This window comes from Acanthopagrus latus, chromosome 22 (assembly GCF_904848185.1).
Source record: "Acanthopagrus latus isolate v.2019 chromosome 22, fAcaLat1.1, whole genome shotgun sequence".
NCBI lineage: Eukaryota > Metazoa > Chordata > Actinopteri > Spariformes > Sparidae > Acanthopagrus > Acanthopagrus latus.
The window spans coordinates 25,907,514-26,170,885 of NC_051060.1; the positions used below are offsets into that span (position 1 = coordinate 25,907,514).

The 263,372-nt window shown below is 43.9% G+C and overlaps 12 protein-coding genes and 3 long non-coding RNA genes across 43 annotated transcripts in view; 6 read left to right on the forward strand and 9 right to left on the reverse strand.

The window, feature by feature from the left end:
- The window catches only part of LOC119012731 (kinesin-like protein KIF26A), a 36,348-nt gene extending 25,867 nt beyond the window's left edge, over nucleotides 1-10,481 (reverse strand). The window contains exons 1-3 of one of the 2 annotated variants that reach the window (XM_037086810.1): nucleotides 10,423-10,481; nucleotides 9,040-9,164; nucleotides 1-79 (exon numbers count right to left, since the gene is read on the reverse strand). In XM_037086810.1, coding sequence (XP_036942705.1) covers nucleotides 1-79; nucleotides 9,040-9,134 — 174 coding nt within the window. In that variant the 5' untranslated portion in view covers nucleotides 9,135-9,164; nucleotides 10,423-10,481. Of the gene's footprint in view, nucleotides 80-490; nucleotides 1,943-9,039; nucleotides 9,165-10,422 lie in introns of those variants that run through there. The other variant, XM_037086811.1, reaches the window with a different exon arrangement.
- Nucleotides 10,482-25,709: 15,228 nt separating this feature from the next.
- Nucleotides 25,710-50,992, reverse strand: LOC119012734 (NACHT, LRR and PYD domains-containing protein 3-like). 5 transcript variants are annotated; one of them, XM_037086819.1, is made up of 19 exons: nucleotides 50,802-50,984; nucleotides 47,850-47,997; nucleotides 47,427-47,555; nucleotides 47,154-47,270; nucleotides 46,887-47,003; nucleotides 46,635-46,772; nucleotides 45,378-45,506; nucleotides 45,101-45,217; nucleotides 44,838-44,951; nucleotides 44,580-44,633; nucleotides 44,325-44,492; nucleotides 43,555-43,618; nucleotides 43,206-43,434; nucleotides 34,788-36,585; nucleotides 33,859-34,032; nucleotides 33,330-33,503; nucleotides 32,984-33,151; nucleotides 27,523-27,569; nucleotides 25,710-26,909 (listed from the first exon to the last, which is right to left on the reverse strand). In XM_037086819.1, exons 2-19 carry the CDS (start codon nucleotides 47,897-47,899, stop codon nucleotides 26,335-26,337), a joined length of 4,362 nt encoding a protein of 1,453 aa, XP_036942714.1. In that variant the 5' UTR covers nucleotides 47,900-47,997; nucleotides 50,802-50,984; the 3' UTR covers nucleotides 25,710-26,334. The 5 variants fall into 5 exon arrangements, with proteins under 5 accessions (XP_036942714.1, XP_036942715.1, XP_036942717.1 ...); XM_037086820.1 differs by lacking the exon at nucleotides 44,580-44,633; XM_037086821.1 differs by lacking the exons at nucleotides 25,710-26,909; nucleotides 27,523-27,569 and adding an exon at nucleotides 28,493-32,849 and having other exon boundaries at nucleotides 50,802-50,990.
- A 5,366-nt stretch (nucleotides 50,993-56,358) lies between these two features.
- Nucleotides 56,359-70,716, reverse strand: LOC119012739 (protein NLRC3-like). Its single transcript, XM_037086838.1, has 11 exons — nucleotides 70,649-70,716; nucleotides 67,442-67,549; nucleotides 66,929-67,096; nucleotides 66,157-66,220; nucleotides 65,808-66,036; nucleotides 61,908-63,696; nucleotides 61,117-61,290; nucleotides 60,523-60,696; nucleotides 60,026-60,199; nucleotides 57,625-57,671; nucleotides 56,359-57,420 (listed from the first exon to the last, which is right to left on the reverse strand). Exons 1-11 carry the CDS (start codon nucleotides 70,702-70,704, stop codon nucleotides 56,894-56,896), a joined length of 3,510 nt encoding a protein of 1,169 aa, XP_036942733.1. The 5' UTR covers nucleotides 70,705-70,716; the 3' UTR covers nucleotides 56,359-56,893.
- Nucleotides 63,989-64,392, forward strand: LOC119012820. Its single transcript, XR_005072607.1, has 2 exons — nucleotides 63,989-64,025; nucleotides 64,130-64,392. It is a non-coding gene; the product is annotated as an uncharacterized LOC119012820 (long non-coding RNA).
- A 5,848-nt stretch (nucleotides 70,717-76,564) lies between the features above and the next one.
- On the forward strand, nucleotides 76,565-98,012 carry LOC119012793 (C-1-tetrahydrofolate synthase, cytoplasmic-like). 10 transcript variants are annotated; one of them, XR_005072589.1, is made up of 14 exons: nucleotides 76,581-76,642; nucleotides 82,213-82,366; nucleotides 84,625-84,727; nucleotides 84,861-84,945; nucleotides 85,653-85,712; nucleotides 85,879-85,932; nucleotides 86,014-86,150; nucleotides 86,241-86,341; nucleotides 86,609-86,745; nucleotides 86,873-86,984; nucleotides 87,070-87,197; nucleotides 90,753-90,839; nucleotides 94,405-97,849; nucleotides 97,943-98,012. XR_005072589.1 is itself a non-coding variant. In XM_037086949.1 (13 exons), exons 3-12 carry the CDS (start codon nucleotides 84,627-84,629, stop codon nucleotides 90,804-90,806), a joined length of 969 nt encoding a protein of 322 aa, XP_036942844.1. In that variant the 5' UTR covers nucleotides 76,582-76,642; nucleotides 82,213-82,366; nucleotides 84,625-84,626; the 3' UTR covers nucleotides 90,807-90,839; nucleotides 91,497-91,722. The 10 variants fall into 10 exon arrangements, 2 of the variants coding, with proteins under 2 accessions (XP_036942844.1, XP_036942843.1); XR_005072590.1 differs by having other exon boundaries at nucleotides 95,665-97,849; XR_005072588.1 differs by lacking the exons at nucleotides 94,405-97,849; nucleotides 97,943-98,012 and adding exons at nucleotides 90,944-91,225; nucleotides 91,482-91,722 and having other exon boundaries at nucleotides 76,583-76,642.
- A 98-nt stretch (nucleotides 98,013-98,110) lies between these two features.
- Nucleotides 98,111-106,516, reverse strand: zbtb25 (zinc finger and BTB domain containing 25). Of its 4 annotated transcripts, XM_037086909.1 has the most exons (5): nucleotides 102,904-103,371; nucleotides 102,515-102,576; nucleotides 101,893-101,980; nucleotides 101,588-101,768; nucleotides 98,111-101,247 (listed from the first exon to the last, which is right to left on the reverse strand). In XM_037086909.1, the coding sequence occupies exons 3-5, from the start codon at nucleotides 101,942-101,944 to the stop codon at nucleotides 100,047-100,049; spliced, it is 1,434 nt and encodes a 477-aa protein (XP_036942804.1). In that variant the 5' UTR covers nucleotides 101,945-101,980; nucleotides 102,515-102,576; nucleotides 102,904-103,371; the 3' UTR covers nucleotides 98,111-100,046. The 4 variants fall into 4 exon arrangements, with proteins under 4 accessions (XP_036942804.1, XP_036942805.1, XP_036942806.1 ...); XM_037086910.1 differs by lacking the exons at nucleotides 101,893-101,980; nucleotides 102,515-102,576; nucleotides 102,904-103,371 and adding an exon at nucleotides 106,393-106,516; XM_037086911.1 differs by lacking the exons at nucleotides 101,893-101,980; nucleotides 102,515-102,576; nucleotides 102,904-103,371 and adding an exon at nucleotides 104,136-104,291.
- Nucleotides 106,517-107,041: 525 nt separating this feature from the next.
- Nucleotides 107,042-109,327, forward strand: LOC119012784 (kelch repeat and BTB domain-containing protein 11-like). The gene is made up of 2 exons (XM_037086933.1): nucleotides 107,042-108,656; nucleotides 108,818-109,327. Exon 1 carries the CDS (start codon nucleotides 107,396-107,398, stop codon nucleotides 108,563-108,565), a length of 1,170 nt encoding a protein of 389 aa, XP_036942828.1. The 5' UTR covers nucleotides 107,042-107,395; the 3' UTR covers nucleotides 108,566-108,656; nucleotides 108,818-109,327.
- Nucleotides 109,328-117,320: 7,993 nt separating this feature from the next.
- On the reverse strand, nucleotides 117,321-127,445 carry ccr6a (chemokine (C-C motif) receptor 6a). Of its 3 annotated transcripts, XR_005072692.1 has the most exons (3): nucleotides 120,023-120,627; nucleotides 117,958-119,218; nucleotides 117,321-117,767 (listed from the first exon to the last, which is right to left on the reverse strand). XR_005072692.1 is itself a non-coding variant. In XM_037087486.1 (2 exons), exon 2 carries the CDS (start codon nucleotides 119,193-119,195, stop codon nucleotides 118,038-118,040), a length of 1,158 nt encoding a protein of 385 aa, XP_036943381.1. In that variant the 5' UTR covers nucleotides 119,196-119,218; nucleotides 127,308-127,445; the 3' UTR covers nucleotides 117,323-118,037. The 3 variants fall into 3 exon arrangements, 2 of the variants coding, with proteins under 2 accessions (XP_036943381.1, XP_036943380.1); XM_037087486.1 differs by lacking the exon at nucleotides 120,023-120,627 and adding an exon at nucleotides 127,308-127,445 and having other exon boundaries at nucleotides 117,323-119,218; XM_037087485.1 differs by having other exon boundaries at nucleotides 117,324-119,218.
- A 3,357-nt stretch (nucleotides 127,446-130,802) lies between these two features.
- On the reverse strand, nucleotides 130,803-150,411 carry cep43 (centrosomal protein 43). 5 transcript variants are annotated; one of them, XM_037086303.1, is made up of 19 exons: nucleotides 150,225-150,410; nucleotides 149,105-149,158; nucleotides 148,967-149,021; nucleotides 144,569-144,657; nucleotides 143,995-144,117; nucleotides 143,364-143,420; nucleotides 143,194-143,264; nucleotides 142,050-142,111; nucleotides 141,680-141,741; nucleotides 141,207-141,266; nucleotides 140,697-140,750; nucleotides 138,314-138,489; nucleotides 135,812-135,886; nucleotides 134,487-134,555; nucleotides 133,195-133,307; nucleotides 133,047-133,121; nucleotides 132,536-132,569; nucleotides 131,066-131,153; nucleotides 130,803-130,993 (listed from the first exon to the last, which is right to left on the reverse strand). In XM_037086303.1, the coding sequence occupies exons 1-19, from the start codon at nucleotides 150,306-150,308 to the stop codon at nucleotides 130,913-130,915; spliced, it is 1,482 nt and encodes a 493-aa protein (XP_036942198.1). In that variant the 5' UTR covers nucleotides 150,309-150,410; the 3' UTR covers nucleotides 130,803-130,912. The 5 variants fall into 5 exon arrangements, with proteins under 5 accessions (XP_036942198.1, XP_036942199.1, XP_036942200.1 ...); XM_037086304.1 differs by lacking the exon at nucleotides 140,697-140,750; XM_037086305.1 differs by lacking the exon at nucleotides 135,812-135,886.
- A 356-nt stretch (nucleotides 150,412-150,767) lies between these two features.
- On the forward strand, nucleotides 150,768-160,931 carry mboat2b (membrane bound O-acyltransferase domain containing 2b). 2 transcript variants are annotated; one of them, XM_037085770.1, is made up of 13 exons: nucleotides 150,768-151,764; nucleotides 154,962-155,107; nucleotides 155,193-155,270; nucleotides 155,411-155,506; nucleotides 155,581-155,636; nucleotides 155,713-155,767; nucleotides 155,856-156,039; nucleotides 156,514-156,706; nucleotides 156,935-157,038; nucleotides 157,253-157,317; nucleotides 157,685-157,817; nucleotides 158,259-158,410; nucleotides 158,730-160,931. In XM_037085770.1, exons 3-13 carry the CDS (start codon nucleotides 155,239-155,241, stop codon nucleotides 158,899-158,901), a joined length of 1,242 nt encoding a protein of 413 aa, XP_036941665.1. In that variant the 5' UTR covers nucleotides 150,768-151,764; nucleotides 154,962-155,107; nucleotides 155,193-155,238; the 3' UTR covers nucleotides 158,902-160,931. The 2 variants fall into 2 exon arrangements, with proteins under 2 accessions (XP_036941665.1, XP_036941664.1); XM_037085769.1 differs by having other exon boundaries at nucleotides 150,768-151,504.
- Nucleotides 158,740-163,990, reverse strand: LOC119012188. The gene is made up of 3 exons (XR_005072389.1): nucleotides 162,844-163,990; nucleotides 160,916-161,059; nucleotides 158,740-158,873 (listed from the first exon to the last, which is right to left on the reverse strand). It is a non-coding gene; the product is annotated as an uncharacterized LOC119012188 (long non-coding RNA).
- kidins220b (kinase D-interacting substrate 220b) lies at nucleotides 161,883-180,853 on the forward strand. 5 transcript variants are annotated; one of them, XM_037085763.1, is made up of 29 exons: nucleotides 161,883-162,075; nucleotides 164,001-164,159; nucleotides 164,541-164,639; nucleotides 165,356-165,454; nucleotides 165,749-165,847; nucleotides 166,055-166,156; nucleotides 166,586-166,684; nucleotides 166,827-167,024; nucleotides 167,111-167,209; nucleotides 167,305-167,403; nucleotides 167,527-167,625; nucleotides 167,710-167,887; nucleotides 167,972-168,136; nucleotides 168,539-168,718; nucleotides 168,806-168,971; nucleotides 169,052-169,203; nucleotides 169,298-169,587; nucleotides 169,823-169,963; nucleotides 170,097-170,334; nucleotides 170,524-170,612; nucleotides 170,717-170,861; nucleotides 170,979-171,141; nucleotides 171,276-171,454; nucleotides 171,701-171,936; nucleotides 173,385-173,507; nucleotides 176,691-176,828; nucleotides 176,906-177,004; nucleotides 177,660-177,890; nucleotides 178,134-179,339. In XM_037085763.1, the coding sequence occupies exons 2-29, from the start codon at nucleotides 164,028-164,030 to the stop codon at nucleotides 179,337-179,339; spliced, it is 5,244 nt and encodes a 1,747-aa protein (XP_036941658.1). In that variant the 5' UTR covers nucleotides 161,883-162,075; nucleotides 164,001-164,027. The 5 variants fall into 5 exon arrangements, with proteins under 5 accessions (XP_036941658.1, XP_036941661.1, XP_036941659.1 ...); XM_037085766.1 differs by having other exon boundaries at nucleotides 164,004-164,159; XM_037085764.1 differs by lacking the exon at nucleotides 161,883-162,075 and having other exon boundaries at nucleotides 164,028-164,159; nucleotides 178,134-180,853.
- Nucleotides 180,854-193,121: 12,268 nt separating this feature from the next.
- LOC119013016 (transcription factor SOX-11-like) lies at nucleotides 193,122-195,299 on the reverse strand. Its single transcript, XM_037087318.1, has 2 exons — nucleotides 193,931-195,299; nucleotides 193,122-193,900 (listed from the first exon to the last, which is right to left on the reverse strand). Exon 1 carries the CDS (start codon nucleotides 195,159-195,161, stop codon nucleotides 193,986-193,988), a length of 1,176 nt encoding a protein of 391 aa, XP_036943213.1. The 5' UTR covers nucleotides 195,162-195,299; the 3' UTR covers nucleotides 193,122-193,900; nucleotides 193,931-193,985.
- A 151-nt stretch (nucleotides 195,300-195,450) lies between these two features.
- On the forward strand, nucleotides 195,451-199,345 carry LOC119013017. Its single transcript, XR_005072664.1, has 3 exons — nucleotides 195,451-195,620; nucleotides 197,261-197,427; nucleotides 198,870-199,345. It is a non-coding gene; the product is annotated as an uncharacterized LOC119013017 (long non-coding RNA).
- Nucleotides 199,346-229,129: 29,784 nt separating this feature from the next.
- On the reverse strand, nucleotides 229,130-236,117 carry allc (allantoicase). Its single transcript, XM_037085470.1, has 11 exons — nucleotides 235,043-236,117; nucleotides 233,676-233,726; nucleotides 233,277-233,364; nucleotides 231,881-232,000; nucleotides 231,492-231,571; nucleotides 231,290-231,422; nucleotides 231,063-231,218; nucleotides 230,866-230,939; nucleotides 230,065-230,173; nucleotides 229,859-229,977; nucleotides 229,130-229,630 (listed from the first exon to the last, which is right to left on the reverse strand). The coding sequence occupies exons 1-11, from the start codon at nucleotides 235,130-235,132 to the stop codon at nucleotides 229,451-229,453; spliced, it is 1,200 nt and encodes a 399-aa protein (XP_036941365.1). The 5' UTR covers nucleotides 235,133-236,117; the 3' UTR covers nucleotides 229,130-229,450.
- Nucleotides 236,118-263,372: the final 27,255 nt, after the last annotated feature.

Consider the following 263,372-nt stretch of genomic DNA (forward strand, 5'->3'; position numbering starts at 1 on the left):
CCCCGGGGCTTCAGGGGGCGAGGAGGCGGGGCCAGGCTGGGACTTCTTCCTGCGGGACAGACTGAGCTTCTGAGCCGCCCTGAAGACACACAGATTCAAAGAGTCAGAGTGAGAGTGACAAAGAGACAAAGAGACAAAGACACAGATGCAAAGAGTCAGAGAAGTGATGTTCACATCAGGCACGTGTTCCATCGTTAACTGTGTTGAGCTGTGAGGCAGCGACACTCCATAATGAGGCTGTAACATGTTTAACAGACTGGAACATGAAGACACCTCAGAGAGCTCAGCCTGATGTGACTGCTTTAAGATTCTGGAGTCTGTGTCGGTTTATGACCCGACATTAAAGTTAACTGGACCTCACAGCCTCATCTTCAGTGTGTCTTTATTTCTCCCGCTGGTTTGTTGTCATTTCCTTGATTGTTAAACTTCAGTCAGAAAAGACATAAATGTTAAAATGAATCGGGTCTCTGGAGGAAACAGGCATACTCACACTTCCTTCCAGTCCATTATCTCTGCCCAGTTCTTCTCGCTGAAGAGGAACCAGGTCCAAATGTGTTCTCGTCTTCACCATTCACCATCATAAATAAATTGAATCCAACAATACGTACAAATTAAATGTAAACGAGGGTCGTCTGATCAGCGAGGCTCAGAGATGAACATTCAACTCGATGGTGAAACATGACGGGTCAGCACCAGGAGCCAGACCTGATCCAGAAAAGTGGGTTAGAGATGAAGTTATATCCAGTAAAAAGACATCAGAGGATCAGAGCAGCTGTTTGATACAAAATCCACATCCTGTGTCAGGTGTCCCAGTCTGACCAGAACCAGTTTGTTCAGGAGAAATTTGTTCTTTTGGTCCACAAGACTTCTTCAACCGTCGTTAATCTGGTTTGTTTCCTGTGTTCAGAAACATCCTCGGACAATTTCCACAGTGCGTCTCGGTTTGTCAACGACTTGTCCAGCTGTCACATCCGGGTCAGAGGTTGTAGTGATTCTCACCAAACTCCTCAAAGATTTTCTCTAAAATATTCCAGCAGGTTTCATTCGTATGTCCAATGAGTTCACTCAGTGACCTCCATCACTAACCTCCATCATCATCTGTGGAGAGACTTCTGGGTGATTTCAGTCTCTGTCAAAGACTTCGAGAACTTTGGGAGTTTGTCCAGACTTTTCTTGGTTCGACTCATATCACTTCCACTTTAACGGATCGGTGTGTTCAATGTCGTTTTTAACAGAAACCAGAATTTGTTAATCACAAGAGGTCAAATTGTCCAGAGTTCTCCTGAAGTTATCAGTAAACTGTCTGTCCATCTCTCTCATCTGTCCTCTACTGATGTCGTCTTCATACATGACTGAACAGATCCCGAAGAGTTCAGTGAAGCACAGCGATGTCATTTCCATCCAAAGTCTTCAGGACATTTTAAGAAAGTCATCGCTGACACATCAGTGAACAGATGATTCGTGCTTCACGGTGACATCACAGTCAGCTGGAAGTTTGTGTTGAATCAGAGATCTGAGCTTCACCGTGCTGACCCACAAACACAACAGCTTTGAGCTTCTGGTGTCCATCATCCATCATTCATCATTGCTCCATCATCCCTCCATCCAGCTGCCTCCTCCAGTCAAACGCTGCGCCATATCTCCACCTGTAGACCTGAGGAATACTCTCCACCCGTCCTTCGTTCTGTCATTGTCCTTCACTTTCTTCTCTTCCTCATTCTCTCAGTGTTTCTTCCACTCGTTGTTTCCAGGTTTCCTCTCTTTCTCTTCTCTTTAACCTTTTCTTCTATCTTCACCGCCGTCTCTTTTATCTGCACCACATCTTTCTCTCACTAAACGCCTCTATTCTTTATTCTACCCTGAAATTTACCCCCTTTTCTATGATTTCTTTCATTCCTCCAGCTCTCTCTTCTCTCCTGTAGCGCCACAGTCTGTTCCTGCAGTATCGCAATGCCTTTCCTCTCCACCGCTTCCTCCTCCTCTTCCCTCCTCCTCCTCCACCCTCCTCCTCCCTCCTCCTCTTCCTCCTCTAACTCCAGGAGAGAGAGGGTGGGGGGATGAAGGGAAGCAGGATAAAGGATTAGAGGTAGAAATAAACGAATGAATGAGGAGGAGACTGGATTCCTGCCTCTCGCTGCTGTTGTTGCTGGGAAACACTGGCGATGCTCCAGCCGTCCGTCTGTCCGTCTGCCTTGTTCACCTTCCTCCTCCTCCTCCTCCTCCTCCCTCTCTCGCTCTCTTCACAACCCCACCTCCTCGTTGTGTCGACACACAGCAGCCGGGAAATACCCCCCCCCCCCCCCACACACACACACACACACACTTGACATGCTACATGAATACATGAATACTTCATGAGGTGACAGACACCCCCACTGCCCCCCCGCTACTGGACTTCAAAGACACTCAGCATGTTTGTGTGTGTGTGTGTGTGTGTGTGTGTGTGATGAAGATCAAACTGAAGATTAAAGATGTGATGATGATCAATAAACTCTTTCTGACTTTATATTGATGTTTTTATTTACAGTCCATGTGACAGAAACTGATGACATGATATTATTTAATATTATTCAGTACTATCAAAAATGTCATTTAATATTATTTAATAATATCATTCAATATTATTTGATGTTATTTGGTATCATTTTATATCATTGGTGGGTTGATCCGACTCAGCCTGCTTCATTATTTACCTCTGAGATGCTACCACGTAGCTTCACGTTGTCCCAGATTAACATCACACAGAGCAAACATCTGATATCAACTTCATCCTGTTGATCAGTCACACAAAGCTCTGTTCTCATTTTAAAAAAGAAAATCAATAAATCAGTGTGATTGGACAGAAGATGAGTGATTGGAGGAGCAGATCAATACTGCAGGATAAACCACACAGAAAGAGAAAGAGTCCCGAGCCGATTTATCAGCCAGGATCCACAGATCCATATCAGTCCAGTCCAGGTCGATACTCTGAACCAGACACCAGTGATCAATACGAGGTGAGCAGCCTGAGGGAATCTGTCAGAGTCTGCCTGCAGAGGTCCAGTCAGAAGAAACTGACTCCAGACCAGTTTACCTTTAATTATTAAATCATTCTGATTTATAAATATAATCTCATATTAAGGATTCATGATATGATTCTAAAATAACAAAGAGCCTCTGCAGATTAACTCAGTTTAAAACAGATTAACTCAAATTAACTCAAATTAACTCAGTTTAACTCAAAAACTAAAGGGAACTAAAGGAAACTGAAGGAAACTAAATGCTACCGCCTCTGTCACTGCAGTCACTTCCTCTCAGCTGCCGCCTCCGTCACAGGGTCACTTCCTGTCAGCTGCAGCCTCTGTCACAGGGTCACTTCCTCTCAGCTGCAGCCTCTGTCACAGGGTCACTTCCTCTCAGCTGCAGCCTCTGTCACTGCAGTCACTTCCTCTCAGCTGCTGCCTCCGTCACAGGGTCACTTCCTGTCAGCTGCAGCCTCTGTCACAGGGTCACTTTCTCTCAGCTGCAGCCTCTGTCACTGCAGTCACTTCCTCTCAGCTGCAGCCTCTGTCACTGCAGTCACTTCCTCTCAGCTGCAGCCTCTGTCACTGCAGTCACTTCCTCTCAGCTGCTGCCTCCGTCACAGGGTCACTTCCTCTCAGCTGCCGCCTCTGTCACTGCAGTCACTTCCTCTCAGCTGCAGCCTCTGTCACTGCAGTCACTTCCTCTCAGCTGCCGCCTCTGTCACAGGGTCACTTCCTCTCAGCTGCCGCCTCTGTCACTGCAGTCACTTCCTCTCAGCTGCAGCCTCTGTCACTGCAGTCACTTCCTCTCAGCTGCCGCCTCTGTCACTGCAGTCACTTCCTCTCAGCTGCAGCCTCCGTCACTGCAGTCACTTCCTCTCAGCTGCAGCCTCCGTCACTGCAGTCACTTCCTCTCAGCTGCAGCCTCCGTCACTGCAGTCACTTCCTGTCAGCTGCAGCCTCCGTCACAGGGTCACTTCCTCTCAGCTGCAGCCTCTGTCACAGGGTCACTTCCTGTCAGCTGCAGCCTCCGTCACAGGGTCACTTCCTCTCAGCTGCAGCCTCCATCACAGGGTCACTTCCTCTCAGCTGCAGCCTCTGTCACAGGGTCACTTCCTCTCAGCTGCAGCCTCCGTCACTGCAGTCACTTCCTGTCAGCTGCAGCCTCTGTCACAGGGTCACTTCCTGTCAGCTGCCGCCTCCGTCACTGCAGTCACTTCCTGTCAGCTGCAGCCTCCGTCACTGCAGTCACTTCCTGTCAGCTGCAGCCTCCGTCACTGCAGTCACTTCCTCTCAGCTGCAGCCTCCGTCACTGCAGTCACTTCCTCTCAGCTGCAGCCTCCGTCACAGGGTCACTTCCTGTCAGCTGCAGCCTCCGTCACAGGGTCACTTCCTCTCAGCTGCAGCCTCCGTCACAGGGTCACTTCCTCTCAGCTGCAGCCTCCGTCACTGCAGTCACTTCCTCTCAGCTGCAGCCTCTGTCACAGGGTCACTTCCTCTCAGCTGCAGCCTCTGTCACAGGGTCACTTCCTCTCAGCTGCAGCCTCTGTCACAGGGTCACTTCCTCTCAGCTGCAGCCTCTGTCACAGGGTCACTTCCTCTCAGCTGCAGCCTCTGTGACTGTAGTCACTTCCTCTCAGCTGCAGCCTCCGTCACTGCAGTCACTTCCTCTCTACCCCATCTCTACTGAACTAGGTAGTAAAGCTACAATGAACCCAAATCCTTCTTCTGCTCCACCTGCAGCTGTTGTGCTCATCATCAAAACCTTTCCAGGACTTTGACCAGCCAGCAGCCAGCAGCTCCCCACAAGCCAAACATATGTCACCAATCTGTTTCCTGTTTCTGGCTGTAATGTCTCCAACCTGACAAACATTAATGAAGACTTCATGTTCTTCACACTGACACACTGTATAAATATACATCTGTATCAATAAATCTCAAACCTGCAGCTGATCAATCAACAGAGACACTGTCCTGATCAGACTGATGGATCCAGTGCTGAACCTGAGCTGAGGTGTTTCCTCTGTCCTCAGTTTGCTCTCTAAATTCCTGCAGCAGCTCTGACTTGTGTTTCAGTGACATCAGACCCTGCATGGTAAATAAGCCTCCTGTTGGTGTTTGGATCCAGTTCCAGGTCATATTTTGGTGCATTGCTGCAGCTGAGAGCTTGTTCAGACTCTGATGCAGTGAGTCCGGCGGTTCACAGATTTAAGAGCGCAGCTCTTCACTCCAGGACGTCGATAACACAGATCGGGCCGGAAGCCAGGAATCCACTTTGGGCAACTCGAGCCTCCTCAGTGGGGCTGGATCTGATTCTGAGCTCATTTTAGTTTTTCAGTGCTGAAAATGTGACAGAGGTGAAACATACAGAGTGAAGATATGTTATAGATCTGAGCAGACAAGCTAATCACAGCGAAGAACAGCAACATATTAACACATGTACACAATTTAACCCTAACCCTAACCCTCCCTACAATCATTCTCAATGTTCCTGATCACACGGATGTCAAACAAAACATTCTGATGTCTTTTCCCTCTTCAATACGTTGAATCAGAATACAACTTTGTCAACATGCACAAAGTGGTTCTATGTCACGTGACCCGCTTGATCAGCTGATAGAAATCAGGTGACACCGGTACCATTCAGGCTGCTGTTCATTCAGTCTGCTGTTAAGGTTCATACTTATTGATTTATTTTTCTTTATAATTACTATTTGTTCTGTTTTGTTTCATCAATATTGTTTATTATAATCAAAATTTATTTTAATATCTGTGTTTTATTTCTTTATCATCTTTGATTCATATATCTATAGTTTTCAGCTCTCTTGGTCTAAATCCTCTGTTTTTCTAATATGTTATGTTGTTTTCAATCACTTTGTTTAAATGTAAGAAAAATTGTTTTTTGAGTCTCATCTGAACTCTGCAGATCCAGGACATCGTATTTTTTCCATTCTTGATCTGACAAGACCTCTCACTCCTCCTCCACCTTCAGACCCCCGTCACAAAGAGCCTGACGTGCTGGAGGACGTTTCCACAGAGAGGTCTCACTCTGTCCTCTGAATTATAGACGACTTCTTCTTCTTCTTCTTCTTCTTCTTCTTCTTCTTCTTCTTCTTCTTCTTCATGTGTCTGGTTGTGAGGGAGTTGAAGCTGATTGTGGTATGAGCGTCGTCGTGGGGAGTCTGGGGAGGAGGGTCTGACGGGTGACTCTGCCTCTATGGGGGTTTGTCACACACACACACACACACACACACACACACACACAGAGGATGGACGGGTTTATAGGTAAATGTGGGCCTGAACAGATTCTGATGGACTAAAGGTTTCACCAGTCACTATGTGCAAGTAGTGTTAGTAACTAGGAAAGTAATCACATTACTGTAACATGAGTAGTAATACAGCCCCAACCTGAGACAGGCTGGAATCTGATTGGTGGAGATGATGACATCATATAAACCGATGAACACATTTAAAAAGCTTCAGTCACATTAGAGACGTGGACGGCGTGTGTGTCTGTGGCTCAGGTCTCAGAGAGGATTGTGGGATGTCTCTGCAGAGAAACAGATGGAGCGAGTCATCGCCGGCTGCCATGTTGTAACAACCGCAGTGTTTTCATATCGTTTCATGTTGATGCCGTCGACTCCTGTTGAATCTCCAACTGTCGACTTCTCGCTGTCTGCTGGCAGGAAGCCTGAAGTCTGTCTGTGTCTCTGGCTTCAGTCCATCACTTCCTGCTGCCAGACTCGGAATCGGACTCGGGCTCAGCTCTGTGTTTTATTCAGCTTCCAACACGTTCTCATGTCTCAGTCACTGGAGTCTCTCCGTCTCCTTCTTCATTCATGTTTCTTAGTTTCTGTCAAAGGATTCTGGTGTTTGATCAAATTGTCCTCAGTTTTTAGACTTTAGACCAACAACCTGTCTTCAGCCTCACCATCAGGCTGGAACAGTCTGTAGTTCTACTGATCTCAGACCTGCCTTCATCCTGCAGCTTCAGCAGACGATGAACAAAAGAGAAAAATCATGTTTGACTAAGTTTAACAGCTACAGGAGCCTGGAAGGCCCAAAGGAAGAGAACAAGGTACCGTCATTAAAATGTCACCAGAACATCTGACTGATCAACACGTCCTCAGAACAAAGACTCCAGCACACAATCACCAGAACATCTGCAGTGATCAATAAAACCTAAAACTGGTTCAACGTCTGGTTTCTAGTTCAGTCTCAGAACATCAGAAAAGCTCCAAAACTATCAGAACCCTGAAGTGGGCTCACACAGAGTGTCTTCACTCAGTACAAAGTCAGTGTACAGATGCACATGTGCATCTGTTCAAGCAAATACATGACATGTAAAGCAGCTGTGGAGGAATCAGTGCTGATCCAGAACTTCTGGAGGAGTCAACACCTGAGTCAGATTCTGGTCCGGAGGATGAGGAGAGTCCAGATATTACTTTGAACTTGTGGGATTAAGAAGGTGATTTATCTTCACTCCTGTTTATCAGCCTGACTGCAGCAGTGACCCGGAGCTGAGCTCCAGGGTCGGGTCAGTGTTAGGTTTGTTCCTTCTGGGCTCCTGTAGGAACATGACGGAGATGAACCTGCACCGCCCGGAACCACTGCAGCACATCAGGAGGAGTGTGTGTGTGTGTGTGTGTGTGTGTGTGTGTGTGTGTGTGTGTGTGTGTGTGTGTGTGTGTGTGTGTGTGTGCCTCTCTGCTGCCTCCCCTCAGCCCTCAGCCTCTGACAGATGCATGCTGGGAAGTCTTTGAAGTGAATGATGGATAACAGTGATGTCTGGAAGCTTCAGGTCTGAGTTCACACAACTCACTTTATTATATCATTATATCATATTCAAACTGCTGCAGCAGGTGACAACTAACTTCTGACTCGTCCCTTTACCTGGGTCAGCACCAGAACTTAACGAGGTCTAGTCTGGGCTGAGAGTCTCCTCCTTCCAGGTTTTTGTGTATTCTGTTGACCAACCAGCTGACACGGGTGAAACCATGATGTCATTAAAACAGAAATATCAATTTAAGTCACATGTTATGAATGAATCAATACTTACAGTTATTTTGATTTCACTTCCTGTAAGACTGGTTCCGTTTTTATTCTCAGGACTGAACTTCCCCCTCAGAGTTTTATTGGACTGTAAGCGTCGTGGTGCAAGCTCTCTGACAGGAGTTTTGATTTAACTGCGTGCCGCCGTCCGTCCGTCACAGCTGAACATAAACTGAGGATTATTTGTTTATCAGACTCTGACAGCAGGCCAACGCTGCCTCCGTTCGATCTGTGACCGCCATCACTTATTCTGCGCAGATAAATCAAAGCGATCCTCCAGAACCCTGAAGGCCTCGTCGCTCGGCTGCTCTCTGACAGCTCCAACCGCTCACTCTGGATGAAAATAGTAAATCTGCCAATTACATTCTGCACAGAGGGAAAGTCTGCGTTTGACTTCTGAAGCATGTTCTCACAGCTGATCTTGTTTCAGGAAGGAAGGGATGAAATTATAAGAAACTTTTTTATTGATCCCAGAGGTTGCATGTTGTCCGCCGCCATTGTTGTTGTTGTTGTGAGACGTCGGGGGGTCAGAGGTCGGAGGCTAGAGGTCGAGGGGCGGGGTGATGGCGTCATCGTTTCGTAAAGTATGTGGATTCGCCATCAAAATGAAAACGGGAGGGCTGCATTTTCGGATTTCTCCACCCTGAGACCCGGTTTCAAAAAAGTATGTTTTCAGGCGCTGCGTTTTCAGGATCTGTGTGGACGGTCGGACAAAACTATGCAATACATGTGCATTTTCGCAAAAGAGCAAGAGCAAGTGTCGGTCCACGTTATGTCTTTTATTTTTTCGTTTACAGTTTTAACATTTTGTAACCTTATTGAAATAAGTAACAATATAAGTCTGAGGTGTGTTGCATTCACTGACCTGAGGTGTGTTGTGTTCACAGACCTGAGGTGTGTTGCATTCACAGACCTGAAGTGTGTTGCGCTCACTGACCTGAGGTGTGTTGCGTTCACTGACCTGAGGTGTGTTGCGTTCACTGACCTGATGAAGAAGGCGGCTGCACCTGACGGCGGCTGGCTGGTCTGGGTGGCGATGCTGTGAGCTGCTGGTTTGACATCCGGAGTCGAACGTTTCATCGTGAGGTAAACTCCCTCTGACGTCCCAGCCTGACAGACGACACACAAGTTCACATCTACACATTCTGTTACCAATCAATCAAACTGATCACACACCAGCAGGTCGGCTCCACTGACGTCATGCTGTAGAGACGAGGAGTAACTAAGAAGATGTGACAAGCTGAATTTATATTAAATTCGACAACAAATAGAGATGGTGTATATATAAATGTTTCCGTCTCTGTTTTCAGTGACGCAGCATGAATGTTATCGATTCACTGAATTAAATGATTCTGATCGGATCGACTCCTCCTGGTCCTGGTCCGGCTGCAACGCTGCAGCCGGAGAACATGGCCGCCTGCTGGTGGTTCGTTAGCTGGATGTCATTTAGTGGCAGGAGGAGGAAGCTCTGGATGAGGACCTCATTAACTAATTAACTCTGGTCATTAGCCCGCTCGCTGGCATCAAAACTTCCAGTTCTGCTCCATCACTGTTGGGCTGCTCGGTCCAAAACTGATGGCCGTTTCTGGCTCGCTGGAGCTAATGGCTAATCCTGCTGAGCAACGCTAATGACCAGAGAGCACTGAGGGTTTGATTAACTGATGGTTAATCTTTAATGCTATGTGATGTTTCAATATATTGTTGTTCATAATATCAAATCATGTTCAAACTCACAGAAATATAAAACTAACTGGACTGTGGTTCTGATCCACAAGGGTTATAAATCAGTTGTCTGCCCTCGTCAGGACACCGACTCCTTCCAATAATTTCTCCTGCTCCTCCTCCTCCTCTACTTCTTCTTCTCTGTTTTTCTGTCACTTCATCTCTGGGCTGAGATTGGTGGCCTGGTTACGGTGGATTACTGAGGTAACAGGAGGCGGTGAACAGGGAGTCCATTATTCAGCCGTTGGGCTGGACTCGCTCTGCCAGCTAACAGGATTACGGAGAGCTGCCTGCAGGACCGATCAGCAACCAGAGCCGAGCACCATGAAGATGAGACCCAGACGCTCTGTGCTGGTTCAGTTCTGTGGACTCAGTACTTCAGTGTTTCTGAAGGCAGCAACCAACAGAATGCCAGTTTGTTTGTCTCTGCTCAGTTTGGTGTTTGTTGTTCTGGGTTGAGTTCAGTTGATTCAGTGGATTCCGTTTATCTCTGTTAATCATGTTAAAGTGACTTCAGATATTCTTCGTTTGAGTTTGTTTGATGTTGTTTCAGCCTCAACATGGACTGAAAGTCATCTGAACCTGAACATCAGTGAGGTCAGTTATTAATGTGTGTGACTGGTGCAGTTTGTCCCTCCCTGCTCACCGTACTGTGCTGCTGGTGTTTAGGTCTGCAGCAGGACACCCTCCACAGCCCCTCCAGATAGGTCTGTGCATTCAGGGGGAGGGGCGTCACTGTGGCCAGCCCTTTGGCTCCGCCTCCTCCCAGGTAGGAGCTCTGGACGCCACCCCATCCCCATGGAACTCCACCCCCCTGCAACTCCTCATACGACCATCTCTGCTGCTTCAGCGGCAGCTCGTCGCCGCCCCAGCTGCCACATGAGGCCGGGCGGGTTGTGGCGGTGCTGGTATTCGGGGGGGGTAGTACACCGGGGATGGCGGGGCGGGGCGTCATCTCCCGGCCGATGCCGAGAGCACGCCGCAGAGCGAGGCGTCTCAGCTGGTGGAAGGAGGTGCCGCAGACATCGCAGCGAGCGTCGACAGGAGCATGGCGGCCACGACGAGGCAGATGGAGGCGCTGCAGCTTATCGAAGAGGAAGGAGGCGTAGGCCGGGTCCTGGAGGGGCAGAGAGGACAGGTCGGTCAGTTCAAAGTCTCTAAACATCCATGACACAAACACCCGACCTGCACGAAGCAACGAGGACAGAACTGTCAGAACCCCAGTTCTTCACTTCACCACACATTTATCTTTGACTTTACTGTGTTTTAATACTAAATGATCAGAACACTTCATCTCAGAATACTGTAGATCCAGTTACTATCAAACACTGTTCAAACAGAACCAGGATCCAGAGAGCGGGTCGAGCTGATGGCAGCGGCTCGTTTGAGTTACTGTTCATGAACCTGCTCGTCTGGATCAAGTTCCTGTCTCTCACAAAGGAGACTGAGATCAGTCAGGTTCATTTCTCATAATGTTCATTAAAGAACCAAATAAAGACTTAAACAACATAAAGAACAAACAGGTGAAGTGAAAAACCAGAGACGCACCTGAACATCTGTGTTATTAACACGATATCAATATTTCATTCTTTCTATTGTGGTTATTGTCAAAATTGTGACACTAATAGTTGAAATCAATCAATTTTTATTGTTTCAAATCTTTTAGGAGGCAGAAATTTATCAAACGGACGACAGAGGCACAAAAAATGTCATGATTCACCAGCTGCTCACACACACACACACACACACACACACACACACACACACACACACACACACACACACACACTGCTGCTGTGACCTGCTGCTCTGCTTTATTAATGACCCTCACACACTCTGATGTTTCACAGCCAATCACACGGCTGCAGCATCACTGGAGGGCGGGGCTAAAGCCTGCTGTCATCTCCTCCCGCCTGCTGCTAGATGTTCACAGAGTGAGTGAGACCTTTGACCTTTGACCTTCTGGGTCTGTGTCTGGTCAGCTGCAGGTCAGACAGCAGAGTTCAGATGAAAACATCATACCTCCACCACTGTCAGCAGTTTAGCTCTGAACAAACAAACAGCAGCTTGAGTTTTACTTACTAAATTCAGATGACATCATCACTTCACTTTACACACAGCTGGGCGATCAATTGGTAACACTGATTCATTCAAGTTTGTGGTTTAGGACGATTTAAAAAAATTAAGATCGCATTTCTCTTTAACTTGCTCCGCCGCCGCTCCTCATGGGCTCCTGTAGTTCACAGAACGCTCCGCCCCCCACAGAGAACCAGACACAACAACATGCAGCGAGCCAAGAGTTCAGAGTTTGTTCAAAGGCTGTTGGAACTAAAGGCAGCGGACCGACACATTTACCTCAGCCTCTCAGACAGACACACGTATCGCAGCAGGACACTTGTTGTTCACTATGAGATGAACAGACCCATCGGCCCACAAACACCTGCTGAAAATCATAAATCGAGTTTGCTGTGAAGAAATCTGCCATCACTAAACACATGCTGGATTGTTTAAAGGCAGAACACTTTGATTTGAGTTCAGATGAAACACGAATGCAGCAGCAGATCTGATCAGATCCTGATCCTGTTTGTTCTGAGACATCTGATCAACCACCTGACGGCCTGACTGTTCACACTGTCACAAGAACTGAAGGAGGAAAAACTGACCTGTAGACCAGCAGCTCAGAGCCTCAGAGTACAGAAGCTGCTTCAACACTCCACCAACTGACTGCAGAGCTGCAGTCTGCTGCAGCCTCTAAATCTCCTCTATTCAGACGTTCTGACAGCCGGGCCTCACAGCAGCTGAGCCCTGATCGTCTTCATGAGCTCAGTGAGACACAAACTAACTGAAGGTCGTGAGTCTGTGTGAACACTTCCTTCAATTGGGCCACTTCTAGACAAAAGGCCCAGTTTAGACCTGACATCAGCACCTCAGCTGATCTGACCACAGGTGGACCATTTGAAGTCCAGGTGTGACCAGATCACTCAGACCACATTCAGAGGTAGTCTGGACCGCAGGTGACCACATTCATTTAACAGTGAAGACAGAAGAACTGAACTTTTGTGAAGACATGGTCTGCTTCACTGAACCAGTAGCACAACATCACCAGACTCCCTTAACAAATGTAGTGATATTAAGAGTTGTTGAGATAAAACAAAATGTATAATGTTGTCAAACTCTGTCTCTGACTAATTCTTCATTATTTGGACCTTCAGGTAAATTCAGCAGCTGTTCTGCATGAACTTCTTTCTGTCTTTGAGTAGAAACATGGAGTTTATGTGTCTCACTGATTTATATTTACATGTAAGGGCATTTATCGGGCGCTCCTGTCAGAAATGAGTTGCATTAATTCACACAGTGATGGTGCCGACCAGCACACCAGGACCAGTTTTGGTTCAGTATCTTGCCCAAGGACCCCTCTACATGAGGACCAGGTAAATTGAACCAGCAACCCTCCAATAACAAGATGCTGACTCAACCCCTGAGCCACATTCACCCAGTGATGGACAAGTTTGTTTCATACAGAGCAGGAAGCAACATCACACCAGGTGAATGCATCTGGACGGCTCTGAATCTCCTGCAGGCTGCTCATTTATTGTGCTGGACTGAAGGCAGTCTGATTTAAATCTGCAGTACTGAGTCAGTACCAGGGTTCTGCTGTGTGGAGGCTGAGGTTCACTGAGCCCAGTCACTGTTGATCAGTGTGATGTCAGCTGACAGTCTGACCTCCACTGACGGACGCGAGCACTAATTCAAGAGGACAGAAACAGTAATGAAGTGTCCTGCAGCTCATCACCGTCTGAATTAACTCGTTAACAACGTTCAGGTTTCATCATCGACAGGAGACGACGCAGCAGCGTGTGACTGACGGGAGGCTCCGGCTCTGCACAGTGACCAGATGAATAAATGTAAAATAACAGAATGTGAACAATAACAACACACAGACCGTTTGACTTAATGTAAATCAGACATGAAGAGAAGAGAAACTGTCCAGAGATCAGCTGTGAAACACAAACAACTGTAAATCTCCACATGAACGCTTTCACACTACGTGGATTCTGAATATTAAATCACATGAGAGCGTTTTACACTATTTACAAACAAAATAATGTCACATGTGAAACTTTCCTTGAATATGAAAACAGTCTTATAGGCTTATTATTATAAACATGTGAATGAAATTTTAACATGTAAAAAAAGTCGCGTCAGAAAGTATCAATAATTACATATTTTTACCTTTTCACATGTAAAATATAAAATCATGTGAAGTTATTTAGTTTTTACACATTCAGACCTTTCAAATGTGATTTTGATGAAAATGAATTGAGACTTTTATGATTTTAGAAACAAGAAGTTATTCTTTATATCATGTTGAAGGACAACATGATTATTATGTGTGATGAATCAAAATTCAAAGATGATTTTCTTTTTGTCTTCTCCCTAAACTTTATGAACTTTCCTCTGGTCTGGTATTATCCCCACATACATAGCAGCAGCAGAAACTGAATGAATCTCGTCTCGAATGAATAATGTCGTGTAAACTGAAATAAACAAGTGGCGCGTCGTCACTGTCGACTCTCCTCCTTTAGTAAACAGGGACGAGAGAACACGACATATTCAACATGTTCTCACGTCTCAAAACATAGAACTGAGCTCAGAGATGATTCACTGGTGATTAATGAAATAATTAGAGCCGAGAGAGGCGACGCAGTTTTACCTTCAGCAACAAACACCTTGAAAGAGTCATTAGCATTTGGACCCGTCTCACAGCCAGAGAGAGAGATCAGTGTGTTGATTAATACAACTGTTGAGTGAGAAAATCAGTTCTCCTGGTGCAGAATGAATCTCTGTGCAGCAAGATGCGAGTTCTGTCTTGTGTGTTCTGACTTTAACCAGGTGTTTCTGTGTGTGAACACAGAGTGGAAGACGAGACTCAACCTGAACAAACATGAAACGTTCAGGCTGAACTTTAGAAACAAACAATTATAAAAGAGTCTGAGTGGTAGAAAGTTCTGAGTGATTCTACTGGTCTGAGGTCCTGAGACAGACGGTCCTGTGAGGTTTCTGTCCTCATTATTAAGATCAAAGAGAAGTGAAGCGGCTGCGGGCCTGCGGGTCTGAACCGAAGCCGAGCGGCTGCGGGCCTGCAGGTGAAACAGACTCAGTGTTTAATCTGAGAGCAGTCAGCGTCCTCTGAGGCTCCTGTCACCACTAAACCGGTCCCCAGGGCCCACACTGGCCCCGGTGAGCCAAGAGGAGGCAGAAGAGGACAGAGGTTACTGTGAACTGTCCCTTTAATGAGACCACAGTGTGAACACTTCACTGAGTCTTTGTGTTTCAACATGTAAGATGGAACTAATGGATGGTTCTTGTGGAACTCATAAATGTAAAAAGTTACTGTGATCGATCAGAAGTCCATGTATCTGTAAGGAGCGGCAGTCTGTCCTCTCCTCTCTGCAGATCTGAGGACGTCTCTCTGTGCTCTGTTAAAGCCTACAGGCTCCTCTGAGCTCCTCTGATGCTCATTAGCATAGCGAGGAGTGACTCTGTGATCTGGACTCGTCGTCTCCTGAGCGCTCGGTGGCCATGTTGAAGGTGATATGTGGTGACAGAGGTGATGAAGAAGGAGGATGAGGAGCTGAGTGAAGGAGACGACTGCACAGAGTAATTACATCCTTCAGTAAACTCAGTGAGAGAAGAGCTCTGAGGCTTCAGCTCGTCCACACAGAGGAGGAACATGTTCAACTGTGGCATCCCGCCAATCAGTACGCCTTACCACAGGTGAGCTAATGATGTCACTGAGTGAATAACAAGTGAGCCGATTGTGTCTGTAGATGGAAGTAAATCTAAAAAGAGTCTTTACAAAGATGTAACTACAGTTTTTACAGTGAAAAAATAAGGCTGACCTTAAAACAGCTGTTTTTAGAATGTAGTTTGGTTAAGCAACTTGTGTGAACTGAGCTGAGCTGCTTCTGATGATGATGAAGTCACGTCTTCACCTCCTCTCAGCTCGTGACTGCAGAGACTTGAATCAGTTACAGAAGAAGTAATCAGATACTTTACTTCAGTGTAAGTACTAATACCACACTGTGGAAATACTCCTTCCTGTCTTCACAGCAGTCAACAATGAAGCACATGATCTATGTTCAGTGTGATGACGTCTGACTGTGAGGATCATTTTAATCATTACATCACACACTGTTGTTGTAACTACAGTGACCATTTGATCTGCAACAAGTCTCGTCTGATGGAAATAATACAATCGAACATCGTCCTGTGTGTGTGAGGTGTCAGGTCTGACTCTGTATGAAAACATGTTTCTTTCAGCTCATTTGGATCATTAACATCAGTAAAACTCATTAAAACATGTATTATGTATTAATGACCTCACAGATGTGTTATATTTGACTGTGAGAGTCAAGCAGACACCAACAAATCCACCTGAGGACACAGAATCAGCTCAACACTCAAGGAACCAGGTGAGTCCAGGATCTGAGTCCAGGATCTGAGTCCAGCTTCAGTCCCCAAGCTGTGATAATCACATCTCCTCCCCCTCCTCCTGACACTCAGCACTTCCTGTAGGACGTCCAATCGTTCGTCACGGTGACAAGCTCATGAAGTCACCTCTCTGCTGACCAAGCAGGTCCTCAGGGCTTTTACTGCAGCGGGACCTTCACTTCCTGCCGAAGTGACCTTGAGTCCAGCTTCTATTAACACCTCAACCAATCAGCAGGCAGAGGTGAGGCGAGTCCCTGCAGTACCACTCATGTCCAGCAGAGGCTGCTGCGATCAAACTGACTGAACATCTGATGTTATGACAACAAGAGCAAAACTTAATTACATAAGTTACATAAAACCAGACATGATGAGTTCAAGTAGCACACGAGTCACTTTCATGTTAAACTGTGTCACACTTTAAAGGACAGGCACGTGAATTATCATGAACCTGTTCATGTGTGATGATCAGTGAACGTGTTAACAGACTTCAGGCAGCAGCAGCTGAGGTGTGTCAGCCACTGTGAGTATTAATGATGTCATGTCTTCTTCTCAGGTATTAATCTGAGCACACGTGACTCAGATGTGATGCTGAAAGCTTTCTTCTCATTATGTTTCGTCTCTTTTGACTTCCTTCCTGTCTCTGACTCTCTCCTAAGGTCACGGCCACAGACGACCAGATGAAGCGTCAGGTCGATGAGACGTGACCATTTCTCTGGTTAAACGTTGTTGGAAACGTGTGTGGGACACAACTGAACAACTTGAAGAACAAAGGTCAAGTTGTTTTACATTTTAATGATGAAATATTAACCCTAACCCTAATCTAACGACAAATCTGACTTTGAAGGTTCAGGAAAATTAAGTAATTCATAATATTAACAACCTTTAATTAATTGGGAACAAATCTGTTTGGTGTGTTCCGCTGTGTTGGAAGCTTTCAGAGCTGCTCAGATGTTGTCTGCTGCGATTCAACATGTGAAGTCCAAGGAGGAGGGCTGTCGGCCGTCTGAGCCATTGAATTCTCTGATTGGCGGTGTGCTACCGAATCAGCACGGTGTGTGGGAGGGGTGGAATACTTTGTGTGCTTTGGTTTTCTACGCGCTCCGTTCTGTCATTTCTTGTTTTCATGTTTTGGAGCGCTGGCATGAGACTAGTTGTTATTATGTCCGTTCAGGACAAATTAATCTGTGTTTGTTTGGTAATACCTTGCTGGATGTTTAGTCTGGAGTTTTTGTCTGAAATAGTTAAAGGTCCCATATAAAAAAAACAGGTTTTCTCTGGTCACTACATATATAAGCTGGTCCTCCCTGGTCCTCACAGCGCTCCTACAGGCTGTTCAGATTCAGCTCCTGTCGTTACGTAACGAGGGAGTCATAATCATAGGCCGGCCTCCTCTGAGCACTGATAGGAGATATCCGAGAGGGGGGTGTTCATCCCTGGGGTGAAGTTCGGTGTGTCCAGCGGTGAGACAGCAGAGTTTCACAATGTCGTCGCTCAAAGCTAGACATGCAAATAGCTCTGCTGTTGGTTGTCAAACTCATCATTACCGCCTATATTCTGTCCCAGCTACAGAACAACAGAAGAGACAGTGGTGGCATTTCATATTTTAAGACAACGTGCCGGCTGCAGTTTGTGTTAGCTTGTGTGCGTGCTCTAACCACTTCACATCAGACCCCTTCAGTAACAAGGGTCAGTACAAAGCTGACTTTGCCTCAACACTGATCCTAGTAAAAGGATCAGTCCAAACTATACCGGACCCAGCAAACTGCTTCGGTCCGCTAAGCAATGGAGTTTGAAGCGAGTTTAATCAATTTAGTCAATGATATTACGATGCAGCTTGGTTGTCACAGTAAAAAGTCTGGAAACGTGCAGACTGGAGACAGAGACGATGTGAACAGTGTCCAAGAGTTTGGAGACTGAGTTGGAGACAAACACAGCTTTCCCATTAGCTTCATGGTAGCAAATGTAACAACATATACAAACAAACTAACTTCATTCAGACACACTAACCATTCTGAAAATTCCTGCTGCAGCCACAGTGTCCGTACTTCTTTCAGGTCCCATTGTGGGTCAAACTGATATGGCTGAACGAAAAAATTTCCACAGCCATAGCGATACATATATACATCCACCGTAAACATTAGCGCATGCTACTGCTAATGCAAGGGGCATCCTCTCCTTGAGAGTGACAGCAGGCAAGGCTCTCCAAGTAGGCGTGGACAGACGGAGCTCATTAGCATTTAAAGGTGCAGGCACAGAAACAGACTGCTCTGAATGGAGCTCTGTAGAGCGACTTTTAGACAGATGAAATTCAGGACCACAGATGGGTTTGGGGCAATACATATCGAATACAGAGCGGTTGGACCTCTGACAGCTGTGTGAAATTGATGAAAAACAGTATACTATGGGACCTTTAAGTTTTGTTTTGATTGAAAGTAAAGAGAGTTGCATGCATAAACCTCTTGTCCAGTGTCGTTAACACTAGAGCCACCAGCTTATTGCATCTCGCACCAGCGCAGAACGTACGTGCTACTGTGGAGCTGGCAACATGTCGAAGCTGTGAGTTTACTGCAGCTTTTCTGCCGAACGGGTCAGACAAGAGGCAACAGAGTGGTCTGATAAGGCAGATGGATGTCTGGCGGTGTGTCAGGGCCCTTAGAGTTCAGCCAGCGATCCACTTTCATCTCTGCCCTTACTAACATTCATCTCAAAGAAGAAGAAGAAGAAGAAGAAGAAGAAGAAAGAAACAGTTTCAGCAAGTGTCTCTGATTCTTTTGGCACCGGAGCAGTAACTCCTTCACTTTGTATAGTTGCAATCAAAATGAACTTTTAATGAATGTAACGATCACGAAGTGATCAATAACGTTGATATTAAAATGAACATCTGATATCAGGTGAAGTGGACGGTGTGTGCAGTTGATCCACAGGTGAATAATGATGGTGAGGTGATTGACAGCAGCTTTACTCCCCTATACATTATATTTGTATTAAACATCCTGTGTGACACTTTTATTAAATATTTCTTATGTTATAGATTGTTCAACTGTTTCATACTGTGTGTTTGACTCATCTGTCATTTTAATGTCTTATGTTCTTATGTGTGTTGAGTTCTGTTGGGTTCTGTTCTGTTCTATAAACGCCTCCTACTTCTGCAAACAGGTTGGAGCCAGTTTCCTTCACTGTAGGTGAAACTGTAGTTAGCGTAGCACAGTTAGCATCTCTAATTGACTAGAAATGTAAGAATATTAAAATGTAAAACAATTTGCACTGTAACTTGTGAGTAATCTATGAACTAAGTACTTTTTAACGTTTACTTGAGTACAGATCTTCAGTCTTGAAGCGCTGAATAAAATCAGGACGAGAGAAACTGTGTCGGGATTCAAACTTGCAATTCCTCGACCAGAGGAGACAGAACTGTTCTGACAAGTGTGTGTGTGTGTGTGTGAGTGTGTGCAGCAGAGTGAAGAATAACAGAGAGAGAGAGAGAGAGTTAAGGCCCTACATGAAGCTCTCTCGCCCCGCCAGAGCTGCAGAGCTGACAGTGAAGCTCAGCGTCAAGCTAACGTCTCTGAACACGTCTGAACAGAGAAGTTAGCTTCACTGACTGTGAGATTCATCCAGAGCTGCTCTGTGTGCTCACACTTAAGACAATCATAAAGACACAATCATAGATACACAATCATAGATACACAATCATAAATGCACAACTCAACACATGGATGGTCAGTATACGACTTCACCTCTGGAGGCAGCAGACGTCCTCTCAACAACCAGAAACTGATGAGAGAAACACGTTTCAGCTGATCGCTTGAAAGAAACACTTTTTAAAATGAAACCTTACAGTTCATATTTTATGAGTTTACATTCAGAGGTTGGAGGTAACAAATTAGAAGTTAGTAACTGTCCTTCAGGAGATCTTTCATGTATTTTACTCTGAGTCTCTGTGTGACTTCTTCTCTCTACACCTGAACTTTCTCCTCCTCTCAGCTTCAGAACAGCCTTGTTACTTTAGTTTGATGCATCTGAGGTGAATTCTGGATTCTTGTTGTTTCCCAACATCAGCAGACTGATGTGGACCAATCAGACACAGCGAGACAAAGATGTAAAAGAAGTAAGAAGCCGTAAACAGACAGAGAGGGAGGCTGGAATGTGGAGAAAAGGCGTGTTAGTGTCTCGTATCTGCAGAGAGTTTCTGATTTTCTCTCTTTGTTGCTGCTCGAGACGCTTTACCAACCCAACATGTGTCTATTTGACGTCCTGGGAATGAGACTCAACAATCAACTGTCTTTGTGGTGCGTTCAGGAACAGCTGGGACAAATCCTACTGATTCTACCTTTAACTTTAATAGTAATGAATTCTATTAATATGACGTGAGCTTCAGTTAGCTTTGAGCACAAATGTCCTTCAGAGGGAGACTTTTTGACTACCCTTAAGTTATTGATGTAATCACACACACACACACACACACACACACAGTGAATGAAAGTGTCAGATGAAGGTCGTCCTCTGAGCCACATCATGTCTAGACTGAAGGTCTGTAATGGGGCAGAGCTGGAACTGTAAACTCTACACAACAGTTGTTTGTCAGTTGTATCAAAGTGATCACACCATCAGAAGATCAATACATCGAGCTGAATTCACCGAGAGGCAGAAAGCAGCTTCGTACCAGAGATACAGAGTCCAATCAGCAGCCGTCCTGTCAGAATCGGCTGTCCTGTAGAGTCTCAGAGGGTGAGCAGCAGTTTCTGAACCACCTTTCAGGAGGACATGGGGACACACATTGATACTTGTCTCATCGAACATAAAGACAGAATGATGTCAATCTGATATAAAATCTGTTGATGTCATCTCAGAGAAGCCTTGTCAGAACTCCCTCAGTTCATTCACGTCATCAAGTCAAGTTCCTGTTCCTTCAGTCTGACTCTCATGAACTTTGCAGTATTTGGCCCCTCCCCTCTGATCCTTACAACCAATCAAACTGACCCCTGCCTTTCTCCTATTGGTTGACCTGTATGAGTGTCTCTGTGATGTCACTGACCTTCAGGGCTGAGCTGTCAGCCAGAGCGGCGGCCTGTCTGTTCAGCTGTGATGTCACGATGTGGCAGCGCTGACACAGTCTCTGCAGCTCCTCCTCCTCCGGCTTGCCATAGCTGCTCAGTTCGCTGGCCGACAGCGAGCCTTCAGGGTTTGGCCGTGATGCACAGCTTCTCGCCTCATCGCCATCCTCTCCGGCAGAACGCAGGCGCTTCCTGCAACTCGCTGAGCCCAGAGGAAGAGGGGTTGCTGCCTCCACCACCTGCAGGCAGACGGAGGAAACTCAGCTGTAGAAATGTCGTCCTGCTCTCAGGTGTAATGAACCAGATGGCGCTCAGTTCAAAGAATCAACATACATGTGAAAAACACAACCACAGACATGTGACTCAAGTCCTGAATTAAAGTGAATCCTGTCTCAAGTCAAGTCTTTAAACTGGAATGTGAATCTGAAGCCGTTTATTTTCTGTTGAGTCTGGTCCACATCTCTGCTCAAAAGAATGTCTCCTCCCAGAAACCTGGTTCTGTTCCGGTTACATGATCCACAGAGTGTGTTGGGAACAGTTTCATGTTGAACTGTTTTATTTCTGATTAACTGAATCCACCAGCCGTCCCATCACATGTATCCTCACAACCAGTTCTGTGAATGATCTACACGACCGGTCTGGATTGATAGAAACAAACACTGATGCTTCTCACTTCTTCACGTTATATCAGAGAGAAGACAAACATCTCCACAACAACTGCTCCCTCCAGGACTAGACAGGTAAATAACTCTACGGCCACAAGGTAAAATATATAGTTTGACTTTAAAGTGACCTGTACCTTAAATAGTGTAGCCTCAAGATAATATCTGTGTGACCATAATTGTTTGTTTAAAAAAATATATATTTGTAGTTACATTGTACAATGCTATGGAGTCATTTCTTATTGACTTCAGAACATTTCAGCTTGTGACAGTTTGGTTCTGTGCTGATGTCATCATGTATCAGGTCCAAGATGAATCTGGGCTCCATGAACATGTACCGATTCTTCTGATGCCAACTTAATAAAACATGTGTGCCTCAGTGTTTCTGACACATCTGAACATGTATTAGAGTTTTTCACCTGAAACTACAGTGACAGTGAAATGTTGCAGCTTTAAACCTCTGAATCAATAAACTGAAGATCAACTGTCAGCACTAATGATCAGTGACCTCATCAACTCTTCTGTTCAAACGATCGACAACAACACAAGTAACTGAATGTTTTCTCACAAACAGCTTCAGCCTGACAGACTGACACAGGAAGTTCACTTCAGGTAACTTTATCTTCACAATAAAAGCACAGAAACTCAGGTTTTACAACCAACAAACAAATAAATGAGTTTGAGGAACATAGTTTACAGTGAATCTACAGCAAACACAGACAGTTTAATGAAAACCGACTGAACGGTCAAAATCAAGAATTCTGCTGTTAATTTCAGCAACAATGATTAACGAGCGTTTTAATCTGAAGGTTTGTCCTAAAAACAAACAGTGTGCCACTCACTGTGTATCTCCTGTAGTCTGGTCTGCGTCCCCTCGCTGTGTTCCAGTACTGAGAGTACATCTCTGTCAGAAAGAAGATCATTTATTTATAAACTTTAAGAAAATTTTCTATTCATCTCTCTCCTTCATTCAGAGAAGAAGCTTCAGCCTCTGTGAGCTGCTGAACAGACCTCTGCTTCCAGATCAGGGAGAGAGAGAGAGAGAGAGAGCGTGTGTGTGTGTGTGTGTGTGTGTGTGTGTGTGTGTGCGTGTGTGTGTGTGTGTGTGAGGACAATAGGAGGAGGATGATGTCACTGAAGCGTGAACCTTCAGACTGCAGGACAGGAAGTCACGGCTGAGACAAGCTCCTCTGATCCGACTCTGTTACTGCTGTATGTGGATATTCTGAGTGAATGAAGACATTTTAACATTTAGTGCTTTTCAGACTAAAATAGAAGTAAATGTGACATTCAAACAGTTTGTACAAGTTCAGCTCTCAGATCATTTTACTACTCCTAAGAAGAAAACATTTCTTACAGTCAAAGAACAAGGAGTGAAACTATTAAAAACCAAAGTGAATTCTTATCCACCACCAGCATTCAAACCACAAGACTGGAAGTGTTGTCGCTCCTACAGAGACAGTCAGGTTTGGAACAACATCCTTTTCTTTTGACCTTCACATTTTATCTGCATTAAATGTGTTTTTTTAATGTGGATGAAATGTTATCTTTTCTGTCCACCCTCATCTTTCATCCAGGTAGAAAACTGTAGCCCTGAGTTTTCTCTTCTGTCTGTTCAGAACGCTTTAATTTAAACACTTCAAACACTCATTCATAGCTCAAGTGTTGACACTGTTGAGACAAAGAACTACTTGATAACTGTGTTTGATGACTAAGATTAAGTTAAAATACAGATGTCACTGTGAAAAAAAGACAGCAGCTTCTCTCAAAACTCTGCTGTACTGAGGATATCAACCTTTCATTTTATTTTCAACTATTATTCATCATAAATCATAATTTCCAACATTAATCTATTATTTTCACATTTAAGCTTAAATTGAACATGAAAATAAGGTATGTCACATGAAGTGGACATTTTAACAAGTGAATTAATTTCTACATGTGACATGAAATCACTTGAAATTGTGTTTGTCACATGTGAATTCAACAATCAGCTGTTTTAACATGTGAACTAATATATATATATATATATATATATATATATATATATATATATATATATATATATATATATATATATATATATATATATATATATATATATATATACTTAAAATATTGTTGCATGTGAAGTGGTGTGAAGTGGTTATTTTTACTTATGAATGAAAATGTCCAAGAATAAAAGTGTATATTCACATGTGAATTACAAACATAAGACTTCTGACTATACACTGACCACTGCTGTTAATCCTTTTGTATATCTTTCTAACATGTTTGATATTTTTGTATTTGTTTTTTTTTTTTTTTCCTTGAGGACTTATTAAAGTATTGTGCATTCAAATTGAACAGACTTAAACAAAACATAGATAATCCGACCGCAATACATTCGTAACAGCTTCAGTCCACCTGTTCCTCGTCCATGTTTCAGGTGCTCCTCTACAACTTATATAATTATCACTTGAAACCATTTAATTTTATTTATTTATGATTTTGGTCTATATTTATAAAATGTACTTGACTGATTATCTTTTCACAACTCCCTCTGATTTGGCTTTGTCTTCATCAGATCCAGTTTCTGTTATTAAATGTATATAAAAAGAAATGATTCTGCATGAGACCAAGAATTAAAAGGGTTATGGTTAGAGGATTCAAGTTTAGTCTAAGTGATAATAAGACCACAGAGCTTTGAGCACGAACACATCAACACAGTTTCTGCATCTTAAACTTAAATTAAGTATCAGAACATGACGCTGAAGGGGTCGGTGAGGCCTCAGTGTTTTACTTTTTTTATCATTATATTTATTAGTTTTTCACAATTATCTTAACACAAAAATTGATGCGGGATTGCATGCCCTCAATTGAAAGAGAAAATCAAAAAACAGTAAGTAAGGAAAAACAGTGAGGAAAAAATGAAAAAAAAAAAGTGTTTTACATTTACCCTCATTTTGACTCCTTCCACATGATGGACCAGCAGATGTCAGTATTTTGACAATATCAAACGTTTAATTAATTTAGTGTTCTGCCACAGCTTCTTCAAAATGATTCAGCTCTTTAGAAAGTCAAATTTCTTCAGTTTGAACTTTAATCACCTGTAAATTAAATCTAAATCAAGTGTGGCCATAATTTATTATTACAATTACTTAATTAAATGGATAGTTTGTGTTTTTTGAAGTGGAGTCATATAAAGTCCATATCTAAAGTCGGTCTGTTTCCTACTGTAATCACTGATCATTGCAGCCTCAGTTTGGAGCAGCAGAGAGTCGCTCCAGCCAGACGTTCAGCTTTGTACTGCAGTGAACAGAGTCCAGAGAAAAAGAGAAATAAACCACCTAAAACAAGGCTCACCTTAAAAAATCTATAACAGTTCAAGTGTACGTTGTAAAGCGAAAATTCACTCCGCTTTACATCGCCATCAGACTGCCCTTTCTTTTGGCACTACATTTTCTCAACCATAGAACCTCTGTATCTCTACGCATTATCTGTAAGCAACAAAATACAGTGTGAGGCCCAGGTGCGCTAATGTGCAGGGATACAGAGGTTCTATAATTGAGAAAATGTAGTGCCAAAAGAAAAGGAACTTGAACTGTTACAGAGTTTTTTAGGTGGCGCTTCTCTTAGGTGCTTAAAATTCTCTTTTTCTCTGGACTCCGTTCACTGCAGTACAAAGCTGAGCGTCTGGGCTGGAGCAGCTCTCTGCTGCTCCAAACTGAGGCTGCGCTGATCGCTGATTATGGTAGGAAACAGATCGACTATAGATATGTACTTTATATGACTCCACTTCAAAAAACACAAACTATCCCTGTAAGAAACAGTTTAGATTACATAACAGTTCATAAAGCCGAGACTTTGACAAGAATCACATGAGTATTGATGAAAATACAAACAGGGATCGAATGTCTTTCAGACAATGACCCACTGAAACTGACTGAACACTTAAATCAGCATTCCCTGTCAAACAGAACGAAAGCGTTAAATGTGTCATTGTGGAGTAAACACTGTACAGTCTGTAGAGAAATGACACCATCCTTGTGCGGACTGGTACCCTCTGATGGAGGAGTGAAGAAGGTAAAGAGTGAAAGAAGCTGAGAGTACACAGATGGACATCCACTGACAGACGCACTCTGGTGTTGTGTCAAAGTCTTTTCCCACAGTAAAATCTGTCTCCTCACTAGGACCTGAGACACTTCAAAATCATTCAAGAAGTTGGTGTGTTTAAATTTTGACTCTATTGAAATGAATGGGACAGCTACAGGTTTGACTGTCAAATACTTCTGACATCTGAAATTCTATCATTCATTCTGTGTCGTCTGATCGTGCAGAGTGGAGAGTGATGTCATCAGTCTTCAGTCAGCAGTCTGACTCGGCTTTAATCACAGAGTCAGAACACAGAGACACTAAAGAACCAGGAGACAGAAACCCAAACCCAGGATAAAGAGGTTCAGTGAATGTGGTGTTGAAGGTGTGGAGGTGGATCAGTGAGTCAGAAGAGACTCTGTAGAAGGACAGAGTGCCAGCAGGACAGTCCACATACACTGCTACTCTACCAGAGGAGGAGGAGGAGGAGGAGGAGGAGTGAGGAAGGACTGTCTTTCTGTTATTGTGCCAGACGGAGTAACCAGCATCATCAGAGCACTTCAGACTCCAGGACTGATCATTTCTCCCAAACCTGCTGTCGTCAAAGTTCCCTTTCCTGCCAATTCCTCTGTAAGCCACTGATATGTAAACCCATCCTCTCCACTCGACCTGCCAGTAACAGCGACCAGTCAGACCAGTTCTACACAGCAGCTGAACCCAGGAGTCAAATCTGTCTGGATGATTAGGGTGTGGTTGATACTCCTCTACGTGTGTCATCTTCCTGTTGTTGTCAGACAGTTTGAGGTTTCTGCTCACTGTTTTTGGATCTGGTGTGAGTTCACAGAAATCTGATGGAGAGAAAAAGACACAACACAGCAGCAGGTTATCATCAGACACATCTGAGGGTTTGATTCTTTCTTTACCGTTAAGTTGTTTTTACTATCTTTAAAGTTGTACTGTGCAGGATTCATGTTTGTTGTTAGTATTTTATGTCATAGAACAAAACTTGTAAATATCTTCAGCCTGTGGTGAGCACACACCTTATTTCAGGCATTTAACTGAAAACAAATTTTAAAAAGCTCAGACTTTGAGACGAGGGAGCCGAACGTGCTAACATGCTATCGGATTTCTGTGTTTTAGGACTACACCACTTTATAATCATCCCAACAATATTGTCTCAATATCTATATCGAGCTGATTTAGAGGAGATTTCAAAACATCAAGATATATATTGTGTTGCCATATGGCCAAAAAACACCACAATACATTTTTAAGGCTATTTAGCACAGCCCTAAGTCAGTGGTGATCGCATTGTTGGAGTCACAGCCCCTTGATGGTGGAACAGCATTTATAAATAACATTAACATAAACTAAATAAATAATATTACATTTATCAATATAGCATTGGCAGAGAAACTATTTGCTATTTGCCATCATTAGCCAAACTTAATCCACACTCACACTTCTTCAGACCAGGTTTTAACCTCTGCTCTCCACCATGGTCCAACCTGGAGGAAGAAACACAGAATGATTTTCTATCCAACATGTTCCAAACTGCAGTTCACCATGGAGCAGTGTTCCTCAGTTTGTCAGTGTGACAGAAACAGACTCAAATGCATTTGTGTCAGCTGTCTCCATCATTCATCATAGTTGTTCAGATATTTCACTTGCAATGCTCCGCAGTGTCCGCATATCTCAAACCTGTCTGTGAAACAGGAGGTCAGGATCAGAGCATGTGAGCGGAGCTGAACGGCGAGAATTTCCGCTCCCTGCTTACGTAGGTGTTCGCTGCTTTGCTCCATCACTCAAAGTTATACCAGACGGCTCTGCTCAAAGAGCGCTCTCCGCTCACCTAAAATTTCATTCAGCTCCGGTGAAATCGCTCCACACTCGCTCAAATGTAAAAGAGGCAGCAATTCCTGCCGTTTTCCACCGACTTAGCCTGGGACACACTGCCCGATGTGGCCTAAGCTGACGTGCAGTGGCTTTGTTGATGGAGAGAGCCTGTCGACTGAAACCCTTTTCAGCTTGTAAAGAAAAGTAGATTGTTTTGGGCTGTCACCTCATCCTCTTTCTGTGTTCTGTCTGTTTTTTTTTTGTTTTTTTTTATTTTATTTTTTATTTTGAATATGCAAATAGAACATGGCTTCCTGATTGCAGTTTAACAAATTATTTGCACAACATCATATGGAAATGAAGATTTTGAGGAAGCAAAATAATACGATAAAAAGTAAAATAAATGACATATGCGAAAAGGAGTGAGAAGAAGCATAGCTTGTTAGCTCTCACCCCTTTGTCTAAATGAAATTAATACATATATATATATATATATATATATATATATATATATATATATATATATATATATATATACATACATACATACATACATACATACCTACATACATACATATACATACCCATACAAATATCTACATACGCACATATACACCCACACACACATACACACACACACACACACACACACACACACACACACAAAAACACACACACACACATCCACATTCTTTACCTTTCACCACCATGCCACATCAATTAATAAATGATAATCACCAATACTCATTAATGACCATTATCCATTATACCCGGTAAATAACATGTGTTTATACATTTTCTTGAACTGGTTGATATTTGGACTTTGCTTGAGTTCCTCACTTGTTGTTCCATAGCTTGACACCAGCAATAGATATGCAGAAACTTTTCAAGGTTGTTCGTCTGTTTATTCTTTTGAAGTTATGTTCCCCTCTTAATTGATAACCTCCCTCCCGATTTCTAAATAAATTTTGGATATTTTCTGGTAATTGTCTGTTTTTTGCCTTATACATGATAACTGCTGTTTGGTAAGACACAATGTCAGTGAATTTCAGTAGTTTTGATTGTATAAAAAGTGGATTTGTATGTTCCAAGTAGCTGACCTTATGAATAGTCCTTATTGCTCTTTTCTGCAGGATAGTAAGTGACCGTAATGAAGTTTTGTAAGTGTTTCCCCAGACCTCAGAGCAGTAATGCATATATGGCAAGACCAGTGAACAGTACAGTGTGCGAAGAGAATTATGATCCAGTAATTGTTTTGCTTTGTGTATGACTGCAATGCTTCTTGAAACTTTGGACTGAACTTGTTTGATGTGTGGTTTCCAACTCAGTCTGTCATCTGTTATAACCCCAAGAAATCTGTGTTCATGCACCCTTTCAATTTCAACCCCATCTAATTCTGTTCGCACTTTTGTGTTCCTTGTGCTTTTGCCAAACAACATGAACTTAGTCTTACTTACATTTAATGATAATTTATTCCAGTCAAACCATGTCTTTAGTTTTTTCATTTCCTCGTCTATAACTGTTTCCATTTGTTTAATGTTTTCTCCTGAGCCAAAAATATTTGTGTCATCCGCGAAATTGACCAATGTTAACCACCTAGATACTTTACACATATCATTGGTATACAGGATAAACAATTTGGGGCCCAACACTGACCCCTGGGGCACCCCACAAGCAATGTCCAAATATCCCGAGCAGTGATTACCCAACTTCACAAACTGTTGCCTTCCTTTCAAATAACTCTTGATCCAGTCTAACACCAGTCCGCTTATCCCATATTTTTCCAGTTTGTTGAATAGTATGTTATGATTAATTGTATCAAACGCTTTTTTTTTGCCTGTGATGTTGATCTGTTAACCCTAAACCCATACTGACTCTCTGAAAATAATTTGTATTTTTCCAAAAATGCATCCATTCTATTGTTAAAAAGCTTTTCCAAGATTTTTGAGAGCTGTGGCAGTATTGAGACAGGTCTGTAGTTTGTAAAGTTGTGTTTGCTCCCAGTTTTATATATCGGAATGACTTTAGCAATTTTCATCTGGTTAGGAAATGTTCCAGTTTGAAAAGACAGATTGCAGATGTGTGCTAATGGCTTTGATACCCCTTCAATGACCTGTTTAATTAATGACATATCAATGTCATTATAATCTGTAGATGTTTTATTTTTACACTTTTTTTACTATGTTGATAATTTCATTTTCCTCTGTCGCTTTCAGGAACATTGAGTGGGGATTCCTTATTATTAATTTATCCATGTAGTCTCCATCTGGCCCTGGACTTGGGATGTTTTTCGCTAGCTCAGGACCAACATCTACAAAGAACTGATTAAAACTATTTGCCACTTCATCCAATTTATAATTTTCATTATTATTTATAACAAAATATTTAGGCAGTTTGTTTTGTTTAGCACCATCTCTAATAATGTTGTTTAGCATGTTCCATATCCCTTTCATATTGTTTCTGTTATCTTCTAATTTCTTTTTATAGTATTCTTTTTTGCTTAATCTTATAATATTAGTTAACTTATTCTTATATCTTTTATATTATCTTCTGTCTCTTTTGTTCTTTGTGTTATGAAATTCCTGTAGAGTAAATTTTTCTTTTTACATGCATTTCTTAAACCTTTAGTTAACCATGGATTGCTTTTATGTGCTAGTTTTTTTTTATTATATCTCTTAACGGGACAATGCTTATCATATAATGAAGTGAATGTAATCAATAATTTGTTGTATGCATTATTTACATCTGTTTCATTATATATTGCATCCCAGTCCTTTGCCATTAATTCGTGTTTTAGAGTAGCTATTGTCTCCTCTGTTCTGATTCGTCTATATTGTTTATGTTCCTCTATTTCAATTCTATTATAATTATTGTCATATACTGTGAATACTGGAAGGTGGTCAGTGATATCACTAATTAATAACCCACTTATTGTCTTATTTTCTATTACATTGGTAAATATGTTATCAATCAGAGTTGCAGTATGAGACGTTGTTCTGCTGGGTCTAGTGATAGTAGGGAAGAGACTCAAACTTTGCATTGAGTTTAAAAAATCTTCAATACTTTTCTGATTGTTGGGGTTTAGTATATCGATATTATAATCCCCACAAATGAAGATATTTTTATTACCCATTTTTATTACCATGCTTTCTATCCATTCCTTGAAATTATCTATATCAGAACCCAGAGTTCTATATAAACATCTGAAAATGACATCTTTTTTCTTTTTAATACAGATCTGTATTGTGAGATGCTGAGAAGCTACAGTTTTGACCCTATGACCATGTTTGAGCCAGTGGATGGCCTTGTACTGCCAGCGGTATCGGAACGGAACTGGAGCGAAACAGAACCATCACTCTGGCCTTTGGATTAAAACCCGTTCTGCGCTCCGACTATATTTCGCACGCTCCGCTCCCCGCTCGCTACGCACTCCGCTCCGCTCACATGCCCTGGTCAGGATGGCCAGATCCAGCCCAGGACCTTCATCTGCCACCTAGCACTCATTTGACATTGTTGGGTTGTCTTGGTTGACGTGTTTTCAGTGTTGCTTGAAAGTTTGTGACAGTACCTTTGGAATGGTAGACCAGGGTTTTTTTCAATAAGGGGAACCAGTGGGTATTCTCCAATTATCAGGGCGTTACACTGCTCAGCCTCTGTGACATTTTCTTAGGGTACTGGAAGAGGCTCTGAATGTTTGTCAAACCTCAGATTCAGGAAGAACAATGCAGATTCCATCCTGGATGTGGAACAGTGACATACTTGGCACAATGTCAAAAAAATATCCAGTCGTGTTTACTGAACGCAGCAGAAGAAACGTCTCTAATCCTGCTTGTGGTATTCATGATCTGAATCAGGATCTCAAGATGCAGGTGTGATGAAGGGAGTGTCTGGTTTGGGAATGTCAACATTGTATCTCTGCAGTTGCGATAAAACCTTACCTATGACCATGAGCTCTGCATAGTGACCATTGTGGATAAAAGAGGATAAAATGAGTTCCCTCTTTACGGTGGCGGGCTTGTCCTATGAGATAGGGAGAAGAGTTTGGACATGCAGAGGGAGGTTGGCGAAGAGCCGTTGCTCATTAGTGGAGAAGGAAGCCAGCTGAGATGGTCCAGGCGTTGCAAATCCTGAATTTGCTGGAGGGATTATGTCTCATCTGGCCTTGAAATGATTCAGGATCCCCCAGGAGGAGCTGAAAAAAGTTGCTGGGTAGATGGACATTTGAAATACACACTTAACCTGTTGCCACCTGTTGTTTCTGGTTGGTTTATGAACTACTTCTTGTCTGTGTCAGCAGACCTCAGAGGAGATTCTGATTAGTCTGCACTGAGAGACCCAGGAGGAAGTGGAGGAACAAGTCCAGGAGTCCATTTGGACACTGTAAGGCCTCATCCATGGCACTCTGAGAGAGATGTTTCAGTCTTGGTTGGTCTTTGAAGACTTCAGGCTTCTTGGGTGTTATTAATCCTTCTGCCAGCAGATTGACTCCAGAGTTGATGAATGTCAGATGGACATGAATAGCAGCCAGAAACTCCTGAACACTCAGATGGACAAAGCAGAACACCGTGTCCTGGTACAGTCCTCTCTCCTCTTTAAAGATCTGTGCGAACACTCCTGAGTACACTGAGGCTGCTCTGATATCGATGCCACACCCTGTCAGGTCTGATTCACATCAGATCAGGTTTCCTTTCTGCAGCTGCTCAAAAGTCAGTTTTCCAAGATATTCAATTATCCTCTAGTTCTTTATATTCCGGACTGGATCTGTTTCAGCTCCTCCATCATACCTGATATTCTTCAGTTTCAACAAAACCACAAGGAAGTGGAGGGACATCTGAGTCAGCATCTTGGGCAGCTCTCCTCCCTCTCTGGTTTTCAACACATCCTCCAGAACTGTTGCCAATGAGACCAGACTCCAGATAAATGGGAGGAGATGCATGGATGGTGCTATGTTGCTATCAGGGTTAAAGTGAGAATGTTTACTCTCAAGATTTTGTTGTTTCTGATGAACGGATGTTTCCATTCACAAAGAGTTTCGTGATGATGGACCAAAGAGGAAGAGCATGAAACGGAAGTTGTTTATCCATACCTGAGAATCTGCAGTCTCCACTGTGGGTGTCCAGCAGACAAGATGTTCACTGCTGAGTCTCCTGGGTGGTTGTAGGTCAGGTCTAGCTCTTTCAGATGGGAGGGGTTGGAGCTCAGAGCTGAGGCCATGTAAGCACAGCCTTCCCATGTGACTAGACAGCCTGACAGTCTGGAATTAGGACAATGTCACAATCGAAGTGATTGAGAAAATCATGTCAGCAGGAAAATCAGATGTTGAACTTCTTCACAAATATGAACATACAGCTGGATGAGCAGAACTTTATAGGTCACTGTTTTTACAAGTTTTTTATTTTTATGAAAAAAATTAAAAAGAGGTTAATCCTGACCCGAGAGTTTCCAGTTTGCAACGTGGACTCTTTAGTCCAGATGTCAGCAGTTTCACTCCCGAATCTTGCAGGTTGTTGTTTGTCAGCTCCAGCTCTCTCAGACTAGAGGACTGGGAGCTGAGAACTGAGGACAGCGCTTCACAGCATCTCTCTGACAGATAACAGTCAGTCAGCCTTTAAAGGAATGTACAAATTTGTTAACATTGGTTTTACAATTAGATGTGACTGGAAGCCATGTTTTGAATTAAGTAACCTCCTCTATTTCCTCTGCTTAATGATTACCTACTTTACTAATTGCTTCATTGCATAGTTGTGTTTGTCAGTCACCCTTAACAAAATTTACATAATGAAACCACTGATCCTAAACTTTAATCAGATTATAATTTATTCTTTGTGCACTGTAACAAAAAGACAGTAAAAATAGGTAGATATAAGAGTAGATCTACATTTTCATGTAATTTGAAACATTACCTGATGAAAAAAAAATTGCAAAGCTATTGTGCCACATCATTATCAGCTTCATACTGACCTGAGAGTTTCGAGTTTACAGTGTGGACTCTCAAGTGCAGAAGACAGAAGCTTCACTCCTGAATCCCGCAGGTCATTGTGACTCAGGTCCAGTTCTCTCAGATTAGAGGACCGGGAGGTGAGAACTGAAGACAGAGCTCTACAGCTTCTCTCTGAGAGGTTACAATAGGTAAGCCTAGGGAGGGTTTAAAAATGAACACAAACTAATGTTTTGCACTGATCAGTCACAACAAAAAAAATGGCTGATATGTGAAATTCACAATATTGTAACAATGCAATGTTCTGTTGGGAAACCTCAGTCCTATATGGCAATAGCACTCTCTGATGGCAGTGGTGCCCCAACAGAATATTGCAACCTGACACACTGCAAAACCTGCTCATGAATAGCCCAACGAACCTGACAAATAGCTCAAGGCATCAACCTGGCCTTCAAATTTTTAAATTTTATTTCCCCAAATCTCAAATGTTCAGACATTTATGGAACATCTGCTGGGATTAGTTCAATCCATGTAGGCCCTTCCTCACAAATGACAAAAAATAAAGAAACTTGCACAAATGCCCTGGTGCTGGACACCAAAGGACACACCCAGAGGTCCTGTGTTCATGACTCGATGGCTCAGAGCCAAGTGTGAAGCACACAGACCTCAATGGATCAGAACTGTGTCAGCCCATAACATGGATGGTCAGCTGGTTTGTGATCTGAATATTTGGTGGTTAAGTTGATGCCTTGATTTATTTGTGACAATCATCAGACCACTCTTGAGCAGCTTTTGGAGTGTTGCGTGGTGCTTTCTCTTGTTAGGGGGCCACTGCCATCGAGGACTGCTGGTGCATTGTTACAAGATGATCAATGCTATTAACTTCAGTCTTTAAAATGTTGACGCAGATTATTTGTCATGCATATACAAAATTACTCTTACATCCACCTACTGAGCTTTGTTGGAGGCTTTGACCACTGGCAGCAGCCTCAGAAGAGCTTCCTCTGATGCAGAGTATTTCTTCAGGTCAAACACCTCCAGATCTTTCTCTGATGACAGTAAGATGAAGACCAGAGCTGACCACTGAGCAGGAGACAGTTTATCTGTGGAGAGACTTCCTGAACTCAGGGACTGTTGGATCTCCTCCACTAGAGAACAATCGTTCAGTTCATTCAGACAGTGGAACAGATTGATGCTTCTCTCTGGAGACTGATTCTCACTGATCTTCTTCTTGATGTAGTCAACTGTTTCCTGGATGGTTTGTGAGATACTTCCTTTCTGTATCAGCAGACCTCGTAGGAGATTTTGACTGGTCTGCAGTGAAAGACCCAGTAGGAAGCGGAGGAACAAGTCCAAGTGTCCATTTGGACTCTGTAAGGCCTTGTCCACAGCACTCTGGTAGAAAAGTTTCAGCTTTGGTTGGTCTTTGAAGGCTTTAGGCTGCCTGGGTGATGTTTGTTCCTCTTTCAGTAGATTGACTCCAGAGTTGATGAAAGTCAGATGGACATGAAGAGCAGCGAGAAACTCCTGAACACTCAGATGGACGAAGCAGAACACCTTGTCTTGGTACAGTCCACTCTCCTCTTTGAAGATCTGTGTGAACACTCCTGAGTACACTGAGGCTGCTATGATGTCGATGCCACACTCTGTCAGGTCTGATTCATAGAAGATCAGGTTTCCTTTCTGCAGCTGATCAAAAGCCAGTTTTCCCAGAGACTTAATCATATTCTTGTTCTTTTTTTTCCAGATTGGCTCTGTCTCAGCTCCTCCATCGTACCTGATGTTCTTCAGTTTTAACTGAATCACCAGGAAGTGGATGTACATCTGAGTCAGGGTCTTGGGCAGATCTCCTCCCTCTCTGGTTTTAAACATGTCCTCCAGAACTGTAGCAGTGATCCAGCAGAAGACCGGGATGTGGCACACTATGCAGAGGCTTCGTGATGTCTTGATATGGGAGATGACTCTGCTTGTCTCTTTTCTGTCTCTGAATCTATTCTTGAAGTACTTCCCCTTCTGTGGGTTAGTGAACCCTCTGACCTTTGTCACAATGTCAACACACTCAGGAGGGATCTGATTGGCTGCTGCAGGTCGTGTGGTTATCCAGAGGCGAGCAGAGGGAAGCAGTTTCCCCCTGATGAGGTTTATCAGCAGCACATCCACTGAGGTGGACTCTCTAACATCAGTCAGGATCTCAGTGTTGTGGAAGTCCAGAGGAAGTCGACACTCATCCAGACCGTCAAAGATGAACACAACCTGGAACTCTTCAAACCTGCAGATTCCTGCTTCTTTGGTTTCAGTGAAGAAGTGATGAACAAGTTCCACCAAGCTGAACTTTTTCTCTTTCAGCACATTCAGCTCTCTGAAAGTGAATGGAAATGTGAACTGTATGTCCTGGTTGTCTTTGTCTTCAGCCCAGTCCAGAGTGAACTTCTGTGTTAAGACTGTTTTCCCGATGCCAGCCACTCCCTTAGTCATCACTGTTCTGATTGGTTCATCTCTTCCAGGTGAGGCTTTAAAGATGTCTTCACATTTAATTGCTTGTCTGTCTGGTTTCCTGGATGCTGTTTCAATCTGTAGGACCTCATGTTCATTATTGACCTGTGCAGTTGCTCCCTCTGTGATGTACAGCTCTGTGAAGATTTGATTCAGAACGGTTGGGTTTCTTTCTCTAGCGGTTCCATCAAACAGACACTGAAACTTCTTCTTGAGTTTAGATTTTAGTTTACGTCGACACACTGGAGCAATAGTTCCTGAAGAATGAACAAACAAAAAATTGAATTATTAAGTAAATGCTTTCGATGCAGACATTTAGAATAGCAATCTGCTCCATCAGAGAACAAATCAGTGGTGTTCCCCCACTGGTTCCTTGTATAATGTTGTAGTGATGTGTGAAGCTGACTTGTTATGCCTTTAAGGAGGCATGTACTCTAAACATAAAATCAGTTTTCCAAATGTATAACCAAGCACAAATTTAATAAAGTCACCAACTTCATAGTGGTCAGGGGACCATGTAAATACCCATGTTAAACCCAGTTGTGGGTGAGCTCCTGCCCATAGCAAGCTGGTCTTTTGCACGAGTGGAAAGCTGCTGGACCGGATTCGGTCTCCCCATCCTCCCTGAAGCACTGTGCTGACCAGCTGTCCCCAGTGTTCACAGACATTTTTAACACCTCACTGGAGACCTGTCACGTGCCAGCCTGCTTCAAGACCTCAACCATCATCCCTGTCCCCAAGAAGCCAAGGACCACCGGACTTAACGACTTCAGACCCGTCGCCCTGACCTCTGTGGTCATGAAGTCCTTTGAGCGCCTTGTGCTCTCTCACCTCAAGGACATCACCGACCCTCTCCTGGACCCCCTGCAGTTTGCCTACAGAGCCAACAGGTCTGTAGACGATGCTGTCAACCTGGCCCTCCACTATATCCTCCAGCACCTGGACTCTACAGGAACCTACGCCAGGATCCTGTTTGTGGATTTCAGCTCTGCTTTCAACACCATCATCCCAGCTCTGCTACAGGAGAAGCTCTCCCAGCTGAACGTGCCTGACTCCACCTGCAGGTGGATTACTGACTTCCTGTCTGACAGGAAACAGTGTGTAAAGCTGGGAAAACACATCTCCGATGCACAGACTATCAGTACCGGATCCCCCCAGGGCTGTGTTCTTTCTCCTCTGCTCTTCTCCCTGTACACCAACAGCTGCACCTCCAGTCACCAGTCCGTCAAGCTCCTGAAGTTTGCGGACGACACCACCCTCATCGGACTCATCTCTGATGGTGACGAGTCCGCCTACAGGTGGGAGGTTGACCACCTGGTGACCTGGTGTAACCAGAACAGCCTAGAGCTCAATGCTCTAAAGACAGTGGAGATGGTTGTGGACTACAGGAAGAACTCAGCCTCACCTGCCCCCATCACCCTCTGTGACTCCACTATTGACACTGTGGAGTCTTTCCGCTTCCTGGGAACAATCATCTCCCAGGACCTCAAGTGGGAGCTGAACATTAGCTCCCTCATCAAGAAAGCACAGCAGAGGATGTACTTCCTGTGGCAGCTGCAGAAATTCAGTCTGCCGAAGACAATGATGGTGCACTTCTACACAGCCATCATTGAGTCCATCCTCACCTCCTCCATCACCATCTGGTACGCTGCTGCCACCGCCAAGGACAAGGGCAGGCTGCAGCGTGTCATTCGGTCAGCAGAGAAGGTGATTGGCTGCAACCTCCCGTCTCTTCAGGACCTGTACACCTCCAGGACCCTGAGGCGTGCAGGAAAGATTGTTGCTGATCCCTCCCATCCCGGTCACAAACTCTTTGAGACACTCCCCTCTGGCAGGAGGCTGCGGTCCATCAGGACCAAAACCTCACGCCACAAGAACAGTTTCTTCCCGTCTGCTGTCAGCCTTATCAACAAGGCCTGAATCCCCCCTGACACTCCTCACACTCCACCTCTACCACTGACTCTACTGTCACACTGACAGCACCATAACTCTATGCATTACATTAACGCTCAGCTTGAACATCCTGTTCATTTGCACATTTTCATTTGCACATCATTCTTGTAATTGTTCACTGCCAGCCGGTCTGCTCCTTTTATCCTTTTACCCAAAAAACAGATTGTGTATATATATTTATATTGTATAGTTATATTTTCTACTTTTTAAAATAGTTTATATTGTTAATTTGTTACATTTTCTATTCTTTACATAGTTTATATTGTTAATTTGTTATATTTTCACTTAATAGTTATTTGATGCATGCACCAATATCACCACAACAAATTCCTCGTATGTGTAACATCGTACTTGGCAATAAAGCTTTTTCTGATTCTGATTCTGATTCTGATTCTGATGGGAAAATTGACCAAATGAACAAGACCGCATACACAAGTGGCCAAAATAAGTATCCTCCAAAGGGTGGCTGGGCTCAGCCTTATAGAGGTGTTTTGACATTGATGGGGAGCTCGAAGTAGAGTCACTCAGTGCGTTTACATGACACTTAAGAAAACTGAATTACTGGGTTAGTCCGACTATGATTGGATCTTTAAGATGCATGTATACACCTTAGTCTGACTAAAATTGGACCAAATCGGATTTCTCATAGTCGAATTAAAGCACCCAGATTATTCAATTGATAATCGCATTACTCCTGCATGTATATATTCCAGCGGATTGGATCGGATTTTGTGTTCTGCGCAGGCGCAAGGTTTTTCCCCGGGGCGTGAGCCGGAAGTAGATGGATGGCAGAGGTGGCGTCTTTCCTCCAAAATCACCGCAAGAAAAGCACCATTGTGCATCTAGTTTGTGTAATTGTCATGTACACCATATACGAAGTGTACAAAGATGTAGCTTCGTCTCGCTCTTCGTACGCCATCTTTCTCGAATGCCGAGGCAGCTGGTGATGTAAAGAGGTCAGCCGGAGGTGTTTCTGTTACCACTAGTTGAAATGGGTACAGCACCACCTAGCGTACCGGGGAATGACATGCTCCGGCCCAATAATCCAGTTTTCTCACCAGCATGTATACTCGGATAATTGCAGTTGTCTGATCGAGTGGCATAGTGGAACTATGGCTGTAATCCAACTAAGCTGTGCATGTAAACGCACTGACATTGGATGTCTGAAATACTCTACTAAGACTGCTGCCTCCATGACCCAATCTGATAAGTGGATGGCTGGATTTACAACAAGGCACAAATATGAAAGACTTTGCTTCACAAAGTTATTAGTTTACCCTGAGTCAACAACTTCAAAGAAGTAAGAGGACCATGTAAATACTCATATTAAAACCATCCAAATGCCCATGTGAAAACTATGGGATTACATGTGAATCCTGTGAAAAGACTGTGTGTGAAACAAAATTCCTTGATCTCATAATGTGATACTGGGCCTCACTAATTACTGTACAAATCCCAAATGTATAACTTTATTCACTAATTTGGGTGAACCTGATCAAATGTTTTAGATCACCTTTTTACATCAAGTGTTTTCTGGTTTTGCCTCCAGTGACCTCATGCTGGTCTGCCTGAACCCCAGGGTGGGAATTTTCCAGCAGCCACAGTGGCCATGGCCGCCGTTGCCCCGCACTTTGGCCTTGATGCCCCGTGAAAAAAAAAAAATGTATGGCCACAGTGGCATTTGAGCCCCTGGCCTGGTCAATGTAGTGTTCTTACCTTGAATTACAGCCACCCAAGTGCATAGTAGTCACACTGTAACTTCAGTGAGTTCGCAGTTTGCGCAGGTGGAGTCTCATCATCACATTGATGATCTCACATGAAAGCCTCTCAAACAGCAGCAGCATCTCAAAACTGAAGAACGACACTTACGACAGGCGTGTAAGCGAGCTCAGCCGGTTTTAGTATGATATGTAACTGACGTATGTGGTAGAATTTAGTTTGGTAAAGTTAGAAATATATTCACAGATTCAAACTTCCCGGATCAATAACTCATAAGCGAAACATTCTTAAAACACAAACGACCACTCTTTCCTACTGTAGTAAGGTAGACAACGAGCTACAACTGTATTTTCATCAAAACTAGTGGTCCTCCGGGCTGGACATTAACATTGGTCTCTATGGTCAGGCGCAGGGACTGTCTATTCAACTTCAATCTAACTTCAATCCAACTTTATTTGGTAAGCATTTAAAAAAAAACGAAGTTGACCAAAGTGCTATACAGAAACAATAAATAAGACATCATAAATAAAAAGACATAATTGCTCACGTAAGGTGCAAAATACAACAATACATTAAAAAGCATAAAACATGAGTAAAAAACGCAATAAAAGTAATCAGAATAAGGAATAAAATCAACAAGATCAAGTCGACCTCTTACTAGGTGTCAAAAACTATGGAGAAGAGATGGGTTTTAAGAAGTGATTTAAAAACCGAAAACGAAGAGGCCTGTTTGACGGGCAGAGGCAGATCATTCCATAATTTAGGAGCCAGCACAGCAAAAGCACAGTCCCCTCTGAGCTTCCGCTTTGATTTAGACACACTCGGGAGCAGCTGATCATCTGACCTGAGAGAGTGGGCGGGTATATAAGGGTGTAGAAGCTCAGAGAGGTAGGGTGGGGCAAGACCATTCAGGGATTTAAAAGCATATAAAAGAATTTTAAAATGGATCCGAAATTGAATAGGCAGCCAATGCAGTGAGGCTAAAATGGGGGAAATGTGCTCATATTTACGTGTGCCAGTTACAAGGCGTGCAGCTGCATTTTGTACCATCTGGTGATGGGTGATGGAGGACCCACTAACCCCCACATACAGTGCATTACAGTAATCCCGCTGAGTAGTTACAAAGGCGTGGATGACCGTCTTAAAGTGCTGCCTTGAAAGAATTGGCTTTATTTTGGCCAGCTGCCTCAAATGGAAAAAGCTAGCTTTGACAATAGCCTTGATCTTGCAGTTAAGATTAAGCCCAGGGGGGGGGGGGGGGGGGGGGGGGGGGGGGGGGGGGGGGTCCCAGTGGTGCCACCAAAACCATTACTTCTGTTTTTCATCGTTAAAATGTAAAAAGTTCAGAGCCATCTAGCCCTTCATGTCGTCAAGACACTTAAGAAACCATCTGGCAGAGTGTTCATCTTTCTTTATAAGAGGCACATAAATCTGACTGTCGTCTGCATAACAGTGAAATGAAATGCTGTGCTTCCTAAGTATGGAACCAAGTGGGAGCACATAGAGAAAGAAGAGGAGAAGGCCAAGAACTGAGCCCTGTGGGACCCCACATGAGAGAGGAGCAGAGGAAGATACCGAGTCACCAAGGCTGACACAGAAAGTTCGATCAGCCAAGTATGACCTGAACCACTCCAGTGCTATGCCCCTAATGCCCACCCACTGCTTCAAGCGTGAGATCAATATTTCATGATCCACTGTGTCAAATGCAGCAGTTAAATCTAAAAACAAGGATAACACAGTCATCAGAGTCAGTAGCTAAAAATATATCATTAAAAACTCTTAAAAGAGCTGATTCAGTGCTGTGCAGGGTTTTAAAACTGGATTGGAAAACCTCTAGGATATTATGTTCTTCCAGAAAGGCCATTAATTGACTGTGCACAACTTTCTCCAGGATTTTTGAAAGAAAAAGCAGTTTGGAGATAGGCCTGAAATTAGCAAGAACTGCAGGGTCTAGAGCAGGTTTTTTAATCAGAGGTTGTACTACTGCATGTTTAAAATTTTCAGGGACCACACCTGAGGACAGACTGCTATTAATTAGTGCAATAACAGATGGTCCTACAGTGGGGAAAACCTCTCTAAATAGTCGAGGTGGGACAGCATCATTTGGAGAACCTGATGACCACTGAATGACCAACAATCTCCTGTAAAAAGGAAAGAGTCACAGGCTCAAACTGGTCAAAGACTGCAGAGCAGGGGACAGAGACTGGGGGCAGAAAGGTGAGATTTGAGCCTGAATTAAAGAGACTTTGTCAATAAAAAAGAGAAGGAAGTTTTCACACACAGCAGGGGACGCCTCCATACAGGCAGTCTGTGGGGCATAAAGAAGAAAGTCAATAGTGTTAAACAAAACACGAGGCTTGTGACGGTTTGACAGGATAATATCAGAGAAATGTTTTCTTTTGGCATCTTTACAGTTTTCTGATAATGACGCCAGCAGTCCCTTAACATCTGAAGAGACACCTGCAGTTTGTCCTTTTTCCACTTGCGCTCAGCTCTACGGCACTCATGTCTGACAGCATGAGTCATGTCATTTAGCCAGGGCTCAGATTTAGTTTTAGGCTGCCTGGATTTTAATGGAGCCTCAGTATCCAAAACAGTTTGGCAGGTGGAGTGAAACCATGAACTCAGTGCCTCTGTCTACAAAGTGCAACACCAAAAACAGATACTACAAAAAATATTCAATAGTCTCACTATTATTCAGCGTAGTGTCACCAAAATCACTCCACACATCAGTGGTCTCCTGTTGGTTGTTACATAACTGTTTGTTTGGAAAAAATGTGCTTTATCATGATTTTGGGGAATTTCTATTGAGAGAAATATTTAATAACTTATATCACTAATATTCAGTGTAGTGTCTCCAAAATCACTTGACCCTAACCCTACTTAAAAAAAACTGTTTTCTAATTAACATGTTATGGGTATTCAAAGTGTTTGAATACATAATCTATGTCTTATTATAAATTAGGATGTTATGGTATCAATCTGAAAGGTAAATCATCAAATTTTACTCAGTGGCCTTGGTGCCCCTAAAAACAAAAAAAAAGTGAAGGCCAAATGTCCTTGCCCCTAAAATGATGAAATTCCCACCCTGCTTAACCCTCTGTGAACCCTCGGTTTCCTGATGAAAAGACACCTTGACTTGATGCTAAAGTACCGCAACCGCTAAAGTATCTCCATCATGTTAACTCTGTTAAAATCCTCTTACTGCTCTGCAGACAGTCAGCCAGCTCCTCCTGGTCCATCCTCCTCAGGAAGTTCAGTGTGATATCCAGTAATGCCTTTCTGCTGCTCCTCTTTGGCTCTTTATCTTCACCATCCAACACATCCTCATCCTCGCTCTGACTCACTAAGCATTCTGCATAATCTCGACTCAGAATTTTTTGGATTTTCTTCAGCTCGTTCTTCATGAAACTGACAATGTTTTCCTCGAGCAGCTGGAACAGAATAAAACGTTAAAAAGACTGCGGCACGGACACTGGATCAGAATGGTAATTTGGTGTTTATTCTGTGGCTCTTGGAAAATCAGCAGTAACTTTGAGTGTACATTCACTCACCTTAAATATGGAGTCAAGGTCAGGTTCAGGTCCATGAGCGTCTGGTCTCTGCTGATGCTGTGAGCTACAAAACAACATACACAGAGCTTTGACTGTGACTAATAATGATGTCAGGGGAGAATTCTGGTTAAATAAATGGCCTTCAGAACAGGTCTGGCACTACACAGTGTTCTCCCTTGAAATGCTTTTGCCTGTTCTCCTCGACCGAGCTTGTTTCAGTAAAGACATACACGTCTCATGAAACCTTCTTCAATAATGAGTTTAACAGTTCTCAAGAATTCCTTCACAAATTGGCATCACGAACAGGACGTCCTGTATCCTCAACACAGTTGTGACCACATTTGATCATGGTGGGTAGAGGAGACTTTAAAGTAGATGATCATGTATATTCTTGCTCAGTGTATATATATATATATACTATACTAATACTGTATATTCTATATTGTAGTCCCTCACATGAAATAGCTTTATATACCTAATTGATGACAATATTGATCACAGTTTCAAATGTATTTGTTGTGGTAACACAGCTGGGATCAATCTCTGTCAGGGACATATTTTCTATGACTGACATTAATGATACTGAGAGTTGTGAATCCCGATTTAAAAAAAACTGAAGTAGTTCATTAATGTAGTCCAGTTGTTGATGTTCTTACACATTCTCAAGATGTTTGTGGATTTTGACTGTGGTAACGTGTGAAGAACGTGAAGTGATCTGGACATCGAACCTCATCTCAGGAGACACTGACACAAAGATTGTACATTCTTACCTCTGATCAGAAGAGTGATGTCCATCTTTGAAGTTAACAGGGCTGGCCCTGGAATGGTTACTCTTGACAGACACAGAGCTGGGTTCAGGTCCAGGACCCGGTCCAGGTCCAGGTCTAGGTCTAGGTCCAGGACCAGGTCTAGCAGAGTCTGTTCTCTGATGCTCTGAGCTTCAATATAACACACATAGAGCTTGGAGTGTGAATCATAATAGTGGAGTAATTTGTGTGGTGGACAGGTAGAAATGGTGGTCTCACCTCTGAGCTTGTGTCTGGCTGTCATGTTCCCCACACACAGTGGTTTTAAAGAATCTTACGAAGACATAACAGCCATATGATGATAAGAAACATTTTTGTTTTTAATTTGGTACTTTGGTAATTAACTGTTTTAGGTCTGAGGATAATTCACTGGATATATTTCTGGTGAGAAAATGTTTACATTTAATGTTGATTTAATGTTAATGTTGTAGCATTCTTGTGTTTGCTGAAGCTATGACTATTACAGTCCATTCTTACCTTGGATAAGATGAGGGTTGTCCATGCTTGAAATCAATAGGTATGTCCAGAGACCTGCAGTCACTCTTCAGAGACAGGAAGTCGGATTCAGGAGAATCTGGTCTCTGATGGATCCTGAGGAACACAGAAAATAAAAGGAATGAACTTTACAACTGTGATCCTGAAGATTGTCTGTTTTGTTTGGTGAAAACAAAACTTTCATGTTTAATGGAGCTCGCATCCTTGTGTTTGGTAAAGTGATGAATATTACAGTCCATTCTTACCTTGGATAAGATGAGGGTTGTCCATGCTTGAAATCAATAGGTATGTCCAGAGACCTGCAGTCACTCTTCAGGTGCAGGAAGCCGGATTCAGGAGAATCTGTTCTCTGCTGATGGATCCTGAAGAAACACAGAAAATACAACCAGTGAACTAGTGATCCTGAAGATTGTGTGTTTTGTTGGATGAAATTATTAAATGTGGTTTTGTAGTTGATGTTATGAGAGAAAAGAGAGTGAAGAATGTGAAGTGATCAGTGACTTCATGACAAAGGCATCATACCTGTTCTGGGGATCATTAGGATGGGCAGGCATTTGTCCATATGTGAGCTTCTTATGTTCAAACAACGACTGGAGATTCTTGACGTAAACCTGGCTGGTTCCAGCAGAGTCTGGTCTCTGCTGCTCTGAGCTTCAACAGAGCACACACAGAGGTTTGACTGTGAGTAATAATGATGTCAGGAGAAAAACTGAAGGAAAATTCTGTTTAAATACTCTTAGCTCAGGAACTGGCCTTCAGACCCGGTGTGGCACTTCACACTGTCCTCACTTGTAATCCGTCATTCCATCAATTGTCTATAAGTGCTTAGCATTTACAGGGTCACAGGGGGACTGGAGCTAATCCGATTGGACATTGGGCATGTAGCAGGGTACACCAGTCATCATAGGGCTTACATATAGGGACAAACAACCATTCAAAGTCACATTCAAACCGACAGGTAATCTAGAGTGACAGGTTAACCTAAATTGCATGTCTTTGGATTATGGGAGGAGGCCGCACTACCTGGAGAGAACCAACGCAGATATGGGGAGAACCTGCAAACTCTGCACAGAAAGGACCTGTGAACTCTGGACCTTCCTGCTGTGAGGCAACAGCACTGACCACTGCACCTCCATGCTGCCCTCTCTTAAGATGCTTGTGCCTGTTCTCAATCAAGCTTCAATAATGTTTCAGTAAGACATCCACGTCTCCTGAACCCACTTCAGTAATGAGATGATCACTTTCAAGAAGAACCTTCCCAAATTGGCATCATGAACAGCACATCCTATATCCTCAACACAGTTGTGAACGGCTACCATTTGATCACGGTGAGTAGAGGAGACTTTAAACTACATGATCATGTATATTCTTGGTGGGTCACACATATTGTGGTCCCTCACATGAAATAGCGTTTACTGATGACAATGTTGATCAGAGTCTCAAATTAGTTTTTTTTTTTTTTTTTGTAGCACCAGTTGAAATCGCTCTCGGTTGAGGAAAGGTATTTTGAGACTGGCATCAGTGATGGATAGACACTAAGATTTATGAAGACTGATTTAAAAAACTGAAGTGGTTCATTATACACTCCTTTTTTTAATGTTCTTATACATTCTTATTCAAGATGTTTTTGGATTTTAACTGTGGTTTTAAAGTTTGTACAAAGTTCTGTAAATGTGACCCCAGGTAAAAACAGTAAAGAGTGAAGAACGTGAAGCAATCTGAACAAAGGCATCAAACTTCATCTCAGGAGACACTGACACAAAGATTGTACATTCCTACCTATGATCAGAAGAGTGATGTCCATCTTTGAAGTGAACAGGGCTGGCCCTGGAATGGTTACTCTTGACAGACACAGAGCTGGGTTCAGGTTTAAGTCCAGGTCGAGGTCTAACAGAGTCTGTTCTCTGATGCTCCGACCTTCATCACAACACACACAATGCTTTGAGTGTGAATCATGGTGGTGGTTTTAGAGTATCTGACTAATCATAACAGCCATTGGATGAGAAGAAACTCTACCATTTTAATTCTTACCTTGGATAAGATGAGGGTTCTCCGTGCTTCAAATTAATGGGTCTGTCCAGAGACCTGCAGTCACTCTTCAGAGACAGAAAGCCGGATTCAGGAGAATCTGGTCTCTGCTGATGGATCCTGAGGAAACACAGAAAACAAAAGGAATGAACTTTACAACTGTGATCCTGAAGATTGTCTGTTTTGTTTGATGAAAACAAAACTTTCATGTTTAATGGCGATCACATCCTTGTGTTTGGTAAAGCGATGAATATTACAGTCCATTCTTACCTTGGATAAGATGAGGGTTGTCCATGCTTGAGATCAGTAGGTATGTCTGGAAATTCATGGTCACCCTTCAGGGACACAGGGCCAGATTCAGGAGAATCTGTTCTCTGCTGATGGATCCTGAAGAAACACAGAAAATATAACTAGTGAACTTTACAACTGTGATCCTGTAGAATATGTGTTTTCTTTGATGAACTTAGCAAATGTGTTTTTTTTAGTTGAAAACAGAGTTGAGCATGTGAAGTGATCAGTGACTTCATGACAAAGGCATCATACCTGTTCTGGGGATCATTTGGATGGGCAGGCATTTGTCCGTATGTGAGCTTCTTATGTTCAAACATTGACTGGAGATGCTTGACAGAAAGCTGGCTGGTTCCAGCAGAGTCTGGTCTCTGCTGCTCTGAGCTTCAAAATAACACACACAGAGGTTTGAGCAATAATGAACGAAAATTCTCAAGTCTTAATTTGGTGTGGTTAGAGTTGGAAACACTGTCAGTTAAGATCACATTTCCAAGACTGGCATCAGTGATGGATGGATGAGAGATTTGTGAACCCTGATTTTAAAAAATCTGAAGTAGTTAATTAATCACTGCTGTCTAAATGTTCTTACAAATTCTCAATCCAGATGTTTGTGGATTTTAACTGCAGATGTGACACCGACCTAATGCCAGACAACACACAAACATTCTACATTCTCACCTCTGATCAGCAGAGAAGCGTCCATCTTTGTAGTGAACAGCTTTGTCCATTGACCAGTACCTCCTGATGGACACACAGGTGGGTCCAGGTCCAGGTTCACGTTCAGGTCCTGGTGAGTCTGGTGTTTGCTTCTGCTCTGGGATTAAACCTAACACAAACAGATATATCAGTATGAATTAAAAACAACGTAGCTCACTCGACCACAGGAGAAGCTCTCTGTGTTCTGTTTCAATGTGTTTGTCTGATTGTGTAGCTTTTATTCTACTGTGTAAAGCGTCCTTGAATATTGTGTGAAATCATTATTATCAATTAACAAAGAATAATGATGAAAAACAACACAGTCTGAGCAAACAAACAACATCTGGCAGGCATGAAGCTTCTGAAACGCTCCCAGTCAAATGTGAAGCAACGTGGAGGACGGAACACAACATTGTCGGACTCACCAGGAAAGACAGACTTGCCCAGTGAAGTCAAGGTGCTGGCTCTACCGTGTTGTCCTCTCACAGCTAAAAAAGCACTTAACACTATTCATTTTGCCCTTTCAGCCTGGGATCAGCCATGCTTTATTGTGTACCATCCAGCCAGTCCTTTGCTGGCACCTACCAAAGACATTTTATTCTACGATTATGCAGTTCATCATGGTGAAAGCCCAGAGTCAACACAGACAGCTGGTGATTCTTATTCTACATCAGTGTAGATGTAGTCTGAAAACATCAGCTCGCTGTCAAACCTGTTGAAATGTTTTATTCATATTTCAATTTCTTGCCATTTCTGTGTACCTGCATTGACAGAAAAACAAAATGCTGTTCCTCTTAGCCCACAGCAGTGCAAGAGGATGAAAAAAGATTAATAATATCATTAGAAATCTAAAATATTCTAATGTCTACAAACAGTAACAGTGGTAACATAAAAAGAGAACAATTAGCAGAACCCTATTTTGAAGTGCAAACATCTGGAGTTTTTTTGTCATTTAAAACAAAATGTAAGAAGACACGGCTGACATAAGAAATTGAAAATAAAATATTGAAATCGAATCTTTATGTCATATTTTTATTAAAGTTCATTGATCTGATAATGTGATTTTGTTAACTTCATCTCAGTTTGTGTCTTACCATTTAATAAGTAATGGATATTTAAGAATGACAATAATGATCTTTAGGTATACAGCGACCTTCCTATCAAGGCTACAATGTGTTTGTACAGTGGGATAAACTTCTACATGTCACACCGCGGTGAGGAACGTCCTGTCTTGGGTTTTTTGTCTTGTGAATTTCATGTTTTATTTTGAAAAAGTAACTCTCCTCTCGTTTCAGGTCACTTGCCCTTTCTCTTGTGTCACCGGTCTGACGTCAGTCCCTGATTGTTTCCACCTGTGCTCCCTTCTCTGGTGTATATATTGTCTGTGTCTTCCCCTGTCTCGTCGCCAGAGTATTTCATCTCGTCATGAATCTCCAGCCATTCTCAGCCTTGCCACCGTTTGCCTTGAATTTTGATAAGTATCGCCTTGCTTGTTTTTTCTGTTTCCTGGTATACCTCTGAAGAAGAGTGATTTCGATTTTGATAACATTTTTGGTCAGTTGTGTACCTGTTTTATTTTCTAGATAGCCTTTTTCTCTTTTGTGTTTTGTTTTCCCTTCTCGTGGAGCGCTTTGATTTTGTTTGTTTGCAGCTCTGTGTAGTGTAGATAATTTTATAGCCTTTTGTTATTTTCCCTCTTTGTCATAGTTTATTTCCTTTTCAGAACAGTGTAGAAGTTTTTTCCTCTTTCGAGAGTGATTTTCTGTTTCTTGTTCTGTGTTTCTTTTGTTTCATGTTTTGTCATCTGAATGTTCAGACAAGATTAGAGTTTCATAGCCTTCTGATTTGTCACTCATTCGGAAGAAGATACAAGTGATTTCAGAATAAAAGCCTGTCGAAACCCGTTCGCTGACTGCATCTGAGTCCTCATTTTGCCAGGTCTGACACTACACTGATAAGTTAGAGGGCAGCCTGAGGATGTTAGTTCAGTTATTTCATGATTTTATTTCAGAATTAATTGAAACCTAATGTTTACTTTCTGATTTTTGAGGTATCACACTGCTCAGCCTCCATCGGGCACTAAATGACTGAATATCATAAAAGATGATTCCAACAGCATTTCTGGACACCGTGATTGTTGAGATCTCGTACTGTTACACATTTTATGACTTATTATCAACTTCTAATTACAACCAGCACCACTGGACTGTGGACAGTCAACAATCAACACTAAGTGGTTGTACGCTGACACAAGTCCTGAAGTTTTACACACAAACCGTTGAAAACATTGAGATAATTTCATGCAAAATCTCTCAATATAGAGAAAATAACTCAAAGAACAGTCAGGCTCGTTAACACACAATAAAATAATTTTTATTGGTCAAATTAGCAGTGATGGAATGTAAGTAAGTAGCTTTACTCAAGTACTGTACTTCAATTAAATGTGTTATTTGTGTTTTACATGACTATTAAGACAGACTTTAATTTTAATGGTAAACTACTTTTATATTCTCCTCCTGTGTTCAAATTAATGTCTTTGTACTTTAACCCTCTAACAGCCGGTCTCAGTTGTGACTGACACAAACACAAAACTGGCCTCCAAAAAACCTTTGACAAACTTAGAATTATGATTAGATTACATCATAGTATCTCTAATATTGTGGCTCTTCAGTAAACATTTGAACCAAAGAACAAAGTCAAAAATCAAATGACTAAACTCAACATTCACATGGCATAACAGAGGTGTTTCCATGTTTCTGTCCACTCAGTGAGACTCACTATCAGGTTCAATCTGAAGTTTTTAAAATTTCTTCCAGAGTTTCATTTGTTCATCAGTGCAGTCAACAGATCAACACATCACATCAGGACAAGCAGCATCTCTGCTGTCATCAGATCAATGCAACACGAACATGAAGGAAAGTGTCGGTCAGTTACCTTCAGATGGAGAGAAGAATCAGTGTGAAGTTGACGTGTGAAGGTGACGCTAATGAGCAGCTTCAACCAGGAAACCAAGCAGAGAAGGAACAAACAGGGAGCAGCAGCTTTTTAACAGTCACAATCGGTCTAAACTCTCTGTCTTCATCTTCAAACTCAAGTGTTCGTCAAGGAAATCTGATCCCAGAGCTCCTCTGAACTTTGGACTGAACCACCTGCAACGCCTAAAGTCAAACATTAACGGACACAACAAAGCTGATCATCAGAAAGGCCGGATCATTATCTGGCCTTTGATTTTACAACACAGGAATGAGGAAAAAAAAAGAGGTGGTTATGACTGCAGGCTGATGGAGATCTGTGAAACAAATACATCCTCATGAATATTATAATTATAAAGTCTTGTTAATATTAATGTCTTAGTTAGGAAAGATGTTATTACTGCTGTGGCTGCAGCCGCCCCCCTCGAGGTTTCTGCCTGTTAAACAGCAGATATTTCTCACTATTGTAGCCAAATGCTGTTCATGGGGCAATGTTGGGTCTGGTTTGGTTTCGAATTGCTCAATTTGGAAAATGTCAGGAGATGACTTTTATTGTGAAATGTTGCTATACAAATAAAGATTGATTGATTGACTGACTGATCATCATTGACCACCAATGTCTGCTTATCTTGTTTTATTTGGTTTGCAATCCCTATGTAGTCTATCCAAAGTAATTTAGTCTTCAGCTGAATGTGTCATGACTCCTGTTTGTGTTTGTCTTTGTATTTGGTTTTTGGGTTCTTGTTTATGATTTACATCTTGGTATCATGTCTTGTGTTATGTTTTTTCCTTGTCTTGTGTGTCATGTGTTTGATTTTCCATGCCCTAATGTGTCCTTTAAGTTTCTCTCATGTTCTCCCCTCTGGCTCCCTCTGTCTGTTGTCTTGTTCCCTCCTGGTCTGTTCCTCTGTGCTCCTCCCCCTCATTATCTCACCTGGCTAACTTCCTCCTCTCTCCTCACCTGTGCCTTGTCATGTCATTAGTGTCTGTGTATTTAGTCTCTGTGTTTCCCCTCACTCTTTGTCTGGTCATTGTATTCTGTCTTGTGTGTTCTGTTTTCTGTCTTCGGATTGCTCTTGTTCCATGCTCCTGATCCTTGCTCCTGATCCTGTTCATGCTTCTGTCCCGGTTTGGTATGTTTTGGTTTCAAGATTTTCATGTTTAAGTTGAACTTTGATTTTTTTCTTTGTACTTTGTCTTGCTGTTAAGTTGCTACTTTGCCTGGTTGTTTCAGTTGTTACTTTGCTTTTTGTCCCGTTTTGTCTGCCTTGGCTTTTTCTTGTTTTCGGCTTTTGCTTTATTAAAGCTCGCTTTTTGTTCCATGTTATCTTTGACTCCCGTGTGTATCTGCGTTTGGGTCCACCCTCTCCTTCCATAGTTTTCCCCTTTACCTCGACCTGACAGAATGTAGAATATTAGTCTGGAATACAAGGGTCTGGATGCAGAATGCAAGACACAAATTATTTTGATTGGAATGAAGTGAACTGAGTAATGCTAACAATATGTAAATAATAGCAATTTTACACAATATCAGTGTCACCTATATACACCTACTCTATGTTTATCACTTATTCGTAGCTATTTATTGTAGCTGGCTTCCTACTCATATCCCATCCTCATGCACTAATATCTCTGAGACCTGCCACCTGCAGAAGTTCTCGGACGACTCCGCAATTGTTGGCTGTATCAGTGAGAAGGAGGAGGAGTACAGGGGCGTTGTGGACTCCTTCGTCGATTGGTGTGAGAATAACCATCTGCATCTTAATACCACTAAGACAAAGGAGCTGGTGGTGGACTTCCGCAGGAGGAAAGCCGAACACACACCAGTCTCCATCAAAGGTGTGACTGTTGAGGTGGTCCAGGATTACAAATACCTTGGAGTCCACCTGGATAACAAACTGGACTGGGCCAAGAACACAGAGGCTGTGTACAAGAAGGGCCAGAGCCGACTCTATTTCCTGAGGAGACTCAGGTCCTTCAATGTCTGCAACATCATGCCGAGGATGTTCTACCAGTCGGTGGTAGCCAGTGCCATCTTTTTTGGGGTTGTGTGCTGGGGCAGCAGGCTGAGGGCAGCAGACGCCAACAAGATCAGTAGGATCATCAGGAAGGCTGGCTCCGTCCTGGGGGTCCAACTGGACTCTTTGGTGGTGGTGTCTGAGAGGAGGATGCTGTGCAAACTGCATAGTATCCTGGACAACAACATTCACCCTCTCCACCAGGTGCTAAACTCACACAGCAGCACCTTCAGCAGCAGACTCATCCCACCCCGATGTAACACGGAGCGCCTGAGGAAGTCTTTTCTCCCTCAGGCCATCAGACTGTTTAATGCATCCACCTCTGGTCGCGGGAGGGACAGTGGAGACACTGTCACCTGAGCCAAATCAAATCAATATCATTCCCTATCACCTCCATCACTTATTGAGTGTGCACTGGACCTTGTAAATCTCCTGCACTGGACTTAGTAAATTGCTGCTATTTCATGCTGCTGCTAAATTTACTATTTTTTCACTTTATACCACTTGTCACTTTATTCAATCTTATTGTGTACTTTCTTTTCAGTTTTATGCTGCTCACGGTTGGATTGCATTCTGTGTACTTAGTAACTAGTTTATTACTTTACCATTATTTATTACCTTTGTATTCCTTTCTCACTTTGTTTTACTACTGTTGCAAGACAATTTCCCTCGGGATAAATAAAGTCTTCTTGAATCTTGAATCTCTTTGAGACCAGTGGAAGGTGTGGTGCTTAAATTAACTCTGTCCTCCGTTCAACAAAGTATAAACAATAAGCCAACACAACATCATCACATCTGGCACCTAGCATTCGCACACACCCACCACTCAGGTTAAGTAGATCTACACAAGATCTCCTCGTCCCTTAAACCTAGGGTCTACAATCCCGGAGAGCTAGCAAGCGAGCTAGCAAGATTTGAAAGTGGCACCTCCTCTAAGTTCGCCCCATCCCGTCAGTGCTCCGTCCAAAGCCACGCCCCCACAAACGTGAACGCGCATCTGTCCGTGGGACTCAGCAGGGAGAAGCATAGACGTATAAAGAGTAGACGCCGCGTCGAACGCTGCTGCCTGTTGGCGCTGATGAGAATTGGGGCGGCCATCTTGGGGTGATCACCCGTTCCACTCAGTGTAATCTGTTCAGCAGGCGCGATTAGGTGTCAGCGCATTTAATCAATCACTCTAAAAACTTAATAACTCTGATATAGAAACTGATTTTCACGCGTTTTTTTTTTTTTTTTTTTGCTGTAAACATCATACATTATAGCTATGACACAGGACACATGGGCCGGCATATTTTATTCATTATAAATGGATTAACAGTAATAGAATATTCTGATGTATGATATATGTTATGTATGATAGGTATTTTGCAAACACTATAAACACAACAGAAATCATATAGGCTCTCTCTCTCTCTCTCTCTCTCTCTCTCTCTCTCTCTCTCTCTATATATATATATATATATATATATATATATATATATTTACACACACACACACATATTATAGATATGTTTATATATCAGAGAATATGAAAAAATATATAAATCATATATATCTATCCATATATGTAATAGATACATTTATATATCAGAGAAAATGAAAAATATATAAATCATGTGGAGTATCAATATGATTCATATATATATATATATATATATATATATATATATATATATATATATATATATATATATATATATATATTTACACACACACATATTATAGATACGTTTATATATCAGAGAATATGAAAAAATATATAAATCATATATATCTATCCATATATGTAATAGATACATTTATATATCAGAGAAAATGAAAAATATATAAATCATGTAGAGTATCAATATGATTCATATAATATATTATATATATATACATTTATATATCAGAGAAAATGAAAAATATATAAATCATGTGGAGTATCAATATGATTCATATATATATATATATATATAGATAGATAGATAGATAGATAGATAGATAGATAGATATATCAGAGAATATGAAAATATATATAAATCATATATAGAGTATCAATATAACTCATATCAGGTCAATGAGTGAGAAATGAGAGAGAGAGAATCATGTGTGCCACTTCCCAATTCTTCCTCACATCTTTGTCTTTGGGAAACCTTCAAAATGAAAGAAGGAGATTTGGTCAACACTTTTTTTTACAAAGGAGGTCAAGCTTACTTTTCCTTCAAATTTCTTACAACATGTCTTCAACAAAACATCAATTTTGATGCATTTCTGTTGATAATGAACCAAAGCTGCTTAAATTGTGAATAAGCATGTTTGCAAACTATTCTACAATCAGATGATCTGTTGTATGTATTATTAAAGTAACGCAACGTAGCATTTCGACCTTTAAAAAATGTTTCTAAACTAACTGGGGTGGTAGAAAACTGATTTGTAAAAATTGATACATATGGCGGAAAATCGTTACAAAAGACAACAAATAGTAATGTTAAATCTTACTTGTGAAAAGTAATCCCCCGACTCCTGTTCAATAAAGTCCGGCGATTAGAGCAGGAATAAGCTGCGCAATGCTGCGGCATCTTTTCTCCCTGCTTCTCAACTCAAACTTATGGGGACATAGACATATAAAGAGTAGACGCCGCAACGGCTGCCGGGCAGGGAGAAATGCGGCGGCCATCTTGGGGCGGTCATTCTACTCTGAGTTGAATGAATGTAGGCTACTGTAGGCTACATAATGTATTGACTACTCTCAGGATAGCAGGACCATTTCACCCAGTATAACAAAATGTGTTTCTGAACAACATTACAGACCCTAGTTTTAAGCAAGACAACAATGAATACAAGGGCCTTTACAATAGCATCAACAAGCAAGTCAACTCTGCTCTCTAGCTAAGTTATCATATAATTAAGGTTCTTTATATCCATTACTAACCATACTAAAATATAATCTCATCAAAGGGTGGAACAAACTAGGTCTGTGCCATCTCTGCTTTTCAGTTTAGCTTAGAGTATCATTAACTCTAGTTCAACCAATACACATGTCATCTCCGTGCCTTTTTCCAGCAGAACACAAGATAAGCACAATCAGTACATTTCAAATGTGGATCCATATATTAGGGTATTACCCATCAAATACACCATTGACACTGAAGAGTAGGGGATGGAACACTGAAATAAGCTACATTTAGAAAATTCTTATGTCAATTTGATTGACTTGTGTTGCAATCTACTGGCTTCCACAGTGAGAGAGAGACTCGACTTGTCATTGTACAAAAATACAACACATTTTCATGTGCACTCAAGTACTGGACTTTAATGCTTAAATAAAAGTAGTTAAATAGATAATATATCTTAAAAATACAATAAATAATGTGACTCAGGTGTGGATCTGGCTGGCTCGCCAAATGTTGTATGGCTTATTTTCCTCTTTTGATCAGGCTTTATTAACTTTAAATAGCCACTTATTGACTCAAAGGAACCAAACACTGAGACCAAAACTCTTCACTTTGTCTCAAAGTATTTTATTCTTTGACTTGCAGAGGAGTAAAATACAAAACTGGAATATAAGGGTTTGGGTTTAGAATATAAAAGAAAAAAATGTCTCCCAGCATCAGATTTTAAACTCTCATCCAACAATCTTCGAATGGACAGTTTTTAGATGCTGCCAGTTGATGTTTAAGGATACTCACAGTTATTTGTTCTACTACCTATTAAGTTAACTTTCTGTAGCCTATGTTAGCACTATCACTTAGTGAGATCTCCAAAACAGTCAGTATTTTTTCAAACTAAAATAATAACATTGAAAAATGTATATGTTTGTGGAACTCACGTGCATCACCTCTGTTGTCTTCGCACCTTTATTGAACTAAATGTCAACGAAGTTCAGCCTTTAGTACTCTACTAAATGCTGCTCACTGAAATCATTCCTAAAATTAATATCAAAGTCAATACAGTTTGTTTCACAAGTTCAGGTCTGAAGAGATCATTTCACCATTCCTAAGAAACACTGTCTACCACCAACATTTGAACCACACAAATGGAAGTTGTCTCCCTCCTACAGAGAACACAGAGACACTGAGGAATCAGATGTCCTGAACCCAAACCCAGGATAGAGAGGTTCAGTGAATGTGGTGTTGAAGGTGTGGAGGTGGATCAGTGAGTCAGAGACTCTGTAGAAGGACAGAGTGCCAGCAGGACAGTCCACATACACTGCTACTCTACCAGAGGGGGCGGAGGAGGAGTGAGGGACTTGTCTTTTCTTATTGTGACAGACAGTGTAAGCCTGGTGAGAGCAGAACAGACTCCAAGACTGATCGTTCCCTCCAAGCCTGCAGTCATCACTTACTCCTTTCCTTCTGATTCCTCTGTAAGTCACTGCTACACGAACCTCTCCTCTCCACTCGACCTCCCAGTAACAGCGACCAGTCAGACCAGTTCTACACAGCAGCTGAGGCCAGGAGTCAAATCTCTCTGGATGGTCAGGATATGGCTGCTTCTCTTTCATATATGTCACTTTCTGGTTGTCAGACAGTTTGAGGTCTTTGTTCACTGTGTTTGTGTCAAATGTGAGTTCACAGAAATCTGAAAAGACACAACACAGCAGCAGGTTATCATACACATCTGAAGGGTTTATTCTTTATCACTTTATCTTATCTTTTGTATTTAAGTTTTAATGATGACACATTTTTTTAGTGAATGAAGATTTAATCAATAATTTACACAACTGTCATCTTTGTATGCAAAAACAAACTGTGTGTTATTTTGTTACAAACTGAATCCACTCACACTTCTTCAGACCAGGTTTCAGTCTCTGCTCTCCACCATGTTCCAGCCTGAAAGAAGAAACACAATCAAAATGATTTTCTATCTAACATGAGTCCTAACTCGTGTTTCTGTCTGTGACATAGAAACATGCTGATACTTGTGGGACCTAGCTCTATAAAAGACTAAAAGCCTTGAAAAAAAAAACCTTCACTGCTTCTGTTTTATAGAAGTGCAGCAGAGGAAGAACTTCTCCCTGTCAGGTAACTACATCAAATATTCTAAATTCTTTCACATTCTAATTTCCTATTTCCCTTGTCCTTGTCTTATCTTTTTCTCTAGGCTCTTCCTGTTTCAGACCTAACAGGTTGTATTTGTTGCTTTTTATCTTAGAATTATAACTTTTCTAACTGTTCTTGTTCCAGGAAGAATAGGATTTTTGTCTGAAGCCCTTTTTAATTTCACATAAAAAGCTTGATATGCGTAAATTTTATTAAGCCTTAAACAAAAATAGTTTTTATGCTGCATTTACACCAAATATCCTGGTGCCAATACAGGCTAAAAGTATGAAACTCCTTGCCATAAGAGGAACACTTCAACTAACTGATCATAAATTATGATATGACATTTTATATTGATTATTAATTGTGAAACTGATGTTAGATATTTATGATTGATGCTGAATGGCGACATACTGTATTAGATATACTCATTTCAATTGCTGGAAGCTTAATGGAACATTGTCATGTTGACTATTTTATACTGAAGCCAGTATTTGACTGGCACCTCCCCCAACACTCACCTCTGATGGCCTCACCCTAACCCTAACCCTAACCCCACATACTAGTTATGTCTGTCCTCTTATCTTGCACAAAATCACCTCCTTGACCCAAATCAGTCAGGCTTCAGGACTGCTCACTACACAGAGCTGGCCCTCCTCACAGTGACTGAGTCGCTCGGTACCCCCAGAACCTAATCCAACTCATCATTTGTCATTCTCCTTGACTTATCTTCTGCGTTTGACACAGTCAACCACCAAATCCTTTCCACTCTGGCTGAACTTGGCATCGCTGACTCTACACTAAACAGTACAGTATTAGGACCACTTTTGTTTTCACTATACACTAGATATCGATGGATTCTCTTACCACTGTTATGCTGACAACACCTAAATGTTTATCTCTTTCCCCTCATCTTCCTCCAACATCCGCATTGTGCATCTCTGAATGTCTGCATTATCTCTGCTTGGACAGCTGCTCATCACCTCAAACTCAACCTGAGTAAACCTGAACTCCTCTTCATCCCGGAGAAAGACTGCCTTCACATGGACCTGTCAGTCACTGTCGAGGATGTCACAGTTTTGCCTTCATTGACTGTGAGGAACCTGGGCGTAATCGTCATTGACAGACTATCCTGCACCCTCAACATCACTGCTGTGGCCCGATTTGCCCTCTACAACATCTGCAGGATCTGATCCAAGTGCTGGTCATCTCCTGCCTGGACTACTTTAACTCCGTCTTGGATGGACTCCCATTGCAGCGTATCCAGAATGGTGCAACACTCATTGTTTTCAATGTATCCAAATTTTCCCATGTGACCTCCTGCATGACCCCCACTGGATTCCTATTGCAGCCCACATCTAATTCAAGACTATGGTACTGGCTTTCAAGGCCATCAATGGAACCGCACCCATCTATTGTCAGACCACACACCCCAGAATGAGCACTTCGCTCCACTACATCAGCTGGCCAGCTGGTACCCCCATTGCTGAAAGCAAGGAAAGGACACTCAGTGCAGTCACAACTCTTCTCTGTTCTGGCACTCAGTGTTGGAACAAACTCCCGACCAATGTCAGGACAGCAGGGTCACTTGTTCAGAGTTCACCTCAACCCCACATAGCATGACTCCCTTATTCTAGGTCACTTTGGACAAAAACATCTGCATAAATGCACTAAATGTAATTGTAATGATTGAATTTATCTGCTAGGGGGGTGTCATTTAGCTAATTTGGTAGAGCGGGTGTCCCATGTACAGAGACTTTATCCTCGCTGCAGCGGTCGACTCATGGCCCGGGGTCCTTTGCTGCATGTCACTTCCCCTCTCTCTCATCCTGTTTCCTGTCACCTCTTCAGCTATTCCATCAATAAAACCGGAAAAAGGGCAAAAAAAAATCTTTGGAAAATGATTTTAAAAATGTTAGTGGCAAGGAACCACAACAACCCAAATGTTTGATGCTTCTACTGATTTGTTTTTTCCATCCGATAAGCCATCTGGGCTTCCAGGAGTTTCTCAATTCAGGTCTTCTCACTCCTCTGAACAGAATTAAAAGAAATAGGTGGTCCTGTAGGATGACTATAGCAGAAGGACATGAATTTAGAGAAAAAGTGGCAACTGTAGCGTGTGACCTCCTTTTGTCTGTCTATACCTGAGGGTGTCCAGTCTGCACTGCGAATCCTCTAGTCTGACAGACAGCTCCTTCACTCCTGAGTCTCCTGGATGATTGTAGGTCAGATCCAACTCCCTCAAATGGAAGGGGTTGAAACTCAGTGCTGAGGCAAGGGAGACACAGCCTTCCAATGTGATCAGACAGCCCGACAGTCTGGAAATATACAAAATACATTTCAAAAAAGTCATACACTACAGATATTCAATATAATTATTGACATGAACATTTAGGACAGGGGTGTCAAACTGATCCAGTAAAGGGCCATGTGGCTGCAGGTTTTCATTCCAACCAAGCAAGAACACACCTGATCCAAATCAGGTGTGTTCTTGCTTGGTTGGCTGATTGGTTGGCTGATCCAAATCAGGCGTGTTCTTGCTTGGTTGGAATGAAAACCTGCAGCCACATGGCCCTTTACTGGATCAGTTTGACACCCCTGATTTAGGATTTGGGTGAGCAGTAAAAAAAAAAACTCTGACCTGAGAGATACAAGTCTACAGTGTGGACTTTTTAGTCCAGATGACAGCAGCTTCACTCCTGAATCCTGCAGGTCATTGTTCATCAGGTCCAGCACTCTCAGACTAGAGGACTGGGTACTGAGAAATGCAGACAGTGCTTCACAGCTTTTCTTGGATAGATTACAGTCAGCCAATCTAAACAAAAGCACAGATTTGATGACATTACTCCAAATATTTACTATGATTGATTGCTATGATTTGAACAATGCATTCTTTCATTTTTCTCTGGCTAATGGTGAGCTAACACTAGGTACTGTGAATGATATTCAGTTAGCCTTAACAAAAATGTATACAAATGACACTGGTGACCTTCAACTTTTTACTTACTCTCACAACAATTTTTCTCTGTGGTTATTTGGAATATACATGTGTGAACACAAACATCCCAACTAATAAGATTATCATCTGTATCTTGTACACCATTTTAATGACAAAACCTCAACCACACAATAAAATAATGGGTAGATTTAAGATGTTCAATTTGGATGAAGATCAAACTTGTGGACAAAACTCTGCAAAACCAGAGGTCCATATTGTTATCAGCTTAATACTGACCTGAGAGATTCCAGTTTACAGTTTGGACTCTTCAGTCCCAATGACAGCAGCTTCACTCCTGAATCCTGCAGTTTGTTGTTACTCAGGTCCAGCTTTCTTAGATTAGAGGACAAGGAGCTGAGAACTGAGGACAGAGCTTCACAGCTTCTCTCTGAGATGTAACAAGAGGTCAGCCTAGGGAAAGTTTAAATATAAACACAAGCATAATGTTTTACACTGATCAACTGCAACAAAATTGGGTCCTGGCATTCATGTGTTCCATCATTTGCACCAACTGTTGAAAAATTGTAGCAGACCAAGTACACCCAATCATGGCACAGTATGCCACATACCACACCACAAAACTGCCCATAAAGGAATCTTAGATCTCAAGACATCAACCTTGCCATAAAATTCTCCAAATTTCATTTGCCAAATGTCCCTGCCTCTGTGGTAATTGTCAGAAAAAGTCTGATCCAGGGAAGCTCAACCTTGCAACCCACAAAACTCTAATGTTCCACCCATAACACTCTGGTGCCAGACACCAAAGAACATGCCAAAAGGTCCTGTTTCACTGGCCTAATTTTCAGAGCCAAGACTGTTCTACTGTTGGCCTCCATGGATGGGTAGTGTGTATCAAGTGGCATTCACATAAAAGCCAGGACCACAGGTTCCGCAACAGAACAATGTGAAATAAAGATATGATCAGTGTTGTTCAGTTCACTTGTTAGCCTTTTAAATTTTGCGGCTGATCAAAAAATTTGTCATGTATAAAACTAAGCGTATTTAAAATGGTTCATATATCCACTTACAGAGCTTTTTTGGAGGCTTTGACCACTGGCAGCAGCTTCAGAAGAGCTTCCTCTGAAGCAGAGTATTTCTTCAGGTCAAACACATCTAGATCTTTTTCTGATGACAGTAAGATGAAGACTAGAGCTGACCACTGAGCAGGAGAGAGGTTACCAGTGGAGAGACTTCCTGAACTCAGGTACTGTTGGATCTCCTCCACTAGAGAACCATCATTCAGTTCATTCAGACAGTGGAACAGATTGATGCTTCTCTCTGGAGACAGATTCTCATTGATCTTCTTCTTGATGTACAGCACTGTTTCCTGATTGGTCTTTGTCTCTGTCAGCAGACCTCGTAGGAGATTCTGACTGGTCTGTTCTGAAAGACCCAGGAGGAAGCGGAGGAACAAGTCCAAGTGTCCACTTGGACTCTGTAAGGCCTTGTTCACAGCGCTCTGATGAAAGTGTGTTAATTGTGATTTGGTTTTTAAGAAAATAGACCACTGGGAGGTTGTTAGTTCCTCTGCCAGCAGATTGACTCCAGAGTTGATGAATGTCAGATGGACATGAAGAGCAGCCAGAAACTCCTGAACACTCAGATGGACGAAGCAGAACACCTTGTCCTGGTACAGTCCACTCTCCTCTTTAAAGATTTGTGTGAACACTCCTGAGTACACTGCGGCTGCTGTGATGTTGATGCCAAAATCTGTTAGGTCTGATTCATAGAAGATCAGGTTTCCTTTCTGCAGCTGGTCAAAGGCCAGTTTCCCCAGAGACTCAATCATCATCCTGCTCTCTGGAGTCCAGTGAGAATCTCTCATGGCTCCTCCACCAAACTTGACATTCATTACTTTGGCCTGAACCACCAGGAAGTGGATGTACATCTGAGTCAGGGTCTTTGGCAGCTCTCCTCCCTCTTTGGTTTTAAACATGTCCTCCAAAACTGTAGCAGTGATCCAGCAGAAGACCGGGATGTGGCACATGATATGGAGGCTTCGTGATTTCTTGATGTGGGAGATGATTCTGCTGGCCTGCTCCTCATCTCTGAATCTCTTCCTGAAGTACTCCTCCTTCTGTGGGTCAGTGAACCCTCTGACCTCTGTCACCATGTCAACACATTCAGGAGGGATCTGATTGGCTGCTGCAGGTCGTGTGGTTATCCAGAGGTGAGCAGAGGGAAGCAGTTTCCCCCTGATGAGGTTTGTCAGCAGCACATCCACTGAGGTGGACTCTGTAACATCAGTCAGGATCTCAGTGTTGTGGAAGTCCAGAGGAAGTCGACACTCATCCAGACCATCAAAGATGAACACAACCTGGAACTCTTCAAACCTGCAGATTCCTGCTTCTTTGGTTTCAGTGAAGAAGTGATGAACAAGTTCCACCAAGCTGAACTTTTTCTCTTTCAGCACATTCAGCTCTCTGAAAGTGAATGGAAATGTGAACTGTATGCCCTGGTTGGCTTTGTCTTCAGCCCAGTCCAGAGTGAACTTCTGTGTTAAGACTGTTTTCCCGATGCCAGCCACTCCCTGTGTCATCACTCTTTTGATTGGTTGACTGGTTCTTCCAGGTGAGGCTTTAAAGATGTCTTCACATCTGATTGCTTGTCTGTCTGGTTTCCTGGATGCTGTTTCAATCTGTAGGACCTCATGTTCATTATTGACCTGTGCAGTTGCTCCCTCTGTGATGTACAGCTCTGTGAAGATTTGATTCAGAACGGTTGGGTTTCTTTCTCTAGCGGCTCCATCAAATAGACACTGGAACTTCTTCTTGAGTTTAGATTTTAGTTTATGTTGACACACTGGAGCAATAGTTCCTGAAGAATGAACAAACAACAAATTGAATTATTAAGTAAATGCTTTAGATGCAGACATTTAGAATAGCAATCTGGACCATGACAGAACAAATCAGTGGCATTCCCCCACTGGTTCTGTCATGATCCCATCATGGCAGCCTTGCCCTCTCCCCTGTCTGTTTTCCTCCTGTGTCTCTCCCCCTGTCTGTTCTGTGTGTCACCTGGCTGCTGCATGTGGAAGGGAAACCACGCCCACATGCAGCAGCCAGGTGAATCCACTCTGCAATCAACTCCCTTCAAAGCCTCTGGATTCCTTCCTGCACGTCGCCAGATTGTTTCATCACTATACTGTACGTGGTTGTTCTCATCTTGGCTCCCCTGTGAATTTTGTGGCTATTCTCCTGTGATTAGCTTGTGTGGCTAATACCTCTGTGCCTCTCCTGCTTTGCCTCAGATTGCCGTATGGACTGTGCAGCTTGGTGTTTGCTACTGCCCTGCCTGCCTGTGGATTTTGCTTGCAAGCCGTCTGCTCTCCTGTGTTTCCCTGCCAAGTGAGTACACTTGAGAAGATGGACCCCACCACGCCTCGCTGCACCACAACATCTGCACTCTCATCACTCCTGGTGATTCTACAAGACCCTGGAACCTCGCACCACCCCTTACTCTTCTCAGTGGTTTCACATTGCTGAACATTAAAAGTCTTGTTATTCACTGTCATCCGTGGTTTGAGTCGTGCTTTTGGTTCAGAGCTAATTCAAATCACAACAGGTTCCCTGTATAATGCTGTAGTGATGTGTGCAGCTGACTTGTTATGCCTTTAAGAAGGCATGTACTCTAAACATAAAATGGGTTTTCCAATTGTATAACCAGGTACAAATTGAATTAAGTTTACTCTAAGTCATCAACTTCATAGTGGTCAGAGGACCATGTAAATACTCATGTTTAGACCCAGTTGTGGGTGAGTTCCTGCCCCAAGCAAGCTGGTATTCTGCTCGAGTGATGGGAAAATTGACAGTACTGCATGTGATGTGTTAGACCATCGTGGAGAAGAGGGAGCTGAACCAGAAGGAAAAGCCCTCAATTTACTAGTTTATCTACTTCCAAACCTCACCTACGGTCATGAGATATGGGTAGTGACCAAATCAACCAGACTGCATACACAAGTGGCCAAAATAAATGTCCTCCAAAGCGTGGCTGGGCTCAGCCTTAGAGAGGTGTTCTGATATTGATGGGGAGCTTGAAGTAGAGTCACCGCTCTTATCCATTGAAAGGAGCCAGCTGGAGTGGTTCGGACATCTGGTTGGGATGCCTCCTGGATGCCTCCCCTTGGGGGTTTATCAGGCACGAAAAACTGGGAGGAGACTCTGAGGTAGAACCAGACCACACTGGAACAATTATATCTTATCTAGCATGAGAATGCCTCAGGATCCCCTAGAAGGAGCCAGAAAGTGTTGCAGGGGAGAAGGATGTCTGGAATACTCTACTAAGGCCTCCATGACCCGATCCTGGATATGTGGAAGGAAATGGATGGATGGCTAGGTTTACAGCAAGGCACAAATATGCAAGACTTTGCTTCACAAAGTTATTAGTTTACCCTAAGTCAACAACTTCAAATAAGTAAGAGGACCATGTAAATACTCATGTTAAACCCATCCAAATTCCCATGTGAAAACTATAGGATCACATGTGAATCCTGTGAAGGGATTGTGTGTGAAACAAAAATCCATCATCTCATAATGTGATACTGGACCTCACTAATTACTGTACAAATCCCAAATGTACAACTTTACTCATTGATTTGGGTGAAACTGATCAAATGTTTAGATCAACTTTTTATATCAAATGTTTTCTGGTTTTGCCTCCAGTGTCCTCATGCTGGTCTGCCTGAACCCTCTGTGAACCCTCAGTTTCCTGATGAAAAGACACCTTTACTTGATGCTAAAGTACCGTAACAGCAGTTTACTGTACCAGGCTTCATTTGAACACAGCAAGTGTTGGACCAAATACAAACTCCTGGGACTATTACAACAGGGAATCCAGCACTGCTGTTTATAGAGTTTAGCTGGTGTTAGACAGTGTTACACTTTTCTTTCTAACTCTCCATCATGTTTAATCTGTTAAAATCCTCTTACTGCTCTGCAGACAGTCAGCCAGCTCCTCCTGGTCCATCCTCCTCAGGAAGTTCAGTGTGATATCCAGTAATGCCTTTCTGCTGCTCCTCTTTGGCTCTTTATCTTCACCATCCAACACAGCCTCATCCTCGCTCTGACTCACTAAGCATTCTGCATAATCTCGACTCAGAATTTTTTGGATTTTCTTCAGCTCGTTCTTCATGAAACTGACAATGTTTTCCTCGAGCAGCTGGAACAGAATAAAACGTTAAAAAGACTGCGGCACGGACACTGGATCAGAATGGTAATTTGGTGTTTATTCTGTGGCTCTTGGAAAATCAGCAGTAACTTTGAGTGTACATTCACTCACCTTAAATATGGAGTCAAGGTCAGGTTCAGGTCCATGAGCGTCTGGTCTCTGCTGATGCTGTGAGCTACAAAACAACATACACAGAGCTTTGACTGTGACTAATAATGATGTCAGGGGAGAATTCTGGTTAAATAAATGGCCTTCAGAACAGGTTTGGCACTACACAGTGTTCTCCCTTGAAATGCTTTTGCCTGTTCTCCTCGACCGAGCTTGTTTCAGTAAAGACATACACGTCTCATGAAACCTTCTTCAATAATGAGTTTAACAGTTCTCAAGAATTCCTTCACAAATTGGCATCACGAACAGGACGTCCTGTATCCTCAACACAGTTGTGACCACATTTGATCATGGTGGGTAGAGGAGACTTTAAAGTAGATGATCATGTATATTCTTGCTCAGTGTATATATATATACTATACTAATACTGTATATTCTATATTGTAGTCCCTCACATGAAATAGCTTTATATACCTAATTGATGACAATATTGATCACAGTTTCAAATGTATTTGTTGTGGTAACACAGCTGGGATCAATCTCTGTCAAGGACATATTTTCTATGACTGACATTAATGATACTGAGAGTTGTGAATCCCGATTTAAAAAAAACTGAAGTAGTTCATTAATGTAGTCCAGTTGTTGATGTTCTTACACATTCTCAAGATGTTTGTGGATTTTGACTGTGGTAACATGTGAAGAACGTGAAGTGATCTGGACAAAGACATCGAACCTCATCTCAGGAGACACTGACACAAAGATTGTACATTCTTACCTCTGATCAGAAGAGTGATGTCCATCTTTGAAGTTAACAGGGCTGGCCCTGGAATGGTTACTCTTGACAGACACAGAGCTGGGTTCAGGTCCAGGACCCGGTCCAGGTCCAGGTCTAGGTCTAGGTCCAGGACCAGGTCTAGCAGAGTCTGTTCTCTGATGCTCTGAGCTTCAATATAACACACATAGAGCTTGGAGTGTGAATCATGATAGTGGAGTAATTTGTGTGGTGGACAGGTAGAAATGGTGGTCTCACCTCTGAGCTTGTGTCTGGCTGTCATGTTCCCCACACACAGTGGTTTTAAAGAATCTTACGAAGACATAACAGCCATATGATGATAAGAAACATTTTTGTTTTTAATTTGGTACTTTGGTAATTAACTGTTTTAGGTCTGAGGATAATTCACTGGATATATTTCTGGTGAGAAAATGTTTACATTTAATGTTGATTTAATGTTAATGTTGTAGCATTCTTGTGTTTGCTGAAGCTATGACTATTACAGTCCATTCTTACCTTGGATAAGATGAGGGTTGTCCATGCTTGAGATTAATAGGTTTGTCCAGAGACCTGCAGTCACTCTTCAGAGACAGAAAGCCAGAATCTGTTCTCTGCTGATGGATCCTGAAGAAACACAGAAAATAAAACCAGTGTACTAGTGATCCTGAAGACTGTGTTTTGTTGGATGAAATTATCAAATTTGTTTTTGTAGTTAATGTTATGAGAGAAAAGAGAAGAATGTGAAGTGATCAGAGACTTCATGACAAAAGTGTTATGGCCTGGGTTGCGTTTGATTTATTCTTTGGTTATGGTTTTGTTGTGCACTTTGTTTTTCTCCTTGTCTCCTCTGTTTTACCTACAGTGCTGGAGGGCGGCGGAGTTGACCTACTTATGCAAGTGCAGCGAGGCAAACCTGGTTTCCATCTCCACCTAATCAACCTCACTATAGAAGCCGGCTCTGACTCAACCCCTGTGCCAGATAATTCCATCTCATTGGTAGAGCCCATCATCTGTACCTTTGTTGAGATTTCTAGCGTGATTCCCTCAGTGTGCAGAGCCTTTTTGTCCTAATTATCCTCTTGTGTTTCTTTCACCAGCTCGGTGCCTCACTGCCTTTTTTTGGTTTCCTGTGGACAAGCCTCCTGCCTCCAGCTGCCTGCAGCAGAGGACATCTTTTGTTGAATTTAGAGCCTTTCTGAACTTTTGTCAAAAACTTTTGTGGCCAACTCTCAGGCAGTCTCTCGCTTTTGGGTCCACCTCCATTCACTAGGCCTCAACAAAAAGCATCATACCATTTCTGGGGATCATTTGGATGGGCAGGCTTTTGTCCATATGTGAGCTACTTATGTTCAAACATCAACTGGGGATCCTTGACGGAAACCTAACTGGTTCCAGCCATGGTAGCAGACTTATTGTTTTCTACCCCTTTTCGTTCTATTCCTCACTTGAGCAGAGGTGAGAAGATCTGCAGTAACTATTCCCTTCTTTGTTGTTAAACAGATAATCATGTATCCAAGAGAGGCTTTCTGAGCTGTAGATATAATCTGAACATTGGGGAGACTCGACAGGATTAACATGACAATGCACTGTGAAGACAGATGTGCTGTTATTTTGTTCCTCTTTGATCAAGTTTATATAAACTACTTCAACTTAAGACATCAGTGTCTCTGAGTCTTCTTCATCTCTCCTGAATGGTCCATCAAGTGTGCTGAAATTCCACAACAATAGTAAATACATAAAGTAATAACCTGGTGCGTACAGTTTGCCAAGTACTTATTTTTAAAATCCAAAGGTCCTGGAACGCAGACAGGGTGCTGCATCAATAATCCACAGAGCCTGGAGCCCAGTGGGCAACACCTGAGGTCCAAGAGTACAAACTAAAACTGTTGGTACAAACTGAACATCATTTACATTTATTAATCAGAGCGTTCACAATAATCCCTCTGAAGAAGGGAGAGGTACGTAGTCACAGCTGATTAACATTACTGTTGACCTCTCCTTGACCGTCCCTTAGCAGGCTAAGAAACTACTGACATGTTCTGCCTGTCTGTCTGATCGATCGCACTGTGGACAGTGTCGCATACTCACATCAACACACTTCAATAAATCATACTTAGCATTTCACAGTACAAATGACTATTTACTTGTGGTGTTCACAGTGAGCATAGGCCAAAATATTTAGACACTAACAAGCATAAACCATATGCAGCTCGGCTTGCGTTTTGTGCAACAAACTCATTTCTTTAATTACCCTTCAGGCATCACTGCATGACATGTCTCCTCCCTCTATCTCTTTTTAAAATCAGATTTGAAATGCCTGGCATCACTGCGTGACATGTCTCTTCCCTCTATCTCTTTTTAAAATCAGATTTGAAATGCCTGGCATCACTGCGTGACATGTCTCCTCCCTCTAACTCTTTTTAAAATCTAAAATAGGCAACCAAGCTTTTTTTCAGAAACATCTGGGGGAAATAAAGACAGGCTAGATGACATTAAATATTACAAAAATGTATTTGATAATGACAAGGGAGGTGCCAGATCCTATAAAAAAGGTGCAGGTTCCAAACTGGAATGACAAATTGAGTTTACCCCGAAGCCCATCTAAACAGGTATTTTTTTTGCTGCCTTTTCAAAAAATACACAGAACCAGCTGAGCTTGAGGGTGCTGGCAGAGCTTTCCATTATTTAGGTGCCACAACCTCAGAAGGGTCTTAAGACAGGTCAGGGAGAGACAACAGGTTCAATCTAAGACAGTGATCTGTAGAGTAGAGGTCGAGTAATTCAGACACATACGCAGAAGCAGAAGAGTGAAAGAGTGAGTGAGATCTGCATACGGGTGTGATGTGACCATCTGTTTGATCGACAGTGTAGTGAGTGAAAAAAAAGGTCCTTTGATTGTCCAGATAAAGGAGGAAGCACTCATGTAGGGTGGGAATGTGCCAGAGCTCAGCAGGTTGGCTTCACTCTTGCTCCAGTTTATCTATTACCCTGAGAAAGAGCTTAATGATTTAATTATAGAACGTTCTGCAGTGAGTGGGTTTTATAACATCAGTAGAACATCGTCTGCACAAATGTTGCCCATTCTAAATACTGGCTGTGTTTTTAATCACTTTTTTAATCACTGGCTGCTGGTCTCTGCCTCCCTCATATCGCCTCACATAAGTAATGTCAGCCTAAGTTAAAAGCAAGAGAGTGACGCTGCAATTAACTTTAGGGATAGGGTTAGCTTTATTGTCTGGCTGAAGATGAACAATCAACATCAGCTGTAAACTCCTGATCATGTTCTGTTTCCCTCTACTGAAATGTAGAACAACATTGAGACATCACCTGAAAGAAATCTGTCTGAAGTCTGAAAACACCGTAAGGTTTTTCATTTTATCAAACATTTTTTTAACATTTGTGGCATACTGAGGCTAGCTGATGTGGTGCTGTAGTTAATGTTTTATACAAATACAAAGTTGAGAATGTGACTTAAGACTTTGAACCAGGTTTGATTTATCTGAGATCTGTCAATGTGAATCCAGATATTAAAACTATAGAAAGTAGCTCATGAATCGCAGCAGTTTTAATGTTCTCACACATTCTGGAAGAAGCTGTTTGTGGATTCAGTATTTGTATGAAGATCAGCAAATGTGACCGAAGATGAAAACAGTAAAGAGTGAAGAACATGAAGTGATCAGGACAAAGACATCAAACCTCATCTCAGGAGAGACGGACAAATACCTCACACTCTGTTCAGCAGAGAGGCATCCATCTTTTAAGTCAAAGAGATCCTCCATAGACCAGTGATGCTTGACACACAAACATCTGGATCCAGCTCCATGTTCAGGTCCAGGTCCAGCAGAGGCTGGTCTCTGCTGCTCTGAGCTTCAACAGAAGACACAGAGGTTTGAGTGTGAATCACGATGGTGTAGTGATGTGAGTGGTGGACAAGAAGAGATGGTGGTCTCACCTCTGAGCTTCGGTCTGGCTGTCATGTTCCCCACACAGAGTGATTTTAGAGGGAGGGACTCCCTCCTCTCCAACCTCACACTGATTCATAGCAGAGTCCACACCTTCACACCTTCACATACACAACAACATGATCAGTCACTGCAACATAGGACACACTGCTCTCGTACACATCTTCTGACACCTCACTGAGCAAAAACATCCAGTGGAGCCAGAATGAAAGCTTTCTGGTTGTCTGTCAGCGTTCACTGTTGATGTCATCACAGGGTTCACAAACTTTTTACAGAGCAATCTTAGACCTCTCTTAAACTTCTTTAAACTGGTGAAGTGTCTGCATCATTATCACACTGCTGAGGCAGAGACCAGGGGTTCAGATCAGCCTGTAGCTTTTGCTGCATGAAGTCAAATTTGGCCATCATAAAAACTTTGAACCACAAGAAGTTCTGTAGGTTCTACCTGAGAAACAACAACAACATCACATGAAGGTATTTATAATCCTTCATGTTTTTGATTCTATTGAATATTTCAGACAGATATTCTGAAACAGCCGGTAAAGAAACATTTCTCGTGTGCAGTGAAACAGTGATACAGCACAATGTGAGCACAGTGGTGATGATCAAACATGTCCACATCTGTCTGGAAGGATTCTCAGCTGCTGAACTCACCTCAGGTCAACTTACAGACACTTTCCAGCTTCATGTGTGGAGGAAACACTGGGAGAGAAGAAGCTGCTCGTTTCTTCCTGGTCAGTCCTGGTGTCTGTGTGCATCTGATCTGAGGACGTTGTCACACCCTCATACTTCAGAGTGTAAACACATCAGGATGACGTCAGAACCGGTCCAACCTGTGGTACAAACCCAGCCAATCAGAAGAGTTTATATTTCCCTGTTTGTCTCTCTGACCTGCCTGAGTGCCGGATGTGATTGTGTTGTTTCTGATTCATTTGTTATTTTGATGAAGACTGTGAGAACAAAAGTGTTTTTATTCTCTCAATGAGTTGTCAGCATTGAGATGGTGTCACAGCTTTCCTCTACAGTAGTGGTCCCCAACCACCAGGCCATGGACCGGTACTGGTCTGTGGGTCATTTGGTACCGGGCAGCAAAGAAAGAATGCTTTTATTTCCGTTATTGATGATCATACTCTGAAAGTTGTTTTATTTTGAAAAATAAATTCTCTTGTAATAACATCCATCTTTTCCCTTTTGTCATGCTTGACATGTACCTGTTTCAGTCACAGGATACCCCAAAAAATAAGCCCTCAAGCTAGCTTAGTGGAAAACAAACATCTTTGGAGAGCTACATTGCAAAGAAAAAAGGAAAAGGCCCAGTGATGAGACAGAAGAAGAACCTACAACTGCTGAGAAAAAGGAAGCTATGTAGGGAGATGGACGTCTGTCTCCAAGTTGGCTGATAGAGTGGCTGAACTGCATCTGTGGGGACGGTGACTGCAAATGGCGGTGGCCTTAAAGAATGTTACCTTAGTAAGTTATGGAGTGGAGAAAATCCAGAAGTTTGAATAATGTTTGTTTGCTAATTTAATGAAAATGTTTCAGTAGATTTCCTCAGTGGTTGAGTACAATCACTACTACTTATTATAACAAGTTTCATTGGGCACATTAAAAAAAAGCCAAACTTAAACTTATTACAACACGTAGATGATATATTCAGATAAAACCCTACAGACCGTCTTTGTATTCTTGTTTAGTTTGTTGTTTTGAGTCAAATATCAAAATCACATCCAGCTTTCATTAATGAACCAGAGCTCCGGGCTTTAAAGGTCCCATATTATACTGTTTTTCATCAATTTCACACAGCTGTCAGAGGTCCAACAACACTGTATTTAATATGCATTGCCCCAAATCCATCCATGGTCCTGAATATCAGCTATCTAAAAGTAACTCTACTGAGCTCTACTGACAGCAGTCTGTTTCTGTGCCTGCACCTTTAAATGATAATGAGCTCCATCTGTCAATACCTACTTGGAGAGCCTTACCTGCTGTCACTCTCAGGAAGAAGATGCCTCTTACACTAGCAGTAGCATGCGCTAATGTTTAGGGTGGATACAAGGAGGTGCTTTCATTCAACCGAACCAGTTTGACCCAGAATGGAACCCAGAAGGAGAGGCTCCTGAAGAAATACAGTCTCTGTGGCTGCAGCAGGATGTTTCAGAATGGTCAGTGCGTCTGAATAATTTTAGTTTGTTCGTATGTGTTGTTACAGTTACTGGAATGAAGCTAATGGCTAACAGCTAGCGAAAGCTGTGTTTGTCTCCAACACAGCATCCAAACTCTTGGACACTGTTCACATCATCTCTGTCTCCAGTCTGCACGTTTCCAGATTTTTTACTGTGACAACCAAGCGCCATCATAATATCATTAACATTATACTCGCTTCAAACGACATTGCTTAGCGGATCGAAGCAGAGCTAACTAGTTAGCTGATTTCCAGCGGACTTCACCATACTGGTAGACGACTATAAATACTATCAAACCACGGTGACACTTCTCGGTGGCTCGGGTGCAGTTGCTGGGTCCGGTATGGTTGTGACTGATCCTTTTACAAGGGTCAGTGTCGAGGCAAAGCAGCTTTGTACTGACCCTCGTTACTGAAGCAGTCTGATGTGAAGTGGTTAGCAAACACACACAAGCTCACACAAACCGCAGCCGGCACGTTGTTCTTAAAAAATGAAATGCAACCACTGTCTCTTCTGTTGTTCTGTAGCTGGGACAGAATATAGACACTGATGTTGATTTATACAACCAACAATGGAGCCATTTGGTGTCTAGCTATGAGCGACAACATTGTGAAACACTGCTGTCTCACAGCTGGACACGCCGAACTTCACCTCGGGGATGAATGCCCCCCACTCCTGTCTCTGCTCAGAGGAGGCCGGACTGTGATAATGACTCCTTTAGTTACGTAACAACAGGAGCTGAGTCTGAACAGCCTGTAGGAGCGCCGTGTTACCAGTGGGTGGGCTGCAGAGACCATGCAGGAATCACTTGTTTTCATCATTCTGGGAGTTGGCAGGCTCAGGGAGGACCAACTTATATATGTAGAGACCAGAGAAAACCTGTTTTTTCATAATATGGGACCTTTAAAGCTCCTGTCTGTAAGAAAAGCTGATTAATGAGTCTCATCTTTAAATAACGACGCTGTCATATGACTCAGGAACATCACAGAGCTGCAGTGTTTAATCTACTTTAATTCAGATGAGATCATTAATTGTGTCTGATGTCTCTGATCTAAAGACTTATATTAATTATATTATATTATGGGGTGGCTGTAGCTCAGTGGATAGAGCAGGATTAGTGATCAGAAGGTCGCTGGTTCAAATCCCGGCTCCGGGCAGGGCTGCGCTGCATGTCGAAGTGTCCTTGAGCGAGATACTGAACCCCACATTGCTCATCGGTGAGGGCCCTGCGATGAGCTGGCGACTTGTCCAGGGAGCACGCTGCCCTCGCCCTGAGACAAGGCTGGGATTGGCTCCAGCAGCAACACCCCGCGACCCCATGGAAAGGGATAAGTGGTTACGGATAATGACATGACATATTATATTATACAAGTCTGAACTGAAGACACTCAGCATGATTTGTTTAAAACATATTTTTACATCATTCTGCTCAACAAACCTGAAACACGACAACAGGAAACAAGTTTCACCTTCTGAGGATTTTATTGTGAAGGACACAGATCACCTGAGGACGACGGACATTTGACATTATTTGTATAAAAACAAATAAATAAATATGATACATCAACAGGTTTTCATCTACATTTGACACATCAAGAAGTGATGAACGTCATTTTAAGACTGAAGTAGATGACATGATGACAAATACATGAAATGCTTTCATATAAAGGAAGAGACGGAGCAAAGATAAAAATATTACACAAGCACACAACAAACAGTTCAGTAATCAACATTCATCTTTAAACCTGAGCTGACAGAGTTCCTAATTCATCTTTTTAAGTTCTTTAATGTTTTATAAATACTTGTGGTAAAAAAAAATTCTCCTGATATTTTTTTTCTTTCACCAAATTTCACATGAAAATAAAAATAATTTAAACATTCTGGAAATTGTTTTTGAAATTAATCAGCAGAAAACAAGAAGCTTCACTTCATCAGGAACAACAAATATATCGATGTCTTGTTCAAACTGTTTTATATTGGTGCTCATTTATGAAGCGACAATGAGAAAATTTGGCTCACTTTAAAGATTTAAAACATTGAAGTAAAACATCAGTAAACGGGCAGAAGTTTGTATCATAGATCCTGATGAACTGCTGATGGACAGACAACAGACTGCAATCACGGGTCAGCACACAGACCGTCTCATGAATCAGTGCAAAACCAGTCAGAACACGTCGGGTCTTCAGGTCAGAGGACAAAACTGCAAACTGTTAACATGAACTGAGCCCACCTGAGAGAAGAGGAGCAGCTGGGTCCTTCTGACGGATGATGGACAGCTGAGTCCAACTGAGTCCAGATGAGTCCAGCTGAGCCCAGGTGAGAGTCCCTGGCTCGGGTCCAGTGGTCCTAAACATTTCACAAACGTTGTGTCACTACTGTTGAACTGTTGAGAACCACTGAGCCAGAGAGGAAGAGCAGCTGTGATGCCTCACCTCCTCCTCCTCCTCATTATATAGACTGAGGAGGAGGAGAAGGAGGTCTGACCGGTCTGCCCTGCTCCTGGAGGGAGGGGGGCGGGGCTTACCTGTCGGGCCAGGTGATGACACACCTGAGCTTCATTCACGTGGACTCAGGCTGGCCTCACCTGCTCCACCTGTCAGCTCACCTGTTCTCAGTATCATCCAGACTGATGACATCATGAAACACTTTGGGTAAAGTTTAATCATCAACCAGTTTGTGTTCATGTTCATGTCTGATGGAACCAGGTTCTGATCCAGCCCGTCAAATCTGACCGTCTGAATGAACGTCAGCGAAACTCTGATATCCAGCTGTCGGTGCTGAGGTCAAAGGTTAGGACAGTCTGAGGCTGTCTGGTGGATTGGTCTGCAGGCCGAACTGAACAGAACCACATCAGTTCACATGTTTCACTGATATCTGATGCAGTAAATGACATCCTGAATGTGAAGCGTGTGGATCAGGACACAAGTGAGTGGTGTCGGGTCACATGACCTCCTCACCGAGGTGACCTGGGAGAAGATAATCAATGAAAACCATCAGAATGTAAAGAGGTCACACTCCACAGAGGTACAGATATAAGAGAAATGTAATGTAATGTAAATGTAAGTCAGACTCAGTGATCACTGACTCCAGATCAGATCTGATGACTTTTTCTTTTTTTTTCTTGTTTCTTGTTTCTGGTTCAGCTCTTTCTCTTCACATTATCTGACATCATTAGCTGTTTGTGTTACCAGCTGCCTGCTCATGACAGAACTGTAGAAGGACTTTGGGTTTGGACCGGTTAACTCTGTAAAATGACTTGTTGTGAACTGACTCTGTATAAATAAGTTCAAGTCTTTTATTTTGTAGGTTTCCCCCTGTAAGTTTGCTTCATGTCCATGTCCTGATACCCTGCTGTCTGTGTTCGGTCCAGTGGGTTCCTTCAGACCGGTCCTGGTCTGGTTCAGATTCAGATCACTTGATTGAAGGCTTCAGATCAGTGCTGGATTCACCTGACACCTGTGACCTGGTGTGTTTCAGGTGAACAGGAAGTGGAACAGGTTGTGGTTCTGCTACATTCTTCTGCCTGAAGACAAACCTGATCTCACCTGTCGATAATCAGCAGCAATAGCCAGGTGAGTCACACACACACACACACACACACACACACACACACACACACACACACAATCAGCTGACTCACAGTTTAAACATGTAAATATGTGTCAGTCACAGTGACACTTTGATACTCAACTACATTTATCATCAGATACTTTGGGACTTTTGCTTGAGTATTCTTCATGTGGTTTACCTCCAGAGAAATATTTTAACGTGTTATGTTTACTGGACTTTAGTTTTCAGTCAGTTTGTGTGAAGATATTCTGTTGTTCTGTTCTGTTCATGTGATATCTGCTTCCTGTCTATCCTCCTCTGCGGCTCTTCATCTGGATTGTAAACATCTTGTTTTTCCTGTTAAGAAGTTTTGTTACGTTGCCTCGAGGCACTGAGGATGTGAAGCCCAGTGAGGTGATTTGACGAGAACAGTGTGAGAGTGAAACAGCAGAAATACAAAAGATTAAATATTAAGAAATCTTCAGAAATTCAGAAATCTTAAATCGTCAGTGAGTGTTAGAGACATTTTTTGGTTTATGTGTGTATTTCTGTTTATTTTCCGTGTGATACTTGGATGCCACAGTAGGTGGCGCTCTGTAATGTGGGGTGCAGGAGACTGTTGAATAGAACAGCAGGTAATTACCCAGCAGGTGTGCTGCTGAATGTGAAGACCGTGACCGTCGTCATTGTCTTATTATTACCTTGTGGCAAACTTCTGAGTTCTTTGTTTGAGTTTGCATTCAAGTGACAGAGTTAATGTATGATGTTAATGACTGCATACAACGCTCACGTGTTTCATTCATTCACTGTACGTGGAAGACGACGTGTAAACTACTACAAGTACTGGTGCAGCAGTACTACAGCAGCCCTCAGTGGCTTAGGTTGGTTTTGTTGTTTTATTTAATAAGAACCAGTCACCACAGTGAGTCTGTCAGAGACAGTCGAGACGAGACGAGCTCTCACTGTGTGTAATGAACCAACTTGTCACTGTGATCAGCTCAGAGCTCTATGATCACATCTCTACACTGAAGAGCAGCAGCTCTCCTCACATCCTGTTCTCTGACTGAAGCTCAGCAAATCAGTCATTTAAAATAGTTTGTGGTCCACAGACCAGGATCAGGTCCAGAGGAAACCCAGTTCAGACAGAACCAGACGTGTTGGTTTTCACTGGACAAGAGTCAAAACCATTTATGAACCAGTCATGATGTTTGTACAGTTTGTCCTGTAAGAAGTGAACCTGTGGGCGGAGCTACAGGACAGTCACAGACCTTCATCACTGACATTAACATGTTTTTATGATGTTTGTGTGTGTGTTTGTCCTCATCAGCTGTTTGACCGACAGCCTCACTCTGAACTAAACTGACAGTATTTTATATGTGATGTAGTTCACAGTTTGTCCAGCAGACGGCAGCAGACTATCTCTGACGCTGAGTCCAGTCAGGAAGACAGAGACCCATTCATCAGAGGGGAACCTGTCTGTCCTCACACAGCTCTGTCCTCACACACCTGGTCTCAGGATTAAAGTTAGCCTGTAGTTTAATTCCTCAGATGTCAAACACCATGAAGACAAAATGATAAGAATCTGACACAAAGTCAACAGGAAGCAATTGAAACACAGAAAACACATGAAGGAGGATTTGACTTTCTGAAGAGGAGAGGTTCCTCCTCCTCCTCCTGGAATCTGATTGGCTGAGAGCAGTGTGGGACGTCCCTCCTCTTCCACCCTTGGCCTTAGTCTACTCGATCAGACTGTTTCTATTCAGTCCTCGGCAGTAACTGTTTACACACACACACACACAAACATGTTGTATGGAAGCCTTCCAGTGTCAGAGCTGTGGCTTAGCTCAGTGCTGTACTGTGTAACAACATTATAATACATGATGTCAGTATACAATTCATATACAGTGTGTACTAATCACTGTTTTCGTCCTGTGAGCAGACCGTAATGTGAGACCTTATAATACTAATAATAATACTAATAATAATAATAATAGTGATAATAATGATAATGATGATAATGATAATGATATAATAATAATAATAATAATAATAATAATAATAATAATAATAATAATAATAATAATAATAATAATTAAAGCTGCGAGCAGCGTTGGACGGCCCCTCGCAGTCCACGCACCTCGGGGCAAGCTGCTGTCAGGGCTTCCGCATGCAACGCCTTGAAGAAGCTGTTTCTTTATAATTTGGTGGCCTGCTCCCGCTGGTATCAAGTAATGGACGCTCAAGTCAGAAAAAAGTGCGTGTACTGCTGCACGATTCCCCAGACAAAGACTGAGTTGATGGTCCGCTTCCGGAGCTGGCTGACGAAAATGTCGACATGAGGCATAATGCAATGAAATAGTTTCAGGAAGAAACTGGAAGTGTCATCATCCAGTAGCTGAACAGAATTTTTTCTCCAGTTCTTCCAGCTGCTCTACACTCATTCACGCATTCTAGCTCACACAATACACACCCATTAAAAAATCACAAGACGGCTGAAAAATCCTTAAAACCAAAACTGTGATTGTTTGAAAACCATTCAAGATTTTTAAAAACTGAATACATGCCCAACAGTTCAAGGTCTTCTGGCTCTTTAAAAGGTGGAATGGTATCTGTAGCTCAAAGCATGAAGCACAACAAGAGGTTGAAAGGACATGAGTTTTGAAGAGGATTTTAAGATTTTCCCATTTACTTTCCATTCAAACCAATTAGACTGCGACCAAATCGTCACCTATTGGCCGATTTGCACCAAATTTTACACAAAGCCTCATCAGTCCATGGAACACAATTATGAATATTTACGTGATAATCAGACAGTATTTTGTTAAGATGTACAAGATCGTCTGCTTTCAACACAATATGCAGGAATTTGTTGTTTTAAATTTCGGGCGTTTTATGAACTATCAAAATTCTTTTGATAACTTTTTGTCAGGAGAGTCCACAGATGCTTCACGCAAAGTTTAGTGCAAATTGGTCAAATTGCCTAGGAGGAGTTCGAAAAAGTAGGTTTTGCATTTGTCGCGATTTTGCGAATGGAAATTTAATGCAGAAGTGGGCGTGGCCTACACCAAATAATTCAGGTGAATTGAGGGAACGTAGATATAAGGTTTAACAATGTGTGACACATTATGTGTGACTTATAGGCCAAAAACGCTTTCACGTGGAAAATAGCGCCACCTGCTGGTCATTTTTGGTATGTAAGTTGCAGGGGCTGGTCTATACCACCCCTATGAATTTCATTTCAATAAGTGTTAAGGTGTGGGCACAGGGCCAAATATAAAATGAAACTGGCACCACAGCGCCACCTAGTGGCCGATTGATAAGTCCTTTGTCAGATATCCTCAAGAGGGCAGTGGCAATGATTAGACCAAGTTTCGTGTCAATCCGCTCAACCGATGTGGAGATGTAAACTATTAGAATTTAAAGAGCGCCACCTTGTGGTCATCGCCTAAACTTTTGGACACATACTCAGGAACGCATGTCAAAGTATTATCTCAAGTTTCATGTCATTTGGACACACCATTGTGGAGATATCCAACACTTCCTGTTTGGCAGGAAATCCGCAGGAAGTTGTTATTTAATAACTTGAGTATTGTTTGGCCTATCAAAATTCTTTTAATGACTTTTTGTCAGGAGGGTCCACAGATGCTGTGTGCCAAGTTTCGTGCAAATCGGTGAAATTGCCTGGGAGGAGTTCAAAAAAGTAGGTTTTCAACATTTTGCAACGTAGCGAAAAAAACGGAGGCGGAAATAGGCGTGGCCTATACCACGAGACTCAGCACAGTGCACCGAACGCGTGGATATAAGGTTTTTGAATGTGCAACAAAGTATATGGGAGTTATTAGCCAAAACGCACTTTCCTTAATAACAGCACCACCTAGTGGTGGAAATTCAGGATGACAATAGACTATAAAAATTTTTGCCAGGTCAAGCATGCTCAGACTCCTTCTTCTGCTTGACAGCATCCCTTACTTCCAGTGTCCAACACCGGGTTCAGGGATTGCTGCCATGACAGGCACCATAGACCCTACGGCCACAGCTCAGAACAGCCGCGTCAACAATGGAAGTGGAGAACATGGTTCATTTGGACTCAGTGTCCCAAGCCTCCCTCGGGATCTGGTCAAAGCTCTCCCAGAGGTGGGAGTTGAAGACCTCCCTGACAGAGGGTTCCGCCAGATGTTCCCAGACCCTCACAATACGTTTGGGTCTGCCGAGTCTGTCCAGCTTCCTCCCCTGCCAGAGGATCCAACTCACCACCAGGTGGTGATCAGTTGACAGCTCAGCCCCTCTCTTCACCCAAATGTCCAAGACATACAGCCAGAGGTCAGATGACAGGACCACAAAGTCGATCATTGACCTCCGGCCTAGGGTGTCCTGCCACATGCACTGATGGACACCCTTATGCTTGAACATGGTGTTTGTTATGGACAAACTGTGACTAGCGCAGAAGTCCAGTAAGAAAACATCACTCGGGTTCAGATTGGGGAAGCCATTCTTCCCAATCACACCCCTCCAGATAATGCTGTCACTGCCCTCATGAGCATTGAAGTCCCCCAGTAGAATGACGGAGTGCCCAGTTGGAGCACTTTCCAGTACCCCTCCCAGGGCCTCCAAGAAGCTATAAGCAAGCCCACGGCAGCTCGCCGCCTCTCACCGTAGGCAAGTCCAGAGTGGAAGAGAGTCCAGCCTTTCTCAAGGAGTTGGGTTCCAGAACCCAGACAGTGCATAGAGGTGAGCCCGACTATCTCTAGCTGGTACCGTTCAATCTCCCGCACCAGCTCAGACTCTTTCCCCCCCAAGCGGGGTGACATTCCATGTCCCCATGGCTAGAGTCACCATTCGGTGATTGGCTCGTCAGGGCCCCCGACCACCATCCAAATCACATGGCACCAGCCCTTTCTGAACCCTCCTACGGGTGGTAAACCTACCTACTGGAGGGTGGGCCCAAGTCACTCTTTCGGGCTGAGCCTGGCCGGGTCCCGTAAGTTAAGACCCGGCCACCAGGCGCTCGCCTGCGAGCCCCAACCCCAGGCCTGGCTCCATGGTGGGGTCCCGGAAACGCAATTCAGGGCGAGGTGAATGACCTTGTTTTTATACTTGTCATCAGGGCATTGGAATCGCTCTTAGTCTGGCCCGTACCTAGGACCTGTTTGCCTTGGGAGACCCTACCGGGGCATTAAGCCCCACACAACATAGCTCCTAGGATCATTCGAGTACTCAAACCCCTCGACCACGATAAGGTGGCAGTTGAGAGGAGGATAATAATAATAATAATAATAATGATAATAATAATGATGAGACCTTCTCTCGTTATCAGCAGTGTACAGACTGATGATGAGTCTGTCACTCACAGTGTTTTAATAACTTGATCTTCACTGTAGTTTCACTGTCAAAATTTTATTTTTATTTTACTTTTGTTTTATTTTACAAATATAATTATTATCAAAATATATCTTCACATTTCTATACAACCATCTTTCTTATAATCTGATGTTTGTGTATGGTCACATTTCGACAAGGACAATGGAATATTCAGATAATTCAGATTAAAGTTGTCAGAGTTTTTTGTCATTAATGAGCTTCCATACTTCCACAGACACGCCCACAGGAGGGACTGAACAAACACCACTCACACACACACACTCCCTCCCTCTCTCTCTCTCTCTCCCTCTCTCTCTCTCTAACACACTCCTACACACACTCTGGTGGTCCTGCAGCAGTGTGTCAGTGGTCTCCTGTTGCTCTCTCAGGTCAGTAGATGTTGTTTCTGTGAGTTTTGAAGGTTTTAGATCAGATCATAAAACTTGTCTCGTCATCTGTCTGCAGCTGCACAGATGAATCACGGGACAGTTTGAGGCTGTTTGTTAACGTGGCACAGCTGCAGACAGATGTGTGTGCATGTGTGTGTTCTATTTCAGACTGTGTTTATAAAGAGTTGAGCAGAAGTAGCAGCAGTTAGCAGCAGCAGCAGAGACCATGAAGGTTTTAATCATTAACATGAGTGAAGCAAGTCACTGGGTCAAAAGTCACATCAGCTCACAGACACATTATAACTTTATTTATATCATGGTCTGGGGGAATACTCAATTATGATTGGCTGCAGGGTGTCCATTAATCCCTTATATGGACACCTACTAAGTAGTTCCAGTCAAATTATCTGTTCACTGCTCTTAATTAATGCACTAGCTGGTGTATCTTATCCTCTGAACACCACAGGGTGGCGACTGTAACACACAAGCTGCAGAAAGTACACTTCCCCTCTAAAGCGAATAATCTCACATCCCGTTCGCTGTTCAGCTCTCTACTTCAGGCTGCAGCCACAGTAACGTTACACACTGCCGATCATTTGTTCATGAAAATCTTGATATTGATTTAGGGACAATGACATGACTGGTTAGCTAGCTGGTCTTATTAGTTAGCATACTGTCAAATTATATTTACTGGTTGTCAACCGTACGCAACGTTATTGACTTTGAATCTTGCTAGCATAGCGTTAGCTTTCTGGCTCATCGCTGAGCGGACTAGAAAACCCCCCGTTGCCAAGTTGTATCTAAGCTCCATCCTATTTACTAGAGGAATGAACAACATTTCCGTTGCATAAGAACCTTACGGGAGGGTAATGATTGTTCCAGGTATTAGTCAAACCCTAAGGCATTACCAGGGAAACTTAGTTACGGCTTGTGAAAAACTTTATATTTTGATTGTAAAACGTATAAAAATATAAATTTATGGTCTTAATTTCTTTTCTTTGGCAAGTGACCATGGTATAAGTGGGGAATTGCCAGACGAGGTGTACATAATCAGGAATTAATGGACTTCATGGAGGCAACAGTTTGGTGAAAAATAGAAAAATAAATGTTTCCCAACAGAGTGTAGCTGGTTAGACAAACATCTGGTAATATGAATGAAGTGTGTGCCATCTGGTGCAACAGTTTGATTTTGATAATTCTACATGTAGTTTTGGTTGCAGTGCTTCATTTTGCAGGATATATGAGGTGTTTTGCAGTTTGGGTGTTTGGTTTTGCGAATTGTGTCAAGTATTTTGATAAAACCAGCCTAGTTTGTGTGCGCTCATAACAAACGTTATGAATTATCAACTACACAGCTGTGAATTAACACATAAGAGATCAATTATAGAATAATGAAAAACATTGAGTGTGTTCAGGTGTTGTCAGTTATGTTCAGACGTGTTCAGGTGTGTTCAGACGTGTTCAGACATGTTCAGATGTGTTCAGGTGTGTTCAGACGTGTTCAGATGTGTTCGGGTGTGTTCAGACATGTTCAGATGTGTTCAGGTGTGTTCAGATGTGTTCAGGTGTGTTCAGACGTGTTCAGATGTGTTCGGGTGTGTTCAGACATGTTCAGATGTGTTCAGGTGTGTTCAGACGTGTTCAGATGTGTTCAGGTGTGTTCAGATGTGTTCAGGTGTGTTCAGGTGTGTTCAGACATGTTCAGATGTGTTCAGGTGTGTTCAGACATGTTCAGATGTGTTCAGGTGTGTTCAGACATGTTCAGGTGTGTTCAGACATGTTCAGGTGTGTTCAGACGTGTTCAGATGTGTTCAGGTGTGTTCAGACGTGTTCAGATGTGTTCAGGTGTGTTCAGATGTGTTCAGGTGTGTTCAGACATGTTCAGATGTGTTCAGATGTGTTCAGATGTGTTCAGGTGTGTTCAGACGTGTTCAGATGTGTTCAGGTGTGTTCAGATGTGTTCAGGTGTGTTCAGACATGTTCAGATGTGTTCAGATGTGTTCAGGTGTGTTCAGACATGTTCAGGTGTGTTCAGATGTGGTCAGGTGTGTTCAGATGTGGTCAGGTGTGTTCAGACATGTTCAGATGTGGTCAGGTGTGTGTGTGTGTGTGTCAGTGACTCAGTCTGATCAAAGTCTCTTCATGTGTTTATTATTTACTCAACATATTTCTGTGATTTAGTTTATCAGGAGAAATTGATCAGAGTATTGATTCTCATCACGGTGACGATGTTAACTCCTTCTCTCTCTCTCTCTCAGTCATGTTATCCTTGACCGCCCTCTCCCTCCGTTTTGGGGCCTGTGGTTGCCGTGGAAGCAGGCGCTCCCTGGCAACTGTCGTCTCCGGCAACAAGACGTCCAAGTGAGTCTAACCCTAACCACATCTGAGTTCGTCCAGTCGGACTGGTCAGAACATCAAGCGTGTGTGTGTGTGTGTGTGTGTGTGTGTGTGTGTGTGTGTGTGTGTGTGTGTGTGTGTCTGTGTGTGAGAGCAGGTTGGTGAGGGAGAGGCTGCAGACGGAGGTGGAGAAGATGAAGAGTCACTTCTCAGGGTTCAGACCGGCACTGGTTGTCTTACAGGTCAGTAATTGAGTACATTTACTTTCTTCTTCTACTCAATGACCAAACTAAAAGCTGAAGCCACCGGTCAGTTAATCACTAACAGGTGGAGGGTCTGCAGGGTCGGACTGGTCTGAGGCTGCTCTGTTTGCTGTAGCTGCTCTTCTTCTCACAAATTCTGATAACAGACCTGAAGCAGGCGGATCAACCTGACCCTGCTGATGACATCATCCCACAGCTCACACACTTAAAGGAACAGTTCACCCAAATCAGTCAACATTCAGCAGAGAATAAAAAACCTGCAGTAGAGATTTGAGCCTCTGCACTTCATACAGAGCTGTAATCTGAATTCCTAAACCCAGACCTGTTAGCATGTTAGCACTTCCTGGTCCCTCGTCTCAAAGCCTGTAAGTGTGTTTTCAGATGTGTAATAAGGTGTGTGGTTCCACAGGCTGAACATATTTACAGGTTTTATTCATCATTAATTGTCCCACAGTTTAATTGTGAAGCTCTTCATGTGTTAAAAACAGTTAGCGGTTGCTAACAAGTGTCTAAATGAGACTACAGAGGTTGTCGGGGACATTAAACATCCTCACAGCAAACACGGAGACTCATCTACTCACTAGTTCGTCTCTACAGGCCCACTTTAGTACCATGCTATTCTAACTCAGTCGAATGTCACATGACTGGGTGTGTTTGATGACCTGATGACCTCACCTGTGTTTCAGGTGGGCGACAGAGACGACTCCAACCTGTACATCAGCTCCAAACTAAAGGCTGCAGCCGAGGTCAGAACCACATCAGAACCACGTCCTTACCGAGTCTAAACACAGAATGATGCTGCTGTTAGCAGGATGCTAGCTCCTGCTGAGCTCATCCTTAGTCATGTTGGATTGAGTTCCCATGTTGCTATAATATCAACTGAACCTTACTGATCGAGTCTCTGCTCCTCAGATTGGAATCGATGCGAAACACGTGAGGCTGCCGAGCTCGGCGACGCAGGACGAGGTCTGTAAAGGGCCCACAGCTGATGACATCATCCACGCTGACGAAGGCTGTGACAGTTTCCTGTTTCTTGTCGTCCTGCAGGTGCTGCGGAGCATCATGTCCGTTAATGAGAACCCGTCCGTCCACGGTCTGATCGTCCAGCTGCCCCTGGACTCTGTCAACCCTGTCAACACCGAGCTCATCACCAACGCCGTCTCTCCAGAGAAGGACGTGGATGGGTCAGTCTCCGCAGGAAGTCCGTCCTCTTCTTCATGGTCCTGTTAACACTTAACTGTCCTGTGTGTGTGTTTGTGTGTGTGTGTGTGCAGTCTGAGCTGTATTAATGCAGGAAAGTTGTCTCGAGGTGATCTCAACGACTGTTTCATCCCCTGCACCCCCAACGGCTGCATGGAGCTCATCAGACAGACAGGTCTCACACACACACACGCAGACAGGTCTCATACAAATGCACACACACACACACACACACACACACACACACACACTCTGACATGTAAAGAGGCTGTTTATCTAAATATAAATACACAGACCTACTACATGGAGCTAAGTCACTCTTGCCATGGCAGCAAAGCATCATGGGAACTGTAGTTCAGTAACATGATTTGATCTCCAAACAGAAATAACCAATCACAGATATCTCACCTGTCACTACCTGTCACTTCCTGTTCCTGTGTAGGCGTGTCCGTGGCAGGAAAACATGCAGTTGTGATTGGTCGCAGTAAGATCGTTGGAGCACCGATGCACGACCTGCTTCTGTGGAACCACGCCACTGTGACCACCTGTCACTCAAAGACACCTGACCTTCCTGAGCAGGTGATGTCACAAATCAATACTGACTTTTGTTGTTGCTGTTACAAATGTATTTTAAATCTGCAGGTCAGGGCCCTGAGAACCTAACTCAGTGTGTTTCCTGCCTGATGATTCCTGTTTGTGATGTCAGGTGGGCCGGGCTGATATCCTGGTTGTGGGGGCGGGGCAAGCCGAGATGGTGAGAGGAGAGTGGGTGAAGGAGGGAGCCGTGGTCATTGACTGTGGAATCAACCATGTACCAGGTACCTCACCTGTGTCCTGTGTCCTCACCTTTGTCTTCACCTGTGTCCTGTGTCCTTTGTGTGTGACCTTCAACCCCTCTGACAGACGAGACGAAGGCTAGCGGTAAACGAGTTGTCGGAGACGTCCACTATGCCTCAGCCAATCAGAGAGCAGGATTCATCACACCTGTTCCAGGAGGGGTGGGGCCGATGACGGTGGCCATGCTCATGGAGGTAAAAAAGTACAACAAATGTCAGACCTAAAAGTAACTGATTTAAAGCACATTTAAATGAGTTAATAGTGAAACGTTACATTAAGATGACGTCACTCACAGGAGGAACATTTGCTCGTTAACAGCTGAACGTTTCAGTCATCACGCCTGCAGCTGATTGGTTGACAAAACAACTGGTCACAGATATGAGCATGAACTCATCAACCAATCAAACCATCACTTCACTTTAAATATTCATCACTTGATGTTTTGTGTAAAAGTCACATCTTACAGGTGGTTTACCCTCAGGATTCAACACTGCTGCAAACAAGATGGCTGCCTGTTACCCAGGATCCTTTGTGCTCACAGAGGCCCCCCAGCACCACCTCATGGTTTCAGTGCCAGTTACATCATTTAATTGTTTTCTGGTTTCTGGTGCTTCATCTTGTTAATATGAGAGTGAAGCTGCTGCTGGGAGCACGTGTGACCTCTCACAGTTCATAGTTATTATCAGAATCAGAATCAGAATCAGAAATCCTTTAATGTCCTGCAGACGGGGAAATTTGTTTGTCACAGCCGTGACAAAATATTACAAAGACAGAAACATATTACAATAACAGGAACAATAGCAAAAATAAGCAATAAAATTAAAAAGGGAAGAAATAGACATATATACATATTCAAATGATGTAGTGCAAAATTAATATCAGTTTTTGTATTGTTTTTTGTTTTTTTAGATGTAGATTTTAAATACAGATAATAGATATGGAATAAATATGGGTGTTAAGGAAACTGACCAGATCCTTGTTAATAAGTTTATCAAGTCTCCTCCTGTCTGCTGCCGAGATGCTGCTGCTCCAGCAGACTACTCCACACAAAATGGCTGATGCCACCACAGAGTCATAGAAAGAGGTCAGGAGGTCCCCCTGCACCCCAAAGGACCTGAGCCTCCTCAGCAGATACAGTCTGCTCTGACCTTTCTTATATGTAGCTGCAGTGTGATCAGTCCAGTCCAGTTTATTGTTCAGGTGAACTCCCAGGTACTTGTAAGATGTTACCATCTCAATGTCTGTTCCCAGGATGTTCACCTGTGTGCAGGGTTGTTTGTGCCTGCAGAAATCCACCACCAGCTCTTTGGTCTTCCTGTCATTGAGCTGGAGGTGGTTCCACTGACACCAGTCCACAAAGTCCTGGATAAGTTCTCTGTGGGCTCTGTCGTCCTCATTCCTGATGAGGCCAACGATCGCAGAGTCGTCAGAGAACTTGTGTAGATGGCAGTGAGGGGATTGGTGGTAGAAGTCTGCGGTGTACAGGGTGAACAGGAAAGGGGCCAGGACTGTTCCCTGTGGGGCCCCTGTACTGCAGATTATCGTGTCCGACATGGAGTCCCGAGTCCTCACATACTGTGGCTGGTTAGTGAGGTAGTCCAGGATCCAGGATGTGAGGTGTTGGTTCACCCCTGCCAGCTCCATCTTGTCCCCCAGGAGTGCAGGCTGTATAGTGCTGAAAGCACTCGAGAAATCAAAGAACATGATCCTCACAGTGCTTTCAGGCTTCTCCAGGTGAGACAGTGATCTGTCGAGGAGGAAGATGATGGTGTCGTCCACTCTGATGCCGGGTTGGTATGCAAACTGGAGAGGGTCCATAACAGGACCCACCATAGCGCGGAGATGAACGAGGACCAGTCGCCCCAGGGTCTTCATCAGGTGTGAAGTGAGAGCAACTGGTCCGTGGCTGTTGAAGTCTTTATGGGGAGAGATCTTTGGTACAGGTACCACACAGGAGGTTTTCCACAGCAGTGGTACTTTTCCCAGCTTCAGGCTCAGGTTGAAGATATATTCCACAATCCTGCACAGCTGGTCTGCGCAGGACTTGAGGTGAGAATGGAGCAGTAAACGGAGGGGATTGAAGAGCCGGTGGTGGGCAGCAGAGAGGACTGTGCCGGGGGAGGGGTGGGTGTCTGGTCAAACCTATTGAAAAACAGGTTCATGCCTTTCACCCACGCCTGATCCCTCACAGCCTGGGAGTCTTGAGTCCTCTGCCCTTAGATGGTTTTAAGGCTTTTCCAGACTCCACTGATGTTTCTCTGCTGCAACTGGTCCTCCATCTTCCTCCTGTAGCTGTTCTTCCCTTCTCTGATCTTCCTCCCCAGCTCCTTCTGTACAGCCTTCAGTTCCTCCTTGTTTCCTGACCTAAAGGCCCTTTTTTCTCCTTAAGAAGGGCCTTTATGTTAGGATTAATCCAGGGTTTGCTGTTTTAAAAACACCGTACAGTCCTGGTGAGTACAGTGTTATCAACACAGAAGTTAATGTAGTCTGTTATGCAGCCTGTTAAACTCTCAATGTCCTCCCCATGAGAAACACACAGCTCTTCGCACACAGTTGAGTCAAAGCAGTCACTCAGAGCCTCCTCAGACTCTTCGGTCCATGCTTTAGCTGTGCATGTTTCCACTGGTTGCCTGTTTACGAGGGGCTTGTACACAGGCAGGAGATGCACCAGGTTCTGGTCAGATCTTCCCAGGGGAGTGGGGGGGAGTTGTATGCCTCCTTGATGTTCACATACAATAAGTCCAGTGTTTTATTGTCTCTGGTGTGGCAGGTGACATACTGTGTGAATGTGGGCAGAGTGGAGGACAGAGAGGCATGATTGGAGTCAGAGATGAGGAAGAGGGCCTGTGGGTGCTGTGTCTGCAGTGAGCCTGTGACTGAATGAAGAACATCACAAGCTGCATCAGCATTAGCAGAGGGGGGAATGTGCACAGCAAACACAATCACCTGTGTGAACTCCCTCGGGAGATAGTACGGCCTCATGCTAACAGCTAAAAGTTTGATGTCCTTACTGCAGACCTGTTCTTTAACAGTGATGTGCCCAGAGTTACACCAACTGTCATGAACAAACACAGCCAGCCCTCCTCCTTTCTTATTACTGCTCTCTGCCATCCTGTCTGCCCGCCGTAGTTGAAAACCGTCCAGATGAGCGTCCGTGTCCGGGGTCAGCTCCGTTAGCCACGTCTCAATGAGCACCATGATGCTGCACTCGCAGTAGTCCCTCTGATGCCGGGTCAGCACCGTTAGCTCATCCATCTTATTGGGGAGAGCTCTTACATTCCCCATGATGACAGACGGGAGGACGGGTCTGTAATGTGTCCTCCTGCTATGATGAACAGCTCCGGAGCGGCATCCGCATCTCCTCCTCCTTCTCCTCAGCTCGCGGGGGACATCAGGCCGCTCGTGCGGCGGCACCGCTGCGCTACTGAGGGCCAACAGCTGATCCCTACTGTAAACTATAGGGCTGCATACAGGCTCCCCAGACACAGCGGAAAAAGTTGAAAAAATAAGTATTGAGACCAGAACAAAGAATGCAAGACTGGTCTCCATACTGGCCAAGACAGAGCTCAAAAGAGTAGTAAAAAAGAATAGTTAAAAAGTGCAAAAGAAATATAAAAAGAGGAAAAAGCTCAAAAGTGAGCAAGAGCTGCTGTGACAGGCTGCCACTCATGCGGCGCCATCTTATTAATATGTTTATTAATCTGGACTTCAGTGATGATGTCAGTCAATGTCTGTGGGTTTGTTTTCAGAACACGGTGCTGAGCGCCCAGCGTTTCCTGCTGAAGAAACCGCCGACCAGGTGAAAAACACAGTGACACCGCAGGAAACACTTGCAGGTAAAACTCATGAGAAAAACACAGCTCAGAACATCTGATGGTTATTTTATCTTCAAGAGAAATTTATCTATGAACATTTCTGTTACTATCATTATTATTATTAGGGTGGCTGTAGCTCAGCGGGTAGAGCAGGTCATCTAGTGATCAGAAGGCCACTGGTTCGTATCCCGACTCCCCTGGGATGGAATTGAGCTGCATGTCCAAGTATCCTGAACCCCTGATACTGAACCCCAACATTGCTCCTGATGTGCAGTTGGCACCTTGTGTGCCTCTGCCGTCAGTAAGGGCCCTGCGATGAGCTGCCGACTCGTCCAGGTTATACTCTGCCTTCGCCCAGAGAGACAGCTGGGATTGGCTCCAATAACCCCCGAGACCCCTTGAAAAAGGTTAAAGCAGTTCCATCTCCACGACCCTCATGGATAAAGCAGTTGATAATGAGATGAGACGAGATAGTGAGAGATTATTATTAACTCAGAAACTGATCAGCTCATTCTGTATCACTTTGTGTCTGTAAAGAGTTACTGAGACACAGCGGTGGTGGTTTACAGACAGACAGACAGACAGGTGAACAACTGTTCCTGTTTAACTGTGTTGTAACTAGAATTTGTCTCTTCATTTGATCTTGATATGGTGTCACTGAAGGGTTCTGACCAACAGAGAGGAGACGATCTGATCCAAACTGAAGAGAAAGAAACTGGACCTGCTGCCTGTCAGTCTGAACTCAACTGTTTGCTTAAGCCGGAAACATCAACGTCGACATGAAGCAGCCAAATATCTGATCAACCTACTGATTATCAATGAAATCTGAAAATGAGATTAACGGACAAATCAATGATGTCACTGTTTCAACAAATGTAAATAAAATGCAATCATAAAATTAGGATTACATTTCAGTTCTTTATGTTATAAACAGTTTCTCTTCAGTCTGTTTGAGCTTCATGTCAATCAGTCAGGTTTACAGCTCAAAATCTGAACATATTTCATTGATCATTCATTTGCAAGTTTATGTTGAAAAGGTTGAGAACAGCGATTGTTTCCTTCAGGTTTCTGACAACATGTAACTGATGATGAGACTTAAAAAATCACATCTGAGCCATAGAACCATCACAACAGCATTTAATGATCGACTGAGAGAAATCTATAAAGGTTGAACATGTTGAATGAACATGTTGAATCTTCATGTGGAGCCCATTTGTTTTTAACATCACTGATGATACTTCAAGTTATTGTCATCATTTTCATTTCAGACTGTAATTGAATTAAAAACATGTCATCAGATCAACTCACGCTGATTTAAAGATAATCACAGCTGGCAATGAGTGACAGCTGTGTGATGTCATCAGACAGTCGTTGATTAAGATGATTGATAGTCCGTTTGATTCCTGAACTAACTCTGAGAGTCCGAAGCTTCTCCTCTTAGATGTTACCCTTACATGTTCCTGTTTCTTTTGATTCTTCAGGATAAAAAATGTTCAGATTTTGTTGATTCTCACTGAAGAGTTTAAATGTTTGAGTTGCTTCACCTGCAGAACTTAAACAGTTATTCACATAAGGCTCATGCAGTTTGCTTTGCTTTGATTTTGGTGATTAAAAACATTTCATTTCTTTTTCAAGTCATAATGTGAAAGTTGAACATGACTGCGGAACATGTGAGAGCAAGCCGTGTGTGTTTAAGACACTTCTGATCGAACTGATTGATCCATGCCAACAAACCAAATCTACTGAAAATCACACTTGATAATTAATACAAATGAGTTTTGAAAAGTCATCACAGTTGTTTCAGTTGAACTGTTCATCAGTTTTTCAGAGACAGAATGCATTTTGATTTATGAGGATTTAAAATTAACTCATGATCCAATAAATTTTGAAATCATCATCAAAGTCAGACTGCAGGTTTTAAACCAGCTGCCAATCAGAGGGGCTGATGTTTATAATGAGGTGTCGTCTGCGTACAGACGGAGTGTTTCATTTCTGAATGTTTGTTGTAAAGACAAGAGTGAGTTCTTCCTCCGAGACAACAGCATGCTGCATGCAGCCACATCTGTCTGTCTTCTTCTGTGGTGGAGGATAAACCACCTCACACAGAAACCCGTTACGTAAAGGTTCAGTCCACAGACTTTACACAGGAAGTCCAGTTTGTTGGTCGGTCAGCTGAAAGCAGCTGCATGTGTAAATTTACTGACAGCTGGACCTTTCTCCCTGACATTTGACAGTTGTGACGTCATCAAAAGAGTTTTGATCAGATGTCTCAAATTCAAACTTTTTTTTCTCAGTTGTCTGCCACGTAGATGAAGGTTTGTAGTTTAATTAACCTCCTCATGTCCTTCCTCCTCTTCTAACTGTCGCTTGTCTTCTTCATGCATGATCTCGGCAGCCCGGCGGCTCTCTGTGAATGCAGCCCCAGTCACTCTGCTGCTCTCGGGTCAGCTGGTCCACAGCAGTGGTCATGGCGGCTCGGACCAGAGATCGAGCCATCTGGAGCAGCTGCTGCTCACTGTGCTCAAAGCTGAGGAGGAGGCGGAGGAGGTTGTGGTTGTCTGAGGAGGAGTCCTCCCAACACTTCTCCTCATCATCATCCTTACTGACGTCATATCAAGGAACCAGCTCGATCCGGATGGATGGCCCATTAGTCGTTGCTTGAAGGCAGTTCTCTTCACAGTGAAGCTCGGAGGCTTGCTGAGATGACATCGTAGAGGATGAAGGATAATCATCAGCATCCAGGACAACGGTGGCAGCATCACAAGAAACCTTGTCTTTATCTGCAGCCTCCATTAAATCTTCAACAGGAACAAAGTTTGTGTCTCCAACAGCCTCACTGTCAGTTTGGATTGGTTCACATCTGTTTACAGTGTTGTTGATGTCACACTCCTGTGGATCTGCTGCTGTTTGTTCAGTCAGCTGGACATTCACCTCGGCCGCCACCGTCACCACCTCCACGCAGTCATCAGTCACATCGTCGTGGAGTTCTGACAGTTCTTCTACCTGAGCAACAGGTGAACATGGAGCCTCCACACACAACATAGCTTTCTCCATGTTCTCCAGAGGGACACCAGACATTCTGCTTCTTCTTCTGCTGAAAAACATTCTCACTTTCTTGCGGAGGCTCCTCGAAGATTTGCCGTCTGTCTTATGCTCATGAGTTTGTCGAGCATCGGAAGAGGTCTGGAACCTTTTGAACATTGACCACGTTCTCACATCGAACTTCCTCTTCCCTTTAGCCACACCAGAGCTTTCTTCTTCTGTGGTGTCCAGTGCAGAAGTGTCTGCCTCCTGCAGTGCCACCTCTGGGGGAACACCACTGTCATTTGTCTGCTTCTCTGAACCTTCCTCTCCGTCCTTTTTTTGCTTCCTCGTACAAACAGCCGCAGGTGAGAATCGGCTCCACCGCCTGCGTCTGGTTAACTTCCTGTTTCTGATGTCATCAACCCCACCTGCAGCTCCCCCCCCCCGTAGCTCTCTTCAGATAAATCTTTGCTGTCCATGTTGGCAGTTTCAGTGTGTCTCTCTACAGTGGCTGAGGTCTTTGTTGAAGAGTTAATCTGGTTTCTGTTGGTCTTGGCTTCAGGTCGGTCCTCCACGCTTCTGGTCCTGGTTTTTCCCAGCAGCGGCCTCGAAGTCCCGTCAGCTTCCTCCTTAAAGTCACTTTCTCCACTCGTGGGCCGTCGCCTCCACCCTCTCTCACCATGGCTCGTCTCCACAGTGACACTAAATAGTTTTTTTGCCTCCTGGAGGCGTTTCAGCTGTTCTGTCCACAATCCACCACTGATGAACCATCTGCTGCAGAGATAAAACACCTGGGAATCTGCAGGGCACAAAGATGCAGATTAAACATGTTGATTTATGACGCATGGAGCGCTGAATAGAGCAGACGTGTGTTAACATGTCACCAGAGACGTTCACTGATCAGTTTCTGCTCAGATCTCTCAACATGAGTCACGCTCATAAGAAAATGAGGATTTTATCTGCATAGTTACAAAAGACATGTTTATGTGACGTGTTGTTCTTCCAACCGAGCCTCAATTCATTTATTAAAAAAAAATGTTAATGAATCTATTTTATCTTTTTTTTATTTTGATGTCCAGGCCTCTGAAATACAGATAGTCAAAGAGAATATTAAAGATAAAGTCTACAGACATTGTGACGATCACTGTGATGGAGAAACAAGTTATTAAACTACTGAGGGACAAAACAGAACATTTGCTCACATTTAACTGGTTGTGTTAAAGCATACAATATAAATATTTCACAGAGCTACTTATAGAGATTTGTTTTGTTTGTTTTTGATGATTTAGAATAAGAACATCACATTCACATGTTCGGCTGATACCTGCTTTGTTCTTTACAGATTAAAGCTCCGAGGATAAATACAAGAGGAAAAGTCAGACGGTCTTTAGTTTACAGGATCAGTCAGAAAGTCTCATTAATAAAATGTTTCATCATCATGAGAGAAAGAGATCAGCTTATCAGATCACCAATAACAGTTAAATAAAGATGTCACAGAGAAGTTTTATCAGATCTGACCTGGACGAGTGTCTTCTCCGGTCTGCTGATCAGATCTCATCCTGACTGAATAAACACTGAGCTCCTCCCCCTTTTCTCTCTCCCTTCCTCTCTCTCTCTCCTCCACCCTAGTTTCCATAGCAACCCTACTGATAGGCATTTAGTTTTACAGAAATGTTTTTTTTAATAAGGAGGTGGGAGGGTGGGGGAGGCAGAGGAGTGAGGACCCCCAGGGGAGACTGAGAACAGGAAGCAGGATTTGGTTTTATTTCCTTCAATGACTTTTTAGGAGGTTTATGTGAGAGCAACATGTCTCTATCTTTAGACTTTATTAGACAACCAACGCTCAGAGACAACAAGGAGACCAGGACCAGCAGAACCAGAAGAACCAGGAGACCAGAAGAAGGTCCAGGAGGACAAGGTGGAGGACCAGGATGATCAGCTGACACACATTACACAGTAAATATACAAATCACTTATTTTACTGGTACTTTGATACATTTAATATTTGATACAATTTAATTTAACATTTGATACTTTAAGAGGTCTCACTCCAGTATAACTGTCTGTTTTTATAACACTGGTAATGGGATTATTTTCCAAAGACTACTGTGTAATAATTTCCTGATTAGTTTCAAAGTAACTGTCCAACATGATGACATCATTCACAACATTTCAGGCAAGAAGAGAAAAAAAAATCAGGTGGAGGGTTGAATCACCGCAAATCAACTATTTGACGTTATTACTGATTAGTTACTGATTAGTTACTATTAATTACTCATTAGTTTGTCATTAGTTACTATTAGTTACTGATTAGTTACTGATTACTGTACTAACATTCATCACAGGCTGTAATTTTACAGAAGCTACAGACAGAATGTTTAACTGAATGTGTTTCTTGAATCTTTAGCTGCCACTCATGTGAGAAACTTTCCCATTTCTTCTTCTACTGCTGTTTTGGATACAGACTCAAGGTGTTAGCACCACCTGTTGGACTGTTTGTCTCCAGGACACAGCGAGATGGACCTGACAGATTTCTACAGAATCGTTTGAGACAAATTAACCTAAAAGACTCAGATTTCATCTGAATTCTTCCTAAATTCTTCCTAGAAACTTTAAAATGTGATAAATCATGTAAATATAACTCTGCAGGACACAACATCACACATTTCATGAACAGAAATGAAACAAATTGGATTGCTCTTTTAATCTCTTCATTTGATCGCTGGTTTATTGATCAGTGATTGGTTGTTGATCTGCTGCAGCACTCTGAGCTCTCTTGTATCGTCATGTGTTGCTGTCTATTTTTAAAGATGTGAAGAACCTCAGCAGCTTTTGTTTCTATAGCGATGGAGGGTAAACATATATCCATCTGTCTCTAAGCAACAGCGACCAATCAGGACCTCCGACAGGTGAGAGCACGAGGCAGGGGTGTGTTACCTTCCTATATATATATATATATATATATATATATATATACACAGTGTATATGTATATACAGTATTTGTATATATGTATTTATTTAACTCATGTAAGCATCAGGATGATATACGAACATTCAGTCTCATCGTCTGAACAGTTGAAAACATCTGCAGACTGTCGGCTTGTTGAGTGTTCAGGAGGAACAGCTGATTATTTTTATTATTGATCAGACGGAAATTTATATCGTCTGTCATCACATCCACCAACCATCCAATCCACAGCCACCATCACCTCGAAGCTGCAAATCAAATCTCACCTGTCTTTTAGAAAAAACACTCAAAAAACACGTCAGATTATTATTATTATTAAGATTATACCATAAATAATTATCATTATTGATCCTCTCTAGGGGGTTGAATTATCAATCTGTACTCATTATATTCATACATATTAAACTATACTCTCAATATGTTCATGTACATGACACAATATGACACGTTCTGTAAATGTTCTGTTATCGTCTGGTTAGTGTTGGAGCTGAAACGTCTTGTGATGTTGTGACTTTATTGTAATGATGACGTGTTGAAATATTTACAGAAGTCTTTTTTTAAGGTTTGTATTTGTGAGAATTTTCATATAATATTCATATTTAACTCTATTATATTCTGACTTTGTATTCAGAGTATTGTCAAAATTTAAACTTTATTCCTGTAAGTTTTGTCTTATTCTTACTCTTTATGGGTTAGGGTTAGGGATTTTAACCTTCAGTTATTCAGGACTTTTGTAACTTTCATAAAATAAAATCTTAATTTTTTTGGTGATTCTGTTTACAGTGTCTAAATCAAAAAGGATGTTTTATTTTGAAAGAAACGAGCAAACGCTTATATCCTGTCCTGAAGGACTAAAAATGTCAGCTGTCTGTGTGGATACTCTGTTTCCCAGAATGCATCTGGTCAGCTGGGTGCTCAGCTCTCTGCTGACGCCTGCTGGACCCGGTCTGTTACTGCAGACAGATGTTAAACAGGAAACTCAAAGGTCCACTTCCTCAGAAGACCAGGACCTCCTGCTGAGAGCTCCAGAGAGAGCAGGTGAGTTCTCTCTTTTCATTCCTTTCTCTTTTTTAATTTCCATCATATAAAGCTGTGTTTGTTCTTCATGGTGTCGCCTGTGTTGGTTTCCAGGTGTTTCCAGGAGCCCTGTGATGTCACGGTGTTTGTTTCAAACAGTTTTAAATAAAGTTTTGTCCTGTGACATGTTGTGGCTGCTCTCATTGTTCAATCTGATTGTCAATGATCAAATCAAACATCTCATCAGACTACTCAGCTGCGCTCTGATTGGTGCATAGAGACTTTCATTTACAAAACTTTATTGTTCCATCAATGAAAAAACAGACGTCTATGTACAAAACATGTCGACACAAACTTCCTGTTTGGATTCTTTTTACAGTGAAACACAATGAAAATGAAGTCACCAATCAATAATCAATAATATCTCAACAGGGAGGTTCTGATCAATGAACGTTGGTCACCTGACCACCTCCAGTTTAAGGACCATTACACTGTTTTTATTGTTCCCCTTTCAAAATAAAGTTATACTGTAGTACTCTGTTTCTTTAATTACAAGTCGACTGACATCGAACCAGCAGCACGCTGACGATCATTATTCTAAACATTTTTATCATCATTATATTTCAATTCCCTTTTCATTTAGACGTATTTCAGACATTTTAATTGTTTATTGTGGCGTTTTAGTTTTCTAAGTCACATCGAACTGTGTGTTTAGTGTGAAGAGGAACTGAAACCAACTATCGTATTGACCCGAATATAGGACGACCCTGATTATTAGACGACTCCTCTTCTCAGAAAAAGATTCTGATTACCAAAATTGACTTTGTTTAAATACATTTGAATAATTAATGGTAATGGGCATGCCTTTGTTTCATTTCTCAATGACAAACTCACATACCCTCCTTTAAATCTCTTGGAAGCGGCCGCTTTGAGGACCACGATAAGCTTTTCTCTTACTGTTAGCGTTTTTCAAACGGTCTTTTTGGACCCACCATCTTCAGACGTTACACTCGGTAACTCCATATTTCTTGGCTGGCTGACAGTTGTTTGACGCCTCTGCAGCATTGACCACCATTATCTTAAAATTAGCATCATAGCTCCGCCTCAGATGTCTGTAAACTTGCCCCACGTTTGATCCACTTTGCTCTGTACAATCACAGCGCCTCTCCATTTTTCATCTCCTGTCACTTCTCCACTGTGATTGACAGATGACCCCAGCCACAGTGTCAGTGATGTCTCTACCATAAGCTGCCGCCCTCTGCCGTTGCGGTAGTGTAGCGACCCCAGACAACTATCAGCATGTGTAAACGGTTAGACCCCAGTTATAAGATGACCTCACTTCTTTACATTATTTTCATCAAAAAAAAATCTTGTTCTATATTCGGGTCAATACGATACATTAATCTATAAAGCGCAGAACGATCAGAAATGTTAGCAGGACTTCTTTAGTGAAACAGTGGAACGATCCTTTAACAGAAGTTCAGTCGAGCTTCGGTTTTCCGACCCAGACAGAAGAAATCGAGCATCAGTGATCGTCTTACACAGTTCATATCAGATTGTCGTGAAGCTTTGATGGAAACAACACAAACGAGCAGACAAAGGCACTAAAACTGATCTACAGACAGTCTGGTGTCACACTGATGGTACATTAAAGGAACAGTCCGACATTTCAACGTGTGTCTTCCTCAGAGGTGTTCACTGTCTGCTATTGAGCGTGGAAGATCCGGATTCAACACAGTGTCAGTTTACACAGAAACAAACATGAACCGATGAAACAAACAGGATGCAATGTTCATGATGAACTGACTTATTATCAATCCGCTGATTATTTTCTGATTATCGATGAATCCACGCTGACGTCTTCATGTTTTCTCTTGTTCAACCAACAAACTGATTCTTATAGAAGATGATCAGCAAATATTCTTTACAGTTTTCAAATATCTGCTGATTAATTTTCTGTCGACTGATCGATCATTTCAAAGTCATCCCCTGGCAGCTGATAACCACATGATCACACACACACACACACACACACACACACACACACACACACACACCTGCACAGGTACCAGACCATCACACAGCAGCAGAGACAGAAACACAATGACAACACAAACCTCAGAGTCCAGTCTGAGAGACCAGGTTCAGAGCAGAACCACCTGTGTGTTCAGTCATGGCACCTGGTGGTGAAACACCTGCCATGGTTCACCTGATGACATCACTCGACATGCACACCGTCAACACTCTCCTGGGAGATCTCAGAGTCCAGAGAGTAGCAGGAGCTGCCATTGTCCTGAGTGTCCCTGTTGGCCTCCTCAGAGAGCGTCACGTTGCCGGCAGAGGCCCCGGCCCCGCCCCCAGGCTCTGCGGCACCCTCGCAGAAGTGGGCGGAGGCCTGGAAGAGCTGGCTGCAGAGGCGGTTGTAGCGGTGGTAGCGTGACGGCTTGCCAGTGTGTGTGTACATGTGCTCCTGCAGCTGACTCTTGTGGGCGAAGCGCAGACTGCAGACAGCGCAAGCGATCTTACGTTTGCGAGAGTGCAGGACGGCGGGAGTCGGGCTGGTTCCACCTCCTTCTCCTCCTCCATCCCCCCGGCTCCTCCGCAGCTCTGCAGCCAGCTGGTTGGCGAGTGCCTGACTCTGCCTCAGAGCCTCCTCCAGACATCCTGCATCCAGTTGCTCCTGGCCCCCTGGAGGCCCCTCCTCCACGCCGGCATCTAGCTCGCCACTCTGCGACAATCCCTCCATCAGGCGGGTGGGGTCGAGGGCGTGGCTGAACAGGTGCTCTCGCAGGCCCTCGGGGGAAGAACAGCGTTCTCCACATCGTGGACACAGCAGGACCAGAGGCCGGTCTTTGAACAGGAGGCTCTGACTGGGACTGCTGCCCTGAGCTGGAGATGGAGACCCCACCCCCTGACCCTCCTCCCTCTCACCATCCTCACCCTCCTCCTCCTCCAGCCGCTCCTGCTTGATGCGAGTCGAGATGTCTGAGTCGTCTCCAGACGCAACGGAGCAAACGTTGCGTAGCGTTGAGGCCTGGCGGTCTGATGGGACCCCCTCCAGTCCAACGGCGAGGGATAGCTGGGAGTGGGACCGCCCCCCCCGGCTGGAGGAGCATCCATCATCAGGGGCCCCGCAGGACACTGTTGTGGACTTGGGGACACCGCCCGCCTCCTTATTTGCCAGCTGGGAGGATATCTGGATGCCATACAGGTTGGACATCCGTACCACGTCAGTGGTGGTGTCGGTGGCGCCTTCGCCAGGTTTCCGGCACAGCTGGTAGGCATGAAGGAACTTGATGCCTTCCTGCAGCCGGCTCTGATCCACGGGCTGCTTGGGACACATGCCGGTGTACATGATGTGCAGCAGGTAGCTGAAGACGTCTGGCTGGATGTCTGTGGGCTGGATCTTTATACACTCACTGAGGACAGACAAACAAATATGTCAGTGTCAACAGAACCAACAGTGTTTGTTTGCCCTGCATCAGGACGCTCAGGACCTTCAGACCTCTCTGTTGATGCACAGAGCAGAGAAACACAGAGTCATCTGCAAAACACTGAGCCTGGCTTGACTTTTGTTTGACTTCATTCTGCAGATAGTTCTTGGATGATCAAATACATGTGAGCTCACGGTCCTGTGTTTTTACTGTTTACCTCAAACTGTCGTGACATTAGATAAACTAGCTGTCCACATGATCATCCACATTAAAACCACAAAACTGAAGCTGAGTCAACGATCTGTAAGAAACCAAAAAAAATGACCTGGACTGGTGGATGAAGATCATCTTGAAGTAATTGGAGAAGGCGGCGAGCACAGCACGGTGAGCTTTGAAGTAGACGTTTCCGATGGCGACGGTGCAGTCACACAGGAAGCCGAATTCTCTCTGAACATTGAGCTGCTGCAGCAGGAAGAGGCTGTGAGACGACACCTCCATGACCCACTCTGCAAACACACAACACAACATGTCATCCTCTGATGGAGAGTAACACTCATCTAGAAATGTGTTTCATGTCAGCGTGTTCAGGTCTGATTAAGTTACGATTCTAACATCCGTAACATCCATTACGTTGCATTGCGTTTCCAAGCGTGACATTGCTTTGGTTGCTCTTCATTAACATAAAGCTGAGATCCCGGCCACATTCGTATCCAGTGAACTGTTTTCAGAAACAACAAAAATGACAAGTATTTAAATCATATGAAACAAGCTGCCATGAAATCCTGAGCTCCATCAGAGCTGTCTGAAGAGATGAAAGTTTAATTCTGATTCCTTTGGCGAGTTTCCTCGGTCCTGTCATGTTTGTAACTACAGCTTTTAGTTTTGCTGCTTGACTGTTCTGTGATATTTGCTGCAGTGACTTTATACAAGCATGGAAACCTTTAATATGTCTGAAAGCAGCAAGTTTAAACCAATTAAATCCTTTGTTACAGCTGATGTCACAGTTGCAGGTAATAGCTAGCTTGCTTCCAAAATGGAAGGAAATGTTGTCAGTTTAATATCTCATCATCCAATCCTATGTGAGAAACCACAACAACAACTGAGTCAAGGACAATATATATATATATATTAGCACCGCTAATACTTCACACTGGACCAGGACCTCTGTGTTAGTTCTGTCTGAAGTCAGAGCGTAAAGTCTGACATGAAAACTGTGTGGAGAGGAGACGTGAGCTTCAACGTCCAAACTAACCCAAAAGTTCTTGTTGAAAATGATGATTTCACTTTCTGAGCTGACTGATGAGCAGCTGATGGCTGAAAATAAATCATTCTGTTAACGACCAACATCATCAGAAAGGTAACGGTACATGAAACAGGACAAAGCATCATGATAACGAGCATCTAACCTTCATCTACAGGTAAAATAACAACATTGACACCGAGTGGTGAAACATGAGAATAGAGCAAAGCTGAACGGGTAAAGTTATAACTCAGTAACACACACTGAATGAGGCAACACATGCTAACCGTTGAACATCTGTACCTAGCTGTTCATTACAAAGTTATCTAAGCTCAGACGTGTGCTGGGAACTCTTTAACGTCACACTCCCGTTCTACAGAGAACATGTCACCTGACCACACCTCCTCCACCAACACGCCCACTGCAGCTCCGACCTCCACCTGCAGCTCCGAACTCCACCTGCAGCTCAGACCTCTAGCTGCTGCAGGTACATATGGCCGTTTGGCTGCTGGGTTTTGAGCACCGGACCACTCAGACTGAGATTAACGACTATGATTATTCACACCTGTGAGTTATATCAAAAAACATATATATTAATAATGATATAAAAAATAAATAAAAAGTCAGTGACAGTAAAATGTGTCTGGTGCTGATGAACTGCAGCTCTGAATTGTTTGAGCCTCTTTTAGCTCCTTGTTTCGATTTGATGATTCTGATTCTGGATCAATAACAGACAATTATCGATGTCATCTTGAACACTTTCTGACTTTGTTTTTATCATGAAGGGGGATCTCCACCGTCTCCCTCCACTTTAAATCACTCTGTTCAAAACTACAGTAACCATGATGCTCAGCAGCCGTCACCATGGAGGGAATCAGATGCAAAACACAGTTCCATGGTTACTGAATTTGACCAGAAATTAGTGACTACATTTTAATCTTCGATGTCCAGTCAGAGAGTTCGAAGCTCTCTGATTGGACGTGTGTTGCTTAAATGCACCCTGGGAGTCATAGTTGACTCATAATGTCCACAGGCATCTTGTAATTTTGACTTTAAAGAAGATTTTTCTTCTTCTCTTGTTGTTCAGAGAGTTTCAGGTGTGGAATCAGCCAATCAGAGTGTCATATGTGTCATATTGAAGACACGGCAATCAGTTATCAATCACTAATCAGTCACCCCTCTGTCACTTAGCAACCGCTGTGACTAAAACTTTGATACTTATCATGACCAGCAGTTTCAGACCTCCACCTGCAGGAACCTCACACCACCTCCACCAGGCTCCGCCCACAGGGACAGGTGGGCACGAGGTCAGCAGCTGACCTGTGACCTCACTGAAGGTCACACACACACACACGCACACACACACACACATACATCGTCTGATCCAGCAGACCGGAAGCCGGACCCCTGCGCGTCCAAACAATACCGCCCCGCGTGTGCACATCGTAGTGTCGCGCCCGCGCGGCTGCAGCCTCCTCCATCCTCTGCCTCATTCACATTCAGACACACGCACGTCCTCATTCATCTACACGCACACAGACGCGTGCTCACGCCTGTCCGCGCCGCACACACCCTCTGTGTGTCCGTGCTGTGCGCGCGCGCCGTGCCCGTGGGCCGTTTGTCGGTGTCTTACCGCAGAAATGTTCAGATTGTCTTCAGGTGCGGGAGTCGATTTGTTGCTGCAGATGATCTCGCAAGAAGCCGCGTCAGATCTCGCGAGAGGAAGGGTCAAAGGGGCTGGTCACGTGATCCGACTGTGTCACCCACCGACGTGTGATCAGTGATCAATAACGGCCTGATTGATCGGTTTATGCTCAATCAAACACAAAAATACATAAATATAATAAACATAGACATTGCGCTTGTTCCAGTGATCCGGTTATTACATTAACAATGATATAAAGATAATCCGTGTCAAAGTCATCAACACTGTTAATGAATACTAATACTACTACAACTAATGATAATCTTTAGAAGCTTTTATAACATTAAAACATTCTGAGCATTTTAAAGAAATGTCAGTTTTTCCGTGTGACTCCTGAACGACTCTGTTCTGTGTCTGCAGACATTTTAATGATTTATGTAAAAATTAAACATCTGTGATCAAAGAGTCAAACGTCTTCATGTAGATGTAAACCAGCAGCAGAAGTCTTATTAGTAGTAATGATGTCGTGGTTCTGACTGATGCAGCACCAAACCTCATTCAGTTTTTACTCCATTTAAGGCCTCAGTCAGTTTAAGGTCTGAACACTTTCAGTGTAAGTTACAGTTACATTTGAATCCCATTCAGCTGGTTGATATTTCACACTTCTGGTGATTAGAAACAGATGTGGTGACGTATTCAGTGAACAAATTATGAGCATATCAGCTGACACTGGATCAGTTTGGTTCACTCAGTGTGTTCTACCTTAAGTTTCTATCAGATACACAATGTGTCTGATCCTCTGTCACATCTGTGTTTCCTCTGTAGGGTGTTTATTATCAGCTGTTCCCATCCAGGACCGCCAAGCCCACAGGTGAGACACTGCGAGGCCCACAGGTTACACACTGCAAGGCCCACAGGTGAAACACTGCAAGGCCCACAGGTGACACACTGCAAGGCCAACAGGTGAAACACTGCAAGGCCCACAGGTGAAACACTGCGAGGCCCACAGGTGAAACACTGCAAGGCCCACAGGTGAAACACTGCGAGGCCCACAGGTGAAACACTGCAAGGCCCACAGGTGAAACACTGCAAGGCCAACAGGTGAAACACTGCAAGGCCCACAGTTGAAACACTGAGACTGTGTGTTTGCTGCTCTTCCTTCCTGTCTGTGACTTTTCCAGCACCTGTTTCTTCTTCTCTGACATTTTTGTTGGAGCGCTCTGAAACATAAATAATAATAATAATAATAAATGCTATGTATAATAGACGCCTTCACAGATTGTAAACATCCGGGTGGGCGGGGCGATCACTGGAGGCAGAAGAAACATTTGAACACAGTGGCTAGCTAGCTAGCTAGTATTGTTTAGGCTTGTTTGGCTATCGTTATCGTACACAAAATGGCTAAAGAAGGTGAGAATTTATCGCAGTATGTACAGACACTCACTGTACGGGATTGGGAGTGTTATTAAAAAAACCTATACGCACGCACTCAATGGAAGGACGACGTGACAGGTTTACCCTCTGTTGAATGGCCGGTGTTTCAGATAAATACAGGTCCATGTTAACTGGTGACCGTCAGCTGAACGCGTCTGTGGTCACCGTAGCTACAACAGATGTTGACAACGGGAAGAGAAGACGTAGCTGTCCTCAGATCTGCCTCTTTATTCAGGTTTTCTCTGGTCGAAACACACCTAATACGTGTTCGGTCTGCTGTTTGATTAAACGTGTCTGACCCTCAGTCACTGTATCAAAGTTGCTGGTCGTTACGGAGGACGTTGTAAACAGGACAATGGAGAGTTGCTCTTCCTGTGAATGTGTATCTCTAATAAACCTTTATCAAAAACACGTACTCGTGTCTTTTCCCTGTTTGAGTAAACATGCATCACACAGGAGAACCGGAACCCTTGTAAAACAACAACAACAACAACAGTTACATGACTTGAACTCACATTCACTGAGGGAAAAAAACCCACCGCAGCAGTCAAACCACTTTGATAATCAAATCACACAGGTGACTCGCGGTGTCACCTATTTTTGTCGTCACAGCAGACACACAGCCGCCTCTGGGTCGCAGAAGAAGGCCAGAACAACTTGTGACCGCAGTGTCTGTTCACCGTGTCTATATGGTGATGAAGTCCTGGAGCTACAAATGTTTGTAGTTATCTCCAAAATCGGTTTGTTTTACCTCCAGCTGAACACGTGACCTAATCGTGACGTAGGCTCAGAAGGGGCCTATAAAACCCACCTGTCACTGAACCAGAACTGTGACGATGTGTTCATTGGATCAGAACTTGTTGCAGGTGTGATTCTTCGTGTCTGACAGCAGGTGGAGCCATCAGAACACAAACCGCTGACATGACTGAATGAATTGTTCCTTTGAAACATGTAAACGGACATCTGTCGGACATTTATCTGTAAAATGTTTCTTTTATTTTCTCCTCTTGTTTCTTAATAATAAAAATAATAAATAAATATCTCACCCTGGTGGGATGGTATCTGTGTCATCCTCAAGCTCGGGTCCTATATATAGATATACACACATATATGGATTACATTATTAATACCTGATGCAGAATGTAATCTAAAGTTATCAGAGAAATGTAATGGAGTAAAAGTACAATAGATAAAGTTTGAGATTACTTCGTTACATTCCATCACTGTTACTTTGGTACTTTACAAGTATTTCTGTATCAATACTGCAGTACCAGATTACTTCTTCAGCACTGCAGAAGAACCTAATGTGTCTCCACATGTTCTGTTCTGAGCCGCAGCAGGTCTCGGTCGTGGTCCATGTCCGGTTCCGCAGAGGCCCATTGAGGCCCAGCTGCCTCCCCTCCGTTCTCCTGCAGAGTCACAGGGCGTCAGCAGCAGAACACTGAGTCCAGTGTTCGGTCCGCTCGGTCACTGAGCTCTTTGTGCCCGGGGAGGGGAGGGGGGTGCTCTGCAGCGAACCTCCCCACACAGCAGGCGGGAGTCCCGGCGTCAGCAGCCACCGCGCCCCGGAGAACAGGACGAAGTCTCTAAAGGGAGGTTTGTTACAGGAGGGGCGAACCAGGACCAGGACCAGGACCAGGACCAGAATTAGGATCAGGGCGGTGAGTGGAGGAGGAGGGAGGAAAACTTGAAGCAACAACGAGAATAAAGGAGGAGAAGGAGGGGGCGGGTACTGAGAGCAGTCTGGATCTCCAGACGCACAATTGTCTCTGACAGCACCCGGATCGATCTGATCCACGTTGAACCCGGAACAAATGGAGGCCGGTGCGGGTCTGAGCCCACACCTCGGCTCGGCGGATGCAGAGATGTGGCCGCAGATCAGCGCAGAGAACTGCTACGAGCTGCTGACAAAAGCCAAGAGGAGCGGCGCGGAGGAGCAGAAGGAGCGGCTGTACCGGTACATGAGCGACCACTACCTGACTGTGCTGCGGACCCCCGGCGTGTTCGGCCGGCTCAGCGCGGGGGAGAGGGAGCACATTCTGGCCCGGAGGATGGAGGGGACCAAGATGCTGGCGGTGGCCGAGACCTGCGATGTATTGGAGCGCGGGGGGAGCCGGGAGGACAGCCGGCCACAGAGCCCGCTGCTGGCCGCCCCGGAGGACTCCAGCCAGCGGCGGGTATTCTGCCTCCACCCGGAGCGCCGGCAGTGGGAGGTGCTGACCAGCCTGCCGGAGGACATCCCGGCCAGAGGCTCCGGGATGTGCACCCTGTACAACTACCTGTTCGTGGCGGGGGGCATGAGCGCGCAGGGGGACGGCCGCTCCAAGGCGTCGGACCGGGTCTTCTGCTACAACCCGCTGACCGGATCCTGGAGCCAGACCCGCCCGCTCAGCCAGCCCCGCTGCCAGCTCAGGCTCGTCTCCATGGACGGGTACCTGTTCGCCGTCGGGGGGGAGTGTCTGTTCACTGTGGAGCGCTACGACCCGCGTGCGGACAGGTGGAGTCCGGTGGCTCCGCTGCCTAAAGGCTCCTTCGCCGTTGCACACGAGGCGACGTCGTGCGGCGGCGAGCTGTTCGTGTCCGGCGGCTCGCTCTTCTACCGCCTGCTGCGGTACGACTCCCGCAGGGACGAGTGGGAGGAATGTCCGTTCAACGAGAGCCGCCGGCGGTCCACGGACATGGTGGCGCACCGCAGCCTCGTGTATCGCTTTGACGTGGACCGGGAGCGCGCGGGGGTGAACGTGTACAAGTACAACACGGTAGTGAAGGTGTGGCACGGCGGTGCGTCCTTCCCGCTCCGCAACCCGCTGCCGTTCCGCTGCGCGGTGCTGGAGGACCGGATCTACTGCGTGAACCGAAGCCAGACGCTGCAGTTCGAGGTTCGGGAAGAGCGGGAAGGCTTCCTGGCGGAGGTGCTGCCCGCCCCCGCAGAGGCCAGAGGGGCCCTGGTGCCCTTCGTCCTCTCACTGGACCGGAGCAAATGAGTCAATCCGGGATAAGAACACAGCGTGCCTTTTGGTTCCAGTCCGGTTCGTTTTATAACTTGTTGCTGCAGATGGGACGGAACATCTGAACGTGAGAGCCGCTGGACTCAATCGGCTGAGTTGATGCAGTTTGATGATTCACATTAATTCTCTTTCTAACGAATCGAAACAAAAGTTGAATTATTTGATAAGTTTGTTTAAAATCCTGTCAGCTGCCTTTATTTCTTCATGTGAGGAACTTTATTTTGACAGGGCGGAGCAGAGAATGTTTCCTCTTCCTGTCCAGTAGTGGACTGCCAGAACCAGAGTCTGGTTCAGAGTCTGGAGGCCTGTCGATGATCTCACCAGAGTCCATCTGAATGTCATTTATGGGGGTAATCAGATTACTCTCCTGTCGTGTGTCCTCATGAGTCCAGACTGACCTGAGGATGGACCAGAACCTCCCAAGGACTCATACTGGACTCTGACCAACCACACGGTGACTAACTGACCAATGAGAACGCAGCATGCTGCAGAGAACCCGTCCATCATGGCAAACTTTTCTGTTTGACTGCAAACAACCAGATCTTTGTTTGTGCCTCAATGAAATAACAAGTCCAGCAGAAGAAATGCATGCTGGGAGGTTTTGATTTAAAACCATAACAAATTGTTATATGTGAAAGAAAAAAACGTCCAAAAGCCTCCAAGATCCAGTTTGAACGGGACGTAAATGCAGTTAAGTGTTCATGTAGTTCACTGAAATAAAAGTTCTGATGAGCAGAACCACGAGTCAGAGTTACTTTGTATCACTGGACTGTTGGTACTGATGCAGAAGCTCAGAGTCCAGATTCATGTTTATAAACTGAACATGTGAGAGTTCAGTTGATAACACAGTTTAACTTTCAGATAACTCAGATGTAACATGGAGCAGTGTGTCAATCACAGTATTGATCAGTCTGATCAATAAAATAATGTGAATTTATGATATGAAACCATTTAGTTTCTCTATAAAACAAGTTAATAGTGGCACATCACACTCTCTCTCTCACACACACACACACACACACACACACACACACACACACACACACACATCAGATCCTCCAGTCAGGCTTCATCCTGCTGGTTCACACTGAAGCTGCCTTTAATTGATGTGCAGACAAACTTAAAGTGTTTCTGTGGTTTGATTTGATTCAGCTTGAGACGGGAAGTCAGGGAGGATTTCACCACCAGCCCACAGCTGAGCAGCTGAGCACACACAGGAACCGTTAGTTTCACAAAACCTCGCTGGCACCTCAAAAACACTGAGACAACAGAACACTGAGAGACAACAGAACACAGAGAGACAACAGAACACAGAGAGACAACAGAACACTGAGAGACAGAACACTGAGAGACAGAACACTGAGAGACAACAGAACACTGAGAGACAGAACACAGAGAGACAACAGAACACAGAGAGACAACAGAACACTGAGAGACAGAACACTGAGAGACAACAGAACACTGAGAGACAGAACACAGAGAGACAACAGAACACAGAGAGACAACAGAACACTGAGAGACAGAACACTGAGAGACAGAACACTGAGAGACAACAGAACACTGGAGGGCAGCAGAACACTGAGAGACAGAACACTGAGAGACAACAGAACACAGAGAGACAACAGAACACAGAGAGACAACAGAACACTGAGAGACAACAGAACACTGAGAGACAGAACACTGAGAGACAACAGAACACTGAGAGACGACAGAACACAGAGAGACGACAGAACACTGAGAGACAACAGAACACAGAGAGACGACAGAACACTGAGAGACAACAGAACACTGAGAGACAGAACACTGAGAGACAACAGAACACTGAGAGACAACAGAACACAGAGAGACGACAGAACACTGAGAGACAACAGAACACAGAGAGACGACAGAACACTGAGAGACAACAGAACACTGAGAGACAGAACACTGAGAGACAGAACACTGAGAGACAACAGAACACTGAGAGACAACAGAACACAGAGAGACGACAGAACACTGAGAGACAACAGAACACAGAGAGACGACAGAACACTGAGAGACAACAGAACACTGAGAGACAGAACACTGAGAGACAACAGAACACTGAGAGACAGAACACTGAGAGACAACAGAACACTGAGAGACAACAGAACAGAGAGAAACAGAACACTGAGAGACAACAGAACACTGAGAGACAGAACACTGAGAGACAACAGAACACTGAGAGACAACAGAACACTGAGAGACAGAACACTGAGAGACAACAGAACACTGAGAGACAACAGAACAGAGAGAGACAGAACACTGAGAGACAACAGAACACTGAGAGACAACAGAACACTGAGAGACAGAACACTGAGAGACAGAACACTGAGAGACAACAGAACACTGAGAGACAACAGAACACAGAGAGACGACAGAACACTGAGAGACGACAGAACACAGAGAGACGACAGAACACTGAGAGACAACAGAACACTGAGAGACAGACCACTGAGAGACAACAGAACACTGAGAGACAACAGAACACTGAGAGACAGAACACTGAGAGACAACAGAACACTGAGAGACAACAGAACAGAGAGAAACAGAACACTGAGAGACAACAGAACAGAGAGAAACAGAACACTGAGAGACAACAGAACAGAGAGAAACAGAACACTGAGAGACAACAGAACACTGAGAGACAGAACACTGAGAGACAACAGAACACTGAGAGACAACAGAACACTGAGAGACAGAACACTGAGAGACAACAGAACACTGAGAGACAACAGAACAGAGAGAGACAGAACACTGAGAGACAACAGAACACTGAGAGACAACAGAACACTGAGAGACAGAACACTGAGAGACAACAGAACACTGAGAGACAACAGAACACAGAGAGACAACAGAACACTGAGTGACAACAGAACACTGAGAGACAACAGAACACTGAGAGACAACAGAACAGAGAGAGACAGAACACCGAGAGACAACAGAACACTGAGAGACAACAGAACACAGAGAGACAGAACACCGAGAGACAACAGAACACAGAGAGACAACAGAACAGAGAGAGACAACAGAACACAGAGAGACAGAACACTGAGAGACAACAGAACACAGAGAGACAGAACACTGAGAAACAATAGAACACTGAGAGACAACAGAACACTGGAGGGCAGCAGAACACTGAGAGACAACAGAACACTGAGAGACAACAGAACACTGAGAGACAACAGAACACTGGAGGGCAGCAGAACACTGAGAGACAACAGAACACAGAGATACAACAGAACACTGAGAGACAACAGAACACTGGAGGGCAGCAGAACACTGAGAGACAACAGAACACTGAGAGACAACAGAACACTGAGAGACAGAACACTGAGAGACAACAGAACACTGAGATACAACAGAACACTGAGAGACAACAGAACACTGAGAGACGACAGAACACTGAGAGACAACAGAACACAGAGAGACGACAGAACACTGAGAGACAACAGAACACTGAGAGACAGACCACTGAGAGACAACAGAACACTGAGAGACAACAGAACACTGAGAGACAGAACACTGAGAGACAACAGAACACTGAGAGACAACAGAACAGAGAGAAACAGAACACTGAGAGACAACAGAACACTGAGAGACAGAACACTGAGAGACAACAGAACACTGAGAGACAACAGAACACTGAGAGACAGAACACTGAGAGACAACAGAACACTGAGAGACAACAGAACAGAGAGAGACAGAACACTGAGAGACAACAGAACACTGAGAGACAACAGAACACTGAGAGACAACAGAACACAGAGAGACAACAGAACACTGAGTGACAACAGAACACTGAGAGACAACAGAACACTGAGAGACAACAGAACAGAGAGAGACAGAACACCGAGAGACAACAGAACACTGAGAGACAACAGAACACAGAGAGACAGAACACCGAGAGACAACAGAACACAGAGAGACAACAGAACAGAGAGAGACAACAGAACACAGAGAGACAGAACACTGAGAGACAACAGAACACAGAGAGACAGAACACTGAGAAACAATAGAACACTGAGAGACAACAGAACACTGGAGGGCAGCAGAACACTGAGAGACAACAGAACACTGAGAGACAACAGAACACTGAGAGACAACAGAACACTGGAGGGCAGCAGAACACTGAGAGACAACAGAACACAGAGATACAACAGAACACTGAGAGACAACAGAACACTGGAGGGCAGCAGAACACTGAGAGACAACAGAACACTGAGAGACAACAGAACACTGAGAGACAGAACACTGAGAGACAACAGAACACTGAGATACAACAGAACACTGAGAGACAACAGAACACTGGAGGGCAGCAGAACACTGAGAGACAACAGAACACTGAGAGACAGAACACTGAGAGACAACAGAACACAGAGATACAACAGAACACTGAGAGACAACAGAAGACAGAGAGACAGAACACAGTATTTACATTTTTTGTTGCTTAATACTTCCACTCCATTTGTCTGATTACTTTCGTTACTACTTTACAGATTACATGCTGCATCAGAGCCAAAGTGAAGTAAAGTGTTCACAGTACAAGTTAATGTTTATATTAGTTACTTTTCCTTCCTATATCTGCTCGGGTGCAGACACTTTTGCTGGCTCTCACTTCTGCTTGCTTTCTTTTCCACTGTTATTCTTTTTCTTTACTGAGAGATTACAGGCAGCAGCTGCTGTTGCCTTATTTCTCTGTTTTTTCAGAACTCAATACTTTCAGAACGAGGCCTACAAAGTAGCACAAGCCTATTAGCAGCTAATGTCAAGACCTTGCAAGCTCTCTGTCCATGAACAAGGAGAGATAAGAGACCAAATCGAAAAGTAAAAGGCCACAGAGAGAGCTGATGTCTGGGCCACAAACACTGATTGTGGGTGATGTTGCTGTGAAGGAGGTAAACAGCTTTTGCAGCAAGAAGAACACCAAAGTACTCTGTTTTACCAACGATATGATCTGACATCTCAGAAAATTTTTTAGACATCGTTGCTGATCATCCAACAGAGAAATCTCTCATCTTACACCCAGGAGCCTGTGATGCTGTGAAGCAACGATCTGAGGGATTGAAACACGACTTCACTGATCTGTTGAACAAAGTCTGTCCACACTGTGGTGTGTGTCAGGGTTAGGGTTAGGTTGGCCCTCTACCGACTGTCTGAAGAGGTGATGAGAGATTCAGCAGGTGGTTGATGTTGAACAAACGGCTCAAAGCTACATATGGCGCTCAGTCGGTGAACTTTATTGACAGTTTCCCATCTCTTTAAGGCAGATGGATTCTGCCTTAATGAGTCAGGAGTAAGGTTGTTAACCTCCAACATTTTCTACTCAGTGCACCACACACCAGTTCATCCTTCCAAGGACAGCAGGCGAGACAAACCAAAACGACTGAGGAGACAGCCCTCGGAGGGAGAACCACTACTGCCTAAGATAAGCTCCGAACTGACAAGTCAGCTGTGCCAGGAGGAGGAGTCCCTGCTGCCATCTTCACCACCCAAAGGAGGAGTTCCCCCCAGTCGCAACAAGAGGGAACATCCATGCTCCACCAACCCCAACCAACTCTCCACCCTCTCCAGCCAGCCTCAGCCTCTCCCCCTCCTGGACTTTATGGATGAGATGAAAAAGCTTGTCAATTTTGGACTCAAACTCATACCACATCCAAATCAATTGAAACAGCCATTGCCAAAATGTCATCGTGCCCCTCCACCTCCTCTGAATTATCCTCTGTCTCTACAGTCTGAAAACAGTGGAGCACATCCTGTCCATGCTGACACAATGCTTACTGATATGTGCCGGGTCTGGGCTATGAAGTTGATACCACTACTGTTTTCCCCCGAGAAAAGCCAGAGCCCCGTTGAGTTCAGGCAGCCTCCTCAATTCCTGTGCTTATAGGTAATAGAAAAAATGCGAATTTGATAAAATACAGGCAATGCCGGACTAAATCTGCCAATCCATTCAATTTAGCTCACATTCCTCGTCAGCCAATAACTGTCGCAAAAAATTGCGCAGTTGGTTTTGATATTGTAATTGTATCTCTATTAAACATCAGGTCTCTGGCAAGAAAATCTTCCTTAATACATGATTTTATCATCAAACATAATCTTATCTTAGTTTTTAACTGAAACTTAGACCAGGATAACAGTGCAGCTGTTCACATTGAATCAAGTCCCCCAAACTTCTCTTTCATAAATGAAACTAGAATGCATAAAAAAGGAGGTGTTAGTATTCTGTTTAGTGAGATACTCAAATGCAAGCAGATGTTTTATGGAAGATTTACTTCTTTTGAATATGTTGCTCTTCAGGAAACTCATCTTCTCAAGCTATATTTCTTAACATCTACTGGCCACCTAAATACTGTATGGATTTCTTTGATGACCTTGTTGAGTTACTGTCTCTTATCTGCACTGACTTTGATTGTGTGTTAACTGTTGGTGACATTAACATCCATGTTAACAAGCCTGAGGACAGATGGACTAAAGAACTGTGCTGTGTCCTTGATAACTTTGGACTCACTCAGCACGTGACACAGCCCACACACAACAGGGGTCACATTCTGGACTTAGTTACCTCAAAGGGTCTGAACATTTCTAAGGTTCTGGTATCTGATGTTGCTCTCTCTGACCATTACTGTGTTTTCTTTGAGAGTGATGTATCTGTGTACACAAATTTTTAAACTGAGGTTGTCTCAAAGCGATACATCACTGAAAACACTGGTGACATATTCATCGAGGCTGTCTCCTCCACACCCCCCTCACCAGGTTTTCTGTCAATGACCTTGTAAATCATTTCAATTCCAAAATGTCATGAATGCCTTTGCACCCACTAAAGTGAAGGTCTCTGGTAAGAAAAATTCTCCTTGGAGAAACACCACGCTAGTCAAGATGGAAAAAGGGAATGTCAAAAAGCTGAGCGCAGGTGTCGAAAAACAAATCTCCAGGTTCATTTTGACATTTATAAAGAGAGACTTCACATTTTTAATTTAGAATTGAAAAAGTCAAGGCAGTCCTCAGTGACATTCATTCAAACACAGACAGCTGAAAAATCTCAGTCTTATTATTACTGGATCTCAGTGCTGCGTTTGACACGGTCGACCATAATATACTACTGGACCTACTAGAAAACTGTGTTGGACTCTCTGGTACAACACTAAAGTGGTTTAAATCTTATCTAAATGAGAGAGATTACTTTATGTCTATTGGTAATTACACATCTGAATGGATGAAAATGACAAGTGGAGTACCCCAGGGCTCCATTCTGGGGCCTCTACTATTCAACATTTATATGCTCCCTCTAGCTCAGATGATGGAAAACAATGAAATTTGCTACCATAGTTTTGCAGATGACACATAAATCTATATAACCATAACACCAGGGGACTATAATCCCATACATACCCTGAGTAGATGCATTGAACAAATCGATGATTGGATGTCAGAGTTTTCTTCAGTTAAACAAAGACAAGACTGAAATAACTCTTTTTGGATCCAAGGAAGAACGGCTAAAAGTCTCTGCTCAGCTTCAGTCTGTAATGTTGGAAACTCCAGACCAAGCCAGAAACCTTGGTGTAATTATGGACTCAGACCTGAATTTCAGCAGCCATATTAAGACAGTTACTAACTCTAACCCTACTATCACCTGAAGAATATATCCAGGATAAGAGGACTTCTGTCTCGGCAGAATTTGGAGAAACTTGTTCATGCATTTATCTTCAGCAGACTCAACTACTGTAATGGTTTCTTTACAGGACTCCCTAAGAACTCCATCAGACAGTTGCAACTGATTCAGAACGCTGCTGCTCGAGTCCAAACAAGAACCAAAAAAATAGATCACATCACTCTGTTCTTAGATCTTTACACTGTCTTCCTGTCTATCAAAGAATAGATTTCAAAATCCTACTGTTGGTTTATAAAGCCCTAAATGGTTTCAGGCCAAAATACATTTCTGATCTGCTGCCACATTATGAACCATCCAGACCTCTGAGATTGTCAGGTACCGGTCTGCTTTCAGTCCCCAGAGTCAGAACTAAACATGGAACAGCAGCTTTCAGTTATTATGCGCCACATATCTGGAACCCCCTAACTCTCACCTCTTTTAAATCAACATTTCTTTTTGCCACTGCTTTTAACTGAGGCAATTAAAGTCTTTGAACTGCATTGTGACTTTTATTCTACAGTCTTGTTTCTTTTAAAGCTTTTCTATTTTAGCCTACTTGGTTTAATGTTTGTTTCTTAATGTTTTTACTTGTTTTTAAATGCAATTTTTACCTCGCCTGGTCCATCAGGACTACAGGGTGGAGGACCTTTGGCTTTTATGGCTTTATTGACAGTACAGCTGAAGAGGGTGATAGGAAACAGGGTTAGAGAGAGGGGGAGTGACATGCAGCAAAGGGACCCAGGCTGGGAATCTAGCCCGGGTCCACAGCAGGGCCTCCACACATTGGACGCCCGCTCTACCAACTGAACTAAACACTGATGGTTCATCATCAGGAAGCTCACATGTTTCCAGAAGAGCCCTACCGAAATAAAAGTTTTGACAATGCTGAAATAAGAAAACATCACATGAGCGCAGAATAACAGCCATGGAGGGTTCAGGAACCAAAAAGGACATGGGACATTCAAGAACTAAGGTTAGAGCTTTATATTAACAAACTGCTCCTTTAAAACAGTTTGATTCTTAATATAAGTAATCATTAATCAAAAAACACTTTAATTAAAACATTTATTGTGTAAAGTACAACACAGACAGATACATTTATTTTATTCAGTTTCAATTAGAACATTCATAAACATATAAAACTCAAATATTACAGGAAGAACAAAGAGCAGAGGATGACGACGTTTGAATTATTATCATTTTATAATGTTTTATTTAATCAGTTGGAAAATAGTCTTTATTTTATTATTTTATTATATCAACAGGCTAACATCAATGTTAGCAACAGGCTAACGAACATCATCCAGACAGTATGTGGGCATTTACATTACCACAGTTACATGGTACAAATCTTTGACAAGACTTCTGGAAAAACTACTGGTAAACAATCTTTATTACAGATTCAGCGACACGCGACTTTAAATCAGCTTCATCAGAGTTTGTCTTGAAGCTGTGACTTGTTCAGAGTGATGTTTCCTTCTCAGGTCGTTTCATTGCAGTTTTCCAGTCCTGAACAGATGAAACTCAGTTTTTCACAATAAAATAATTTTAAAGCAACAGAAAAGAAAGACAGATGGAAGGATGGAAGTTTAAACTTTAAATCGTCTTTAACACCTCAGATTTGTCTCAGGACCTCAGATTTGAGAACAAAGGTTTGAAGCAACAGAATTGTTTCTATAGAGGTGGGTTAGGTTTGTACCTCAGGTGCTGGCAGGCCTCAGGCTCAGTTCCAGGAGCTCCTGGTCCAGACGGATCCAATGGTGAACCCACCAGATGTCATCACATGGTGAAAGACGAGCCGTTTTCGCTGGATCCGTCCACCGAGCGGCGAGTAGACACGTAGATCTCAGAAGTGACCCTGGAGAAGCGTCGTGGGGTGATGTACCTCTTCCCCAGACACCACAGGTCCTGGAAGATCCTCCTGAAGTGGTTCCTGAACTTCACCCCGACGAAGGCGTACAGCACCGGGTTCAGGCAGCAGTGCAGGTAGGCGATGGTCTGCGTCACTGTTTTGGCGGTATGCAGGGCATCGGACGCTTCACAGGTCTGCAACTCAAACATTGTGGCGGTGTCGTAGAGCAGTGTCATGTTGTAGGGCAGGTGGCAGATAATGAACACCGCCACCACAGCCAGCACCACCCGCACTGCTTTGTGCCGCTGAAAGTTTCTGGCTTTCAGCAGGGTGACGATGACAGCGGTGTAGCAGAACACCATGATAAGCATCGGCAGGAAAAAGCCCACGGCCAGCTGGGTGCTGGGGACGGCAATCTTGGTCCTCCAGGCCGTGATGTTGTCCTTGAACATGAATTCACAAACGTACTGAGGAGGACTCGGCGCCAGAGTAGGAGTCGTCTCCTCCTCGTAGAGGTAGAAAGACTCCTCACTGATGCCCGGCTCGTACCAGTGGTAGTAGTAGAAGGTGGGGACGGACAGCAGTAAGGCGCAGACCCAGACGATGGTGCAGATGACGCGGCTGTATGGTAGCGAGCGCAGCCTGAAGCTGCGGCGGGCCTGGACAATGGCGATGTAGCGGTCGGCGCTGATGCAGGCGAGAAGCAGCATGCCACTGTACAGGTTGACACTGTAGGAGCCGCGCAGAAGCTTGCAAGCCACCGGCCCCATCGACCACGAAGACAGCTCGTTGTAGACAATGAGGGGCAGCGACAACACGAACAGCAGGTCCGCAATGGCCACATTGAGCAGGTAGACGTCAGTCATGGACTTGGTCCTCTTGTAGAAGGCATAGGTGACGATGACCAGGCTGTTGCCCACGAAGCCCAGGATGCAGATGATGGAGTGGATGTATGGCCCAACCACCTGCTCAACGCTCTGGTTCTTCTGGTGAGAACAAAGTCCTACATAGTCGTCTTCGTAGATAACAGTCTGATCGTAATAATCAGTGTTGTTTGAGGTGTGATTTGATTGGTTGAACATCATGCCCTCTTCTTCTTCTTCTTCAACTGCGAACAAAGAACAGTGACAGAACATTAAACTGTGACAAACAGTAGAAACCACTGCTGGGATGACAGCGCCTTCTAGTCTAATGAAAATACTTGAAAATGCTCAGGATGCTTAAATTGATTAAACTGCTGACTGAACTTGAAATGGAGAAACTTATAATAAGGACTGTATGTAACTGGGGTTCGAGTCAGGTTGAAGCGCTACAGCCAGTCGGTCAGAACTGGGAATGATGTCTATGACTAATCCAAACTTGAAGGAGACAGGCACCATCAATTCCAATGAACTGTCTTTACTTCAGTTCTCAGTTGTGTGGTTCTGCAATAACATACAGAAAATAATAATGAATAATAATGAATCTTGTCTTATCTATAATCTTATCTTACATAAATTGCACCATTCTTGCTTTAGACTGTGCAGACATGCATTAGACTGTTCAGAAGTCAAGCATAATGCTAACAGAACCGAAGTACACCTGGAGTGTAATAATTACACAAGTATAAACCAATCACGTGCGAGCCTTGTGGCCTAGAGCACACGCAGGCGTCGCGCACACACTCATCACCCAATTTCAGTGTGACATGAGCATATTTCTTAACTTACACGTTACACAGACATGTCTGGAATTATATACAAACTCAATTGTCTCTCTTAAATAAAAACGGTATTAAATAACTGAGACACAGACATGAGGTTCGTGGGAACAGAGAAGCAATCCATGCACACGAAATGAATATCAGGTTGACTAATCACTCGTACACAGACTAAATACAACGTGACAGATTAAACATGAGTTTGGCGCTTACTTCAATTCCAACACGCACACAAAGAACTTGAAATGTCACGTATGACTCCGAAATCCAAAGTAACATGTGGGAGAAAAGCTCCCGTTCTCCTTAACCTGCTCCAATACTTTCGGTTTGCGGCTGTAACCTGTAACCCCCCGCTGGCTGCGCGAACGTGCTGGAACTAATCACGTGACGTTGTGCAGCTCTCAATTAAATAAATAATTCTAACATTACAGCGGACCTTTTGAACAGAACTGAAATGTCTTTTAAAGAGGAGTTTTGTCTTTTGTGTTATGTGTCTCTTTCTGCCTGCGACGTGGTGACTTTCAGTACGTCAGTGAAATGAAAGGTTAGAAATCAGGACGAGTGGAGGATGATATGTCCAGCGGTGAACTGAGTGTCCACAGCACGAGCTAATGTTAGCAGCGAAAGGCACAAAACAGGAAGGTGAACAGAACCAGACTGCAAGACTGTGTTTCAAGGTCCTGGTACACAGAGTCCCAGATATTGTCTGAGAAACACAGAGACAAAGATTTAGATCAGCGGGAATCCCAAGACAGAAAACATAAAAACACTCAGGATGAAGACCTGCTGCCATTTTAGGAGCCGAACAGTCAAATTTTTATTACAGAAAATAATCTTTGTCAAACACAAGGTTCTGATCTGTCCATGTTCATAAATAAGATACGTAAATAAGCCATATAATGTAATAAATAAAATATAATAAATATAACGTAATAAATATGATATAATAAATAAAACATAATAAATATAATACAATAAATATAACATAATTAATATAATGTAATAAGAGAGAGAGGTTGTTGTTGTGACAGATTCATGGACAGTTTCCAGCCGTCACTCGGGATCACCGGAAGGTTTTTTGACAGAATTTTACAAAGTTTATACAATGTCTGACTGTGCAAAAAGTCTCTGAAGTAAAACATTTGTTAAGGAAGTCTGGGGATTTTCTCCACAGGGACAAAGAAGTAGCCTATATTGTTATGAACTAAGATAGCTATAATAAAGACGTGTGCATGATTCTAACCATTCGTATTCGTAATGTTAAACATTTGTATGTTAATAAAATTGTTGTACACAAAATTCTGCTGTCACATACGCAAGTCTGAGAAATTGTTTGGGTTAGGACTGTTTTTATGTGAGTATGAATCTAAAAGCTGAGAGCAAAGGCAACTCTAATTTCTACGACTACGAAATCTTTCCTGGGAACACAAATTCAAGTTTGTGGGTACGAGTACAAAAGTGTTGAAATGACGTCACGTAGGTCACAGGCAGGTCACAGGGGAAAACAATCGAACCCTGATCACTCCAAACGCGCATGCGCCAAAACCAAACATGGTTGACAGCAGTGGACCGGGTGGACAGAGTCGGCCCTGGGCACGGGCAGCATAGGCAAATGTTAGGAGCACCATCATCCACAGGGGGGCGCTGAAAACAAGGGGAGAAAAAATAATAATAATAACAATAAAAAATATATATTTTTACCAGTGCCATTTCTACTATTATTTTGAAATATTATATAAGCCCACAGCATAGTAACATATTAGCGAAGACTACGCCTCGGTGTAGTATGCTGTGTGCTCAAGGGTGTGTGTGTGTGTGTGTGTGTGTGTGTGTGTGTTACATGAATGAGGGTGTGGGGAGTGGGGATGTTAAGGGGGTTTGTTTCATTTTCTATTCTTTTAATGTAAAGCACTTTGGGCTGTATTTTTACATGTATGAAATGTGCTATATAAATAAAGTTGATTTGAAGGGAAGCTACAAGGAAGTCGGTGGGAAATCAATCAGTGGATCGATGGATTATCATACAAATATCATGACGTGTATATTTGTGCAGTCTTATCTGTCATAAACAATAGATGACGGGTTACAGGGTGCGTTCGTGTTGTGGTGCTGCAGAGACGAGAGATGGGACACTAGGTCGGAGGCTCCATTCTCCATGTAACAAGTTACAAATCGTTTATTTAACCAGCACTGTTACTCTGAAGCTGTTTAATTAAGGCAAAAATGAACCACAAGTCAAATGTCCCGCATAGTTCATTTTTAGCCTCTTTCCATCTGTGCTCCTCTGATCAGAGCAGCATCCATAGCAACGGTCTGTTATACAGAAACTGACATTTATAAATTGATGAAAGTCATATTTTGATCAACATTATGTCTCAAATTAATTATTTCATATTTTGCAGGTCAGTGCTAATTAACTAGCACAAGGCAACTTACATGGCACCTATGTGATGTCATTTCAACACTTTTGTGCTCCTGCCCACAAACTTGAATTCATGTTCCCAGTAAAGACTTCGTAGTCGTAGAAATTAGAGTTGCCTTTGCACTCACAGCTTTTAGATTCATACTCACATAAAAACAATCCTAACCCAAACAATTTATCAGACTCACATATATGACAGTAGAATTTCGTGTACGACAATTTTGTTGACATACAAATGTTTAACATTACAAATACAAATGGTTAGAAGCATGCACACATCTTTATTATAGCTATCTTACTCCATATATTGTTACTGTTTAGTGTCTTTGTAACATGTGACATGTTTAGATCAGATTCTGTGAGGACACCAACATGCCAGCCCGGACTGTGCAATGCTTCTCCAACAACAAGCCCTGGATCACCAGTGACCTGAAGGCACTTCTGAACAAGAAGAAGGGGGCTTTCAGGTCTGGAGACAGACAGGAGCAGAGGAGAGTGCAGCACGAACTCAGAGAGATGCTGAGGACATGTAAGGACAACTACAGGAGGAAGCTGGAGGCAAAACTCCAACAGAACAGTGTGAGAGATGTGTGGACGGGAATGATGAACATCACGGGGATGAAGGGGAAAGACAGGCAGACATCAGAAAGCCTGGATAGAGCAAACCAGTTCAACCAGTTCTTTAACAGGTTTAGCTCACCTCCTGCCACCCCGCAGACACCCCCAGCCCCCCACACACCCACACTGTCCCAAATGGTTCAACCCTCCCCCCAGCACTCTCCTGTGCAGCATCCCCCCCATCTAACCCTTTGCAATTTGCCCCATTTAGGAGTCGATGATGCTGTCATCTACCTGCTGCAACAAGCCCATATGCATCTGGATAACCCTAACCTCTGCTACTGGGTGAGAAGCTGCAGGTGATGGGAGTTGATGACACAATGAGCTCGTGGATTACTGACGACTTGACAGGCAGGCCACAGTTTGTCCGTCTGGGCAGTGTCCTGTCTGATGTGGTCAGTGATACAGGAGCTCCACAGGGAACTGTGCTTTCGCCCTTCCTCTTCACCTTATATACCACTGACTTTCAGCACAACTCTGAGTCATGTCACCTGCAGAAATTTTCTGACAACTCAGCTGTTGTCAGGTGTATAAGGGAAGAAGAGGAGGGTGAGTACAGGACACTGGTAGACAGCCTGGTAGAGTGGTCCGAACAGAATCATCTGAGGCTGAATGTTGACAAGACCAGAGAGATGGTGATCGACTTCAGGAGGAAGAAGATGCCTTCACAGCCACTACAGATCAGAAGGGAGATGGTGGAAGAGGTGGAGGACTACAAATACCTGGGTTACTGAGGCTGTGTACAGGAAGGGGATGAGCAGACTCTATTTCCTGAGGAAGCTGAGATCCTTCAACGTGTGCAGCAAGATGTTGGAGATCTTTCGCCAGTCTGTTGTTGCCATCGTTATTTTCTTTGCTGCGGTGTGTGTTGGGGCAGCAGCATCAGAGCCAGCGACACCAACCGACTTGATAAAATCATCTAGAAGGCTGGCTCTGTACTCGGTCTCAGGTTAGAGACTTTTGAGACCGTGGTGGAGAGGAGAACACTGAATAAACTGTTATCCATCATGGACAATGATCAGCATCCTCTCCATCACACAGTGACAGACAGCGGAGCGACTTCTCTCACAGGCTGCTGCAGCTCCGCTGTCGAAGGGACAGATACAGGAAATCTTTCCTGCCACACTGTCCAATAACAGCTAAAACTCTGGTCAGAACACACAGTCTCTATGCACTTTGGTTTTATATACTCTGGTTTTATATACCACACCTTATATTTTATCTTCACTACAGTTACTCTGCTTATTTATACATTTTCTATATGTTTTATACATTTTTATACATTCTGAATATTGCATTTTTTATTGCTATTTTAATATCTCTAGGTTGTTCCTTCTTTTTCATTGTTTTGTTACTCTGTGTGTAATGCTGCTGCTACACTGCAATTTCCCAGCTTGGGATCAATAAAGTCTATCTACCTACCCTACCTACCTACCTACTTACCCCCCTAAGTCAGTGACCTGCAGAGTCGGCCTCTGTGAGGACGAACCGATGTGGAAACACAGGAAGTTCTGGTTCCGCAGCAGGTCTGTGGCTTCGTGTCACATCGTGTTCACATCAGTGTTGAAACATCAACATGTTATGAAACACAAAGTTGTGTCATCGTTTTAATAAGGTGTTTGTTGAAAGATGATGTAAAGTTTCTGATAACATGAAGGATGAAACATTCGTCTCTTCAGTCTGGTTCTGGGTTCTGCTGCCGTCACTCAGGCGATGAACTCGTCTGAGGACAGAAGTGTTTGTCACTCCGACGCTCTCCAGGTTTCACTAAGTCTGATGTGAAACACATGAAACAAATGCAGATGAGATATTGAAATGATGTGAAACTGACACAAATGTCACAGCGCTGGTTGCAGTGCTGGTTGCCTCTCAGGAGGCTCAGTGGGTCGACTGGTACACAGATGCTCCAGTTGTGGTCGGCTGAGGTGACTGTTTGTTCTCAGGTGTCGGAGCGCTCGGAGGAAGTCTGCAGAAAAACAGGTCAGTCAGCGTGGAGTGACCCACTTCATGTAACATGCGGTTTCTTCTGCTGCAACAGGGCTCTGTTCACACAGGACTGAAGAGGGTCCCGGGCCCGTCGGCACCGTCACTGCTCCTATTAACTCAGATCAGGACGGTTTCATGATCTTAGATCAGTGGACGGAGAAGTCTTAGTCAAATGTTGTCAGATTGGATTCAGAACCACTTCATGATGAACACAACATGTGGATCTCTTCACTTCATCTACAGGAAACAAAGTTCACATTCAGATGATGCCATCTGGGTCAGAACCAGTCACATCTTCAGATTAATATCAGGAGGAACAAACGTCTGAGACACAGAGCTGCTTTTAAATCTTTAAACTTTCAGCTGGAAGTTAAAGTTCAGCAGCGACTCTGATCTGAAGATGAGCTCATGCTAGCACGCTAACACACAAATCTGGAGATGAAGAAGAAGAACTGTGAAGATATCAAAGTCTGGACCAGACCGGTGCTGCTGGACTGAACCTGTCACTCAGAATCACTGAAGGAGAAATAAAGAGATAATGAATCTCATCATGTATCAAACATGTGAATGCTTGACTCAACTTCAATCAAAGATGAAAATGTTGAAGTTTTGAAGGATTTAAAGATGAAATGTAGACGAGACGTTGAATCCTTCAGTGTGAATGTAGTTTCTGTCTGACGGCCCGATCGTGAAGAAACATTTTCATGTTCTTATTTCAGGTGTCCAGGTTGCAGAAGAAGCAGACAAACACTGGAACAAGGCTGCACGGCCCGTTAGCATTTAGCTAAACAGCCTGTTAGCATTGAGCTTAACAGCCTGTTAGCATTGAGCTAAACAGCCTGTTAGGATTGAGTTTAACAGCCTGTTAGGATTGAGTTTAACAGCCTGTTAGGATTGAGCTAAACAGCCTGTTAGGATTGAGCTTAACAGCCTGTTAGCATTGAGCTAAACAGCCTGTTAGGATTGAGTTTAACAGCCTGACTGTTCAGCACTGTGACTGGAGATGAAGAGTGATTGGTGTGTCAGAGGCGGTGAGGACGAGGACGCTCAACCACAGTGAAGTGACACTTCCTCTAACGCCTCGTGTTCCCACTCTCTACTTCTGCTCGCCAGACACGACTTCAGAGTGGACGACGCTCGGTTTGTCCTCTGACTTCCCCTATTCCAAATGTCACCTGGAGACAAACACGGCAGGTAAACATCAAAGTGCGTCAGCTGCGAGCAGCAGCTCAGACGATGTCACCTGTGCAGCTGTTTGATCACCTGACACAAACAGCTGCAGCACTTCTTTAAGTCTCACCACTTCCTAAAACATCACGTGCTACTGGATTTACTGCTCGAACGACTGAAGAACCTCCCGTTTGAGCAGAGAGTAATCTAGTACATGAATCCACAGCTCTGGGTTTAACCTGATCTGGGACCAGATTTAACCCCTGACGTGCCGCTGCAACTAAACATGGTGCTCGAGCTGCACCAACTTGTCTCGTGTTCTCAGCTCGTCTGTCACATTGGTGTGAGCTGGTACCTGAAGAACGTCTTCAAACTCTGAACAAAAGTCCGATCTGATGGGAGTTTGGTGTCCAGAGGTCAAAGGTCGCTGTGATGTTTGTAACTCATTCATATGATGAACATGTGCACAAATGTCTGAGAAGATAAAATGATGAAGTTAGGACATTATATATCCAGAGGGTCAAAGGTCAACTTCACTGTGACATTATAATGTTCTGATACTGGGTCACATCTCAACCCGACTGAAGACAATGGACCTGGAGGACGTGGTTCTCGTCTTCAGGTGCAGATAATGACTGAAATGTTCCTTTAACGACTCTGAGACGTCCCACAGCCGCTGATTCAAACTGTACTGGAGTAAATGTACTGTTACTTTCCATCTAGCTCCAATCACAAGTGATCAGAGATCAAACCTCAGATCCAACAGATCCTGAGATTCTGTTTCTTCTACATTCATATTTATTAATATTCATTCACCAGATTTTAATCTGCTCGTCTAACGTTGTTTGATCTACGTGTCAGAGCAATTACATCACCGTGTGAACTTCCTGCAGATATCTGAGATAAAACAACACAAAGTGAGTCGTGTGATGATTATCTGAACCACAAGAGTCCGATCACGTTACACTTCCCCAAACACACTCACACAAACCAAATGTGCTGATGTGACGATTCTGTGCATCTGAATATTAAAACTACTTTCACTTGTTCATTTTTTTAATGTTCACATCAAAACCAAGTTTAAATTTACATGAAACAGAAGTTACAAAGATAAAGATGAACAATGGAAGAGAAATAAGAAGTGAGGAGAACAAGAAGGAGCACAAGGAAGACGAGGAGGACGAGGAGCACAAGGAAGACGAGGAGGACGAGGAGCAAAAGGAAGATGAGGAAGACGAGGTTTGACTGAAAGAGTCAAAAAGAAACAAAATCAAACTAACGAGTAAAAAGATGAAAACTCACCGGTTTGACGTCCGGACGCTGCTGCTGGTTCCTTCAGCACTCGTACAGGTGATGGAGGAGTTGGAGGCACCACACACACTGCTGCTCATAAAGGGAAGCGTGTGTGTGTATGTGCGTGTGTGTGTGGTTTCACTCTGGTTTCAAACATGGTTCTGACGTGTTTCAGTGTTCAGACGACGTGTTTGTGGAAAAAAAGCATTAATAATATATAACATATAAATAAAGTGGTGAATAGGAAGTTCTACTAAAACTTCACTGAGCCAGAAGAACTTCATAATTTTAAAACGGACCAACGTGCAAAAAGTGCTTGGACAAAAGTTTGAAGCTGTGACTGAACAGATGCTCAGAGACATCAGAAAGTTTCTGCTAGAGCCCGACCGATAAAGTATTTTCAAGGCCGATACTGATACAAATATTTGGTGATTTAAAAATCTGATATTCCGATATATCGGCCGATACATATATTAAAAAAATAAATCCAGAAACGCGTAAAAAAACATACAGATGTTCGTAACATTAGTTAATTGTAGTTATTTATGACTCCTCACTGAAACAATATGATTAGGGCTGGATTTCAATCAAGATTCTTCGATACCGGTACCAATACCGATACTGGTTCCTGAACAACTTTTATGATATCAATTCTAACAAAAACAAAAATGACATAACACATTACTGTACAAATCTTGAGTTTTCCTTTTCAGCTTTGGTGTTTTTCCATTCCAAGCAGTTTTCTTACATAAAAAATAAACAACAAATAATTTCCAGTGCAAAAGAACACTTGCAAACAAGTGACAAGCCAACATCTAATGCTCACTGTTACACACTCAGGACCTTCTCACTTAGCAGTTTTTCTTCAGAAAAATCAACATGTCTGCTTTCTCAGGACACAGACAAGCCCACTCCTGGCTGATGGTGTCGACTGTAAGGAGAAGATAAACAGAACAGTGAACGTTTGGTGAGCTGTTTAACCTGCTGACCCAACTGATGAGCACATCTTTACAAGCTAACTATCTGTTACTGTCCATCTCTAGTTAGCTTTTGATTTAACTAGCTAATAAAGCTACACACTAATATCTTAAGTAAGCATTACACGCCGGAGTCCGGTGGTGGAGATTTTGAATCAGGTCGCTCGGGCTCTGTAATGTCCACAGTGCTGAGAGGAGGATGGCTGTGGTTCGCTCTTCTTGCATTCAAACACGGAGCAACTTTCTGCTCTTAAATTGATTCCGTGCATGGTCACGTGCTTCATCAAATTAGCTATGTTGCCGGCTTTAGCAACAATGACTTTTTAGCATATGTTGCATCGCGCAATATTGGCATCAATCTTGCTAAAATGGAGCCACGCTTTTGACATTGGTAACATTTTTTAGCCAGTTCGACGACACACACAACTACAGTTCACAACACAGATACACGTGAACCCCGACGGGGGGCGTAACCACAAAACGTCTCTGGTAACCACATATGTATTTTTCCTGCATGCCGCAATCACATGTAACATTACAGCCAATCACCGGCAGCATTATCAGCCAGCGTCCTCTTGCATGAAAGAGTGCTTTGGTGTCGGACTTTGCTTGTGAGTTTGGCTATATGAAAAACAACTGCTGTCCGATAAACTGTGATTTTATGTCACTCACGGCCTGTACGTCAAGCAGGTGACATAGACTCGACCTGTTGTAGAGTGCCCTCTGGTGGACGCTAACACTCATAACATGGTTGGAGGGTGTTACGTCCATTTTTTATTTCATTTTTTAAATCTTCATTTATCAGCCATTATAAATGCTGATACAGATAGTTTGGAAAATGCCTGAAATCGGTCGATGATATCAGCCCCCCTCTAGTTTCGGCTCATTAATCTTTATTTGTTCATTAAGTGTCAGAGGTCGACTCACTGAAACATGAAGTGAACCAGCAAAGAAAGTTCTGATTCTGTTTGTCTTTGTTCTGTTGTTCTGTCCTCATTCACTTCTCCTGTCAGTGCTAAAGCCTGTAACAGAGAACAAGGGACATGGGGGCCCCCCAGGGCTGTGTGCTGAGTCCTCTTCTGTACACCCTCTTCATCTACGACTGTGCCTCCACCCAGCGCAACACCACCAACATCAAGTTTGCAGATGACACAACAGTCACTGGACTGACCACTGGTGGGGTGGAGACAGACTGTAGGGAGGAGGTGAATCAACTGGTGTCCTGGTGCCGCACAAATAATCTCTCCTTAAATGCAGAGAAGACTAAGGAGATGATTATCGACCTGAGGAGGAGAGACCAGCACAGCCCACTTCACATCAATGACACACAGGTAGAGCAGGTGAAAACCTTTAAATTCCTCGGCACCCACATCAGCGAGGATCTCTCCTGGTCTCACAACACCCAGCACAATGCCAGGAAGTCGCAGCAGCGGCTGTACTTCTTAAGAAAGCTGAGGAAATTTGGACTGTCCACCAAACTCCTCAGCAACTTCTACAGATGTGCGGTGGAGAGCATCCTGACCAGCTCCATCACAGGGTGGTGTGGAGCTGCACGGTACAGGAAATGAAGGCTCTCCAACGTGTGATTAAAACTGCACAATACATCTGTGGAGCAGCCTTCCCATCACTTCAGACATTTACAACACCCGGGTCACAAGAAGGCACACAACATTACCATGACACTACACACCCCCAGCACACACTGTTCACACTGCCACCATCTGGCAGATGCTACAGGAGCGTGAAAGCCAGAACAACCAAACTTAAACTCAGTTTTTATCTACAGGCCATCAGGCTGCTGAATTACCTTATCATGACAACTCTGTATACACAACCATTCAGCACTGAGAGCTACAATTGCACCATGTACATAGTATCTAATGTCTATATTCAATATATCTCAATATCTTTCAGTGCCTTCTGCTGCATGCAAACAGTGCACATGCTAACATGCCATGTCATTTACATATTTTCTTCTAAATATATTTTAGATTTTTTGTGTTTTATATTTTTGTTTGTGAAGGGAAACTAAGCATTGAAATGAAATTAAGAATTTCATTGCTTGGTGCAAACTATGTGTTTATGACAATAAAACATCTTGAATCTTGAATTTTGAAGTGTGTGAAGGAGGTACCGCAGGTCCAAGTGTGTGAAGGAGATTCAGGTTCTTCCTGCTGCTGTCAGATTTAACATGTTCGGTGTACAATAGAAACTCTACATATAATTAAGTTCTCATCTTGAGTTTGGGACAATACAGGAATTCTGATTCTGTAACAAAGATGAGCTGATAATTGATCATCATGTAGTTTAGCGCTAACATTAGCATCCAGCCACTTCCTGGCTAACATTACTGACAGCATGACACATGATGACACAACAGATGGATATTAGTTCTGAAACATCGTCGCTCACATTAACTGGACCTACATATCAGACCTGTTTTACCCGAACAGACGTTCTGATGTGAGATGAAAACTACATCTGATATAACATGTCAGCCTCTGTGAGCAGAGAAATAAACAACAACTAATCAATACAAATCAATTTATTGACTCATTGAAACTGTACAGACTTAAATATTGAAAATACAAAGAGGTGCCTGATGGGAGAGCCAGGAGAGGTGCATCATGGGAAGGCTCAGGCCACGTCCTCCATGTAGTCGGCTCCATGGCTGAGACTGAGCTGGGAGACGCTCAGGTCCTGAGTGGTTTCATCAAACTGCAGAAGAAGACAGACGTCAGCATTTAAAGAGACAGTACGCTACGTTCAGCTCTCTGAGCACTTCATCACCTTGTCGCTGTGCTCAGGTCCCTCGATGGAAACTTCTTCGATCTCCTCCCCGATGCTGAGCTCGCTCTTTGACAGATCGGACCGATGACTGAAACAAAACACATGAGCTCAGACTGGTTTACTGTCAGAGGGTTCTGAGAACATCAACCTGCAGAGACTTGAAAGCGTAACGTTAACGACCAGGAGGTTAAGTTACGTGACAGTTGGACTCTGAAGACAGAACATAAACACAGAAGAGGAAGGACTTTCATGCTCAGTCTACAACCAACTGTTCCTCTCTCACAGAACCACCTCCTTGACCCAAATGAGTCAGGCTTCAGGACCGCTCACTCCACTGAGATGGGCCTCCTCACTGAGTCTCTCTGTTCCTCCAGAACCTCGTCCCACTCGTCAGTCCTCGTTCTCCTCGACTTCTCTTCTGTGTTTGACAGTCAACCATCAAATCCTCCTCTCCACTCTGACTGAACACTGCTGACTCAGCTCTAACCTGGTTCACATCATACCTGACAAACTGCACCTGGAATGGCTCCTGGTGTCCATCAAGGCCCAGTATCAGGACCGGTTCTGTGTTCACTATACACTAGATCACTGGGCTCTGCAGTCACATCTCATGGATTCTCTGACCACTGTTCTGCTGACGACACCAACCGTTTCCCCTCATCCTCCTCCAACAGCCACATTGTGACGCTCATCTCTGAATGTCTGCATCATCTCTGCTTGGACAGCTGCTCATCACCTCAAACTCAACCTGAGTAAACCTGAACTCCTCTTCATCCTGGGGACAGACTGTCCTCACATGGACCTGTCAGTCACTGTCCAGGACGTCACAGTATCGCCTTCATCGATGGTGAGGAACCTGGGCGTAATCCTCGATGGACTGTCCTGCACCCCCAACATCACTGCTGAGGCCCGATCCTGCAGATTTGTCCTCTATAACATCTGGTTTTTCCTCAGGAGGGATGCAGCCCAGCTCCTGGTCCAAGCTCTGGTCATCTCCCTCCTGGACTATAGTAACTCCTGCTTGGCTGGACTCTCAGCCTCTGAGACTAAACCACTGCAGTGTATCCAGAACGCTGCAGCAGCTCGTTTACAATCTACCCAAATTCTCCCATGTGACCCGCCTCCTCCGTGACCTCCACTGACTTCAAGAGTGAAGACGATGGTGCTGGACTTAAAGGCCATCAACAGAACTGAACCTGTCTACCTCCAAACCCTGGTCAGACCACACGGCCCAGAGAGAACACTTCACTCTTCTACATCAGCGGGCCGGCTGGTACCACCATCACTGAGAGCAAACAAAGCTGCTCAGAGAAGTCATGACTCTTTTCTGTTTGACTGAAAAATTACAGTAACAATACAAACAGTCGACTCGATCCTGAGTGTGATGGAATGTTAAATCAAACTAAAGAACTAAATATCTAAAGAAGGTACCACCAACCCTAACCCGAAAGAAAGCTTCATCATTCTTACCTGTTGAAGTCATCATCATATTCAATATCGTCATCTGTGGAAAAAAGTTTATATTTTACTTTTTAAATCTCTGAGTCTCATCACCTCCAAACAAAATGATCAGAGCAACAAACAACAAACTAACAAGAGAAACTCCAGACGGATTATTAAGTTCTATGCAGATGACGTTCACATTTCCACAGGTGGCCTCAGTCTCAGACATCCTGGTTGTTTAAAGTTCCTCCAGTTGTCTCTTTTTAAAAAAAACTTGTAGTTTCAGGAGTTCAGTCCTTCAGTTGGACCGTGGACACTTCAATATGAGCAACAACACGATTCCTCTGACTCTGATTCTTGGTCCTCACTGAACTACTTTACATCATTTTTATTGATTCATGCTGCAAAAAAATAAATGTTGCTGTTGACCACCTTTTAGAAAACAAGTACAGATTGTATCAGCCTGAACACTGGGCCTTGTTACATAGAACCACAGTGTGTCATCATGGCTCCACAGCTGGACCTGTTTGATTCATACCTAAATGCAGAGATCCAGTTTTATCATTCAGGATCTTCGGGTCTCTGGAGCCTCTCTCTCTGGAGTTCGACGCTCCTGCAGGAAGAAAAATCACCTTCGTACAACAGAAGTCGGATTGACCAATATGAAGCTTCAAACATTGTCTGACCGTTCCTGCTGTGGCTCTGCTCGGAAGCACTGCTTCCTCCTCCTCCTCCTGGTTTCTGAGGGTCAGACAGGGAGCCTGCTGGACTCTCTCTGGGCCTGGACACCTCAACCTTCCTAGGATACAAACAGCACACAGTCAGCTGAGCTTCAGGCCTTCATTCATTTACAACCCAATTGTTTGAGCAGACCATTACCAAGCTTCTGTTTTAGGAACTATGGGACGTGTTGTGGATCCAGTGAGGCTCTGATGTCATACATCTGATCTGCCTACAGTCTGATGAGCCTTTTGTCTTCCACCATGAACTGTGTCTCTGCTGCAGCTCCATCTGCTGCAGCTCAACCTGCTGAGGCACCACATTAACTGACCTCCTGTAGTTCATACACCTGTTCCTTTCTCCTCCTTCACCTGAGGAGACACCTCAGACTGGAAACACATGTGATCTTTGCCCTCCACAGGTAAGACTGCTTAATTTGGGCAATAACTGACTTCTGAATTGATTTAAACATTTCCAGCACTGAAGGCTCTGCCATTGTTAGACTATTGGACCTGGATCAGTAAAGATCAACAGATGTTTGATTACCTAACAAACAAGCTATTTTATCACCACAGTTCGAATTTCTGCTGCTTTTTCTTTCTGACCAGTTCAAATATTATTCACCAAAAATAAGGAAGCAGCTTTCAGAGACCAACAATTCAAACTACCACAAAGGTTACAGATCTGTCCAGAGTGAAACCTCTTCACAAACACATTAATAGGCTCTCCGACAAATAAAGTAAACCAATGTGTCATACTGATATCGCTGCAGTACGTCGTTAGGCCAGTAGTTGGCAATATGGCAAAAAGTAGAAGCTTTGTCTAACTCTAACACACACCTATGTTACCTGTTCACACGGTGACAGCAAAGTGGTGTTTTCATTAGATTACCCTCTGAACCTGGGTTCAAAAGTTTATGAATTCAGAACCCAAAAAACAACAACAGTTCACAGTTTTTGTTCCGTCTGTCTGTGTGACAGGAACAGGAGAAGAGTCTGGAGGCTAACGCTGAGCTAGCTGCAGGCTAAGGCTAAGCTAACTCATCCTCTTGTAATGATTGTTATGTACTGTTCTTCAGATGTGTACAGTCGACAGAATGGAGGGAAATAAATACTGAGAAACATCGACAGACTCCCATTAATGGATTTTCAGTTTAGAATCAGAATCTTAATTATCTTAAACAGCAATTAAAGTGTTTCCACTGGATGACAGATAGGAAGAGAGAGGAAGAGAAGAGAGAGGAACACCTGTAGTTCACCTGAGCTCAGAGTTCTGACTGTGTTCAGAGAGACGATCATCCTCTGAGTCAGCAGCCAGGACAGACAAGCTGTGACGAGAGGAGAGGAGGAGAGAGGAGAGGAAACAAAGGAGAGAGACGATGAGAGTCTGTCCTCACTTTCACTCTAATGCAGAAAATGTCTGATGGAGTTCAAACTAAACTCAAGACATTAGTGGAGCTGATGATATCACACGAGCTGATGACATCACACATGACAGTGTCACGGCAGATCGACAAATAATGAAACAGTGGATTATGAATGTGACTCCTCCTGGTTTCTTCCTGTTCAGCCACACTGATGCATGCTGGGAAGTCAACACAAACACTCCCACGTGCTTCTCTGTGGTCGTCAGGCGGCGCTCACATGAGCAAAGAGTTGACGGTTAAATAAAGAGAGCTGTGAGAGCAGTGTGACCCGGTTCTGCCTTCAGGCTTGTTCTGGTCTGTTTAATACATCTCTCAATGTTTGATCAGCTGATTGACGTATGATCAGCTATCATTCACTGAGTCACTTCATTGATCTGCAACAAACTGACGGAGGTTCAATTTCAGAGGAAGATGTCGAACTTCTACTTTCTTCTGTTTCCAGTTCTTTAAATACTCTCTACTCTCTCTTTAAATTTCACCTTCCTGATCGTCCTCAGATACTTTGATGTCGTTATCATTCGTCAATGAGGACTTTCCCTCTTTTTTCAGTGTTTCAGCCTCCAGAGTTCCAATATACAGAACAGTGGATGTCATGTGAACGGACTCGATCATCAGCTGTTTTAAAGGAGCTTTTTTAACTACTTGTAGTCATTGAGAGCAGATTCATGATCTAACATACAAGTTTCTTTCTTTTGTCTTTTGTTCGCACTGAGGAACGACTGAAGGTGTCAGCATGCAGCCGCCTGGACAACAAGAGCTCAGCATGTTGGTTCTGAATGGATGTTCAGGTGTCATTCAGTTCTGCAGGCCCGCTCCAAAAATTCACAACTAAAAAGTATTTGGGGCAAAGCTGAAGGATTTCTAACAGAAGTGTTTCTGTGAGGTGAGATTATTAACGACCCAGTTTGAGAGATTCTGGAGTCGACAGGGCCGTCAATCACATGAACGCCGCCTCAGGACTCGTTCACAGAGAAACACAACGTTGTCAAAGGGGGGAAGGAACTCGACTGCAGCCATCAGCGGCGCCACATCTTTAAGTGTCTCTGTGTGAATGAGGCCTCCGACCGGAACTGACCAATCATATCTCAGTGTTTCAGCTTCGACTCGGCTGCTGAAGTCAAACAGGCGATGAGCAGTGCGGCGAGCGGCGCACTCACTCATTGAGGCTTTTGCCTCGTCTCATGGGGGACGAAACCGGGCCGGAGAGATGCTCCTCCCCGTCAGGGACAGCACTGCAGGGTGAGGAGGGAGGACAGGTAGAGAGGACAGGTAAAGAGGACAGGTAGAGACACAGGCAGGACATAAAGAGACAACAAGAGGAAGTACAACAGAGACACAAGAGCATGACAGGACAGTGTGAGACACCTGCACAGGTAAGACAAGCTGAAAGGGACAAACAGGAGGAGATTAAAGCCGACAGACTTGATACCGATGAAATAATCCATTACTATCTGTGACAGGTCCTTTTCTCCAAACACAGAACTTCAGAGGCAGCAGAGAGATGGAGAACAGACAGAACATCTGGACTCAATGACACCAAACACAAGTCACCTGAACAGTAAAGTTCAGTATTCATGACGCTGGTTCTGGTTGATATAGTTGCAATCAAAATTATTCAACCCCCACTGCATTTAAGGTTTACTGGCAAAATGTAACATTTTCATGTTTGCAATAAACAAATCACACAAGAACAGTTTAAATAATTAAATGAAACTAATATTACATCCAAATACAACACTAAATCCTACTTTCAATGATTTCTGCAGTCTCAAAAAATTCAACCCTCTGAATAGAATTCCTCTTAAATGCACACATTTGCAAATCATCATAGTTGACGTGACATTTCATTTGATGTTAAAAATATGGCCAAGTCGAGAGAATTGTCCAAAAGGACACAAGGATACAAAGCAGAGGCACTGAATGTTCAGCTGGAAACACAGTTCACAGGTTTATAGTTAAAGTAACAGCTGCACTACCTGGACGTGGCAGAAAGAGGAAGCTATCTGTGATCATCAGATGGCGCTGCGTGTGTGACAGCCTCTCGCTCACTTTAGAGCTTTTTCCTCTTTTTATAGTTCTTTTGGTACTTTTTAATTGTTCTTTTTACTTCTCTCTGGAGCTTTCTCTTTGGGCAGTATGGAGACCAAACTTGATTCTTTCGTTCTGGTCTTAATCCTTCTTTTTTCAACATTTTCCGCCGTGTCCGGGGAGCCTATACGCAGCCCTGTTGTTTACAGCAGGGATCAGCTGTTGGCCCTCAGTTGCGGCCTGATGTCCCCACGAGCTTCCGCACTGCTCCATATGGACCTCACCCTGTACTTTGCACTGTGCAATAAGTCTATAACAACTCATTTCAACACCCATATTTATTATCTATATTTAAAATCTGTATATAAAATTTGTTGCTCATTTTTGCACTATATCATGTAAAGATGTACATATGTCGATTGTATTTTCTTTCCTTTTTTAATTATTTTGTCTATTTGTCTATTGCTCTGTTTTTGTAACATTCTGACGCTGCTGTGACAAATTTCCCCATCTGGGGGACATTAAAGGATTCTTGATTTTGATTCTGATTCTATTAGCAGCTGCCCCCAGAGTCCTGAGGAGGCAGGTGGTCAAAAACCCTTGACTGACTGCAAAACACCTGCAGCAAGACTTTCAGTTTCAGTTTCCACTGTAAGGCACATACTAAACACTGAAGGCCTCCATGCCCGGACTCCAAGACGTACACCACTACATGACCCAACAGCACAAGAAAAGTCGGCTCAGATTTGCTAAAAACTATAAACTATATATATAATAAACTATATACTGTATAAACTATATACTATATACGTCAAAGAGATTTTGGGATTCTGTTCTGTGGAGCGATGAAACAAAACTGGACCTTGGTTGATTTCAGAAGATGTCCTGGAAGGTACTAGAGTGGCCATCACAGTCACCTGACTTGAACCCCATCAAAAATCTCTGGTGGGATTTGAAAAAGGCAAACCCAAAAATATTACTGAACTGAAGGCCTTTGCACATGAGGAATGGGTCAAGATTCCACAGGAGAGCTGACAGATGTTGGTGTCTGGCTGTGCATTACGTTTACAGCAGGTCATAACAGAACAAGTTGCTCGACAAGTACTACAGACGCTGGTCATCTCATGAATGGGTTGAATAATTCTGAGAATGCAGTATTCATTAAAAGTGACATTTTGTGTTGAATTTGGAGAAACCACTTGTAATATTAGTTGAGCTATTTAAATTGTTCTTGTGTGATCTGAGCTGCTAGTTTCTACATTTTGCCAATAAACCTAAAACATGTTGTGAAAAAGATATAATGACATGTTTACATATATGTTGAGATCGTCACGTGTCATCTTTCTTGGTGCTGGCAATGATTGTCTGACTCCGCCCTCACTCAGTGATGTCACATTTATATTTTAACACACGGGAAGATGTAGCTTAATATTTGTTCAGGTTGAACCTTCTCATAAAGTTAGCTTAGCTTAGCATGAAGAGTAGAAACAGGTGTGAGATGATGTCAGATATTTAAAGTAACTGCTTGTGAATAAAAAACACAAATGTTTATCAGTTTGTTAAGCATTTGTTCATTAAGCAGTGTTTCCTCAGTTGTGATATGTCAGAGGTCAAAGGACAGATGATCTCACCAGCCGTAGGTCTTCTGAGGTTTGGGCAGCGGGTCGTCGAAGAATGAGTCTCCTTCATCGGGGTCGTCCTCCAGGTCCAGGTCCAGATGCGCCCTCCTGTTTTCGGACAACTCGCTGCGTCTGGAGACCTGCTGCTGGAGGTCTCCTGGACCCAGAGACGCCACGCCCTCCGAGTCCTGAACATGACAGACAGCAGCTTGAGCTTAGACACCGGACCAGTGTCGGGATGAGAAGAAGGTCTCATCAGACTGTTAAGAAAGTGAGGATTACAGATTACAGTGGAAAACATGGAATCAGCTGTTGATGAGTCGCTGCCTTCAGCTGCACGACCATCAAGAAGAGTCAACACAGATCAACACGACTGCAGACAGCTGATCTCTGAACAGCTGGTTCTGGTTAGTCAGCTGTTTCATGTTGAACTGATGTGAGCAGGAAAGGAGAGCATGTGTTCGTCTGTGCTGAATATCTGAGATGATAAACAATTTCCCCCCGGGGATCAATAAAGTATTCTCATTCTCATTCTTTAGTTCAATACTGAATCAATCTTTACTGTCATCTGTAACCTGCTTCATTACATCAGAACTGATCAGAACTGACTCTCTGGGTCATCATCCTCTTCATCCTAAGCTGGTTTAACATCAAAGTGTGAAGCTGATCTGAAGTCAGCTGTGCTTCATATTAAATTATCCTCCAGCTAACTTAGCTGCATGCTAATGTTAGCTTTTTATCATAATTTAATTAAAAACAGGCTGCAGCTCAAGAACTAGTTTTCACACAGTGATCAATTAATTTACAACCACTAACAGCAGCTGTAACTGTTCTGCGGCTAACTGACAAAGCTAACGTTAGCTGACTTGTGTAGTTTCTGACCTGGATCTGACCTAAAACTTGACGAATGATATTTAATAATGATTCAATCTGGAAGATCTTAAATCACATTTCACAATAATGTCTCACTGAACGAGTGAATGACATCCGTTTGCTTAGCATTAGCAGATACTTCCCTCTCAATATAAACTGGATCAATACTGCGGACACACAATTCTTCATGTGTGAAGACAGAAATCGTCTTTAAGCCTCCAAAGCTGTAAATACTGGAAGTGACAGCAGCTTGTGATGCCACACTAACTTCCTGTCTGCTGATTGGACAGAGCCGCAGATGATTTCCAGCAACAGATTTACACATTATAGTCTGAACGAGCCGAGCCAGTTCTGGTGGGTCAAACTGATTTACTAGCAGCAGCAGTTATCAGTACTGAGAGCTCATGAAGGATTCATGCTGAGGCTCAGTTCATGTTCATCACATCAGAACATTTCAGTTTCACACAGTCAACCTGAGCGACCTGGTTATCGGTCTCACTCCCACTTTAACTGGCAGAGAGGGCACAGAGAATCATGACATCACTTCCTGTCTGAGCTCAGTCCCACATGCTTCCATACCGTCTGTCAGTGAGTCTACAGCCAATTATCATCAATCAGGATCAATTAAACTACAGCAGTGTGTGCGTGTGTGTGTGTCTGTTGCACAACATTCACCACAGCCACCTCATTTAGGTCACGACGGCGTCTGAACATCTCTCACTAACTTCCTCTGTCATTTTACCCTCCTGTTGTCTTCAGGTGTGACATAACCCCGAACTGTTTAGCAGCAGAGAAATGTTGTTGAAATGTTAAATGTTGTTTCAACTTCAGATGTTCTGACTGACTACCGACTTCTTAAAGTGACCGACATTAGAAAACCGGAGCTATGCCTTTCCTCATTCAAGCTGTTCACCGCCCGATATTACTATTAACTTAACTACTATAACATCGTCTTTGGGTCATTTGTGACCCGGCAGTTAAAATCACTGTCAGACAGTCAGTTAGACACACACACACACACACACACACACACACACACACACACACACACACACACAGTATATTGTATTATAAACTACTTTCTGCACGTGTGTGTACATTTTTGGGCTGTAAGAACCATTTCTTGAGAAAAAACCACCTTTGCAGTAACTTAAGAAATAATACTAATAATAATCATAATAATAATTTACATTCGTAAAGAAAACATATCTGACAGCTGTGTTGACATAAAAGCCTCTGATGACTGGTTGTTTCTTCATGCTTAATAGGTTCAAAATCACTGTAGATGTTCAGTGAGGGGTGAATTCAGACTGTGAAGACAACGGGAGGGTTATACTTCTGTTCTATTGTCTTTATTTTGTCTCTTTTTCATCAGTTTAGAATATGAGTTCTGGTTCTGGTTAAGTGAAGCAGCTCAGGACAGGTAGACGACAGGTGAAACAGCAGGCCGACGTCAGGTTAGTTAGCAGAGAGCTGATGAGTGTTAGCATGAAGTCTGTGTTTCTGCTCTACATGTCGTTACCTGTGCTGCTGTCTGACTCTGTCCTCTGTCACTCTGCCCTTTATACCTGGGGATCTGTGCACAACAGGACACCACATGTCAGCCCGCTGCAGGAGCTGAGGCCACACACACCTGAACACACCTCCACACACCTGAGACCACCCGCCATCTGTTCAGCTCTACTCAAGTGGAGTTATTACTTAAACTAACAAAACTGACTGACACGACCACAACATTTTATCAAACTCTGATCATAACGTCTTAAAGGAACAGTTCACCTCAAAGCCCTCTCCTCCTCCTGATGATATTATATCATCAGGAGGAGGAGAGGATGAGTGCTGTCACAGACCTTCTACAGTATCTGAGAACATGACACATTACATTCGAGATGACTGAACTCATTCACATGTCGTTTTGTGGTTTTTGGCAAGAAAACAGAAGGAAAAAAACAGACTGGATTTATCTTTGAAAATAATTACCTGAGTCCAGAAGACATCACAGGACTCAGACAGCAGGTGACAGCAGACATACCTTGCTGACAGGTGGACAGCTGATCCTCAGAGGTGGAGTCACGTCAGAGTCCTGAACCACCTGAACACAGACGACAGCAGGAAACTCATGGATTCATCATTACAACATTGAGACTGTCAACACTGGTGACACCTGAATGTTAACATGTTTACAATGCTAACATCTTTACAATGCTAACTGTCTAGAGAGACAGGATTAGCCTAGCTTAGCACAAAGCCTGGAAGCAGAGGGAAACTGTTAGCCTAGCCTAGCCTAAGCCTCCTCTGATGTTGGAAGTGTCCTTTAAATGACAGCTAAAAAGTATCTCATTATTGATAATTTGCTGGATGAATCGATTGGTTGTTTGTGTTGTAAAGATGTTTGGTTAACTGTCAGAGGAAATGTTCCTATCTTGAGTGTTTAATAACTCCACTTGACTGATCTGTGATCAGAGGAGCTGCTGTTCAGTTGAACCTTGAGGACTTAAGGCTCACCACACTCCTGCAGGCGCAGAACAGACGCTGGTAAAACCCCAGAAACAGCTGGAAGTCTATCGCTATGGAAACAGAACAATAAACAACAATAGAGTCAGCTGATATTTTACTGTCATTATTGTTTTCTTTCATTGTTAAAAATGGCCAAAAGTATGTGGATGCCCTCTTGTACAAACTCCAGTGTTGTTTGTGTTGTTTCTTCCTGGTTTACAGTTTGTCTGTTCGTTGTTTCCACATGAAGAAACATTCCAGTTCACTCTGGAAGAACTTGACTGGTCCCAGTCCAACACCAACTGTGGACCAGGCGTCACATATCGGCTGTCCACATACTTTTGTCCATGAACGTGACACAGAGGAGGTGAAGTCGTACTCTTAGAGAAGCTCTTGTCTGCAGCTCTGAGCTCGTCACTGATGAATGTCTCCAACATGTTCCTGAAACACAAAGTCACACTGGACCTGAACCTTCCCATCATCGCTCACATCAACAGAAGTCAATGTTTCAAAATTCAAATTAAACTCTTTAACTAAAAATGTCAGAACAGAAATCTGAAGTAAAACTGAAACAACCTGAACGTGTGTGTAGGGATGTCCCGATCAGGTTTTTTTCACCCCGATCCGAGTCCTTTAATATTTAGTAAATGCCGATACCGAGTTCCGATCCGATACCTAGCATTAAGTCATACTTTCCTGGATAATACAGCAGCAATAATAAAACAAAGAACCTGCATCCAAGCTGTTCTTAACACAGATTTTTTATGTTGCTGAAACAAAGTAAATACTTTCATACGGCTCTTCCTTAATCTGCAAATGCTGTTCCAACACTGGCCTCCACCTTCCTTGTGTTAGCAGGTGAGTGTGTGACGCTGCAGTGTGACAGCAGACCCTCTTGTACAGCAGCTGCAGTGTGTGAGATGCAGCCACGCTTGGTGCCTCTATATCATCCACTGCTTTTACATATTCCTCATGCTGTCATGTAAAATGACGTGGATGCGTTGCTTGTCTATTTCACATGTTCAGCATCTCCTCGACTGTCTGTTTTACATGCTCTGCTGTATGAGAGCCACCAAACTGGTGCACATATGACACGCTGTAACTCAACAGTGGAGTCAGTGTGATATAATGCTGAGATGGTAGGGCATACCGAGGATTCAAAAACTACTCTACCAGGGAGATGAGCCGGTTATCCAGAGATTCATTTAATGACCTGCTCTGTAATATTTTATCGTAACAAATGTGTAGCATTAACTGCAGCTCTTTTGTTCCCCTTCATGAAATGGTCATACTGTAGATGTTACATGTCGCAGCTGGACTGCTTTCACTTTCTAATTAAGACATTTGATCCACAGATTTGCAGAGTAACATTACGCACACGTCTGAGTTCTGCCACAAATTGCACTCTGATGTAAATAAAAAAATGAAAAATCAGCCTTGGGTCCACGTTCAAAATTGCCAATCAGTGGAAAAACGCCCATATCGGCCCCATCCCTACGTGTGTGTGTGTGTGTCTGACCCACTTGTTCAGACTGGGGAACAGGTCTGTGAACACTCTCTTCAGATCTTCTCTGAGGATCGAGCCGCTGCCGTTCTGCAAGAGGAGACAACAATCGGCAACAATCAACCTCAACAGCGCAGGCTGTGATTGGCCACTGACTAATGACATCACACTCAGGTACTTGGAGCTCACCTTGTCGTAGACATCAAATTTCTTGCGAGCGTGTGTGATCTGCGTGTGAGATGGCTCCTGTGAGACACAAAGATATTTCATTAAAGAAGACTATCAAACAGAACTTAACACGCATGTCTGTCTGTCACAGTACAGATAACAGTGCCGTGAGTATCAGAAGGATCTTCATGTGGAGCAGAGGGAAGTACAGCGCAGGAAGCTTTTAATACAGCAGTAGTATTAATAATAATACAGTAGTACAATTATGCCATTATGGATACTGCAGTTTTACTGTGTGAGTTGGAGCCTCAACAGTAGAAACAAGGACACATTGAGATCAACAGGAAACCAAAGCCGCAGCTCCTCCACGATGACCCAGATCTCTCTCTCACACACACACACACACACACACACACACACACACACACACACACACACACACACACACACACACACACACACACACACAGAAGAAGTCCTGCGCTGAAAACATCACTGAACTCAAAGTTCTGATGTAGTGGAGTCGATGTATACAGTGTAAAGTACTGGAGTAAATGTACTGAGTTACATAGTCACTGTGTGAATCTGAAGCAGCCTGTGGTAGATATCGGATCAACTACAGCTCTAACAGCTGATTGGCCGACAGCATCACCTGGTTGGGTTTGTGTGGTCCTCTCCTGATAAGCTCCAGCAGTAGAGGAGAGTTCCTGTTCAGCTCCGACTCTGACAGACCCAGATCTCTGCAGACCAGGTCCCGACTGTCCAGACCACTCAGCTGAAACACAGACACGTCCACAGAGAGGTCAAAGGTCACCGCCACAAGCTGCCCTCGCCAATAAAGTGATTATCAATCGTTTCTGCTTTCTGCTTCTTAAATATAACCATTTGCTGACAAAGAAATCTAGTATAAACAGATTATACTGGAAGATCAAAACAGACAGAAAATAAAGAATAAAATGAAAAAGAAGAAGAAATTTTCATTAATTACACATTAATTAAACATTAATTACATCTGAGCCTCTCTGAGCGTCACTGAGCTGAACGTTATGAACTTACAGAATACAAACATGTCAGCATCAGTTATCTCAGTTAGAATCGTTTGTGACTGAATGAGCACACGGCAACATGTTTGTGGCAGAAACAGGAAACCGGATGAACACTCTGGCAGTGTAATGTCACTCTGACAGCCACAAACCACAGACAGCCACAGGCCGGTTCTGACTCACCCAGTTGATCTCCGGCTGGAACACGGCCAGAGTGAAGTCCAGGTTGAACACCTGCAGAAAGTCCACCATCAGACTGGCAGCCAGCCGGCCTGAAGGACACACAACCACACCGGCATAAATATCCCACAATGCAATGCAGCGGTGACAACAACAACAGCACAACAAACAATGGCGGACATGAGCAGCGGCAGTCATATTTCAGCAGTGGCAGTCCAATGATGCTAGGTGCATATAGGGGAAAGACTGCACCAAGAGTCTCAGTAATTATGCTCTTGTAGGGCAGGTACAGCAACCTCAGGTTCTGAAACAGCTGCACACAGTGTGGCCCTTAATGTGTCTCCAGATGTTATGTCAGCAAAGCCAGGTACACCATGGTCATCACCAATGGGCTCCATAATAACTTCCTCAACAATGTCACCATTGTTCAAACAGATGTTGTGCAGAATGGCACAACAGGCAACAACCTCTGCAGCAATGTCAGACTCACTTCAAGGGCCTTAAAGAAAATGAAGCGCCATTCCAAACGCCTGTTCGATGCACGAGGCCCTTCAGTGCTTCCGGCTGAACAGCAGGGTTCGGCACAGGCTCACGGTATGGTGTTACCAGATGCATAGAGGTAGCCAGACAGGGGTATTCTCCATCTCCTAAAATCCACTTCCCCTCTGGTGGGTAGAGCAGCCTCACATATATTGGGCTGTTTTTCAGGACGTCATGCACTGAGCCAGGGAAGCCAACAAAGATATCCAGGAGTCTGCATCGATGGACAGAGATGTATGGATGGGATCAGCTTCCTGTTAAAATAACACTGGGCATCGGCAGCTGGTGGCTCGATTCTTACGTAGCAGCCATCTACTGCCCCAACCACGACACTGAATGGGGGACATCTAGCCAGGTGACTGAATCCAGCCCCCACTTCTTCCAGCTAGTCACCTCTCGGGAAGTGGATTGTTCACCCCAGGATCCCGATGACTGCCCTGCTTGTCCTGTGCACGATGTCATGTATTGTGGACGTCGGGATGTCAAAGGCAATGGAGACAGCCTTATACAACGCAGCATGAGCCAACCAGTAGACAAATACCAGCATTTCAACGTCCTCAGCCCAGCCATGGGCTACATCAAAGTGAAGGGCATATATAACAGCTATATATATATACACACATATACATATATAACAGCTATAACAGCAGACTTACCAATCCACCACTAGGTGGCACTCTGGTGGCCGTCTAATTTAATATTTTGCACTGTGCCCACACCATAACACTTATGGAAATGAAATTCATCAATTCATCATATATATATATATATATATATATATATATATATATATATATATATATATATATATATATAGCTATATATATATATATACATATATATATATATATATATACATATATATACATATATATATATATATATATATATATATATATATATATATATATATATATATATATATATATATATATATATATATATATACATATATACATATATATATATATATACATATATATATATATATATATATATATATATGTATATATATATATATATATATATATATATATACATATACATATACATATATATATACATATATATATACACATATACATATATATATACATATATATATATATATATACACATATACATATATATATACATATATATATATATATATACACATATACATATATATACATATATATATACATATATACATATATATATATATATATATATATATATACATATATATATATATATACATATATATATATATACATATATATATATATATACACATATACATATACATATATATATATACATATATATATATATATATATATATACATATATACATATATACATATATATATATATATATATATATATATATATATATATATATATATATATATATATATATATACATATATATATATATATATATATATATATATATATATATATATACATATATACATATATATATATACATATACATACACATATATATACATATATATATACATACATATATATACATACATATACATACATATACATACATATATATACATATATATACATACATATATACATACATATACATACATATACATACATATATATATATATATACATACATATACATATACATATATATATATATATACATATACATATACATATACACATATATATATATATATATATACATATACATATATATATACACATATATACATATATATATATATATATATATATATATATATATATATATATATATATATATATATATATATATATATATATGATGAATTGATGAATTTCATTTCCATAAGTGTTATGGTGTGGGCACAGTGCAAAATATTAAATTAGACGGCCACCAGAGTGCCACCTAGTGGTGGATTGGTAAGTCCTTTGTCAGATATCCTCAGGAAGGCATTGGAGATGATTACACCAAGTTTCGTGTCAATCCACCCAACCGTTGTGGAGATATAAACTACCTCAATTCAAAGAGCGCCAGCCAAAATTTTGCATAGAGCCTCAGGGGCTTATGGTGAAGTAGTAACCTGAGTTGGATGTCATTAGACCACACCAAGGTGGAGATATGTAACACTTCCAGGAAGTTGTTATTTAATAACATATTGTTTGGCCTATGGAAATTCTTTTGAAACTTTTTGTCAGGAGGGTCCACAGATGCTGTGTGCCAAGTTTTGTGCAAATCGGTGAAAGTGCCTGGGAGGGAGTTCCCAGGAGCAAAAAAGATGGTAGGCGGAAATGGGTGTGGCCTATACCAGGAGATTAAGCACAATTCACTGAATGCATGGATATATATGCATGTTTTTGGAATGTGCGTCAAAGTATATGGGAGTTATGAGTCAAAATGCAAAAAGAATTTTTCGCCAGGTGTGACTTATATTCCAAGTTTGGTGAGTTTTGGGGTATGTTCAAGCAGTGAAAAATTCGATAACTATTTGCAAAAAAATAAAAATAATTAAAGCTGCAAACAGTGATGAACAGCCCTCGCCATCCATGCACGTCGGGCTGCGGCGTTGTTGGACTGCGCGCTCACCTGTTACCTGCATGTTACGCTGGGGAGAAAACAAGCAGTAAACGTCATGCCAATCGGATGATGTTTGTCTGACTTCCTGTGTCCAGTGGGTGGCACTGTGATGATGACACAGTTTTGATGCACAGATATATTCAGGGGGACTCTATATTCCTGAGAGATTTGGTGTAGAAGGGGAATTGCATGTTGAAGTTACGAGGACTTTATGCTTCATGGCGAAGGATTTAAATTGTCCGTACCACCATAGCCAGCAGGTATGACACAGGCGAAAGCTTTTAACAGGTTTTCACCTTCAAGGTCTGAGGATGATACTGACTGACTGTGAAGTCAGTTGTGTTAAATCTGTTGGAGGATGTCATTACAGTGTGAGGATTGGAAATATTTCAAAATGGTGGTCACAATCAAAATGGCCAACTTAGTATTGATGCTGAGACGTGTTTGGGGTGACACAGTCTACTGATGCTTCACAGCGAAGGAAGAAAACGGTTTCCTCACAGGTCTGCAACCTGCTCGGGCCCTAATAATCACTTGAAAAACAATAGGAACCTCGCAGGTTCCCTGCTTGGGCCCAAACAAAGTGAACTGAGGCCATGATTCACTTCCTTCCTGAATGCTCTGGTACTCAGCAACGATCAGGGAGAGGTTCAGCTTGTAACATGATCCATGTCTGTGCTGGTACTCAATGTTGGTCGCTCCCTCCTGAAGGGATTTTATTTGTAAACCATGAAGCTTCAGTGTTGCTCCACCTGTCGTTGTTAGCCTCCTCAAACACAAGCACAACTAAACTACATCTATATTATTAATGTGGAAGTTTCACTGTGCAGCTGCTGTTCACAGAAACACTCCTGAACCTTCACACAAAGAAGACGACAACATTTAACCTGCAGTGAACAGACATCAGTTCACTCTCTGCAGCTGCTTGTTCACTATTCTTATCATCACAGTTTCTGCAAGAGAAGTCAAGATTTGCAGCTGTTTGTGCTACAGGAGAAGCTTCTTTAACAAACAGGACAGAAGAAGCCGGACAGGTTCTTCAGGTTCACTTTGATCCTGCTGCTGTGAAGAACCACAGCTCCACCTGATGGAGACAGATGTGAGTGAGCAACAGGAAAGTTCAGATCAGTGGGGTGAAGGAAGGAAATGACCCGAGAATCACCATCATCATTATGGCTTGGAATTAATCAGATCAATAATTCACTCAAATCATGACTCACGTCCAGACATCTGTCAAAGCAATCATTATATGATGTTTTTAATATCCTTCAACCCTGACTCTGAAACATGAAGCAGACAAATGAACTCACCGTCTTTAGTGTTGAGGCACTTCTTCAGGTTTTCATTGATCAGAGGAGTTTTGTTCTGAGGACAAGAACCAGGTTAACGTGAGCATCAGTGAAACAACAGCTGATCAGGATGTGAAGTTAATTCATGCTGATAGTCACCTCCAGTTTGTCCTGCTCCTCCATTGCCAGGAACACTGCAGCCCTCATTTCTGCCTGCAGGAGGAACCAGACAGAGCAGCTGACTGTAATCACATCACACATCTGCTGCACAAACCAGCAGCCACTGTTCTTCTCACGTCAGCAACACACAACACAACGCTTTATTTCACAGAGCAACTTATCATCTATAGGAGAGACACAGCTGCACTAACATCACGCATATCCAACCTCTCTTGATCATTATTCTTTAATAAACACAGTGTTCGCATGTTTGTGTGAAGTTATCTGATCTGTAAATTCAGACACAGCTTGGAAACATGTTCAATTCACGTGATTCAAATCACACTGAGAATTATTAGGTTTTATTCAGAAAGGTGTTTTGAGAGTCTGTTAATATTTTTAAATCAGCAGCACGATCTGACTTTTTCTTCATTCAAATATTAAACCAGTGGAAGAGTCAGCACAATGGTCAATTTCAGCGTAATGTATCATATAGGATGGGAATATAATTAGTGATGTATTCATGTATTAATCAGTTTGATGCTACAGCTGGTGAATGTGGAGCTGTAATAAAACACAATCATATGTATTCTATATGTATTCTGTGTATATATTCTTATTAAACCACTGTGTATCAAACAGCATCAAGTCAAACTATTTACTATTTGTTCGTTATTCTTCATAATAATAATAATAATAATAATAATAATAATAATAATAATAATAACAACAATATCTATTATTAATGTTATTTCGAATTAAAATCTTTTCAACTCAAAGTAAAGTACAAGCAACTGCAAATCATATTTGAGTAAGAGTATTAAGTTATTTTCCATCTACAATGTTAGTCGGGATAGCTCAGCTAGCTTGGACTGGCGGCTACATTAGCCTTCTAGCTAACAGTTTGCTCCTCCAGACATTCGTTTAAAACCAATAACGGCTGAAAAGTTACAATGAACCAGTAATGAACACCAGTAATGTGGACGTTGGTGTTACAGTTTAAGTTCACCTCCTGTTATTTATTTCCAGCTGTTTAGCATAGCCTAGCCTAGCCTAGCTTCCCAGCCGGCGGCGACTCGGTTAAAGTGATTATACTCAGTATTAAAGACAAAGTTCGGACCTTGAGCTTGTTGAGGACTCCGTTATTCTCCAAGTTCTGGATCAGGAGGTCCCTCAGCTCCGTGTCGTCGTCTGTAGCCGACATGTCTAGCTGAAGTTAAGAGAAGCTAACACAAGCTAATTCTGCTGTCAGGACAACAAACCGAAACAAACCACACGGAAGTGGCGCTTCTTCTTCTTCTACGGTTTAATGTGCGCGCACACACCTGCGCGGCAGGCTGATGGCCGCCCCCCTGTGGACAGAGTGTGAACTGTAGCCTCTGTGTTACCGTTTTGTTACCCATGTTTCCATCTACAGTCATTTACATTTGAATAAATCATCTCCTGACTGAATCTATGTTATCGGTAATCTGTAAACTGTAATCTGTAATCTGGCATGAGAAACAGGAAGTTTGACATTTGAATCCAAATAAACATTAATGTCATGTTTTGTGCTGCATGTGGAGAAATAAAAGAGTACATCTAATCTCATGTAAATGTTTGTAATTCACAGGTGAAAATATAAATGTAACGTGAGAATTTTCATTAATATGAAGAAGAAGCTTAACATGTGAATATGTGACGTTAGTTTATTTAGTCACATGTAAATTAACATTCCACAAGTTAAACATCTTTTATCATTTATACATTTACCACACGTCATTTCACATGTGACGTCAGCTTGACATGTGACGTCAGCTTGACATGTGAAGATGTGAAACTGGTGATTATGTTGTTTCCACATGTGATTTATGACTTAGAAGAAGAAGAATAAAAGGTGCAGAAGAGGAGGAGGAATTAGAAAAGGGAGAGTGTGGAGTATAGAAGAAGAAGAAGAACGAAAAAAAGACGACACAAAGATGATAAAAAGAAGAGTAGATGAGGAGAAGGAGGAGGTGGATGATGAAGGTGGAGGAAGAGGGAGGAGGATGAGGGGGAAGGACTGAAAGAGATGGATGTGGAGGGGAGAATAGAGAGGGGGCATCAGAGGGAGGAGGGGGAGACAGACTGAGGAGGAGGAGGAACAGGAAGAAGAGGAGGAAGGAGCATCAGCAGCAGGACACACACACACACACACACACACACACACACACACACACACACACACACACAGAGGGACGGACTGTCGGCGGATCACGGAGCCTCCGCCGCCGCATCTGAGCTGCTGCTGCCGGACACAGAAGCAGCAGACCTGGCCGCAGACACGGAGCCATGGCCACTGAAGACAGCCGATCCACGGCCTGCACCGGCTCCAGCCTCCTGCAGCCGGTCAGCGAGATCACCAACCTGCCGCTGGACCAGGTAAGAAGCATCGGGACACGAGCCGGAGCTTCGGGGCGGAGACCGGCTGCTGCCCGTCACACACACCGCGCTAAATGCGACACGCTCGGCCCGAGAGGGCAACAAACCCCGTGTGATGAGAGCGGGGCAGACAGGCGGTGGAGCGAGCGGTGCAGCGGGCGGAGGTCCAACATGGATGGAGGCCTCGAATCAGACACACAACAGACCGAGACAGCAGCCATATACACCGACAGAGGGAGGTGGAGGAGCACCATCAGTGTGTGCGTGTGTGTGTGTGTGTGTGTGTGTGTGTGTGTGTGTGTGTGTGTGTGTGTGTGTGTTTAATATGAAACAGTCAGCCTGTTGACAGAATCACTGTGTTAAAGATGAACAGCAGCTGCATCAATCAATATGAGATCAATACATCAATACATCAGCTCACAGCAGAGAGTAATGAGTCTGACTGTACTGCAGTACTTGTACTCCATGAGTCTGACTGTACTGCAGTACTTGTACCACATGAGTCTGAGTAGTGCACAGTACATACAGTACATTTAGAAATACATATTGAATGGTCCAAATGCTTAAAGCTAACATGCTATCAACAGGCCGGAAAGTGGTAGTGGCAAGTCCACATGCTAACCTGCTGACAGGCTAACCTGCAGTGTGTGTGTTTCCATATAACACAGTACATTAGTGTAGTTCTACAGTAAATATTCTCAGATAGCGTGACAGTATTATAACTATTACAGTAACGTTGAGTTCCTGTAAAAACACACTTCACGTAGCTACTGGAGAAGAATTACGGTGTACTGCCATCAATTTACTGTAAAATTACAATAATATTTTTACAGCGTTAATCAATGTTTGTAGTATTCACAGTTTGAGTTTGGAGATGCTAAGCTAACTGATGCTATTTACTTATTTTGTCAAATCTTGTTAGCTTAACTTGTTGTGTTATTAATCAGTCTGACGCCTGTTTGAATTTAGTGAAACTCCACTAACACTGATGTTAGCATGAGGTTAGCTTAGCACAAGGCTGATTTTACATTTACATTTAGGACACTTTCAGACTCTTCTGTCCAAATTGAGTTACAGTGACTCATACATTCATTCACACACTGATGATGGATGCTGTCATCCAACACCAGCACATCAGGAGCAGTCTGTGGTTCGGTGCCTTGCCCAGGGACACTGCAACATGCAGACCAGGGGAATCGAACATGGGGCTAAAGAGAGTTGACCGCTGGTTGTTAACAGAACATGAAGGATCATTGTGTTTACTGTGTGAACTGTATGAAATATTTTACCGAAATTCAGTTTGTTTTTTGCCATTATTGATCCTCCATAGTTGTTCCTGTAGGACTTTCAAAATAAAAGCAGTGTAGTGTGTTTGTAAGAAGATGGTTTGTATGATGTTTCCTCCTCCATCATTTGTCACAGCTTACTTTCTAATGACTTCGTCTGTTATCGTATGTCGATGCTCCAGCAGAGTCACGTTCGTCCTCTGTGGAGCCGAGCGTCCGTCTGTAATCGCTCCGTTTACACAGCATTCATTATTGATGAGCGACACATCATCAAGCGTCGCCCGTCTCTCTCTACAGCTGGATCAGATGTTACTCTGCTAACATTGTCTGAAGAGTCCCAGACGACATCCAGCCGTTCACTGGAAACCAGTTCAACCACTTGAAACTGAACCAGGTCCGACTGAATCTTTCTGCCTGACAGGACAGACTCAGCTGGGAGTCTGAGAGAGGCAGATCAGAAGCTAAGACAGGAATTGTTTGATATTTTTTTAATTAAAATTACTTTAATGTTGAATTGTTTGTCTATATGGCAGTGATGGAATGTACCTGAGTACATTTACTCAAGTTCTGTACTGATGAGGTACTTGTACTTAACTTGAGTGTTTCCATTTTCTGCATACGTTATTCTTCTGCTCCACTTCATCATGTCCTCGTCACATTCAGACAGTCGAGTCAAGACGATGACAAGACGAGTCATCAGGTCTGAAGAAAGAACCCAGAACCTCATTGTAGGTAAATAGTAAAGAGCTGTCCACACCAACCCGGTTAATTTTGCCACTGTGAAGTTATGTTCCCGGTTTCACTGTTCTGTCCACATCCAACCGGGCTTTTCAAACACTGAAACCATGGTCGTTTGAAACTGGAGTCCAGGGTGAAGTTTTTGGCCGATTTCAGCGGTTGCGTGTGGATATGATAGCCGCGAATATTTCCACTGCTTACGTCAGAGCTGAGCGTTGCTTGATAACTCGGCTAAAATGGACGTGACGAAGTTGTTGTTTATTGTCTTGCTGTCAGCTGTGTTTAGCTGTCATGTCCAGCTGCTCAACCTAACGCAACAACAGCGGCGCCTGGATGAGCAGCAAAGGAGACTGCTCCTCTTGCTAGCAAACAAACGATGCACTCTTGTGAGTCACCATTGTTGTTTGTGTTTTAGTATTTTCCGCATTCCCCTTTCCGGTTTTAAACTATTTTGATTGGTTAAAACAGCCTTCCCGTTTTACCTTACATCCCCACCTATTGCTGTGGCACATGTATTACACGTATATTGCATCACTTAGTGGCGTATTTTACGGTTGCGTGTGTACGGAGTTATTCTCGGTTATTTTTATTACACCACTCGTGTGGACGCGAAATCTTATTTAACAAAACCTCGGTTGCAAAACCTGGTCTGGTGTGGACAGGGCCTGAGTTCTGTCGTAGACTCATCACCCGCCTACAGTACTGAGTTCTCAACCCACACAGTTGAACAACTGTTCGCACCTGGGCTCACCCAGGTTCACCTAGCAACCCACATGAAGGCCGGTTTAATCAGCAACCCACAAGTGGCCCTGAAGACTCTGAAACTCAGAGCTCACAGTGTCGTTAACAACTCTGTAGGGACACTCACAAACTATGTATCTAAATATTGCAGATAGTAATGACAGATGAAGTCCTCGTCCACGTGCTCTGACACAGCGTGGGACTCAGATGTGGTTGACTCAGAGTCCATCTACAGTCTTTAAAGTGTTGTGCGTGTCCACGACATGTTTCAGGATGAAGACCCTGCATCCACACAGAGGTGAAGCGACTCGGAGTCCTCCTGAGGAGACGTGAACAATTGAGTGTGATAAGAAGAAGCTCGTCGTCCATCTCTGTCCTTTAGTTCACTGAGTCAGCACACAGTGGAGGTCGTCTCCTCTTATTCATCTGCTCCTCTAACTGCTGCTCCACCGATGATCACCACAGAAGAAGAAGAAGAATCACTTTCATTCTTCTTTACTGCTGCTGACGCTGTGTATTAATTCTGCTGGTATCAGTAATGTGACACTGGAGGAGTGGCGGTCGCTCTGTTGGATTCGGCTTGGAGCTCAGACACTATAAATATCAGAAGCTAAACTTGTAGCAGCAGAGATGTCAGAGATGCTGCAGGGTTCAGTCACCTGCAGCAGGTAACCTCCTCCATGTCACTGCAGGTGAACTTCGTGGTGTGTCAGCTCTGCGCTCTGCTGTCGGCCTTCTGGTTTCGTCTCTTCCTCCACCCCAGTAAAACCAGTCCAGTCATCAGACACGTGGTGGCCACCCTGCTGGGACTCTACTTCGCTCTCTTCTGCTTCGGCTGGTGAGAAAACGGAAATTTGATTACTTAGAAAGTCAAAGTACTCAACAGCAGTACTCGAGTAAAAGTGATGTCTTTTATTTTGTAGGTACGCCCTTCATTTCCTGGTTCAGAGTGGACTCACCTACGGCATCATGATCCTGACCGGAGTCGAACATATGCACAAGTAAGAGGAGGAGGAAGAAACTCTTCTGACTCTCTGATCAGTGACTGTGTGATGATGATGATGATGATGATGATGATGATGATGATGATGAGCAGCTCTTCCTCTGACTGCCTCCTCATTAACACTGCCTGTGTTCTCAGGTACTGCCTCCTGGTGGCGCTCAGCTATCTCAGTCTGTGTCAGATCACTCGAGTCTACGTCTTTGACTACGGCATGTACTCTGCTGACTTCACAGGGTGAGTGTGTTCTGGCTGAGATCAGGTCAGTCAGTCTGATCCGGACTTTAATCCCTGCTCTGATTGTTCTGCAGCCCCATGATGGTGATCACACAGAAGATCACCAGCCTGGCGTTTGAAATCCACGACGGTAAACTTTCAGCTTGTTCATCAGTTCGACTCGTTGGATGTTCGCAGTTTGTTTTCAGTTTTGTTTCTGTCGGCAGGAATGGCTCGCAAAGAGGAACATCTGACTCCAGGACAGAAGATCCTCGCCATCAGGTCCGTTTGTGTCATGACTTTCAAATGTTCTGTTAAAGGTCTCTGAACAGGACTGCGCACTGAACTGTGTGTGTGTGTATGTGTTCAGGAGGATGCCCACTCTGCTGGAGTACTTCAGCTACAACTGTAACTTCATGGGGATCCTGGCTGGACCCACCAGCTCCTACAACGACTACATCGCCTTCATCGAGGGAGACCCCCGTCGCCATAGAGACCAGGAGGCTGACAGGAAGTCCAACAGCAGGCTGAGGCAGAGCGAGCCCTCACCAAATGTACGACACATGACCACAGTCACTGATCCGATGATGACTGGGTTCTGGTAATCCAGACCTGTTGTCAGAGCTTTTTAAAGGTGCAGTATGTAAGATTTCAGCTGAGAAAAACTGAAAGCACCACCAGAGTGTGAAGTTAGTATTGCTATCCAGCCAGCTCCAGTCCACTGCCGGTCCAAACATCAGTGCTCCCCCAGTGCTACAAGCTTGGTTCTGGACAACTAGCTGCATGGCTAACTGAGCTAACTAGCTAACAGCAGCCACATATAGCAGTAATTAGCGGTTACACTACCAATATAAATTAGACAGGCAGCCAGTTGTTACATAGTTTACCTTTACAGCTCTGAGCAGGTCTGTTGATGGAGTGATGTAGACAATATGTCCGCTCGGAGACCCAGCACCGTCAGGATCCAGGACAGAGTGACGTGTGCTGTCAGTGTGGAGGAAACTCTAATAATATCTCTGTGTCTGCAGACTGAGGTGGTCCGGAAAGTGGCCACCTCCTTCTTCTGCCTCCTGGTGTTTCTGTCGGTGTGTAAAGTTTTCCCAGTGGAACGAAACATCGACGATGATTTCATCGCCAACATGCCCGTCTACGCTCAGGTGGTCTACCTGTACCTGTCCATGCTGACCACCAGACCCAAGTACTACTTCGTGTGGACACTCGGTGAGAGTTTAAAACACATCCTGCTTTCTTCTTTACATGTTTCTCGCTTGTGCTTCTGTCTCTCCTCTGTGTCATGTTTCCATGTAGATAAAATAAAAGTGTGCTGAAACACTGAACTCTGACATCTGGTCTGTGTGGACCTGTGGTGGTTTAACTCCTGCAGTGTCCATAAAGCTCAACACAAACTGTGTCTGTCTCACACGTCTCATCTCACATCTTCAACCTCAGCTGATGCCATCAACAATGCCGCCGGCTTCGGCTTCAATGGCTACAACGAGGATGGCTCTCCTCGCTGGGACCTCATCTCTAACCTGAGGATCCTCAACATCGAGGTCAGGACTGTCAGTCAGGGCTCCGGGCTGTTACACACCATAGGAAGTGATCTGGAGTCTGTGTTTACCCACTGTACTGTTAGCTGTTAGCTCATACTTGAATAACCCCAACCCTAACCTTTGAGTAAAGCTTATTTGTCCATCACTGTAAATGTTTTCATATGAATACTGTCCTGGTAAGCAAACTCCTGTTCATGTGTTTTGTTGGTTCCAGTTAGCGACCAGCTTTAAGGTTTTCCTCGACAACTGGAACATTCAGACGGCTCATTGGCTCAAAAGGTGAGAACACACTAACTCTGTTTACTGTGATTCTAATCTCCAGATGTTCTGATCCAGACAATAATCAGTTTTATCATCAGCAGGGAACTAAAATGAATAATAAACTTTACAGAGGCGTTGGTTTTGTGAATTATTAAGATGCATTTTTATTTGGTCAGCTGCCTGTGAAGGGGATCACAGGTAGACTGCTGCCACCTGCTGGTGGATCTCTGACAGGACAGACACCACACACGCACACATTTTATTTTTTCTGCTGTTCAACAGATCAAGAAACAACAAAGCTTCAAAACATTAAATGTCAACGTTTGGTTTTCCTTTGCGTCTGTTTGTGTGTTGACCTCTCTGAACTCTGACCTCTGGTCGACAGAGTGTGTTACGAGCGATGTCCGTACCACCCGACAGCAGCCACCTTCATCCTGTCAGCCATGTGGCACGGAGCTTATCCTGGATACTACCTCACCTTCCTCACCGGCATCGTCATCACACTGGCTGCTAGAGCGGTGAGCTGTTCTGTGTTAGCTGTTAGCTTAGGAGGCCTTCAGCCCTTTTAGCTAATGACCCTGCTACCTGACTATTAGCAGCTGGCTAATGAACCACTACTAACTGCTAGATGATGGATGAGCCCACTGAGACATTAGCATTTGAATGACACTCTATACTAACACTTAAGCATTCATCATGACGAGGTTCCACAGGCCTCATGCTAACAGGTTAGCATACATACATACATACTGTGTTTAGTAATCGTGGGCAAAACCTTTCGGATCCTAGCTAGATTAGTTAAATCTAAGTTTGTACTAACATTTTAGCAAGCATTTTATTAGCATTACAAACATTTAAAATGATAATTGTCTCTATGCTAACAGTTTAGCATGCATTACACGGAGTGTAGCCTACATTATGTGCTGTATTATGTACTTGAATAACCACTCTGTCCTCAGGTCAGACACAATGTTCGGCCACTTTTCCTGCAGTCACCCACCAACAAACTGGTCTATGATGTTATCACGTGGGCGGCCACTCAGATCGCCATCTGCTACACAGTGGTGCCTTTTGTCCTGCTGTCAGTGGGTCCATCCCTCAAGTTTTACAGGTTAGTACGTCAGGTTTGAGTCAGGTTTAAGCTGGTCTCTTTGACACAGTGGTAGTTCTGATATATCTGATATCTGTTTCTTAAAGCTTCAGTAAACCCGACTTGGAGACGAAACAGTTGGGTGTCAGGATGATGTGTGCTGGTCGTGTTGACTACTGTTACAAACCAAATAGCTCCGCAGGGACAATAAAACTCTCTAATCGAATCTAGTCAGACAAACATGGCTGCCTTACATAAGATGATGTCTGTCCTTAGATGTTGTGTGGAGTGAGGTTTGTTGACTTGTGGTATTACATTCGTCCTCACCTGTGCTCTGCAGGTCCTGGTACTTCAGCCTCCACATCGGCTGCGTTCTGCTGGCCGTGGCGTTGCCGGTCAAACCAAGACATCTCCGCCTCAAAGACCAGCAGAAAAACCTGCTCCAGAGGAAAGTCCAGCACCACCTGGAGGATACAGCCTGCAACTGCAGCCAGAAGGAGAAGGATACATGAGACAAAGGACAGAGAACAATCATGCACCTCATCTAATTTTCATTTACTTGTATAGAAGAGAGGACGAGGAGGTGAAGCGTGTCAGACAGACCTTCCTCCGCTCAGGGGACAGAAACAAGACGCTCATACCACCAAGTTAAAATACTGTTTTATTTGGAGTCACATGATGACAGCAGGTCCGACTGTCAGAGGCCCAGTGAAGGGTTTCACTCAGAACTTTGTGTTTACATGAAGAACGATTGCCGGGACTCAAACTTCAGTAATTAACAGGAGGAACATGCTCTGTGTGGATAAATCTGCAGTGACAGAGGATATAAATACATTTATACTCTGTAGTTGATGTGGAGCAGCTGCCTGAGCTGTCATGGCCGCCTGAAGGACCGAACTGACAGTCAGACACCTGCTGACAGATGAAGGGAGGATTAAACAACAGGATGAACAGGGAGAGACTGAACAGATGATTAAATGAGTACATGGTTGAATGAAAGCATGTCAAAGAAAAGTCCAATAAATGAGGAGACAGACTGAGAGACTACATGAGCTGTGCATCAGTCAGCCAACAGACGCAGACAATGCTTCAGATGGTCTTTTCTCCTCCAGACTGTCTGTTGTCATGTTATAATCTATCAACCACTGCATCACTGTATTCATACAGACAAGTTTGGAGAAAGTGCCAATGATTTTTACACTCAGTCGCCTTAGTTGTTGTGTTCTTTATACGGGAAACGTGTTGAACAGTGAGGAGCGGTATTTCCTGTGGCGTGAGAGCGGTGACGAGCCCGCAGTGTTTACATCTGTAGATGTCACTTTGTGTCAGATTGTTATTTATGTCATTATGTGATTCCAGACTTGTTTGTTGTGAGATGTGTGGAGATCCAGTCTGAAGAGAAGAAACGTCACTAAACTTTAAGAAATGAACACAAACTCTGAATTTAGAGATCCATGATGTGAACTGATACCGGACCCACTATACAGACCAATCAAACCCAAAAGTCTCACCTGCTCATTTATGTTTCATTTAGAAGCTAACAGGTTAGCTAACCTTGTTAAAACTACATGCGAAGATTGGTTTCGGTTCAATTAAAATGTTTTCTACCGGTTTGTCCAGCTAATGCTTTATTTTCAGGTTAGCTAACAACATGATGTAAAAGCTAAAACTGTTAGCTTTGAGTTAGCCACCACTTAAGCAGTTAAGTCAAGTAAGCTAGTTAGTTTAGTAAAAAGTAATGAAGTACATGAGTTTAACTGAAAACAGTATAGAGCAGGTTAGCTAAGAGCACAGTCAGAAGTAAAACAGATGTACCCAAACATTTTGGTTTAGTTTAGCTAATGTGAATTACATTTAGCATGTTGTTGCTGACATTTTGTTAAAGAGGCTAACCCAATTGGTTATGGTTAGCATATTATTTAGTTTATATGTAAAACAGTCTGCTTTTGGTGAGCTTACACTTTGATTTGGAAACTAAAGCAGTTAAGTCAGGTCAGCGTACTCTTTAATATAAAAGCTAAATCAGGTTAAAGTTCTTTAGTGGTCCAGTTTCCTGACAGAGAGAACAACGTAGCAGGTGAGCTAACAGCTGATGGTTCAATTCTTCAGCTGAACACTGCAAAAGTTATTTCCAGATTAGAGTTGGGGTTTTTGTGTCATCAGTGAAAACAATGAAATGATTCTGCAGCAGCTCCTGCTGTTTGGGTTCAGAGACTGTTTGGGTCCAGAAACTGTTTGGGTTCAGGTCTTGTGTCTGCGGTCGTCCTCCTTCAGAAATCAGTCAGCATACATTTCTTAGTCTTCTGTGTGTTTTCCTGTTTCCACATCTGTAATTTTAGCATTGTGATTATTTGTTGAACTGTTCTGTGACCCGGTTGAGGATATTACAGTGCTGATGAGGTTCTGGCAGTTATTGATATGATACACAGCAGTTAATGTTCTCACAGTGAACCAGCCACAGGGCCTGTCTGTAGGTTTGATATGGACTATATGTTGTTTTTTGTAAATGATGTGATTAAAACTTACATTTTTTTGACACTAACATGGCGGCTGTGTTCCTCTGTGGTTGCTGTGGCGTTCCTGTGACGGCTCTCAGGAATCCTGAGCTCTGTGAGAAGGAGAGCAGCTGAACCTGGTTCCTCCGCTGGACCTTATGGACGAGGCAACAATCTGAGAACGTGGAGAGAATGTAGAAGTTGTTGTTCATCATGCAGGATTTGTCATGAATGATAACACACAGAGCAGCCAGACGGGATGAGGGTGGAGCTGGACGATAAGACGAGTCCTGCTACACTCTGCACTTTAAACCCTAATAAACTGATCCTGGATCAGGTGGTTCACATGTCGTCATTCTTATTGTTCAGATTATAAACCGACTGTCATGTTCAAACAGTGACACAGAACCAATCACACTAATCAATCATTGAACCAATCAGGAGGTAACAAGTAATCAACAAATGTAAAAACTCAATCTAAATTTAGATTTAATAACCAGTTGTTTAAATTAAGTAATTCAGTACATATATGTATGTAAATATTTTTTTCTTTCATCAATCAAAAATTCATTGTGATAATCATCATTAATGGAAACAATCATCAAGCGCAGCTACAATGAGCATCCATTAGAGATGAGACGATCTTTGTGTGTCGGCATTCATTAAACAATCTTTTCTTTGGGCGGATGTTTGAAGTCTCACATAGAAAACACCGGAAACATCGCCTACAAAATAAGTTGTCTCCCGATCAGTGTAGTAAAAAGAAAAGAAAATGAAGTGAATGAGATTCATTGAGTTCATCGGGAACGCGCTAGAGGACTAGATTAGCAGAATAATCCCGGTAAACACCGGTCCTGTCGTGTAAAGTGTGCTGGATTGGTCATGTGCGTCAGCTAACACGCCCTTTAAATAACGTACACTGCGAATGCTTTTATTCTGATAGCGGTGAACGGACGTGCCCGTGTAGTTTCGGCGGGCTTGACGCAGCGGCGGGCTGTGGTTGGTTGGCTTAGTGTCCGTCGGTTGTTGTTCTGATCAAGATGGCTGCTGTTGTCTCGGATGGAGAGTGAGCTCAGACTGTCATCCGAACACAGACCGAGGAAACCAGGACTAACCCGCCGAACAGACGGCACCGAAACCCGACTGCATCCGAGCCCGGAGCGCTTGAACCCGGTCTTTTCTCTTGTTAAGGTAAAAACAGTGATTTTCTTCTGGTTATCTCCGCCAGCATCCTTCACTGACAGCCATTAATCACTGATCGACACTTGTCACGTCGCTGAATCGATCGGAATAAATTAGAGTAACGTCATCGATGATCTTAATGTTTGATTTCTGTGATTCATTCAACGACTCGTTTGAAATGAGACAGTTTAATTTCATCGTTCACTCGGCCGAGTGTGAATCAGTGTGTGAAGGTGACCGACACAACACACAACACACACCAACACAAAGCACAACACAACAACACAACACCAGGATCAACGGACGTCAGGGTGCTGTGATGACGACATGATACAATATCTTCATGTTAATATGTTCATTACATGTTAATAATAAACAGGGCGTCGCCTCATTGATCATGACGGACAATGATGAGTTATTAACAGAAGGTCAGGATATATATATATATATATATATATATATATATATATATATATATATATATATATATATATGTATATATATGTATATATATGTGTATATATATATATATATATATATATATATATATATATATATAAACAAGGCTAATCAATAAGGCTTATAATAGCTATAATGGAGACACTGATGATCAGAGTCAGCAGTACAGTCAGCAGTAAACTTAAGACTTAAGTCTCAGTAGAAGCTTCACAATGTAAAAACTGTTCAAATGAACAACGTGAAAAACACAAACAGAAATTTTCCGTCACAGGTTCAGTGTTGTGATTCTGCTGTGGTTCTGCTGTGGTTCTACTGTACCATCTGTATGTGTAATCCTGCTGATGTATCTGAATGAGTCAGAGGCAGAACAAAGACGAGAGGCTTCAGAGAGATGAGAAGACGGCTGATGATCTCCAGATGAAACTGATCACTGATCCATCAGCTGTGCATCAGTCAGCAGCCAGAACAGCTGAGTGTTCCTTTAAAATGGAAGATGAAATCACATCTTAACGTTTCAACATGACGACTCTGATGTCTTTTGTCCAGCGAACCTGAAGACTCTTTGTTTACTGTGAGAAATTAGAAAGAAAAGCAGCAAATCCTTCAGCTGAACCAGCTGCTTGTCTTTAGATCAATTGTTGGATTTTAACGCTAATTCAAACTTATTTAACACTTTGATGAGCTGTAACATCAAGTGTTACTCTACTTTGTGTCTAGTTATTAAAAAGGTCAGCCATTGTGAAGCTTAATGAAACTGTTACCATGGTGATAGCTGCTCCACTGATTGGTAGAGTTCCCTGTTGGTCTCCAGGGGGCTTGTGGGTAATGTCAAGTAAGATAACGAATGGGACTTTATTGATCTCTAGAGGCCAGGCTATAACGATGAAGCTGATTGGCAGGTGGTGTTTCCATAGCAACAGTAAAGCGATATCAGCGGCGTGACAGAGCAGACCTGAGCCCATTTCAGACGTGTGACATTAAGGACTTGAGTCAGACTTTGAGCCGTCTGAGGGATTTAAATATCACATCGGCTCCATCAGACTGTCGGCAGACTTCAGCATGGAGGTCAGAGGTTATTAAATGCCAGCCGTCTGTTGAATTTTACTGCAGTAAAGAAGCTAAAATACTCTGATAAAGTCCAACAGTACACAGGTCAGTGTTTCCCACACAGAGATCTTACTTGGTCGTCCTGCACAAGGTGAGTCATTTTAGCATTTTATATTTGTATATTGAGACCACACAGGGCCATTGCTGCTCTCCAAGTCTGGAGAAAACATCTGAGCCAGTCAGATGATGATAGATGAGATTAAAAACGTTGGCAACACGTCGTTGTTACCCACCTGACAGGTAACAACCACAGCTGGTGTAAGCACTCTGAACAGATGAGACGTGGACACATCAGAGTGTTTACAGCCCAATGAGCAGAGTGTGTACACTGTGTGTACTGATGTACTGATGTGTGGGTCTCCTGCCAGTAGGAGGCGTAGTGACAGACAGCAGACATGGACACCACCACATCCATCAAAATGACCACTCTGGCCATCCAGAACCTGTTCAGCTACGTGGAGGAGGAGAACCTGGCTGCTCTCAAAGCTCACCTGGACCGCTTCAAGGAGGTGGACGGACGCAGCGACGTACGTACACCTCCATGTCTGATGTGTCACTATTCAGAGGATCAGTTCAGAAGTCCATCTGAGTTTTGGTCATTTTTAATCAACCACATCCTTCTTACTTTGAGTCTGGACACCATGACTTTATTATTCACTGTATTTATATTTATATTTTTATTTCTACCATACATTTAACAGAATTCATATTCGTTGTTTCTAAAACTGTGAATATTTCATTAAACAACAAAAGGTCCTGACAGGATTCTTTCTTTCATTTCTTTATGCTATATGCTGCACCAGTTTGGGATTTGCAATTATTTTTGGGATGTTTTGTTCAGTGTTCTCAGTACTGGTATTTATTCTTTAGTGTTGATTGTTCATGTGTGTTTGTGTGTTTGCTGACAGAATGGTCAGACTCCTCTCATGCTGGCGGCAGAGCAGGGCAGCCTGGAGATCGTCCAGGAGCTCGTCAGGAGAGGAGCTAATGTCAACCTGGACGACGTGGTGAGTGGCGTTCAATCAACACTGTTATTGACTTTATATCAACATGTTTATAATAATACCACCCGGTAGTTTTACTAAACTAAAATATCCACCCACCGAACCCAGCAATGACTTCTCATCGGTTTGCGTTTCTCAAGTTGTGTCCTCTGCATCAGTTTTACAGGTTTGCCGGGAACTCATGCAACAAGCAACGTTCCGTACTGTTTGGAGTGCAAAAATATATATATATATATTTCTTTCGCATTATTTTTCTGTAATTAATTAATTGTAATAAACGCGATCAAGTTCCATATATATATTTATATATATTTATATATATATATATATCTATATATATATATATATATATTTTTATAAATATATATATATATATATATATATATATATATATATATATATCCCCGCGACCCTGCAGAGGATTAAGCGGCGTACATATATAAATATATAATGTACAGATAATGGATGGATGGATGGATGGATAGATATATATATATACATACATGTGTGTGTATATACTGTATGTGTGTGTGTGTGTGTATGTGTGTGTGTATGTATTATTACTTAACGTGTTCTGTTTCGCTCAGTGGAGCATTCAAAGTACCTCTTAAAGTTCCTCCTCTGAACCCATTCACCTCGGATGCAGTGGTTGCTAGGAGACAGACTGAGTTAAATGCTTGTTTCCATGGTAGCATTTCTGTGTGTGTTTGTGTGGTCAGGACTGCTGGTCAGCTCTGATCTCTGCAGCCAAAGAAGGTCATGTGGACGTGGTGAAGGAGCTGCTGGAGAACAGCGCCTACATCGAGCACAGAGACATGGTGGGTGAGCTAAGCCTCATGGGAATTGTAGTAGAGCGGGCTGTATCTCCTGTAGCCAAATATCACAGTAAACTTCATATCGATTAATATGAAGACCTCATTAGTCCACAGGAAATAATGATTCATAGGTTCTGTTGTGATGATCGAAGCAAGTTTTATTATTTATCTGATGAATTATTTATGATTTCACCGACTCCACACATGAACGCTGAGGCCTGTACAGTCACGTTTACAGTTTAAATCTATGCGAACAAATGAATTAATGAAATCAATGAGTGTGTGTGTGTGTGTCAGGGAGGCTGGACGGCTCTGATGTGGGCGGCTTATAAAGGTCGTGTGGACGTCACCGAGCTGCTGCTGGAGCACGGAGCAAACCCCAACACTACAGGACAGGTAACATACACACACACACACACACACACACACACACACACACACACACAGTATGTATATAAATATATACTGACAAATGTCAACAATATCAAGTTTTTTAATATATATACATACATATAAATAAACGTAATATGATATTGTTGACATTTGTTGGAAGCCTCTGAGCAACTGACACCTCCTGTGTGTGTGTGCTTGTGCGTCTCACAGCAGTACAGTGTGTATCCGATCATCTGGGCTGCAGGTCGAGGACACGCTGACATCGTCAAAGTGCTGCTGAACAACGGGGCGAAAGTCAACTGTTCTGACAAGGTGAAGAAAGTCTTCAACACACACGTGGATGTTCAGGTTGAATTTAATGACCTTGAAACCTCAAGAAAGGATTTTGAAATGGAAAAGAGGGTTTGGTCCTCCCCCAGAGTGTAACAGAGCTCCTGCCCTGGTGGCTCTTAAAGAATCAAAGTGACATAATGAGAAGGACACTATTATATAAGAAGAATTGGCCCCTCTGGTGTGAACACAAACTGATATTCATCAGCTTTCATTTTCATTTTGACTGCCGGAGAGTCAGTGTTGTTGTGTTTGTGTACGTCAGCCTCATGATGTGACAGAGGGTAGCTGTATTGTCTGATTATCAGACTGATCTCATGTCTGTTGTGTTGCTGCAGATGTTTTCAGACCAACTGAACTCAACCAGCTGACTGTGTTTCTGATGCTGAACGTCTTCTGTTTGTGTGACAGTATGGGACCACTCCTCTGATCTGGGCCTCCAGGAAAGGACACTTTGACTGTGTGATGCACCTCCTGGAGAACGGAGCTGATGTTGATCAGGAGGGGGCGGTAAGGCCAACATGCAGCTGTGTCTCTGAACTGTGCCTGCTGCTTCATCACTGAAGTAAAAAGCAACCAACAACCATCTGTTCAGTGACTGTACAGTGATGTAGGTGTTGAAGTGTCTGTCCTATCAATCTGGTCCGTGCAGAACTCCATGACGGCTCTTATTGTGGCGGTGAAGGGCGGCTACACCGAGGTGGTGAAGGAGCTGCTTAAGAGGAACCCCAATGTGAACATGACAGACAAAGATGGGAACACGGCGCTGATGATCGCTGCTAAGGAGGGCTACACTGAGATCGTTCAGGACCTGCTGGACGCAGGGACGTACGTCAACATCCCAGACCGGGTGAGACGACGGCGGAACTGTCATCTCAACAACACAAGACACACTGCTGTGGGAACACTCCTGATCTGTGTTTGTGTGTGTTATAGAGTGGTGACACGGTGCTGATTGGAGCAGTAAGGGGGGGTCACGTGGAGATCGTTAGAGCTCTGCTTCATAAATATGCTGACATCGACATCAGAGGACAGGTGAGGACAGGTGACAAGGATCAGGCCTGTTTATCAGCAGCACAGATGTTATACTACAGTCATAAAGGCGATGTGTCACTCTGCTGCGTTTCCAGGAGAATAAAACAGCTCTGTACTGGGCCGTGGAGAAAGGAAATGCCACCATGGTGAGAGACATCTTGCAGTGTAACCCCGACACTGAGACCTGCACCAAGGTGAGACCTGACACACCTGATTGTACCTGCTGGTTATTATCTGTCATATCTGCTGTCTTTCATAGGTCTACATGTTACACCTGTACAGATGTTTGAGGTTGTGTTTGCTGCCTCCTGTCTCAGGATGGAGAGACTCCCCTGATCAAAGCCACCAAGATGAGGAACATCGAGATCGTGGAGCTGCTGCTTGATAAAGGAGCCAAAGTGTCAGCTGTCGACAAGGTGACAACAATAAAAATTCGTTCAAAAAGTTGGATAAATAAATAGAAATGTCTTAATGAGTACAGCTACCTTCTATTTCTCCAGAAAGGAGACACGCCCCTCCACATCGCTATCCGTGGGCGCAGTCGCCGCCTGGCCGAACTCCTCCTTAGAAACCCCAAAGATGGACGCCTGCTGTACCGCCCTAACAAGGCGGGAGAGACACCATACAACATCGACTGCAGCCACCAGAAGAGCATCCTCACGCAGATCTTTGGAGCTCGTACGTTCCTAAAACCTTTAACCATTTGAGCACAGAAGGAGAACCAGGTGTCAGTGTACTAACACATACATGACGTGTCTGCAGGTCACCTGTCGCCCACAGAGTCGGACGGAGACATGTTAGGTTACGACCTCTACAGCTCTGCTCTCGCAGACATCCTCAGTGAACCCACCATGCAGCCTCCCATCTGTGTGGGTCTGTACGCTCAGTGGGGCAGCGGCAAGTCCTTCCTGCTCAAAAAACTGGAGGGTGAGTCCTCACACACACACAGAACATTTATAAATACATATTAAAGATGCAACATGTAAGAAATTTAGTTCAAAACTTTAAAGAAATTAGCTAAAATGATCAACACAAGGTGAGATATGTACTGCAGATAGCATGCTAACCAGCTAACCACAGGCCTGACAACCTCTTTCTCCCAGCAGTCCAAAGCTCCTGTGGTGTCGGTGTAAACACTCCAGTCCAACTAAGAGCATGGCTCACTGAGTTAGCGAGCTAACAGTAGCTAGAGTGATGGATGTATAAAAAATATAGTTAGCAGCAGTTAGCAGTGACTTTGGTGATATGCTGCGTCCTTCTGTTGGGAGTATGAAACCAAAACTGCTGATTCTTATGTAATGCACCTTTAATGCTCCTCCACTTCCTCAGATGAGATGAAGACGTTTGCCGGTCAACAGATCGAGCCGCTGTTTCAGTTCTCCTGGCTTGTCGTCTTTCTGTCTCTGCTACTCTGCGGCTCCATCGCCATCGTCCTTGGCTTCACCGTCGACCCCAAACTGTCCATGGCGGTCTCCCTCAGCCTGTTGGCTCTGCTCTATCTGTTCTTTGGTAAGTTCCGACCCTGGTTTAGACGGAGAGAGGACATGAGCCCCTCTGTCTCTGTGCTGTGTCAATAAAGGTTTCCTGTCCCTTCAGTGGTGGTGTACTTCGGTGGGCGTCGGGAGGGAGAGAGCTGGAACTGGGCGTGGCTACTCAGCACCCGTCTGGCCCGTCACATTGGCTATCTGGAGCTGCTGCTTAAGCTGATGTTTGTGAACCCACCGGAGCTACCGGAGCAGAGCACCAGAGCTCTTCCTGTCAGGTAACACTGAGGGAAAGAACACACAGGGAGGTTCTCATCATACTGATGTCATCACCTCTCATCACATCATCTCCCTGCAGGTTCCTGTTCACAGACTATAACCGTCTGTCGAGCGTCGGTGGAGAAACATCGATGGCCGAGATGATCGCCACGCTGTCCGACGCCTGTGAGAGAGAGTTTGGTTTCCTCGCTACACGTCTGTTCAGAGTGTTCAAGACTGAGGAGTCGCAGGGTAACACACACACACACACACACACACACACACACACACACACACACACACACACACTCTGTATTGAGCTCTACTTCTCTCCTGGTCGTCTCAGGGAAGAGGAAGTGGAAGAAGACGTGCTGCGTCCCCTCCTTCATCATCTTTGTCCTGGTGCTGTCCTGCCTACTCACCGGAATGGCGCTGCTGGCCGTCTTTAAGGTGGATGGCGAGAACCAGACAGTGAACGCCGTGCTGATCGCCATCGGCAGCGTGGTGGGTCTGGCTTTGCTGCTGAACTGCAGGACGTGGTGGCAGGTGACCGACTCGGTGCTGAACTCCCAGAGGAAGAGGCTCCACAGCGCCGCCAACAGGATGCACAAGCTGAAGAGTGAGGGCTTCATGAAGGTGAGTCTTTAAAGGGACATTCTGCTGTTTCGCAGATCATTCTGACATTCACATCTTTGTTTGGACTTTGTATGGAATTTAAATGCGTGTTCCATCTGAACGTCAGTGCTGCTGTAGTGACGGCTGACTGCCTGTAGAGGGCAGTAAGACACAGCTACAGTGAACTGGCAGGAGGCTTTGACTGTGGACCAGGTATAGAGCACGTATTTAAATGCAGTGTGATGTTGCCCCGCAGGTGCTGAAGAATGAGGTGGAGCTGATGGCGAGGATGGCAAAGACCATTGACGGCTTCACTCAGCATCAGACGAGGTTGGCCGTCGTCATCGACGGGCTGGACTCGTGCGAACAGGACAAAGTTCTGCAGATGCTCGACACGGTGAGCTGACGTCACTGTTGATTCAAAGAAAAACACGACAGGAAAAAAAACATCAACCATTTAATTCCTGAACTAAAATTAAAAACCCTCCAAACCCTTAGACTCGTTCTCATGTCTGATCATCACTGTGCAGGTGAGGGTGTTGTTCTCCAAAGGGCCCTTCATCTCTATCTTTGCCAGCGACCCTCACATCATCATCAAAGCCATCAACCAGAACCTGAACAGCGTCCTCCGAGACTCCAACATCAACGGACACGACTACATGAGGAACATCGTCCACCTGCCCGTCTTCCTCAACAGCAGAGGACTCTCCAGCGCCAGGAAGATGTGTGCTCCTGCTCCAGCTAACGGAGACGCTGCCAACACTGACGGTAACCGTGATGATGGATAACGACTATAACTACTCCAAAAAATACAGAGCAGCCCGTGATGGACAGATGGTCCATCCAATCAGTGCTCACCGTTTAATAAAGTTCTCCGGGTCACAAGATGACTGCAAAATGTGTCCTAAGTCAGTTGTGCCTCTGACTCGAGTCTCTGACGTGTGTGTCTGTCTGCAGGTTGGCACGAGGAGTTGGACAGGAAACTGTCTCAGCACAGTTTGGGCGAATTAACCAAGTTTGGCAGCAAGACGACTCTCAACCGCCGGGTGAGTGTGTGTGTGTGTGTGTGTGTGTGTGTGTGTGTGTGTTTGATTGCTAAGTAGATCAATCAATGTATGTTCACTGATCACCGTGTGACCCGTGTGTCTAGGACACGTACCGGCGGCGTCAGGTGCAGCGCTCAGTGACTCGTCAGATGTCGTTTGACCTGACGAAGCTAATGGTGACGGAGGATTGGTTCAGTGACATCAGCCCGCAGACGATGAGGAGGCTCCTCAACATCGTCTCTGTCACAGGTCAATAATGATCTGATCACTGGATCAATATCAGCACTGAAGCACTGATGGTCCTGCGACAAACAGACAACAGACTTGAGTTGACACTGTGAACATCCTCTTCCTGTGTGTGTGCAGGTCGTCTGCTGCGAGCCAATCAGATCAGCTTTAACTGGGACCGCCTGGCGTCCTGGATCAACCTGACGGAGCAGTGGCCCTACAGGACATCCTGGCTCATCCTGTACCTGGAGGAGACCGACGGAGTCCCAGACCAGGCCACCCTCAAGACCATCTACGAGAGGTCAGAGGTCACACTCAAGTGTGGAGCTGCCACAGGGAGTGAAAGAGTCGTCTTTAGTATCAATCAATGTATTGATACCAGATCTGATCACAACACGAGGACAGTGTTTGACTCTTCAGTGTTTTCTCTGTCAGAGTGTCCAAGAACATCCCGACCACCAAAGACGTGGAGCCTCTGCTGGAGATTGACGGAGACGTCCGCAGCTTCGAGGTCTTTCTGTCTTCACGGACGCCGGTGCTGACGGCCAGAGACATCCGGACCTTCCTGCCCTGCACCGTCAACCTGGACCCCAAACTGAGGGAGATCATAGCAGGTAGTGACACATCTCAAATCAAATCTAATCAGCTTTATTTATATAGCCCAAAATCACAAGCACACATCTGGCTGCTTCTGCCCTTTAGAGGCTCTCTCACTGATCCAGATGTTTTCTCTCTCTGTGATCCAGATGTTTTCTCTTTCTCTCTCTCTCATCCAGATGTTTCTTATTTCTCTCTCTGTGATCCAGATGTTTTCTCTTTCTTTCTCTGTGATCCAGATGTTTTCTCTCTCTCTGTTCCAGATGTTCGTGCGGCCCGGGAGCAGATGAATATGGGCGGGGTCACGTACCCGGCCCTCCCCCTGCAGGAGCCACAGCCCCGCCCCACCTCCGTGTACTCTCAGGTGTCATCGGCGTGCTCGCCCTCCGCTTCCTTCGGCGGGCCCTTCAACCAGCCAGCAGGGGGCGTGGTCTCTCCACAGCCTCACAGCAGCTACTACAGCGGCATGGCCGGACCGCAGCACCCCTTCTATAACAGGGTGAGTACAGGCTCCGGCCTCAAATGGTTGATGATGTCAATTGACAGGTGACAGGTGAGTTCTGATTTTCAGCTTTCAGTCTGAAGTTTTCACCCTGACAAGCCATTGACTCACATTTCTGGCTGAATGGTAGGTAAAACTGTAATGTAATCAGCACGGTCACATGGCTGCAGACCGTTTCCTTCCTCACCTGTTTCAGTTTCTGTTATCGTTTGTGTTTTCTGTCATTTTACTCTTCAGTTGGATTTAATTTACTCAGTCTGACTCTGAATCTCTGCTGTCACCCTGCAGGAGCTCTCAGTCCGGTTCAGGGTTAGGGTTACAAAGACTCCAGTACAGCAGGTCCTGGACGTTTTAGCCTAGCTTAGCACAAATACTGGAGGCAGGGGGAAACTGCGAGCCTAGCTCCATCAAATGATAAGAAATGTTTTGGGGTTTTTTTGGCCTTTTCTGGCTTTATTGACAGGACAGCTGAAGAGTGTGACAGGAAACAGGGTGAGAGGGGGAGTGACACGCAGCAAAGGGACCCGGGCCGAGAGTCGAACCCGGGTCCGCTGCAGAGCCTCAGCACAAGCGCCACCCAGCTCCTGCAATTTGAGCCACATCCTGGACTGTCAGCTCTGATAACACGATAACTTTCAACATGGCTACAGAAGGTTGTGCTAACATTAACTAGCAAGTGAATGATAATATCAGTGAAACAATTTTGTACCAATTTTGACAGTTCAAAGTCATTTTAATTGATCCATTAACCCTAAATATTATCATGTTCAGCCACATGAAGTTATTAATGTTAACCTCATGTTGATTAGCTTTTATTTGTTAGCTGGAAGTTAGCTTGTATGCTAACAAGGAACTAAGGAGGACATTTAATTTAATTAAATTCAGAAAACTTTATTTGTGTCCCGGGGCAATTGAAGGCAGTAGCTGAACAAAGACACAACAAGTCAGCATGTTAGTTACACAGACACAAAACAAGTCAGATATAATAAAAATAGATGACATGAACTAAATAAGTGATTTACATTACTTACACGAGGTGCAAAGTAGCGGTGAGCTCAGTTGGGTTGTACATTTAGAGGCAGCAGCACAACATAAAAGGAAAATTTTAGTAGAGAAGCGAAATTTAATGAGATCGATTGTTTAGTGAAGTTTTACTGTGTCAGGCTGTTTTTAGCCTAGCTTAGCACAAAGACTGGAAGCAGGGGGAACTGTTAGCCTAACCTAGCAGACATACAGCACAGAATGATTTGAGTTTACTCAGGCACAGACATGAAACATCTGTATCTGGTGTGCCAGTGTCACTGTGTGTCTGTGTGTGTGTGTGTGTGTGTGTGTGTGTGTGGCAGCAGTGATTCAGTGTCTTTTTGTGTTTTTTCAGTTGCGTCCTTCTTGCTGTTTAACGTTGAATCATTCCCATGAACATTATTTTTATTTCCACCCCTCAGCCATATTTCCCCCATCACCTTTACCAGCTGCCACGCCCACTCATGGCGCCCTCCTACCCATCACACCTCCACCCACGCCCACTACCTAAAGCCTTCTTCAGTCGGGACGCCTCAGCTGCAGCTGTAAGTACGATACATCAGGTCACAGCCGGTCAGAGCGACAGACAAACTCCTTCCTGTGATGTCATCGTATTATTGTTGAATTATTCATGAAGTAAGTGGAATAAAGAAGGATGGAGAAGAAAAGATGAATTATTCAGGAAAACAAACAGATTAAAATGATGATTTCATTTGAATAAATGATTAAATCAATAAAATGCACAAATGTGTAGTAAATTATTTCCACAAGATTTATTCTGTTGTCATATCATAAACATTATTTCATACGGTCAGGATTTTTTTCTTCACGTCATCATTCAGTTTGATCCATTTAAATGCTTATTTAAACAATATAGAATTGAATCTGATGATGAAAAATTAATCTGACGAATAAAACATTCTAAGTGACAGTTACGACTAAATGATTATTCTCATTATTCAAAAATCTGGTGGTTGTTTTTTATCAATTAAAAAAGTGTGGTTGATAAAATGTGACGTCTTTAAATGTTCAAATATTCACTTTATTACATATTTTATATTATACATATTTTAAATATTTTATATTATTAAAAAAAGTAACATACATTCCTGAAGCTGCAGCAGAAGAGTTCAGTGTTCCTCTCTCCTGATGTGATCCATCGATCGATACGCTGTAAGAATTGAATCAGATTGATTTCTGCCTTTATCTTTATTATGATCATGTTTTAGTCATTGTGACATTTTTAAGTTTTAATTTCCTGTCTCGTCGTTTTCAGTGTATTTTTGTCCTTTAAAGTTTTATTTCCATTTATTTATCTTTTCTTCTTTTTGGCTTCAGTGGGCTTCCGTAGTTTTGGTCCTTGATGCCATTTAAAAACTGAAAATTGTAAAAATGTCCAGTCATCACAAAGCTTTAGATCAAGGTTTTCTTCTTCTGCTATTGACGACGGCAGACTCACGCCTCCTCTTGTCTCTTCTTCTGTGGTGCGTGAGATTCTGTAGCTTCACAGACTTCAACGAGCGAACGTTTTATTTCTGGTTTTCTCTTCTTCTCGTGTCCTACAACTGGAATCAATGAGATATAATCAGTCAGCATTCATTTCCACTCTGTGTTCCACCTGCCACTCACCTGTTCTCCAGGTGTTTTCTCTCCAGCTGTGTTTCAATCCTCACCTGTCTGTCTGTCTGTCTGTCTGTCTGTCTGTCTGTCTGTCTGCAGTGTAAGGGTTCATCTTTGAAAAGGAAGCAGGTATAAGATCTCTTCCTTCCTTCTTCCCTTCCTTCCCACTAACTAACTGTGTGAATTGCTCTGGCGATTACGACTCCCAGCATGCATCTTGCCTGGACTAGCCTGTAGCCTCAGTAGAGTTGTTTGGTTTTGAACTCTTGGTTTGACCGTTGACCCTGTCCCAAAAACCCCACAGCTGACCACTTAACCCCACCTGTCCTCACCAGACCCCATCAGACCCCACCAGACCCCTCCTGACCCCTCTTGTCCCCTCCTGTCCCCACCAGACCCCTCCTGTCCCCCACCAGACCCCCCCTGTCCCCACCAGACCCCATCAGACCCCTCTTGTCCCCTCCTGTCCCCACCAGACCCCCTCTGTCCCCCACCAGACCCCTCCTGTCCCCACCAGACCCCATCAGACCCCTCTTGTCCCCTCCTGTCCCCACCAGACCCCCTCTGTCCCCCACCAGACCCCTCCTGTCCCCACCAGACCCCATCAGACCCCTCTTGTCCCCTCCTGTCCCCACCAGACCCCTCCTGTCCCCACCAGACCCCATCAGACCCCTCTTGTCCCCTCCTGTCCCCCACCAGACCCCTCCTGTCCCCACCAGACCCCCCCTGTCCCCCACCAGATCCCTCCTGTCCCCACCAGACCCCATCACACCCCTCCTGTCCCCTCCTGTCCCCACCAGACCCCTCCTGTCCCCCACCAGACCCCTCCTGTCCCCTCCTGTCCCCCACCAGACCCCTCCTGTCCCCCACCAGACCCTTCCTGTCCCCACCAGACCCCATCAGACCCCTCCTGTCCCCACCAGACCCCTCCTGTCCCCTCCTGTCCCCACCAGACCCCTCCTGTCCCCACCAGACCCTTCCTGTCCCCACCAGACCCCACCAGACCCCTCTTGTCCCCTCCTGTCCACACCAGACCCCACCAGACCCCACCAGTCCCCACCAGACCCCTCCTGTCCCCACCAGACCCCACCAGACCCCTCCTGTCCCCACCAGACCCCATCAGACCCCGCCTGTCCCCAACAGACCCCACCAGACCCCTCCTGTCCCCACCAGACCCCATCAGACCCCTCCTGTCCCCATCAGACCCCACCAGACCCCTCCTGTCCCCTCCTGTCCTCACCAGACCCCACCAGACCCCTCCTGTCCCCACCAGACCCCATCAGACCCCTCTTGTCCCCACCAGACCCCATCAGAGCCCTCCTGTCCCCACCAGACCCCTCCTGTCCCCACCAGACCCCATCAGACCCCTCCTGTCCCCATCAGACCCCATCAGACCCCTCCTGTCCCCACCAGACCCCATCAGACCCCTCCTGTCCCCATCAGACCCCATCAGACCCCTCCTGTCCCCACCAGACCCGTCCTGTCCCCACCAGACCCCATCAGACCCCTCCTGTCCCCATCAGACCCCACCAGACCCCATCAGACCCCTCCTGTCCCCACCAGACCCCATCAGACCCCTCCTGTCCCCACCAGACCCCACCAGACCCTTCCTGTCCCCTCCCATCACACGGTTGTCATACACTGTAAAAAGTGTTGGTTTTGTACCACTCACAGAATAATACTTTATTGATTTTGATTCAATTTCTCTCTTTGTTTAATAAATGACTTTGAGACTTTTCTGTTGGTTCTGATTGATACTGATGACAGGATCCTGTCAGGTTCTGGTACTGATGAAATGATTCTGTCAGGTTCTGATACTTTATCAAGACGACAGCTTCAAAACATTTCCTCAACTCGCCATGAAGCAAAGAAACAAACAGACTCTTCAGTAGAACCAGAACCTGTTGGTTCTGATCTGTGACCCCACTTTACAGTCTGACTTCCTGTTTGAACACTGAAACTGTTCCAGGATTGATCATAGGTTTACATAAAGTAGTGATCGGGTCTGTAGTGGTCTAGTTTGTAGTGGTCTGGTCTGTAGTAGTCTGTAGTGGTCTGTAGTGGTCTTGTTTCCTGCTGTGTGGACTCAGATGTGTGTTTGTGTTCAGGGCTCGGCCTCCGTGGTGTCGGGCGCTCCAGCCATCCTCCTCAGCTCCATGACGACGGAGGCCGTCTGTGAGCGTGTGCGTCAGATCGAGGGCATCGACCAGAGCATGATGGGACAGTACGCCGCCACCATCAGGAAGGTCAGTGACGCGTGGACGTGGAGTTGAGCCGCGAGAGGCCGAGCACAGTGACATCTGTGATGTGTTTGTGTTTCCAGGCCAACGTGAATGGCAGAGTTTTGTCTCAGTGTAACATCGACGAGTTGAAGAAGGAGATGAGCATGAACTTTGGAGACTGGCAGCTCTTCAGAGCCACGGTGAGTCCCCGCGTCAATCCTCACTGTTAGCATGAGGTACGCTAAGTGTTAGCATGTTAAAGGTGAGGATCAGGGCAAGTGGTGAGGAAACGAGAGGACCTAGTCTCTTTTTTCATCGCTCTCTTCAAGAAAAAAGTGGAAATGAGGAGAGTGAATTTGAAGCTTTGAGACAACAAGGAAACAAAAAACACTGTGTAGATGAAACTAGAATCTTTAGACATTATTCAGATATCATTCCTCTTTTAGCTCATAAACAAGAGATGGCGCTGAACACGGCGTTTGGTCAGAAGCAAACTTAGACGAGTTTGCCAGAAAATGAATTTTAGCCTTTTACTTGAAGTGCATGAAGAAAAAAAAGGTCTTCCTGTCATGTGTCCGTCGCCTCAGACTGTCAGACTCTCCTGTAGTTCAAGAAATATTAAAAATAGTAAATTAAATCCTCTGTTCTGTGACTGAGTTTAATCTAAATGATGTGAGAGATTGTCTTTATAAGTTCTGCCATTATTTCCAACTGTGAAAGAAGGATTCTCACTTGTCTCTCAGGGCTTCCATACAAAGCTCACACTGACATGAAAATGTTGTTTTGTCTCATTTTAAAGAAGAGAAAGTTTTCATTTCGTCAAATGAACAGTTGAGTTTCTCCTCCCGGCTGCAGGTTCTGGACATGCGTCAAATCGAGAGTCAGGTGCTGCAGGATGAAGTTGCCAGTGAGCAAGGCAGCGTTGTGGGAGGTCCCACCGAGGCAGGAAGGCGAGCAGTGGCTCTGCCCCACGCTGGCGCCGCCAACGCAGATGGTTCTCCAATGTACAGCTTCAACCTGAGCTTCGAGGAGCTGAGCACCATCGGGCTGGACGATCCGGCCCGACACGGACACATGCAGTGGATGGTAAACCTTTAACCTTTGACCACATGACCTTTGACCTTTACACAGGCTGCAGTGAGATGTGCTGATGGGTTTATTGATTAGGAAACACGTTTTTTTTCATTTAAGATTAATGTGATACAACTGATCTGACCACATGAATGTCTCTTGTGAAAAGGCGCCCCTACTCGGACTGCTGAAGGTTCTGTCAACGGGATGCTGGAAGACATTCTGAAACAAAGTCTTGTGTTCTGCATCTGTCCTCAGGGTGGCACTCACCGCACCGCCAGCATGACCAGCCTGAACTCACAGGAGTCGTCCAATGACATCGGCAAGCTGACGGACAAGCAGCAGGCTGAGTACCGCAATGCCTACCAGGAGTACATCGCCCAGATGTCTCAGCTTGAGATGGGCGGCAGTGGTGCAGAGAGGCCAGTCCAACCACAGCCGTCACAGTTCATGACATCATCATCGTCAGACGACAAGGGCAAAGATGGCGGTGAGCAGGATGGGCGTAAATCCTTCAACAAGAGGAGCAGCGGAAAACCGGCAGCAGACAACACTGACTTTGCCTCAAATGGAGACGGTCTGGACCCGATCACAGAGGAGGATGAGAAGGGCGACCACGGCTCCTCCAAGTCCCTCCTGACTCGCAAGACCTCGGCTGAAAGAGGCGGGCTGTTCCAGGGTGCCGCTGACTTGAAGCTGAAGGCTGGAGGCGGGCTGCGCTATCAGAAGCTGACCAGTGACGATGAGGAGTCTGAGGAGTCGGATAATGCTCCGCTGCTGAAAGATGGCAAGAAGGTGGTCGACCCTAAACTTCCCGGTGGCTCGCTGGCTTTGAAGGGGAAGGACTATCTGTCGGACGCCATGTTAGATAAGAAGGACTCGTCGGATTCGGGCGTGCGGTCCAACGAGAGCTCGCCCAACCATTCGCTGCAGGACGAGGAGGCTGACCTGTCACAGCTGGAGAGGGCCAACCTGATTGAGCTAGATGAAGAGACCCTGGCGAGGAAGAGATGCCTTCCCAGCAGCCTCAGCGGCCTCCAGGATCCCGCCATCGCCCGCATGTCCATCTGCTCTGAGGACCAGTGCAGCCTGCTGGCCAGCAGCCCTGAGGAGAGCTGGCCCTCATCCAAGAGCTACAACCTGAACCGCACACCCAGCAACGTGACGCTCAACAACAACACCAACGCCCAGCAAGGCAACCACCCCCGCCAGCCTGCGGAGGGCTCCACCTCCTCCTCCAACCCCACCTCCACCTCCTCCTCCAGTGACGTCATCCTCTCCCCAAGCTCCGGCACTACCAGCACCTCCAGCTCCACCACCACCTCCACCAGGCCAGGGCCCAACAATGAGAACGTCCGAGTGGTTCACCTAAAGAGGGGCCTGAAGCCCGGAGACCCGCCGGAGATCTGCACCGTGTCCTCGGACACTGTCACCTTTGGCGAGGAGCGGGAGAGCATCCTGTGATCTCATGGCAACCTGCCAAGATCAAGAGAGCACTGAGAGTCGAACCAGCAGCCTCCTTCAGCCTCCTCAGCCAATCACAACTCATTTAAATTGATCTCCTGGCTTGTCAGATATTAAAATAATAACAGCAGAGCGTCACTGTCGTTAACATGGTGTGTTGCTGGAGGAGAGGAGTGGCTGCTGGTCGCTCGCCGTGTCGTCTGTTTTGTGATGTCATCAGTAGTTCAGTTGTTGTGCATGTTTGTAATTCTGTAGAAAAACTGCATGTTGTTGTTGTGATGTGACCCAACGCACAGGAATCATCATCATCATCATCATCGTTAGTTCATTAGATGCTGATGTAACTTAAAACTGGGTTAAACTCTAAACATGTTTTTTGTTCACAAATTCACAACATACAACTAAATAGTTAGATATAATATCTGATGTAAATTAGTTTACAGAGAAGTCCAGAACATTGTTGTAAACTGTGGCCCCTCGGTGGCTGTGGCGCCTCTCGGTGGCCATTCTAAGCTTCTGCTTTAAAACACTAAATCTGTGATGTCACGTTGAAAAAGGTCGTCACTGTGCAGGATGCAGCTGAATGTGAAGGATTTAATTCAACAAAGATTAACGAAACATCATCATGTCACGTTTTTCCGCCTCCGGTGCCGAGATGGTTCTGAGCTGTGATCAGAGATATAAACATTAAATAAAGTGAAGGATTCAGGTGATGTTCTGATGTACTGGTCCGTCTGAGCTGTGCCACTAAATGTAAACATGACGTGAATCTAAAGATGAAAAGTTACAGAACAAACATGTTTATCAGATTTTAAATGAAGTCTAAGCAGCCGGCGGCGCTGCAGGACTGATGCTGCTGCTGAGCCTCACCGCACACCTGGACTCTGTCTGGACTGTGTGGTTCTGGAGGTGAAGTTCTGCTGAACCCTAACAAATGTTTAACTGCAGAACAGCTGCTATATTTTCTTCTGATGACACAAATTAAAACCTTTTTCATTGGCTTAGCTGTGATCGGAGTGGTGACATCACCCAAGTCCTATTACCTGCTCACTTCTGATTGGTTGATTCCTGGAGCTCAAACTGACAGAAGCTAAATGCTGATGGGTCAGTTATCAGTATTGATCAGATTTAATCAGTATTAACTGCTGTCACTTTACTGTTTGTGTTTATTGTTGTTTATTGAAACTGAGTCAAACGAACCAATCAGAGCTCAGAGCCGACCCTGACAGCTGGAGGCTTTTATTCTGATGTTTGATGAACTGTCTGAATATTGTAACGAGCTCATTGATGAGTCATTGATGTGTTATTGATGAGTTATTGATGAGTTATTGATGTTATTGATGTTATTGATGTTATTGATGTGTTATTGATAAGTTATCGATCAGTTATTGATATGTTATTGATAAGTTATTGATGAGTTATTGATGTGTTGTGGGGTCTGTCTCGGTGCTCTCGTCTCTTTAACTCCTTTAAATGTGAAACTAAGAAATAAAATCTGGATGTTGAATGTTGAAGCTGTCTGACTTTTTAATCTGATCACTTCTATCAAGTTATTTAAATAAAGTCTGTCTTGAGTTCTTCAGATCAATAAATCAGTTTCACAGATGAGCTGACAGCTGCAGCAGGAGGTCACACCTGAGACTCAGCAGGGTTTATTGATTGAGGGTTCTGATGATCTGATAAATAAGATCCAACCCGGCTTTGTAAACATCAATTGAAATGAAATTTCACAATTAAATTTTGGGTGAAATGCTCCATTAATGATGAGCCTGCAGCTCCAGAACCACTGAAGGTCCATTTTAACACCAGTTCTGGAGCTTTTGTCACATTTTGTCTCCGACTTAGATGAAAAGATTAAAAAAGTCCTGGACCTTGAGCTGTTAAACTGAACATGTTGAAACCGGCCCTGCAGTCACTTATTGTCTGTATCAAAGTTTACTGTTTACAGTATTTTTGGATGAACAACAAAATAATTTCATTAGATAAAGGAAGTGCTTTATTCTATCAGAATAAGACTCCACTTCCTGTGAAAGGACACTTTAGAAAATGAGTCCAAAAATCAAACTTCCTGTAGGGTTTTCAAAATCAAACAAACAGAAGCACAACACACTCAGAAGGAGGAAGCTTCCACTGCCTGTTCATTTCAAAGTAAAAGTCAAAATATGTTATTGTTTCCTGAAACAACGTGCTGATTCAGTTTTTCTCGATTGTTTACACACATTTACACACTCTACACAAAAATCAAGAAACACAAAAAAAATCTCAATTCTCCTGCAAAATGAAACTTTACATTCAAAACAATGTTATTTCTTCTCAAAATGGTATTTTGTTTTCAGATGACACACAAACCATCATATAGACATAAGAATCAATTGTTGTGCTCAATGTAAAACACTATGATTAATGGAAAACACTCCTCTATTCATCATAATGACTTAGGCCTTTTTTGGTTCAGTATTACACTTACCACAAACAGTACATACATACATACATACATACATACATACAAGTCAGTTGTAAAATATTTGAGAATATTGTTTATACTCAGAGCACACAAATACACGGTAACAGATATATTTCATATCACACAGTGTACATCCTAATTAACACAAAGTTGCACATACAGTGGTCTACATATAAGACAACTGAAGAATTTACTGTATAAAGTTAGAGTAAAAAAAAATAAATAACTATGCTGTATCCTCTCTTCTGTTTCGGTCTGGCCACAGCACCTCATCCACATCACAAGCAGTGTTTTCCATTGCTCCAAAACAGAAGAGCAGCTAATTGTAAAACTGTGTGACAGGTGTTTGCTCATGTGATGAGTCAGTGTGCATAGTAGGGCAATTAACTTTAGAAATTTGAATGACAGTGTTCCTTGTGAAATCAAGAGATTTTCTTCATGAAAATTGTGCCAAATGCAGAGAATTGTGTGTAGTGTTTTGAAAAAAAGTGTGTTTTAGAACTGCAGTTTTAGTGTAAAGCAGTGCTTGTAGTTACATTTTGTGGTCAATGCATCTCAAGTAGCAGTATTTGTGTGTAAACAATTGAGAAAAACTGTAGAAGATGATTGACTACAAGCAGCAGGATTTCTTTTGACTTTTACTTTGATTAATATTTCCTCTTCCTGTAGAGTTCAAATCAAGCAGGAAATGCAGCTCGACAGACAGGAAGTTTAAACGGATTGATTCAGACTTCATCTGAACCAGACTTGGTTTGAAAAACTCTTAATTTAGCAGCCAGATTTAATAGTTGATGGATCTTTAATGTAAACACTACATGAGAACGTCCGTCTGAAGATCATCAGTCACATCAGACGAGTACAGACTCTGAACTCCCTGACGAGCCGCCGTCAGCCTCAGCAGCTCCAGGTAAAATGGACAGAAAAGTTAAAGGACGCTGGTGTTTCTGCTCTCCGCCGGTTGAAATGATCTCAGACTCAAAGTGAGAAGAGGAGAAGAAGAGCTGGTGATGAGGTGAGAGAGAGAGAGAGAGAGAGAGAGAGAGAGAGAGAGAGAGAGAGAGAGAGAGAGAGAGAGAGAGAGAGAGAGAGAGAGAGAGAGAGAGAGAGAGAGAGAGAGAGAGAGAGAGAGAGAGAGAGAGAGAGAGAGAGACAGAGAGACAGAGAGAGAGAGAGAGAGAGAGACAGAGAGAGAGAGAGAGAGAGAGAGAGAGAGAGAGAGAGAGAGAGATCTCCTCCTCAGTTTGCTGCTGAAACTCAGTTTGAACGATCAAACATCTGAAACTGATTTAAGTTTATCAACAGCGTCAGTTAATGTCTCCATCTGCACCAGAACATCAGAACAACAATCAATAATCTGAGCAGTGATCTTCAACATTAACATTCAGAAAGCTATCTAACATGAACGGAGCTGATCAGATGATCGACACCTGTTCACATTACCTGGCAGGTGTGTGTGTCGGTACCGGAGCTCTGGCCGCTCTGTGGCCGGTCCTGGTGGAGCGGTTCTCCCGCTGCCGGTCCGGACGCGTCCAGCTCGGTCTGCAGCTGCAGGATGTGGTCGATGACGTGCTGCAGGATCTCCGCCCGGCTGGCGGCGGCAGACACAGAACCAGCCGCGCCAGCAGCCGATAACACAGGTTCATGTACCGCTGCCGGAGCACCGAGACGTGCGGGCCGGCCTCCGCAGCCGCCGAGCTCTTGAAGCCCCGCAGAGGACTCGTGCTGCTCCTCCTGCTCCTCCTGCTGCTATTGGCTGCAGACAGCAGCGCACTGCCGGCTCTCATGTCTGCTGCTGACCGCTGAGCTTCATGAGAGGACCAGGACAGACCCGGGGACACGTCACAGACCCGGGACAGACAGCGAGGGAAGACGCAGCCGCACCGAGTCTGTCTGAGCTTCTTAATGACCCGCTCAGCTCTGAGCTGGACGCTCATTGGCTCTCATCAGACTCGGTCACCTTCACAAGCCAGCTGATTGGTCCGTGAACTTGCAGCTCACCTGAGGGCTCACCTGTTTGCTCAATAGTGATGGGAACGGCAGTTCTTCTTACTGTACTGAATCTCTAGAATCCGTTCTTTAAAATGATTCGTTCAACAGATTCGTTCACCGCTCTCCAACTCCCTGAACTGATAAGCAGCCAAACGATCCATCATTCAGTTCATGATTCAGCCCTGAGGTTCATGTTCACTTACTGAGGGACGGTGCGTTCATGGACTATAGTACACAATCATTCGCAGGAGACACAGCGCTGCTTTGAGTGGTATACATACACTAAAATTATTACACAGTAAAATCACTTGACATGATGCTACACGGATGTTAGCAACACAGCGCTAATTTTAGCAGTACGGTAACTGAACGTGAATCGTCTCCTCTGCCCTGGCTGAGTGAGAGACACTGTCAGCACAGTACACGAACATGAATCACGTCCTGACAGTTCTCTGAGTGAGTCGCAGCAGTTCCACTCCTGGCCGGCATGATCAGCTGAGCTGAACTGAACTGAGAAAGGAACGAATCAGTTCATGAAGTGATTCCGTTCACTTCGTTCACTTAAATGATTTGTTTGTTCGAACGACACTTTCGCAACGGACACAACACTACTGCTCACTCTGTCCTTTTCACTTCCCTCAAATGAGTCAGTAATCAATAATTATTAATAAATACCAGAACAGCAGGTGGACACAATAATGAGAACACAACTGTTTCCTGTTTGTGATTTAATAAAAGACTCAACATGAAGCGCCACACATTATACTTTATCTTTTGATATACAAATAAATGATCCATTATCTTAACAATAACACTGATTTGAATGTTAAGACTGACAGACAGAGGCTAACAGACAGAGGCTAACAGACAGAGGCTCAGCGGGTAGAGCAGGTCGACTAGTGATCGGAAGGTCACTGGTTCAAATCCCGGCTCTGGGCAAGGCTGAGCTGCATGTCGAAGTGTCTTTGAGCAAGATACTGAACCCCACATTGCTCACTAGTGAGGCCCTGCGATGAGCTGGTGACTTATCCAGGGAGCACCCTGCCCTCGCCCTGAGACAAGGCTGGGATTGGCTCCAGCAGCAACACCCCGCAACCCCATGGAAAGGGATAAGCGGTTCGGACAATGACATGACATGACTTTAATTTAGCTAATTTTGCTTTACATTAAAATCATACAAAAGTTTATTTTGTACATAAAGAGTGCATCGATTGAAACAATAAGGTAGGGCCATCAAAAAATTTGAAATTAAATACAGTAGGACAATGCTGCAGAAGGTGGGCATGGACCCCTGACCCCTCAAACCAGTCTGGCCTAAAGCTCCGCCTCCTGTTCCCCATCAGAGTGGTTGGGAATATGTTTAACTTGGGCTGCACTGCTACATCGTTCTGGGACTTGCTGATATCTGTGGAAAGATGCACAGTAAACAGGGCACAACTACAAACAACTTTTATTTACTGTTGTATGCATTTATTTTAAAATGTAGGGTAAATATTTGTTTATGTTTTTAACATAAGAATCACACATCAATGATGCAAAAAATAATTCATTTCAGAAAGCACCATTTTATGGACACACTGTACTATGAATTGTAATGACACTGCTCTGCAAATGGCCTGAATAAGAACACCTTTTCTCTCAATCTCTCTCATGTTTCTCTCTCTTTTTTATTATTATCGGGGCAAAAAAGGCCGCAGTGTCCCTCCTTATTTCATGATAACTACTAGAAGAAGAAGCACAACGTAGAGGCAAACATCTCATTTCACAAGTAACCATCCTAACCCTAACCCTTAACACGGGCAGATACTGTTGATTACTTTACTCACTAAACGTATTATTTATTGAAATGCAACAGCCAAGACTGATAAAGTTTCGTGGTTAACGTGACAATATTGTGTAGAACTAGCTAGGATACTGACATTCGGATTCTTGCTTCTGCTTCAGTGAGTTTGCTTCGATATTTAAACATAGTGAGACCAGACATGTACAAACCTGATTTTCTTATCGGAGTGAAGAACAACAGTAACACAGTTACGTGCAGCAAAGCTTCCAACGCAGCTGAACACACCAAACAGATTCGTTTCCGACCTTGTCCGAGTCTCCCCGAACGCTTCAGATGTCCAACGGTTGGGCCGGTGTGTTCCTGCCTTTAGTTCAAGTGAAAGGAACTTTGAATGCTTCAGCATACCAAGAGATGTTGGCCCCTTCCTGTTGCAACATGACTGTGCACCAGTGCACAAAGCAGGTCCATAAAGACATGATGAGAGAGTTTGGTGTGGATGAACTTTATCAGTGATCATCAGGGGGGACTGTGTGGAGAGGGTGGCAATCCACATCGAGAAGAGCCTATCCTGGAACGTGAACGCCTCTGAGCTGCTGAAAAATGCCCAGCAGAGACTGTACTTCCTGAGAATACTCAGGAGGAATAACATCACACAAAGACTGCTGGTGTCTTTTACCGTGCTTCCATTGAGAGCGTACTAACATACTGCATGTGCGTATGGTACACCAGCTGCACAGCGGCTCACAGGAAAGTGCTCCAGAAGGTCATCAACACCACCCAAAAGATCGTTGGCTGCCCTCTTTCCACAATGGAAGAACTACACAGTTCCTGTTGTCTCAAAAAAGCCCAGAACATTATAAAGGACACCCACCATCCCGGTCACTTCCTGTTTGAACTGTTGCCTTCAGGCAGACGGTACAGATCCATTAACACAAGGACTCAAACACAGTTTTTATCCAACTACAATAACCACCCTCAGTGCTGCAAAACATAATGTGCAATGGATCAATGCAATAACAGACTGACTGTAGATGTATGTACATGTTTTTATGCAATCACTGAGTGTGTTTATGTATGCTGCTATATGTTTCTATTGATTGTTTTTTTAAACACTAGCACTTAAATTAGATTTCTATATTTTCATAGACTCATGAATGATGCACTGACTGGAAAGTGCTTTAAATTTCGTTGTACCTGTGACAATGACAATAAAGACCTGTTCTATTCTAAATGAATGAATGAATGTCAGCAGCATTCATTAGATTCAGTCCTTGAGACGAGCTGATTTACATGCAAAACAAGTGATGATGAAGCAGGAGGACGATGACCTCTGACATCCACTGGGTCAGAAATGCTATCACCCCAACACTGCAGCTAACAGGCTCCAGGACTGGTGCAGTGGGTCTGCTGGAGCAGCTGGACTAGGGCAGGAACTGTGAACATTTGCAAGACAAACAACAAAAGACAGCAGCAGCCGTCCCTCTGTTCTTTATGAAAATGTGATGTAACAGTAAAACACTCTGGCTTCAGGGATTTGAGTGTCGGCCCGCGTCAGCTGCAGGACGTGTTTTGCATGTTCCAGCTGCATGTTGTAGGATCGGACAACGCTGCGACCTGCACACGCTGATCACACAACTATAAGATGCAAAGTGTGAAGAGGAGGATTGTTACAGTTTAACAGCTGCTCCACCTGCAGACACACATCTTGTCAACACTGCACGAGACACAAGAGACACGAGAGACACGAGGGACATGAGAGGGATGCTGGTTAGGGTTAGGGTTAGAATACAATGTGTCTTTATTTCATGTATGTCACAAAAATAAAAACAATGTAAGGTTAGTTACTCCTGCAGGAGGAGGCAGCTCCTCGTCTCCTTCTGGACAGCAGCAGGGTGAACAGCTGTTGGGATCCTGTGGGCTCTGTGGAGACACTGCACCATCACTGATGCCTGGCTTAGCGGCACTAATGAGACCTTGCTGGTGGATCAGCTTCATCGTGCTGGTCCAACAGCTAAACCAGCACCAAACAAGCACTAACCAGCATGGAATCACAGCCCTGCTGGATTTGAACGATCCTCCGGGTTTATTCATGGTCAGGACTCAGTTCAACTCAGACTGCCATCAGAGAGTGATCAGATTACAGCTGCGGGTCACATCAGTTTAAATGAAGTCTTTACACAAAGTCTACAAACTGAACCAGTTGTGACTGATGTGAGTCAGTGACAATGAATTCCTCCTCCACCACCAGGTGGCGCTCCAGACCAGCTGACTGCAGCTGAGGACATGACAGCACTCAGGTATGATTAACAAGTTTATTTTTAATATGTTTATTATGGGGCGGCTGTAGCTCAGCAGGCAGAGCAGGTCGGCTAGTGATCGGAAGGTCGCTGGTTCAAATCCCAGCAGAGCTGAGCTGCATGTGGAATCTCATCAACACTTGAGCAACATACTGAACCCTGACTTGCTCCTGAGGTGCAGTTGGCACCTTGCACGGCATCATCTGCCATCAGTGAGGGCCCTGTGATGAGCTGGCGACTTGTCCAGAGACAGGCTCCAGCAACAAAACCCCCGCAACCCCATAAAAGGGAAAAAGCAGTTACAGACAGTGGATGTTGGATGAATATTATGATGGATGTTGTCTGAGTCTCATCACTGTGTAAACATGTTGAAGCTTTCATTCTCAGTCATGTTTCTTCTTTTCCTTGTATTGCTTCACAACAACAATAACAACAACAACAACATTATTATTATTATTGTTATCATTATTATTAGTAATAATAATATCAATAGTGATAATAATGTAGGGGCGGCTGTAGCTCAGTGGGTAGAGCAGGTCGACTAGCGATGGAAAGGTCGCTGGTTCAAATCCCGGCTCCGGGCAGGGCTGAGCTGCATGTCGAAGTGTGTTTGAGCGAGATACTGAACCCCACAATGCTCATCAGTGAGGGTCCTGCGATGAGCTGGCGACTTGTCCAGGGAGCGCCCTCGCCCTGAGACAAGGCTGGGATTGGCTCCAGCAGCAACACCCCGCGACCCCATGGAAAAGGATAAGCGGCTACGGACAATGACATGACATAATAATGTATTGATGGACGATAATGTTTTGTTGAATCTGATTTTATTGGCTTTCTAACAACTTTTTTTTCAGTGAAATGATGAATTCATGTTTCTGCTCTGAATCGCAGCTCAGGTTTCATCTCCTGCAGCAGATTTTCCTCTGGACAGGTTGAATAAGAGACTGAAAAGATGCAAATCACAGAGAGGAGGCAGACTGATGGAGAATAACATGCTGGAGTCGCAGCTTTGCTCCATCTTTAGCACACAGGGTTAGCTGTCACTAAACACAACCAGCACAACATTTCTGTGGTTGGCTGCAGGATTCAGTCTGGACCAGATCCAAGAACTCCTTTGAGGATCGGATGGAGATGAAGCTGTGTCAGACATGTGTTAGCTTTAGCTTCGGTCTGTTAGCATGGTACCTGACCCTGGCACTTCCTATTCAGATCTTTAGGAATCATGGGAACTGTTTGTCATGATTGTCACTCTAGTAAAAGTAAAAGGCTTCAAAAAAAGCTGAGTTATAAAATCCTGATTATCATTATTTATATAAATATAATTAATAAATGGTGAGACACTAAGGTTGTGTCGTCATCACCATGTGGCTGATCTCCTCTCTTGGGCTCGGGGCTGGCTGTCTCAGTTTATGGAACTCCTCCTCTGGCGGCTCCCTGCCGTTGGTCCTTTGTGTTGATCATGATTTCCATATTTTGAAAAGCCACTTCCTGTTTTACAGGTGGGCAGTAAAATCAGCTGCAGAGAGTAGTTAAAGTTTGCTAGGAGCGCCCACTCCTCTGTCCTCTGTTGTTATTTAACTGTCAGTGTCTCGTGACCTTCGACCTCCAAACCTCTTGTTCTTCAGGTGTTTCCATGGTAACCTCTCATCCTCTCCAGTGGTAAAAATATACTTTAACATTATCTTCTACCTTCATGACTCTGGTGTATCCCTGCAGGCACATTACCCAGAAGGCCTGGCGTTGGTATCAATTATTCGGAGCAGGATCCTCAGACTTATCAGACTGGAGAGGATCCAACTGAGGATCCAGTTGAGGTCCTGACAGTCTGATCTGCTGCCAGACGTGTGATCAGAGAGCAGCAGAGAGCGATGCAGCATTTCCTCTGCTGGCAGTCTGATGTGTGATTACTGTGAGAGGACGGACACTTAAGACAACACGTCCGACAACCCGGCTCACAGAGGACTCGCTGTTTGTTGTTTGAGCAACAAGACGTTTAACTTCCAGCCGTAGTCAGGGTTCATTATAAAGGAATGTGACGACTGAAAAAAACTCCTGATGTATTTATGAATTTAAAGACATGTTTTCACTTCTTGTCACTTAAGCAGAAATATCCGTGTGTGGGTGAGCACATGTTTCTGTAACTAACTGCAGTTAGCATCTCTCTGGTTCCTCTGATATTATTGAACTGTATTCTGGATCATTACAGAACATAATCTGAAGGTTCTGATCCATTCAGGTTCAGTTGATCCAGATAATCTCCAGAGATGAACTCCACTCTGCGATGTGTGAAGCTAAATTAAATGAGTAGCTGTAAGAAGCAGGGCGGCTGTAGCTCAGTGGGTAGAGCAGGTCGACTAGTGATCGGAAGGTTGCTGGTTCAAGTAGATGGTGGTGGTGAGTAGATGAGTCTCCGTGTTGCTGTGAGGACGTTTAATGTCCCCGACAACCTCTGTAGTCTCATTCAGACACTTGTTAGCAGCCGCCAACTGTTTTTAACACATGAAGAGTTTCACAGTTAAACTGTGGGACATTAATGATGATCTGATCGATCGATCTGAAACTATCATCTGCAGGTTTCTAACAACAGACAATAAGATTAAAAACATAAAACAGGCTGAAACACACTGTAGCCTCTCCGCAGGGCACACACACACACACACACACACAGCAGGAGTTCAGCTCTGCTCTCCATCTGCTGTCTGTGTGGCTCCATCAATCATCAAGTCAATGAACACAGACTCATCAGCCCTTCAGCCTCCTCCTGGTCCTCCTGCTCTTGTTCTCCTTCTCCTCCTCCTCCTCCTGATATGCAGCAGCAGTTGAGAAAACAGACCCGGCTCATAGACTGATCTCCCATTGGTCGACCTGGCGACCTCCTGACCTCCTGACCCGTCGAGGCTCTAAAGGAGACTGCAAATCAGGGCCCAGCTTTGCATTGTGGGTAATGTAAACAAAGGAAGGGTGGAGGCGGGGATGTGACACACGATCAACCTGAGACTCTCTGTCAGATGAGATGGACACAGTTTGATAGAAAAATACAGTCAAGGTCCGCTTGCTTGTTCTGGAGCTTTGAGCCGGTCCACATGTTCTCCAGCAGCTAGTGCGACCCAGTTGTGTCTGGTGATAAAGTTTCTCTTAACACTCTAGAACTTTAAGAATATGAAGTTTAAATCTGTTGTAAATGTCATGAAGCTTCTTCACAGTGTCCAGGAACCAGAACCACAATGAGCTTCACTGGGTCTCCTACAGTACACACATGTTCACACGACAGATACTAAGCTGGTGGTGAGTCCCTAACCCTATAAGAACTTTAAGAACCATGAAAGTGGGTCAGCAGAATGTAAATGTCTGTTCTGACTCACCAGCTGGGCTGGTTGATATACAGCTGCTACACGCTGGCAGGCATAGGCGACCTTACCTATGTTTCAACCGTTTCGATTGAAACGGGCCCCGGGGGCCCCCAGGCTGCCCAGAAAAAAGTGAAAGATGTTGAGCTACATCTACACCAACAACCTGCTGGACCTGTACCCAAACCTCAGCATCGCCCTCCAAATGATGTTGACAGTCCCTGTGAATGTAGCAAGTGGAGAGAGGAGTTTCTCTCGCTTGAAACTAATTAAAACACACCTAAGGACAACGATGCTGCCGGAGCGGCTGTCAGCCCTCGCTCAAATCTCAATTGAGCATGATGTCACAAGATCACTCGACAGAGATGACATAATTAGAGCATTCTCAGCACTAAAAAACAGAAAGGGCGGATTTCTGTAAAGGACGAGTCTGTCTGCAGCCTGTCTGTTCTTTTCCTTCACGCTGACCGTGGTGCTAAAATAATGCGAAGCATGCTGCGCTTACTAGGCTACTTTTGTTGCCAATTTTCAAGTTCATGATTGTTATAGCTGTCATAGTTTTGGATTGTAATAAGATACCTGTTCATGTCTTGAAATGCACATAAATATAAAAAATGCATTTGCATTTTGTTGAAACCGCAATCCTCGTTTTTTTCCCTACTCATTCCGGGTTTCTTGCCCTATAGATATTTTAACACTTGGTCACAATATATCGTTTAAAGACCATGCGCATCCCTGGGAAGCATGATGAGTTTAGGCAACTGCATCCTTTCAATGCATCAGAGACACATGGACGCAAACAGATCGGTAATTAAATGTTTTAAAAGATAGGGCCTCATATGTAGTATTGAAACGGGCCCCCAGATGTCTGAGGCCGCTACTGCCGACTGTTGAGTCACAGAGAAGTTGTAGGTTACGTCTGAAATTCCATACCATACACTATATACTCAATGTATGTACTATCATTCAACATGCTTTTGAGTGAATAACAGTAGTGTGCAGCTTTTCTGATGCACCGTTTAGCGCGGAAGTGACGCACTTCCTGAGAGCCTCTTACAGGCTGGATTGGAGACACGTATCCATGGTAACCCGTACCAACCTCACCTCTACCTGCAAACTGCAATAATACTCTTTTAATACGTCTAATAATAATAATAATAATAATAATAATAATAATAATAATACGTTACTAACATTTCCATCATGTTGTGCTGTGTTAGGGTTTATACCACTCTGTTTCAATCCACCAGCAGACTGCTGAGGAGCCATTAATCAGCTTTATTGTGCAAAGAACCACAGGAAGCACTGGGACGATCCTGGACCTGAACCTGACTCACAGGTTTACCTCACAGAGCTTTTTAAAGGACCAGTTCACTCAGTCTTTGTCACCCTCCATACTGATGGACAGTCAGTGAAGTCTCACTGTCTACTTCAGCTGAGTGGACTTCAGTTTGTGTGAACTGTTCCTTTAAGAGCACCATTAGGTCTCTGCAGGTGAACAACACTGACTGAAAAAGATCATGTGACCATGTGACTGAAAGCTCAGGAACAGTTTTTAACCCCCCAAATGTTTGTTGAAGATTCATGATTTCTGTCTGAATGTATAAAAAACACTCCGACTCTGTTAACTGGTTAAATATTTAGGTTGTTAAAGCTGCAGCAGCTCACTAAAGGTCTGTTTAATGGTTCTGTCACTGGATTCATCTGCAGCAGGTGGATCAGTGTTAATGATCCTTTACATCTGCCCAACAACATGAACCACAGAAGAAGATTACAGCAACATACCCTAACCCATCAAAAACAAAAGTTTGAACTGACGTTATGAAGTCATAAAGCTTCTCACTGGTTCTGATCCGCTGTGCACACAGACCTCCATCACTACAGATCAATAATCAGGCAGATGACTCAGTTCCAGCTGATTTATTCAGTTGTCACAAACAGATGTCAGCTCCTCTGCTGCCAAACAAAAAACTCAGAATGCGCCTTTAATGTTCCTCTTTTCTTTATATTGCACAAAATAATGAGTGAAACAAAAATGTGCCTGTTGATGATATAAAAAACAAAAGTCCACTTCTCTCCTCACTCACACTCAAACTTTAACTATCTTACACAACATATACAACAAGCTTCCGGTTCTGTACACGCTTTAAAACAGCAAGGCAGTAAAGCAAGGCAGACAGGCTGGGATCTGAACCCTCAACATGCTCAGGTACAAACTATATTAATATTCATCAGTCAGAGTGAAAAGTGGTAGAAGAAGTGCCTGACGTCATTTCCCTTTGACTGTACAAAAATAAGGCTGAAAATAGTTTTACTTTTTAAAAAAAGATGAGGTATGTTCTGGTTCTGGTTCTATCAAAAAATGTTTCCCGCCATACCTGTTGGTCACTTCCTGGAGGGAGCTGAAAACTCATAAATATCAAATAAACCGTGTGAGGAGTCAGTAGAACACTCCTGAAGGTTCCGACACAGAACAAACATTTGAACGTCCTCATACATCAGAGTCAGTCTGAGCTGGACGGGAATGCATAGGTCGGGTCCTGGTTCTGACCCGAGCAACAGAAAACTGAATCCATAAAACCCTGTTGAAGTGAAGTCAGTTCATTCACGTTCTGCTGAAGAACTGCAGCAGAGTGAGTCCAGTTCGGGATCCTGTCCGGATCCCCAAGACAGCCACCCGGCCCCTGACAGCAGCAGCCCCGTCGACCCGGTCCCTGACTGACCCTGGAGCTCCAGAACTCCTTTCCAGCTGGAGACAAATATCCCGGATCAACACGTGAACACCAGGTCCGAGTAGTTCGCCTCCAGCCAGTTCCCGGCGATCATCTCGCTGAGCTCCGGGGTGCAATAATCCGGGAACTCGAAGTGGGACCCGAGGCTGCCCTCACTGCTGCACGAGTCCAGGTCTTTGTCCACCAGGGACAGGCTCAGGTTCCCCGGGGCCGAGCTAGAAGACGAGTTCCATGGCTCGGAGGAGGCATGGAAGCCGGCCACGAGGCTGAGGGTGAAGTCGGTCCCCTCCGCGGGCAGATCGTCCAGGTCCTCCCCGCAGCAGGAGGAGGACGAGGTGGAGCCGGACCGGGACGAGGATGCTGGTGAGAGGGAGGCCGGGTATGATGAGGTACCGGTACCCTGCCGGGTGATGTTCTTGAAGCTGTAGAAGAGCCGACCGGATGAGTCGTACATGCTGGTCACCTCCGGGTCGCCGCCGGCGGAGCTCAGGCGGGCCGGCATCTTGGAGAGGCAGTACCGGGCCGGCTCGTCATCCTCGTCCGCCTTAAACTCCTGCTCCTCCTCGGAGTCGTCTTCATCCTCCTCCTCTTCCTCCTCATCATCCGTAAACTCCCGTTTAATGGGCTTATTGGCTTTGAAGCTGGTGGTCAACACATACCGGTACCGGGGGTCCGGGTGCTGCGGGAGCTGGCTGCTGGCTCGGTCCGGACCGACCGCCGGCTTGCTGGGCTTCAACCTGGAGAATTTCTTGGCGGCAGCGTGGCCCTTATTCCCGGGTCTACCGCCGGCTTTCTCCGGGGACGGAGCGGCTGGCTTCCCCGCAGGAAACGCACAGCCCTCCGTCTTGGGCTTCTTCTTGGGCCGGTACTTGTAGTCCGGGTAGTCGGCCATGTGCTTGAGTCGGAGCCGCTCCGCCTCCCGGATGAACGGGATCTTCTCGGTCTCCTTTAACATCTTCCAGCGCTTCCCGAGCCGCTTGGAGATCTCTGCGTTGTGCATGTCCGGTGCCTGTTCCATGATCTTCCTCCTCTCGATCTTCGACCAGACCATGAAGGCGTTCATGGGCCGTTTAATGTGACCCGAAGCGGTTTTGCACCAGTCCGGCTTCACCGGCACGGGGCTGCACGCCGAGGCCGCCAGCAGCTCGCTCTCCTCCGGGTCGGCGGCTCCGCTGTTGATCACCACCCCGCCATGTTCGGTCTGCTGAACCATGTTCCGACTGGACGTGTCAGACTGACCGCGGCGGACCTCGAACTACCGGCCACAGACACTCGTGTACGTTCTGCCTCTGTTGTCAGATCCGTTCGGTCCACTCAGCCCAGCAGCATCTCTCTCTCTCTGTTCAAACCTCCAAACCGGCGTCTTATTAACCGGCTGATCATGCGCGCGACGTTACCGCCCTCGACCAATAGCCGCTCTTCTTCTCGAAAACCTTCCCGCCTCCGCAGCGGTTCCAGCCAATCACAGCCCTCCGACCCTCCGTGCGGCCCGCCCACCGGCGCCTGGCCGTTACCCCAGACCAGCTTCAATTGATAAATCAGTGCAGTGAGAGTGATCGATATTTACCGGCTGCTGATCGCTGTTTCCGGCCGATCAATCACTGGATCGATCTGTTCAGAGCCTCTGGATCAAAGTGAACACTTGAAGCAGGAAGTTTGTCTCTGGCTGCAGGTTTGTTTGGCCTGTAGGACAAAGACACAAATATTGTTTATCTTTAAAACATTTGAAATATCGATCACAGAAGCTTATTGAACATGACGTCAATCATCTCTGTCTAGCTTCAAGCAGTGCTCTGGACCTTAATGTCCTCTGAGTACAGTTTGTTACAGTACCTATAGATAGATAGATAGATAGATAGATAGATAGATAGATAGATAGATAGATAGACACTTTATTGATCCCGGAGGAAATTCAAGAATATATATATATATATATATATATATATATATATATATATATATATATATATATATATATATATATATATATATATATATATATATTGTAGGTGCAGGAGAAACAGGGGAAACAGGGAATCACCAGCGTCACTGTTGTCAGCTTAACTAAGATGAAAGACACACTAAAGGGGGCCACACACATATGGATATGGATTTTATAAATTTTAAGAGATTTTTTATATATGTAGAGCCCCCACACATGAAGATTGAAAAATAAGCTTGATCGTACTGTGTGTGGTTTGCTCTGATATTCTCAGCACAGGACACAACACACATAAAGATTATCTGTCCCATGGCTGATCTAGAATCTAGTCCTCTGAGCCAGAAATATCAAATATGATCTACTGTAACCAATGGCAACAGCCCCAGCGTCACCACGCTCTTCATAAACAGAAAAGAGCATAGACTGTATATTAAAAAAGGAGTAAATAAACGTTTTAATACATGAAAGACATGGAAGACATAGAAGAGGGAATGTGAGCTTTTCTGACAACACACAATACATAATACCATTAGCGCCGACGCTAAACCCATTAAAAACAGTAAAATAATCGTATAGGATCATCTTATAAGACAGAAGATAATCTTCTGTGGTCAGGAAATGGTCACTCGCTGAGCTTTAAATTTGCTGATCTATGCTAACTGTTGCCCCTGTTTCCTGGACAAACTGCTGTCCATACTGGACAACTCCCACCACCCTCTGCACAACACCTTCAGCAGGCAGAGGAGTGTGTTCGGTGGCAGACTGCTGTCTCAATCCTGCTCCACCAACAGACACAATAACTCTTTCGTCCCCCTGGCCATCAGACTGTACAACAGCTCGCAGTGATGTCAGGAAGCACAATAGACAATGGACAAATGCACTCAAAAGCACTCATCTTTTATAGCCCAATTTAATTTAATTGTACATCGTCCCCTGTCCCCTTAATACTCTTTACCTCTACCGTCACTTTATATTTTTAATATCACTTTATATTTTTATACAGTTGTACAAAACATTTTTATAACATTTCTTATTCCATATTTTTATTTCTACTGGGTTTTTTTTATATTGCATGTATGTTCAATGTATGTTCAATGTATGTTCAATGTTTTTTATTGCTACTGGATGCTTGAATTTCCTCCGGGATCAATAAAGTATCTATCTATCTATCTATCTATCTATCTATCTATCTATCTATCTATCTATCTATCTATCTATCTATCTATCTATCTATCTATCTGTTTCCAGTCTTTATGCTAAACTAGGCTAACAGTGTGTGTGTGTGTGTGTGTGTGTGTGTGTGTGTGTCTGTGTGTGTTTGTGTGTGTGTGCGTGTGTGTGTTCCCATCCATTCTCACTGACGAGCCAAGCCGTTATTCAGGAATGTGGCTGTTGTTCTGTGAGCTGTCGGAGGTGAAAGGTGGAGCTGCTGCAGAGGTGACGACTCCTCAGGTGGAAACAGGTCGATAAGACATGAAGTACGAGGACAGCTGAGAGGACTGCATTAACCTGGATAACCTGGAAACTTAATGAGCAAGTGAGCGACACAATACAGATCAGTTAAAGGGACAGTTCACAGTCAACCCAGTCATCATCTCCTCCTCCTGATGATACAAATGAGGTGGAGGTGTAGGTGGAGGTATTTGCATCTGCGAAGATCCTCATCCAACACAGCGGCTGCATGTGAATGAGACGTTTTCTCTCGGCTCATGAAAACTGAACATTAAAGTTACTCCTTTTACTTGAATACAGAAAAAGTACTCAGATACTACAGCAAACTTGGCCCAACCAACTGTATATGTGGCGGACCCTGCCACCTTTTAGCTTCAAGCAGTCTTCTGGAACTTTATTTTCCTCTGATAACAGTTTGTGTTTTACACACACACACACACACACACACACACACACACACACACACACACACACACACACACACACACACTCAGTTACAGCCAATCAGCTGCCAGTCTTTTCATATGCGAGCTGCTGCTGATAACATCTGGGCTGCTGCTCTGCACATGAATGCATCACAGACACACACACACACACACACACACACACACACACACACACACACACACACACACACACACACACACACACACACACACACTCAGCTTGCAGCACGTCTGTGGGACATGAAATATGATAATACCTTGAAGGTTAAAGTGATCCGTCCTGTCAGTCACTGGTTCTGATTGTCATGGATCAGATGTGATCGGGTCACTTGGTCACATGTTTGTCTTTTAATGATTCCTGTGAGTTTGTTCACACATTTACTTCATTAACATTTTAAAGTAACAATCAATTAATTAATTTAGCATCCAACAGTATTCTGACCCGACCCGATGTGATGTCACTTCCTCTCTAAGTCGCAGGTGAGTGAAGGTGAGTCCAGGTGTGACTTCCTGCTGCCCTCAGGTCTGTTTACTAAGAAGCTAATGAGGCTCTGACCTCTGACCCTGCAGCAGGTCAGGACATGAAGCCAAAACAACATCAGTACAGGGAGTCAGGGGCTGGACAAAATAACAGAAACACCTGTGACAGACCTGAAGCAAAAGTAGTGTGTGCACATCAGGATCAATGAGCTGGAGGGTCGCTGAGTTCAGTCCTGATCAATACTCCTGATCAGTTGATCCCACCACCATCTAACCCCACCACAGACACACACACTCACACACACACACACACACACACACACACACACACACACACACACACACACACACACACACACACACTAACAGGGTTAGGATAGGAGGAACAGGGAGGATCCAGCAGACAATTTATGCAAGTTCATAATCCAATCGGGGTTGGTGAGTTAATGAGGAGCAGGTGTGCAGACAGGTGAGGGGATCAGGTGAGCGAAGGCAGGAGGCCTGTGTGAAAAGAGGATAACACAGGTGTGAGGAGGAAAAGGTGAAGATTTCTGTCCTAGGTTAAATAACGCCCGTCCACATGTTTCTGTGTCTCCTGCAGCTGTCGAGGTGTCCAGAGGGACGTTTCCTGCGTCACAGCTCCTCTGATGCTGCACTTTGGATCTCTGCATTGCCATCAAAAGGGTCATGTGACTGCTTTCCAAGGCATGCTGGGAGACCTGCCACTCTGACCCCCCCCCCCATACACACACACACACACACACACACACACACAGCGAGGGAGTCACCTCCTCCCCCAACATCCTCTGACAGCCACGACCCCCTGCTGAGCCTGGACCTTTAGTAAGAACTTTGAAGCCTCACTGTCTGTCCAGCAGCAGGGATCAGACCCACCTGTCTGTCTGAAGTATATGATATCATATATTATAAATCATGTTTTGAATATTATATATCGTGTGTGTGTGTGTGTGTGTGTGTGTGTGTGTGTGTGTGTGTGTGTGTTGTCACAGAATTGTTTGTGATGTTCTCAGCAGCATCAGATTTTCCACTGGATTGGGTTGAAATTTGTCCTGAACATCCAAGAAACCCTAAAGATCATTTCCATTACCCATAGTTAATCAATGAATACCTGATAATAATAATGTAACATGAAACTACTCTGGCCATTACAACAGGTTTCACACAATCATACAAATCTGATCCAATTCTCTTGCTCTAAAAAATTAATCAAATTCAGTTGTTTTATTTTAGATGTAGATTTTTCACTGTGTTGAACTTTCTGTTTTTGGGTTTGGCTTTGGGTTCGGGTTAACCCTGAGTGATACCTGTTGAGCCTGTTTTTCTTTGGGTTCAGGTTATGTGCAGATTACAGCTTGTGATTTTTGGTTGGTTGTGTAATCGATGATGTCATGGAGACTAAAATATAGTATGTTCTCATCATCAACAGACATTCTACAGATTTAAAGTAATCCTGAAACATAGCCAGAAAAAAGTGTTTCTGTTTGAACTTTATTAATGAGCACATGCGGTTTGTTCTCATTTTTAATACTGACGTTACTGATCAATCATTGGTAGACACGCTGCAGTGTGAGGACGATGTAATGCTGCCCAGAGGTTTGTAGTAGAACACTGTAGAGAACCATCCTGTCCTTTGTTAACTGTCCTAATTAGCTGGATGTGCTCAGACGTACATCTTCATTCTCACTGATTGAGCAGCAGACAGGAAGCTTAATCTTCCAGCGTCAGGTGAAATGAACCGTCTGATCGATCCTCACTCTAACTGGAGGGATGCTGCAACCTCCTCTGTCTTTACTCGGCTGTAAATTTCAGCAGAGGTTGTGTCTGAAATATTAGAGCCACTGACATGAGAGAGGTTTTCATATTATATTGGTGTTTATAGACAGATTCACCTTATTTAATGTTTATGAACTGAAGAAAAGACATTAGCACCATAGTAAGAAATACAATTTAGTTCACTCTCTGCTTTTTGAATTTCTCCTCCTTGAATTTCTTGAAATTCTCTCTGTTTTTATACTCAACAGTTTAAAGTTCCCATCAAACTGTCCTGGTTCACCATCATCTCTCAACTGCAGTAACAAACAGAATATAAACATCTTTTTCTAAGGATTCATTAAAGCCAGCTTCACTTCAAGTCTAGTTGAGTTTTGGATTAGCATCTTGGTTTAGTTAGCTTAGCATTAGCCTCTAGTTCACCTGGGTTAGCATTAGCCTCTATTTTACCTGGGTTAGGGTTAGCCAAATGATATAGATTTAGCCCCCAGATACAGTTAGTGTGTACTGGACTGGCTCTGCACATTGGACTGGACTATGTTCAGTACTCAGAAAACAGACGGATATCCATCTGGATCATCAGAGAAGAAGAGGATTCACCAAACAACAGTTCTTCTCAAACACATCGCCTCGGTTGTTCAGATCCTCGACAAAGTAATAAGTGGCATCTCCACCAATAATCAGAAGGGTGTCTGTTTCAATAGGGTGGAGGAGGTCGCGCTAGTGTCTGATTGAAGGCAGAGCGATGAGATCTGACAGCCTCCAAACAGAAGCTGTCAAAGCTGCGACAGTGTCCAGGTTTCCAGATGAGCCACTGATGGATTCGGCTGTGCAAATCATTTCTGCAGCTGGACCTAAGGCGCTGATAGAGATTCCTCATTCTGATGCAATTAACCACCGGGCACACTGGGAACGCCTCCATGGGGCCGCGGAAATCACCACACCAACAGACATGCAAATGGAATATATAATGAATATCTTTCTGTTCAGCAGCAGCAAGATGGAATATTTCTGGAGGTGCCGTGTCGGTTTGAAGAGGGAGGATGAGGAGTTAACTGGACTGTTAACCAAACTGACACAGAGAGATTCATGCTTTATTGATCAGTCAAATAAAAATAAAATTCTTTAAGAATGTTCTAAACTTCAAAACTTAAAGGACATTTGATTGAGCTTCATGTTGTTTTTGTTGCAGCTGTTTTCTGCAGGAACATCCAGCAGCTTTCTGTCCCTGACACTAAGAAAGCTGCTTATGACTCTGATCTTAAAGCAGGAGAGGAAGAAAAGAAGGAGGAGTGAACAAAGAAGGAAGAAGAAGAAGAAAAGAAGGAGGAGGAAGAAAATGAGAAAACCACAAGCAGTCTGTTCTTTCTCTTTGACTTTCTGTGACTGAGCAAACAGTGTGTGTCTTTCTGCTCGAGGTGTCTTCACCTCTCAGGGTTACAAGCCGGCTCGCTAATCAGCACCAACACAAAACCCCCAGCAGGCTGAGGGGGAGGAGGGGGAGGAGGAGGCAGATGCCAGACTTGGGCCGGCAGATGGGGCCTGATGAATCCTGAAAAGGAGGAATTGAAACGCGAAGAAGTTGCCAAGCGGCTGGCTGTAATTATCACCGCGCCTTTGGGTTCATTGTCAATTAGAGTGGCGGTTGGGGTGAGTGACAGCTGTGGCAGATGGCGACGGTCCAGAGAGAGGGGAGGGGGGGGGGGGGGGTGGTCCCTTCAGTGTCCCTCTCTGTTTTTTCTGTCTTCTGTGATTCTCAAGTTTTCTCATGGAGGAGATTCTTTAATGTCCTCACATCAAATATGAAAGAGTGATGATGTCATTACATTGTGACAGAGTGACGACCTCCATCTGACCTGACTGACAGTTCAACAACAGACCGGACTCATCCTACTGTTTATGATCATCTGGTCATCATCACTGGACACCTGAGAGCTCGATTCTGACCAACCAGAGTGAAGCTCAGAGTGGGCGGGGCCAGCTGTTGCAGTACCAGACTCAGTCTGACTATCAATATTGGCAAAGATGCGGCGCTGCGCTGCTGAATGAATTCATGAGCAACTCACTGCATGCTAACAGACACAACAGTAAAGGCAGGAACACACCGGCCCAACCGTTGGCTGTCTGAAGCATTTGGAGATACTCGGACGAGGTCGGGAACAAATATGTTTGGTGTGTTCAGCTGTGTTGGAAGCTTTCGGAGCCGTGTGGATGTTGTCTGGTCTGATTCAACATTGCGAAGTCTGAGGAAGTTGGCTGTTGGCCGTCTGAACCATTGGATTCTCTGATTGGTTGTGTGCTAGCTATATGACCCTTCTGTTTGGTGGTGTACTAGTGAATCAGTGCAGTGTGTGGGAGGGGCAGAATAATGTGTGCGCTTTGTTTTTCTATGCACTCCGTTCCGTCATTTCCTGTTTTTTATGTAGCACCACCCACTTATTGCATCTCACCCAAGCGCAGAACATACACACTGCTGTAGAGCTGGCAGCATGTCGAAGTGGAGTGTTCGATACAACTTTACTGCCGAACGGGTCAGACAAAAGGCAACAGAGTGGTCGGATAAAGGCTGTTGATAAATTTGGCTGTTGGTTTGAGTCTGGGTGGTGTGTGGGGGGCCTTATGGCTAATGTATGTTAGCTGTAAGCTAATGAGCAACAGCAGGCACTGAGGGTGTGTGTCCTTGTGTGTGTATGTTCAGCCTCAGACTACAGGCAGCACTCACTCAGATTCAGCTTCTCAGACTCAGCCTAACCCTAACCCTGTTCCTGATGTAAAGTTAAAATCAGAAGGACATTGAACTTTAACATTTACTTGAGTATTTCTATTGGTTATATTTAAATATGTAACATCAGATACTTTAAGACTATTACTTGAGTATGACTTTACAAAGTCTGTCAGACAAATGCAGTAAAAAGTAGAATATATAGACTATAGAATATATACCTCTGAGAGGTAGTAGAAATGTAAAGTTACATACATAACTACATACATACATTCACATATACATAACATTACATAAATACTTTACTTTAAATACTCAAGTAAAGGACCTTGAATTTGAACTGATACAATACTTGAGGGGTGGCTGCAGCTCAGTGGGTAGAGCTGGTCGACTTGTGATTGGAAGGTTGCCGGTTCGAATTCCGGCTCCCTTTGGGCGGAAGTATCCTTAAGCAAGATAATGAACCCCAAAATTGCTCCTTGTGTGGCTCCGTAAGGTGGGTGAACCCTGCCTTCCCTCAGAGGGTAACCCTAACCCTAACCCTCAGAGAGATAGCTGGATTGGCTTCCTTGAAAAAGGGGGATAAATGTGGTAACATCCCTGTGACCCTCACGGTCTCAACCCTATGAGATGAGACAATACTTGGGTACTTAGTTACTTTCCAGGTTACATACCCTGATAAATGATGATGTGTGATCAGATACAGGGGAAGCATTGTATTCATCTCAGTTACACAGAGAACTTGTTTGAGTTGTCTGATGGAATGTAACTGAGTACATTTAATCCTGACGGACAGTTTGATACTCAGATACACAAAGTGAACAAATATATTCAGATAGAAGACGTCGACAGCTGACTCTTCTCTTTGTCTTCAGGCTTAAGGAAACTTTGACTGAGGATTGACTCAGCCAATCAGATCGCTCTGTGTTTGTGCCTTCAGGCAGGAAGAAAACAAAATGTGTGTGTGTTGTGCTCCATCTGCTATGTGAGGGGCCACTCCTCGGTGTCAAAGGTCACTGTTTCCAATAATAGCCATTAGCAATGCTGTCAACCAGGCGGCTCAGTCATCATCATCATTATCATCATCATCTTCATCGTCAGCCACAACAGTTTGTTGATCCACTTTTAACTTTTTGAGTTCTCTCAAGTTTTTCTGTGAACTTCTGCTTTTCTGTGAGTGAATCAAACTTTTTGTTCTAAAAATGTGAAGTGTGAAAAAATTTTATGTACAGCACTTTGTGTCAGCTGCAGCTGTTTTTAAAGGGCTTTATAAATAAAATTGAGTTGAGTTGAGTTGAAATAAACTAAAAAGTGTAGATTCTGTCTGAGATGTCCTACTTCCCTCTGATCATGATGTCAGCTCAGTCTTTTGATCAGACAGACTTTAATTTTAGGTCATGACTGTAAATGTTTCTTATTTAATACAGAGAGAAAAATATATTTTTCTCAGACACATGAACAAAAAGATAAATACAATCTGGTACACTGTTCTGACCCTAACCCTAACCCTAACCCTAACCCGGGCCAGAGAGATGCTAACCAAAGAACAATATCTGTGACCAGATGGTTTTAAAGAGACATAAGGATCTTTTCCAGACATGTCTGTGGAGACAGAACCAGGTGTTTTCCAACCAGAACCAGGTATTGTGTGTGCCTGAACCTGACCAGAACACAACAGAAACCAACATTTCTCTTACAGTTGTTGGTGGTGTGTTGTTCGGCAGTGATGGTCCCAGACACCACCCTCTCCTCTCTGGGTGACATCACTGTGTCCGGTCTCCATATGAGCTGCTGAATAAACACCATTAATTCAGTCTAATTCAGTAACTGAGGTGAATATTTAGTGTCTTCATCTCAGACTCACACATGTGTACCAGAGTGAACGTGTTAATGATTCTCATTGAGTTAATTGACGAGAAGCATTAAGTTCATTAACCCCCCCCCCCCACATAAAATTGAATAAACTAATTGTAAATAACAATGTGTGACATGCTGCTGTCTGCTGGTCTGCTGTTATTAGCTGCAGCCCCTCAGCCCGGTTTGGTGTAATTACACATTCACAGTCATTTTTAATGAGAGGTGCTTTATATGGCAGAGTGCAGCCGGGCGTTTCATGGAGTCGTGGCTCGTCATTCGTGAGACGCCATCTGAGCTTTGTACCAAAAACAAAAAGTGAATAATAAAGTTTGAGAGTTCGGTTTGATGATCAGCTCATTATGTTCTGAAGAGCAAAGCTTTTAACTGGATCTGTGTTGGCAGACGAAGGATTTAAAATGAGCCTGCAGTTAAACTCACTTCATCTGTGTCTTCTCACAGGATTAGCTGGTAAACTACTGTGGCTGCAGATCTAAATGCTAACATGCTAGCCAGCCTAGGACATGCTAGTACCAGTCAGACACAACATACGGTTAGCTTTGATCAAACAAACACAACAATAATACTGTGGCATTTTATGTACTCTGACAGATATGGGTTACTTTTTGATAGTGATGCATCTAAAAAGCTATGCTAGTTTCCTCAATGTCCATTCTCCGACTCTGTTCACTCAGCTCTGCTAACAATGCAGTATGTAAGAATTACCTGTCAAATTCAGACTCAAACAAACAGGGGGCAGCATACAGAGAAACTGCTAACTGCTGCTGAGTGTAGCTGCCCTTAGCCAGCAAGCTTGGTAAGGCAAGTAGCTTGCAGTAACAACTGGGTGCTCAGGGACCAGCGGGGCATTGCTTGATCTCGGGGTCATGGGTGTTTAATTGCGTCTACTCGTCTGCTCGCTCAAGTAACAAAATGCTGCATCAAATCTGACATCAAGATGACAAGTAAACAACTTTTTAAGCTTGTGTCCTGATGGAGTTCAGATCAATAAGAGCTATGCTGTGCATGGGGTGCCGCTTAGCTCAGGTCCCTTTGCTGTGTGTCACTCCCCCTCTCTTACCCTGTTTCCTGTCACACTCTTCAGCTGTACCCTCTCAGTACAGTAGTCGTGTTATCGTACAGCTCTGTGTGTCTGCAAATGTCCATGATGCAGATCATAGCTAATCACATCCTATCATTGATCTTGGATATGTCCAGTGTCCAATTATGATGTGAATAATTTGCGTCACTGAACACAGCATCAGAGGCCCCATTCACACTGTCTTTTGCATTCGGAGATCCTGCGCCAATTCTCCACCTCCTCCACTGTGTGAAAGTTTCAGATGTGGCGAGGGGGGGAATTTCGATCCGGTGCTGATCCACCTCTGGAGATAGTATCAGGGCCACATTATTGGTGAACCAAACCAGTGTGAATGGATAAGCCGGCTTTGCATACCGAGGGCGTGTCGATCGTACAGTCAGTTAACTACACAGGTCCTCCACTCAACTAAAAACAGAGAAATGTCCCACAAAGCAACATTACAGGACCAAACAACAGTAACGTAGTAACTGTAAGTGTCTTTGGACACTTATATGAGGAAAAAAATACTGTAGCTGTTTGTGGAGAAGTCTGTCCTCCTGTCTGTCCTCCTGCCTGTCCTCCTGCATGTCCTCCTGCCTGTCCTACTGCATGTCCTCCTGTCTGTCCTCCTGCATGTCCTACCAACTCTTCGTCACATTTCTGCCCGAAAAACAGCGTCTGTCACCGGCAATTTAAAAAAAAAAAAAAAAAAAACTCACCAAGTATTTGTGATGAAATTAAATCACTGCAACCCTCAGCCCTCCAGACCGAGACTTCAGTGAACTTTCCCTCAGAAAACAGCCTCTGCTCCTGCGAGCGAGAGAGTCAGACAGGTCCTGTTTACTGATGGTGATAATGTAATTATGTAATTTAGAGTGAAAAACGTAACTTCGTCACTTTCCAGGATGTTTGGTGGGTCAGGATCTTAATCGCTACACATTATAACTGCATCCATATGATTATTAACTGTCCGTGGGTTTAGATTGACAGGAGGACACCTGGGAAACACCTTGGAGACACACTGACGTCATCATCATGACATGTACTGTGATAAGATGTAAGATGGAGCTCCCTAACCCTAACCCTAACCCTAACAAGTGTATGAGGAAAACAATGCAGGCGTGCGGGGGGTTGGGTTTGGGCAGACAATTCATGCTGGTGTGACACGTTGTGTCGGGTTTGGGCTTAAAAACCCACGGGCCGGGTCTGGTCGTGTTGTAATTTTCAGGCCCATTGAGAACTCCAATCCAAAGAGATATCTTCTGTACTGGCAGACAGAGGATCAATTAATGATCGAAGAGAATACAAATTATATTCAGACATTTATAAAAACAGTACAACCAAAAATAAACTGGAAAAGAAACAAAGACATATGTTCACATGAATTTATAAAGTGAACTTAGCTGGAAACAAAACAATTTAACTTGGTGTGTCATGTTTTCACAAATGAAGAAACTAAAAGGTTATCCTGCAAAACCTTTGTTACACCAGTTCTAAACAACTGGAGAGAAACAGTTCTGATCAGATTTAGGAAGTGGATCCCCAGAACAAAATGTTTGTTACTCAGAGGGGATCTCAGTCTTGACATCAAAACCTGAGTGGTCCTGACGGAGGAGCTCCAAGAGGGAGGAGAAAAGAAGCTCTGTGACGCCTTGAGTGTGAAATCGTGTTGTGGGTGTCGATCCTCTTTCCGTCAGCAGCAGCGGGGTCGACTCGGGGCCCCTGGAGGTCTCGGCTCTTTAACCTGATTATGGGGCCGGCGGCTGCTGACAACACAAGAGATCATCAGAGAGGACGTGTGGAGGAGGTGTGGAGGAGCTGGCAGCTGCCACACTGCTCCGCTTCAATACAGAGATTAGCATGAGAAAGCTGAGCAGCAGCTTCGCTCTGCAAACACACAGCAGCAGGACGACTAGTTCACACAGAGTCTGACTCAGAGCCAGAAGGGTTCACGGGTCAGCACCGAGGCCCACATCAAATGGGACAGCTGACACCATTGAGAACCTCACTGTCACCATCAGGCTTTCTGTTGGATTAACACAGAAATTATCCAAAAGAGATGTTTTAAAACTGAAGCTTTCATCAGGAACAGCTTTCTTGTCCTGACTGATTATAAAAGTGTTCCACTGAGTTTAAACATTAAAACATGTGAATCATTTAATAAAATACAAATGTTGGCATCACAGTGACATCACTGTTTGTGAAGAGGTTAAAAACATGATCAGATCTCCGTCAATCATTAACGTTCAGTCATTAATGTTATTAATGAATCAACACAGAACTTGCACACATTTCAAATACAACATGATCTGATCAGCAACTTTTGCTTACTTTTGTGGTTGTTGTTTTTATTTGTTTTGTTGTGTTGTATGGTTGTTGTTGTGTTGTTCTTCTCTGCTGGTCTTCTCAGCTGGTCTTCTCTGGACTGGCTGCAATGGACTAAGGGGCCGTCAACACGAAAACACTCTTTTGTGAAAACGCACACGTTTTGCATCGTTTTGGCCGACTGTCCACACGGATCCTGAAAACGCACTTTTTTAAAAACGGTCTCAGGGTGGAGAAATCCGAAAACACAGCCCTCCTGTTTTCATGTGGACGGCGAATCCGCATACTTTCCCGAAACGATGACGCCATTGCCCCACCCTTCGACCTCTTGCCTCTGACCTCTGAACCCCGCGACGTCTCATAACAACAACAATGGCAGCCTACATCTTCGTGTTCGTGCTGCAGAAGATATTGAGCCTTTCTTGCAACTTACTCGCCTTGTAGTTGAGTGTGAGTCGCAGCAGCAGTTTGACCTCATTACTGGTCCACACTAAAGATTCTGGTTTCCTTTCACTCGCCATTTTCATCTTCTTGTTGTGTTTGGTTTCTCCGTCTACTGTTTGTTTACAGCGTGCAAGCTTTCTGCTCATGCTCCGTGTCTTCTTCTCCATTTTTGGTGAATGTCAAGCGCCACCTATAGGCCTGGAATATGAACTACAGCATTTTCCGTTGTTTTCAGTGGATCCGTGTGGACACAAATATTCTTAAAACAATGATGAGGAAGACGGAGAAAAAAAAGATTGTTTTCGCCCGTGTGGACATTGCCCAAGGTCTGTGCTCAGGTGATCTGAGTCCTGATTGAGGAGTAGAAGCAGCTGGGGAGATTTCCCTCTCAGCCAATCACGGCATGACCACACCCCTTTAGTGAGGGCTTAAAAAGGTTGAATGGCACCAGGTGGCTATCTCACTCATTTTGAATCCATGCCAGACTCACTCAGAACCTGAGTCCATTAGATTTCCTGCCAGAAACTCGGGTCTGTTCAGGCCTTGTTTTGTTTTCTTGGCTGCCTCACATCAGTCGAGTGAGGATACTTTCAGGCCCGAGACCTCACACACTTAGTTATTTCACAGTTCACTTTGATTACTGGTTTATTGTCCAAGTAGCTGACATTGGTCCTGCCCTCTAGATCTACATGTTTCATGTAATTGGGTCTGGTCCAGGGCATGTGAGCGAAGTGGAGCGCAGAGCGTGCAAAATATAGTCGGAGCGCAGAGCAGATTTTAATCCAAAGGCCAGAGCGATGGTTCCGTTTTGCTCCAGTTCCAAGACTGGCCACTAGATGACAGTACAAGGCCATCCACTGGCTCAAACAGACAGAACACAGAAAGAGGATAAGGTGACAGCCCAAAACAATGTACTGTTTTTTACAAACTGAAAACAGGCTCTCTCCAGCAACAAAGCCGCTGCACATCAGTGTAGGCCACATCGGGCAGTGTGTCCCAGGCTAATTCAGTGGAAAACGTCAGGAATTGCTCCCTCTTTTAAATTTGAGTGAGCATGGAGCAATTTCACCGGAGCTGAATGAAATATTAGGTGAGCGGAGAGCGGTCTTTGAGCGGAGCTGTCTGGTACAACTTTGAGTGATGGAGTGAAGCAGCGAACACATGAACCCTTCACACCTGTTGATTTGTAACGAGCTGATCAGAGTCTGCTGATCTCAGACATTAAAAGGTCCAGAGTGAAGGATTAAATCAGATACGATATTCATACTGACTGACTGTCTTCATTGCACTGATGCTGTCGTCCTCCAGGAGGTGACATCACTACCTCCTGGAGGATGATTGTGGCGTGGTTGGTTAAAAGCGATCTAAAAGTGGTTCAATGATTAAAAAAAAAAAAAAAAAAAGATGTATTGGTAAAAAAGCTGACAACACCACCTAGGTTTGAGAGCCTAAGGCTCTTTAGAAAAAAAAAAAAAGATTAATTAGTCTGCTGTGTGAGTCCATGCATAGTTCAGGGTCAGTTTGTAAAAAGAACTACATACAAATCAAACACTGTAAAAAAAAAAATATAACACAACATGTTTTTTATGCGATATAACAAACATTAAATCACAATCAAAATGAACAAAGTGACACTTTTATCCCCCTTTTTCAAGGGATTACTGGAGCCAATCCCAGTTGTCTCTCTGGGCAAAGGCAGGGTATGAACATGTTGCAATAATGTGAGGGGTGAATGTAAAGTGAAAGTCTCTGCGCTTAAGCAACACTCTCTAGCGTGACTTCAGTCTCCCAAACGCGATCTCTACTGTGGTCCTTGCAGAACTTGTACGTTGAATGACTCTTGCTCAGGGGTGATGTTTGGGGAAGGGGGTAGCCTTTCATGTGCCAGTCCAAGAGTGGATAAGCTGGATCTTTCAACAGAAAGTGGCCGATGGCGATGCCATTGATTTCTCTTGGCTCCTGAGACTAAAAAGACAAAATGGTTACAAGGTGTGCCAGGAACTATACAGTTCAGAATCAGACGATAGTCCATGCAATGTTTTGAAAATCAAGGTTTCATACAAAAGGGTTATGCGTACGTGTGTGTAAGACACAGTGACAGAAGGGAATACTAAATACTACTTTATGCATGCCCAGTGAGATATCTTGAGAGTATAGAAGGAATTACCTTTGGTAGAAGGTGTGCCTGGTTAAATAACGTTGACTGCCTAAAGACGTTAGCATCGTGAGCACACCCAGGCATCGTGCAGTTGATGTTCCAGAAACTATAAGGAATCATATCAGCAGTTAGTAAGCATTCATGATGCACAGACTGTTCAGACAATTACATAAAAGTGTTAACTTAAAACTTAAAGACACATGTCGTCCACCACGGCTTGGAGGACATACCAAGGCCATCCTTTGCGGTTGCAAAGTCCTTGTAGCCATCACTGGGTGGTAAAACAGGAATGTGTGTGTAATCGATGCACCCGATTATTTGTGGGATGCGGAATTTCTGTTCGAATCGGCGTGCTATGCTGATAGCTTCTTCTGTCGTGGGCACCTTGATAAAGTTATGAATGACTGATGACACCATTCCTTTGCAGAATTTGTACACAAACTTCTTTACAGTTGATTTGTGGACGCTGAACTGGTTGGGCAAAACTCTGTATTTGGCACAGCTGGCCAGTTTGTAGAGAACAATTGCGACTTGCATTTCGAGCGATACCGATGCACGAATGGTCACATCCTCAGGCTTCAGGACTCCTTCCATCATCCCACATACTTTTTTGAACGACCTGTGGTTCATCTTTCCACTCCTTATCGTCAAATTCCTTCAAAACCACTCTCTCCCACCAGATGCTTCGGACCCGCATGCAGCATGTCTGTCGAGACCTGCTTTGCAGCAGGGAGGCTGCAAAGTTCAACAACAAATTTGTGGTCTGCATTGCACCCACCTGTAACATTCGGCGGTGGCGTCTCCGAAATCACCTCAAGCATGAGCGCCAGTGTGAATCTTGTTTGTTAAATTATCATGTACATAACATACAAAATGTACAAAGCCATAGCTTCGTCCTGCTCCTCATATGCCATCTTTCTCGAATGTCGAGGCAGATTTTCTTGTTGCTGGTGATGTAAAGAGGTCAGCCGGAGGTGGCTCTCTTACCACTAGTTGAAAAGGGTGCAGCACCACCTATCGTACTGGGGTATGACATGCTAATAATTTGATTTTCTCACCAGCATGTACACTCAGACAATTTCAGTTGTCCGATTTAGTCGAACTATGGCTGTAATCTGACTAAGCTGTGCATGTAAACGTACTGAGTAACTCCAGAGACACTGAGGGTGTTTTCACACCTATAGTTTGTTTGCTCTGGTCAGAATCAGGGACCATCTTGTTACAATGTTGCATATTGCCTCCAGTTTGGTTTGTGATCACACAGCAGCATTTACAAGAGGACCAAAATGTATGATGTGCGAGGAAACTGGCCTTCAATTGGTCCGAATTTCGAAAATGACGCAGCAATTCAGCTGAATTTAGCACCGAGCTGATAGGAAGTTAAGTACTGAAACATCAATATGACATCCGGTTACTTTTCAAAATAAAACATGGTTGTTTTGGTCTGCATCCGAGTGCGAGTGACGTGTTCACACCTTTCCAAACGAATTGCTCCAAGTGGGAGCTCCAGGGTTTGATTCAACCAAACTAAACAAGGCAGTGAAAGCGCCCTGAGAGGAACCAGGCACCACTGGATTTGGAGCCAGTCATCTGGCAGCATGCAGCGGGAAGGTCTGGATATGAGAGCAGGTGCCCCCAGCCAGCAGCCAGCAGAAAGCCACACCCAGCCTGCTGTTAACACCAAATCAACACTTTAAAGGTCCAGTCTGTGAGAAAGATGATGTTTGAACTTGTCACATACCTACAGTCTGTGACTGGAAGTCGGGTCAGGCTGTCTTCCAAACATGTCAGGAATTGACAATTCGGAACTCAAAAATATACTTTCTTACAAACTGGAACTTTTAAGACAAAGTTCAGTGAACTCTTTTCACAAACAAATCAGTAAAGGATATCTGAAAAAGAAGAGCGTTTCCTCTGGTACCAGACTGGGCTAAGCCTCGTTTCCAGCAGTGAATGTTTCTACAAACCAAATGTGACAGATCATGTTGACGCTGTGATGATCAGCTGACTGTCACACAAGGAGGTGGAGTCACAGCACTGGACATTAACGACACATGGAGACATTTACAGAAATCTTTGTGGCGACAAAAGTTTTTTTCACAGGAAGCAGGACCATCTGCATCCATTGTGATGACCAGAACAGGATTTCACTCCAAACCATAGGGTATTCTGACTCTGAGCTGTGACGAGAGAGGAATACAAAATTCAGCCTGAACAAACGCATCACAGAGAAACGTATTGCGCTGACATTTATTCTGGAGAACCAGCCAACTCAACGGGTCGACTGACTGTGACATTCACAGTGAGGCTGCTGGACCTCAGTGTTTCCTCTCAAACTGACTCTCTGACATCAAATAACTGTTCTGCTGTTTATTGGGAGACAAGGTCATATCATCTTATCATTATGGACATTTTTTACAGCACCAATAAACAAAGAGTGGAAATAAAGTCAGCTGAGAACAAAGTGAAGCTTGATCTCAACACAGAACAAGTCACAGAAATGCTTTTTCTGAGTGTCGTGTCTGAATCATTAATGTCTCTGTGCTGATGTCTGTTTTCAGGTCTGAACCGTCCAGACTCCCACAGAACAGAACAGAAACGTTGGTTTTATTGTGGCTGTAATGATTAATGAAGTGCGTGGTGGCAGATGGAGGACGGATGTAGACGGCGGTGCTATCAGCTGATGACGATGATGATGATGATGATGTCACACTAACCCTGAAGATAAAAACTCTTTTTGATCCCAGGAGTCAGATGTCTCTGAGCTGTCCTCTCATCAGTCAGAGGACAGGTTGGTCCTCAGGTGAAGATGAATCTACAGCAGGTATGAACAGGTGGTCTCAGTGGTAATGGATGAAGTGGATGTACGGCAGCATCACCAACATCTGTCCTCAGAGCCACTGGTGGGGATTTTAATGATACTTTCACGACCAGCGGGCTTTTATAGTCGGGCCCATCTGCTCCGTCATCAAACTACCATCAGCTGAATGGCACTGGCGAGTTCTGAGTGGAGCTGAGGACCCGCAGTTTTGACTTCTACTACAGATTGTATCTCTGACATTTCAACTTCATCTGGAGTCAAAAACACCATCAATGTTTCACACAGCCATGAGCCAGCAGTTTAAAACTACAGTACACCTGCTCACATAGTTAATGTGGTTCAGTACAGCTGCTGTTCACCTGTGTACACTTCATACATACATGTGTTACCGTCTGAAGACGATGATACCTGATGATGTCTGGACAGGACAGGAGTGTTCCTTTGTTTACATGTAGCATTCACTCTGATTAACATGATGATGTCGCCGCCCTCACATCATACAATGGAAAAAACTATTTTGTCTCATTGCGTCAAAATGTGATTTTGTTCAACGTAGTACTCCGCCCTTCATCCGTTCAGCCACCACCTTGATGAGGTCTCTCTCTGTCTCTCTCTCTCTCTCTCTCTCTGTCTCTCTCTCTGTCTCTCTCTCTCTCTAATGTCTCCTCGTTCATTCCTGATATGAATTATTTTTGCACTGGCCTTTTTAAATTAATGACATCAATTATAATATCACTTATTCTCACATTTTCTACTTGTATTACAGCGATCATATATCTGACATCACAGCAGCTGTGTGTATGTCTGTGTGTGTGTGTGTGTGTGTGTGTGTGTGTGTGTGTGTGTGTGTGTGTGTGTGTAACCACCTGCAGAGATATGGCCGACAGAGAATATCTCCCATCAGGCCTTTGAAGGGGATCATTAAGAGCTCGATACTGCATCATCACTGTCTCTGGAGCTTTGCACATTTCCACCATAAAAAAATGACTCACTGCTCCTTTATGACAGGCCAGCTTCATGTTCTGATCCAACCACAAGATGAACCTGACAGAAGAGATTACAACTCCCATGGTGCACCTCACAGGCAAACTGCAGAGTTTGATGTGTTGCTGAAGCTAAACATTAATCTGCAGACAAAACTCATAATATCTGGAGTTTTTTTTTATCATACTGCGTTCATGTGGCGTTGGGAAAAAAACAACTTTAACAGTATTGTCAAGACCGCCGGACGAACACGAGGACGAGGGGACATGTTTCAGAGGTCAAAGCTTCATCCAGATGGACAGAATCTGTTCTGGGTTCACATTTTATTTTGTTTCTTCACTCGTCTAAAAACTACAGAAGAAGAAAGAAAGAAGGAGGTGGACAGTGGCTCGTCTTCCTCCTGCAGTTACATAACGAAGATAAATGAGGCGACTCGGCACACTTCACACTTCACTCACTGAGCAGATTAATTACAGTTAATCATGTTGGATGAAGAGCAGAGCGGCTGCTGATTGGCCTGTCGCTTTGATGCATTACCTCTTCAGAGGAGTCAGAAAGCTGCCTGCCGAGGATTCTGGGAAATCTGCATCACTGAAGAAACAGCGATCTGATGACAGACAGCTCTGAGATCTGCTCCACAGTTTAAATAAAGTTCTGAGAGGCACTGTTTTCACTTCATTTGGATCAGTATATCAAATTAACATGACATATACATTAATAAAGTAGTTATGATTATAGTCTCATTATTAAAACCAACAGCTTGAGTTATCTAACTTGATTTATGTATTTAAATACTTCCTGTTACATCATCAGTCTGTTGGAACTGGTCTGACGACAGCCAGAAGGAAGTCTGGATGTCACCTCACAGCTATGACCCTGCGTCTGAGTGACCAGCTGTGATGTGATGTCACTTCCTGCACAAACCCGTCCATCACTGAAACAAATAGACTCCATGTTTCTACTCAAAGACAGAAAGAAATTCATGTAGAACATTTGCTGGATCAACAAGAAGGTCCAAATAATGCAGAATGAGTCAGGGACAGAGTTTCACAGAGTTTATAAAGTGTCTCCAACTCAGCGACTCACTAAACTGACACATTTGTTAAGGGAGTCTGGGGACTTTCACTTTCACAAACGTTTGAGAAGCTATACCTTAAAGCGTTCATCCATCATGTAAAACAGACATCTCACCATGTCTCAAGGCGTCTTGTCTGAACAGATCAGCTGCTCTGTGATGATGTCATGCTCTGACTCAGGGATGATGTCACCATCAAATATGAGAAGCTGTGTTGGGATCAGAATGTTTACAGGCTGTGAGTCACAGCTGATGTCTGTTCCCTCCGCCTCCTGACCGACGTGCTCCTCAGCCTCCTCATGCACGCGTCCCTTCTCGCAGTGAAGTAGATCCTGTTGTGTCCAGACTGTTGATTTAATCACGAACATGGTGTTTCCTCTGAGTTCACCTGTATAAGCAGAGAAGAGAAGAGAAATAGTCAAGAAGAGTACGAATACCTCAAATTGATACTTGAGTAAATGTTCTGAAATGATTTATGAAAATGAAACCTTGATTTTACATGTTTAGCTTCTGAATCATGTTAAAGTGACAAATCTGCTGTCAGTACATCCTGTGTGGGGAGTTTGCTTTCACATCAGAACATGGTGCACCTGGATCAACTGAACCAAGCTGAACAGGCTGAGTGAACGCAGGATGTTAAGATTGTTGTGTTCTGACTGGGCAGGTCCGAGCCCGTCCACAGATAAATAGGTGGGGTAACACAGGTATGTGACGAGTCAGCGCGTTTGCTCTCTGACTCACCTGCCTGCAGGTAAAACCCTGCAGCACCTTCTGCTGAGTGTCCTCACACTCTGCTGATGTCATCTGTGACTCACTGATGATATCACTCAATGTTATTGTTGTCATCATTAAATGATATGTAATATTTCACATTTGAAAATATAAGAATCATCATCAGTGATTATAAATCCAATTTCCAAAGAATAATGTGTGTAACATGGATCACTTCTTTATGTGTCACACACTTGAGTCAGTGCATGTACATGCACAGCTTAGTCAGATTATAGCTATAGTTTGACTATGCAGCTCAATCAGACAACTGCAATTGTCCGAGTATACATGCCGGTGAGAAAATCGAATTACTGGCCGGAGCATGTCACACCCCGGTACGCTAGGTGGCGCTGTACCCATTTCAACTAGTGGTAACAGAAACACCTCCGGCTGACCTCTTTATGTCACCAGCTGCCTCACATTCGAGAAAAGTGGTGTATGAAGAGCGAGGATAACTACACCTTTGTACATTTTGTATATGGTGTACATGATAATTACACAAACTAGATGCACAATTGTGATCTTGCTTGCGGCTATTTCGGAGGAAAGCTGCTGCTGCCGCCGCTGTCCGTCTGCTCCTGGCTCACGGCCCTGGTAAAAGAAATCTCGAGCCTGCGGAGGACGCAAAAATCGGATCCGATCTGATGTAACGTATACATGCAAGAGTAATGTGACTATCAATCGAATAATCTAGGTGTTTTAATCCGACTATGAGAAATCTGATCTGATCCTATTTTAGTCAGACTAAGGTGTATACATGCATCGCAAAAATCCGATCATAGTCGGACTAATACAGTAATTCAGTTTTCTTGTGTGTCATGTAAACGCACTGAGTGACAGATTAAGTCGGTCGGTACTGACTCAAAGAACAGCTGATCCTCTGGGAACCATGAATATCACTGTTAGAAACAAAGCAGAGCTCTGTTAGGGTGAACGAACCCTTTAAATCTCATCCTGCTCATCAAACCCTTCTTACCTCAGCTGGTCCGACCACAGGCAACAGTGACCTCACCGTGGATGAGGTCAGAGGCCTTAACGATGCTTCTTATTGGTCATTAAACACAACTGATGACAGAGTGGTCCTGACCTCCAGGCTCTCTGTGTGAACTCACATGACTGAGGAAGCAACCAATCACAGAGCAGCAGACTGCTCCTGTCAGCTTTGTGGACGAAAGATGAAAAGAACAAATGTTAATTACTAGTTTGTATTGAAATTGATTAAGTGAGTTTCAGCTCCTTGTGTATCTGTTGTGGTTCAGTCACAGAGAAAAGCTGTAAAGCCACCTGCTGAGCAGCAGACAGCAGACGGACTCGGTCAGCAGCTGGTGAACAGATATGCACTGAGGAGCTGCTGGAGACCAGAACCAGAACCAACAGAGAGGGCTGAGCTGTGAGTGGATGAAAACATTAGCTTGTCATTAATATGAATAAATCCTCACATTGATATGACTGAGAGAAAAACACACCACAGATGACAGATCAGAAGTCTGATGTGAGTCTGAAATGAATCATCATTATCAACACAATCTTTATTTTCATCAGTGTTTCCTTTCAACTCGTCTGCAAACCAAGAAACACCCGAGCAGAGTCCGCTGGTTTGGGTCAGATCAATGCTCGCTGCTGAACTTGATCGATGATGTCGCCACAGTAAAGCTTCAGCTCCGTTGACCTTTGGTTGAAATCTTGAACCAGCTGAACCAAAACTTAGCTGATGGATGGCTGCTCCCGATCTATTGACCAGCTTATTGATCACTGATGCTTCTGTGGCAGCTGAGGCTCCATTTGTTAACCAGATATCAGCCGAACAGAGTGGAGTCGGCGGGGCCGCCATCAGCCAACCGCCAGCTGCTGGTTCCATGACTCCACATGCCATTTTTACATAATAAATGTTTATTTGTCATTTTACTGATGTGGATGTTTAAGACTGAGTTCATGTTAACTCCTTTATATCCTGCTGGCTGGTTTAATATACAGCAATGCATCATGGTGTATGAGACCCTAACCCTTGTAGCGTGGCGATCCTGTGTCAACCGCATATCAACAATCAACAGTCAGAAAAACAGCCTATCCTGTTGAGACTTTAGAATGCTAACGTTTCATTTCTTATCCTGATCTAACTTTACTTAACCCTAACCACAAATATTTCCTCTGAAAGCTAACATTTTTAATGCTAACATTACTTTCTCTGCTGAAAAAAATAGCGCAGACCAGAACCAAAACCAGTGCTGGTCTTGCTAGTGACCATTATATGTTGTGTTTTGGTGCTGGTCTGTGCTGTTTTTTTCAGCAGGGTTACGAAATGCTAACAGAAACATCCTCACACTTTACAAACAACAGCTACATAAAGAAGACTCTGATTCTGCTATTTTAAGGTGAAAAAGTTCTATAACGTTGTTTTAAAGGTAAAATATGTGAGAACTGTCACTGCCATTAGGTGGTTAGCTCAGCTAGCTGTGCAGCTAGCGGTCCAATGTCTGATTCTACAGAGAGTTAATTTTCATTTTCAACTACAGCTTTTTACATGAGGAGAATTTAAAGGGACATTTCATCCATTAACAGACGAACAAAAAGTAAACACTGAGACGTCAGACTGAAGTTAATTTCCTCCATTTTCCTTATTTTCCTCCTCTGAACATGTGAAAACACTCTCACCTATGAATCCCTCTGTAAATGACTCATGTGAGTCTGTACTGATTAAACCGAGTCTCCAGCAGGTGAAGAGCAGCCTGAGATCCAGCAGAAAGGTGTTTGTGATGGATGGGAGGGTGTCAGTACCTGCCGTGAAGCGCCCAGGTGAGATGAACCTCCTGGAGATTTTTTTCCTTAAGTTTAGTTTCATTTTCATTTTCCCCTTACATTCAGCGAGTAAAAATGTAAATGTAAAGCTGAAAAACCAAATACATAAAGCCCACCTAGTGATCGTGACATCAACGTGGTCCATGTTCAGAGAGATTTACAGAGATCAGCTAGTCTGTGTCTCGTGAATCAGTGTTGGTGAAGTTGTTCATCACTTCCTTTTAGGACGTGATGAACAACTTCACCAACACTGATTCACGAGACACAGACTGACGACAAGTTTTTCTTCCTCCTCTTTTCTTTCTTTCTTTCTTTCTTTCTTTCTTTCTTTCTTTCTTTCTTTCTTTCTTTTTCTTTCTTTCTTTCTTCTCCTTTTCCTTCTTCTTCTTCCTCCTTCTTCTTTTCCTTCTTCTCCCTTTCCTTCTTTTAATCCTCCTCCTTCTTCTTCTTTGAGCTCTGTAAGTTTCCTGTTTCATGTCTCAGTAATAATTTCTGCAGCTGTTGATGAATTTCTGAGGCCTGGACTGGGAGCTCGGCTGTGGCTGAGGCTGAGGCCTGGGCTGAGAGCTCGGCTGTGGCTGAAGCTGCGGCCTGGGCTGAGAGCTCGGCTGTGGCTGTGGCTGTGGCTGCGGCCTGGGCTGGGAGCTTAGTTGTGGCTGCGGCTGCGGCTGCGGCCTGGGCTGGGAGCTCGGCTGGGAAATCTGCTCACAAATGCAGCTTGCATATTAACGATTGCACCTTGCAAATAATCACCATTGAGTGTGTGATCGTGATGGGTGTCTTTGAACTCTCTCAGGGAGGAGAAGTGAGAGAGCGTGCCTCGCTGTACATCTCTGGCGAATACTGCCAGTTTGCGCTCGAATGACCAAACGGCTTCCAGCATTTGCAGTGCAGTGTTTCCCCGCTCCTGGAGACTTTTATTGAGCATGTTTAGGTGACGTGTCATATCTACAATGAAGTGCAGTTTTTCCAGCCACTTGGTAACTTCCAGTTGTGGGTAGTTCAGGTGCTTTTCAGGAATGTTTTCACGTCTTCTAAACAAGCAACAACGCGACGCAAAACGTCACCCCTGGATAGCCAGCGGACTTTGTTGTGTAGCAGGAGATCTGAATATTCGCTGTCAACTTCATCTAGCAATTCACGGAACTGACGGTGGTTTAATGCTTTTGCAATTATTTTGTTCACAATCTGGATGACAAGGTTCATCACCTCCATACACTCCGGTGGGAATGTTTGTGCACACAGTGCTTCTTGGTGCAAGATGCAATGAAATGCAAGCAGATTGCGATCCAATGCTTTCTGTAGTAAAGTCACAAACCCCTTTTGCGACCCTCTCATACTCGGTGCGCCGTCTGTAGCCACTGAAATCAGGTGGTTAGTGTTTATTCCTTTGTCATTTAAACACTGCAGCACAGCCTCACGGATGTCCTCCCCCCGTGTTTGGCCTTTCAGTGATATTAATTCAATCATTTCTTCTTGCGGCCCATCAGAGTTCACATACCTGCATAACAGAGCTGTCTGTTCGATATCGGTCACGTCACACGAATCATCACAGGCAATTGAGTAAGCTGGAGCTGAATTGATGTCCTTGATTTGCTGATCGATGATGTTGTTTGCCATTTTAATGGCCCTTTCCTTCACTGTGTTTGCGGAGAGAGGCATGTCTTTAATTTTCTGGATTATCTCGGTTTTGTTTTTGAAGTCCGAAAATAGGCACTCTGATATTTGAATGAATGAATCCTTCATATACTCGCCATCGGTGAATGGTTTGCCGCGCTTTATTATCTCCCGGGCTGCAACAAAACTTGCAGCAGTAGTAGAGTTCGGAGGTGCAATCCACTTCTTCAAACTGTTTTTGCGGTCCTCTAATTTCTCCACAAGCACTGCAATTGCACTTTTTCTCTCAGTCCCAACTGGGTGCTCCGCTGCAAATTTAGCATGCTTTAGCTGGAAATGTCGCTCCAAATTGCTCTTCTTGTTATTTGACAACTTCTCATTGCAAATCAAACATGCAGGCAATCCTTCAGCATTGGCAATGAAAGTTTCTGTCCATTCTTCCTTAAATCCTCTGTTCTCATCAGCAATCTTTCTCTTTTTGCTTTTGGGATCCATGGCCCATCACACACCCCTGTGACGCAATTCTGCTATGTGGCAATTCTGAAATTCGGTATTTATTACATTAATTTTTACAGCATAAGAATGTTTGTGTCAGGTTCCCCCCCCCCGGTCCATTTTGATACCCTTTCAGCCCAAAAAAATTCATTCTTTTTCCATTTTCACACATTTTTGAAGAAGCTCCAGGGAGCCACTAGGGGTGTGCTAAAGAGCCGCATGCGGCTCTGGTGCCGCGGGTTGCCGATCCCTGGGTTAGAGCCTCATGTGACATCACAGGGGGCTCACTCCACTGAGTTCAGCTCATGGCCGCCATTTTTTATTTCTTCACTAATAGGTGGGGTCGTAAACCATTTGGTGCCCTTGGCGAGCTTTACTTTAACAGGGGCAATACGTCAGAATCGTAATTTCTGTTTCTTACGTTTAATTTATTTTTTATGTCAAAGTATTGTTGTAGATAGAGGGATGGCAAAAACTGTAGAAAAATAAATAGACATTATAATTTTAAGGTGGCGCCCTAGGCAAGTGCCTATGTCGCCTGTAGGAAGGATCGCCGCTGCTCACTAACACAACTCTGTTTAAAACAACAATGTTGAAGATACAAGCAAATGATGGCTACAGATGCCGGCACGTTTCGAAGAGTGAGACAAAGTCTGACAGGTCGAGGGTCCACAGGTGTTTTCACAGGTGTTCCTCTTCATCCTGAAGCAGAGAGTGAAGCCTGATGGGACAAAGTGTCTTTCTAATATTCACCTTTCATTTTATAATGTAATAACATTCTTTGTGTGTTTAATAAAATGACACGTCCACCTGATTAACACTTAAATACCATCAGAACATCACCTGTGTATTACACAGATATTGATCTTCACTAATGATTATACATGAGGCAGGAGCTGTGTGTGTGTGTGTGTGTGTGTGTGTGTTGAATCAATACACACCATCTTTTCTTTCAAAATAACAATCCCTGTGAACTCATTGCCTTCGACTTTGTCTCTCTCTCTGTCTGTCTCTACACTAGACACTTGAAGGAGAGAGAGAGAGAGAGAGAGAGAAAGAGTGTGTGTGTGTGTGTGTGTCTGTGTGTGTGTGTGTGTGTGTTCTGCATACAGATCATCTGTCTGGAGTAAAGCAAGGACAGATATTCTGGCTGTTGATTGGATGACTCCCTGGTGGCGTATGTAGGCATAACAGACATCAAACACACACACACACACACACACACACACACACACACACACACACACACACACACACACACACACACTGTGCGGTGATTCTGCTGCAGGATGATTTACCAACCACTGAAGTGTTAAGACACATTGTATATTTCATCTGAAGGACAGGAAGTTGTCCCTACAAACTAAAACTCTTCAAAATCAATGCAGTGACCTAAAGAGCACAATGGAGTAGAAGCAGAGTCAACACTCAATTACTAAAGTGAAGTACAAGGACCTCTAAATTTGATCTAATTAAAGTGTTCTTAGTTATTTGAGCAGAAGCCAGACAAGGGCGGCCCTTTTGTCTGTGTCTCAGTTCAGTCATGTTCTGAAGAATAACTCTGGTTTGGACTGCAGTTCACCAGATTTTACACAAACGATGAACAATTCACACATCGATTTCTTCCTTGTGTGTTTTTCTCTGATCGTCAGTGGGTGAATCAAACAGCCATAATGAGCTCAGACAGAATGTGCTGCGGCCTCCATGTTGTGCTGACTCAATATTTCTCAGGACAATGAGCCATTTGTGTGTTTGGACTGAGGTAAGACGGATCAATAACCACTGTCTGAGCGGTGATGGGAGACTGATGAGGTGTCCTACTGTGGAAACTCATCATACTGAAGAAGAGACGACTGAAGGCAGCGTCTAGAGTCAGTGTTCAGGTTTCTGCTTTCACAGTTTGGTGTAAAAAGGCTCAGGAGCCTCCTGATGCTGCTGGTCTCTGTAGTTTCTGACAGCATCACTCACAGAAGAAAACACTGTTTGTTTGGGACTATTGATGCACATTTAATGTCTAAAATACAGCCAGGGTTTGAAACATGGGATAGCTATGACCCCTGGACAACACCTGAGCTCCACATTCAACTGGATCAGACTTGAACTGATGGATTAAATGGACAACCAATTTAAACTGATCTGAGAGTTATGTGAGGGTCGACATGTTCATCGTCTTCATTTCTCCTGAGTTTAATCATCACATTTTTTTCCAGTTACTCACATACAAACACGACATGCAGCACCGATATTTAAACTGACACACATTTTCTGCTTTACACACATTTTGCAGTTCAAAATGTCACTTTTTAAATTCACTGAACACACTTCTCTGCATCAGACACAACAATCTGACATAAAGTCTCATGTTTACCATTCAGATTAACACTACAGGAGCTCACTCGCCACTATATGTGTCACCTAGCCAAACAACTGTTACTGTAATTGTTACCACTTCAATCAGGAAGTCAGCACTAACAGACCACAGGGGAGCTTTTTTTCCAACAACAGTGGAAGACGTTGCAGAGCGAGGAAGAGGAGGAGGAAGAGGAAGTGGAGGAAGAAGAGTGAGAGTTATAGCTGGTAGAGGAGCTCATGGCCAAAGAAGAACTTTCAGATGAAATCAGAGCAACCTGAGTTGATGATGTCATCAACCATGAGCTGACCCTGACCCTTGGGTATAAATCTTAAAAATTCTTTACGTTAATTAAAAACACTAATGACATACTCATCATCCTCAGCTATGCTGTGTGTTTAGAACTAATTAACTCATGCTAGCATGCTAATAAGCTAAACTCATGTGGTGAAGCATTATACCTGCAAACATTACATGTTAGCATGGCTGCAGACTGTTAGTGTCTATGTTCTCTGTGGACATTGACTCTGAGTGCGACAATGGCCTCATAAAACTGACAGGCTCTCCCAGGCATCGCTCAGAGTCCCGGGGGGTTCTGGATCCCCTCAGCTTGGTCCTGTGCAGATTATTGCAGGCTGAGGACATTACTCTAGCTGACGGGCGAACAGCAGCAGCACCTTGCATGCTTATTTCCCCAGAGACACCAGAATCACATTTGCAATCACCCTCGCTGGAGAGATTTGGTAAAACCATGTTAGTGTGAATCCCCCTGAGAGAGAGTGGCGGCCTCAGCAACAAAACCACAGTGCAGAGGCCGATGTCAACCCTCCTCCCCTGCCCCCTTCATCCAGTCTGAGACCTCCAGCCTGGCTGAGCGGATCAGAGGAGGATGATGGAGGTGATGAGGATCGACGATAGACTCTCTGTGTTATTACCCAAACTCCTCCACCTTCAGTGAAAAGCCCTCACTGCTCTGAACATCTCACACAGCCTGACTGTCTGACAGCCAACTCATCTCCATCACAGGTTCAGTCAGAGGCATCAGATTGACCGATGAGGCTTGACTGGCCCAATCAATAACATCTGAGAGTGTTCAGCTTCTGTCTCACATAGAAGCCAAATGTAATCATGTTTTTATTTTTCTGCAATATTTAAATCCATCAGGGAGTCAGCATGTGCCGACCCAAACCTCCAGAACATAAATCTGGTGCCATCGCTACTCCGCTGGTCCTCACTTGACCACAACCTCTGGGTCTGATGCAAGTTCGTCTCTGGACGGAAGGTGCTCTTCCCTGCAGTGCTGGTGGTGGTGTTGATGGTGGTGCGGCTATTCCCTCCATGCTGACTGACAGGTGCTCCATTTATTATTTGTTTTGTTTGCTTTCATATACGTTTGCTCCTCTTTGTTTAGTGTCGTTGGGGACCCTGAAATGCGCTATATAAATCTAATCTATTATTATTATTATTATTATTATTATTATTATTATTAATAAATCTGTATTATTTCACACTGCAGGCATCATTTAAAGCTTCACGTGTGAGACAAAGAGAACATACAGACATTTTCATCAGGAACGTGTGGAAACGAAGCCTGACACGTGAAATCACATGAGATTTGCTGTGATGTTGATGGCTTTTCATATTTTCATCTTGATGTCATTACTTATTTAGACTAAATGTAAACAACCTGATGTAAAGTATCAGATGGAGGTGTATTATATACAGAGTCCTCTGCGCTACACTCCATCAGGTCAGCGCTCGCTTGTATTCGCAGCCTCAACAACAACTTTCACTGGATGAAGTTAAAATTTGTTCTGAACATCAAGAAAGAGGATAGTTTACATGTGCTCATTAAAATAGATGTTGCAGAATGTCATCTGTAATCATGTCAATAACAGGACGGCATTTCTTTACCCAAAGAATCTGTTAACTTGAAAATAAATATCTCCACAAGTTTTCTAGTAACCAAATGTAGTTCTGTGTAGTGTTACTGTAGTTCAGTAAGAAGAATCAGCTCATTTCAAAACAGATATAGATGATGAATATATATGAATATATATAATATGTATATACATATGTCATATATGATATGTAGCTGTCACATAAAATGTGCTCTTGACAAGTCTAAATGTCTTTATTGCCTTTGTTTTTGTTTCCCTTTTATATATTGTAAATGGTATTTTGAAAATGGATATTGGTTCCTTTGTTTGTGGTGACACCTACTGGCCAAGCCTGTGAATAGGACTGAGTGGGTGTGTGTTTAGTTGGAAGCTACATACAGTAAAGAGTTGGTACTGATGAGTAGCAGTGCAACATTAAAAAGGATGGTAAGCACTCGTAAGCTTTTGGTCCGGAGGCGCACTCGGTATGTGGTTGTATTTTAGAGAGAGAGAGAGAGAGAGAGAGAGAGAGAGAGACAGAGAGAGACAGAGAGAGAGAGAGAGAGATTTATCTATGATATATGTATACATATCACATAGATAGATAGATAGATCGATAGATAGATCGATAGATAGATAGATAGATATCACAATTGGTTAGTTTGGTTTCAAGGAAATTAAAATCCTTCCTGAGAATGTTGCAGCTACAGGTGGTCACAGTTGCATCTTAAATGAATGGTTTAATACCTTAAACTAATCCAAACCATATTTGTTAAAATTGATTAAACTTTTAAAATCTGTCCAGTTTGATGATTGAGAGCTTTAAATTGAGGTGTTTGACTGTGAATGAATGAATCCTCATCACACAGTAAGTTGAGGTGTTTTCAGGCTGAACTGAGGTGTTGCAGACAGCTTCCTCTCTCTAACATGTCTGGTCTGTAGATGAACTGCCTGTCTGCAAGAGTCGGACCTGGTCTCTGCTGCCCCCTGCTGGCACATGTGTACTGCAGCAGTGTCTGTATCTTGCTGAACTCGTCACACAGGAAGTCAGGAGGTGAAAACTTTAAACTACAGCTACTAATGAGTGAATCTGAACAAGACAGAGGAGAATAAAGAAACAGACATGTCTGAAGCTCCTGCTGGGACAACAGCTGGCAGTGACTCTCTTCTTTAAGTGAACTCTTAAAATCCGATGATTTATGAAGGGAGTCTGGTGATAGAATGTTGACCTACTCTTGCGTCTTCCTCTTCTTCACTATTCTATACTATGTCAGCTGCCTTTAACGATGTCAGCCTTCACCAGACAACTCACATTTTGTATTCAGCAGGTCAGATTGGTGTTGGGTGGGGCTCTGCTGTCATGTCAGTGACAGCTGCAGTGTTCACCCTTGTGTTATTATGAGAATTCAACATCAAGATCATTAGGCAACCCTGGGCAGCACTGCGCAGTGATGCCATTTGCTGTTATAAATTGTACTTAAGTTGTAAATACTGAATGGAATAGACAACGTATAACAATAAAACAATATTTTATTTCATGAATGATATAAAATGAACAATTATTAACAAATAATTTAAAAATAACTCATACATTAATTCAATAACAGAAATAATGTCAGGATTGTCCTCTGGAGCAGAGAACAGCCTCTCCATCCTGTCTGCAGCCTCATGTCCTCCTTCATCCTCCCTCCTCCTCGAAACAAGAGAAAATGTCAACACAAGATCACATTAACACAGGGATGTAAAGATTTACAAGAAGTGACATCAGGACTGACAAATGGGCTATTTATTATTATATATAAATGCCTTACTTCCATCCAGCTGCAGAATGTTTCGCCCTGTGAACAAATGTTGTTCTGACCTCGGACAGTGATGAAGCTCTCTGTTTGCTCCCTAAAACACAATGAAATGTAAAAGATGTTTTGTGTTATGTCAACAGACAGAAGATTTTTAATACAGCAAAAAAAAAAAGACATAATCATCATCAGGATAATCATAAACTTAGCTCTTTACTCCAAGTTTTAGCGAGACTTTACACAGATCACAGCTTGATCTAAATCTGCTCATCTGGGTCCATTTATGTACATAAAGTAAAACGAGTCTATAACATCTCCACAGTCACAATACAATATTGACAGGTTGGGGGTTTAAAGGGGAAAACAATGGAAAGGGGAGGTGGACCCAAACGCAGTTACACGGGAAGGCAAGGATCAGGGGAACAAAAGGCAAGCTTTATTGAAAAGCTGTTTACAAAAACCAAAAGCAGACAAAGGCAATGAAAAACAAAGTAGCAACCAAGGACGAGACAAAGTAGCAAAGCAAAAATACAAACTTCAAATCAATGTCAAAGTTCAAATCAAACATGGAAAAAATGCCAAAAAAATACAAAACCTACCAAATAGGAAACAGGAGCATGAGCAAGAGCATGAGCAGGAGCGTGAACAGGAGCATGAACAACCAAGGACAGAAGACAAACAATGACAAACAATGACCAGACAAGGAGTGAGGGAAACACACAGACTAAATACACAGACACAGAGGAACAGGTGAGGAGAGAGGGGAGGGAGGAAGCCAGGTGTGATAGTGAGGGGGAGGAACACAGAGGAGCACACCAGGATGGAACAAGGCTGACAGACAGAGGAAGACAGAGGGCACACCACAGGAAAGACTTAAAGGACAAGAGACACAAGAGAGCATGGGAAAAACAAAACATGACACAAGACATGATACACCGACATAAATGAAATACAAGAAACCAAAAACCAGATACTAAAACACAACACAAACAGGAATCATGACAAATATACGATATAAGTCTGAACGTCTAATGTTTGACAGTAAAAGGCATCCAGCTGAGCATTACCAATGTATTTTAACTGATATTTTGAGGTTGTAAGGTCCCTTGAAGTTTAACATATCTGGTGTTTGATGCTCAGATAAGTAAAAATTGAGTATAAACCCAATACTTACATTTAAATGCGACATCTGCGCCACTTGAGATTGCCATTATTTATTGATTTCTTCTCACACCATTAATCTTGGGCAATTTGTAGCCTCGAAGGACAGTAGCAGTGTCTCCTCCAGAAACAGGCAAAAGAAGGAGGCATTTGTGGGGAGAATTTGGAGCACTCTTTGGATTGGGGCAGGCTTCGCGTGGTGTACTGATGTAATTGCAATTCAAATACTCACTCCGAAAGATGCTGTCCCTGAACTGAGACACAGCCTTCATCTTATTAAAGGTGTAAATCTGCTCTGAGATTAGGTTGTGATGTGTTCCCTCCTGCAGACTGTCAGCACAGCAGAGTTGATGGAGACATATGATGTTTCATTGGTTGTTTCTCTGTTTTAAATCCAGTCTCCAGCTGTTTAACAGAATGCTGCAACTCTATTTCACTGTAAAGCTCAACTGAATACATGAATGTGATGAGGACGGACAGAGCAGATTGTGGGTAAATTAGCAGGGAATGGGTTCACTGTGAGTCAAAGGACATGAAGTGAACACATTAAGGTTTGAAGGAGTGAAAGCAAAAATATTTCAAGTGGATATGCATTGTTTTCTACAGTTTGTTCATGTTGAGAGAACAACTATGTAAGAACAACAGAATCACCTTCACCCACTCAGCGGATGTCTAAGTGTTATTGAGTTTTACATGTCAGCGACTCAAATGTGATGAAAATATGCGAGAAACAAACTGAGTTCAGTCCAATCAGAGGGTTTTTATTCAGTACGTGTCACTGAGTTCATCCTGTTGACACATCAACATGCTGAGGTCAGCTGACAGACAAACATTTTGGTAAATGATCATTTAATTCCAAACACCCTCCACTGTAATGATTTCTCTTCATTTTGGGTTTTGAAGCTGTGTCTCTGGACTCTGAGTGGACTGTGACAATGAACCTGAACATTGCAGTGATGTTGTCAGCTCAGAGGATTATGGGATGTGTTGTGCTGACATAAGTGTCGGACAGAGTCATGAAACATCAACCCCCCAGCGATGGAAGATGAGTGTCAGGAGCATCAAAGTTTGGATGCTGGTCTCTGCTGATTGGATGGAGCTTCAGTGACAGAAGTGGGTTCACCCCATAGTCGCAGCCTACTGACTCCTCCGTCTGGGCTGATGACGAAACGAACGTGACTGACGGGTTGGCTCAGAGTCAGCTCGGCCTCGCTGTACAGATGTCTGTGATGAGGACGGAGCTGCAGCACAGATGGGACACAGCAGACAGGAAGTAGATCCATTAAAATGATCAGTGAAAGGCTCAACAGAGATTAAAGGACTTGTTATCAGGACGTAGATGATGTCATCTTAACTGTGATGACCGATTGGCTCTTACAGTGTTTGTGTTTGTTTAGTTGCTACTGTTGGAACTGACTCCTTCGAAAAGGAAGTGAAGGGAAATTATATCACAGATGCAGCAAACATACTTTCTGAGGGGGAAGAAGGATCCGCCATTTCTCAGAACTCCACCTGGTCTCGATGCACTGAGCCTCCTCCTTGGAGGTCAGAAAACAAGCCTCCATCCTGCAGGAGTCTGGGAAGTTTCCTGCATGCAGAAACACGGTGAGACATATTCTTCTTTTCATGAGTAAAGAATGAATTTTCTACTCAGACAGTTGAGGTGAGTGTCGACCTTTGAAATGGTTGGTGTCGACCTCGATGCAACGGATCACTCCAGGGTGACCTAGACGAAACACGGCCCACTCCCAACCAGGGACCTGCAGGATCCCGTGCTTGTCCACCTGCAGAGACACATTAGAGACTGTGTATGTCCACACTGACAGGAAAATACAGACAAGGGCAGAGGCTGAGAGAGGACAACTCATGAGAGCAGAAATTCAGAAACATTTTTGTGAAAGTGAGGACAGTTTTTGGTTATTTCCATTCGACTCAGACACATTTTCAGAGCTTGATGGGACCTTGTAAAACTATAGATAATTTATTAGTTATGAATTCATGATCTGCAGTTGATCAGATTAGTTCTCAGCCTCACCAACATCTTATTTATAAATTTATCCTGAACATTCAAGAAACCCTCAAGAGAATCTGAGGACTGTAAAAAAAAGAAAAGAAACTGTGTTATAGAGTTTCTAGATTAACATATTGTCCAGACACAAAACAAAATGGCAAACCAAACCTGTAAACCTTGTCAACAAATGAAAAACAGGATTAATAGGCATCACACATCATTATAATCACCCTGATGTTTTTGGTGATGTTCAGATTGAATTTTAACCTTATCCAGAAAACAGAGAGAATCATTGACATGATGGCATGTAACTCAATTCACCTATACACGAGCATTGATTTAAAACAAAAGAAAAAAAGTAGAGGTAAAACCTTTCTGAGAACGCAAGGACATTTTTTCCTCTCAAACATCCAGAAAGGCAGGACTCACTAAATGTGTGTGTGCGTGTGTGCATGAGAGAGAAACCTTCAGGTGTTTTGGTCGGTCCAGTCTGCGGGCTGTTTCCCAGCCATCGGCCATGTTGACAGCTCGCCCGAGACCTGAAGACAGAATGTCATTGATGTCAGCGGTATGTCTGACGCCAACTCTTCAATATCATCTGTAAAGATAGTCAATTTCAAACCAATCAGACCATTTTAAAGATAACAATAATAAAGTCAAACCAATCATGTTGCGTGGATGCCCAAAGTGGGCGTCGCTATAGCTGAGGCAGACTCCCCCATTGTTCAGAGCCACCAGATCGATGTCTTGGTCGGTGGAGACCGACGACCAGTCTCTCTGCCCGATGCCATACACTCGCAGTCTCGCGATCCCTCCATCTGGAAACAAAAACACACTCGACTCAGGTGTGTGTTTGCGTGTGTGTGTGCATGTGCGTGTGTGTGTATACCTGGGTGCATGTTGAGGCGCAGGTGTGTGACTCTGTGGTTACAGTTCACCTTGAAGTAGTTGTGACAGCTGTCTGAGTATCCAGGCTTCAGCTGCGACACGCACACCATCTCCGGCCATGCCTCCGAATCCAGCTGTCAATCAAAACATCAGCCGTAAATGAAAACATCAGCTGCGGATCAAACATCAGCTGTCAGTGTTACCTTGGCGACAGCAGCAAGTTCACTGTCAGAGGCAGCCATGCCAGTTCGATCTCCTTCCAAGCTGTAGGTTGGAGGTTTGTCTGGTGAACAACATGAGAAGAGTTAAATCTGGTCTGAGATCAGTTGGTGATGTGTTCTCTCCTGCAGACTGTGATCACAGCAGTATGTATGGAGACATCTGATGTTTCTTTGGTTGTTTTTCTGTTTTTAATCAAGTCTCCAGCTGCTTCAGCTGTTTAACAGAATGCTGCAACTCTGTTTTACTGTAAAGCTCCAGATCTTTTCTGTGGACTGTGTGATCGATAGAGCTACACGCTACATGAAAATGTTGCTTGCACACTTTTTGGAGTAAAGTCTGAGTCTCAAATTTCAGACAGAGCAGTTTGTACCCAGACAGCCAGCCTGGATGGAGACGTAAGGTGAGTGATTTCCAGTGAAGAAGGACGTGTCGACATCGAAGCCGTAGATCATCCCTGGCACTCCCAGCTGGATGATGCACCAGTCATGACCTGCCAGGAAGAATCAGACAGAAAAACACAGATATGCTGTTGGTGATGACTTCAGGACAGTTAAACAGATTTAATAATGTTCAGTGTCAGTATCTTTGTCTTTGGTATAAATAAGTGTGAGAAGAAGACATTTAATCATTAGATGTGTCTTTGTTTCGTTCATATTTAGGACACTGTAGATGATACCATTATTTTAGAAATGCCTCAGCAGAGATTATTTCCATAATTCAACATCAAGATGAGATGTCAGAGATGTGTCAGTGTTACATCTGAGTTTATTTAAGAACAAAGTCTTCATGATAGAGTTTGTCCACCAGAGAGCGCTGGGGGGATTCTTACACTGTAAAACTATTTGGGTCATTATTCTTTAAATGCTAAATTTCTGCCACCAGGTGTCTCTTGAGTTCAGCCTGTCATAGCTCCAACTCCTGGGGAGAGAGTTGGTGCTCATCTACACCTCCTGGAGGAATGAACACCATCAGAGTTGGCTCTGATCCATAGCCCTTCACTGATGAGTGAGGAGAGCTCAGAGATCACTTTCTAACTTTTGGGAATCACAGAGAAATTTTTGTGCAGTTGTAGATTGACAGCTATGTAGGAGACGACAGAGGGCCAACAAAATCTTTGTTTTTACCGCCAGACTAGAGAAAACATGCAAAACTCCAACCATTGTGTTTATTGTGAACATGTCCTTTTTGATTGATATATAATCTTTTCAATGTGATAGACATATTGGACCTTTAATGTAAAAATCTGATAGATTCTAGTTTTCAAAGAACACAAATTTTAATTCGCCTAATGATAAAAGTTAATATTATGTGTTCATGTATAGGTAGTAATATGTATTATTCTTTACATTTTACATTTATATCACTGTAATCAATAACCTGTATCCCTGACATTTATTTACAGCGTTACTACTATATAATGAGTCAATTACATGCAATCCACGTATAGATAAAATAACATGAAAAATTATAATTTGTGTACTATACTTATAACTGACACCACTACCTACCGTATATACTTATGTAATGTTTAAATTGTACATAGCTTGGTATTGCTTCCTGCTGTCACCTATCTGTGTTATTTCATATGTTATTTTTTTATTGATTTATTTTATTCAAATAGTTCTTCACCTGGTTTTCTATCTTTGAGTCTGAATCTGTGTTGGAATAAAAATAATTGAGTTTCATTCTTTTTCATTTTCAATTTTCAGTCAAATTCAGTGAAATCAAGTGATATTGTTAACTCCACTTTGCTGTCAGATACAAACCGGATATCCTCTTTCTCCTTGTCTCCCATCCGTCCATCCACTTTCCAAACTCAGTGAAGGCAGAAGCAATGAACTGTGGTGGCTCTCTCTGTATGAACACACACATTTCTGAATATTAACAGAACAAAGGATTAAATATTTCACTTTTATTGCCTCGGATCTAAGAGCCACAGAGGGGCGGTCACAGATTGTCGAGCGTTGGACTAACAAGATGTTTTGAGTCCGACAAGAAAGATTTAAGAAGAAAAACAGCTGACTTCTCCTTTAAAATGAAATAATCGTAGAAATCACGCGCATTGAGAGTCATTTCCTCTTGAGAGTAATGTGATATTTCGTCTGCTGCTGAAGTGAAACACTGTCATGTTGTCCTAAAACCAAGGTGGTGGATCACAGTCGTACCTTCAACAGGTTGGCAGCAGGAGCAAACCATTCATCTGTAGCAAAAATCACCTGAAAGAAACAACATGAGACTCTTCATTCAACGCAAAACAAGTTGTTTTCACCAGAAAATATAGATCATAACTGTAGCTGCACTCATCAGTATCTAGTATCTAAAGTATTTAAAGAATCGCTCACCGCTTTGGGATATTATTCACACTCATGTCTGTTAAGATGAGGCTGCAACCATCAGCTCAGCTGAGTGTAGAGACTAACAATGGAGATACCGTTTGGGAACCACTGGACTGAACTAGCTAATGATGTTTAAAATTATCCACTATGAGGTCCTTTCAGCCATCTATCGGCAGATGTGAGTGAAGAGCTGTGTAGCTGTTTCTGAATGTGTGTGGACGTCTTCATATTTCTAAATGTTGAAACGAGACATCGTTTTAACTCAGTTGGCTGATGTCATATGTGTGATTTTTGCAGCAATTGTAAATGATCACTTGTCTGTTTCACATTTACAATCTCAACACACCTTCAAACTTGAATACTATGGAAGCCCTGAGGGGCAAGTTAAGACATTTGGTTTTTCTGTTCTGATCTTAAGCGTTTCCCCTGTTGTCTTTATGACGTGAAAACAGTTTTTTGCTAGAAAAATCATTTTAATTGCCTGTTTTCCATCTGTGGCAATGTGAAGAAAAGAGACTGCAAAAATTCGAATGAACTATTGTTTTTTGCATTCATGAAAATGAGTAAAAATAATCTACAGCAAAGAGTTTAATGTGTGAATTGTGTGAAAAAAATTTTCAGGAGAAATTGCACATATGAAAGTAAGTGAAAAAATATACAGAAAAAGAAAAAAATTCATGGAGAATTGTTTTTTGCATGTGTGATTGGTTTGTAATACTTATTTTGAACACTGGGGGCTAAACAATATCTTTACCACAAATCCTCCACTTGTTTCCACAATACCAATTCACAAAACTCTCCAGAAAATGAAAAAGTTAACATTTCACCCCACGAGAAAAAATATTATTATTAATAATGTCTTCACTTGCCCCTCAAGGCTTCCATAGTTTCTCCAGATACAGATACACATTTGTAAATCTCACAACACACTTAGAGATTCTGTTACACATTTACAAATATGAACACACACGCACACAAACACACACTGAGACACAGTTACACAACTCTTCAGTAACATCCTCAAATACTTTAGCTTCAAGAATTGAGTCATACTCCGCTTTAAGTGACTCCCTGCTGTTGTGTATGTAGTATCACATTAGCTACTGTCTTATTGACAGCTATGTGTGATATTATGATAAATATGTTATAATAACTGCAGTGTGCATGTGATAAATGAAAATCTCAAAGTGACTCACCTTCCCCCCAACAGCCTCACAAGCGAGATCATTAAACTGCAGGAAGTCGGGCTCTGTTGCTGCCTTCACGTCTCTTCTCCTCTCAGCCATGTTTGACAGAAATGTGGAGGCAGCCACTTGCCTAGCTAAGTCTGAAACACCTGCTGACAGCGTGTTTTCCACGTGCCAAAGTCCACTGACAGCAGACTGTTTGTTTGGACAGAGACAGGTTCATGCACTCCTGTAGGAAGCCATACTGTCCTGATAGGACACCACAAATATTGAGTGTCATTACATTTACACTGAAAGAGTCATGGGAAAAATAGCTGGCATGACAGGCATATTGCCCGTCCCGCCAGGAGTGCATCTTCCTTCACATGGATTGCCAGTCCCCCGTCCCCATCTCCTATAGTTATATATTGTAGCGGTGTATTTAGTTAATAATATAGTTTTTTCTAGTTTAGATTTATGTATCTTAAATTAAAGTTATATCAAGTATAATACCGCTTTTAATTTTTTTGATGTTTTTATTAGTTTACTAATTTTTTTGTCTTTTTTTATATTTGTTGTTGTTTGGCTTTTATTTTGTTTTCTTGTTATCTAATTCCCTCCCTTTTTGAGTTTGGTTAACCTTATTTCTTCTTCTGTATGTCTTTCAGGTCGCCCTCGCGACGTTCCGTCCACAGTTGGGGTTAGGTGAAGGGGAAGGAGCCATACCAAGGGCTTGCCCTGGCATGGAGGTGCACTCTCCTCGACCAGAGGGCGGCGGCCCCCGCCAGCCACAGAAAATTTCCACCACCCAAAGGTGGTGGGGAGTCCAAAAATTTGGCTAAAATGCCATAGCGAAGCTCAGTCTCGCGCAACGTTTCGGCCTGTATTGGCCTTCCTCAGGCGCACTGAGCTGCAAAAATTAAGTGTGCCTTGCCTGACTTGGCCTTTTAACACACTGGCCCAGGCTATTGCCCTTTCCCATCCCTTTCTATTTGTTTTTTATCCAAATTTGGTTTTAGTTTTCCATAATTTAGGTTTGTGTTGTCCTTTGTTTAGGTTTCTTCTCTATAATTAGGCTTATGTTTTCTCCCCTTAATTTTATACCTTACTTGGCTTATTAATTTAGATCCCTCCCCTCCCAAATCCCCTTTTCCTTCTGCCTTATACATCTTTTTGTTCCTTATTAGTATTGTTTTTTATGTTCCCCGACTTGGGCTTTTTGTTTTCTTCCTTAGTATGAGTTTAATTTAGGTATAGGGATGAAAACCACCCGACGTCATTCTTTTTGGGAATAACTCGAGAACGGAACGTCTGATGGACTTGAAAGTATGTTTTTGGCCATTTTAGGCCGTTCCGGAGTGCCTGGTGGTGTTCCCAAGTGGCTAGGAGCTACGGTTGCTGAGATATGGAAAAAGTCTGATTTCGATGTCATTGTTTTTGGGAATAACTCGAGATAGGAAGGTGCTAGAGAGATGGTAGAGGTATACAGAGACTCGTCTGGACGAGGCGGATCCGTAGATACCGGAATCTTGTATGTGGGACTTGTAGTTTTTGAGAAATTTCCCAAAAAGCTGATGTCATTTGACTTGGTCAGATGGACTTGAGACTTTGGCTACCCCCCCTAAAGTGGCAATGGGCTTTCCAATGCACTTGGAATGGAGTTTGTAGTAGTTTCCTGTCTGGAGTTGTGTGGGTTTGAAAATCCGCATTCAAGTGAATGGGCGAAGTGTGAAAATTTTTCAAAGTGTGAGATGGCCAAATGCATGTTGCAGAAACCATTTAGGAGTCCGTTTTGGGCCATTTGGAGTCTATACCACTCCCAGAAGCAAGAAAGTGTGGATGGAGCTGATAGCAGGGAGTGGTTGAGGATGGGGAAAGGAGCTGGCCACCAACAAAGTGGCGCCAGAAGTGCACTCTCCACCCCGTGGTGTGACCCCTCCCTCTCCCCCAAGTAGCTCCAAATTCCCTTAATTGGTTTTTGTTGTAATATTGATTTATATTATTTTAGAGCAGCCTTAGTTATATAAAGTATAATTTGTGTTTTTGTTTAGGTTAAATTACCTTATTTCAGCCTTTGTTATATAAAGTATTATTATTTAGGTTTAATTACCCTTAATGCAGCCTTTGTTATATCAAGTATGAATTTATTTTTTGTCTTTTTATATTTTTCTATTTTTTTGTTTGTTTACATTTTTTTGTTTGGCATAATGTTTTTTGTTTGATGCTCTTAATTGGCTTTTTTACTTCTATTTTTAATGATTAATCATTTTTGTTTTTGTATCCCTCTAGGTGGCAACGTTTCGACTTATGATGTGTCTTCATCAGGCCCGGGGATACATGTTGCATTAATTTGCCTTAAATCAGGAGATGTTTCCCCTTCGAATGTCATAGCCAAACTGATCTCTTTTCTATCTTCCTCTCTTTTATACTCTCCCTTTCCCATATTTATCTAAGTTGTTTCTTTTTTAGTTCTTCCTTCACTTATTTTAAACTTTATATATAATATTACTATTTGACTTATTTTAATGTTATTTTTAGCTTTACAACCTAATTTAGTTCTAAATAATTTTTTTCTTCTTTATAACCTAATTTAGTTCTAAATAATTTTTAATTTTTCTATACTTGGTTTTAATTAACCTTCCTTCCCCTTCTTTCTTTTGACTAATTTATATCTTTAATTAAATTTAGTAACCCACTTTCCTTTACACTTTTCCTTCTAAGTTTCCTTTCCCCTCACCCATCCTCCATCCTTTATCTTCAACCGGCGATTTACGTACCTCGTGTATATTAATTGGCCTCTTTTTGGGCAATACACGGAACCCCCCTTGTGGCCTAATTGGCTCACTGGACCCAACTTGGGTCAATTTGCGGGCTGAGATCAGGGTTTGGGGTTAAGATTGGGGTTGGGAATCAAATTGGGATCAGTTCGAGGGTAGGAGTTAGAGCCATCAATGGGGCTAGGGTTAAATTGGTTGGGGTTAGGGCCATAATTGGAGTTAGGGTTAGGTGAGGGGAAATAATAGAGAGACAGGTGCACTACCTGTCTCCCCAAATGCACGGTCCTTCTTGTACATGGGGATGGCCAGGCCCCCCTCCCCATGTACCTCAAATTGGGTTTTTATAAAATGTCGCGGTGTATATATATAATAACTTATTTGTTTTTATCTAGTTTAGTATTATTTATCTTAAATTAAAGTTTATATCAAGTATCACTTATTTGTTTTGTATTTTATACACCACTACTTTTTTTATTTGTTTTCTTATTTTTTCTATTTTTTTGTATTTTTGTATTTTTTTGTTTGGCTTTTACTATTGTTTCTAATTCCCTCCCTTGTTTGAGTTGGTTAACCTTATTTAGTTTATTCTCTGTATGTGGCGTCGCGACGTTTCGTCTCTTCTTGGACTTCTTCAGGCTGCCATCATACAGGTATGTTCCCTCTATTAAGTTCTCTGGGGAGATGTTGCTCCTCCGGATGTCTATGCCAAACTGATCTTATTCTAACTGTGTTCTCCCTTTTATACTCTGCCCATGTCCATGAACTTGTTTGTCTTGTTTTTAAACTAACTTGTTATTTAACTATTTTTAGATTTGCATATTGACCTGTTTGTCTTTTAATTTGTTTGTTTTTTAACTTATATCCCATTAAACATATTTGTTATTTACCTTGTTCTATTTATTAATAAATTATTTAACCTCCAAATTTGTGTTTGTCATGAATTTATTTATCCTATGAATTCATATTTAATGTATTATTTATTTATTTACCCTACTATCCCTATTCCTTCTCCCTCTCCGCTTCCTTTCCTGTCTCCCGCCCTCCATCCTTCACTCACAACCGGTGTCCGAATTGGCGTACCTCGTATACGTAATTTTGCCTCCACTATTTGTGTTTATTTTTGGGCTGTATACGGCAATTTCTAATTTATGGCCTCTAGGGTCAAATTACGGGTTGGGGTTAGGGTTTGGGGCCGGGTATAGGGTCGGGAATCAAATTAGGAAAATTCCTGGGGGTTGGGGTATGGGCCACAAATGGGGCTAGAATTAACATAAAGGGTTAGGTGCGGGGAACTGAGCCCGTGCCGAAAATGGGCGGGAAGGTGCACTGTCCTTCCCCCACTGTGCCTCTCTCACGTGATCCCAGCCGGGATCATAGGTGTGTCGCCCCCTGCGCCCGTAGCTGACTCTTCTCCATACACCGTCCATCTGGAGAAATTTTTCCTTTACGGTGTATTTAAATAATTACTCGGGTTTATGTGTTATATTTATGTTTTTATAAGGAGATATGTTTTAATTTATGTGCTTATGCACTGTATGTTTTAATCAAATTCTAATTTATATTTAAGTTTAATGAGGATATTTATTAATAAAAGAAAAACCAAGAAGTGAAAAACAAAGAAAAGAACGAAAAAAGGCAAAACAAAGAGAATGTTTGTAAGGAAAAAGCTCTGCACTTGAGCTGCTGCAGAAATAAAGAAAGAGTGTGCTATCCGGCGACGTTTCGACCCAAGTTATGGTCTTCTTCAGGCCTAGCACACTTCTAAAGGGACAAAAGAGAGCTGTTTTTATTCAGAGTGACAGAGATCCTTCTCCTTCTCAGGTCAGAGTAGGTATGACCGCCTCTGCTCCTGCGGCTTCCTTTTATCTCCTCCCCCGGACCCTCTACAGAACTAAGCCCTCCCCCTTGCTACGGTTCCTCCGTACAGGCTTCTGACATGTCCGGGCATGCACAAACTGAACTCTATTTGTTTTCACTATTTTGTTGCTCAAATGGTCCTAAAAACAAAAATAAAAAATAAAAATAAAGTGTCTGACTGAACTTACAAAGTGAATCAAGGAAAATGAAACCGAACTCAGTCTAAAAAAGTGCTAAAAAAATGTGTTTAAAGCTGCTTCCCCCAGAGATCCTATGTTTAAGGTAGACCGGTATGCTGTATTCTTTTCTTTGTCAGGTGTTCCAGGTAAGTATTGTTCTTTTACAGGTGTTCCAGGTAAGTATTGTTCTTTTACAGGTGTTCCAGGTAAGTATTTTTTCTTTTTCAGGTGTTCCAGGTAAGTATTGTGTTCTTTCTTTCTTTCCACAAGTGCTCCAGGTAAGTATTTTCTTTGCACAGGTGTTCCAGGTTAGTATAATTAGTTCAGGTAGGTGTTTGATGTGTATTGGTAAGTATGTTTAGTCATTTCAGGCCCAGGTAAGTGTTTTATGTGTGTTTTTCTTCTTTTCAGGTAAGTATTGTAATGTGTTTTTGCTTTTCAGGGTCTAATTTTATGTGTAACTGTCCCTTAAATGTAACTATACTATGTGTATTTGTGTTTCAGGTAAGTATTTTAGGTGTAAGTGTCCTTTAATTGTAAATATCCTATGTGTGTCTGTGTGTCAGGTAAGTATGTGGTGTAATTGCCCTTTAAATGTGAATCTATGTGTGTTGTTGTTGTTAATTGCCAATTGTGCCTGAAATGACTAAATAAACTGGGTGTGTCCAATTCTCTGTCTCCTTCTATAAATTATTTATTTATTTATATCATGAATTATCTATTTATTTATTTATTTATTTATCTATTTATTTATTTATTTATTTATTTATTTATTAATCTAACTAATCCTATATTAGCAGCTTTAAGGCTGTATGAATTAATCCATTTTTTTAAGCTAATATTTATATAATAAAGTAAATACTGCTCTCTGAGGGTTCTATGATATCATTTAATCTCTCTATATATAATCTATAGGTATTTATAATAATATATTCTTTCTAGGGGGTTAAGAGTGGTTGGGGTTAGGCCCAAACTAGAATGAGGTTGGGGTCAGGGGTCACCTCAGGGTGAGGTTAGAAAAGAAAAGAAATGTCAAAGGTTGGGGTTAGGCATTAAGGCCAGAGACTTTGGGTTTAGGCACCTCATCAGAGGCTCTGGATCTAGGCCTCTAATGGCCTCCCTACTCCCCGTGGATCCTTCCAGGTAATTCCTGACCTCGATCTCAAAGCTTGTTTTTGTTTTCTAGCTCCCTCCAGTTGTGCTCCGGTAGGAGGAAGCCTCCAATCTGCTTTCTTACGTCCAGTGTTGATGTGTCTCGTTGCCCTGCGAAGCTGCGGGCTGGGTGTAAAAGTCAGGCTTTCCTCCTGCACGATTGTTGTCTCCCCCTGTGCGGCTGGCTGAGCCGCGGGAACCGGCGTCAAAATTGTTGAGCCGTGCCTGCTTTCTTCCCCTGAGACATCCATAGCCACTAAAGGAGGACTCCAGCCTGTCTCCTGCTCCTTCTGAGCCTCTTCCTCCTCCTCCTCTACTACGTCTAACAGGCGGCTGTCCTGTGACATCACACAACCCCTTGTCCCTCCCTGATTAGCTCCCCGTGGGTGCTGCTGGGGTGGCAGGCCCGGCTCGGGCCTAAGAGGCTTCTCCACCCTATTTGGCGTGCTATGTGTGCCTCCCCCCCGTTGTTGACCCCGTGGCCGCTGTGGGAGCTGTGGTTGTGGAGCTGGTGTCTGTCTGGTGGCTGGTGCTTGTGTGGGGACTGGTGTCTGTCTCGTGACTGGTGCTTGTGTGGGGACTGGTGGCTGTTGCGGGACAGCCGTCTCCGCTTCCAGCTCACCTGTGGCTGCTATCAGCGCCTCTGCATGCTCCAAGGTGTCCTGTGTGACATGTGGCAGGTTCCTCCGGGCCCACCTCGTGGCTACCTGGAAGGCTGGCTGCCAGTCACGTACCATCATTTCGGTAAGCTCATCTAACACTTTGTCCAGAGCTGTTTTGTAGTGCTCCTCCAAAATTAACAAAGTGTTGTAGCCCCAGTTTTTGGCATTTCCCCAGATTAAGTCCATGGTACGTGCTGTGGGGGCTGCTGGCTTAATCATTGTGGCCAGCACCTTCTCCATTCTGGAGATCATGCGCGGCTCCGGCTTGTGTGGCTTGAGTGTAACATTTTGCAGGTGGTGCACGAGCTTAATTGCCACGTGCATCTTCCTCACCAGCTGCCCAAACTGTGGGTCAGCAGGCTGTCTCTTAATCTCCTCTGTCTGTACAGGTTCTGGGTTCTGGAATCCAGAAGTTCTCGCAGGGGCACCCTCGTTGCGAGACAGCAGTGGAGGAGGCACTGGCCTGTTAGGTGCGGGGAACTGAGCCCGTGCCGAAAATGGGCGGGAAGGTGCACTGTCCTTCCCCCACTGTGCCTCTCTCACGTGATCCCAGCCGGGATCATAGGTGTGTCGCCCCCTGCGCCCGTAGCTGACTCTTCTCCATACACCGTCCATCTGGAGAAATTTTTCCTTTACGGTGTATTTAAATAATTACTCGGGTTTATGTGTTATATTTATGTTTTTATAAGGAGATATGTTTTAATTTATGTGCTTATGCACTGTATGTTTTAATCAAATTCTAATTTATATTTAAGTTTAATGAGGATATTTATTAATAAAAGAAAAACCAAGAAGTGAAAAACAAAGAAAAGAACGAAAAAAGGCAAAACAAAGAGAATGTTTGTAAGGAAAAAGCTCTGCACTTGAGCTGCTGCAGAAATAAAGAAAGAGTGTGCTATCCGGCGACGTTTCGACCCAAGTTATGGTCTTCTTCAGGCCTAGCACACTTCTAAAGGGACAAAAGAGAGCTGTTTTTATTCAGAGTGACAGAGATCCTTCTCCTTCTCAGGTCAGAGTAGGTATGACCGCCTCTGCTCCTGCGGCTTCCTTTTATCTCCTCCCCCGGACCCTCTACAGAACTAAGCCCTCCCCCTTGCTACGGTTCCTCCGTACAGGCTTCTGACATGTCCGGGCATGCACAAACTGAACTCTATTTGTTTTCACTATTTTGTTGCTCAAATGGTCCTAAAAACAAAAATAAAAAATAAAAATAAAGTGTCTGACTGAACTTACAAAGTGAATCAAGGAAAATGAAACCGAACTCAGTCTAAAAAAGTGCTAAAAAAATGTGTTTAAAGCTGCTTCCCCCAGAGATCCTATGTTTAAGGTAGACCGGTATGCTGTATTCTTTTCTTTGTCAGGTGTTCCAGGTAAGTATTGTTCTTTTACAGGTGTTCCAGGTAAGTATTGTTCTTTTACAGGTGTTCCAGGTAAGTATTTTTTCTTTTTCAGGTTTTCCAGGTAAGTATTGTGTTCTTTCTTTCTTTCCACAAGTGCTCCAGGTAAGTATTTTCTTTGCACAGGTGTTCCAGGTTAGTATAATTAGTTCAGGTAGGTGTTTGATGTGTATTGGTAAGTATGTTTAGTCATTTCAGGCCCAGGTAAGTGTTTTATGTGTGTTTTTCTTCTTTTCAGGTAAGTATTGTAATGTGTTTTTGCTTTTCAGGGTCTAATTTTATGTGTAACTGTCCCTTAAATGTAACTATACTATGTGTATTTGTGTTTCAGGTAAGTATTTTAGGTGTAAGTGTCCTTTAATTGTAAATATCCTATGTGTGTCTGTGTGTCAGGTAAGTATGTGGTGTAATTGCCCTTTAAATGTGAATCTATGTGTGTTGTTGTTGTTAATTGCCAATTGTGCCTGAAATGACTAAATAAACTGGGTGTGTCCAATTCTCTGTCTCCTTCTATAAATTATTTATTTATTTATATCATGAATTATCTATTTATTTATTTATTTATTTATCTATTTATTTATTTATTTATTTATTTATTTATTAATCTAACTAATCCTATATTAGCAGCTTTAAGGCTGTATGAATTAATCCATTTTTTTAAGCTAATATTTATATAATAAAGTAAATACTGCTCTCTGAGGGTTCTATGATATCATTTAATCTCTCTATATATAATCTATAGGTATTTATAATAATATATTCTTTCTAGGGGGTTAAGAGTGGTTGGGGTTAGGCCCAAACTAGAATGAGGTTGGGGTCAGGGGTCACCTCAGGGTGAGGTTAGAAAAGAAAAGAAATGTCAAAGGTTGGGGTTAGGCATTAAGGCCAGAGACTTTGGGTTTAGGCACCTCATCAGAGGCTCTGGATCTAGGCCTCTAATGGCCTCCCTACTCCCCGTGGATCCTTCCAGGTAATTCCTGACCTCGATCTCAAAGCTTGTTTTTGTTTTTTCTAGCTCCCTCCAGTTGTGCTCCGGTAGGAGGAAGCCTCCAATCTGCTTTCTTACGTCCAGTGTTGATGTGTCTCGTTGCCCTGCGAAGCTGCGGGCTGGGTGTAAAAGTCAGGCTTTCCTCCTGCACGATTGTTGTCTCCCCCTGTGCGGCTGGCTGAGCCGCGGGAACCGGCGTCAAAATTGTTGAGCCGTGCCTGCTTTCTTCCCCTGAGACATCCATCCCTAAAGGAGGACTCCAGCCTGTCTCCTGCTCCTTCTGAGCCTCTTCCTCCTCCTCCTCTACTACGTCTAACAGGCGGCTGTCCTGTGACATCACACAACCCTTGTCCCTCCCTGATTAGCTCCCCGTGGGTGCTGCTGGGGTGGCAGGCCCGGCTCGGGCCTAAGAGGCTTCTCCACCCTATTTGGCGTGCTATGTGTGCCTCCCCCCGTTGTTGACCCCGTGGCCGCTGTGGGAGCTGTGGTTGTGGAGCTGGTGTCTGTCTGGTGGCTGGTGCTTGTGTGGGGACTGGTGTCTGTCTCGTGACTGGTGCTTGTGTGGGGACTGGTGGCTGTTGCGGGACAGCCGTCTCCGCTTCCAGCTCACCTGTGGCTGCTATCAGCGCCTCTGCATGCTCCAAGGTGTCCTGTGTGACATGTGGCAGGTTCCTCCGGGCCCACCTCGTGGCTACCTGGAAGGCTGGCTGCCAGTCACGTACCATCATTTGGTAAGCTCATCTAACACTTTGTCCAGAGCTTTTTATAGTGATCTTCTAAGATTAACAAAGTGTTGTAGCCCCAGTTGTTGGCATTTCCCCAAATCAGATCCATGGTACGTGTTGTGGGAGATGCTGGTTTAATCATTGTGGCCAGCACCTTCTCCATTCTGGAGATCATGCGCGGCTCCGGCTTGTGTGGCTTGAGTGTAACATTTTGCAGGTGGTGCACGAGCTTAATCGCCACGTGCATCTTCCTCACCAGCTGCCCAAACTCTGGGTCAGCAGGTTGTCTCTGAATCTCCTCTGTCTGTACAGGTTCTGGGTTCTGGAATCCAGAAGTTCTCGCAGGGGCACCCTCGTTGCGAGACAGCAGTGGAGGAGGCACTGGCCTGTTAGGTGCGGGGAACTGAGCCCGTGCCGAAAATGGCCGGGAAGGTGCACTGTCCTTCCCCCACTGTGCCTCTCTCACGTGATCCCAGCCGGGATCATGGGTACGTCGCCCTCTGCGCCCGTAGCTGACACTCCTCCATACACCGTCCATTGGCAAAGTTATCCTCACGGTGTATTTAAGTAATCACTAATTGTTATGTTTTAAAGTTTTATTTTCTAAAGAGATATGTTTTAATATATGTGCTTTATGCACTGTATGTTTTAATGAAATTTCTAGTTTATATTTAGTTAGTGGGAATATTTATTATGAAAGAAAAAAAAGAGTGTGAAACAAAGAAAGAAAAAAAGGCAAAACAAAAAGAAATGTTTCTCAAGAAAAAAAGCTTGCACTTGAGCTGCAGAAAAAGGAGATCGTGTGCTAAGGCGACGTTTCGACCAAAGTTATGGTCTTCTTCAGGCCTAGCACACTTCTAAAGGGACAAAAGAGAGCTGTTTTTATTCAGAGTGACAGAGATCCTTCTCCTTCTGAGTCAGAGAGGTGTGACTGACTCTGCTGCTGCTGCTTCCTTTTATCTCCTCCCCCGGACCCTCTACGGAACTAAGCCCTCCCCCTTGCTACGGTTCCTCCGTACAGGCTTCAACATGTCGGGCATGCACAAACTGAACCTATTTGTTTACTTCTTTTGTTGCTCAAATGGTCCTAAAAAAAAAATAAAAAAAAAAAATAAAGTGTCTGACTGAACTTACAAAGTGAATAAAGGAAATGAAACCGAACTCAGTCTAAAAAAGTGCTAAAAAAATGTGTTTAAAGCTGCTTCCCCCAGAGATCTATTAAGGTAGACCGGTATGCTGTTCTTTTCTTTTTCAGGTGTTCCGGTAAGTATTTTCTTTTACAGGTGTTCCAGGTAAGTATTTTCTTACAGGTGTTCCAGGTAAGTGTTTTTTTTTTTCAGGTGTTCCAGGTAAGTTTTTTCTTTACAGTGTTCAGGTAGTTTTTTTCTCTTACAGGTGTTCCAGGTAAGTATTTTTCTTTTGCAGGTGTTCCAGGTAGTATATAATTAGTAGGTCGGTGTTTTGATGTGTATTGGTAAGTATTTAGTCATTCAGGTCCAGGTAAATTTTATGTGTGTTTTCTTCTTTTCAGGTGAGTTTTGTAATGTGTTTTTGCTTTTCAGGTTCTGATTTTTGTGTTAACTGTCCTTAAATGTAATATCTATGTGTATTGTTGTTTCAGGTAAGTATTTTTGTGTAAGTGTCCTTTAAATGTGAAAACCTATGTGTGTTTATGTGTCAGGTAAGTATTTTTGGTGTAAGTGTCCTTTAATCGTGAATCTCCTATGTGTGTCTATGTGTCAGGTAAGTACGTGTGGTGGAATTGCCTTTAAATTTGGAATCTATGTGTGTGTTTTGTTGTTGTTAACGAGCCAATTGTGCCTGAAATGACTAAATAAACTGCGTGTGTCCAATTATCTGTCTCCTTCTATGAATTATTTATTTATATAATGAAATATCTATCAATTTATTTATTTATTTATTGATCAATCTATCTATTCTTTATATTAGCAGCCTAAGGCTGTATGAACTAATCTATCTTTTTAAACTAATATTTATATAATGAATCCAATTATGATCTCCGAGGTGCGGGGAACTGAGCCCGTGCCGAAAATGGCCGGGAAGGTGCACTGTCCTTCCCACTGTGCCTCTCTCACGTGATCCCAGCGGGATCATGGGTACGTCGCCCTCTGCGCCCGTAGCTGACTACTCTACACCACCGTCCATTGTGCAAAGTTATCCTCACGGGTGTATTTAAGTAATCACTAATTGTTATGTTTTAAGTTTTATTTTCTAAAGAGATATGTTTTAATATATGTGCTTTATGCACTGTATGTTTTAATCAAAGTCCTAAAGTTATATTTAAGTTTAGTGGGAATATTTATTAATGAAAGAAAAACAAAGAGTGGAAAACAAAGAAAAGAACTCAAAAAGGCAAAAAAAAAGAATGTTTTCAAGAAAAAAGCTCTGCACTTGAGCTGCTGCAGAAAAAAGAGAGATAGTGTGCTAAGTGGCGACGTTTCGACCAAAGTTATGGTCTTCTTCAGGCCTAGCACACTTCTAAAGGGACAAAAAAGAGCTGTGATTTTATCTGGCTGACAGATCCTTCTCTTCGTGAGTCAGAGCAGGTGTGACTGACTCTGCTGCTGCTGCTTCCTTTTATCTCTCCCCCGGACCCTTACGGACCTAAGCCTCCCCCCTGCTACGGCTCCTCCGTGCAGGCCTCCAACATGTCTGGGCATGCACTGACTGAATCCCTATTTGTTTCAACTTCTTTTGTTGCTCAAATGGTCCAAAAAAGATAAAAAATAAAAATAAAGTGTCTGACTGAACTTAAAAAAGTGAATAAAGGAAAGTGAAACCTAATTAGTATAAAAATGTGCTAAAAAAATGTGTTTAAAGCTGCTTCCCCCAGAGATCTTAAGTTAAGGTAGACAGGTTAGGATGTGTTCTTTTCTTTTTCAGGTGTTCCCGGTAAGTATTTCTCTTTTTCAGGTGTTCCAGGTAAGTAGTTTTCTCTTTCAGGTCTTCCAGGTAAGTGTTTTGTCTTTTACAGGTGTTCCAGGTCAGTCTTTTTTCTTTGACAGGTGTTCCAGGTGGTTTTTTTCTCTTACAGGTGTTCCAGGTAAGTATTTATTCTTTTGCAGGTGCTCCAGGTAAGTATAATTTAGTGTAGGTCGGTGTTTTTGTATGTGTATTGGTAGTATTACTTAGTCATTCCAGGTCCAGGTAAATATTTATGTGTGTTTTCTTCTTTTCAGGTGAGTTTTGTAATGTGTTTTTGCTTTTCAGGTTCTGATTTTGTGTGTAACTGTCCTTTAAATGTAACTTCCTATGTGTATTGTTGTTTCAGGTAAGTATTTTATGTGTAAGTGTCCTTTAAATGTGAAAAACTTGTGTGTTTATTGTGTCAGGTAAGTATTTTTTGGTGTAAGTGTCCTTTAATCGTGAATCTCCTATGTGTGTCTATGTGTCAGGTAAGTAGTGTGGTGGAATTGCCCTTTAAATTTGGAATCTATGTGTGTGTTTTGTTGTTGTTAACGAGCCAATTGTGCCTGAAATGACTAAATAAACTGCGTGTGTCCAATTATCTGTCTCCTTCTATGTAATTATTTATTTATATAATGAACTATCTATCAATTTATTTATTTATTTATTGATCAATCTATCTATTCTTATATTAGCAGCCCTAAGGCTGTATGAACTAATCTATCTTTTAAACTAAATATTTATATAATGAATTCAATTATGATCTCTGAGGGTTCTATAATCTAATATATCTATATATATGTATATATCTATAGGTATTTATAATAATTATCTTTCAAGGGGGGTAAGAGTGGTTGGGGTCAGGCAATTGCCCCAATGAGGTTGAGGTCAGGGGTTCCCACAGGGTGAGGTTAAACTAGAACTTAAAGGGTGAAGGTTGGGGTTAGGCATTAAGGCCAGAGACTTTGGTTTAGGCCCCCTGTCGGAGGCTTTGGGTTAGGGTTAGGTGAGGGGAAATAATAGAGAGACAGGTGCACTACCTGTCTCCCCAAATGCACGGGTTAGGGTTTAGGGGTTAGGGGTTAGGGTTAGGGTTAGGGTTAGGGGGGTTAGGTATAGTGGTGAAGTACTCAGAGTCTCTCCCTATGTTGACCAACGACAACATAGTTTGGGGTAGAGAGACAGAGGAATGCACGGGCCGCCGCAAGTTAGTCCCCATCTCACCTCCCACTTGCTAGCATGACCGGTGATAGAGGAGAGAAGAACAGGTGGAGGAGAGGAAGAGTTGGTTGAGAGGGGGAACGCCTTTAGCGAACCAGCTATGCCTAATGGCAGGACAAATCCACACCACAGTAGAGTGTGTAATGGCTCAATAAATACTGCCTGAAATATCTACAAAAAATGCTGACTAGGGCGTGTCCAGCGTCAGGTCAGAGAAAGAAAAGAAGGAGGGGTTAGGATTAGACGTGAAGGGGGGAGAGGTTGAGGTTAGGATAACCGACTGGTGTGGCCATATGAACAACCAAGCAGACCGGCAAAACACAGAAAGAAATCACAGGAAGGTCAAAGGGGAAGACAGCATTAGGGATAGTTGCAGTCTGCAAAAGAAAAGTCATTAGATATTGATTGCAAAGTGAGCAGAGACAGTGCTTGAGGAATCATCATGACAGTATGCGGCACAAGTGGAAGCATCCCCACGACGCCGATGACCACCGCCCGTCCCCCTGAAGGGAACAGGAAGAGCCCCCAGACATCACGACAGACGCATCCACCGTTGTCTGAATTTAAGGGAACGTGGGTCAACATGTCGTCCCGCGATGCCCCAAGGGCGAAAAACCTGGTAGGAATTTCGATTGATGATGTGCAAAGTCAGTGCTCACAGGAAATATATTAGTATATCTTTAAGAGTTTTGCCTAATTAAACGTTGTAGCTTGCTAAGTGAGTGGAGACAGTGGCAGAGATGTCATCGTCTGAATCATAACAGCAGTCCTCTCCATGTGGTCCGCACCAGTGGAGAGCTGACTGCTGCAGTGGAAGTCTCCCCTGTCACTACATCCTCCCTCCCCATGTGGTCCGCACCAGTGGAGAGCGAAAGCTACAGTGGGAGGAGCCTGTAAGGCACAAGTGGAGTCCTCTGAACAGCGCAGGAGATCACGGCAAGTCATCCGCAACAAGCTGCCACCAGCCGACCAGGCCCCCCTGTTAAACTGAACCCCCCCCCCGTCGGCAAAGACAACCGGGGGGAGCACACGGCACACACCAGAAGGTGCAGCAGCATGCGTCCGGCGTGCAGAGCCCCAGGAGGGAATGTGGTGGGGTGCAAGGAAGAGGCCCGATGACAACCGAAGGGAGCAGAGTGCTCCCCCGACACCATGACAGACATCTCCACCTGCTGTCTGAATTTAAGGGAACGTGGGCCAGTATGTCGTCCCGCGATGCCCCAGATGCGAAAAACCATGAGGAATTTCGAGTGATGACCTGCCAAGTCTGTGCTCACTGGGACACAATCCTCAGTTGTGTGCCTTAGGATCATCGAGTGTTTCGACCCGTTACCACAAGACACTCTCCCCAAGGAAGGTCCAGCCAAAGATGTACGGTCTTTGGTGTGTGTCCCTCCTATGCTGCTCTACACTGGCCACTTGTATTTTAAAGGCTTGTGTTTGCAGAGAAATAAATTCTTAAACATAATGTTGAGCGCCTATTTTGAAACAGTAAAGACAAACACTAAAGCCTTAATTTGGGGGGGCTCCCAAATGCAACCAGCCAAGCTTCATTGTTACTCACCCAGAATGTCCTGTAGCATCCCCCGTAAAAAGCACACAACACAGCTGTTGCTAAGCAGGCAGGACCAGAGAGCCAGCTCCATCCCAGCCCCAAAGTCCACCCCAGCAATGTCCAGGAGAAAGCCCGCCAGAGCAGAGCTCTCCCGGCCACCACAGAGGATCGGAAGACCAAGGCCAGCAGAGACTAGCTCTGCCTCCTTGATCCCCAATGGACCCAGGTTCAAGAAAAAAGCCAACTCAATGTGTTCCATACACCGCACAACAACAAAGAGTGGAAAAAGGAAAAAATAAAAATTGAACATGTCAAAAGGTATAAAAAGTCCAAATCCAACAGCAGGCCAATGAAGAAATGAAGAAAGAAATCCTCTGCAGGGTAAAGTCCTTCATCTGAATTTGCTTTTTTGGATTTGCAATGGCCAAAGCTTGCCATGTCACTGAAGCTGCTACGCTTCTCCCTTAGGGTGCAGCACTTTGCAAGTGACAGCCACTCCCCCTGTGTGTGAAGGGGTGAAAGGCACTCTGGGAAAACAACAAGAAAAGGAGGGGGAAGGGGAGAGAGAGAGGAGGAGGGGGATAAGCCTGCTCCACTGGTCTGAGTGAGGCGGTGCAATGCCTTATGGGTCAACACGCCCCCTGACTGTGAATGTGGTAAAAATGCTCTTTTCTAACAGTAATTACAGTGGTACATATAAAAATTCTATGTAAACTAACTCTGTTATGGTGTGTCTTTGTCAAATACCAAAAAACTACTTCTTAATCTTTTTATGGTCCATTGCACCGTGAGGGAGGTGGCTGGACAGCCCAGTAGTATGCTGGGCAAAACATACAAAGGATCATGCTCCTCAATGCTAGGCTGTGGCCACAAGAGGGCGCCATCTGTGAAAAGTAAACTGTCCAAACAAAGGAAGCCCTAAAAGAGCTGCCATATATGCCTACAGTTATACCTACACTCACAGGAAGAACTGGTGTCAGGCTGTGGCCACAGGAGGGCGCCAGCTGTGAAAAGTAAACTATCAAAACAAAGGAAGCCCTAAAAGAGCTGCCATATATGCCTACATCTACACCCACACTCACAGTCAGAACCAGTGTCATGCTGTGGCCACAAGGGGGCGCCAGCAGTGAAAATGAAAATTTTGACAATTCAATTGTGGACAATACTCTATAATTCCTATCCCTGCTTGGGGGCTGATGCAGGTTAAATGGCCATAGACTAGGGTTAGGCACAGGGAGGGAAGGGGTTGAGGTCAGGGTTCAGGAACAGGCTGGACATATACTAGAAACGAAAATGTCAGAAAAGTAAAGTGTTGGGTTTAGGCATAAGGGTTTGGGTTTAGGGATTAAGGGTTGGGATTAGGCATTGCAGAGAAAAAAAATGTAGAGGAAAGAAAACTGAATAGGAGCTCTGGGGGCAGAGAGGTTAGTATGGGGATTTCACGGCCCCTGCCAGGCACATGATGAGAGCACAGAAGTCCAGTGAGCAAGGGGCGTTATTTGGCTTGTACCGCGGCATTAAGTAGTTGTCTCCAAGGGGTGACAGGCTGCAGGGGGAGCAGCATCATGGTGACATGGATTGCAGCTGATGCATGACCGTAGTGGAAGAAGCCTAGCACTCCGCCGATATCAGTGGGCTTCTTCATTAAGCCTCAGGTTCTGAAACGGGAGCAGCTGTTGACTTGTCCTTCCACTAAGTCATGTTAGGGGGCAAGTATGTGGAACGCACGGTGGCTGCAGTGGGCGCTGCAGATGGGGAGAGAGGAGAGAGGAGATCCTTTTGGACGTGTACGAGTTGACGTAGGTGACGAAGAGGGAGCGCATCCATGTGTGTGGGTGGGTTCCTGTCAGGACAGACATGAGAACAGTTGACAAGTATAGGGAGTTGAGATCCTTTTTGGCATGCACGCAGGCGCAAAGATGAAGAGGGAGTGCATCCAGGTGCGAGGAGTACAGGGAGTGAGGCTCCATTTGGGCGTGCATGAGGAGATGCGGGGATGAAGAGGGAGTGCAGCCAGAGGTGTGTGGGTGAGGGTCCCGCCCGTGCAGGAGGCACATGAGAAGAGTTGGCAATTATAGGGAGACGATATCCTTTTGGGCATTTACGCAGGCGCGAAGATGAAGAGGGAGTGCATCCAGGTGTGAGGAGTACAGGGAGTGAGGATCCATTTTGGCACATACGCAGGCGCGAAGATGAAGAGGGAGTGTTTCCAGGTGTATGGCATCCTGTGAGGAGGCACCTGAGGAGAAAGGGCAAGTCCAGAAAGGGGCGTTGGTGGGCGTGGCCATAGGCATCATGTTTGTGCTTTACAAGGGCAAATAGGCAACGGGGGGAGCACCTTTGTGCTGATCTGGGCTGCAGGTAATACATGATAGGAGAGAAACAAGTCGAGTGCTCCTCCCATATCAGTGGACTTGCCTGGGGAAGCCTCACGGGCTGATAGAGGGAGCTTCTGTTGACTTGTCACTGTGGTAACCATGTGAGGGGGCGATTAAGTGCAGAAGGTGCTGCAGATGGGGAGAGGCGAGATCCTTTTGGGCGTGCACGAGGAGACATGGGGGATAAAGAGGGAGCGTATCCACGTGTGTGGGTGGGTTCCTGTCAGGACTCACAGGAGAAGGGTGGACAAGTATAGGGAGTGGAGATCCTTTTGGGCACATACGCAGGCGCGAAGATGAAGAGGGAGTGCATCCAGGTGTGAGGAGTACAGGGAGTGGAGATCCTTTTGGGCATGCACGCAGGCGCGAAGATGAAGAGGGAGTGTTTCCATGTGTATGGCATCCTGTGAGGAGGCACATGAGGAGAATGGGCAAGGCAAGAGCATGGGGCATGGGTGGGCGAGTACGTAGGCATGACGCTTTTTACCTTTAAGGGATGAGAGGCTGCTAACATGGGCTGCAGGTGATGCATGACTGTAGAAAAACAAGTCGAGTGCGCCTCATATATCAGTGGGCTTGCGTGGGAAGCCTCAGGGTCCGATAAAGGGAGCCTCAGCTGACTTGTCCCTCCAGTAGCCATGTGAGGGGGCGATTAAGTGTCTTGTAATGCAGAGTTAGCAGCAGAGGGGGAGAGGCGAAATCCTGTTGAGCGTTCCTAACGAGACATGAGTGATGAGGAGGGATCGCTTGCATGTTCGGTGCTCTGGTGTGCCCTGGCAGGGAGCAGTTAAGAGGAAGTTTTGGTGGATAGGGTTAGTAACCTGACAGGAACTGGCCCAGTAAAAAAAGTTTCCAGGTGGAGGAGTTAGTTAAATAAAACTTCCCGGGCTAGGCCCCATGGAAGGAGAAAGTAATGGTATATTTAACAAAAATATTTAACAAAAAATATTTTTATTAGTATTGTTGAATATAACAAATATTGTTGCAATGAAATGCAGCGAGAGATATCTTCAAGACAATTATAGGCTGGCAGCCTGATTACAGTAGCCTACAGACTGTGACCTCAGAGTGTACTTTGTATTCAGAGAATTTGCATGTTCTGGATAGAATTACCACCAGCCCATGTAGATGTCAGACTACTCCTGATCACAACTACAGTTGCCGTGTAATCAAGAGAATAAGATTATACAAAAAGGGAGAAAATGGTCCTGCCGCCACATATTTAGAGATTTATGCAAAAACAATTGCAGTCTGGTAGCCTGATTACAGGAACCCCCAGACTGTGACATCACAGCATATTGTGTATACATAGATTTGTCATGGTCTGGATCGAATTACCACCAGCCCAGGTAGAGGTCAGACTAGTATTGATCACACTACATTTGCCGTGTGATCGAGATGTTTAGGGTTTGCAAAGAGGGAGAAAACGGTCATGCCCGCAACATATTGGTTGAATGAGAGGAGCTGGTCCTGAGGCACTGGCTAGGGTTAGGTATAGTGGTGAAGTACTCAGAGTCTCCCCCTATGTTGACCAACGACAACATAGTTTGGGGTAGAGAGACAGAGGAATGCACGGGCCGCCGCAAGTAGTCCCCATCTCACCTCCCACTTGCTAGCATGACCGGTGATAGAGGAGAGAAGAACAGGTGGAGGAGTAGGAAGAGTTGGTTGAGAGGGGGAACGCCTTTAGCGAACCAGCTATGCCTAATGGCAGGACAAATCCACACCACAGTAGAGTGTGTAATGGCTCAATAAATACTGCCTGAAATATCTACAAAAAATGCTGACTAGGGCGTGTCCAGCGTCAGGTGAGAGAAAGAAAAGAAGGAGGGGTTAGGATTAGATGTGAAGGGGGGAGAGAGGTTGAGGTTAGGATAACCGACTGGTGTGGCCATATGAACAACCAAGCACACCGGCAAAACACAGAAAGAAATCACAGGAAGGTCAAAGGCAAAGACAGCATTAGGGACAGTTGCAGTGTGCAAAAGAAAAGTCATTAGATGTTGTGGCCTGCAAAGTGAGTAGAGACAGTGCTTGAGGAATCATCATGACAGTATGTGGCACAAGTGGAAGCATCCCCACGACGCCGATGGCCACCAGCCCGTACCCCCTGAAGGGAACAGGAAGAGCCCTCAGACATCACGAGAGACGCATCCACCTGTTGTCTGGATTTAAGGGAACGTGTGTCAATATATCGTCCCGCGATGCCCCAAGGGCGAAAAACCTGGTAGGAATTTCGATTGATGATGTGCAAAGTCATTGCTCACAGGAAATATATTTGTATATCTTGAAGAGTTTTGCCTAATTAAACGTTGTAGCTTGCTAAGTGAGTGGAGACAGTGGCAGAGATGTCATGGTTCGAACAGCACAGCAGCCCCGTCCATGTGGTACGCACCAGTGGAGGCCGACTGCTGCAGTGGAAAGCTCCCTTGTCACCATATCCCCCCTCCCCACGTGGTCCGCACCAGTGGAGAGCGAAAGCTACAGCGGGAGGAGCCCGTAAGGCACAGGTGGAGTACTCTGAACAGCGCAGGAGATCACTACAAGTCATCCGCACAGACTGCCAGCGAAGCATGACAGCAGCAGGAGCAGGAATGCCCGGCCACACCATGACAGAGCATGCACCTGCGTCTGAATTTAAGGGATGTGGTGCCAGAATGAGTCCCGCGATGCCCCAGCTGCGAAAACCATGACAATTCACCTGCTGTCTGAATTTAAGGGAACGTGGGCCAGTATGTCGTCCCGCGATGCCCCAGATGCGAAAAACCATGAGGGAATTTCGAGTGATGACCTGCCAAGTCTGTGCTCACTGGGACACATCCTCAGTTGTGTGCCTTAGGATCATCGAGTGTTTCGACCCGTTACCACAAGCCACTCTCCCCCACGGAAGGTCCAGCCAAAGCTGTACGGTCTTTGGTGTGTGTCCCTCCTATGCTGCTCTACACTGGCCACTTGTATTTTAAAAGCTTGTGTTTTTAGAGAAATAATTCTTAAAAATCATGTTCAGCGCCTATTTTGAGACAGTTAAGATAAACTAAAGCCTTAATTTGGGGGGGCTCCCAAATGCAACCAGCCAAGTTTCATTGTTACTCACCCAGAATGTCCTGTAGCATCCCCTTAAACAAGCACACAACACAGCTGTTGCTAAGCAGGCAGGACCAGAGAGCCAGCTCCATCCCAGCCCCAAAGTCCACCCCTGCAATGTCCAGGAGAAAGCCCGCCAGAGCAGAGCTCTCCCGGCCACCACAGAGGTGGTATACCACTCCAAAGAGCCAAGGCCAGCAGAGACTCGCTCTGCCTCCTTGATCCCGATGGACACAGGTTCAAGAAAAAAGCCAAACTCAATGTGTTCCATACACCGCACAACAACAAAGAGTGGAAAAAGGAAAAAATAAAAATTGAAAATGTCAAAAGGTATAAAAAGTCCAAATCCAACAGCAGGCCAATTGAAGAAATGAAGAAAGAAATCATCTGCAGGGTAAAGTACTTCATCTGAATTTGATTTTTTGATTTGCAATGGCCAAAGCTGGCCAAGTCACTGAAGCTGCCTACGCTTCTCCCTTAGGGTGCAGCACTGCAAGTGACAGCCACTCCCCCTGTGTGTGAAGGGGTGTAAGGCTCTCTGGGTAAACAACATGAAAAGGAGGGGGAAGGGGAGAGAGAGAGGAGGGTGATAAGCCTGCTCCAATGGTCTGAGTGAGGCGGTGCAAAGCCTTATGGGTAAACACGCCCCCTGACTGTGATTGTGGGAAAAAATGCTCTTTTCTAACAGTAATTATACTGGTATATAAAAAGTCTATGTAAACTAACTCTGTTATGGTGTGTCTTTGTCAAATACCAAAAAACTACTTCTTAATCTTTTTATGGTCCATTGCACCGTGAGGGAGGTGGCTGGACAGCCCAGTAGTATGCTGGGGCAAAACACACAGGGATCATGCTCTCAATGCTAGGCTGTGGCCACAAGAGGGCGCCATCTGTGAAAAGTAAACTGTCAAAACAAAGGAAGCCCTAAAAGAGCTGCCATATATGCCTACAGTTATACCTACACTCACAGGAAGAACTGGTGTCAGGCTGTGGCCACAGGAGGGCGCCAGCTGTGACAAGTAATCTCTCAAAACAAAGGACGCCCTAAAAGAGCTGCCATATATGCCTACCTCTACGGCCACACTCCCCGTCAGACCCAGTGTCATGCTGTGGCCACAAGGGGGCGCCAGCAGTGAAAATTGAAATTTTGACAATTCAATTGTGGACAATACTCTATAATTCCTATCCCTGCTTGGGGGCTGATGCAGGTTAAATGGCCATAGACTAGGGTTAGGCACAGGGAAGGAAGGGTTGAGGTCAGGGTTCAGGAACAGGGCTGGACATATACTAGAAACGAAAATGTCAGAAAAGTAAAGTGGTGGTTGGGCATTAGGGTTGGGTTTAGGGATTAGGGTTGGGATTAGGCATTGCAGAGAAAAAAATATGTAGAGGAAAGAAACCTGAAGAGGAGCTCTGGGGGCAGAGAGGGTAGTATGGGGATTTCACGGCCCCTGCCAGGCACATGATGAGAGCACAGAAGTCCAGTGAGCAAGGGGCGGTTATTTGGCTTGTACCGCGGCATTAAGTAGTGTCTTCCAAGGGGTGACAGGCTGCAGGGGGAGCAGCATCATGGTGACATGGATTGCAGCTGATGCATGACCGTAGTGGAACAAGCCTAGCACTCCGCCGATATCAGTGGGCTTCTTCATTAAGCCTCAGGTTCTGAAACGGGGAGCAGCTGTTGACTTGTCCTTCCACTAAGTCATGTTAGGGGGCAAGTATGTGGAACGCACGGTGGCTGCAGTGGGCGCTGCAGATGGGGAGAGAGGAGAGAGGAGATCCTTTTGGACGTGTACGAGTTGACGTAGGTGACGAAGAGGGAGCGCATCCATGGGTGTGGGTGGGTTCCTGTCAGGACAGACATGAGAACAGTTGACAAGTATAGGGAGTTGAGATCCTTTTGGCATGCACGCAGGCGCAAAGATAAAGAGGGAGTGCATCCAGGTGCGAGGAGTACAGGGAGTGAGGCTCCATTTGGGCGTGCATGAGGCGACGCGGGGGATGAAGAGGGAGTGCAGCCAGATGTGTGTGGGTTAGGGTCCCGTGCAGGAGGCACATGAGAAGAGTTGGCAATTATAGGGAGAGGATATCCTTTTGGGCATGTACGCAGGCGCGAAGATGAAGAGGGAGTGTTTCCAGGTGTGAGGAGTACAGGGAGTGAGGATCCATTTTGGCCCGTACGCAGGCGCGAAGATGAAGAGGGAGTGTTTCCAGGTGTATGGCATCCTGTGAGGAGGCACATGAGGAGAAAGGGCAAGTCCAGAAAGGGGCGTTGGTGGGCGTGGCCATAGGCATCATGTTTGTGCTTTACAAGGGCAAATAGGCAGCGGGGGGAGCACCTTTGTGCTGATCTGGGCTGCAGGTGATGCATGATGGGAGAGAAACAAGTCGAGTGCTCCTCCCATATCAGTGGACTTGCCTGGGAAGCCTCACGGGCTGATAGAGGGAGCTTCTGTTGACTTGTCACTGTGGTAACCATGTGAGGGGGCGATTAAGTGCAGAAGGTGCTGCAGATGGGGAGAGGCGATATCCTTTTGGGCATGCATGAGGAGACATGGGGGATAAAGAGGGAGCGCATCCATGTGTGTGGGTGGGTTCCTGTCAGGACTCACATGAGAAGGGTGGACAAGTATAGGGAGTGGAGATCCTTTTGGGCACATACGCAGGCGCGAAGATGAAGAGGGAGTGCATCCAGGTGTGAGGAGTACAGGGAGTGGAGATCCTTTTGGGCATGCACGCAGGCGCGAAGATGAAGAGGGAGTGTTTCCATGTGTATGGCATCCTGTGAGGAGGCACATGAGGAGAATGGGCAAGGCAAGAGCATGGGGCATGGGTGGGCGAGTACGTAGGCATGACGCTTTTCCTTTTAAGGGATGAGAGGCTGCTAACATGGGCTACAGGTGATGCATGACTGTAGAAAAACAAGTCGAGTGCGCCTCATATATCAGTGGGCTTGCTTGGGAAGCCTCAGGGTCTGATAAAGGGAGCCTCAGCTGACTTGTCCTCCAGTAGCCATGTGAGGGGGCGTAAGTGTCTTGTAGTGCAGAGTGAGCAGCAGAGGGGGAGAGGCGACATCCTTTTGAGCGGTCCTGACGAGACATGAGTGATGAGGAGGGATCGCTTGCATGGTCGGTGCTCTGGTGTGCCCTGGCAGGGAGCAGTTAAGAGGAAGTTTTGGTGGATAGGGTTAGTAACCTGACAGGAGCTGGCCCAGTAAAAAAAGTTTCCAGGTGGAGGAGGTAGTTAAATAAAACTTCCCAGGCTAGGCCCCATGGAAGGAGAAAGTAATAGTCTATTTAACAAAAAATATTTTTATTAGTATTGTTGAATATAACAAATAATTGTTGCAATGAAATGCAGCGAGAGATAATCTTCAAGACAATTATAGTCTGGCAGCCTGATTACAGTAGCCTACAGACTGTGACCTCAGAGTGTACTTTGTATTCATAGAATTTGCATGTTCTGGATAGAATTACCACCAGCCCATGTAGATGTCAGACTACTCCTGATCACACTACAGTTGCCGTGTAATCAAGAGAATAAGATTTTACAAAAAGGGAGAAAATGGTCCTGCCGCCACATATTTAGAGATTATGACAAAAACAATTGCAGTCTGGTAGCCTGATTACAGGAACCCCCAGACTGTGACATCACAGCATATTGTGTATACATAGATTTGTCATGGTCTGGATCGAATTACCACCAGCCCATGTAGAGGTCAGACTAGTATTGATCACACTACATTTGCCGTGTGATCGAGATGCTTAGGGTTTGCAAAGAGGGAGAAAACGGTCATGCCGCAACATATTGGGTTGAATGAGAGGAGCTGGTCCGAGGCACTGGCTAGGGTTAGGTATAGTGGTGAAGTACTCAGAGTCTCTCCCTATGTTGACCAACGACAACATAGTTTGGGGTAGAGAGACAGAGGAATGCACGGGCCGCCGCAAGTTAGTCCCCATCTCACCTCCCACTTGCTAGCATGACCGGTGATAGAGGAGAGAAGAACAGGTGGAGGAAGAGGAAGAGTTGGTTGAGAGGGGGAACGCCTTTAGCGAACCAGCTATGCCTAATGGCAGGACAAATCCACACCACAGTAGAGTGTGTAATGGCTCAATAAATACTGCCTGAAATATCTACAAAAAATGCTGACTAGGGCGTGTCCAGCGTCAGGTCAGAGAAAGAAAAGAAGGAGGGGTTAGGATTAGACGTGAAGGGGGGAGAGGTTGAGGTTAGGATAACCGACTGGTGTGGCCATATGAACAACCAAGCAGACCGGCAAAACACAGAAAGAAATCACAGGAAGGTCAAAGGGGAAGACAGCATTAGGGACAGGTGCAGTCTGCAAAAGAAAAGTCATTAGATATTATTGATTGCAAAGTGAGCAGAGACAGTGCTTGAGGAATCATCATGACAGTATGCGGCACAAGTGGAAGCATCCCCACGACGCCGATGACCACCGCCCGTCCCCCTGAAGCGAACAGGAAGAGCCCCCAGACATCACGAGATACGCATCCACACGTTGTCTGAATTTATTGGAACGTTGGTCAACATGTCGTCCCGCGATGCCCCAAGGGCGAAAAACCTGGTAGGAATTTCGATTGATGATGTGCAAAGTCAGTGCTCACAGGAAATATATTAGTATATCTTTGAGAGTTTTGCCTAATTAAACGTTGTAGCTTGCTAAGTGAGTGGAGACAGTGGCAGAGATGTCATCGTCTGTCATAACAGCAGTCCTCTCCATGTGGTCCGCACCAGTGGAGACTGACTGCTGCAGTGGAAGTCTCCCCTGTCACTAATCCTCCCTCCCCATGTGGTCCGCACCAGTGGAGAGCGAAAGCTACAGTGGGAGGAGCCTGTAAGGCACAAGTGGAGTCCTCTGAACAGCGCAGGAGATCACTGCAAGTCATCCGCAACAAGCTGCCACCAGCCGACCAGGCCCCCCTGTTAAACCTGAATCCCCCCCGTCGGCAAAGACACCGGGGGAGCACACGGCCACACCAGAAGGTGCAGCAGCATGCGTCCGGCGTGCAGAGCCCCAGGAGGGAATGTGGTGGGGTGCAAGGAAGAGCCCGATGACAACCGAAGGGAGCAGGAGTGCTCCCCCGACATCCAGACAGACATCTCCACCTGCTGTCTGAATTTAAGGGAACGTGGGCCAGTATGTCGTCCCGCGATGCCCCAGATGCGAAAAACCATGAGGGAATTTCGAGTGATGACCTGCCAAGTCTGTGCTCACTGGGACACATCCTCAGTTGTGTGCCTTAGGATCATCGAGTGTTTCGACCCGTTACCACAAGACACTCTCCCCCAAGGAAGGTCCAGCCAAAGATGTACGGTCTTTGGTGTGTGTCCCTCCTATGCTGCTCTACACTGGCCACTTGTATTTTAAAGGCTTGTTTTTAGAGAAATAATTCTTAAAATATGTTCAGCGCCTATTTTGAGACAGTAAGATAAACTAAAGCCTTAATTTGGGGGGGCTCCCAAATGCAACCAGCCAAGTTTCATTGTTACTCACCCAGAATGTCCTGTAGCATCCCCTTAAAAAGCACACAACACAGCTGTTGCTAAGCAGGCAGGACCAGAGAGCCAGCTCCATCCCAGCCCCAAAGTCCACCCCAGCAATGTCCAGGAGAAACCCCGCCAGAGCAGAGCTCTCCCGGCCACCACAGAGGTCCGGAAGACCAAGGCCAGCAGAGACTCGCTCTGCCTCCTTGATCCCCAATGGACCCAGGGCCAAGAAAAAAGCCAACTCAATGTGTTCCATACACCGCACAACAACAAAGAGTGGAAAAAGGAAAAAAAATAAAAATTGAAAATGTCAAAAGGTATAAAAAGTCCAAATCCAACAGCAGGCCAATTGAAGAAATGAAGAAAGAAATCCTCTGCAGGGTAAAGTCCTTCATCCGAATTTGCTTTTTTGATTTGCAATGGCCAAAGCTGGCCAAGTCACTGAAGCTGCTACGCTTTTCCCTTAGGGTGCAGCATTTTGCAAGTGACAGTCACTCCCCCTGTGTGTGAAGGGGTGAAAGGCCCTCTGGGTAAACAACAAGAAAAGGAGGGGGAAGGGGAGAGAGAGAGGAGGGGGATAAGCCTGCTCCACTAGTCTGAATGAGGCAGTGCAAAGCCTTATGGGTAAACACGCCCCCTGACTGTGAATGTGGGTAAAAATGCTCTTTTCTAACAGTAATTTACTGGTATATAAAAATTCTATGTAAACTAACTCTGTTATGGTGTGTCTTTGTCAAATACCAAAAAACTACTTCTTAATCTTTTTATGGTCCATTGCACCGTGAGGGAGGTGGCTGGACAGCCCAGTAGTATGCTGGGGCAAAACACACAGAGGTCATGCTCTCAATGCTAGGCTGTGGCCACAAGAGGGCGCCATCTGTGAAAAGTAAACTATCAAAACAAAGGAAGCCCTAAAAGAGCTGCCATATATGCCTACAGTTATACCTACACTCACAGGAAGAACTGGTGTCAGGCTGTGGCCACAGGAGGGCGCCAGCTGTGAAAAGTAAACTATCAAAACAAAGGAAGCCCTAAAAGAGCTGCCATATATGCCTACATCTATACCACACTCACAGTCAGAACCAGTGTCATGCTGTGGCCACAAGGGGGCGCCAGCAGTGAAAATTGAAATTTTGACAATTCAATTGTGGACAATACTCTATAAATCATATCCCTGCTTGGGTTCTGATTCAGGATAAATGGCCATAGACTAGTGATAGGCAAAGGGAGGGAAGCGGTTGAGGACATGGTTCAGTAAAAGTGCTGGACATAAACTAGAAACGAAAAAGTCAGAAAAGTAAATGGTTGGGTTAGGCATAAGGGTTGGGTTTAGGGATTAGGGTTGGGATTAGGCAGTAAAGAAAAAAAATATAGGAAAGAAAACTGAATAGGAGCCTGGGGGCAGAGAGGTTAGTATGGGGATTTCAGGCCCTGCCAGGCACATGATGAGAGCACAGAAGTCCAGTGAGCAAGGGGCGGTTATTTGGCTTGTACCGCGGCATTAAGTAGTGTCTTCCAAGGGGTGACAGGCTGCAGGGGGAGCAGCATCATTGTGACATGGATTGCAGCTGATGCATGACCGTAGTGGAACAAGCCTAGCACTCCGCCGATATCAGTGGGCTTCTTCATTAAGCCTCAGGTTCTGAAACGGGGAGCAGCTGTTGACTTGTCCTTCCACTAAGTCATGTTAGGGGGCAAGTATGTGGAACGCACGGTGGCTGCAGTGGGCGCTGCAGATGGGAGAGAGGAGAGAGGAGATCCTTTTGGACGTTACGAGTTGACGTAGGTGACGAAGAGGGAGCGCATCCATGTGTGTGGGTGGGTTCCTGTCAGGACAGACATGAGAACAGTTGACAAGTAATAGGGAGTTGAGATCCTTTTTGGGCATGCACGCAGGCGCAAAGATAAAGAGGGATTGCATCCAGGTGCGAGGAGTACAGGGAGTGAGG

What these genes read in the sequence shown, in the direction of transcription:
- kidins220b (XM_037085763.1), top strand. Translation starts at nt 164,028, where the DNA reads ATGGACACCACCACATCCATCAAAATGACCACTCTGGCCATCCAGAAC. An exon ending in ACACTGAGACCTGCACCAAG is followed by an intron (nt 167,404 to 167,526) that starts GTGAGACCTGAC and finishes CTCCTGTCTCAG; the next exon opens with GATGGAGAGACTCCCCTGAT. An exon ending in ACGGACACATGCAGTGGATG is followed by an intron (nt 177,891 to 178,133) that starts GTAAACCTTTAA and finishes ATCTGTCCTCAG; the next exon opens with GGTGGCACTCACCGCACCGC.
- LOC119012784 (XM_037086933.1), top strand. Translation starts at nt 107,396, where the DNA reads ATGGAGGCCGGTGCGGGTCTGAGCCCACACCTCGGCTCGGCGGATGCA.
- LOC119012793 (XM_037086949.1), top strand. Translation starts at nt 84,627, where the DNA reads ATGTTATCCTTGACCGCCCTCTCCCTCCGTTTTGGGGCCTGTGGTTGC. An exon ending in CCAGAGAAGGACGTGGATGG is followed by an intron (nt 86,151 to 86,240) that starts GTCAGTCTCCGC and finishes GTGTGTGTGCAG; the next exon opens with TCTGAGCTGTATTAATGCAG. An exon ending in CGGTGGCCATGCTCATGGAG is followed by an intron (nt 87,198 to 90,752) that starts GTAAAAAAGTAC and finishes GTTTGTTTTCAG; the next exon opens with AACACGGTGCTGAGCGCCCA.
- zbtb25 (XM_037086909.1), bottom strand. Translation starts at nt 101,944, where the DNA reads ATGTTAATGAAGAGCAACCAAAGCAATGTCACGCTTGGAAACGCAATG. An exon ending in GCTTGGAAACGCAATGCAAC is followed by an intron (nt 101,769 to 101,892) that starts GTAATGGATGTT and finishes GTGTGTTTGCAG; the next exon opens with AGTGGGTCATGGAGGTGTCG. An exon ending in ATCTTCATCCACCAGTCCAG is followed by an intron (nt 101,248 to 101,587) that starts GTCATTTTTTTT and finishes GTCTGTCCTCAG; the next exon opens with TGAGTGTATAAAGATCCAGC.
- LOC119013016 (XM_037087318.1), bottom strand. Translation starts at nt 195,161, where the DNA reads ATGGTTCAGCAGACCGAACATGGCGGGGTGGTGATCAACAGCGGAGCC.
- LOC119012739 (XM_037086838.1), bottom strand. Translation starts at nt 70,704, where the DNA reads ATGGAGGATCTCTTTGACTTAAAAGATGGATGCCTCTCTGCTGAACAG. An exon ending in CAACCCTCATCTTATCCAAG is followed by an intron (nt 67,097 to 67,441) that starts GTAAGAATGGAC and finishes GTTATATTGAAG; the next exon opens with CTCAGAGCATCAGAGAACAG. An exon ending in ACCTTGACTCCATATTTAAG is followed by an intron (nt 66,037 to 66,156) that starts GTGAGTGAATGT and finishes ATTCTGTTCCAG; the next exon opens with CTGCTCGAGGAAAACATTGT.
- cep43 (XM_037086303.1), bottom strand. Translation starts at nt 150,308, where the DNA reads ATGTCGGCTACAGACGACGACACGGAGCTGAGGGACCTCCTGATCCAG. An exon ending in AGGAGCAGGACAAACTGGAG is followed by an intron (nt 149,022 to 149,104) that starts GTGACTATCAGC and finishes TCTTGTCCTCAG; the next exon opens with AACAAAACTCCTCTGATCAA. An exon ending in GTGCCTCAACACTAAAGACG is followed by an intron (nt 144,658 to 148,966) that starts GTGAGTTCATTT and finishes TGTGTCCTTCAG; the next exon opens with GCCGGCTGGCTGCCAGTCTG.
- allc (XM_037085470.1), bottom strand. Translation starts at nt 235,132, where the DNA reads ATGGCTGAGAGGAGAAGAGACGTGAAGGCAGCAACAGAGCCCGACTTC. An exon ending in GTGAGGCTGTTGGGGGGAAG is followed by an intron (nt 233,727 to 235,042) that starts GTGAGTCACTTT and finishes TGTTTCTTTCAG; the next exon opens with GTGATTTTTGCTACAGATGA. An exon ending in AACTTGCTGCTGTCGCCAAG is followed by an intron (nt 231,423 to 231,491) that starts GTAACACTGACA and finishes TTTGATTGACAG; the next exon opens with CTGGATTCGGAGGCATGGCC.
- LOC119012734 (XM_037086819.1), bottom strand. Translation starts at nt 47,899, where the DNA reads ATGGACAAAGCTGTTCACTACAAAGATGGACGCTTCTCTGCTGATCAG. An exon ending in GAACCCTCATCTTATCCAAG is followed by an intron (nt 46,773 to 46,886) that starts GTAAGAATTAAA and finishes GTTGTGATGAAG; the next exon opens with GTCGGAGCATCAGAGAACAG. An exon ending in TGCAAACTGGAAACTCTCGG is followed by an intron (nt 33,152 to 33,329) that starts GTCAGGATTAAC and finishes TCCTAATTCCAG; the next exon opens with ACTGTCAGGCTGTCTAGTCA.
- ccr6a (XM_037087486.1), bottom strand. Translation starts at nt 119,195, where the DNA reads ATGATGTTCAACCAATCAAATCACACCTCAAACAACACTGATTATTAC.
- mboat2b (XM_037085769.1), top strand. Translation starts at nt 151,415, where the DNA reads ATGGCCACTGAAGACAGCCGATCCACGGCCTGCACCGGCTCCAGCCTC. An exon ending in CCAACCTGCCGCTGGACCAG is followed by an intron (nt 151,505 to 154,961) that starts GTAAGAAGCATC and finishes ATGTCACTGCAG; the next exon opens with GTGAACTTCGTGGTGTGTCA. An exon ending in CAGAAGATCCTCGCCATCAG is followed by an intron (nt 155,768 to 155,855) that starts GTCCGTTTGTGT and finishes GTATGTGTTCAG; the next exon opens with GAGGATGCCCACTCTGCTGG.